A 288,358-nucleotide genomic window follows, 5' to 3' on the forward strand; every position below is an offset into this window, starting at 1 on the left:
TCGCCATGGACGTTGGGAGTGAAGTTGCGCATCATGCAGCCTATTGTGCACAGTTTCAGTTACAACACGACGTCCTGTGGCTGCACGAAAAGCATTATTCAACGTGGTGGCGTTGCTGTCAGGGTTCCTCCGAGCCATAATCCGTAGGTAGAGGTCATCCACCGCAGTAGTAGCCTTTGGGCGGCCTGAGCGAGGCATGTCATCGACAGTTCCTGTCCCTCTGTATCTCCTCCATGTCCGAACGACGTCGCTTTGGTTGACTCCGAGACGCCTGGACACTTCCCTTGTTGAGAGCCGTTCCTGGCTCAAAGTAACATTGCGGACGTGATCGAACCGCGGTATTGACCGACTAGGCATGGTTGAACTGTAGGCAACACGAACAGTATACCTCCTTCCTGATGGAATGACTGGAACTGATCGGCAGTCGGACGCCCTCCGTCTAATAGGCGCTGCTCATGCATGGTTGCTTACATCTTTGGGCGGGTTTAGTGACATCTCTGAACGGTCAAAGGGACTGTGACTATGACACCATATCCACAGTCAACGTCTGTCTTCAGGAGTTCTGGGAACTGGGGTGAAGCAAAACTGTTTTTGATGTGTGTATTTTCGTATGCCACAACAGTCAGGAAGGCTGAAAGGAGTTCCTCATCTACACAGCTTGCGTTATCAAATAAACAAGGGGAGTAAGCCACTGAAATCCGCACCCAAGATGTAAAAACAGCCATATAAATACAGGATGCTCAGAGTGCGGATACTGAAATCAGAACCTAACACCTTATATTATACCTAAAAGCGACACATCTTCAGACTACACAGTCAGCAAGTGACGCCTCCCAGGATGCAAATAATAAGAATGCAAAGTTATCAGTCCTCAACCCAAACTCTGAGAGACAGCAGAAAGCTTGTAGCCTACCTGACGAATAAGAAAGTTCATTGCACCATAAAAATTGAGGGAAATTTTGAAAATTTTCTCTGCATAGAGTAAAAATAAGAAGAAAACAGTTTGCTAGTTTGGTACCGAGTTTGAATGGTCTTCCACTACAGATTGACGTAGCACACACAGTGTGTAGTACAGGAGGCAAAACACAGGACTGAATGAACAGTAAATACTGTTGAGATGGAGCTAAATTTCTCACGTTCTGTTGGAACAGAACGGCAGGATACTTGTTGATATCCACGCTGAAAATATGCTTGCTACATGTCAAGTGGGCATTTGGGGGTAAAGAAGCCTTGCGGCCGCGCGTAAGGGATTAACTCACGGAAACGGTAACTTCTGAATACAGTGAGCAGGCCCTGAAAACCACCGCAGAATGCCCTCCAATACGTGAGGCAAGCTTTTCCTCTGCAACTCCACAGCAAACATGAAATGTCCTGGAATCCTCTTCCTTGCGTGAGAACCTTTTAGCCACCATCCAACAGCTGGCGCGGCCCGCTATAATAATGAAATAAATATGACGGAACTGGTATAGCATCGTGAGGCTATCTGTACTAATCATGTCACAACATCTATTTCTAAAGCAAAAGCGCTCGTGTTTGAATCTGTAAGAAACTTAACTGCCGAGTATTACGTAGTTTGTTTCCGAAAGCAGGCCTGTCAAATTCTGTTTAGAAGCAACTGAATTACAAACATACTTTGTATTAAATAAGTACTACTTATAAGTCTCAGCTGTTCGCAATATTGTGTGATATAGTGTATTTCCTTGCGAATGTCACACAACAAATCGTCTTGAACAAAAGTATTTATAGACACAGAACTGAAAGTTATGTGAGATGAAGTATATCTAGTTTTCATCCTAGATAATCAAGAATAATTTCGTTTGTAACTGTGGTTATTAAAATTAAACAACTGGAACTCACGTCTACCAGAATCAAATTTTCACTCCGCAACGGAGTGTGCGCTGATGAGAAACTTCCTGGCAGATTAAATCTGTGTGCCGGACGGAGACTCGAACGCGGGAACTTTTGCTTTTCGCGGGCAAGTACTCGAACTTTGCCGACTGAGCTACCCAAGCACGACTCACAACTCGCTCTCACAGCTTCAATTCTGCCAGTACCTCGTTCTCCTACCTTCCAAACTTCACACAAGCTCTCCTGCAGTAGGTAGAGCATTTGCCCGCAAAAGGCAAAGGTCCCGAGTTCGAGTCTGGTTCCGTCACACAGATCTAATCTGCCAGGAAGTTTCATATCAGCGCACACTCCGCCGCTGAGTGAAAATTTCATTCTGGAAACATCCTCCAGTCTATGGCTAAGCCATGTCTCCGCAATATCCTTTCTTCCATTAGTGCTAGTTCTGTAAGATTTGCAGAGTTTCTATGAAGTTTTGAAGGTAGGAGACGAGGTACTGGCAAAATTGAAGCTGTGAGGTCGGGTCATGAGTCGTGCATGGGTAGCTCAGACGACAGAGCACTTGCCCGCGAAAGGCAAAGACCCCGAGGTCGAGTCTCGGTGAGGCACACACTTTTAATCTGCCAGGAAGTTTCGTTTCACACCTTATTTACTACTATACAAGATCAGCCCTTTTTGTTTTGACTAAATAAAACTCGGCGTTGGTTTTTTGAACTCGCTTCATGATCGTGGATGTTTAGCTCCTATAGTGTATTCTTGGGCGCACATACGGCATTGGAAATAAGGCCAATTACCTAACGACGCAGTGGGTTTATCGTTTCATATTTATGAAATCTCATATTGGGACAGATAACAGCTTCGAAGGTTAATTCAAGAGGAACGAGCGTAAATTATTACCGCGAAATGTAAAGCTACAGTGGGTTCATGGGGGCATTTCTGAACTGTTCCCAAAGTGGTTATCCATTCCAGCCTAAATATACAATCGATAGACAAATTATTGCAACGAACAGGGTTTTTGCTGAATGTTATTCGAGGTGGTTCATGACTTGGCGTCTACGTAGGGACTTCAAAAGTAACTTAACACAGGTCGTCCCACGCAAAGACCATTGCAAGACAGGAGTGACTGCGAGCTAACATCCCATAGATGTTCGGGCTCACATGCGGTTCCTCTTCGTCGAAATGTTTCGGCTCAAACTCGTCTAGGGGTTGAACCGCACGTGTCGCATTACACGCCTTAAATTAGACACCTGTGACCCTTTGGTTAAATTGTCTGGCTGATGGCAAGTTTGCGAAATACAAAGTTAACACAGCATATAATAACAGTGATAATAATATCGGGAACTAATTCAACGACCCACAAATGATGTAGGTCACACAGTTAGGATTTGGTTAGGAGAATGTTTATTCAGAAAGCAAACTAATAGCGAAAGTGGTCTTATTTAGGATTGCTATTGCACTAGGGCGCATATCCATTTGCCACAGTTCGATCATTCACAATCTCATAGCGAATTAAAAGTTCGATACTCCACCTCGTTAACTATGCGAAAAGTTAGAGTTCACATCAGGCGCGCGGCTGCTCATCGCTCATAGACTAAGGCCCGCTATACCACACAACGCGAAATTTTCTAAGTCGTTTCACTTCCTAGCTACCTTAAGACCGACCGTCCGCCTTCACGTCTCCTCCAGCACTGTCCCCTTTGGTGTCTTGAGCTGAACTGTCCCTCTCTGCCCGTCACCGGCCGTGTTTTCCCACGCGCCGAATATCGTCACTCAACTGACTAGGGCAGTTTCCTTTCCTGAAGCCGTCATCTAATTGGCTACAGCTTATTCTACATTATTTTATATTTTAACATATTTAAATAATCAAAGCTTGACCACTTTCACCTTCTAAATAAAGTAACAATAATATCCATTACATAATAACCGTTAAATTCTTTTACATAAAACCAATAGAATTTCCTTCTCAACTTTGAATGTCACGGCCAGTAGCCTTGCACCAATGTACTTTCTGATAAATAAACACAGAACAAAAGTAACTAATATGCACTTAACTTTACAGCAAATATTCTATTATGTAATGGTTCAATAAGGTGCCATGGTGTCATCGTTCAATGTGGTTTGAGTGGAGGAAATGATGATCTGATGCTTAACTGGAAATACGGATAATTTAAATTTACTGTATCTTTTAAACAAATAAAGTTACAGAGTTGATATTTACAACATTTGTCATTTTAATGATGCGCTTCTATGTGAAATGTCAATCGTTAAGATCGACCAAAGCGTTCAGATTTTAGCATTCAGGTCTTTGTGACAAAACTTGTTACTTTCACTTTAACAGTGAATCCTAAACTATTATAGGTATGATCAATATTCAAGTTTTATTGGGATTGCCATGAACTTCTATGGAGGATGGCAGATTAAAATTACTGTGGCTTGATTCCCTGCATTACTACAGAATTAAATAGTTTTCATAAATATTTCCCTTTATGGCCGATCTTAGGTCCACCATATTTAACACTGCTACGTCTCCTTGGCCACAAAAGCCTTCGACTGGGTTGCCCTATGACGTACGTTCTCGTCTTAGGCCTCCACAGACAATAGACGCCTGTGAGTTTCCCCATCTCGTGGTGAATCTGCACCCTTTGTGGTACACGGTCCTGGACGACGGGGTTCGTTTCACAATTCCTGTAGCTGACTCTTTCGGTCATATATTTAAATGAGAGCGAAATGCTCGTTAACTCACATGATGTATTGTCAGAAGAGAGTATATGTTTCAGATTTCGTCAGACGCAGTTCTATTGCGCTGTGGATAACACGTTCATCACACAGGGGGAGCGAAATGACGTAGCAACTGAAACGCACTCCGAAGTTGCAGTAAGCGGGATAGTACGATTCTTGTGGGCAAAACGTCTAATTTCACATGGATTCACGGGAAATGCAGTGTGACGCCCAGCCGTAGTGAAATGATCCCTAATATTTGACCAAGGCCGCATAAATATGGGCGACTGTAATTGGGAGGGAAGGCTATCGACAATGAACACATTCAGTATCCGGGCAAACGAGGCACTGATTCGCTGCAGTCGCAGATTTTCCGACGAAGATGATGTTCAACCGGCGGTTCTTGAATGGCTCCATAACCAGGGAGCAGATTTGTATCGTCGAGGAACTGAACGATTAATAGAACATTGCGACCATTGTTTACAGATACTTGCTGACTATGTTGAAAAGAAGTATCGCGTGTTTGTGTCATTCTGAAGTGTAGTGCAGCATTCAATAAAAGTTATTAAGCCTGCCGTTAACGTGTAACATACCTTTTGACGTCCCGTCGTAAATCTGAAACACGGAACGTGAGGAGACAGGATTTTAACACCTTCTTTTAGAATCCTGCTTTAAAATTTCAACCCAAAGAAACGTTGCCTGGACTTCGAAGTGATGCGAGGCAAACTCAATACAGCAGGCGCCAAATTAATTAGTCGGGAACTGCTGAACTGGCAACCCCCCTTAACCCCCCCCCCCCCCCCCCCCCCCGTCCCATGATGGAGACAAGTATCGATTCGTCGGATTCTGAGGTGCGCTTGGAAAACTGAGATGCGCTGAAGAAACTGAAAGACGCTCACACAGAACTGCGTGACTGAATGTGGGGAAGAAACCGAAATATATCTAATAGTATAATATACTGAGGTGACGAAAGTCATGGGATAGCAATGTGCACATATACAGACGAAGGCTGAATGGGCAGACCGTATAACAGAAGATGCGGTACTGAATAGGATAGTGAAAAAAAGAATTCGTGCCACAATTTGAGTAAAAGAAGAGATTGGTTGATAAGACAAGTCATGAACCATCGAGGTATCGTCATTTTGGTAATCCAAGGAAGTGTGAGGAGTAAGTGAGGGTAAAAATTGTAGAGGAAGACCAAGGGATAATACAGTAAGAAAGTTCAAATGGATATATGGTGTGGTAGTTATGCAGAGATAAGAGGCCTCCGCAGGATAGACTAGCATGGAAAGCTGCATGGAAGTCTTTGGACTGAAGACAACCACCACCAATAACGAACACAACACAAAGTACTCTCTGCATCGATATAATGGACAACACACCATCCTACGTTTGCCGGTATTGTCACTTGTACCCATAGCGTGTACGGGAGCTTAAAACTCCGTTAGTTGTAGTGGTCCTGCCATTTAAGGACTCTTCCAAAAGTCTATCGGGTTTGGCCCCACAGCTAAAGTTTTCATTTGGAGAAGGATTACGGGATTATGTGCGAATGCTAGAGGTCTGTATAGAATGATAGATGCTTTTAAAAAGATAAATGATGTGTATTCTCTTGAACTTAGTATGATATTGGTGTGTGAAACATGGTTATCAACTTCGGTTGTGATCCTTTTCATAGCTTTTTCCACCGACACTGAGGGGACAAAAGTCATGGGATACCTGCTGCTATTGAGTCGGGCCTACATTTGATGGGATTAGTGCAGCAAATGGATATGGCATGGACTCAAGTCGTCAAAAGTCCCCTGCAGAAATAGTGAGCCATGCTGCCTCTACATCCGTCACAAGGTAAAAAAGGGCACAACATTGGCGGAGCTGTCATTTATACTCAGATGATCCAGGTGAAAAGATGTCCGACGTCATTATGGCAGCACGACGGGAAGTAACAGGCTGGACAGTTGGAGCTAAACGAACGGGACATTCCATTTCGGAAATCGTTAGGGAATTCGATATTCTAAGATCCACAATGTCAAGAGTGTGCCGAGAATACCAAATTTCAGGCATTTCCTTTCACCACAGACAACACAGTGGCCGACAGCCTTCACTTAACGACCGAGAGCAGCGGCGTTCCTGTAGAGTTTTCAGTGCTAACAGACAAGCAACACTGCTTGAAATAATTGCATAAATCAATGTGGGACGTACGACGAACGTATCCGTTAGGAAAGCCAGGCGAAATTTGGCACTAATGGACTATGCCATCACACAACTAATGTGAGTGCCTTTGCCAACACCATCACATCGCCTGCAGCACCTTTCATGGGCTAGTGACCACACCGGTTGGACCCTCGACTACCGTAAAATCGTGGCCTGGTCCAATGAATCCCGACTTCAGTTGATAAGAGCTGGTGGTAGGGTTCTAGTGTGTCGCACACCCCAAGAAACCATGGACCGAAGCTGTCAATAAATCACTGTGCATGCTGGTAGTGGTTCCACAGTGCTGAGGCTTCATCGCCACTGCACAAGTTTTCACCTCAGGAGGATGAATGTCTGTCTCTTGATTTTTCAATTTCCAAGCAGAATGTATGTGTAGGTTATAGGTTATTTCCAACTTACATCAATTCCCCCGTCATTTTTCAGTATGGTTTAAAGCACGAGTATGCTTCCTGAATTTTTCATGTTTCCTATCATTTTAACTCACGTCATGCAGGTTGTGATGTTAGAGGTGCCATCAAAATAGCATACTAGCACAGGGAACTGGAACTTCTATACTCCACCCATCGAGCCAATACCATGGTTTAACACAGCTATGAAAATGCTGTTATTCGGTGCAATGTAAACGTTAAATGCGAGTGACAGTAGATGTGTAGTTGTAGGTATCTCTTCATATCATGAGTTAAATGTAGGGTTAATTTTGGAAAATCCACAATTTAGAGACATGAAAGTTGTGTTTTCAGATTATGAATGGTACCAATTAAGTCCAAATTTTACACAAGTAACTGCTACGTTCAACGTCCAAATGCCAGCAGTGTTACTAGATTGTCTTACAGTAAATGCTGGGGCTGTTCGGCAACAGTGAAAATACAAAATAAAAAAGAATACCACACAGCGTACTGACGTTCACGAATCTATGTTCAGAAATTTGATATGTGATAGTTCAGCCATCCAGAATGTCTTGTATAAGTGTATCCAATGTGTATAGATTATTTGGACATGTCTGATTTGTTCTTACAAAGCTTGAACGTTAGGACACTTCCGTGGAAACCTTTTCTAAGAATATAGGTGAGTGTTGTGCTTCAATATGCAGCACATAGGATGTATCTGCATCATCGCGTTTAGATGTTGCTAGAGAATTATATATATATATATATATATATATATATATATATATATATATATATATATATATATATATAACGAAATAAGCGTCAAACTAAAAAACTACAAAGAACGAAACTCGTCTAGCTTGAAAGGGGAAACCAGATGGCCCCATAGTTGGCCCGCTAGATGGCGCTGCCATAGATCAAACGGATATCAACTGCGTTTTTTTTAAATAGGAACGCCCATTTTTATTACATATTCATGTAGTACGTAAAGAAATATGAATGTTTTAGTTGGACCACTTTTTTCGCTTTGTGATAGATGGCGCTGTAACAGTCACAAACGTATAAGTACGTGGTATCACGTAACATTCCGCCAGTGCGCACGGTATTTGCTTCGTGATACATTACCCGTGTTAAAATGGACCGTTTACTAAATAAGGAAAAGGTCGATATGGTGTTGATGTATGGCTGTTGTGATCAAAATGTCCAACGGGCGTGTGCTATGTATACTGCTCGGTATCCTGGACGACATCATCCAAGTGTCCGGACCGTTCGCCGGATAGTTACGTTATTTAAGGAAACAGAAAGTGTTCAGCCATATGTGAAACGTCAACCACGACCTGCAACAAATGATGATGCCCAAGTAGGTGTTTTAGCTGCTGTCGCGGCTAATCCGCACATCAGTAGCAGACAAATTGCGCGAGAATCGGGAATCTCAAAAACGCCGGTGTTGAGAATGCTACATCAACATCGATTGCACTCGTACCATATTTCTATGCACCAGGAATTGCATGGCGACGACTTTGAACGTCCTGTACAGTTCTGCCACTGGGCACAAGAGAAATTACGGGACGATGACAGATTTTTTGCACGCGTTCTATTTACCGACGAAGCGTCATTCACCAACAGCGATATCGCAAACCGGCATAATATGCAGTATTTGGTTGTTGGTTGGTTTGTGGGATTGAAGGGACCAGACTGGTACGGTCATCGGTCCCACACTATTGGGCAACGGAAAATCCACGATGGCTGCGACAAGTGGAACATCAGCGACCTTGGCGGATTAATGTATGGTGCGGCATTATGGGAGGAAGGATAATTGGCCCCCATTTTGTCGATGGCAATCTAAATGGTGCAATGTATGCTGATTTCCTACGTAATGTTCTACCGATGCTATTACAAGATGTTTCACTGCATGACAGAATGGCGATGTACTTCCAACATGATGGATGTCCGGCACATAGCTCGCGTGCGGTTGAAGCTGTATTGAACAGCATATTTCATGACAGGTGGATTGGTCGTCGAAGCACCATACCATGGCCCGCACGTTTACCGGATCTGACGTCCCCGAATTTCTTTCTGTGGGGAACGGTGAAGGATATTTGCTATCGTGATCCACCGACAACGCCTGACAACATGCGTCAGCGCATTGTCAAAGCATGTGCGAACATTACGGAAGGCGAACTACTCGCTGTTGAGAGGAATGTCGTTACACGTATTGCCAAATGCATTGAGGTTTACGGACATCATTTTGAGCATTTATTGCATTAGCGTGGTACTTGCAGGTAATCACGTTGTAACAGTACGCGTTCTCAGAAATAAGTTCACAAAGGTACATGTATCATATTGGAACAACAGAAATAAAATGTTCAAACTTACCTAAGTTCTGTATTTTAATTTAAAAAACCTACCTATTACCAACTGTTCGTCTAAAATTGTGAGCCATATGTTTGTGACTATTGGTTGGTTGGTTGGTTTGGGGAAGGAGACCAGACAGCGTGGTCATCGGTCTCATCGGATTAGGGAAGGATGGGGAAGGAAGTCGGCCGTGCCCTTTCAGAGGAACCATCCCGGCATTTGCCTGGAGTGATTTAGGGAAATCACGGAAAACCTAAATCAGGATGGCCGGATGCGGGATTGAACCGTCGTCCTTCCGTTGTGACTATTACAGCGCCATCTATCACAAAGCGAAAAAAGTGGTCCAACTGAAACATTCATATTTCCTTACGTACTACATGAATATGTAATTAAAAAAGGGAGGTTCCTATTTAAAAAACGCTGTTGATATCCGTTTGACCTATGGCAGCGCCATCTAGTGGGCCACCCATAGCGCCATCTGGTTTGCCCCTTCAAGCTAGACAAGTTTCGTTCTTTGTAGTTTTTTCGTTTGACGCTTATTTCGTGAGATATTTGGCCCGGTCACGATAAATGGACCACCCTGTATATAATGTGTATCTTACTATGTCATACTAAATTTGATAAAGTGAAAGTAAATGAGTGTATAGGTCTCTAAACTGTTTCATACATGTTGTTACAATATACAGTTAATATTACCAAAGTACAAATGACAGCTAACATTTTTACACGTGCAGTAATGTAGACAGAGATACATTCCAGACATAAGGAGGAATGGAAAACGTTTTTCTATGGGCAGGAGTACATAGACGAACTATATCTCAAGTTTGAGCAAATGGTTGTCCAGACACAAGATACATATGTATCTAGTAGAACAGTTCATGTTATGAGGGTTCACAGATTTTTTATTGTGATAGTGAAAAGACTTAGTACATTTTTACACGAGACGAAACTTAACAGTTCAGCTGAGGCAATGTCAGAGAGTGACACAGAGACTCAACAGTCCTTGCAAAAAAATGACTCTGGTACAGTAAAGCTGTAGCAAAATACTGCATGTCACGCCACAAATGTTAACAAAGCACCTCTGAATATACTTATAGCTTTATGTAGAGAATTCTCAGAACTAACAATCTCATCCACTGCATAACAGGTGTAAAAGCATAAGACTACACCCAGAGATGAATTTTACACTCCAGGTGGAGTTATATTGTTGAGAATAAGCACATTTTACATTAGGTGAAACTTAACAGTCCAACTCTATAATGTCAGGGAGAGACTTAAAGGTTCATACATTATCAGGTGCTGTCACTATGTTAGAGAGAAGCTTAGCAGTTCATGCATTTTCAGTTGTTCTTGGGCTCATCAGTAGATTATTAGAGAGGGGAAAAGTGTGTGATGCAGCTGATCAAAAATTGAAGTATATATAGGTGAACCTAGTAAGACGTCTGCAGGAGGAAGGGAGGTCACTCCCTCGTGAGTGCCACCCTTACAGACAGAGTACCCAGTTTGGATAATATGAAGCACAGACTAAAGTAAGAGACAGTGTGAGATGGTCCTCAGCTCACTACCCAGATTGTGCAATGTATGGTGCAGTTCTCCAGGTACAATACCTGAACAAATCATTGTGGAGCACAAAAAGATGGATGCAATATCCAAATGAAATAAAAGATGTGGCATGAATTGGCGTGTCGCAGAATACCCAAACTGTGTAATCTACGATGTCGTACCTGTACACAGCACTGGGCGCTGTGCGGAATGGGATGGTACTCGTGAGTGGGTCGGCTCCCTCCCTCCCACGGATTGGTTCACCTACACATATTTCAGTTTTTGAGCAACCTCATCCAACACACATTTTTCCTCTTCTAATAGTGAACTAAGTCCAATAACAGCTGCATGAACTGCTAAGCTTCTGTCTCACATGGTTACAGCAGTTCATAAAGCATGATCGTTCAAGTCTCTCTCTCTCTCTCTCTCTCTCTCTCTGACATTGCAACAGTTGAATGGTTAAGATTCATCTCATATAAACGTCTGCTAAGTCTCTTCAGTGTAGCAATAACTGGACTGTAAAGTTGTGACCTCTCATATGAAAAACTGTTCTACTAGATTTGTGAGCCACGCATGCACCTGTTTTCTGTCGCACCCATTGATTAACGATAGCTGCGGCCCTTCTTTTCATGTCTTTGGGCATTGCCTGGGAACGTGACCATGCCCTCATGTGAAGTGGCAGGACAGTGCATGGTCGTGCTGTGATTTAAGACTGTGAGCTGGCTGCCTTGAGGAGGTAGTTGAACTGACTGACTGGAGGCGCTCGGTGCTGTTGGTGTGCTGCGTTAGCTAAGGCATATTTTTCCTGAACGTGGACAGCTAAGTATGGTGGAAGTGGTGGCTGGGCTCCATGTCCATTGCTGTCAATCACCCGGATTCGACCAGCCTAGCACCTTATATCGTAGAGGAACTAACTGAAGCATGGAGTTATCTTCATTTTCTGAAAGCGGTGCAAATCATAATGCTGAACTTCGGCTTTGTGTGGTCGCTTAAGCTGTGAAATGCTTTTGTTCTGTAGTCGTTGGAATCATACATTGTGAGTCGTTGTGTGGCTGCGAAAAGGATTTAAATGTCAGCTTAAGTGCACTGATTGATCGACTATAACGATTTATGTAACTTCCGATGTCTTTCGGTGCTTATTTGTGTGAAAAGAGTCCACCGGTAGCAACTTGTATTTACTTACTATGTTTAAATCTTACTTACTATGTTCAAATCCCTAGTGAAGTGCACCATGCCCGCAAACGTTATACCCTGTGGTAAGCTTGTTTGGTGTGTAGCGAGAGTCCTCTATCCTTTTTGTGTTGTTGTCTTGTTTAACACCATCATAGTACCTTAGTGGGCGGCTGTCATTTGCTATTTCAGGGATGCTGGCAACCTGATACTTGCTCTATTTGCGTCTAGAACGTGTTTGTGTTATAATGGCTCTGAGCACTATGGGACATAACAGCTGTGGTCATCAGTCCCCTAGAACTCAGAACTACTTAAACCTAACTAACCTAAGGACATCACACACATCCATGCCCGAGGCAGGATTCGAACCTGCGACCGTAGCAGTCGCACGGTTCCGGACTGCGCGCCTAGAACCGCGAGACCACCGCGGCCGGCCTTTGTGTTATACTATCCGTTGGCAGTACACTACTGCACGGCTTTCTTTTCCTATTCTAGGAGTCCCATAACCCTGCTACTTGAACTGGTTTCATGTCGGATATGTTATGTTGTATTGTCCGTTGTAAGTAGGCTGTTTAGGTTTTTATATTGGTAACGCCATGTAGCGCTCTGTATGAAAATCACTGCCTGTGCTGTGTGCAGTCTGTGGCTGGTTGCCATTGTTGTAATACTCACCATTGTAGCGTTGGGCAGTTGGCTGTTAACAGCGCGTAGCGTTGCGCAGTTGGAGGTGAGCCGCCAGCAGTGGTGGATGTGGGGAGAGAAATGGCGGAGTTTTGAGAGCGGACGATCTGGACGTGTGTCCATCGGAAAGTGTAAATTTGTAATATTGGATATCATGGACTGATATATATTATGACTTTTGAACACTATTAAGGTAAATACATTGTTTGTTCTCTATCAAAATCTTTCATTTGCTAACTATGCCTATCAGTAGTTAGTGCCTTCAGTAGTTTGAATCTTTTATTTAGCTGGCAGTAGTGGCGCTCGCTGTATTGCAGTATTTCGAGTAACGAAGATTTTTGTGAGGTAAGTGATTTGTGAAATGTATAGGTTAATGTTAGTCAGGGCCATTCTCTTGTAGGGATTATTGAAGGTCAGATTGCGTTGTGCTAAAAATATTGTGTGTCAGTTTAGTGTTGATCAGAATAGGTAAAGATCGAAATGTCTGAGTACGTTCAGTTCTGCTCAGCTGTTTGAAGAGGTTTGTCAGCACAGTAATTCATTAATGTTTCTAAGGGGACGTTACACCGTTAGTGGTGCCTAGTGCACAGGTGTTATTTCCTATTATGCGCGCCACCAAGTTGGTACTCATGCGCCTGCACATAGGGCATAGATTTCCCCTTCTTGCTTTGTGTTTATATTCTCATGTTCCGTTTAATGTTTCTGCAGAGGATTTGTTACGGTCTGCGTCAGGTACGGCAATCATGGTGCATGTTTATCATAAATTTTAGTAGTAAAACCTGTGTGTCGAATGGATACGTTTTTTTACATCAGTAGTCCCCTCTGGTTATTAGCCTCTCTGGCCGCTATAGCTTCTCGAGCTGCTTGTCGCCTGCAGAGGGCAGGAATGTGGGCCAGCATTTAAGCGTTATCGCGGCCAAGAGGAGCTCTCGAAGTGACGGGCGGTTGAGCGGTGTGTTTGACAGCCGAAGGAGAAAACGCTGTGACGTCGTGGCCGACAGTATCCTAAGCCCGCTGCATAAACTTCCGTTTTTGGTCACTGCGAGTGCAGTGGAATTGAGTATCGGCCGGGCCTATGAAGATTGCTCGTTGAAAAAGGTATCTCCACACAATGCATGGAATGCAACTTGCTCTCGGCATTTGAATTCGCAGCAAGCCTGTGTCCACTCTGGTGCCGGGTTAGATTCCTGTCTGCTAGTCTCAAGAACCTGGTGCAGCGGCATCTGGTGAATAGCGTCCGTTGGTTTCTGATTCTTAGCAAACTCGTCATAACACCTAATTCATGGCGGCCCTTGATCAAGTAGTTTTCAATATATGCTTCGATCTGCAGGAAATTATGCTGAGCGTCTGATTACCGTGTGCATGATTACGTTGTGTCGCACAGTGGCTATTCTAAATCTCCATCCCTGTTATCCATCATGACATATGAACATCTTAATTCACGAATGCATTAAATGATCTCATTCAAGTTATATTTCTGTACATGTGTGTTACTAAACTAGTGGTGCAGTTTGACGAAGTTTGGCCGTGCCTATAATTAAAATTGTTGTTGTTTATTTTGGAATCAGGTGCTTCATGAGTCTCTTTCAAGAGTATATACAATGTCTATTTGTGTTGTAAATGCAAGTTGTTAATTAGTGGTTCGTATGTTACTGGATAGCTTTGATGTATCTGTTGTTTATATTGTGGGTCCAGTAAAAGAGGCCTGGAAACAATAAATGCCTCCACTGAGAGTGTCTATCTTTCTAGTGGCGATCGCCAACCACTCTTAAGTGAAAAAAGGAAAATGCTTGGCTCTGCAACTCCCCATTGTATCATACTTTGAATTTAATGTTGTCATGTTATTACGCTTGCTTGGAACCGACAGTCTGCCTTCCATTAACCTGCAGACAGTCACGTGATAGTGGATGGGTGATATTAAAGACCTATTAGTTATTTCCAATACGTTTTTCAAATTTATAATGCAATATGCGGTTAATTTTATAGACTTGCGATCTTATTAGATCTCTGTGCTAAGCATCTATCAATTTTTTTACTTAATGCTGTTCTCAAAAAATATTTTTTTAAACTTCAGTCAGCCATTTCTCAAAGTTATGTAATATCTATCAACGGCTGTGTTGTTGGAAATTAATTTAATCTTCTAAAATTTATCGTTTTTAAAACTGCAGCCTTAAAGTTTTATTTGTTGATTGACTAGGTAATTCTTTTATTGAATATTATGAAATGTTTCACCTTCACCATGTCCAATTCTTTTATCAGTGTTCCGCGAATTTTATTATTCATTAGTTTTTTAAATTCCACAGCATTGTATTTTATCCCTAAAATTGTGCATTATGACTGGGCTCTATTCAAGTAAAAAAAAAATTTATTTGGGTTTCGTCATGGTTAATTGTGGTAACCTTAACTGATTTTTCTAATACTGAGTAAATTGTAAATTATGCAAGTTCTTATATGCTAGGTGCCACACTTCATTTTTTAAGTTATGTAGAACTGTATCATCATTTACTGCATAGCCACTCAAATAGATGTTCAAGGGTCAAGAATATGCTAAAACGTTTTCTTCTGTGTCCTTGACTTTAAGTAAACATCATTTGCGCTACCGACCAGTACTTGAAGGTTTTACTTGTTGTCTGTATTGCACATGTATTTCTTACCATTTTCTGGATCATGTTCTAGCAAAAGTTAGTTTGTGCAAGATTGCTATTATTCTCTGACCAAGTTACAATACGCTAACCAAACTGCTCCCTGCCATTACAATACATATGTATCCCGTGTGTGGACAGTTTTTCACTTAAATTTCAGCTTCTGTTTTTCTGAATATTCCTGTCTATAGTTAAATGTTTCCTGTTCCTCCTTGGGAGAAATGCCTCGAATTTCTATCTAGATTACCGAAAATTGTAAAGAATTCCAGTTGTCATTTTCTAATATTAACTATATCTTTTATGGAGCATGTTTAAGGTTTCTGATGGAATGATGCATAGTTTAGAGAGCTAAATACTAATTTATTTTCACTTTTTAAAATTTGGTTTAAAATAGTAGCATACAGAAATCAATACAAATACGCACGTAATTCTCTAGTAACGTCAGTTAGTGATCGTACGGATGTCTGATACATGGTGTGTACTGAAGCACAGCAGTCATCGAAATTCGTATCAAAGGCCCTTTCTGAAGTACTTGGAGTGTAAACTTTGTAAATGCATGACAACCATTTCCAAAAATCTATTTACTTATGGGCACTATTGATACAATCATACACTGCACACTGTGTTGCCGAAATACTACCCATCAAGTCTCTGAATGTAGATTCCTGAAACTGAATGCACTATATGGTATTCTCGTTCTATATCTTCACTGTCCACGATAGACCCAAAAATATACTGGAAGACACCCTAGTAAAACTGCAGGAGTTTGAATGTTGAACATAGTAGTTATTGTGTATGATTCTAACATAACTGATACCATTCATAGTCTGAAAACACTACTTTCACGTCACTAAATCTTGGGTTTTTCAAAACTTACCATTACACTTAACTCACTATCTGAGGAGATGCCTATAAGTTTTGACTGTCAATTGCATTCAACTTGTACGTTGCAGCGAATAACACCACTTACACAGCTGCATTCAACCATGGTAACGGCTTGGCGAATGGTGCAGACATTGGTGATTGTGGAAACTCGAAGTCTGTAAACAACAATGCAAACTGAATCGATTTCTACTCCGATGTATCAGGTGCCCTATGCAACGTTCGTGGGTCATCGACCGGTGAAAATGTTGGATGTATTGGAAAATCAAAATCTGGAAACAGTTTCGTTTCTTGCTCTGATATATCAGGCACTGCAACGTGCAGTCGATCTGTGTGTTGCCTTGAGTTCTGCTGCTGCTCAAATGTATCAAGTACTGCATCGGATATGTCAGGGAGCGATTGTGTTAAGGGATAAATAAAAAGAAAACCATGAATAAACACACATACACTGAAGAGCCAAAGAAACTGGTACACCTGCCCAATATCGTGTAGAGTTCACGCGAGCACGTAGAAGTGCCGCAACACATCGTGGCATGGACTCGACTAATGTCTGAATTAGTGCTGGAGGGAACTGACACCATGAATCCTGCAGGGCTGCCCATAAATCTGTAAGAGTACGAATGGGTGGAGATTTCTTCTCAACAGCACACCTTGCAAGATATGCTAAATCTGGAAGGTAGGAGACGAGATACTGGCAAAAGTGAAGCTGTAAGGACGAGTCGCGAGTAGTGCTTTGGTAGCTCTGTTAGTAGAGCGCTTGCCCGTGAAAAGTAAAGGTCCCGAGATCGAGTCTCGGTCCGGCACACAGTTTTAATCCGCCAGCAAGTTTCATGCTAAATAACGTTCATGTCTAGAAAGTTTGGTGACCAGCGGAAGTGTTTAAGCTCAGAAGAGTGTTACTGGAGCCACTCTGTAGCAAATCTGGACGTGTGGGGTGTCGCATTGTCCTGCTAGAATTTGCCAGGTCCGTTGGAATGCACAATGGATATGAATGTATGCAAGTGATCAGACAGAATGCTTACGCACGTGTCACCTCTCAAAGTCATATCTAGACGTATCATGGGTTCCATATCACTCCAACGGCACACGCTCCACACCAACACAGAGCCTCCATCAGCTTGAACAGTCCCCTGCTGACTTGCAGGGTCCATGGATTCACGAGGTTGTCTCTCTATCCGTACACGTCCATCCTTTCGAGACTCGTCCGACCAGGCAACATGTTTCCAGTCATCAACAGTCCAGTGTCGGTGTTGACAGGCCCAGACGAGGCGTAAAGCTTTGTGTCGTGCAGTCATCAAGGGTACACAACTGGGCCTTCGGCTCCTAAAGCCCATATCGATGATGTTTGGTTGAATGGTTCGCACACTTACACTTGTTGATGGCCCAGCATTGGAACCTGCAGCAATTTGCAGAAGGGTTGCACTTCTGCAACGTTGAACGATTCTCTTCAGTCGTCGATGGTCCCGTTCTTGCAGGATCTTTTTCCGGCAGCAGCGATATCGGAGATTTGATGTTTTAACGGATTACTTGTGAAATGGTCGCATGGGAAAATCCCCACTTCATCGTTACCTCGCAGATGCTAAGTCCCACAGCTCGTGCGCCGACTATAACACCACGTTCAAACTCACTTAAATCTTGATAACCTACCATCATAACAGCAGTAACTGATCTAACAACTGCGTCAGACACTTGTTGTCTTATATAGGCGTTGTCGACCGCAGCGCCGTATTCTGCCCGTTTACATATCTCTGTATTTGAATACGCACGCCTACAACAGTTTCTTTGGCGCTTTGGTGTATTAGACATACGCACATAAAGAATAATACACGTTGAGAGGACGGCCTGGTTTCATACCTAGAGGTAACTGTAGGAGTCTTTTTTTCCGTCTAGAGGCGTTACACCTCTGACGGTGCTTCATATTGATGATCGAGCTTTCACTATGGAGTATAGAGCACAAGTGACAGGTCTGCTTCACGGGTAGTAAGCCTGTACGCTGAGGATGAGTGGCGGAGGTAGATGACTGCAGTGTCATGAAAAATGGAAGAACTGTTTTGGACCGGTAATGTTGCCGGGTTCGCTCTTATCGCCTGGTCCACCCTATCGGATAGCCATTTTGGATTCTAATGTCATTGATGATATCACGGATCGCCACCTTGAATTCCAAACTTAGAACCATGCAGACTGAGCTAGTTCGCTCAGGATCACTATCTTGTATTGCTAACCACGCAGACTGCATTAAGGTTGGTCATTTCGTTGACAATGTTTGGAACACATTTTGTTACAATTTTTCTCGGGACACACAGATGTATGGGATGAAGTGCTACGTAGTATACACTGTGCACTGAACGAACTGTTTACTTTCCCACTTCATAAGGAATACTCGAAGTCCAAATTTTGTCTGAACTTGTCAGATGTGTCTCTTTCTTGAAATTCACGCAGAAGGTAACGTAAAGTTCTGTGTTCTGACCCTAGACAGTGCAATCAGACCTGACCAACCACCATGCCACCCACTGCACATCATAAATTGAGAGTTGTCGGGTTTCTTGACCTTGGAACCGCTACTAATAGGTCGAGCAGCTCCAAAGCTGGCCTCAGGAGGCTAATTGCAACTCGTATCATTCATCCCACCTCAGATAAATGTCCGTCAGTATTGGGAATCGAACCCGGGTTCCGCAAATGGCAGTCAGCCTCTCTGACCACTTTTTTTCCGATCTGTTGTCGAAAGGACATGAATAGACACACTGTAAAATACACGCAGTGCGGTAACTGTATTTCATGCCAAGCAAAAACAAACTGACGATCAAAACATTGTCTCTCCCAGTGTAGGAATCACAATATGTGCAAGCAGTATGGGACAAGACCCTAGGACATACGGAAGTTTGGATCGGTCCTGCAGCCGCTCTCCGATAGCTAGAGTGGTTAAGGCGACTGCTCGTGGTGACCGGGAAATCCAGGTCCGAGTCAGGGTCGGACGCAAATATTCATGTGTTTCTATTGAACGAGTGTACAGCTGATGTATAGTCGTGTTCGCAAATTGTGAATAGATTTCGTGTACATATACTTTGGCCTTTCACCAAAAGATGTTAGGCTGTGCGCCTACACTTACACAGTTGTTTGTCAACATGAAATAACACAGTCTCGGACTGGCTTTGGAATGGCGGGGCATGAGTGGTTTTCAGGATTTCTGTAATGACAGCAGACTCAATTTGAATTCCTCAGGCACGATGTATTATTGAACAATGTATGCGACTGCAGTCTTTCTCGGTGTATTCCACTGATGAATTCTTCTCGGGTTATCAGCCGAGTGGTGGTGTCGTCTTGTCGCAACGTTTCAATGAGCTTCGTACCCATCATCTTCTGGCGATGTGTCGGGATGCTGCTGCAGCTGCTGTTGCTGCTCTCATCTGTTACTTTCCTCTCTTTGGGGAAGTGTGAGAGGGAGTTTGCAGCCTTTCGGCTTTTACTCCCCTGTGTAGGTGTGTGTGTGTGTGATTATATCTGGAGTTTTTTCATGTCTGTGAAATGTGATGATTGTTCTGTTTGTGTCTGGTACTTGTCTAAGGTTGGCGAGCTGATTGGTGTTATATGGGAAGGAGCAGGATTAGGGATTGGATATTGGGATTTTCTCTTCGACTTAATCGTCGAAGTCGTCATGGTCGCGATGCTGTGATCTGCATATCTATATAGCTGCTGTCCGTCGTCCGCTTCTGTAGGCCGGCCAAACACGTTCCTCCGGAAGGGGGTACCGCGTCGATGGCGGTAACGGGGGGGGGGGGGGGGGGGGGGAGGACGCGGAGCGGACCGGCGTCGAGACCCGGTGGCTATCCAATCTGTCAGACGCCGCTGCCTTCAGATCGAAGCTTTCCTGACGTGTTTTATCAATTGTGAGATTCCACGCTGCACTGAGCTGAAAACCGCTATCCCTGTTTACTAAATTGTTGTGCAGACGTATCTCCACTGCCTCTTTGAAGATCGATTCCCAGAAACTGTTGGCGCTGCACAGCATCTTCGTTTTTTTCGAATTGGAAGGTGTGTCCCTCGATAATACTATGTTCTGCTACCGCGGACTTGTTTGTCTGTCCTAGTCGTACGTTCCTAATGTGTTCAGTACAGTGCTGGGAGATACATTGTTGTGTCTGCTCGCATCCCACAATCGCACTCAATACTGTAAATGCCCGGCGTCTGCAACCTCAGCTGGTCTTTGGTTGAGCCAAGTATATCTTTGACTTTTTTCGGTGCGCGAAAGATGGTCGTTATTTCGTGCTTCTTTAATATTCTTGCGATCTTGGCTGTTGGCGGTCCAGCAAACGGCAGAAACGCCACCCGTTTTGCTTCGCCTAACTAAGGACATCACACAACACCCAGTCATCACGAGGCAGAGAAAATCCCTGACCCCGCCGGGAATCGAGCCCGGGAACCCGGGCGTGGGAAGCGAGAGCGCTGCCGCACGACCACGAGCTGCGGACTGCACGTGAAGTTCTACTGAACAATGATCTGACAAGATTCAGACTGTCCCCTGATGACGCCTATATGATAGTATGTTTGTCATAAAGTTATAGGAATTTGTATTTAAATAAACTGTGAGTACCAAAGTCGATATAATTTCAGTTAAATAACCAGTGTTCAAATACTTTAAGTTAAACAGTTGATAAAATAATATGCGACAGCTTGCCCCCACTGCTGGGTCGAGTGGCCCTGTGGGTGGGATAGGATAGCCCAGGCGGTATAACTCGTTTTTGTATGAATAGACAAACAGTAAATGGAAATTCCGTGTGGCTAGGGCCTCCCGTCGGGTAGACCGTTCGCCTGGTGCAAGTATTTCAAATTGACGCCACTCCGGCGACTTGCGTGTCGATGGCGATGAAATGACGATGATAAGGACAACACACCACCCAGTCCCTAAGCGGAGAAAACCTCCGACCCAGCCGGGAATCGAACCCGGGCCGTTAGGCATGACATTCCATCGCGCTGACGACTCAGCTACTAGGGGCGGACTGACAAACAGTGAGAGACCTTAATTACTTAGTCGTAAAAATGCTGAAATAATATATCATTGTTTCCACGTAAAAATATCAATGGAAACATTTAAAGCAAAAGCTGGAAAAAAGTTTGCCAACCAGACTCGATCCCCCTTAGCTACTAACGAGGAGAGAAGAAATCAGTAAAATCATCCACTACAAGGGCACGTCCCATAAGCCCCAAGACTGAGGTCCAGCAGCAGTTTTCTCAAGACCACTACAGTCTTGTAAGCAATACTAGCTACAGCAAGGAAACAATTGTGGACTTCTCGGCTGTAGAATAACGCTACCTGGCCTCTCCCTTCAGAAAATATCTGTACATGAACAGAATTGGATCGCGTGGAGCTCACTCAGTCGTCTTCGTTCTGAAACTGGAAGAGTCAGTCTCCAGAAATGGCACTTTCCTGTGCATACCGTCAACTCTGCGGAAAAGCCCGTAGCGTGGAACAGCTACTGGAATGTCAACTATGCCCTGCATCTTGCACAGGAAAGAATCTGCTTGCGACTCCGAGCGCAATTGAAGCTGCAAGATTCTGATCAGCACTAATGTAGGTTGATAATTCTTTCTTTGATTTGTTTTTAATGGTAAACAAAATGTACTGTACTTTATCTTTCTTGAATAAATAACAACTCACTCCTAATTTGATACAATGAACACTTGAAATACGAGCTCCGCCCCACAGCGTTCGCTACATGCCTCCTACATCAGCAGTGACTGCGGACGAATTCTAGATTTTGCGAGCTCCAAGCTGCACCACGTCATTGTTTTAACATCACGCCTTAATGATCTCTTGCAGAACACAGACACTTCCATTGGTCTTTTCCTGCTCCCGTACTCTACAAATATCTGCTCCCTCTCAGGATTTTTTCCAACAAATGTCTGGAAGAATGTGTTTAAAGACTCAATGATATTTCTCCGTTCTTTCTTAGACTGCAAAAGCTTAATTTGAGAGGACAGTGATGCTTTATTGAATGGGAAATAATGCTGTTATTTATCTGTCAGTTTTTCGTGGTTTCTTTTATCTTACTCTTTTGACTCTTGTTATTTTTTCTTGGTTGTGTCTGTATGAACATATGTGGACCATCTAAGTTTATTATTTGTTGAACAATTATTTGGTGAATAATTACTTGAAACCAAAAGGAATCAATTGTATTGTGGTTTTATTCACTGCAAACTCAATATTACATTTTAACAACTCATCTGGTGGAAGAAGCGGTGACTTTTTGTAACCAGAATTAGCTGGTCTGGTCTCGATGTGTTCAGCCGCCATTGTGACCATCCCATGGAGATGAAAATTAGTTAAATTTGTCGAAGAGAACCTGCGATTTTTTATTTGACGAAATCCGATGTACAAATGCGAACGGAAATTGAAGCACGTACTCGTATAATTTTAAATTTCGTGGCCATAGAATTATTTTAACCAAGCCAATTAATCATTGAGTAATATTTAATGTCCCGTCCTTTAATGGAGTTGAGAGGTAGGAGTGTTTAATAATGACAGTATTATTATTATTATTATTATTATTATTATTACGAAAAGGTTTAGCTCAGTTTTCCCTCTCTAATATCTAACGGCGTTTTTATGTGATCTGAAACCACAGTTCGCTATAGAACCAGTCCGAATTTGGATATTGTTTAAACATAACGATTTTTTTTTTTAGACGAGGGCTAATAGAAATCCTTGGGTAACAGAAGAAATATTGAATTTAATTGATGAAAGGAGAAAATATAAAAACGCAGTAAATGAAGCAGGCAAAAAGGAATACAAACGTCTCAAAAATGAGATTGACAGGAAGTGCAAAATGGCTAAGCAGGGATGGCTAGAGGACAAATGTAAGGATGTAGAGGCTTGTCTCACTAGGGGTAAGATAGATACTGCCTACAGGAAAATTAAAGAGACCTTTGGAGAGAAGAGAACCACTTGTATGAATATCAAGAGCTCAGATGGCAACCCAGTTCTAAGCAAAGAAGGGAAGGCAGAAAGGTGGAAGGAGTATATAGAGGGCTTATACAAGGGCGATGTACTTGAGGACAATATTATGGAAATGGAAGAGGATGTAGATGAAGATGAAATGGGAGATAAGATACTGCGTGAAGAGTTTGACAGAGCACTGAAAGACCTGAGTCGAAACAAGGCCCTGGGAGTAGACAACATTCCATTAGAACTACTGATGACCTTGGGAGAGCCAGTCATGACAAAACTCTACCATCTGGTGAGCAAGATGTATGAGACAGGCGAAATACCCACAGACTTCAAGAAGAATATAATAATTCCAATCCCAAAGAAAGCAGGTGTTGACAGATGTGAAAATTACCGAACTATCAGTTTAATAAGTCACAGCTGCAAAATACTAACGCGAATTCTTTACAGACGAATGGAAAAACTGGTAGAAGCGGACCTCGGGGAGGATCAGTTTGGATTCCGTAGAAATGTTGGAACACGTGAGGCAATACTAACCTTACGACTTATCTTAGAAGAAAGATTAAGAAAAGGCAAACCTACGTTTCTAGCATTTGTAGACTTAGAGAAAGCTTTTGACAACGTTAACTGGAATACTCTCTTTCAAATTCTGAAGGTGGCAGGGGTAAAATACAGGGAGCGAAAGGCTATTTACAATTTATACAGAAACCAGATGGCAGTTATAAGAGTCGAGGGGCATGAAAGGGAAGCAGTGGTTGGGAAAGGAGTGAGACAAGGTTGTAGCCTCTCCCCGATGTTATTCAATCTGTATATTAAGCAAGCAGTAAAGGAAACAAAAGAAAAATTCGGAGTAGGTATTAAAATTCATGGAGAAGAAGTAAAAACTTTGAGGTTTGCCGATGACATTGTAATTCTGTCAGAGACAGCAAAGGACTTGGAAGAGCAGTTGAACGGAATGGACAGTGTCTTGAAAGGAGGATATAAGATGAACGTCAACAAAAGCAAAACCAGGATAATGGAATGTAGTCAAATTAAATCGGGTGATGCTGAGGGGATTAGATTAGGCAATGAGACACTTAAAGTAGTAAAGGAGTTTTGCTATTTAGGGAGTAAAATAACTGATGATGGTCGAAGTAGAGAGGATATAAAATGTAGACTGGCAATGGCAAGGAAATCGTTTCTGAAGAAGAGAAATTTGTTGACATCGAGTATAGATTTAAGCGTCAGGAAGTCGTTTCTGTAAGTATTTGTATGGAGTGTAGCCATGTATGGAAGTGAAACGTGGACGATAGCCAGTTTGGACAAGAAGAGAATAGAAGCTTTCGAAATATGGTGCTACAGAAGAATGCTGAAGGTAAGGTGGGTAGATCACGTAACTAATGAGGAGGTATTGAATAGGACTGGGGAGAAGAGAAGTTTGTGGCACAACTTGACTAGAAGAAGGGATCGGTTGGTAGGACATGTTTTGAGGCATCAAGGGATCACAAATTTAGCATTGGAGGGCAGTGTGGAGGGTAAAAATCGTAGAGGGAGACCAAGAGATCAATACACTAAGCAGATTCAGAAGGATGTAGGTTGCAGTAGGTACTGGGAGATGAAGAAGCTTGCACAGGATAGAGTAGCATGGAGAGCTGCATCAAACCAGTCTCAGGACTGAAGACCACAACAACAACAATGATTCTTTGCAATTTCTTTACTTCTCAGATCGCGTATAAGGGGTGTTATAGCGTCTTCATGTGAAAGGTGCTTCCCCTGAAGTCAGCATAGAAGCCTTCCATCACAAACCATTTAGACGGATTACGGAAAATCTGAACCCTAGTCATCAGATACTGGACACTTGTTTCCGGCATCTACAATAACCTGTGAACGTAGTCGGGTATGATCTACAACATTATTCTGACTGTATATTGAGTGGCGAGATTATAAGGCGAAAGATTAAAAGGAACCCATCACTAATATTGGGAAATAAAAAAATAGAAAAAATATTTCGTGAAATATGCAGTCTAAAAGTAAGACATAAAGTAGATTAGAGAGACAGTTAACACGTCTTTGAATGATGCTCGAAATCCTATAGAGTAAATAAGATACCGATTGAGAATTTAAAGATAGAAACATGTCAACGCCACACAACTGCAGACTGCAGGCTCTACGTAACCCTTCAGACAACGTCCTCCTTAAAATTCTAAGTTTAACACTGAACTTTAAAGTCTCAATCGCCACCTCACTAGCTGTACATGATTTTGAGTTTCAGTCAAAGTCACGTCAGATGTTTCTCTTACCTATTTTAATTCTCACTTTGAGACAGATCAATTCACAAAATATTGACCTCTCTTCATTATTTTTATTTTCAAGTTTTTTTTTCTTAATCATCCTGATAACTTTCATGCAGTTAAATCTCTTTTTGGAACACAAGAATTCATACAACACCTCACGCTCGTCAGTCGCCCATTTCGCACCCTTAGTTTCGCCAAGAAAATTAGAACGAAAATTTTCCCTGAAATCACTAATTAAGGTTTTCTAAATTATCCAGATTACTTTCAATCAATTAAACCGGATTTTGCGAAACTAGATCTCATGTACTCAATTTTATACCTTATTTGTCCGTTTCCCACTCTTTGTTTGGCGATGGACAAAGTACCAAGTGCGTATAATTTTTAGGGAGTCAAACGTTTCACCAAAAAGGGGCATTGGGAAGAAGTGACAGCGAGCTATACATTCAGCCAAACTCGAACTGGTAAAGGTGAGGTACGATATGGAAAAGACTACCTGGCCGTTGGATGGAGCTGAATTCCCATCAAGGTGATAGGTAAAGTGTGTATGTCACGTGTTGTTGGTTATTCTCATAAATGCAATGAAGTCTCCGTGGACTAACAGAGGCGTATCTGGAGCATCAATTTAACATATTGTGTATAATCTAAAGAATCATCAGAAGCAGGTATAATCGACGCCAGCGATTTCTTAAACAAAGGTTAGAGACGAAAGGTATTATTTTTTGTATTACTACTAATAGTAAACTCGGGCATCAGCTATGGCTCCGTAAAAACAACAAAGCATTCCAGTGTTAAGATTCCAACAAAGATGTCTTAATTGATGTATCCTCGCACAGGCAGCGCGACAACTCTCAAGCGCACTTTGTTATACTCTTAACAATTGTGCGTCAGCTTCATGAAAATATTTACCTCCATAGTATACAACAATGCACCACAGACCTAGTTCTGCTGAGAAACAGGTATGCTGTTAAGGAATTGAATGATACAACTTGCACTTCTCACGTCGTTACAAAATATACAGAAAATCCATCACAAAGGCAAATTATATTTTGCTAAAAACTGTCTTGATTGCATAAATATTTTATTTTTATTAGGTGACTGATTTCAATCTATTGTGCGTAGATCATCGATTACATCGCTCTAAAGCAGTATGTTCAGCCAGCCCAGCTCGCGTCATCATTATGGAGTACAAGGTCCGAAGGTGATCTCAGTACAGTAGATCGAAACCTATCACCAGTTTAAGCAAAATACTTATGCGATAAAGACTGTTTTTAGCAATTTTATTGATATACTTGAGATCGCTGTTTAACTACGACAATGTCTCACGAAATAAATATTAAATTAATCTGAAATTTGAATGTTACATACGATTCCGAGTAGCAGTCTGTATATAGCTTACTGCTAAATGTTTTTCAGCCACAAATTTCTTTAGTAGATGTGTAACGCGTCTGTTTAAAGTAGTTAGAGAGGGTTTCTGACAGAATAATGCTATGCACTTTGAAGCTATTCGCAAAGTATTTCAGAAAAATAGGACATCGAGAACTGTCTCTGAACATGAGCTGGTGGCTGCTGTTGTGAATCTCGGAGTTTTTCGAAGTGGCGCTTCGGGATCAACAGCTACAGATACATTTGTGCATGATAGTTACAGTCTCCGTTATAGCGTTCCTATACCCTTTGAAGTTACAGATCCCATCTCGTAGCTCATTTCGACTGACTCTGTATTACTGGCTGAGATGAAAACAAAAGCCAAAATTTTATAAAGCAGACATGAGAGAATATATTTTCATCCCACGTTGGTTCCATTTGCGTGGTTGCATGTTCATCCCACTTTAATTCCATATGCGTACTTGCATATTTGGTAACCATCGTTGCTTCCACTGGCTACGATTCGCTTAAGAGATTCTTCCCAGGACTGAAGCCCCTCTCAAGAAGAGTAGTAGCTAAATAGGCAACAGAAGGATTTGTTCACCTTGTGAACTGATTATATAGAATTAGGTGTTTACACTTTCACTTGATATTAAAAGAGGGAAAATGAAGGACAGAGGTAGAATGGTGAAGAGTTGTTGTGTACACAGACGGAAAAAAAATCACAATACCAAGAATGAGTTGTACGACATTAACGAAAGTTGGTAGGCCTGTTTCTACATCTGACAGTAGATATCTGTTCAGATTTCGCAACAGTTAAATAAGAGTGGCGCTAGCATTAACCGTCCCGGTATCGACCGACCAAGCGCAACAGGCATGGAACTCCATCCCACAAACTGAAATCTGGTACCTGTACAGCACAATGCACGTACGGTTGTGATTCGGTCTTTGCAAACCTATCGATTGTCAACGGCGCTGATTGTCTTTTGAGTGTCTGACTGTGGTCAGAGGTAAAACGTCTACACATCGATATAATTTAATAGAAATATCGACACAATTCAGCAGAGCTTTCCTACAATAATCGATATATCGACATGAAAATTCGATTTAGAGTGCCGATATATTTATTTTAAATTTTTTTCACAATTTTCGGTAAATATTTAAAGTTATACTTCTGAAATTGTGGCACAACATAATTTTGCTTTCATTTATGAAGGAGTCTTACTAATTTTCGAGCTTTCATCACGTCCAATCTTTCACTTTGACTGTGTGAAGCAAGTACATGTGGCACAAAAGAAGAAGTCTGGTTGCACTGGCGGGTGGCGGTTTGGACGGAGTGACAAGATTTCCAGTGTGAAGAAAAAGCACACCAGTTGCGTTAGCAAGTTTTTTTAGCGGAACTAGTGTGCTATTTCTTCACATCGGCATTCATCAAAAACAATTGCTGAAAACGATGAACAAAAATCTGAATGACAAGATTGGTCTCTACGGTGGGCGGAGATGTGTGAGGGGAAATGCGGACGTAATAGGCGCTCGGCGCTACCAACAGAAACTGCAGCGTTTAGCTTCACCAGGCAATTTTGACAGTACAATTGCTAGGACGCTGGCGTTGGCAGAAATGAAAAAGCAGGGAAATCGACATGAAGTGTTCCAGACAGGTCCGATATGTGACGAAACTGAACGACTGACCCATCGGACACTTTTTATTGTGCCACTAATAAGCAGTTACAGTTGTTAGCAAATTGGTTATCGCTAAGTGTTAACGTGCATCATTTTCCTTTCAATTTTTGCTCTAAGGTGGGGATAGGCAGGCTGCTGGCTTTTTGCTGTACTGAATATCTAATAATAAATGAATACTTAAATACACAGCTGTAAAACCAGCGGTATATTTACAATATCCAGCCGATATTTTTATGGGCAGGTATGTCGATACTTTTTCTGACGATTTATCGGGTTATTTCCAGGAATAATTGCCTGTCGAAGTCGCTGTGTCCACACGATACATCTCGAACGTGCGATCGTAAATCGATCACACGACTCCGGTGGCGGGCGTTGTGATCGTCATTTTTATCTGTTTTCCGTCGTTCCCTTACTTGCTCTAAATTACATACCTCCGCAAATTATTCGTGAGTTGCTAGGGAAACCCAGACGATTTGTGTCGTTAGTGAGTGGGATGTCTGGTGTTCTTGACGCTACCTCTCACATGGAAGACTCTAATTCCATGTTTATCCAGCGTAGAAAATTCTTCGACTTTTTGTCGCAAATATGGAGTACTACCGGACGAGGAAAGAAGGGACTGTGTAGACGGTGGTGGTGCGAAGTGTGTAAAACTTCGTAAGAACAGTTTTGATGCTGAAATACCGTTACAATTTCATTGCGGATGGTTCGACTCTTCCAAATTATCCATCCAGACCACCGTAATGGACTTTCAAATGACGACACCGACGACGAGTAAGGTAAGTCATCTCCTTTGCAATTACAAGTATTTTTGTAACGCTCTTCTTTTGTCGTTGCTGTAGTGACCAACGTAAACATACTCATAACGCCCGCCACCAGAGTCGCATGATCGATTTACGATCGCGCGTTCGATATGTATCGTTTGGACCCAGCGACTTCGATAGGCAATCATTCTTGGAAATTACCATTTACGATATATCAATACAGTTTTTGATACATAGAGAACCGATAATGATACCTTTTTAAATAACGATACATCACATTCCCGATATTTTTCAAAATATCAACAGCCCTAGTCAGAGGGTGCGGTCTAAAAATGTCTTCTTAAGCAGTGCGCAAGCGTGGAGCCGGGGCTGGTTACAGCAGAATCCTGCAGAGAGAGAGGGAGATAGGGCGTGACTGATGTGTGCCGAGCGGCTTGCATGCCGGACACGTGAGCCTCCTGGGACAGGGCAGCGAGAGTTGGAGCCGTGGGCTGAGAAGTATGGAGCTGTTGTCGTCGTAACCGCGGGAGGTGCACCCTAGTACACAGTGCCGACGCCCGAACGAGACGGCACGGTAGCTCAGTGTGTTCGGTAAGAGGGTTAGCTGCCCTCCGTAATAAGAAATCTGAGTGAGCGGATCAACGATGAACTTTAATAGGTGTCATGGAACGTCCGCCCCGAACTATCCAATGAACAAAATGAGAGCAGGAAAAAAAAAAAAAAAAAGAAAACGAGGGAAGGCCTGGGCCTGGGTGTGGCGGCCGCGTCAACCCGTGCACCAAGATCTTGACGGCTTTCTACTGATCCATTACGCGTGAGCTTCAGCTAGGTTTTCTGGTTCCGACTTCTTTATTTATTTATTTAGCGTATGGCATCTACAGAGTAAAATTGCACGCATACAATTAATTAATATAATAAACGAATTACAAATATATTATTAAATGATTGATTGCAAACAAAAATATGCGAAAGATTAGGGAGACAGCCACTGCAGCTATTACAAGTCCACATCTAAGCAGGTCACCCATTGAACAGCGCGTGGAGTAGCATTCTCCTTCAAACCTCCTCGCAGGACATTCGAAGATCAGGTGAGGGATCGTTTGTTCTTCTGCACCACAGTCGCATCGTGGGTCATCAGTGAATTTCCATTTGTGGAGAATGGCCTTACACCTGCCGTGATTAGTCCTCACACGATTAAATCAGCACCAAGTTCTTCTGGGCATTTGCATTCCTTCCACCGGTATCGAAGGATCAAAATCAGTGATGAGAGGATGGTCATTATTCAGTGACCAGTATTGCCTCCATTCCCTTGCTATGTTGTACCTCTCTGGGAATTTGAGGAGTTCGTCTTCCCATATAGGTTTTCTGGATTTTAGACGAGTACTTGGTAGATAGTCCAATATTTTTCGGATAGTTATATCTTCAGAGACAGAGGGGTCATTAATTTTCTTCCATTCTCGGATAGTTACTTGTTGCCTTCTGAGGGAGGGAGTAGCTATATTGCAAAGGGCATGAAGCCAGGGAAGTGGAGTTGATTGCAGAGTTCCTGAGACAATCCTCATGGTGGTATTAAGCTGGACATCCATTTTCTTCGTGTGTGTGCTCTTGTACCAGACTGGGGCGCAGTATTCTGCCACCGAGTAAACAAGAGAGTGCTGCAGTGTGTAGGGTGTTAGCTTGAGCTCCCCAGGAGATTCCAGTCAGCTTTCTTAATATGTTATTTCGATTTTTTATCTTTTGACTGATTATTTCTAGGTGTTTTTTATAGGTTAGTGACCGGTTAAGAGTTATTCCTAGATGTTTTGGATGGCTGTTGTACATCAGTCGCTCGCTGCAGAATGTTACTTGTAACTCTCGTCTTGCCTCATGATTGCTCAGGTGGAATATGCTTACCTCAGTTTTATTTGGATTTGGGCAGAGCCTCCATTTCGTATAATACTGGTTAAGAAGTTGAAGGTCTGTTGACAGAGTAGCTTCCCCCTCTTCTTGCTCTGAGTGGCTATTGCAATGTCATGTGCGTAGCAGAATTTTTGCGATTTAGTTGCTGGCATGTCAGTCGTGTATAGGTTGAAGAGAAGAGGAGCCAACACTGATTCCTGTGGGAACCCATTGTTTACTGAGTAGGATTTACTCGTAGATTGACCTACGTTCACTCTGAAGTAGCGATTTTTCGACATGTTTTCCAGAAGCTTAGTTGTCTTGCGGCAAGGGATCGCTTTTTTCAGCTTGAGTATGAGTCCGTCGAGCCAGATGGTATCATAGGCGGCCGAGAGGTCCACAAAAGCCACACAGGTTTTTGTGGACTGGTTCCTACTAAGACAGTATTGTTGCGGCCTGTTAAGTTGCACTGCCAAGACAGACTAACTCAAGTGTCGTCTGAGGATTATGTTTCGAAAACTTTGAGCAAAAGCTGCACGGTCGACCTTACTGTTATTAAAGTTTAAATTTTCCCTAAGCAAAGTAGGAACTCAGCACGCATTTAAAGTGAAGCGACTTAATGACTAATTTTCTAGTTTCACGATTTTGCGGCCAATCACTGCGGCCGTTAGTTACCTCGGTAAAATTGTGCATTACTGTTTTCCCAACTGATACCACTGAATGAATTTACAGTTCATACGCCTGTCACTGCGAGCCGGTTAACTTGTGTGTATCTGTATTGTAAGGTGTCCTGGCACAGGGCGTAGCTCACGAGCGTAGTTTCCTGTCCATGTGACTTCAGTCTGGTGTACCACCGCCACGGTCAAGGGGCCTCTCTCCATTTTCATTAGCGGTTGTTAAAAGTAACTTGGTAATTGCAGATCCTGTAATTGCGTGAAGATGTTTAGGTCTGGTCAGATCGTGAAGGATACGACTCAGCATTTTAGACAGCGACATGGGTAAACTGCCAGTTACTTTGAATATAGTCACTCTGTCAGTTATTGAAATTGTAATTCTGTAAAACAATTCTAACCAAGTCAATTGTTGCTACTTTTTTTCTATGTAATTGTCAGTGGAGTGGTCTACAATCATTAGTGTTAAGGTTTTTAATTCATTTGTTCTTTGATCTTAAAATAGTTGTTGCTGATAAAGGTTCGGACGTTCATTTGTTCTGTCTAACTTGAAAATTGTTCTGGTATTAGCCGTTCAAAGATTTCAGAGGAATTGTACTAGTTTATTACGTCAAGATGTATAACTGCAGTTGCTGCATTTTTTAAAGATTTGGTCACGTTAACTCCTGATTTGTATTGTTCAAATACAGATGTACACAAGTATTTTCTGTGACATCTAATAAATAAATGAAAATATTTAAGAAAAGGCCCAGCGACTTTCAACACAAGGACCCCTGTATCCAAACCATCCTGCCCAAACGCAATTGTGCATTGCAGTTTGCATGCTAGCATTCAACATTCTGGCGGTTACCACAGTTATTAATGTACTAGCATTTCACATTTGCAGTTTCTTACCTCGCACTTAAATCATTCTATGATCTTGCAACGTTAATCACTTACATATGTTGCCTAAACAAAAGTATTTCCATAATTTCGTTACTCCACATTAATTACTTTTTGGTGTTGCGGTTTCGTTTCCATCAGTGTATGCATATATGTATTTATGTATGCATGTATGATCCACATCTCCTCCTAAACCACTGCACTTATTTCAACCAAACTTAGTGTACAATCCAGTATTTGGAATGAGAGCACTTGGAGACTTGCAACAAACTTTACACATATTTTCAAATCTATACGAACTATTTTCTCGCTGATGACCCCACAAAATGATGAAAGAAAGAAAGTTTAATGCTTACTACATTTTCGCTGTTAAAAAAGAAGGCAGTATAGCTGCCACATAGGGCATGACGTTTTAATTCATTACTTCTTTACTACTAACTGTATGCGTGACAAATCTTGCAGACAGTATTCACATATTCCACTGAATGTACCAGAAAAATGACATCATTGTATGATGGAGTTATGACTTCATGAATATTGAATGCGTGAAAAACTACGACATCATGCAAAACGTTTAAATATAGTACTTCGTTGCTACTAACTCTGTTCGCAACACTTTTAGCGTACAGTATCCACATGTATCGCTGAATGTGCCGACAAAAATATATTTCTGTAAGACACATCGTTCAGGAGATACGACACCATAAACACTGAGATGCATGTTAACTGCCGCACCATGTGTGAAAATGAAGCTGCAGGGCAAAATTCGCTAGATATACAAGAGAAACGTGTGTTCAGATAAGCGTAACATATGTTAAATACGTGCGAAATATATCTGACATAAGTGTATGCTATGCAAGGAAAGCCATGAGTGACAAGCTCATCCTAAACCTCTGGAACGATTTCAACCAAATTCGATACACTTATGATTTACAATATGGAAAGAAATACTTTAGAGATAAGAACCATCAGTCTCCTATTGGGACGAGTGGAATAACGTAGAGAGAGAAGCGAGCGTGGGGAGATGGGCAGACAGCAAGGAGGAAGGAGGAGAAAGGCACAAATAGGAGGAGAAGGAGATGGGAAGAGGTAAGAGAAGGATAAATAAAAAGAGAGGGGAGAGGAGGAGATGGACAGAGAAAGAAAAGAGGAGGAGATGGATGGAGACAGTGGGAGGGGCAGACGGGCAGGAAGATAGGGGAAGAGGAGATGAACACATAGAGTTGAAGGAGGAAATGGACATAGAAAGGGAGGGGGAGGAAGAGATGAAGGGAGAGTGGGGGAACAAGGAGATAAACAGAAAGAGGGGGAGGAAGAGATGGATAGAGGGGGAAGGAGCAGTTAGAGAGGGAAGGAGCAGGTTGACAGAGATATTGGGAGGAGGGGATGGACAGAGAGAGGGGGAAGGAGGAAATAGATAGAGAGAGGGACAGAAAGAGATGGACAGGCAGGGATAGAGGATGTGGAAAGAGAAATTTGTGGTGGTGATGGACAAAGACAGGGTGAAGGGAGAGGTGGACTATCAGAAGACTGACATAGATACATACACAGTGGGTAATCAGCTAGTGAAGGCATAAGACTGTAGGCTTAATCTACGTGAAAGTGTTGCCATATATTTATGAGGCAAGTGCTAGATAAATCCGGTAGTGTGGGACTGTGCTGGCAGTGAATCCATTGAATGTAGTGTATGCACATTACGAGCAATTTTCACCTGTAGATAACATTTATATACGACAGTCCACATCCTGATTGTGCAGGTCGATAATCCATTGTGTTTATATTACGACGAGCATAGATTGAATATAGATGTCAGAAAGTAAAAACAGAAGGATTTGGTCCTGAACGTATTTCATAGTATGATGAATAGCTTATTTACTATATGTTTGTTCCAAATTCGATACATTATGGAACATGTACCAGGAAGCCATTTCGCATTGCCACATAATTTATCAAAACGAAGACTAGGCAGTCAGATCACACCTAAAAATAGAGGTGCCTCTCCCATCTTTTGCTATAACAAGAAAAGTGACACTTGAAAACAAGCTAAGTTCCCTTGCATTTATCTCGTCAAAGCTATAAGCCAAATTCATTCCGGATATCGAATGCAAATTGTTAAGATACCTGTGGTACACAGGACTTTTAAACGATATTTGTCTGTACTAGCTACATAATTACATTTAGAATCTGCAGAGCGTTTATAGGCAAACATTACACCGAATCTTAGGCACGTAACTTTTGGAGGCAGTATCTTGTCTAAAAAAATTCTGTTCTGCGCCTCTGAATTCTCGGTGCAGAAATGTTCTTACTGCATGGAAATGGGAAATGACCAACGAAGAGAAGTCTTCATTTGTTTTCTCATTCCACGACTTTGTTCCACGATAACATTCTAGGAAAGCTGTTAGCGTTTTACAGCTGGAGCGACACTAGCGCTCCAAGTGCTGAGCAAAGTCACATGCGGCGTAAGGATGATGTTCGTTTGTAATTATTGCCTACTTAATCAACGAAACAGTTGTTTTACGTGTGCGTCCCATGCGTTATTAACTTATCAAGAGACGCCAATTATCGTGGAATACATGTAAAACTAGCCGAATCGCACTGATTCATCATGAAGAAATACTTTCGAATATTTGTATATTTGCAGCACATTCCACAGAAAGCAAGAAAATAAAAACATACATTTCATGCATGCGAAGCTTATATGGGTGTTTTTGCCTGTTGTTATTATCATAGGCACTCTCGTTGACACTTGAACATTTCTTATGGAGGCTAACGATTCACCTATTCTTACACTCCACTCAGATTTCTAATACATGAATAAATTTGTAAGTGTAATTAATTTTTCTTCAAAATCGAATGTGTTGAAGATTCTTGCCGTTTGTGGCTCAAATTTAGCAACAATTGTCGTTTTTTTTCTGTGTAGGGAAACAGTTTTATTGCTTTCGACAATATTACCATGTCTGCGTAGTTTTCTCTTAAGCTACAGCCGTGGTGGCTTATTCCGTACTTTTAATAATGTAAGTATTACATTCAATATAGGTTTCCTTCGTTCCAAATTCACTGATTTGGCTGAAAGTGTAGCGAATAAAACTCCACTTTGTTGGGTAGATATACAATGTCTTTCAGTAAAAGGTCAGGTCTTCCGATGTTCACTAGCAATTTATTGTTATAAAGGGAAACGACACTATTCGGTAAATAGCTGTACGGTACAAGAGACTCGTAAATAAACTGTCGTGCTACACTGTTCCGTACCTTCCAGGATTCTTAGGAAACTAAAGACTGACAAATAGGCTGTCATTTTGAAGCTATTTTCAATTTTCGTGGTTGTGCATAGACACCCTATTGTAAAAATTATGTTGCAAATCAATAGAAACGTTAGTATTCGCACTCATCCGATATCGTTTTACAGTCGTCGCTTTCTGGCCGCTTGGGGCGCTGCTATAGCTGTGGGAAACAAAATCGAGACGGAGTGTCGCGACTATGACAATCATATTCTTCTGCCACAGTCAGTGATATTAATATTGTTGATCCAGCCCAGACATTTGTCATCTCTGGTGCTGTGGTCAGTGTACGCGATTTTCTGCCTTACGGCTTACTTCGGCTGTGTGTCTGGCAACGATGAGTCACGCGTGTGCATCGGCAGCTGCGCGGGCTGCGCGCTAGCGTGCGCGTGAGCTCGGACGCGCGAGGGACACTGATGTCTGCTCGGCGCTGCACGGCGCAGCGCTGTAGAAATTCCAACCCCGCCCTTCCCCCACCACGCGGCCCGGCCGCCTTCTCCCCTCCTCGCCCACCCTCGCGCTAGTCACACAAAACGTTCCTGGCTTGCAGTAGCAGAAGTACTGGTGGCGCGAGGGGAGCTGTGCAGTAATGGCGTGGTCTTACTCGGATGACGGATACTATGACGGGAGCCGGCTCTTCAGCTGGGTGTCCGACCTGTCCGGACTCCCTATAGACCAGGTAACCGCCTGTTTGATCAATAGCACATTTCGCGTGCGCATGTGAGACTGCTGCTGCAGCAGATCTGTTCGTTTGTGAAGCCAGGCACCTCAAGCGCCTGTTTTACTGCATTGCGTGGTACATCGCCTGTGTTTACATTGTAGGTAGCCTGTCGTAGAAAAGCAATACGATTTAAATTTGCTGAAGTGGCGATACTACGTGTGTAGTCTTCGATTGCGTCCAGTTCGCTTTTATGAAGTCTACCGGTATGTTCAAACTGTTCGATGCTTCGACCACTTTTTAGTTACTGCAGGTGTTGGCGTGATCGTAATTTGTTTTTGTTGCTCGGCAGCTTCGAAGACTTTGACATACGTGTAAATTATCGATGTACATTTAGCAACTATGTCGTTCAAAAGCGTTATTCATTGCTTAAAAAGAAGGTAAACTGCCCTTCAATTTAAGCTGCATCGTTCGTTATTCAAGTAGTATATTAAAAATAATAATTTTCTGTAGTGTAGTAGTAGTAAGGTTCACGAATCAATATTCTGGCTGAATAGATGCTAAAGATTCATTACGATATTAGCAACGGTGTTTGAATGTAATATCTGTTTAATGTTTCTTATTAACCGATGTTACCGACAGTCAACGGACTTTTTAATGCCGGTACTTATACCTACCGCTATCATTTTTGTACTAAGTGATGCCACGGTGCTTTCATTTGAAAATTGGTATTCAGTTGTATCAGAAGATGAAAGTCATCCAACAACAACGATGTTCGTAAATAAGATAATGAATGAATTTCGTTCAAATGAAGTGCGTAGACGTCAAGCAGTTTAATGATGGAAAATATTCCATTTTTACTATAGTAATTGTGTATGAAAGGCATTGTATAATAACTGTCAAAATATAGAGCTTCATAACTCCATCCAAGGGAAGGGTACGGCGTTCAACAAGTTGTTTAGAGGATATCGTTATCCGCTGAAGCAGCGTTTGTTGGTATGTATAATCAACTTTTTAAAATTCTTGTTGGGCTGTATGTCTTCACTATTGTCCACAGAACACCAGCGTACATAACGATTGCGATGAAGTGTATCAAGACTGAGAACTTTTTCTTAACCTGCCGTTGCACGCGTCTTCTCGTGTTTTAATTTTCGCTCTCCGCTACGTGGCCTCGCTCTCTCCCTTCGTTATTGTCTGCTTGCTCGCGGGGGGCGGGGCGAACAATGGCACCGACAACCGAGCGGGGCGTGCAGTAGTACGTACTTGCAAGAAAAAAATCTTCACATCTCATTGTGAGATGCCAGCGAAGCTTGGTCAGGTTTTGCGTCAGCTGGCGTATCGATTTTCAACACTCTCAGCTCCCCACCTGGTCGTCTTACCGTACGCACATTTTGTTCTTTGACGGCCTTGCAGTGATTTGTTTCCAAGGATCATAAATATACTCGCTTTTGGGTTGTTTTCGGCCGATATGAAGGGAAGTAAAAAAATTTGGTTCCTTCTGCGACAAAAGGTCCCTGTGAATATTATTTTTCAAATCGAAGCGCACCTATTGTAAGCTTTAATTTTGTAATTACAATCCCTGTAAGTTATCAGATCACAGAACATTTTAAATTAATTTAGCTTCACGTTTTCGTGCGAGTGCGAAACGTATTAGCTTAGAAACAAGTACGAAACATGCCAGTTAGCTTTGAACCCGTGTTAATGAAGTCATCGCACTTTTGCCGACACGAGCGATTTACCGGTCGATGGCCGGGTCGCTCGGTTACGCCTGCGTAAGTGCTTAATGAAAGTGCAGGAGCTAACTTGTTAATATACGTGGAATTTTTTTCTCATGATTGGTTTTTGGTGTTTATCAGCTTTCGCGCGAATTGTGACTGTGCATCTTTACTAAATTACATGTGAAAAGAGTACGTTTTCATCGTTTATTAGTCTGCACTGGAGTTACACAACAGATATTACGATTAGTTGTTAAGCTGTTATATACTTACGATTTAGTTGTTGTGAATTTTGTTAGAATTTCTTTACTGGAGAATTCGCTAGCTTAAATCACTGAACAGTTTTAAGAGATTCTTATACCTAAACAATGCTTGTTGTCCTTAGTATTTACCTTTGATTATTTTGTATTAAACCTGCTTACTCATCTGCTTTATGCTCTTTGTTTATAGTCACTTTTCCTGTAGGATGTTGCCTTCTGTAAGGAAGACTGTAAAACACGACCTAGTTCTGCAGTGCTTGCAGCTGACGTTTCACGCATCGGCTAACGCGAGATCCCGCTATTCGTGTTTACCTTTGTGATACATCACTCCGAGATAACATTTCAGCTCAGGCGAGGAGAAGCTTGCCGCATGATACAGGGATAAGACTAGTGAATTACTTTTTTTCTAAGTTAGCAGGCGGTCTAGATAATACAAGGCGAAATGTCAGCAGATGGGACACACGTTTTGTACTCGCTATTAATGTATTTCATTTATGGGATAACTGAAGTGCTATGGACCGAATCTAAAGACAACGTCGAAAAATTACAGCCAGATTTCACAATATTTCTGTTAACCAATTTGGTTAGTGGTTTTATTCTTACTCCATATCTTTCACTGCTGTTTCTCTTTCTCTTTCTGTAATACCTGTATTATTTGATCACCGCCCGCGTTGTTGTTTCTATTGCCTACATGTCCACTAATTTTTAACTTACTCATCCTTTTTAAAACTGTATACGTGGAAGCTCTCTGTGGTACCCTGACATATTGTATGAACACACTTTCTACGTCTTGAATGCAGTCACTGGTCCTTCCTTCCTCTTTTGTTGCTGATTTATTCTTCTCGCTTGGCGAAGATCATATTTCATTTTTCCATTATTTGTAATATTTCTTAACTCTAGATCATGAAACCCTCGAAAAATTTACAACTACAATAGGGTATAAAACAGGATATTTTGTACTTGATTTCGTATGTAGCATATCGTTGGCGATCTAATAACGGTAATTACCTAATACATGACCTACAGATTATGACTACCTTTTAATAAATTGTGAAGTAGTAAGCTTCACGATGGTTTAGTAGCGATGTAATATACCCCCCCTCCCCCCGGCCGCTAGGAGAAATCATTTTCTTTCTTTTAAAAACTACTGTATAGCCTCTAGGGGAACATGCGTAAAAAAAAGCTACATCTCTTTTCTCCATGATTCTTTTGCCTAGTCATTTTACGTAAGTATTGTTATCCTTTGTTCAGTCCAGTTTGGTCTCTCAAGGTCACGACCAAATTCAACTCCTCGTCCAGTTTGTTGCGTCCTGTGTTTCGCGTAACTCCTTCCGTCCATAATGTTCCACATTACATATTTTTCTGCATATATAGTCTTCTAAAGTTCCTTCTTTATTGCTAAATGAGTTTATGCATGTTATGCCTGAATAACGTCACTTTCAAGATCTTTATTTTTTCCCAAAAATAGTAAAATGCTGGGATGTTAAGTGACCTCACTCATTCTGTAAAGATGTCCAAAAACATCACTCTTCACTTTGCCTGTACCTCGGACACCTGTATACTTTCCTAAGCAGGTATCCTTATTGCTTATCGCAATCAGTTCTTTTCATCTTTTCAACACGTGCTTAATTTATTGAGGGTTAACTGTGTTGCTTTTTAAAATGTATACACACATATCTCGTTAGATTTCGAATAAGCATATTGAACGAACGCAGTGCTATAATAAGCATGAACGGTAGTGATAAATATAAAGGTGAATCAAAAGGTTTGCGTTTGAGGGCGTTGCTGCAGCGTATATGCAGCGCAGCGCGACTGCGATGCGGGTCTATAAGCATCGCCATGCAGACAAGGGATTAGTGTGGCATTCGCGTATTTCCGACGTGTAAATGCGGAAACGTGAACTACGGTGACGTTATTACCAAATACGTCAAAACAGGAGCAACGTGCTGTTATTCTTTTCCTAGCTGCCGAGGACAGACACCGGAAGAAATCCATCGGATAATGCAGATTGTGTTTGGCAGTAAGCCTGTCGAAAAGCATCGTTGTGGAATGGTGCGCTGCAAGGGATGGTGCTGCTTCATGATAACGCACTACCCCATATCGCAAATGTCGTAACACAGAAGTTACACCAGCTCAAAGGGGAGACACCCGAGCACTCGCCCAATACCCTGACTTCTCCCGATGCCACTGTCACGACTTCGGTCCCTTAAAGAAAGATCTTGAAGGGTTGACGATTCCTGTCGGACGAGGACGTGCAGCAAGCAGTTACGGACTTCTTCACGCTGTTTTACCAAACGGGTATTTTCAACCTGGTGCGTCGGTGGGATGATTGCCTCAATACTCAGGGTGATTTTGCCGTATTAGCATACGGATACCGGACTGTACGGCTTTCGAATGGAAGCTTTTTGATGGCCCCTTATGTATAGATAGTTAAATGTCATTGCTTGAGAAATAAACGTCATTGCTTGAGAAATAGGAAACCTACATCTCTGAGCGAAGGAAAAGCACTCCGTCTGCAGGCCAGTAGTGTCCCATCGGGACCATCCGACCGCCGTGTCATCCTCAGATAAGGATGCGGATAGGAGGGGCGTGTGGTCAGCACACCGCTCTCCCCGTCGTTATGATGGTTTTCGTTGACCGGAGCCGCTACTATTCGGTCGAGTAGCTCCTCAGTTGGCATCACGAGGCTGAGTGCATCCTGAAAAATGGCAACAGCGCATGGCGGCCCGGATGATAACCCATCCAAGTGCCAGCCACGCCCGACAGCGCTTAACTTCGGTGATCTGACGGGAACCGGTGTATCCACTGCGGCAAGGCCGTTGTCTGATCGAAGGAAAAAAATGGTTCAAATGGCTCTGAGCACTATGGGACTTAACATCTGAGGTCATCAGTCCCCTAGAACTTAGAACTACTTAAACCTAACCAACCTAAGGACATCACACACATCCATGCGCCAGGCAGGATTCGAACGTGCGACCGTGGCGGTCACGCGGTTCCAGACTGAAGTGCCTAGAACCGCACGGCCACACCGGCCGGCTATCGATGGAAAAGGGAGGAAGATTAAACTTCCGTCGATGACGAAGTCATTAAAAACAGGAATGGGAAGTGAACTGAGCCGTTCCTTTTCAAAGGAACCATCTCGACATTCACCTTGAGCGATTCAGAGAAAGCACAGAAAACATAAATCGGAACAGTCGGACAAGGATTTAAATTACATTTCTACCGAAAGCGAGTACAACGTTAACCACCATGCCACCTCACTCGGTGGTAATTTAACGGAAGTAAATATTAGTGTTTGTGTAGTATGGCGATCACTCGCTTTGGGCCAAGTGCACAAATACTTTGAGACAAATTAAAACTGTGTCTGGAGCTCAAGCTCAGGTTTGGATTTCTGTGTAGTGGATCTTGGTACCGCCATATACACCGCCTCCTAAACTTAAAGAGACATAGAGTAACATAACGTATTAAGTACTTGGTGGAAATGAACGAAAGTGCAGGAGCTTTTTGCCAGAGGTTTCCCAATCATGCACACAAAGTTGGGTGACAAATGACACAGTGTAGCACCAAATGGGGCTGACCCCGCAACACGAGTCATCTCGCGAAACGGTAAAAGGCAGTGTGTCTTAATCAGCGAGAGCTACGGTGCATTTTATTACAACATGGCACGGAGACAACATCTAGATGACTTCACATGGGGGAGGGGGGGGGGGCGTCATCAGGAAACGAAGAAGGACGTAGTGTTACGAGTGAAGCCCAGGAGTTTGGTATTGCTCATAGCATTGTTTCGTGTGCATGCGAAGCGTTCCAAACCACAGGCACTGCTGCGCGAAGGAGAGGTGGTCGACCACGGTCAACTACAACAGCGGATGACAGCCACACTATGCAACAGGCAAGAAGTGACCCATGTCAAGTAGTGGTTGCAATTGCAACCCTATTTAAGAGGACTGCAAGGCACGCAGTCTTTATCTGAACAATGGCATGGCTACTGTTTGTGGGTAGTCTGTTTGCAGTATATTGTGTTCCGTTGACACCTGCACGTCTGCGGCACCTTTTGCGATGGAGCCACGAACATACAGACTGGATAAACAAGGAGTAGGGTCGCTTTATCTTCTCAGTTGAGAACAGATTCTGTCTGAGTAGTGATTCTGGACGTACCTTCTTACTGTGAGGGATGGGAACACATAATGCAACCAAGAACACTGTCGAACATGACCGTTTTGGTGGGCCGGTATTATGGTGTGGAGAGTAGTACTGTTGCATAGGTGTAATGTCCTCCAAATCTTTGAAAACACGGTTCACTAAGAGATCAACGTTATCGTGACGCTATACTCTTCCCCGTGTGCTTCCTTTAAGGAGTGCATTCGCCACCGGCTTAATTTTTGTGGATGACAATGCGCTACCACACCGAACACCGTAGGTGCAGCAGCTGTTGGACAGAGAGGATATTCGGCGAATGGACAGGCCTGACCGTTCCCTCGTCGTATATACCGTCGAATGGGTGTGGGTTACCGCGCTGGCGGAGGAATGGGGCGCTCTACCGCAAGAACTCCTTGTCAGCCTACTTAATTGCGCGTTGCAGAGCACGCATTACTATCCGTGGTGATCACACACCCTAAATGAGATCTACAGTCTGCTACGGAGTGTGCACTGATATGAAACTTCCTGGCAGATTAAAACTGTGTGCCGGACAGAGACTCGAACTCGGGCCTTCGCCTTTCTGGAAACATCCCTCAGTTCTGCAAGGTTGGCAGGAGAGCTTCTGTGAGGTTTGGAAGGTAGGAGACGAGGTACTGGCAGAATTAAAGCTGTGAGGACAGGGCGTGAGTCGTGCTTGGGTAGCTCAGATGGTAGATCACCTGCCCGCGTAAGGCATAGGTCTCGGGATCGAGTCTCGGTCCGGCACACAGTTTTAATCTGCGAGGAAGTTCATCACACATCCTATTAAGAACCATGTGACGAATTTTATAACGTCCAGAGGACCATTATAAATCGTGATTTCGATGTCATTATTGTTTTTGAATAAAAGTGTCATTTCTGTTCGTCACATTGCCTAGTTCTTTCAGTTACCTTCAATACTACGCTGCAGTATTTCTTTTTATGTGCGGTCCAAGTTCCATCGAGCTATGTTACTTGATCGTGGCCCCGCGGGGTAGCCGTGCGGTCTGAGGCGCCTTGCCACAGTTCGCGCGGCTCCCCCCCGTCGGAGGTTCGAGTCCTCCCTCGGGCATGGATGTGTGTGTTGTCCTTAGCTTAAATTAGTTTAAGCTTAGGGACCGATGACCTCAGCAGTTTGGTCCCATAAGCCCTTACCTTACCACAAATTTCCAGTTTCCCCGCCGTCCGGAGTGGCCGTGCGGTTCTAGGCGCTACAGTCTGGAACCGAGCGACCGCTGCCGTTGCATGTTCGAATCCTGCCTCGGGCATGGATGTGTGGGATGTCCTTAGGTTAATTAGGTTTAGAACCATCCAGTTTCCGTAAAAAAAAAAAAAGAGCATTCAAAACAAAAGGAGGGAATTTCTGATGAGAGGAGCCACGAAAGCGCTCTTGGAACTCATTTGGTCGGGATGTTTTGGAACCCCCCCCCCCGCCCCCTCCGTATTCTCAAGACCTGACGTCCTCAGATTATATCATTTTACATCCATGGAGGCATACAAGAGTGGAATTACATTACAACCGACGAGTAGGTGCAGAAAGAGGTTCTGAAGTGGAGGAAGGAGATAGCGGGAGAGTTCTTCGAGGAGGGCATAAAGAAGCTTGGGCCACAGTTCACCATATGCATTGAACACGATGGCGATTATGTGGAAAAATAGTCAGCAAGTGTATCAACACACGAGATTAGGACTGCCGGTTCTGTGGGCTGTGTTATACGTACTCGCTCCCTGTACTCCAAGCACACCGTGAAATCGGCTATAAGTAGCGGCGCGACACGAACGGTACTTCAGTCTGGTTGGAATGCTGACAGCGGGTACGAGTAATAACGCAGCTTCGTAGCACCTGAAGAAGATATTTGCAACAAAAATGGGTCTTCCGACCAAATATCGTGCAGAAAAATGGAACCAAAAACTCGACTGAACTCCTGGAAGCACGCCTTTAATGACTTAAAACCACCTTATTAGTGCTGTGTAGTATTTCCTTTAGCTCTGTTAACGTCGGCGATGCACCGTGCAACGAACTTCAGGAGTGTTGAGTAGCCACCGCGATCCTCAACTGCTCGTCATCAACCGCCGCCCGCAGCTCAGGTAGACTCATAAGACCACGGTCTCTGACACGCACATTGCACTCTGTGGACTCCCAGATGCAGACGTGATCGGTAGGAATGAGATCATCGTGACCCCTGGTTGGTTTCTACAGTGCGTTTTTGTTTAGAATTCTGGAAATACACTATTTGCAACTTATTTCAAATAATATGTAATTACTTCTTCAACTTCATGTTAACACATAATCCGAGAAACGTGTTCTGTATGTAACTGTAGTTTCGAATGCTAAAAGCACCAACATGGTGTTTGCGACAGTTGAGAATATGCATCTTTTAAACAGAATCAGAATTCCGCTAATAGCATTAATTTAAATTTTTCTTCTAACAATGGATTAGATGACAGTTTAACAAAAGTTTCGTATTCTTCTCGCGCTATCGTCGAAGGTCCTACAGTGATAATAATTATTTTTCTGTTCATGTGGAAAAGCATCATTCAAAACTTCAGATTTTCTTAGGAAAAGGAACGCATCGCCGTTTTGGCCACAGACGTACCAGTCGAAGTTAATTTGTTGAATGCTATGAAAAACCGCAGGTGCTTTCATGAAACCCTTGAGTGATCCCCAAGGAACCCCAAGTTTCTGCGGGAAATAGTTTAAGAAACACTGCCATAAGCGATACCCGTGATTGGACAGTAAGTGCCTGTATTATACGGTGGTAAGATACGATGGAGGACGTGTCACCCACTATATTGTGTTCAGACATCCCCCACACGAGAATCTATCCACCGTGTACCTACGTCGTACCCTGGTAGCAAGCGGGACGCATCGTATGATTTTCGACATATTGCTTCCGTACCATCGACGTGCACCAATGCGTACCGCGACCAAACCGCCCAGGGGGGTCTTCTTCCGTGCAAGCGCGTATTTACTCTATTCTTGTGACCACGCTACTTTCTGTGGTCTGTGGCATGCGGTGTACGTCCATAGCTTAAGGTGGTGCTTCTGGTTGGTACGGCTGCTCACCAGTGTGTTGGCTTTTGCTTCCAACATCGACTGCAGTGTTGCTGCCAATCCAAGAGAACGAACTGTTACTAAATTTAATCTTCAGTCGCCTAAATATGGATGAATTAACTATGTAGATTTACAGTATACGCGTGCGGATATTTTGTGTGGTGCTATGTTTTTTTATTAATATTGTGTCATTACGTTATGAGTAGTTTCTAGTGATGTAATTGCGGGACTTTGTCCACAAAATTTTTCTACGCTTACCTTTTACTTATTGTCCATAGTCTCCTTCGACATACTCTTGAGGCAACACACTGATTTCGTTTTTTGTACAATAGCCACGCACCAACAGTGATGAATATGCGGGTGCGTTATCGTGATGCAAGGACCTTGAATTGTCCCACCATATTTCAGGCCGTTTCCTTCTCACATTTTCTCGCAGGCGTCGCTTCATGTCCTGATAGTACCATCTATTAACAGTTTGTCCTTGACCTGATCTAACGAACTCTTTTTGGTCTTGGTGAACGTTTCCCGACCCATTGTAAAGACTGAGTCTTCATCACATCATCATAATGGTAGAGCCACGTCTCATCACCAGTTATGATTCTCTTAAAGAACAACTCGTTCTCATATTCGCGATTCAAAAGCTGTTCACTGATTGCGAGCCGAAGGTCTCGCTGGTCTATATTCATGAGTCATGGGACGAACTTGGCGGCAACACGATGCATTCCAAGCTGCTGTGTCAAGGTTTGAGGACATGATCCAACTGAAATGTTACATTGTTCTGCAACCTCTCGGACAATCAGTCTTAGATTGGCACGAACAGTTCCGTTGACGTTCATGACATGAGCGTCTTCGGTAGACGTCGAAGGGTATCCAGAACGAGGATCATCTTTAACCTCCGTCTGGCCGTTTTTAAACCGTGTGAACCATTCTTAACACCGAGTACGACTTAAGCACTCTTCACCGTAGGCTTTCTGCATCATTTGGTGTCTTTCTGTAATGGTTTCCCTGAGTTTCACGCAAAATTTAATGCAGACGCGTTGCTCCCCTAACTCTGCCATCTCGAAATTCGCAAACTGTGCGACACAAAGTTCTACTCAATACAGCGCTGAACAATAATTAACAGACATACAACAATGGAACTTCCGGAAGTCACATTAAACGCAGGCGTGTGGAGAGATGCCAACCGCATTTCGCTCCAGCACAGCACTGGTGCAAAAATTACGAATGTTCCTGATTTTTCTGTATGTATGTTCCTCTAAAAAGACTCTGGCAGAAAAGTGGGGAGCCATTTGCTTCAGTCCTCATTGCTGTTCCTCACCAAAATGTTGGCATGCGACATATTCGCGCTCTTTTAACACATAACATTCTGAATCCTTTTACCAGCTTCTCTTTGTAGTTAGCCCTCCATACTCGGCATCTTCCTCTCACCTCCACTGAGTATTAACGTCTCTCTCCCACTATATTCTTTTCCTCCTATTGTTTTACTGTATATCCCACTGCTACTGTTTTTTCTCTCACTTACACTGTCTCCTTTCGTCTTTCTTTCCCATTACCACTCTCTACCCCATACCTTGGCAGCTCAACAGTTCTGGAGGGTCAAACTCATGTTTTCCCCTATGGCCACCATGTTAAAAACCTCGGCCCCGCCCACGTCTATACCTATATACCTATGTGTTAAAGTTTGCCGGTCTGCGAACGTCAACTGCCCCCCCCCCCCCTCCAAAGCATATACATCGTCTCTACTCAACTATTTTTCATTTCCATTGTCCCCTCTCTTTTGCTCCCACTGCTGCTGTCTCCACACATTTCTCTTTTTCTTTCAGTGCCATTGTCTCTCACTAACCATCTACACCTACTTTCTCTTTGGCTCCCATTACTGTTATATTCATGCACCTCTCTTCCTCTTCACTGCCACTTCTTTCTCCCACCGTAACTGTCTCTTCTCTCTTTCTCTCCCTCTGTTACTATTTCCTCTCTCTTCCAGTGCCACTGTCTGTCTGCTGATCTCTTTCAGCCTAAAATTTTTCGTGAGCTAGGAGGAATGAGGATTGAGGCAGCTGATGCCCTTCCTTTCTGTCAGTCTTTTAAAGAAGAATATATAAAAGTTCAAATAAAACAATTTATCAGTGTCAATCGCTTTTACGTTCTCCTACGACGCGTTTCGAGAGTTGTACTCCCATCTTTAGTTGGAAAACAGTTGTTACACGTGTACCAGCAGGATGCAGCTAGTTGTTTGTTGTGGTTTCATTTTTCTACAAAAAGTATAACAGGCACTTATTATCGTCATATGCCACTAAGATTATACATTTGAAGTTACTTACAGTCTGTTCCAGTTACAGAACTGTGCACTTCGTCATAAATGATGTTTTTGACTTGTTTCTTCACACAGAAACAGGAACCACTCATGTAATTAAGTCAAAAATGTTCATTTGTGAGGAACTGCACAGTTCTGTGCGCTGGAACGGACTCTACGTAACTCATCACCATTTCAAATGTATAATCTTAGTGCTAATGACGACAACAAGTGCCCGTTATACTTTCTTTAGCAAAATGAAACGAAAAACAAACAGCTAGCTGCATCCTGCTGGTAAATTTGCAACAAGATGTCGTCTTGGTAGAAAATAAAAAGTAACTGACACAGATAAATTGTTTTATTTGAATTTTTATTGTCAAAACAGTCGCAGTATCCGTAAAAAACAAGTCCAAAGTGGAGGATATAAAGACAAATACATTCAGCTTTTTTGTGCTACGAGAGAAGCATTTTTTTCCTTTAGTTCCCTTTTTTCCTTGCTACAGCAGGGTGTGCTTCCGCTATAAACCAAATTCTATGGGTGAGTAAAGTTCTCACGGTGTATGTATATACTTCGACACATTTATATACTTTTACACATAGAAACAACAAATAAGCACTTATAATGTCAACATGAAAATCGTTTGCTTTACGTTTTTTTCTAAATACTTTGCTCATCGATTGCAACTCATCGAAAAGCCCGGCATTTGATTTGATAAAAGAGTGTTAATGTTATTAGAAATTTTTATATAATTTTTGGCAATCATTTTAAGCTCTTTTCAGGGATGTTACGATCCTTTCTAGCACATCTTTTGTCACTGCAGTACCACTTTGGGCATATTTGTATAGGCGCAAAGCTCTCATTCTACAGAAATAGCGTGTCATAAAGTTTTATTGCTGGAAAAAATGCTGACTGATAACAAGGTTTTCTTACTTCAAGACCCTTGCGTTCACTCTACAACCCTTCCCACGTGTTCACTATGTCAGTTAAAATGCCATTTACGCTCCAGACAGGAAATTACCTGCGTATTTTACGCGTCTAAGTACTATAACTATGAACCTCTGGATACCGGAAACTGATAATGATATCGAAAAAAGTTCCGAAGCTACCCGAGGATATTATCTTAAGACCATGTGGCAAAAAATTTCGACTATCTGCCTTTGACAGAAATTATAGAAGTGGCCATACCCATAATTGGTAGTTTCGAGCCCAAAAATCATAATTTTTGGACTTGTCTCAGGAATCGCCCACGAACAGATGGTCATTTTATAATTCAAATGAAAACCTAACAGGTGGAAAAATAAGCAAATTTATTATTTCAAAACTTTTAAAACATCTACCACACTGTGAAACAAAACGGTCAGTGCCTCCAGGGAAAAATGTCTGCAGTTGCCTACGAAACCATGACTGTACCCAGGCGTGCTTCTCTTCGTCGGAAGCAAATTGACGGCCACGAATGTTTTTCTTCAGGGCTCAAAAAATATGGAAATCGCATGGGGAGAGGTCAGGACCGTGTGGAGGATGTGTAAGGGCTGCCTAGCGAAGTCGAAACAATCTTGGGAAAAAATGGGCCCGTCAACGCTGATTTAAGCTTTGCTGGAAAGACCTTACACATCCTGCATGCTGCACCGATCTCTTGCCATGTACTGAAGGAAGACATTCGGTGGCGTAGATTTGCTTTGGACGAAGAGGTGCGCTCCTAGGTACAATCATTGTTCCGTACGCAGCCACAAACATTTTCCAAGAAGACAATGACCGCCTTGTCTCACAGTGGTATAAATGTATTAACAGTTATGGCGATTATTTTTGAAATAATGAACAGTTTTCTTACTTTCTTTTCCCATGCATTTAGTTTTCATTTGACTAGTCCTTATAAATGTGAAGGGGGCCTGTATGGCGACAGTCAAATGCCAATAAACAAAGGAAAAAAATGGTAAAGAAGACCTCTGCGTTGTTTCCCAGTAGCGAATTACGAATGCATTGATGCACTTCAGGCAGTGCATCTGTTATTACAACCCGTGGTAGTGAATAGCAACCCCTTTACTCAACACGATGCTGCCCGTGAGTGTGGACTCCCGACGGCGCTAGTTTCTTCAGTCGTCCAGCGCCCAGTGGCTGCACGACCTCGGAGGTGGAGTGTCCCCTGCGTGGGCACCCACGATTGACCTCGAGCAAACGTGCGCTGACGTCACGCGTGTTGTCCATCCTGCGCTCGGCGGACACGCTGTACAGGATCTGACGTAATCACCTTCACGCCACATGCGGAACAAGTTCATTTCCCATACCGATGGGAGCACTCTCTGGGACGTCGCGCGGGGTAGCCACGCGGTTTGAGGCGCGTTGTCATGGTTCGCACGGCTCCTCCTGTCAGAGGTTCGAGTCCTCCATCGGCCATGGATGTGTCTGTTGTCCTTAGCTTAAGTTAGATTAAGTAGGGTGCAAGCCCAGGGACCGATGACTTCAGCAGTTTGGTCCCATAGTACCTTACCACTCTCTGGGACGCAGTAACTAAGCTCTCAGGACAAAAGACGAGTGCAAGTCAAAAATTATGTACACTTTTCATTCTACCGTTTATTAACATGAAGCTAGGGGTATACAATGCACATCATTTTTCTACGTAATCTCCCTCCTTCTCAATGCGCCTGGCCCAACGGTCAACGAGCTTACATATTTCTTCCAAATAAACGGTTTTCGCTTGGTCGTGAGGCCACTTTTGCAACGCGTTTCGCACGTCCACATCTGAGGCAAATCGGCGACTACGTAAAGCATCCTTGAGTGGCCCAAACATGTGAAAGTCACTTGGAGCAGGGTTGTGCTGTAGGGAGGGTATTTCAATACCTCAAATTTCATCATGTTGGTGGTTTCAGTAGTGTGACGGACCGTATGTGGCCGTGCATTGTCATGGAACAACAACACCTTCTTCGACAGCAAACCACGGGGTTTGGTGCGAATTGCTGGCTTCAAATTCTTTTCCAACAATTCACTATACCCCGCACCGTTGATAGGCGATCCCTTTTCCATGAACTCTGCCACTACGGGCCCCTGTGAGTACTTGGAACACGGTTAATATAACCTTTCCTACAGATGGCCCCGTCTTGAATTTTTTTCCTCTTCGGCGATCCAGGGTGTTCCCACTGCATACTCTCGCGCTTTGATTCAGGCTCGTAGTGATGCACCCATGTTTTATCTACGGTGACAATTCTGCTCAAAAATGCATCACCTTCGTTGTTGAAGAGTGAGTAAGCACTGATAGACCCTAGCACGGGTGAGCTTGTGGCCCTCGGTAAGCTTTCTCAACAAGTCATTGGAAGTCTCCTGCAGAGATACTGAGCCATTCTGCCTCTATAGCCGTCCGTAACGGCGAAAGTGTTGCCAGTTCAGGATTTTGTGCAAAAACTGACCTCATGATTATATTCAATAAATGGTTCAAATGGCCCTGAGCACTATGGGACTTAACTGCTGAGGTCATCAGTCCCCTAGAACTTACAACTACTTGAACCTAACTAACCTAAGGACATCACACACATCCATGCCCGAGGCAGGATTCGAACCTACGACCGTAGCGGTCGCGCTGTTCCAGACTGTAGCGCCTAGAACCGCTCGGCCACCCTAGCCGGCAAGCTTTCTTGGTGCCCACCGTGCACAGACCTTACGGAAACCGAGCTCGTCGTGGATGATGCGACGGACGGAGCCATGGCTGATGTTCAAAGCGGATGCTACCTCATCGACAGCGATTCACGTATTCGCCAGAACCATCTCTCGAGCATGCTGAATGTTGTCATCTGTAGTGGAGGTTGATGGCCGCCCCGCTCCCTCTTCATGTGTTACATTTGTTCGAACACTTTTAAACTTCTCGATCCACAAAAACACAGTTTTATGTGTTAGTGCACTTCTCCCATATTGCGATGAACGTCTGCCCCTTTGACACCCTCCGACCAGAGGAATCAGATCACCGCCCGTTGTTCCCCTTTGGTGCACACTTCTAATGGAGCTGCCATGCTATATCTGCAACAGAAGGAAGAACGATGGCGGAAATAAGATTAAATACGACGTGTGCAATCTAACAAACGTTATGGCAAAAGTGTAGATAATTTTTGATTCGCCCTCGTATTAGTCGCCTCTCTAACAGAATACTCTGTTCGCTTTGAAGCGCAGTGGCCCATACGGTGTAGAAATGGTACTAGGCTGCCGCTATCTTAAGTCGTGACAGAGAAGTGGTGTGTATGTGGTAGTCGGTCATACCGAATCACCGCAATGAGATAGGTAGACGCAGAGAAATTTTAATATGTCGTTGCAAGCCTAGGCGACAGTTCTACAGTTTTAACTTTTGGAGGAGCTGAGAAGCTTCTACAGCATTTAAATATCATTAGATCAGGTTCCGCAAATCACTTCAATAACTGATAATTACCTTTACGAGGCATCAGTGTCCAAATGTAGGACGATAATACACTTAATACACGATACACTCTAAGGCTGCGGTTATAGTGGCTGCGATATCGGTAGATTCCGTCGACGACCGACATCGGCCCTAGACGGCCCATCTTTTCAAATTAGTACGCCACTGTGTGCGCGGTCACACTATAGCCGATGTTATCTCCCGAACGTACGGACTTCAGACGACAATCGGTAAAATTCAAATCAGTTTCTTCATTTCGGTCAAATCGACCTATGTTCTCGCACCCGAAATACGGAACGTGAGAAATAATTAGTCCAAGAAACAGGGAGTTTGCAGTATCCCGGGGACGTAAATATCAAAATTGGGATGTACTTCGGAATCTATTGACTGAAATCGCAGGTTTATTCGATACCTCAAATAGATAAAATCTTAATTGGATATATTAGGCATAGATTATAACCTCAAAAAATAATTTGTTCACGTGAAAAGGATGGCGTATCTTACATGCTTATAGCTACCACACTGGATCTTTTTTGTGGTAGGTTGTCATTGGTTCTCTACAAATTATTATTGCTGCTTACTAGCGTGTTATGCTAGTGGAGTAGCCGGCCGAAGTGGCCGTGCGGTTAAAGGCGCTGCAGTCTGGAACCGCAAGACCGCTGCGGTCGCAGGTCCGAATCCTGCCTCGGGCATGGATGTTTGTGATGTTCTTAGGTTAGTTAGGTTTAACTAGTTCTAAGTTCTAGGGGACTAATGACCTCAGCAGTTGAGTCCCATAGTGCTCAGAGCCATTTGAACCATTTTTTTGCTAGTGGAGTAGTGATGTATGGTATGCATTTCCACTTTTATGTGTTATGTGCTTTAGGTTATCAGAATATCTTCTGCTACACTTTATGCTTGTCCTTCACTCGTGTGCTACTTTACAGTCATTTAAAGTTAATCGACGTACTTCTGCACAACTTTAAATAGATACAACGAAACAGAGAGTTTATAACTTGCTTTTCTACGTCACCACGAATTATCGCAAGTAACAGAGAGCGTTACTCCCGTCATCTCATATATTCGTAAAACTTGTGTGGTTATTCCGATAACTGAGGACGGAGGATATAGTACTTGCCAAGTTCTTTACGATACAGGAAAGCTGACTCACATGCATTCGGCGTCTGTTCAATAGCAGAAGCCGCTGTGCAGCATCCGTATCCAAGAACAGAGGCGCAGTGCTATCCACCCCCCTAAGAGGTTAAAATCTAACCTATTTCATACATAGAATAGATTCTAACCTAACCATCTTGACCCTGCCAAAAACTGACGAAGGAGATCGGACGCACTATGACCACGCTGTCGGCCGATGTTATCGGGCGACCTCTGGCGACAGTGTCGGACGACCGTTGTCGATGCCACTTGAACGCACACTAAGACAAAAAAAGGAAGACCACGAAGGAATTTTCCAAATGGAACGAAAATCGGTAGATGTGATGTGATGTACATGTACTGTCCGACAAATGATTACTATTTCCGAAAAACTGGATGATTTATTCAAGAGAAAGAGCTTCACAAATTGATGAACTCAGTAATGCGTTGGTCCACTTCTGGCCCTTATGCAAGCAGCTATTCGGCTTGCCATTGTTGATAGAGCTGGTGGATGTCCTCTTGAGCGATAGCGTGCCAAATTCTGTCCAATTGGCGCGTTAGATCGACAAAATACATTGCTGGTTGGAGGGCCGTGCACATAATGTGCCAAATGTTCTGAATTCGGGAAAGGTCCGGCGACATTTCTCGACAAGGTAGTGTTTGGCAAGCATGAAGACGACCAGTAGAAACTTTCGCTGTGAGTGGGCGGACATTATCTTGCTGAAATGTAGGACCAGGATGGCCTGCTACAAAGGGCAAGAAAACTGGTCGCAAAATATCGTAGACGGACCGGTGTGCAGTAAGGGTACTTCGGACGACAACCAAAGGGGTCCTGCTATAAATTGGTCAGAATTTGGCTGTCGATCCGTATGGCGGGCGACAGCCGGTTTGATATCCCACCGCTTTCTGGGACGCCTCCAGACACGTTTTCGACCTGAAATCTAATTGATTGGAGTAGAAAAGTCTTCAGTGATGAGACCCACTTCGACCTCAGGCCCCCTTGACATGCGAAGATGTGTCTGGAGATGCCCCATACAGCGATTGGTACCAACCAGACTGTCACCCGCCATACGACCCGACAGCCAGGAGTAATCGTCTGGGATGCCATTTCTTTTCACAGCAGGACCCCATGTCCGCGGCACCTTCATAGCACAGCGGTACGTTGACGATATTTTACGCCCCGTTTTCTTGACTTTCATAGCTAGCGATCCTGGGCTTACATCTGACAGCGACTTACCACGGGACCTTACGCTTCCAACAACACCATAGAAGTGACAAAATGACAGAAAGGAGCTGTTGTGTTTGGACGTGCCCATGACCTCTCGGTGAACGAAGTTGCCCAATTAGTTTCAATGCTGACTGTCCCACGCGCCCCTGGTAGAGCTGAGCGGAAGCCGGCACGGTAACTCAGCGTGTTCGGTCAGTGGGTTAGCTGCCCTCTGTAATAATAAAAAAAAACTGAGCTAATGGATTAACGACGACCTGAAACGGATGTCTAGCGACATCCGCCACGAGCAGATACAACGAACGAAAACGAACAAAATGAGATTTTAAAAAAGTGGTCAGCGCGACGGAATGTCATACCTAACGGCCCGGGTTCAATTCCCGGCTGGGTCGGAGATTTTTCCCGCTCAGGGACTGGGTGTTGTGTTGTCCTTATCATCATTCTTTCATTCCCATCGACAAGCAAGTTGCCGAAGTGGCGTCAACTCAAAGGGCTTGCACCAGGCGAACGGTCTACTCGACGGGAGGCCCTAGCCACACGGCATTTCCACAAGGAATAGTATAGCAGTCGAAGCCACGTGACACGGTCTAAGAACAGTGGTCGTAAAAAGATCCTACGAGACAGGCACCGCTGAAGTGCGTGACGCATTGTTAACGATAGTTGGTTTCAAACCCGACTCGAGTTTTCTGCTCTCGGTGAAAGAAAATCCATCTCAACAGTTTTCTAAACAAACCTTGCGAAAGTGACTGCATGCAGTGGAAACTTGGAGTCAGATACCTCGCAAAAGACATTGCTCAGAGCGGTACAGAAGACTGCTTTGTTTTCAGTGAGTCTGACAACACACAAAACAGCACATTAGTTGAGGAGGCGTGGAGCGTGGTCCAACGAGTATCGATTTTGAATCTTTTCAAATGGTACAAGGCGTCAAATTACCCGATGGCTCTGTGAGGGGTATAAACAGCAGTGTGGGATTCAGCCTGGAAATGGCTCTGTGATCGTGTTTTTTTTTTTTTTTTACATGACTCGGGCCCATTCATTCAGCTTGAATCAAGAAGTTTATTTTTACATTCACTGCCATCCACTGATGTCCTTTCTCTCTTCTATATCTTCGTGATGAGTGTGGTGTGAACGCTCCGTCTTCCACTACGAGCTGGTCTTTGTGGCCGAGCGGTTCTAGGCGCTACAGTCAGGAACCGCGCTGCTGCTACGGTCGCAGGTTCGAATCCTGCCTCGGGCATGGATATCTGTGATGTCCTTAGGTTAGTTAGGTTTAAGTAGATCTAAGTTCTAGGGGACTGATGACCTCAGATGTTGAGTCCCATAGTGCTCAGAACCAATTGAACCTCCCAGTACGACATCAGCCGCTTCGCGCATTCGTAGCTACGCTATTGCACGTTGACAGGACCGCTAAATCACCCGATCTAAATTCCCTACAAAAGGTCTGAGATTGCTGAGAAGAGTACGTTAGACGTAGCGACCAACATTTCTGCAATTGCGTAGTTCTACGTGATCTGTCATCAATGATGGCTACAGCGTATTGAAAAAAAAAATTGCATTCTGAGGGTTCCGTGCAAACTTCATTATGCATTTAGACAGTTCATCCATTGTGGCAATCGAGTCTCGACCGTTTTGCCTGTTTTCGACACTGATACTGGCGAGGTATCGGTGCCATGGATTTCAAGATTTTCGAGTGTGTTTTAATTTCCGTAATATAAATGTGACAGAAGGTAGGTGACCAGACTATTCTCCGAATGTTTGTTTCTCATACAACTGTAAACGCCATATCTAAGTCCAATAATCGCTTCTGGACATCTGATGCTGGATAGATCCCGAAACGCGTCTTATCAGCAATAAAGTCATTCCTTGCCTGATGTTTGAGTTTTACCACTGCGACCTAGTCAGCCTGAACGTAGAACTGCTGATTGATTTAATTTAGTGTTTGACTTCGAATAATAAAACACAATTGGAAAATAACAACTTTTGGGCTTTATTCTTTACTTTTACTGTGAAACCTTGGTTCTTGCCAAATTTCGTGACTCTAGGTCAACGGGAACTACCGTACATATCTAGATGAATGAGCTGCGAGTATCAAAATATATGACATAGCTGGCCGTATCTTTTGATTGCACTGACTTAGAAGCTGTCGTTTATTATGCCGCGAAGCGACTATATATCTTACTATGTTACATAAATTACAATTCGATATGTAGACGCGTTCCTCAGAAAATAGTTCTTAACAGATGGACGGACAGACAGACAAACAGACAGACAAAAAAGATTTTTTTTGTGTGATATAATTACAAATTTACAGTTTTCGGATTTTTTTCCTTTGGTTGTACTGTGAAACCTTGCGTCTTACCAAATTTCCTTATTCTTGACCAACGGGTAGTAACCTATGGGTTTTGAGGAGTGAGTTTGAGAATATTAAAATATGTGACATAAATGGCCTATCTTTTGTGTGTATCGACTTAGAAGCTTCAGCCTTTTATACCGCCAAGAGTCCATAAACCTCAGTATGTAACATAAATTTCAACCTGATACATGTACCCGATCCTGAGAAAATCAGTCGGACAGGCAGTCAGACAGACGGACAACAAAGTGTCTCGTTTTTACTGTCTGAGGTACGGAACTCTAAAAATGTGGACACTCCTCTCCGAATCGAGGCCGTTCATGGTTAAGAGCGGTGTTGTATGGTATCGCCGTGGTATCTCCTGGAAGTGCGCCAAGTTTTTTGTCTGTTGTGCTTGGCTCGAGTTCACTTGCGTATGAATGAATGTACGCGCCAGGAAACTATTATCAACAATCATGGTACTGCCTTGTGGCGACCGCTAATGCGATTCCCTTTCTCTTGGGAAGTATTCCTTTTGAACGAGTGCGACGCATAGGGTACCTGAACACGGGTTTGACAGAAGTGCAACACTACTTCAGTCTGTGAATGGATTTTGGAAAAAAAGGGACGGAAACCTGAAGCTGCAAGGCGTTTATTATTTTGGTTTTTTAACTGTCTGTGAACGTCCATTCGGTTGTCAACAACTGCGTTTGCAGAACACACTGAATGGCTCAACTGAACAGCCAGATGCGAAACGAATACACGAGCTCTTAAGCGCGTGGGAATCCGAAGGTCGGCCGGCTTAAAATGTAGCCTGAGCTGTATTTTAAAGAACTCGGCAGTGAATACTTCTGATGTTTCTTGCAGCGACTTCAGTGGTGTCAAGCGAGAGCTCATTGAAGGACAGGATTGAAATCTTTAGGTTTTCTGATGAAAGCTGGTTCTGCCTCGGCGCCAGTGATGGCCGTGTTGGTTAGGAGGAGGGCAATTGACGGCCTGCAACCAACCTTTCTGAGTGATAGACACATGGACCTACACTTGGAGTTATGGTCTGAGGTGCTGTTTTGTGCGGTTCGAGAGGGAAAGACTGTATGACGGCAACGGGTTTCACACTCACCCTTGTCTGTCGCACGTCAGCAAGGAAAGGGGCAGTGTGCACCGATGAAGAACACGTTTCCGACAGCCGGCTGAACCCACAACGTGGGATATCCCAGCCAACAAGGTCATACGACATTTATATTTACATTTAAATTTTTAACGTACTCCTTGTGTCTAACCGATGATACGCCTTCCCGCCACTGCACTACTTCGTTGTCACTTTTCTATATTGGTACAGTCTCAGTGTGGCTGCGTGGTCTCACTTAGTTACGTAATATAACGCGCTTGCCTTCAATGTTTATCGTTTAGTATTTGAAGGCAGTGAGGGTTTGTCCCAGGTTCTAGTCTCGGTAACCATGCAGAAGAAATGGCGTGGAACGAAATATGTTCAACAGAATCGGCAACTCGTGGTCTTGTACTTAACGTTGCTAACTCTCAGTAACGGGGCTCTGTGTTCGATTCCTGGACGGGTCGGGGATTTTCGCCGCTCGGGATTGGGTGTGTGAGTGTTGTCCTTAATCGTCATTTCATCTTCATCGGCGCGCAAGTCGCCGAAGTGGAGTCAAATAAAAGGACTTGCTCCAGGCGACCGAGGAGCTCAGTGGGCCTCCCAACCAGAACTTACATACGTGGACTATCCCAGCCAACAATGCCATATGACATATACTTTTACATTTTTAACGCACTCGTTGTGTTTCTTTGTTCCTACATTACAGAGCCGAATGAGAAGCTCTATGATTAAGTAAGTAGCTAGGTGCCAATTTTTTGGCACTGCCAAACGCCGTTGCGTTATGTAGTATGTAATGGGCAACTATTCAATACAAACGCAAATGTTGAGATTGATATTTTGTACCCTTATCTTCGAAAGGAAGAAAGATTAGGGTCTAACTTTCCGCCGATGACAGGATCATTCAAAAACCGAGCGCAAACTTGCATCAGACATGGACAGGGAAGGTAATCGGCCGTCTCCTTTCCAATGGAACCATCCCTGCATTTGTTTTAAGCGACTTAGGAAAGCAACGGAAACCCTAAATCTAAATGCCCAGACGGGGAGTTGGTCGACCATCCTTCCAAATACACGTCTCCTTACTCAGTATTCAAATGGTTCAAATGGCTCTAAGCACTATGGGACTTAACAGCTGAGGTCACAGTCCCCTAGACTTACAACTACTTAAACCCAACTAACCTAAGGACATCACACACATCCATGCCCGAGGCAGGATTCGATTCGAACCTGCGACCGTAGCATCAGCGCGGTTTCGGACTGAAGCGCCCAGAACCACTCGGTCACAACGGCCGGCTTACTCGGTATTCTTAAGTTCGATCAGTCAGGAGCTACGTTACTGATATGACTGTGTGACGTAGATCTGCTGAGTGGAAACATTACAGACAGTAAAACTGAGTCACCTCTCATCATAAATCATTCCAATCGACCGAATGAAACAGGAATATTTATAGCAGACCTAACCGATAGCATTGTACGTGCAATCGTTTGAAAACATCTGAGTGACTGATGCGCCAAATGTTTAAATCCAATAATAGCTTTAGAGGGAGGCGGAAAATAAATTTGTTCATATAAAGGCCGGCCGGAGTGGCCGTGCGGTTCTAGGCGCTACAGTCTGGAACCGAGTGACCGCTACGGTCGCAGGTTCGAATCCTGCCTCGGGCATGGATGTGTGATGTCCTTAGGTTAGTTAGGTTTAATTAGTTCTAAGTTCTAGGCGACTGATGACCTCAGAAGTTAAGTCGCATAGTGCTCAGAGCCATTTGAGCCATTTGTTCATATAAAATAATCCAGTTATCAAATTAATTCTTAATATTTGCCATTACAGTGTTATCAGTTGCAATTTCTTTTATTGTATTAGGCATAACAAGGCGAGGCAGTTGGGACTTAACACACGTTACGCAGAAAATATAGAGTTAGTATTAATAATGAGAAATGTTGCACTAATAAGGTGTATAAATCACAACGGTTGTTCATTTCTCCTTACTGGAATGTTTGTTGAAATTTTGGTTTTAGATATTATTATGGAAAGAAATTTGTGTTTGGATTTTGGATGACAACCCTGCAATTCACACGTTACTGCCTGGCAAACGGTTCATCGAAATACTTTCTCACTATTTCTCTCTCGTTCCACTCTCGAACAGTGCACTGCAAAGACGAACACTAAAATCTTTCCTTGCGAGCTCTGATTCCTCTTATTTTCTTGCGATGATTAATTCTCTCATTGTAGAAGGGCGACAACCAAATATTTTGACAGTCACTGTGATTGAAATTTCGTCAAAAGATCTCGCCTTTGTTTTGATGATTGCCACCCCAATTGGCTGTCATGTCCGTGACACTCTGTTTCACGGCACTTCAAAACGAGCTGCCCTTCTTCGAACTTTTTCGATGTCCTCCTTCAGTCATGTCTGGTAAGGATCCAGTATGGCAAAGCAATACACTAGCAGAGTATGGATAAGAGTAGCGTAGGCAGTCTCTTTAGTGGCTTTGTAGCATCTTCTGAGTGTTCTGCCAGTAAAATGCAATATTGGGTCGCCATTGCCACAGCATTATATATGTAATCGTTCCAATGTGAGTTGCTCGTAATATTATTGTAGTATCTACGTACTGAACCGACAGCCTTTAGCTTTGTGTGATTTATCGTGCAACCGATATTTTATTGATTCCTTTTAGGACCAATGTGAATGACCTCACATTTTTCATCATTTAGGGCCAATTGCCACTTTTCGCACCATACAGATATCCTGTCTGAATAGTTTTGCAATCGGTTTTGATCTTCTGATGACTTAACTAGGGCGTAAATGACAGCATCATCTGCAGACAATCCAAGAGGATTGTTCAGATTGTCTCCTAAATTGTTTGTATAGATTAGGAACAGCAGAGGGCCTACAGTATTTCCTTGTTGAAGGCCAGGTATCATTTTTGTTTCCGATGACTTTCCATCACTGTCGATAGCACTCACTACTTCAAGAGAGTAAAATACGTAGTTGGGTTGCACAAGAACGATATGTAGTGAATTCATGCTGAGAGTGTCAGTGGCCCGTTTCCACAATCTCCTTTTTTTTTTTTTTTTTTTTTTTTTTTGAACACAGTATAGGTTCCAAAATGCAAATCGGCGTCATTGACGTGGGTCTGTAATTCAGCGGATTACTCCTATTAACTTTCTTGAGTGTTGGTGTGACTTGCACAACTTTTCAATCTTTAGGTACGGACCTTTCGCCGAACGAGCTTTTTTATATGATTGTCAAGTATGGAGCTACTGCATTAGCATTGAAAGGATTACAATTTGTATACAGTTCGGATCGAAAAACTTGCTGTAATTAAGTGATTTTAACTACTTCATAACACCGAGGATATCTGCTTCTAAGTCACTGGTGTAAGCATGCTGTATGGACTTTTGAAGTTAATATGACGGTCATTATGAGACACGTGTTCGCCGGAAAGAGGACAGCCTTTCAACTGCGAGACCATTAGACCACTCGTTCAGATTGAACGAGGATGGGGAAGGCAATCGGGTGCTTTGTTTTCAGAGGAGCCATCACGGCATTCACCTTAAAACTGAATAGGTGAAACTTTGGAAAACCTAAATCCCAATGGACAGACGAGCCTTTCTGCGCCATTCTTCATAAATACGATCCGGTGCCTTACCTCCGCGTCACATAGCTCGGTCATGCTCACCGAGCCGTACGCGCTGGGAACATTGGCCGGCCTTGTGCGGGGCTTTGACCGTGGCCGCTTTCTGGACTCGGCTGTATGCGAGAGACCTCCAAGCGAAAGCACAACAGTCTGTCAGTTGGCTACAAGTCAATTACATTGCGTTGCAAACTGGGTGTAAATAATGAAAGAGTGAGAGCCTGTTGCCAGAGGCCTCCCAGTCGTGCAGAGGAAGCTGGACGTCACATGAGGTCAGAGCGAGTACAGCGCGATATGTGATTGGCCCTGCAACACGACGCAGTTGAAGGAACGGGAAAATAAAGTGTGTGTCAATCAGCGAGCAGTTACGGTGCACTAAGGAGGTGTTTTTCGCTATAACATGGCCAGGAGACAACAACTGGATGACTTCAGACGGGGAAGTATCATCCGGAAGCTGGAAAAAGGACGAAGTGTGACGAGCGTAGCCAAGGAGTTCGGTATTGCTCGCAGCGTTGTTTTATGTGCCAAGCCAAACAGCGGGTGCAATTGCAGCCGAATGTAACAGGACTGCAAGGCTGCAATCCCAAGCTTTATAAAATGGCACGGCGATTGTCTGTGAGTGATGTCTTTGCCCGATGACCAGTACATTATGTTCCGTTGACACAGCACATCGGCGGCACCGTTTAAGGTGGTGCCATGCGCATATGGTCCAGACCAACAAGGACTGGAGCTGCTTGCTCTTCTCGGATGAGAGCAAATTCAGTCTCAGCAGTGATTCTGGATGTGCCCTCAGATGGCGAGAGGTGGAACACATAATGCACCGAGGAACATTTTGGTGGTTCAGGTCTCATGGTGTGGAGCGGCGTATTGTTGCATGGGAGTACTAACCTCCAAATCTTTGAACACGGTACACTCAGCGGTCTACGTTATTGTGACACTGTACTGACTTTCGAGTCTTTTAAGGAGTGCATTCGATCCTGATTTCATTTTCACGGCTGACAATAAGCAATAGCATCGGACAGCAGGTAGTGGATCTCTTGGAATTAGAGCAGTGGTTCTCAAACTTTGCCCCCCGCCCCCCCCGGGGGGGGGGGGGGGGGCGAATGGCGTGCAAGGGGGGCGGGTTATTTTAGGAGGAAAACTATATTCTTAGTAATAAACACTTAGGTTTGTCTTTTGTCGAACAAACGACATGCCGCTGATGTGGTTTGAATTTCGCCCGACGTCGATGTTAACGCCAGACGTGGTCGACGACAATGAACCGCTGTCACATTTTCAGCATTGTTTGAAATGATCGGTCGAGCTTCGCAACTTCCTTCAACGCCACCTAGGAAGAAATCCTACACACGCGAGCCGAGTGGCGTTGCTCCCTTCGATGGTCGACGGAATACCCTTTGTCGCCTGCGTCATTACTGTTTCCGTAACTATCCCGCGCATTGCAAGATTTGGCTCGTGTATCTCAGCGCATCCTTCTAGTGATGACTATAATTATAGTCTTACAATTATAGACTTTGCGAGGAAGACAGCAGTGGTCCGTCAACTGGCGGAGGGGAGGGAAATACTCCAAAGGCAAAAACGAAGAGGCATAATGAGAACTACCGGGCGATCAAAAAGTCACTATAAATTTGAAAACTTAATAAACCGCGGAATAATGTAGATAGAGAGGTAAAAATTGACACGCATGCTTGGAATGACATGGGGTTTTATTAGAACCAGGCGCTCCACCCCATATTGCTACACGCGTGAAAGATCTCTTGCGCGCGTCGTTTGGTGGTGATCGTGTGCTGAGCCGCCACTTTCATCATGCTTGGCCTCCCAGGTCCCCAGACCTCAGTCCGTGCGATTATTGGCTTTGGGGTTACCTAAAATCGCAAGTGTATCGTGATCGACCGACATCTCTAGGGATGCTGAAAGACAACATCCAACGCCAATGCCTCACCATAACTCCGGACATGCTTTACAGTGCTGTTCACAACATTATTCCTCGACTACAGCTATTGTTGAGGAATGATGGTGGAAATATTGAGCATTTCCTGTAAAGAACATCATCTTTGCTTTGTCTTATTTTATTATGCTAATTATTGCTATTCTGATCAGATGAAGCGCCAGTTGTCGGACATTTTTTGAACTTTTGTATTTTTTTTGGTTCTAATAAAACCCCATGTCATTCTAAGCATGTGTGTCAATTTGTACCTCTCTATCTACATTATTCCGTGACTTATTCAGTTTTCAAATTTATACTGACTTTGTGATCACCCGGTATTTATTGCCATGCTTCACAAAAACTACAATCAGTGGTGAAGAACGTCCGCAGTGAGTAGTTTGTTTAACGGTTTTAGCTGATGATAGCATAAAAACCTAACAAGTTAAAGAGACATCTTGAAACCAAACATCCTGAATTAACGGAAACCAAAAGATTTTTTTGTCAGGAAACCAAGTGTTTATTATCTACCCAGAAGGACTTTGCTAGAACGACGAATGTCATGTCAAAGGCTCTTTTAGCCTCTTACCAGATTTCTCATAGAATTTATAAATGCAAGAAACCACACACGGTTGCAGAAACTTTGGTTTTACCAGCAGCGATTGATATAGTATCAACAATGTTTGGCGACTTATTTGCTCAACAGTTGAAAAGTATTCCTTCTCTAATGGCACAGTGCCTAGAAGAATTTTAGACATTTCTGACGATTTACTCGAGCAGTTAATCGACAAATTCCACAACAGCTATTTTTCACTTCAAGAGCACGAAGCAACTGACATTCATAAAGATGCTCATTTGATTGCTTATGTTCGTTTCGTTGATGAATTTAACATTCGTGAGGAATTTCTTTTTGTGAGACTATACTTAAAATAGCTACAGCTGAAAGCCTTTTTGACATGCTCAGTACTTTTTTTTTTTTTAGTCAAAACGGTATATTTGAGTATGCACAAACGGAGCTCGCTAATTGTCTGGAATTCATGGTGGATTGGAAGCGAAAGTTAAAGCTTTAGCTCCTGATGCTGTAAGGACTCAATGCATGATACATCGGGAGGCTCTAGCCGCTAAAGAACTTAGTCCACCCATTCATGATGTTCTGCAAACGGTTATACAAACCATTAATATTATTAAGGCAAACTCTATAAATTCGAGGCTTTTTAAAGTGCTGTGTGAGTAGATACCTGCTGAACACAATCGCTTGCTCTGTTTTAGTAATGCTCGATGACTTTCAAGGGGTAAAGTATTGAAAAGAATGTTTCATTCTGAGGAATGAGGTATTCTGTTTTTTTAAGTGGGACAATTCACTCTTTGGCAGACTGTTTCAACAACGGAGATTTTTGTTTAAAATGGCTTCCCTCACGTATATTTTTGAGAAACTTAACACTTCACTTCAAGGTAATCAGGCAACTGTACTATCTTGGAATGAAAACATTATGAATTACCTCGTAGAAAACTGTCAGTCAACATGGGTTTAGAAAACATCGATCCTGTGAAACACAACTAGCTCTTTATTCTCATGAAGTGATGAGTGCTATTAACAAGGGATTTCAGATCGATTCCGTATTTCTGGATTTCCGGAAGGCTTTTGACACGGTACCACACAAGCCGCTCGTAGTGAAATTGCGTTCTTATGGAATATCATCTCAGTTATGTAACTGGATTTGTCATTCCCTGTCAGAGAGGTCACAGTTCGTAGTAATTGACGGAAAATCATCGAGTAAAACAGAAGTGATTTCTGGCGTTCTCGAAGGTAGTGTTATAGGCCCTTTGCTGTTCCTTATCTATATAAACGATTCAGGAGACAATCTGAGCAGCCTTCTTAGGTTGTTTGCAGATGACGCTGTAGTTTATCGACTAATAAAGTCATAAGAAGATCAAAACAAACTGCAAAACGATTTAGAAAAGATATCTGAATGGTGCGAAAAGTGGCAGTTGGCCCTAAATGTGTGAGGTCATCCACATGAGTGCTAAAAGGAGCTCGTTAAACTTCGGTTACACGATAAATCAGTCTAATCTAAAAGCCGTAAATTCAACTAAATACCTAGGTATTACAATTACGAACTACTTAAATTGGAAAGAACACATAGAAAATATTGTGGGAAAGGCTAACCAAAGACTGCGTTTTATTGGCAGGACACTTAGAAAATGTAACAGACCTACCGAGGAGACGGCCTACACTACGCTTGTCCGTCCTCTTTCAGAATACTGCTGCGCGGTGTGGGATCCTTACCAGATAGGACTGACGGAGTGTATCGAAAAAGTTCAAAGAAAGGCAGCACGTTTTGTATTATCGCGAAATATGGGAGAGAGTGTCACAGAAATGAAACAGGATTTGGGCTGGAGATCATTAAAAGAACGGCGTTTCTCGTTGCGACGGAATCTTCTCACGGAATTCTAGTCACCAACTTTCTACTCAGAATGCGAAAATATTTTGTTGACATCGACCTACATAGGGAGGAACGATCACCACGATAAAATAAAGGAAATCAGAGCTCGTACGGAACGAAATAGGTGTTCATTCTTTCCGCGCGCTATACGAGGTTGGAATAATAGAGAATTGTGAAGGTGGTTCGATGAACCCTCTGCCACGCACTTCAATGTGATTTGCGTAGTATCCATGTAGATGTAGGTGAAAAGGTGAAGGTGTTCATAAAGAAATTAGAGCTGTGGCAAAACCGAATGGAGAGTGGCATACTATATGTGTTCCCTACTACAGTGTCACTGTTGGAGGATACAGATAATCCGATACTTCCAATCGCCATAAAAGCTTGCGTTCTTCATCATCCTGCAACATAAAAAGTTCACTTCAAGAAATAATTCAGCAACGATTTTGATAAATGTAATTGGATTAAAAATCCACTCATAAATGCTGCTGGACCATCATTTTTAAATATAGGAGAGCAAGAACAATTTATTGAACTCACTTGTGATACTTCACTGAACAGTAAATTTAATGAAGTGTCTTTGTTGGAGTTTTGAATACATATTAGCAAGTACTTCCGAACACTAAGCCAAAATGATTCGTTTTGCAGCAACATACTAGTGCGAGACTGGATTTTCAGCTATGAAGCCGAACTTCCGTTAAAAAGAAAAATGTAAAGAGAGTACTTCGAGTGACTTTTTTTCTGCCATTCCTGCACGTATAGAGAAACTTTGTTCTCAAAAACAAGCTCATCCATCACACTGAAATTTTTAATTTAAATTTTTAATTGCTCTTGTAATTCTTGTTTGCTGAATTGTAAATAATGTTCACTTCATAGTTTTTGAATAAATGGAAACGTGATATAGATAAAGATGTTCCGTATATTCGTTATAATAAGTCATGTTATTTTTGGTTTTTGCTGCTTAAAAATCCTTTTAAATTGAGTTTGGTAAACATGTTATTTGTTGTTGTGGTCTTCAGTCCAGAGGCTGGTTTGATGCAGCTCTCCATGCTACTCTATCCTGTGCAAGCTTCATCATCTCCCAGTACCTACTGCAACCTACATCCTTCTGGATCTGTTTAGTGTACTTATCCCTTGGTCTCCCTCTACGATTTTTACCCTCCACGCTGCCCTCCAATACTAAATTGGTGATCCCTTGATGCCTCAGAATACGCCCTACCAACCGATACCTTCTTCTAGTCAAGTTGTGCCACAAATTTCTCTTCTCTCCAATACTATTCAGTACCTCCTAATTAGTTATGTGATCTACCTATCTAATCTTCAGCATTCTTCTATAGCAACACATTTCGAAATCTTCTATTCTCTTCTTGTCTAAACTATTTATCGTCCACGTTTCACTTCCATACGTGGCTACACTCCAAACAAATACTTGCAGAAACGACATCCTGACACTTGAATCTATACTCGATGTTAACAGATTTCTCTTCTTCAGAAACGCTTTCCTTGCCATTGACAGTCTACATTTTATATCCTCTCTACTTCGACCATCATCAGTTATTTTGCTCCCCAAATAGCAAAACTCATTTACTACTTAAGCGTCCCATATCCTAATCTAATACCCTCAGCATCACCCGATTTAATTCGACTACATTTCATTATCCTCGTTTTGCTTTTGTTGATGTTCATCTTATACCCTCCTTTCAAGACACTGTCCATTCCGTTCAACTGCTCTTCCAGGTCCTTTGCTGTCTCTGACAGAATTACAAAGTCATCGGCGAATCTCTTAAGTTTTTATTTCTTCTCCATGGATTTTAATATCTACTCCGTATTTTTCTTTTGTTTCCTTTACTGCTTGCTTAATATACAGATTGATTAACATCGGGGATAGGCTACAACCCTGTCTCACTCCCTTCCCAACCACTGCTTCCCTTTCATGTCCCTCGACTCTTATAACTGCCACCTGGTTTCTGTACAAATTGTAAATAGCCTTTCGCTCCCTGTATTTTACCCCTACCACCTTCAGAATTTGAAGAAGAGTTTTCCAGTCAACATTGTCAAAAGATCTAAGTCTACAAATGCTAGAAACGTAGGTTTGCCTTTCCTTAATCTATTTTCTAAGATAAGTCGTAGGGGCAGTATTGCCTCATGTGTTCCAACATTTCTGCGGAGTCCAAACTGATATTCCCCGAGGTCTGCTTCTACCAGTTTTTCCATTGGTAAATATAATAAGGAAAAAGTATAAAATATGACTATTTTTTATTAATAACAATAGGCATGGGGAGGGGTGGGGGCTGATACTATTTTTTCTAGAGAAGGGAGGCCCCGAGGAAAAAAAAGTTCGAGAACCACTGAACTAGCTGATATTCGGCGAATGGACTGGCCTGCCAGGTCCCCCGACTTAAAATTCACCGAGCACGTATGGGTGGGGGTGGGATAAGTATTGCAACACGCCCACGTACACCAACGACCCTCCAGCAGACGTCACCCGCGTTGGTGTAGGAAAGCACCCTTTCACCAGCGTGGCAGCACGTTGCATAGGATGCACTGCTGTGCACGGTGCACGGTGATCCCACACCATATTCAGAACCGTCCCGCCTTTCGTAATGTTCCACGGCCATCATAAATCGCGGTGAGTCCAGCGCTGTTTGAATAAACGAGTCATTTCTCTTTGCGGCATTGCCTATTCCTTTCACTTACCTACGGTACTTTGTGGTATCCTCCAAATGTCGTTGAGCCGTGTTCGTTGGCAGTCAATCATCACGCCGAACTTACTTTCGCCCTTACGTTCTGCTCACCAGTGTGTATAAGCAGCATATTCAGCAAACTAAGCAGTATCAAACAGATTATCTCGATGATTCATGCACAGTGCAGCCTTTTCCTTCGCCTGTTTACTGTAAAGTATAAATACTGATTCTTTTTGAGGTTTTGGGGCTGTTTCGTGCGAAAACATTGCTGCAGAAAACATCTCAGCCCCATACAACGTTCGCCTTGTCATAATAATGACGTAAAGGTTAGGAAGACGCAGAAGTTGAAAATCCACTGCTGTAGCATTATTGATTCTGCCGAGGCTAGGTTATCATCCGATAATAGCAGATGACACCATCGGCCCCTGAGAGCCAAAGCTCTCTGCTAGAGAATCTTTCGACGTTGATGTTCGGTGCTGCTCTGGTCCATTCCGTTGTTAGTACAATGTTGCGACACTGAAGTCAATAGTGGTTTGGTTGCATTTCCCTCCACTCGTTTCAAGAAATTCAGAGTGATTCTTATCTGACCTTTCCGCCTTGTTTGTATGCAAGCTTTCTAAAGCTCAGTCAAAATCTGACTCTAATACTGGATTCCTTTTGTCTTGCAAATCGACATCGTTTCTTCTATGACGTCACAAGAAAGATCCTCCAGGCCCTCAATGTATCATTCACCTATACGCTCTCTCATGTGAGTCTGATAGCGGAATTGCTTTGTACTCTTAACGTTACGCGTATTGTTTTAATTTCACCGAAAGTTAATTTGGCTTTTCTATATCTTGAATAAGTCTTTCGGTCAAGTATTTATTTTTCTATATCTTTACATTTTTTCCCCGCAGCTGTTTCGCTTTCGTTTCCATGCACTTCCCACTGATTTTATTCGAAAGTTACTTTTCACATTGTTGTATTCCTTTCTTTTCCTGAACGTTTTTCTATTTTCTACCTTCGTTGATCAGATGACGTATTTCTTCTATTATCCTAGGGTACCTCGTAATTAGTTTCCTTGTATGTACATTTGTCTGACCAACTGTCGTGATTGCCCTTTTAGGGATCTCCATTCCTCTTTCATTGAACTGCCTTCTGCGGTAATTATCGGCACCTAGGGAATGGGTTAGCTCAGAGTTCTTCTACTTCCATCTGTCTCATAATATTTTCTTCCAGTATCGTACTGAGTAAATCTCCTCCTTCCACTCTAGAACAAGAGCGTAAGTTATGTTTTTGTTCTAAAATACTTTTGAACTTCCTTGCAAGTTTAGTTGCAAAATTTTTGTAGCCGCTATATATACGTTAATTTATCAAATTTACAACTTCATGTGTCCGCTTTAGGTTCCCACAATAATTTCTCTCCGCATCTCAGTAAACACCGCTATCACCGTCGTAGAGTTTTGAACTGCTCGGCACTAAACTTCAGCTTCCTAATGACACAAGTTGCACAAGTCTTACAATGAAATAACAGCAGCAGAAAAAAGGATATAATAGTAGTAACGCAGCTAACATACGACCACTGTTGTTTCGTAAATGTCTACTTCACAGTCTATGGATATACGTATGTTATGCACCACCGCTGACCGCAATGTTTGCATCTCCTCCGACCCTATTTCCATTTCGCTCCATTTCTGTAATACGTGTTTTGCCTTCCCTTATAAGAATAAAGCCTGAGCGCACCACTGTTTCCTAACGCCGCCCTGAGATCGATTCTCCGCCGAAGATACCAGATCTCCTAAGACCTCGCCTGCGTTGCTCTCTTACGCTCGGAGAAAGAATATATGGCTTTTGATCTGGCTTTCTTGTGTGTTCGTATCGTTCTAATACATCCGCCCATGTATGCTATATGTTCTCCATACATATTACTTTGGTGGAGCTACGGCAGCCTCAAAGGGTACCTTACACAGAATACGTACAGCCGTAAAGAAAAGAAGCGGAAATGAAAATCTCTAAAAGAGATGATCTGTATTCCCCAGAGATACAGATTTTGCCATCTATGAACTGATTTCACACTGAAGGAAAAATACGCTGATCTCGGAATCACTAAATCTTTTTGCGGGGCAATATCAGGTCGTGCATGATGAGTACAAATATTCATTAACCGCCTTGATCGCAATCGCCTTTATAGACGAAGAGTTCGATTAAGAGGTAGCATACTCAAGTCCGGGTAATGGGAGAAATATTTGTGTTCAGATCAACGACAGGAAATCTTGTAGCGTACAATTCCCTATATCAAGACTTTGCGCTGACGTCCTGAGTTAAATTCCAAACCTCTCCACATTGTTTCATTGAGTGAGGGTATTTGACACTTGTTGACGACGATCCATTCCATCGAATGGAGTCGTTGAGATTGTCGGCCCCGAGAGTGTTATTCGAGAGGATTAGGCTAGGCAGCAGGACACGGTTTAAGTCCATCTCTTCTTTCCTAGCGTCATCAACGTCACAAACATGAGACTGAACTGTATACGCTCTACAACAGTCAGCTACACCGAACAGGTACCTTACAGACACAACATTCAGACTTGGCGAAAGAGAGGTGTCATTGTTCGCTCGGAAGGAAACACTTGAAAATTAGGCGACTGAACAACTGTAAGAGGACCTCAAAGTTTATGATCTTCTCCATTATTTTAGAAACAGTATTTTCTTTGTCGTTTCGTAACTGATAAAACGTTTTTATCCTTAGAAAAAATTAAAAAAAAAAACGGTTTCACATCTACACTTTGTGGTTTACTAACTGAGTTCCTAGCATTACCCGGGTATGTATTTATTCCAATTCTGTGAGTCAGTCTCCTCTTTCACCCTCTTTCCGTCCATCTCCTACTCCTCCCCTCCTCTGTCCATATCTTCTCCCCGTTCTCTCTATCCACCTCCTGCCCCCTCATTTTCTATCCATCCCCCTTCCTCTGTCCGTCTCCCCTTCCCTTCCCTCTCCATCTCTTCCTTCCTCTCCCTTGGCCATCTCTTCCTCTTCCCTTTCTATGTCCATCTCCTCTTCTTCCCTTTCTCCGTCTAACTTCTCCTCTTCGTCTCTCTCTGCCGCACAATGATATAATGTTGTAGATACATCCAGCGTTATATGCGGATACTGTCTACAAAATGGGTTGCAAAGAGAGTTAGTATCAAAACAGTAATATATTCAAACGTCATGCATGATGCGGCAGTTTTTCACGTATCTCAGAGTGTCATATATCGTGAACTGTCGTACAAAGATATAATTGCGAAGATATATTCAGTGGTACATATGAACACCGTCTGGAAAACGTGTATCGAATACAGTTAGTAGTAAAGAACCAATAAATTAAAACGTCTTTCCCGATGCGAAAATGAACAGTGAAAATGAAGTAAGCGACAAACTTTTTTTCCTTGCATCATTATGTGGAAGGGGGCGGGGGTGTCAGCGAGAAAAAGTTTCGTAAAAGTTTGAAATTATGCATAATGTTTGTCCCAAGTCACTAAATGCTGTCGTTCACAAATATCCGATGAATAAAATCGGTATTCGCACGTCGTGGCCTACACTTCTTTTTCACTCTTAGATCTTTGATAGGTAGATGGTTCTTAACCCGCACAGCGATTCTTTCCAAAGTCGTATGTGATTCCTAAGGAAATGTGGAACACACATACAGACATAATTTTTGTGATATATGTATCTTTTTTGCCAATCAGATTTTGATGGTTCAAAAAATGGCTCTGAGCGCTATGGGACTTAACATCTGTGATTATCAGTCCCCTAGAACTTAGAACTACTTAAACCTAACTAACCTAAGGACATCACACACATCCAGCCCGAGGCAGGATTCGAACCTGCGACCGTAGCAGTCGCGCGGTTCCGGACTGCGCGCCTAGAACCGCTAGACCACCGCGGCCGGCGAGATTTTGATGGACTATAGTCTGTATGGTGCCCCTAGCTACGCTGAAGCCACCAACGAAACCCCTACAAAAATCCGTCCACTAGTTTCGGAGATTAGTCTGCTCAGACAGAAAGGCAAGAAAGTTTTAGAAAAACTTTAAATCATATTTTTTTCTGTGATCCGATTTTGATGATCTAAAGCCTATACGGTCACCCAAGCTATTCTCAGGTTACCTGCGAAAACTCCGTGAAAAATTCGTCTAGTTGTTCTGGAAATTGACGTTTTCATAGACCAACAGGCAGACACGATGGTTTTTCAGATTTATTATTAGTATAGATTTACTTATACTTCGTTCTTTATTATACGTTTTGTGGTTACAGCCCCATTTTCAAGACGTCATTCTTGTAGCAACCCAATCTGTCAAACTGGAACCTAACCGAATCAATGGCCACAGCTAGAATATGACAAATAAACAAAAGTAAAAAAATAATCTAAACACAGTGCAGTAAGTATAGTTACGGAAGTGCTATTTCCAGAAGATGGAAAAAAGGGCCTCAAAGTTAACACCATACAGCTGACATTACGAGACACTAGCTCACAAAGGTATCGGGTGGTAGTAATTGAAGTGCGCGATTTAGTGTGAGCTGTAATCATCGTACGGCGGCCAAACTTGGTAGATATGCTAATGTGTTGATACGAAATCGATTTACGCTCGAAAACAGTTAGCTCCAATTCTGTCCGCCGCGTGCAAATCTGGCACTGTACACTGTCTGTATGACTGTATGACATCCACGCCGTCATTTAACAAGCCATAACGTGAGTGATCAGTATGGCTACCGAGAAGATAGGCCGTGCACTATTAGTGAAACTGTTTTATGTGAACAGCGGCAGTTACAGAGCTGCATTGAGACACTACTGCCGAGGGGAATGGTCTGAGGACAGGCCCGGTTTCGTTATATAGTTTAAAGGAGATGAGAATCAAATTGTAAAACTCTGTTGAGCTTGGCGTGGCACTTGAAGAGAAAGGTGTCCTATGCCGGTGGAATTTATTTACGAGGTTGCTGTTGCTGCAAATGGCCATGCAGCACTTGTCCGTGTAGCGCTAGTGCTCGTACCGAGTCACGAGAATTGTCCATCCTATTAGCAACACTGCGGAAAGTTTTGCGTTATATACACATCAAAAGAAGTTTTGCATCACCCCGGTTCCAAGAACGCCTGAAGATAGACGTTGACTGTGGATATTGTGTAACAGACATTGTACCTTTGACTGTTCAGAGATGTCACTAAACCCGCCCAAAGATGTAAACAACCATGCATGAGCAGCGCCTATTAGACGGAGGGGGTCCGACAGCCGATCGGTTCCAGTCATTCCACAAGGAAGGAGGTACACGGCTCGTGTTGTCTGTAGTTCAACCATGCCTAAACTGTAAATACCGCGGTTCGATCGTGTCTGCGTTGTTACTTTGAGCCAAGAAGGGCTCTCAACAAGGGAAGTGTCCAGGTGTCTCGGAGTGAACCAAAGCGATGTTGTTCGGACATGGAGGAGATACGGAGAGAGAGAAACTGTCGATGACACGCCTCACTCAGGCCACTCAAGGGCTACTACTGCAGTGGATGACCGCTACCTACGAATTATGGCTCAGAGGGACACCGTTAGCGACGCCACCATGTTGAATAATGCTTTCCGCGCAGCCACAGGACGTCGTGTTACGATTCCAACTGTGCACAATAGGCTGCAAGATGCGCAACTTCACTCCCGACGTCCATGGCGAGGTTAATCCATGCAACCACGACACCATGCAACGCGGTACAGAAGGGTCGAACAACATGCCGAATGGACCGCTCAGGATTGGCATCACGTTCTCTTCACCGATGAGTGTCGCATATGCTTTAAACCAGACAACCGTCGGAGAAGTACTAGAAGGCAACCCGGTCAGGTTGAACGCTTTAGACACACTGTCCAGCGAGGGCAGCAAGGTGGAGGTTCCCTGCTGTTTTGGGGTGGCATTATGTGGGACCGACGTACGCCACTGGTGGTCATGGAAGATGCTGTAACGGCTGTACGATACGTGAATGCCATCCTCCGACCGATAGTGCAACGATATCGGCAGTATATTGGCAAGTCATTCGTCTTCATGGACGACTATTCGTGGCCCCATCGTGCACATCTTGTGAATGACTTCCTTCAGGATAACGACATCGCTCGACTAGAGCGGCCAGCATGTTCTCCAGACATGAAACCTATCATCGAAGATGCCTGGGATGGATTGAAAACGGTTGTTTGTGGACGACATGACCCACCAACCACTCTGAGGCATCTACGCCAATGGCCGTTCAGGAGTGGGACCATCTTGACCAACAGTGCCTTGATGAACTTGTGGATAGTATGACAAGACGAGTACAGGCATGCCCTCAGTGCAAGAGGACGTGCTACTGGATATTAGAGGTACCGGTGTGTACAGCATTCTGGACCACCATATCTGAAGGTCTCGCTGTATGGTGGTACAACATGCAATGTGTGGTTTTCATGAGCAATAAAAAGGGCGGAAATGTAGTTTATGTTGATCTCTATTCCAATTTTTTGTACAGGTTCCGGAATTCTCCCAACCGATGAGATGCAAAACATTTTTGGATGTGTGTTTTACCCTGGTGCCCGTGCAAGATCCGGGCGGTGCAGCACATAAACCTCATGATCCGCAGCAACGCTCTGAATTTGCTCTCTAATTTGTGGCAAGGATCGAAGTTGATGACAAGTGATCGGACAATAATATAGAGTGACGAGGCACAGTTTACACAACAGGATGCAGTGAGTACACTGAACTGAGGACTTTGGGATAGTGTTAAAATGCATGTTGTGCACGAACAGTCATTGCACTCGCCGCACTTGACTGTGTAGTGTGGAGTCACATGCGCCTTTATTCACGGCCTGTTCTCCTTTAAAGCGAGTACACCTAGTGGCCTGCCAGGTGCACCATAAACTCTGCTCGTTACCGAGACGTCCTTGTAGAGCATGTGATTCCTGCTTTGGCAAAGCGCAACTGTGTGGTAACCATTGTTTCCATGCAAGATGGTTAACAATGTTTGATCTTTTCTGCCAACGTCCCGTTCCTAATCCATTACAGATGAAAATATTTTTATATATCGTTGTTCTTGCATGCACAGCGTCTGATTTGCAGCTGGCGGCCAAAATTGGAACTACTTTTTTTTTTACCCCCAGCGTAAATCGACCATGCATTAACGCATTAGCGTATACGTCAAGTTTCGCTGCCATACGATAATTACAGCCCACACTGGATCTCCGTGAGTAGTTGCACTTTAATTATAACCGCCTGGAATTGAAGCGCTGAGTATACGGCAAGGCAGTTGCGGCCGGCAAGTAGCCATTTCTGGCCGCGGTGTTGAGGCACGTTTGGTCCTGGGGCTAGCGGCCGGACGATGAGAAGCAGCCGTTAATTCCCGGGTGGGAGCGCGAGAACTCAGGCGGCGACCTATGTAGTGCCTTCATTGACGTAGAATGTTGAGCAAAAATTAAAACACTCACTCAAAATACTTGAACTGGTTTGCACACCTGCTACGAGAAAACTAAATAAGCCCAGGCATTGCAGCGGTGAAACGATGTCATTGCAAATTAAACCATGCTTTTAAATGCATCACTTATAAAGTTATTAACGTTTATAATTATCGTAGTTTATAAAATTCATAACAGTTGAAGCAGATACGGAAAGGATGCTTATAATCCATCGTTTAAAAGCTGATGATGCCAGAAATCATGACAAGAAGTTAGTTTTGCTGTAAAATAAATTAGTAATTAGTTATAAACTATTTATTTAAATATATGCAAAGCTGTACCTAAACCAGGGGCGGCTCGAGAACATTGTTTCACACAAGCGACCTATCATTTGGCGCCCTCTTCCCCCCATACCTCCGACGTTACTTGCCTTTCCTTGAACTTCTGGTAAAAGCTTTAAAAATAAATTTATATCCAGTTTCTGTCGTAATGATTTCTTTTTTGCTGCGTAGTCGGACATCTGTAACAGAAATAAATTCCTGAATGCTATTCTGGTGCTAGGTGTTCCATGTTCAGGTAATTCCTGAGATCTTTAGAATCTTTTACTGACAGCAGAAAGAACTAGACCTATTGCAGCTTCAGTGAAAAAAAAAGGTATCTATCAGACTGATTGGAAAGAATGAAAATATGAAATTTCTGTTACTTTTTAATTTAATAATGGAGCTTTTTAATTCTGTAATTTACAAATCATTTCATTGCCCACTGGAAAAAGTGTGACAGAAACACAAAAATATCATCTAATGTTATATTCGTTTGTTAAACGTAATAATGTTTAACTGCGTTAAATTATATGGTGCATGCGAAGAAAACTCACCAGCAAGTAGTCTAATTTCAGAGACTTGGCCATGAAAGTTAATAATTTCTACAGTCACTCACTATATGCACTGACAATTTTTCCCTGAGGTAAAAACATTATTTTGCAATTTTTGTAGCCTTTAAATTATCAGAATCTTTCAAATTAGAATCTAAATCTATTGACTTCGAAGTTTCACTTTCAATGGCTAAAGAAAGTTTTGACGTAAGGTATGTTTTCATAAATTTCAGCTTTGAATAACTCTCTACACCCACACCCATAGATCATCGAAACTTTACATTTCAAATACATTTATACTAAATCAGACAACATTTGATAGCGAAGTTGGTGGTAGCTCGTAATCTCACTCGGAAAATTACATCGCTAACGGCTCTTTATTGGAGAGTTTTTACTTCCATTGACGCACAGTTTTAGCCGTGTCAGTTTTCGCTACGAATTACGGTACGCCCTGTGTACACATTTTGGATTTGGGAGCCTATGACGCCCCTCTCACTTTGGCGCCCCAAGCGGCCATATATGTCGTTGGCGCCTTAAACCGGCCCTGGCCTAAACTACTATTTCTCCACGTGAATACACGCTGTGAGAATATGAGTATCCAAGTTCCTTAGCGAACTGATTACTACGTTTAGTTCATTATAATTCAATGCTTATAATATATATTTAAAGTTGCTATTTTGAATAGAGACAGGTTGTAGCATAGATTCTAGCACGATTTTCGTAGAGTTTTAATTATTAAAAAACTTAGACTCAGTGTTTCATTATGAGGACGCCATTTGATCCACAGTGTTGAGTATGTGTTCTAATATGTATATATACGCTATTTGTATTTCAATTTCTTGAATGGTAGTCATGTCGAAAGTAAGAGTGTTAAATAACGTAGTGGTCACGTGAAAGAGTCTTTAAAACAGTTTGCAGAGCACAACACGTTGTCTTTGATCGGTGTTCACCAGTTGAGTAAGATCTTTGTGGAGTTAGGGCGGCAAGAGTGCCGCTGGGGCTTAGGACTGTATTAGTGGGACAAAATATTTTTGCAATCGCGGGTTCTACGCTTTCAGAGGAGATTGGGCACACAAGACGGATCAGTTTCGCCTTCGGAACGGTCATGTGCGTAGAGGGTACTGGGTTTGCAATAGTGTGAATAGTATTCGGAGAGCTAAGCTACAAGCATTGCAATAATATAAAAATCCCTTACAGTTAACAGTTAGTTGTCTTGGGACCAGATATCGGTGCCACGGTCTTGGTTTGGCAGTATGCACGGTTCCCAATTGCCAGACAGCAGGGCGTAAGTCGTTGACCCGGGAGAAAATAGTAGTTTCATGTTCCCATACCTTTTCCACGGGATATCGTTCATGAAGCAACTGGAGAACCTGTCATGTTCTCACCCCTCCAAGGAAGGCCCAAGCACCACTTTAAACATTTATTCTGTACAGTGTTGAGACTAGACACATTGTCCACCATGCGACACTTCCATAGAGCAGGATGGGTTGTACAGTCGCTTTAAAGAGTCTAGTCTTAGTCGACCGGTTCAAATCCTTGCGGAGCAAAAGCGGCACTAAAGCTCAGATCATCTTGAGTGTGGATTGTTTCTTTTCCCGAACGTGTTATACGAAGAGCAGGCCTTCATCCATCCACAAACCTAGATATTGTAGTCGTTGTCGACCAAGGGATCCGCACTTCATTCACAATTAAGTGCATTTCCAGGAGAGGCCTCGTTTCGTAAACAGCACTGCTGCTGTCTTCGCAGCGTTAACAGTAATTTTGGTCATCACCACCCAGAATTCCAAAAAGTCAATCTGCCACTGATTTCGGCGAATCCTTTGTGCAGTATTGCGCCCCGGCGTTGAGAAACGCTGTATCGTCAGCTTAAAGGCTCTCCGATACATGTTGTTCTAATGGCAGGTCGTTTATATAAATGTTAAACAACAACAGCGATAAAACGTAACCTTCAGGAATGTCGGCGGCAAGACGCTTCGGGCAGACTTCTTTCCACCTATCTGAATAAACAGCAGTCTGTCACGCAAGTAGCTAACTATTAGTTTATCGTAACAGTCTTCAAGAGGAATGTTAAACACCAACTGTTCCAACAACTTGGGACTCCGTACTCTATCATAAGCCGTTTCAATGTCGACAAATACTCCAATCGTTGATTCAGAAACGTTTAAGTTGGCCTGTATGGATTCCGTTATGCGGAGCAGTTGTAGTTCTGTGGAAAGCCTTGCCTGAAAACTCAACTGTTCCCGGCGAATGATGGTATGTTGTACTAGGTGATCTGTGGGTGAGGCTAGGACACGTTCCAGCACCTTAGCCACTGTCGGCAATAAACTAATTGGTCGATAGTTGACTGCCTGTGAAAGGTCCTTCCCAGCCTTGGGGATGGGGACCACTTTGGCTACCTTCCATGACTACCAGAACATAGACGAGCGAAAGGCAGCTATTAATGACGCGCGTGAGACCAACAAGACGTTTACGCGGCAGTTCAATTCGGCGTTGCCTGCGAAGTCCTGCCCAGGTGAGTTAGCGGTAGTCCGACGAATAATTTTCTTTACTTCTTGTGGCGTCTCCAACATTGGTCGGTCCTGTAGCGGGCTATGATACAAGTCAGCTAAAAGTAGAGTGAGACGGTCTTCTTCCTGCTGCAAGCTGTCACGCAAACTTCATCCCTATTTAACAGTTATCAAGTAGTCGTGGACTTCCGTGCATTTACTGCATAATTTTTTTATTTAAATTGTATGAAGAACTTGTTCTGAATTAGTTGCGATAATCTTGATGATAATGAGCTTTAGATTTCACTGTGAACGCTAGTAAAATTTAGCGCTGTCGAACTTCTAAGATTTCGCTACTTGTTCTTCGTGAATTAACGCGCGGACTTAGGCATTTATTCTAAACCTAGAACTGTCTCTATTTTCTCTGACGTCTGTATTAGTGAAAAGGACTCCAGGATTAATTTTGTATTGCAATTTGGGCTTAAAAGTAACGGTATACCACCAACCCTCACTGATTTCAGCGAGTGAAAACTGAAATATCAGGCCGCGCATTGACCACAGCGAGTTATTTGTCCAGTCGCAGTGACGCATCTTCTGCTAGCAAAACTTGAGACATAACAGCAAGTCTCGGGGCACATCGATCGAAATATACGTAGGGCGAGAGCAGCGTGTAGTCAAAGGAGACGTGACAGTAGTTGCACACCGCTTTGGTCATTTCATCCGCGGGTTTGGATCGACGTTCAATTGGGAGTTCAATATTGGTTAAGATAAAAGCTAGGGAGAGAGACTTCCCTTGGATCGACAATGTAGAGAACATTAGGAGTAAGGGACTGGCCTTCAATTATGATGAAGTGAAATCAGAAAAGCTCACCAGAAGCTATCAGGAATACCAGATATGTTACCATTTGTTGAGATAAGCAGCGTGGATTCCGAAAACATCGGTCATGCGAAATACAATTCGTGCTTTTCTAAAACTGGCATCGTTACAGCCATGGATCAAGGCAATCATATAGGTGCAGTATTTCCTGTCTTCTGAAAAGCTTTTGACTTCGCATGGCACCAAGGTTTATTAAAGAATGTAGGATGAGATGGAGATATCAAACGTAATTTATGATCGGATGAAGAATTTCTTGGCATGGAGGACGCGGCATGTTATCTTGGATGGGGAATTATATCGACAGATCTAGAAGTAAATTCAGACGTGTCTCCAGCTAGTATGTTGCAACCATTGCTGTGCATGTTGTACGGGTACGGTACTGACTAGGTAGTCAATATTAATAGTAACCACAGAATTTTTTGTAAGTTATGCAGTTTCCTATATTGAAGTATCATCTGAAATAATGTGTACAAAATTTCAGTTAGATAATGGTAATATTTCAAAGAAGTGCAGAGATTAAGAACTTGTTTTAAAAGTTCAGAAACGTAAAATTGGGTACGTCACAAAAAGAACCAACTTAGTACCCTAGGGCTACATTACCAGTGAACCACAGTTGTAATCATTGTGGTGTAACAATCTGTAGGTGGCAGACTTCGGTTCATTTGTAGCCTATAAAGTAGACTGCTTTCAAAACACTCGTGCGACTGACCCCAAGAATATTGCTCAGTTGTGTGCAACTCGCACCAAACAGGGCTAAGGAGGGATACTGAACGTATAAGAACAACATCGATGGTCACACGTTCGTACGAATCATGGGGGACTGTCACGTACGAGGCCGTGCTGAAAAGTAATACCTCAGGATTTTTTTTGTACGAAAACTCTCAAAGCTTTATAAATATAAAAAACTTTATTGACGTTCTACACCTTCATTCTTCATTTCTGCATGTTTATTTCTCATCACAGGCACTCTAGCGGCGGACACATTTCTCCCAGCGAGAGACCAGTTTGTTGGTACCGTCACTGTAGAATGTCTGACTTCGTTGACAGAGCTACAACCTCACCTCTGCTTGTGCACCTCTTCATCAGTATCAAAGTGAAGTCCTCGAAAGTCTTCTTTAAGTTTTGGAAACAGGTAAAAGCCGAATGGGGCCAAGTCGGGACTGTATGGAGGATGATCGATGACGGAGAACCCAAGGCGTCGGTTGTCGCAGAAGTCGCAGTGTTCGTGTTTGGCATTGTCAGGCTAAAGGAGAGAGGTGCTCCTTGTGCGGACGAAATCTTCGAATTCTAAACTCAATTACAGCATGCTGTTTCTCACGCACCGGTAAGTTACATTACACACCGCTATGCTAAAATTCGGAGCCCTCCAGCGGCGTCAGGCTGCAAATATGTGGACATGAAGAATAAAGATGTAGAATGTTAATAACGTTTGTTTTATTTAAAAACCTGTAAGAGTTTTCAAGTAAAAAACTGAGAGGTGGTACTTTTCAGCACGCCCTCGTAGATACTGAAACACCTGGTCTGAAAGACGTTTGAGGATAGATTCCAGCTATACTGTGGAAGCCTACTTACAAAGCTTCGAGAAGCAACTTTAAATTATGACCCTAGCAATATTCTATAACAACACGTGTCGCTCCCATAGAGATAGCGATGACACGATTAGATTAACTACATAGAGTAGGGAGACATTTAAGCAATCATTCTTCCCGCGCTCCATACTTGAATGGAACCTGAAGAAGCCTTAGTAAGTGGTACAAATAGAATTATTACTTTCCGCTGTGTACCACAACTACAGTTGTATGCAGAGTATAGACACAGAGTGCGGCTTCAACAGAACATGAAGTAAACTAGAACACGTCGTTAGGAACTATAAGGAATGCCTGCAATCTTACCATACACTGAGATACGCATCATTCCGAAAACATCGGATATGAGAAATCCAACTCGTGCTCATCTCACAAGACATCCTGAAACCCCTGTATCAAGGTAATCAGATGGATGTTGTATTTCTTGGCTTCCAGAAAGCATTTGTCCTACTAAACACTGACGCTTATTAACGAAAGTGCTATCATCAAACGAAATTTGTGACTGGATTGAGGATTTATCGGAAGCAGGACGCAGCATGTCATCTTGGAATGAGAATTATCGACTGAAATAGAAATTTTCGTGTGTCTTGGTGAAATATATTGGGCCGTTACTGTTCACGTTGTGTATCAATGACCGCTTAACAATGTCAACAGTAACGTCAGCCTTTTTGCAGTTGATGCTGTTACCTATAACGAAATATTATATGAAGAAAAAGTGTTAAAGTACTCATTCAGTTCGTCAGTTTTCAAAGTGATGCAAAAATTAGCAACTTGCTTTAATTGTTCAGATCTGAAAAATTGTGCACGTCACAAAACTAAAAACTAAAAAACGTATTTTTCTGTGACTGAAATATCAGTGAGACGCGGTTTGAACTATTCAAGTCATACAAATACCTCGAAGTAGCAATTTGCAGTGATATGAAGAGGAATCATCCCATCGGCTTAATCTCAGGTAAAACAGGTGGCAGACTTGGTCTGTATTGGAAAAATGCAGTCATGCTAAAAAGGAGATTGCTTATTAACACTCTTGCAACCGTGCGTAGAATATTGCTCAGGTGTGTGGAACCCAGATCGGATATGCTCTAGTAAAGGATATTCAACGTATTCAACGAAAACCAGCACGAATGGTGACGGTTTGTTTGGCCATATGAATGTGTCAGGAAATGCTGAGAAACTTGAATTGGGAACTGCTTGAAAACAGACGCCAGTATCCCATGAAAGCCTACTTACAAAGTTTCAAGAACCTCCTACGTATCGCTTCCGTGGAGCCCACGAAGACAAGATTAGACTGGCCATAGCCATCAAAGAGGGATTTCAAGAATCATTCTTCACGTGCTCGATACGTCAATGGAACGAGAAGAAACCTTAATACTTTAAACAATGCGAGGTAGCCTCTACCGTGGTTGCAGATTATGGATATAGATTCCATTTCATAGGCGACCGGTAACACAGAAATCATTGAAGACGGCTTTACCGGGAAATTATAACTGAAGTTCAGCTGCTCACAGAGGTCCAGATAGGGCTGTAATTATCGTATGGCAGCGAAACTTGGTAGATATGCTAATGCGCTAATTCGGAACCGATTTACCCTGGAAAAGATTACTTCTAATTTTGGTCACCAGATGCAACTCTGGTGCTGTGAGTGCAAGAAAGACGTACAGAAACATTTCCGTATGTAATGGATTATAAACGTGACGTGGGCAGAAAAGGTCAAACAAGCGATAAAGGCCTAAGGTTGATTCTTATTAATGACCGCCGCTTACACTATTTGTTTAATATGAGCACCGGGGACTCGACGAAAAGCGGCAGTTATGTGTATTCACTGCAGCCTATAGTATAAAAGGTACAGCCGGCCGCTGTGACCGAGCGGTTCTAGGCGTTTCAGTCCGGATCTGCGCTACTGCTACGGTCGCACTGCTTCGGGCATGGATGTGTGTGATGTCCTTAGGTTAGTTAGGTTTAAGTAGTTGTAAGTCTAGGGGACTGATGACCTTAGATGTTAAGTTCCATAGTGCTCAGAGCCATTTGAACCATTTGGACGATTCGGAAGTCCGTGAATAAACTAAGATCTGAAGTTATCAGATCAGAGGTTAATTTGCAAATGTGAGGCTATACTGATCAAGATGGTGTTCAGTGTGACTGTGGAGAAGACCAGACTGTTCATCATATGCTTCAATGCTCACCTTGTCTAGTCTCCTGTACAGAAGACGAACTTCATCAGGGAAGTGGTCAAGTTTTCCGAAAAGTAATGTAATCAGAACTGTGTATAATGCGTATGTTTCTGATAAGAGGATAAAAAACACTGTTCAACACTCGCCGTCAAGTATAATGTGCCGGATTCTATTCGTGGCAGATTCTTCAAGACAGTCACTTATTCATGAGTATACTTTGTATAATCGCATCTTGATCATCAATCGAGATAATGAAAGTGACGAACGCCATTTAGAAGTAAAGGGAGACGGTAGGTTGCGCACCTACACCCATTATATCGTGTTTTAACGAAACCTAGATGGTATTTATCTGGAACTCGTACGATTCCTTGAGAAGCTTCTTTCCATCCACGAACACCAAAATGTTTGAGTTTAGCATTTGTTCTGGAATCCGAAACAGACGGATTTTAGTGATTCTGGTTTGCAATTTTGTGCATCCGTTGTTATATAAAATTTCTGGAGAACTGTTGGACCTACCCGAAAATAGCCAGAGGACTCCGCACCGAATTATCGTGACAGGATGATGATGATGATGATCTTTGGTTTGTGGGGCGCTCAACTGCGGGGTCATCAGCGACCGATCGTGACAGCAAGTTACTGCCTTTCTGCAGTTCTCCAGAAATTTCATAGAAAAGCTCACAACTCGGGATAGTTGAAAATATCCCATCTCTGCGTACGTTCTTCTATTAGTCTTGTACCCAGAAGTTCTTTTTAGTCCTGCAGGACTTTTCGTTGCATGATGGGCTGTAGGTAAGTGCGCGCTAGAAAAGTAGCTATTAGCGCAGTGTATTCGATGTAAATTCTAATAGGAATCATGTGGTGACCTAGTACCTTCTTCGCTTTTAGTAATCTTTATTATTTCAGTATTAAAATTGCTTATTTCATTATCACTTATTTGTGTGTGCGGCATCAAACATTGGTGCGGTAGTAGAATCATAAAGCTGAGATTAGTGTGTGGGCTTTTTGTCTGTTGTCTTCAATGGGTTGTTCCACAGTAAAAAAAAAAAAGCTCAGTTATTTGTACAGTATTTCAGATAATATTGAAGAATTATCTGCTGCTCATGTACTGGCTACGCCCTGCAACCTTCTTTTAACACAATCAACAAGAGAGCAATCTCGCTCTTAAAACGGACGCTCTATGTTTTGGGGAAGCGGGCCGAGGCAACTCGAATGGCGGCCCAGAGATCTGATTTCAACCCACCCAACCATCTTTCGTATAAGTTACAGGGCGTGTTGTAAGATCAGATTACTGCCCCATGACACACGAAGGATGGATCAAAATGCATGCAGACATCTATCACATCTGAATGGAAAGTGTTTCTAGCCATGTGCAGATTGTGATAGCGGATAGGGGCATACCATGGGTTAAGCAGTTCCGTTATAGTCCCAGATAAGCGATTTACAATGACTGTCTTGTCATGAACGGCAGTATAGTGTGTTGCAAGTATAACTATTGTAATATATATGTTTTTGATTCTTTCTTTTTTAGATATTGTGTTCTCTAGGTTACTAAAAATGTCGATTACACTTAGGGGGGGGGGGGGGGGGGGGTACGAGGTCAAACGGGCCGACTTGGAGCAGGAGAGGCATCTCAGGACATTTTAATTTCCAGTGTCTATACTTTTACAAATAAATTCATAAAACTTTGTCAGCATCACCAGAAAGGATTCAGGATTCACACCCATTGCAGATTGCAGTGGAAGTTCGAAAACATAGCAAAATAAATTTTTTTACGTGCGAAATTTCATCATTTTTTCACTTACTAATAGGTGCATTTGTTGCTATAGGTACACTTTTCTTCATAAGTTAGAGTGATTCTTCGATGAATTTTGCACAGCATACATACCATAATCAAAGGTGTATGAAACTAGAATTTATATAATTTATGAAAAAAACGAATGAACTGTTTATTTTAAATTTCATGTTTAGAAAAAACACAAATTTTATAGTTAATTACCTCAATTTTTACCACAGTTTTTAATAGATTTGGGAAATTCTAGAGTTTATACACCTTTAAGTATGGTTTGTATGCTGTGCAAAATTCATCGAAGAATCTCTCTTACTTATGAAGAAAAGTGTACCTATAGCAACAAATGCTGCCATTAGCAAGCTCAAAAATTATGAAATTTCACACGTAAAAGAAAATTACTTAGTTATGTTTTAGAACTCCCACTGCTATGAGTGTGAATTCTGAATCCTTAATGGTCATGCTGACAAAGTTTTATGAATTTATTTGTAAAAGTATAGACACTTTAAATTGAAATGTCCTGTGGTGCATCTCCTGCAAGTCGGCCCGTTTGACGTCCTACCCCCCTTAAAGGTTAGTGCGTACAGAGAAGCGCTCCTTAAAATATAAATATAAACGCAACATAAACAATCACTAAACTTAATTGTATTTTAAGAAGAGTTTCGGAGCCATTTCTCTACCGTCAGATGGTGGTTCCGATGTTTAGCGGGGCGCATAACTCCAAGAAAATTAATGATGTCGAAATATCTACAATCCAGTACATCTTCATTATCTACTTTCCTCAAGAACATTGTATCTGAACTTAACTGTCAGCGCTTACAAACTTGTAAAAGAAGGTGGGAAGTATTGTGTTGTCAGCAGAGAAGCAGTAACAACAGAATGGGTTGGTCAGGAGAGTTCAGCGTATTTGAATACGGACTGTTCATTGGATGTCAAAGTAACAAATCCATTCAATTTCAACACTTTATGAAGTGATTGTGAAGTGGAAACGCGAAGGAACAACCACAGTTTAACCAGGACTAGGCAGATCTCGTGTACTGACGGACAGGGACCAGTCGAGCATTGCAGACGGCGCTTGTAAACAATCGCATAATATCAGCGGAAGGAATGACACAGTGATACTGTACTGTACGCTACTGTACTCAAATTCGGGAAAATCGTGACTCACAGCTCCGCTTTAAAGTGGATTCACACATGCCGAAATGTCGCCGTCACGTAACCGTCACGTTTTTCAACGTCGACCGTCAGGGAAATTCTTGGACATTCGCACAACACGGCACGTCAACATCGAAAGAACGTCGTGACGTTACAGTTGGTTCAAAAACACTCAACAGAGGCGCTCTTTCGTAGTTCATGGTAGATCGTCATAAAACGCCTAAATTTGGTTAAAAGCAGTTTTCGATTATTGCTGTTCCACTTCATAATGAAGAACAGAGAGAGAAAAAAGAGTAAGGGTTCGAAAAATGTTAAAAAAAACGAAACTGTGAAGAGGAGATCCACACTCTTCACAAGAAGCTGGAAGAGGAGGAGTCATCGTTCTATAAACATTTCAGAATGTCTCAACAACAATTTTTTTGACCTGTTAAGCAAGATAAAAATACAAATTACTAAGAGAATTTAAAGATTTAGGTGTCCGATATCACTGCGACAGAAGCTGATGGTGTGGCTATGGTATGTCTAGATGGACCGTTTTGGTGTACTTGAACTAAGTTTACATATATGTCTGCTGCCTGCTGTTGGTCGTTAATTTAGTACGGATTTTATGCTAAACTTCTGCATGCAGCATCAGCTTTGCTCCGGTTTTTCTTGTCGTTATTCCACTGTAGAAATCGTGAGAAAAGCACATTGAACAAGATATCAATCGTTTATTTTGCAATGTATTCCTGCAGTGTATAAAATAAAATACTTAGTATTATCTTACAGTACATATTAAGATCTTTTCCCAGTATCAGTCAGTGGGGAATACTTTCGTATTAGTTCACACATTTTATTTAATATAACAGTTGCTGGCCATGTAGGTTACACTAGGGCTCGTGGTGACATTCTTCCCGAGAAACCTTGACATGACGTGACGTGACGTATCGATGACGTTCCGTTGACGGCGTGTTTGACTGCCACCATTGGAACTACAGAGGAGAATATTTTGACGTGACGGACATGACTGTGACGTTCCGTCAAGTGTGAATCCACCTGCAGTCACGCTATACACGTTTTTCGCGGTTCACGGAAACACCAGAGGCGAATACCGCGGTTCCTCCACAGCTAGGCCACATCTGACATGCTTGTTTATTCTCGTGCAGCTGAGCCGGCGCTTCGTTTCTGGTGGCCTTGACTTTGATGGAACTTTAAACTCTAATTTCTGTCTCTTGGGCGTCTGCCAAGGGGAAGCCGCCAAGGCCGAGTTCCTTAAACCGTAGGGAGCCATTTCTCCTCAAGTAGCCTATACGCAGTTCAAGCCCCGTTAGACGAAGGAACTTCCCTCTCCAGTCCGCAGCTGGTTGGACAGGCGAGGCGCCGCACAGATATTAATCACGGAACTGTGGACGAAAGTCGTATATTAAAGTACTGGCTGGTTATAATTAAAGTGCAGCTACTCGCAGAGGTCCAGAGTGGGTTGTGTTTATCGTATGGTAGAGGAATACGCTGCTATGCTAATGCGTTAATGCCGAACCGACTTACGCTGGAAAAAAAAGTTCAGATTTTGGCCTCCAGGATTCAAACTCGCCGTGTACGGTATGACAACCACGTTATCATTTGACGTGCTATAACGTGAATGAACAGTATGGCTGTCGAGAAGAGAGACTGTGTGTCGTTAGTGAAATCGTTCTACACGAAAGCCAGTCTCCTTTGAGAGACTATCGCGGAGTGAAATATCTGAGAAGAGGCTCGAAAATATTAAATAGTTTAAAGAAGATTATAATAAAATGCGAAAACGCACCTGCCCATGGTGTGACTTTTGGAAGAAAAAGACGTCTTATCCCGGCGGAAGTTACTGACGAGGCTGCTACGTAACAGACTAAGCAGCACGTGCCCCGAGTAGTGCTAGTGCCTGTGAAGTATCACGAGAATTGCCCATCCTGTGATCAACAATACGGAATGTTTTGCGGTCTATGTTATGCTGATATACTTACAAGATCCAGATGCTGCAGGAACTGAAACCTCATGATCTGCAGCAACGTTCACAATTTTCTCTTCGTTTTGTGGCAGACCCCTAAGTTGATGACATGTGACCGGTCAGTATTGTATGGAGTGACGAGACACGGTTGTCACTGCAGTGTGCAGTGAATACACAGAACTGACAAATTTTGGGTACTGTTAAAAAGCGTATTGTGCACGAACAGTCATTGCACTCGCCGCATGTGACTGTGTAGTGTGGATGCACAAGCACCTTCATTCTCGGTCCGTTCTTCTTTGAAGAGAATACACGTTATCGAGTCCTGCTGGTACAGCGTGTGATTCCTGGTTTGGAAGAGCGCAGGTGTGTGGAATCCACTGTTTTCATGCAAGTGAATTACATTCCCGCAGGAAACTTTTCCAGTGAATCTGTCTCGCATCTAGTAAATGGCCGATCCACTTTAAGCTGCTATGTTACGAATACTATTCGAAATTTAAAGGTTGCGACTATTTCCAGTGACTGATTAAGAGTCGTGTTTCCAGTGACTGATTAAGAGTCGTGTAATTGAAGAGTAATGGGTCTTCCTACCTATGCGTGTGTAATACGTGCATTTGTTTACGTTGGCGGCAACAGCCACTCCCTGGACCAAGCGTCGATCCTCTGCACGTTTTCCTGCATTTCCCTATAAGTCTCTGGCGTCGCGAGTTCGCTGTGTACATAATTATCATCCGAGGACAGCTTCAAGGACATTATTAAGTTATTTACTACTTATTTTTATACATCGCTTACAGTAACTGAACTCGGGTGCGGAGGAAGTCGCTTTCTATTTGATGATTTATTTCTCTGTTGGCTACAAAGCATAACTATAAATCTTGCTCTATATTTCGTGAGGTCTTATTGTGTCTACGACAATGCGGAATTGAATCCAAAGGCTTACGGTAGTCAAGGAACTCTGTATCGACCTTAATGGCAATGGCTGTCGCGTTCTGCCGTCTCTTGTGGATGAACGGAGTGATCAGTTTCCTATATCGTTGTTTGCGAAATTTATTTTGATTTTTATAAAGGAGATCTTGGGTCTCTGAAAAAAAGGACACATTGAAGTAGTTACTTAATAAAACACTGACTGACGCTATTCCACAGTCAACAACCATCAGCGGATTCGTTTGGAACCTCTCTGAGAGGGACTGTAAAACTATGTACGTAATTAAATGTCCAACTTTCTTACTGCATCTCAATAAACGAAGATCAGTTCTCACTGAGACACAGCTTGAAATTTTCTGTCGATTGTGTTTCTTGCCTTTTTATCATACTCTAATGAATTCCGTACAACGATTGCATAGCTGTTGAACTGCTTCTCCTTCAGGGTTCGTTGTGCTCACTATATTGATCTTTTGTTGCACATTGAAACACTCTTCCGTTTGCTGATCTCTCCCGGCATTAGTGATTTCGTGTTTTGTGGAATTTGCGCCCTCGATTTCTAATAATATGCGAGTTGCTTACCCCAGAGTATGAGACCCTCTCGGTGTGTCTGATCTGTTGCGGTCGCAGATCACCGCTGTTCGTCGAATGTGTCCAGGATTGTGCTAAACGGCCTTCTCCTTGTCAGCCAGTACGGAATCTCGAAAACATCGATGGTGTGAAGCCCGCCTAGTGCCCATCGCGCGTGATATCGTAAAAGGTACACAGTGGTGTAACGTGACAGAATACGTGATTCTCGACTTAAGGCTAGCTTCGATCTCAGCTTGATACAAATTACGACGAGACGAAAGTTGGTTTTGTAGAGCTTTAGCCAGTTGTATGACTGAGTTGGTGATTTCTTTGCAAGCAAACCGAAACTCTTTATCACGAACGGAGGATCATAAGCAGACGTACGAGGTGCGACAATAAAGTAATGCGACTGACGTGGAAAAAAATTTTTGCTTACAGTTTTAGTCAAGTTTAGTGTTGTCTCCTTCAAAGTAGTTACCTTCTGATTGCACACACTTTTTCCAGCGCTTCTGCCATTGATGGTAACATTTCTGGAACTGATCTTGTCATATCCTCCAAGACCATCGTCACAGGTTTTTGGACATCTTGTGTTGTTTGAAAATGGTGTCCCTTGGCCGCTGTTTTGACTCTTGGAAATAGAAAAAAGTCGCACAGAGCAATATCAGGTGAATAAGGTGGCTGTGGTAGTACTGAAATTTGTTTTGAGGTTAAAAATTGCTGTTCTGACAGAGCAGTATGGGATGGCGCATTATCGTGATGCAGAATCCAATTATCAGCAATGTTGGCACAGACACGAAGAACTCTTTTTACGCAGTCTTTCTAAAATTTCTTTGTAGTAATATTGGTTAACTGTTTGTCCAGGAGGCACACACTCCTTATGAACAATTCCCTTGGAATCAAAGAAGCACACAAGCATGCGTGGTCGGCCACTGCGGTCTTCATCTTCAACATTCGTTCTGCCTTTACTAAGCATTTTATGCCAACGAAATGCTTGAGCTATTGACAGAACCTCCTCTCCAAAAGCCTTCTGAAGCTTGCCATAAGTTGTCGTCGCGTTTTCACCGAATTTAACGAAAAAGAAATGGCATACCGTTGCGCAATATTATGCGGATCCATTTCCGTGACGAGGGACACAAATATGTGTTTAACTTATTACAGCACAACTCACGACTGAGCAGTTGCGTCGATGTGCCGTTTGGACTAGAAGCAGCTTATAGACCAAGGCCAAAGATATTGTACCTACACAAGCTTGCAAAGAAAATAAGTCTCATTACTTTAATGTCGCACCTCGTAGAAGTCACTACTGGCGGAGATCAGACCAGTCTCATAGGATCACAAGTATACACTTTTTATTTTTCAGATTGGACGTGTAGCGTACGTTGTATAATTTAGGAATTCGTGTACTTCAGACATTTACTGTTCACGCACATTCAGACAGATCTTGAACAAACGTTAATCTACCCCAGAAACCGGCAGCTGGAGTTTTATTATAATATGATGTACAGGTACGACGAAACACTTGTAGAGTCCCAATTCCAGTGCAGAAGATCTTGAAATCCTGCACTCCATAACCCCTGATGAAGGAATCTGTGGGATTGGTTGGCAGACTGTCTTCAATTTTGGGTGACAACTGGGGGCATTTTCAGTGTGCATTACTCTTTTGCGAAACAGGTTTCTCCCAAGGCTAACATGGAGAACAGTATGCGTCCATTATGAGCCAACAATTACTTATGTTTACCTTCTTCCCATTCGTATTTAGACCTTACATTATTCTTGCTCTACATCACTCGTGCGAGTGACAGACACTGACACCGAACACTCGTGACCGAGAGGCGAACCCGCATAGTACACAAGGGGGCGAGGAGAATTTTGTCAGTAGAGAAGCAGTAACAGCAGAATGCGTCGGTAGGGACTTCGTGCCTTCGAACGTGGACTATTCACTGGATGTCGCCAGAGTATCGGATCCGTCAGGGACATTTTAACCCTTTCAAAGCTGTCCAAGTCGGCTGTTGGCGATGTGAGTTAGAAGTGGAAACGCGAAGGAACAACTACTGCTGAACCAAGAGCAAGCAGGCTTAATATACTGACGGTCTGGAACCGTCGAGGTTGATTGTAAAAAATAACGTTGGATCAGCGGAAGAAATCACTCATTAGTACCAAAGTGCTACCACCAGAAAGGATACGACTATATCTTACAGCATTTTGCACTGCATACGGCAGAGGAACAGCTCGGAGTCGATGATTATTAGTATCACCACGATGTTGCACCTTGTCATAAAACGGTGGTGGTGGTACCTTCCTATGGGACCAAATTGCTGAGGTCATCGGTCCCTAGACTTAGCACTCCGTCTTCAGGCCACAAGTCGCCCATCGGGACTCAGTTAAGGATGCGAATAGGAGGGGCGTGGGATCAGTACACCGCTCTCCCAGTCGTTACGATGGTTTTCTTTGACCGCAGCCGCTGCTATTCGGTCGAATAGCTCCTCAATTGGCATCACTAGGCTGAGTGCACCCCGAAAAATGGCAACAAGCATGGCGGCCCGGATGGTCACCCATCCAAGTGCCGGCCACGCCCGACAGCGCTTAACTTCGGTGACCTGACGGGAACCGGTGTATCCACTGCGGTAAGGTCGTTGCCGGTCGCTAGACTTACTTAATCTAACTTAAACTAACTTACGCTAAGGACAACACACACACCCATGCCCGAGGGAGGACTCGAACCTCCGAGACCGCGCGGCTACCCCGCGCGGCCATAACGTGGTATTTGTAAGTCAAAGGTTTGTGGACATTAACATTCTTGTAATGGACTGGCCTGATCAGAGTCCCGACCTGAACCCAATGGAACACCTTTGGTATGCGTTAGAACGTCGACTTTGCTCCATACTCCAGCGTCCGACATCACTACCACTTCCAGTTTCGGCTGTTCAGGAAGAATGGGCTGCCGCTGTTCCGCAGATATTCAGACACGTCATTGAAAGTGTCCCCAGTAGGATTCAAGTCGTCAAAAAGGCCAAAGGTGAAAACACCCCGTATTAATGGCTACTAATAGGTGTCCGGATACTTTTGGTCAAATAGTCTAAATGTTGGAAAAAGTTGTAAGGTCTTGTGTGTCATTTAAATTCGTCTCCAAATTATTGGTAGATTTTAGTGTAATTAAGTCTATTAACCCATCAGATTACTCAGCAGTCTACTAGCCACATATCTCTGTTGTATAATTTTAGGTTCTTACCAGAAGTTTTTCTTTTAGAAAGGTTTATTGAGAGAACATGTTACCAGATGCTCTTGAACGCATTTATTCCATCTTTTAATTTTAGTATTTTTATTTTTTTGGTTGTCTCATAACGATGTGTTACTGACAGGGTACAGGATATGGGGTGGGCATCATTTGAAAAAAAGGCGTTTTTCGTTATGGCGGAATCTTCTCACGAAATTTCAATCTCCAACTTTCTCCTCCGAATGCGAAAGTATTTTGTTGACGCCGATCTACATAGGGACAAACGATCATCGTAATAAAAGAAGGAAAATCAGAGCTCGCCCGGAAAGATACAGGTGTTCGTTTTTGTCTGCGCACTGTTCGATATACGAATAATAGAGAATTATTGTGAAGGTGGTTCGATGAACCCTCTGCCGGGCACTTAAGTCTGATTTTTAGAGTATGCATGTAATGTAGATTCAAGTGTTCACCAACCTTAACAACATTCGCCTCTGAGTATGAACGCCGCATCGTTGCTATATACTGACCCCAACGGAAATGGCAGCAAGACCGATGGGGCTAGCGTGTCAGCTTTCACAGGTGGGAGGGAGGGAGACGAGGGGAGGGTGGAATTGAAAGGGTTTTTTCTCACAGCTAGACTAGTATGGAAGGCTGGCTTTCTTCCTTGCACTCTAAGTAATGACACAGCCAGGTATTCATAGGAAGTTCCTGATATGTGAATAGTGCTTGATATTACATTTTGAGAATGTATATAAGCTCTAAAAATAACTACATTACAAATTTTAGTGTGTTTAGAGAAGATATAAAGATACTTACTTTATGCGGTTTAGTAAAACATGTAACAGCTATACCGTTTAATTCACATTTTTTCAAGACAGAGTGCATTTGTAGGACACGACCTAAAGCTACGAGAAATAGGAAACATTATTATCAAACGTACACATCATCATCATCTTAACGTAACCACTGAGGTAGCTCGACTTACGTACAATCTTTCTCTTTAAGTTCATATAGGGGCGTAGTTGTCAACGATAAAGCGCGGCAGTTTCGGACCCATTGCGTGAACGCTTACATACTAATTAAGTTCACTGAAATTAAATTAAAATAATGTGTACTGAATATGTCCTGACGAATGACAATTTATGGCAGACAGGTGTTCGAACTCGGATCTCCTGCTTATCTCCAGCTGTCACCCTAATCCGCTATGTCATCTGAGCAAAACCCTATCAAACTTCCATTATCATTGAGATATCTCTCATACTTCATTACTTCTGGACCCTACAACCAGATAAATTTCCAAGCGATATGTAGGAACAGCGCCAGTGCAGAAGGAGGGGGTGTGAAGGGCGGATAAGAGAATTTTATGGAGGGCCGTTGCCCCGGAGACAAAGGAACATCTGTGGCACTGACAGCTGTAATCGGTCCTGGAGCCTCGGGTGCGTGGAATTATTACTTAGGACGACTGCTTTCTGAAAGTGACAGATTCGGGATTGAATCCAGTAAATACACAAATAACCATTTGTCACGACATGCTCCGTGCATGAATCGTCATGAGTTGGACGGTGATTCCATAGCTAGAACCTCGGAGTCTTTTAATTTATACCTGTGGTAGTCGCTGCGAAACCAGCTTTTCCGTGTGAGGCCGTTGCTTCAACCAAACGTCGGTACGTCTTCATACACATAAATGATTTATCGCATAGGACCAGCAACACCGTTGTAATGTTGGCTACTGATATTGTTTGACGTTATCATCGTTGGGCAATCTTAAATAACTACAGAAAAGTTATGAATAAAATTGCCATTTGGTGTAATGATTAGTTCTTCTGTTTAAATTTGAATAAATAAAATATCTTTTCGATGTAAAACCACCACAGGCTGCTAAAATTTTTTGTTATTTTGCAATTAGTTGAGACATCAGTCATCGTCTGACAGACGTTAACTGTAATTTTAAAACATATTTAATATCTAGTTAGCACCGCGAATTTAGGCTTCATTGAAGTATGGCACGACACTGTCAAGCCCATGAGGACTTTTCTTCTAAGACTGACGATGTCGTGACCTACTCAACGCCACGTAGATTCACAGTACTAAAGACAAAGTTAATACGTTTTGAAATTGTGGACATGTAATATATAGTAGCTTTTTTAATAAATTTGTCAGACGACGGTTTTAATGTTGACACTTGTTGCAGAATAATAAAAAAAAGTAGCAGCAGGTGGTTTTTTTACATCAAAAGGTGTTTTATCAAAGCTGTGCAGCATGACTTAAAGAATATATTACATGAAAGAAAACAATGATAAGGAAAGAGAGGATCCTATGCAAAGACTAGTGGCGAACACATGAAGGGTGTCAAACCGTTTAAACATTTAGGGAAAGACAAATGAACGATTTAGATTTGTTGATGTTTATCGGATTACGGGAAAGTGCGGCGCATTTATAAAGAAAATCTCATACAAGTGCGAACACCCCGGAGTACAGTAACAGCATTTGGAGTGCTTATCAAGTAGTCATGATAGCAGAATTTGGTTGTAGGATGTCGGTATAGCTCTTAAGGAAGTAGAGACATTCGCAGAACTCAAGGGGGAAGGAACGCAACGTTGTTTTCGCGAAGCCGTGTTAAGCAAATTTAGAGATCCCGTGTTTGAAGAAGGATTTGCAACGATTATGCTGCCACCATCGTATACATCGAGAAGAGATGAAGAGAACGAGAAAGATTAGGGTACGTGCAGAGAGATAGTCATGTTTCCCTCGCTCAGTACGCGAATGGAATAGGAAAGGAAATTGATAATAAGATATGATGTACCCTCCATCATGCGCTGTACAGTGGCGTGAGGAATATGAGTGTTGATGTAAAATGTTGTTTCTGCCGCAATGCATCTTGTAATTTGAACGCAGCTTGTTCTCGTTTGTGCCTCCTTCTGGGAATTCACGCAGACCGGCTTCAAAGCAGTTTTACGGCTTTGGTCCCGCGCACCACACTTGACACCAATGGTCTATCTTGAAATAACCGGATTAAGAACTTTTCAGCGCCGCCCTATGGACGAAATTTCGCAGGTAATGAAGCTGTTACGGACCGAGCTGTACCTCCGTCTTACGTTCGAAGTCCTCTGCACGCCAATCGAAGTCCATACCGTTACTCACTGCGTCATATTTTAAAACGTTTCAAGCCATCTGAGTTACAATCTGTTCTTTTAGGCTTCAAGGTCGTGAAATACTGGACACTTTACAGAAAATGTTCAATATTGTGCTGAATAAGTAATCTAAAGGTGGCTCTGAGCACTATGGGACTTAACATCTATGGTCATCAGTCCCCTAGAACTTAGAACTAATTAAACCTAAGGACATCACACAACACCCAGTCATCACGAGGCAGAGAAAATCCCTGACCCCGCCGGGAATCGAACCCGGGAACCCGGGCGTGGGAAGCGAGAGCTCAAACGCACGACCACGAGCTGCGGACTAATCGAAAGGTCAAAATTTCCTAATTTTATTTCATTTTAGGGGATATAACGTACTGTATAAAGGTATACCTCATTCATGCAAATCGGCCAGCTAAGCAAGAACAACTATTTTTCTTGAAGTCCGTCGTGAAAAAACTTTTCTGATTTGATGGCCATTTTGACTGACATGTGACGTTATATGAGGACAATTTTTTTATGCTATTAAAACCTCATTGTTCATTTCCAACATACTGTGTATGTTATTTTGAATATTTAAAGTTTTCGAACACTATTAAATTACTTGGCACCGTGAGACAAATTTTGTGTGCTACGTACTGTAGAGAATTTTGTGTCCTTATATTAGCGGCCTTAGAAACTGTCAGCTAAATTTCGTGAATCGTTCGTCAAGTTGACAGTCCGTTGTCCAATGATCCCCTTCCATTTTGAACGCCAAAAGTGTAAATATATATGCATTACTATTGTAAAAATGTACGCAGAATACAGCAACTATCATTGTTAATAAGGTTCGCTTCACCATTTCAGCAATTATGTCTGCAGAGAAATAGTTATCAGCAATCGACCAATTCTCTGTTACGAAAAAAAATGGTTCAAATGGCTCTGAGCACTATGGGACTTAACATCTGTGGTCATCAATCCCCTAGAACTTAGAACTACTTAAACCCAACTAACCTAAGGACATCACACACATCCATGCCCGAGGCAGGATTCGAACCTGCGACCGGAGCGGTCACTCGGTTCCAGACTGAAGCGCCTTTAACCGCACGGCCACACCGGCCGTCTCTCTGTTACAGACTGAGGTGACAAAAGTCATGCGATACCTCATAATGTCGTGTCAGACCTCCTTTTGCCCGGCGTAATGCAAAAACTTGACGTGGCATGGACTAAACAAGTCGTTGGAAGTCCCAAAGTCCCTTCAAGAAATACTGCTACGGTGGCAGGATCGAATCCTGCCTCGGGCATGGATGTGTGTGATGTCCTTAGGTTGGTTAGGTTTAAGGAGTTCTAAGTTGTAGGGGGACTGATGATCTCAGAAGTTAAGTCCCATAGTGCTCAGAGCCATTTGAACCAACATCAAACGGTGCGCACGCTTCAGTCTCTCTACCAATAGATGGCGCCACCACACCCGCAGTTACGTGGTGCCACGTTACATGTTAGGCAAATGTAGACGCACTGATCAGGTTTCATTTGAATGAACCTCATATTTGTTGTACGTTTCAGTTTCTACTGCGGTAATGAAATGTAAATTGACATTCTGCTATTGTTATATTACCTATACATCGAAAAATTCAATCAGCTTTTAAACAGGCACTGCTGATTTAAAAAAAGAAAATTCAAGCACCTAATAAATCAAAACATGCAAAAAAGCGCAAAGAATGCTGTGTTTCTTTCAGTTTTCTGTAAAAGTAAAAGTTCGCAATGAGCTTGCAACCTTCTAACTTGGCTCTGACAAAAGTTTTACGAAGTAAAATAAACCTATATAATGCTCATTTTCATTTTGCATTCGCCACAACTTTAAAGGGATTTCAACTAACAGGTGGACACAGTCGTTTTCACTCAAGAAATTGTACAATTGCCTTATTTGTAAAAAGCTTTTGAATAAACTAATCAGACTACAACATCCTTCAAAACACTTTGGTATATTCAAGAACGCAAGGCCGAGACTGCAGTTGGAGGATATCCGAATACTTTCCTCGAAAAAATTGTAGCTTTTCTGCACAACGGTGCGCTAAGAAACCGACTCGCAAAGTAATGTCCTCCTTAACACGTAGAATCAGTTAGGCACTTGTAAAAAAGCTTATGATTTGATTGGGTCAAATATTTTGTCAATGTTCGATTAATTTCACGAAACGCAGGTGAATTTTTTTATAACTTTCTTCATTGTGAAGACGTCGTTTTGCTAACGACAGTCGACTTCAAACATCTTTAATAATTGCTTGCAAATTTTATGCACATCTTTTTCAAACGAGCATTTCTCCTCTTTAATTCTACTACGTAATTCTGTAACTTGGCTTTATCTGAACCATTAGAAACAACTTCATCTGTAAATGTACGTTTATCAGTGCTCTTGCTCCTTGGTGAAAGCTTTTGCAAAGTCTCTACTGTAAGCTTCTTCTATGGGTATCACATTTTGTTAAAAGGTCACTTTTCTTCTGTTATACGTGCTGTGCTAGCACTGGCGCTAAGACTACAAGACAAATTACACGACGGAAATGAATCGCTATTAGGCAGTCGTTTCCGCTGCAAATTTAGCACTTCTGAGGCCAAGTCTCTAGCATAGTCAGTTTCTCTGAAATGATGAGAGCATACTCTAGCATTTTCTACATTCACATCCTATTTTGTACCGCATTTCGACAGCCAAATCCTATGCACCCTTGCATCTCAAGGGCAAGCATGATGCACTACTTCCGTCCCTTTACTGTTTCGATTGTGAGAATTGACAGCCAAAAAGAACGCAACCCTTGCACACAGTCAAAACACTTTCACCTGCAAATAACCCACTACACAAAATCAATAAAGCGAAAGCGACATCACTTACGAAATCACACAACCACAAACATACAAATATGGGCGCGACGTGTTCCATTTTGGCGTCATGCGCACAATGGCAGAAACGTGCTTGCTTTTGGCAGCGTTGACTGCGCCCGCCCTCCCCCCCCCCCCCCCCCCCCGCTTAAATGTAAGAGCACAGATGATTACGCAACTTCAATTCTTTAAGGTCAGAGAGGCACGCAGTTTTCTGTTATGAAACATAAGCAGTTCACAATAGAGTGCCGCACACACATTGCTCGTTTCAGGCTCTGAAATATTCATTTTCAATCGTTTTTCACTAATCTAAAAATACTCAGTTTAGGACACTCATTTTCTTCTTCTTCTCCTTCTCCTTCTTTTCGGCAGCGTTTACCCCGTCTAGTACGGTCTCCGCTGTACTCATGAGTTGGCAATTTTACTTTACGTAACTTTGGCGCCCCGCAGGATGTCCTTCCTTGTCACCGCAATCGTCAGTAGCTTAAAGTGGTCCTCACACATCCAGTATTATTGATACAATAATTCTTTGTCAATATACTGCAGGGAAGTATGAGGCCAGGAACGGCATAATAATGTTGCGCAATATTTATGACCGGGAAGCGTCAGTTAGAACTCTGCCTTTATAGCGAACATGTCGGCGTTCGGCGATCTGGAACTCGCCTGTGCTGCTTTGCAGAACAAGGCAGAAATTATGCAGAAAGGCGAAAGATGTCCTAAAAGCTTACAGTTAACATTTCAATAACTCATGAGCTCATTCACGACAGCGTAGATTCACAAATCACAGCAACTACTTACAAATTAAACAATGGAACTGTGTAATTTATCGTGTACATATGCTGTTTTCTACGTATTTCTCTACGTAATAATTCTTACAAAGAAAGTAAAACAGTTATTTACTGATTGAATTTTTAGTTGATCTTATGTCTGTTCTGTGACAACTGTTCCGACGAAAATAATAACTTGCGCTCACTGAATAGCTAACATCGCCTGATTCCTCAGTTCTGAGTACTACAACGAGTGAAATGTTTATTTCTGTTTACTGTCGTGACACCATGACCTTCAGTTTCCTCTGTAGTTGAGGACAACGATGTATCTGGCGTCTCATGATCAATCAGGAATTTCGTTTCTCAAAGTACTGCACGGTGCTTTCATATACGTCTTCCAGCCCACTTCCTGATCTATTGTCATTTAGTTTTTTTCCATTCTTTTCTCAAAAATTCGTTCCGAGCGAATTGAATTTCTCTCGCTCCGGAACTACCGTGTATTGCGCAATACCACCATTACACGCTACAATACAGGGTGAACATTAATAAAGCCGACAAAATTGCTGGAACAGATTCCCGACTGAAAATTGAGAAAAAAAGGTCCTATGGCGTCCGGAAATGCATCGTCGTCACGGTAGACGGCTCTAGCTAATGACAGTTCCTCTGACCATATGCCGTGTGTTCTTTGTGTGTTGCAAGCTGCGTGATTGACGCAGCGTACTGTAAGCAACAGAATGGACTGGTATTCATGTCGGGAACAAGTCGAGGTGGTGTTTTTGTACGGCCAAACAGATGGAAACGGTCGAGAGGCAGCAGGCTATATCAAAATAAGTACCCTACAGGCACCAACCACATCACACACAATTTCAGGCCCTTTTTGGGTGTGTGGGTGATCACGGGTGCAGGGAGACGGCAGACTGTGCGTACACCAGATTTGGAGGAGCAGGTTCTACAGAATGTTGAGACGAACCCCAGTAAAATCTCCAGGCAAGTGACCCGCAATCAAGGTGTAAGCCAAAGTACGATTATGTGTATCCTGCATGACAACTGCTGCTATCCCTATCACTCGCTAACCCTCTGAGGTCACTTTGAACATCTGTTGTGACGTGGATGCGATGCAGCTGTGTACTGTGTTCCGGTACGATTTGCTTTCGTATCACACACACCGACAATTTCCCGACACGTGTTCATAGGACATTTTTTCCTCCACTCCCAGTCAGGAATAAGCCCCATTATGTTGTCGGTTTTATTAGTCTTCACACTGTACACTGAGAGAGCGCCAATATTTTTAACACTTCAGTATTCTGCAATATATTGCGCAAACCGTAGATACTGTCCTCGGGTGTACAATATTATTGCGTAATGAGTACTATGCGTGTGCACCCCCAGCGTGTGAATAGTGGTAGCTTTGTTCTGCGTGTGGCCGTATGTGCCCCCTGCCATTGAATTGTGTTAGCTTTGTTGTATGTGTGTCGTATTCTGTTAGTGTATGGTATGTCTGACGCGGAAATTGGGGACCAGCCCAAAATTTGCCTAAATGAGCTTGAAAAATGCACTAAAAACCACACTTAGGCTAGAGATGGCGGGTATCGCCAAAATAAACGGTTAGATCGGTTTTTTCCACGCCAGTTTAAACTGGCTGTTAAAAACTGCTCAGAAACGATATCTGAAATAACCAATTTTCAGTTCTTTATTCCTGTTATTTCCTGTGATAAATGTAGAGATCGAACAAAGATTTATAAATTTTGGCTCCCTTAGATCGAAGTTACATAGAATCAAACTATTGAATAAAGAAGCAAACGAAAGGAAACTTACAAGGAGACGGCACGACCGTGGGGTCGGGGATTTGTCCGCAATTTTGTCTGGTGAAAGAGGACGCCTAACACCTCACGTGGTTAAAATATTAGGACGCACTACTCGGAAAATCCCGAGAAAAATCGATCCAAAGTTTCTTAGGTGCCTTATGAGTATAAAATGTTAGTCCACTGCTGAGTCGGCGTCTGGCCTACATGGTTAGCGCTCGGACCCTTACGCCAAAGGTCTCGGGTTCAATTGCTCTTCTGGCACTTTTTTTTCTTCTATTGCTTGCAAAATTGCAGCGCATTGTTACAGGAGAATCGTGAAATTAATTCCCGGGAAGATTGTATAAAAATTCATTCTATAATTCACCAGCAATTATCGTCACCAATATTCCGAGACATGATTCAATATGCCTGGTTTGCCTCAAAATTGTCAAACTCGAAACATTTTCGTAAATGTTAATGGGGCATATTTTTGTACAGATTTATTGCAAACGCCCTGTGATTGTAAAAAATCCGCTTTAAATGTGTTGCACAAGATGTCGCAAAAATTATTACTTTTGTTTGTTTTAACGATAATTACCACTGCGGTTCTTGTTTATAATTATTATATGTATAAAAATTGAATGTTTTCCAATCGAATTTGTTATTCTGATTAAAAAGGCAATGTTTCTCCTCATATACTTTACAATGCAAAATGGAAAACCCACCGCCATGAATTGTGTTGTTGGACAAAAAGAAAATAATTTTTATTCAATCAATTTGTTAAAGATAATGTAGGTTTTTGTAACTTTCTAAATAATTGGTGGAATAACCAAAGAAAATGAAACAGAAAGACAAAAATGCCAGAGGAGGAATCGAACACGAGACCTCTGGCGTAAGACGCCAAGCCCTAAACACCTAGGCCAGACGGCGACTCGGCAGTGTACTAACATTTTATACTCATAAGGCACCTAAGAAACTTTGGATCGACTTTTCCCGGGATTTTCCGGATAGTGCATCCTAATATTTTAACCAAGTGAGGTGTTAGGGGTCCTCTTTCACCACACAAAATTGCGGACAAATCCCCGACCCCGCGGTCGGCCCGCCCCTTGTTAGGTACGTCCACATGGTTCGCTGTTCTTCTCGGAAAGCGATAAGTAGAAGACTACAAAAAATCACCAGTATTCTCCTATTGATTCAAATTTCTGTAACTCTGCTGAAAAATCATGTTGTAATCGGTGATCAGTTCTAAAGGGTGAGCCGGCCGGTGTGGCCGTGCGGTTCTAGGCGCTTCAGTCTGGAACCGCGTGGCCGCTACGGTCGCAGGTTCGAATCCTGCCTCGGGCATGGATGTGTGTGATGTCCTTAGGTTAGTTAGGTTTAATTAGTTCTAAGTTCTAGGCGACTGATGACCTCAGAAGTTAAGTAGCATAGTGCTCAGAGCCATTTGAACCATTTCTAAAGGGCGAAAACTGTGGATGAACTCTGTTTTTCGTATTAATTTGCCTGTTTTCAATGGCTACAAGACCATAAACGGAGTATTATTTAGACATAGGCAGCAGATCAGCTACTTTCTATTTCTTTTGTAGGCCTATACTACGAATGAGGCCGGCCGCGGTGGTCTAGCGGTTCTAGGCGCTCAGTCCGGAACCGCGCGACTGCTACGGTCGCAGGTTCGAATCCTGCCTCGGGCATGGATGTGTGTGATGTCCTTAGGTTAGTTAGGTTTAAGTAGTTCTAAGTTCTAGGGGACTGATGACCACAGATGTTAAGCCCCATAGTGCTCAGAGCCATTTGAACCATTTGAACTACGAATGAATTGTTGTTGAGTTTTTTAATTTACTACTGTTATCACAATTTCCTTCCTCTTCTATTGTTTAATAGAAATGGCAGACAAATGTTTCATCTTTTTAAGCAAATGAAGCACTGCACCTCACTGCTACGTCAATTCATGAAAAATATTTCCAGACTAGGGCTGTTGGGCGACGACAGTGAGAAACTACCGCATAGTAAAGGTGGGGGTAGGTCTTGTACACGGCTTGCGTACCGTCTAATAGGCGACGCCCCATGGTACCAGTCACATCATCATCTCAGCAGTGCTATACCAATTCTTACACCATGTGTTTATTGCTCATTTCAATCAGTATTGCTATTAAGATAGCACTGATCGCTATTCCCATTTTCTATAAAAGCGCAATATTTCAAAGCAATGCAGATTTTACCAATAAAAATTACTCGTTTTTTTTAAAAAAAAGTTTCATTTAAAAACGAAAAACATTGACACTGCTGCTCTGACTAATTGCTATTTCGCTTTTTTACAGAGTTATTAGTAAGAAATTAAAAAAAAAACTTGTTATAAACGAAGCCTAATAAACACCGAAAAATAGCGGTTATTAAGCACTAAAATGCCGGTATCGGTTTTAACCGGTCGGTTTTTCCATGCCATCTCGGTTGTTAACCCGCCGCGCGGATTCGATACGGATCTGGCGCACTGGGAAGTTAGCGCGCTGCGCTTCACGTACACTATACGAACAGGTCCTCAGTTCAGAATCTTCTACTGTATGTATAATTTGGATCTCGAACCTTTATATAGAGAGCTAATTTATGTGTGTCGTTTACGGTAAACTTGGAAGGGGACCAAGAGAAAGGATAACAGTCGGGGCTATACCTTCATTTCTCTAATGAAGTGTTTGCAGATGTTGGCTCGCCTGACGGATTAGACCTGTGCGCCGTAACGGGATTCGAACCCAGTTCTTTGGCTTTCGCGGGCAATGCTCTCCCGACCTAGTCAAGCGAGCAACGCTTCAGCGTCAGACTAAACAGCTGACAACTGCAGGTGAGATGCACAGGGAGAATAGAGCTCTGCAAGGGCATGTGTCCACAAGCAAGTAAACTTCCACAAGTAACGCCTGCAAGTTATTTCACGTGGAAACACCTCTCCCCCAGCAAATCGACTTGCGCAAGTTTCGTGAACTTGGCAGAAGTAGTTTCCTCAAGGTGATGGAAACAGTTTCTCGCATCTTGCTGCAAGTACTTGCCGAACAATCCAGTTGCTCTAAGTTTTTCTCAAACCTGCAGAAGTTTCGTATGTTCAACATCCGTACGAAAATATCAGTGTCGAAAAGGAGAATGCCACAAAGACAAATGAACTGAAACAAATTTACCATGGGACACTATAAACATACACTTGGGCAGAAACAGTCTGAAAAGCTTGTAAAGGTATTGCAGGATAAGTTGTGCTCAGAAATAATTATTAAGAAAATAATTAGATACGTTGCTGAGTTTCCGAGTTAATTTGCATTGAAGTTAGCCAATCAGGCCCTTGCGCGCGCAAATTCAAACGGTCCACCAGACACGGTGTCATTAAACGTGTTCTTCACTTGGCTTCCTAAAACCGAAAACAAGTGCGACACAAAAATTGGATTGCGATAGTTGTAAGGATCGAACCCGAGCCAAAGAGTGAGCGATCTCGTGCGCTATCTTCTACGCCAGGGCTTCCCAACCTTTTCAGCTGGTGGACCCCTTCTACAGTCGAAAATCCATGGTGGACCCCTAGTCAGTTAAGAGCACAGCAACTTTAAATTTCAGAGCGAAACCCATGGGAACTGAAAGCTTCTTAATGCTAGTGCCATGTTCCCAGTGACCCCCCTCCCACCCTCCCCGAAGTATCAATAGTCTCTGGAGCTTCTTGTGATTGTTCTTCCTTTGGTCGTCCTCCCTCCTCATTCATTTTAACTGGAGACTTCCCTTGTTGTGAAGGCGATGGAGAAACCGCACCCTTCTTCAATGATCCCGACTTCAGCCACGGATCCATGTTAGAAGTAATGAACCGGTCAAAAATCGACTTATGAAATAGGTAGTGCGCTGAAAAAGCAAATTTAACATTTAACGATGCCTCGGGCCGCATACGTGCCATTGAACGCGGTGATTGGTCGACAAAGCTCGCTCCGCGCATGCGTAAAAGGTTTCAGAGCATCTAGCGCCGTGAGCCGGGGCACAAACGACCCCCCAATTGTTGCGAAACAGTCAATCAGAGAAGCCGCATTCTCCGGCACTAAACTGTGTATGCGTTCTCACGACCTGAAGTAAAAGTACACATGTTTTTCACACGAAAAAAAAATAGTGATGAATTTGATTTTCACATATTTATTCAATAATTTTACTCATTATTTTACACGATTTGGTGAAAGGTGGCCGCGGACCGCCTAGAAAGAGCCGTCGGACCCGTAAGGGGTCCGCGGACCACATGTTGGGAAGCCCTGTTCTACGCTATGAGAACAACGGACACTAACTGTTGAAACACGTATGTAACATAGCAGCGATGGCGAGGCATTGTAGCATCTGTGACCAGAGAGTATGCGCTTGACCGCGCGAGTGTTGCGAGCGGTTCTCAGTCTGTCAGTAGTCGTTGCGAGTCTGTAGCTCTGGCTAGTTGAGAGCAGTACTCTGTCAGTAGTCGTCGCGTGCAGTACGCTAATAGTCGTCATGTAGAGCGGTCGGTCAGTGATAGCAGTCCAGTGCGGGTGATGTAGGCGGTCGGCAACACTGGTCAAGATGCTGTATAAGGTATACTGTTAATTAATATAATCATTAGATAATGTAAAAATTTATTTATTGTAATTATTCTCTAACAAGTGCCCCAATAATAATTTTTATTTCAAAAGCATTTTTTTTCAAAAAAATTAATTTTTATTGAACTAAAGATTTCGTTGCACTTCCCATTTCACTCCACTTCTTTTAAAGAAAATTTTAAGTAAAATCACAGAAAAAAGGAATATTATCATTTGCAATGCAGTTCCTCCAAGCTGTGCAGAAAGATAAGAGCAGAAATGTGACATCCATTTATTCTGAGGTAAGACTTTAACTCTGATTGTTTTACACAGGGCCAAAGACCGATATTTCGGTTTAATTGAATTTTCTTATCACTGAATGGACTTTAATTTTTTTATGAAAAACTTATATTTGAGTCAGATTGCGAATTTCACATTTTGTTGCCATTGTCAGTACATTTCACTGTGGGCAGGTTACGCTTAGAGCAGTATCCATTAGCATTCATAATTAAATATTGTCATATTTCTTTCTTTCAAATTGTTGTGGGGAGGTTACACTCGGCTCCCATTTGTATTAAGTATTGTCATTTATTTCCTTTTAAATTTCGGTGGGGAGGTTACACTCGGCTCCCATTTCAATTAAATATTGTCATATTTCATTTTCCCTTTAAAATTACGGTGGGGAGGTTACACTTGGCGACACCCAGTCCAGGATCGTATGTCGTTGAGAATCTTTTGAAAAACAGTCAGATATCTGCTCTTGTTTGCTTAGATATAATTAGGATTTGGCGCAACGCTTTTACTAATTTTGTGACTTTCTTTCTACAGGTCAACGGCAATTCGTTGCTCTGTTGTATTTGTGTGTTGTTTTTGCATTGTGCTTATTGTTTTGTGAATATTTGTGACTACTGTAAAAATGCCGCGAAAGACTGTGAATAGTGTATCGCGAGGTATTATGAATGAAATTACCGACTCAAACAACTTTACCGATAGGACATGTGACACGCAGTGTAATGATGACAATCCTGCGTTCACTAACAATCAGTGCATTCCAACCACTAGTGATGACTTTTACCCTGATAATGAACAAACTAACTCAATTGTCTCGTCTGTTAATTGGACGACAATTGATGACGCAGAACGCTCTATTGTAATGAGCGCTGCCGAGCTTAACACACCCGATTTGGAAAATTCAAGTAACGTACAGACAAATTTGTCTAGTGAAAATGAACAGTGTACTGAAAGTAGGACGGATTTATTAAATTCCGAAATAATGTCTGACAGTGTACATTCGACTGACAAACTTTTTTCTAAATCTCAGAATAACCAAATGGTTACAGTAAGCGAGAAAGTTCCAGATCCACTATTGAACAGCATAGAGAATAGAAATGCTAATTTTGAATCGGATCCAATTATGGCATTTTTGCGGCAAAATTTCAAAGTTTAATGAAAAATTTGATAAAAATGACGAAAATCTCAAACAACTTAGCGAACAGGTCAAACAACAGAGTGAAGATTTCAGACAACTTAGGGAAGACAACAAACAAGATAACGAAAATCTCAAACAACAATTTAGTGAACAGGACAAAAAATTTAATAAAATTGATGAAAATTTTAGACAACTTAGTGAGCAGAACAAACAGTTAAATGAAAAATTAGACGACAATTCCAGACAGCTTAGTGAACAAATTAGAGCCGTTGCCGCGCAGTGTCATGACACTAAGGAACAGTTGCGCACGGAAATTGAGGCTTGTTCACGAAAAAATAGCGAAGAAATTAAGTCTGTTGCGCAAGAATTAAGGGAAATGCAAACAGCCGCAACAGAAACACTCAGAGACGAAATTAGCGGAGTCGCTAAACAATGCTCTGAAAAAGCTACACAATTACGGGACGAGTTTAAAGCAATGACGGTAGAACTTTCGCGCACAATGGATCAAAAGATCGACGCGAAATTCGACCAACAGAACACTCAGATTGACGAACGCTTTAATCTTCACATACAAAACAGTGATACGCGTTTCCGCAAATTTATTCAGGATCAAAACAAAGTAAAACGACAAGTCATGGAAATAATCACGGCTCAGAGACAAGAAGACAAACGTAAAATGTTTGCGAAGGCAAAAACGTATGTAGACAATAATATTGCTACAGTGTCCGACGAAATTAATTCCATCAAACAGTCGAACACAGAATTACGTGACGAAATTTCCAATCTTAAGTCGAATACAGACACATACACAACCGATTTTCAAACAGTGACCGACAGACTAGAACAATTAGAACTAGCACAGGATTCCGATGTCGTCAAATCTGACGTTAAAAAACTGAATGAAACTACGCGTAAATTGCAAAAACAGATTAATGCTACTGACACTAAAACTGACGATCAGGCAAAAATACTGACTGAAAAATATGATGAATTGGCCAGTCGTATTGATGCTATCGAAAGTGCTAATGATAATAAATCAGACGATACTGCACCGATTTCATTTAACCAAACACCTGAATTTCAAAACTTACAACAGACAATTAATGAGATCGATTCATCTAACAACACGTTACGTAGGAAGTTGTCAAGTTTACAACAAGAAGTAACAGAAATGAAAAACACTTCAGTTAATAACATACAACAGACACCAGTTTATGAACATTTGTCAGATACACGCAGCGCGTATAATTTGGGTAATCTACAGAGAGTACGGGACTTAGATTGCGAACAATCACAGTTCAATAGATTCTCTTACGATCCTGAACCTGTTCCATCACACAGAGATGATAGTTTCGATTACAAACATTTTCTGTCAGTGAGAAAGTTTAAAGTTTTTAAAAACGATAGAACGCAGATTCACCCACTGGATTGGATTCAACAATTTAGCTTTGCTCTTCCACCGACTTGGCCTGTAACACACAAACTTGAATTTATTTGCAGTTTTTTGGAAGGCGAACCGGCAACTCGTATGAGACCGATCGCGAGGCAATGCTATTCAGTAGAGGAATTTCAGAATGCTTTTCTGTCAGCGTACTGGTCGAAGACGACACAGCGCGGAATTAAAGACCAACTAATTAGTTTGCCAAACTATGAAAACTCAAATTTTCCCAGTGTAACGCAATTTTTTGAGCACATGGTACAACAAAACCAGTACCTAAGTGAACCGTACAGTGAATCCGCACTTATACAACTATGCATCTCTAAATTACCACGGTCATTACGAGTGTCACTTCTAACGGGCCAGCAAAAAGAAAACATTTCAGCATTCAGAGATTTGTTACAGCTCTTGGAAGTACAACAATCTGATTATTCTTTTGTAAACAAAAACTTTTCGTATAATAACCAAGGTCAACAAACGTACAGCAATTATGATCAGGGACGTAATTTCAATCGGAAAGATAACAGACGCTTTAGGAACAACAACTACCAAAACTTTAATAACAGGCAAAATTCTAATTATCAATACCGTCAAAATTTTCAGCAACAGGAACCGCACTTTAGTAACAATAGAGGTATTTCACAACAACAACATCAAAACCAGCCGGTTAGCATACCTAACCAACAATGGAATGCACAAGGTCAACCAGGCTTTCATGTTTCGCCGCGTGGACGTATAGTCCCTGGTCCAACAAATAGTAATGGACGGCAGCAAGGAAACAACTACGTACAAGGAAGACAGTATTTCAATTCCCATCGCAATGCACCGTATAGGAATGACTATTACGACAGACGTAAAAACGATGAGCACAATTACCAGCGTACATATAATAACAGTCGGTCTCACCAACAACAAAATCATACGCAAGAACATATTCTCATGAATGAACCCGACAGTAGGTACCATCCAGAGCGTAACACGTCTGGAAGAAGTAATAGGACAGTTCAAATTGTAGAAATGCCACAGAACCCTCCTAATAATAATAACGTCAGATAGAATCTGACTAGATAATGTACAGGACGCATCTTCCAATAATACAAGCACTACCTTAGACACGCAAAATGTTGTTCACGAAAATGTAATTACTTTTGACGACATCAGAGACACTCTTTTACAGGAAAGACCAGTTATTCAGAAAACCATTTCACATCCTGTTATCGAAATTAAAATTGGTTCATCGAAATTCTCAGCAGTAATTGATTCCGGATCACCAATATCAGTAATAAATGAGGAGACTTTCAACGAGTGCAACAAAGAGAATAAGTATCCGACATTACCATTAGGCAAAACAAAAGTGAAAGGAGCAGTACCGAGTAAAGGAGTAGACGTTAAATTACAGACGCATTTATCATTTTGTATTGGAGGTCATACTTTTCACTCTAATTTTTGGATTGTTCCTTTATTGACAACAGACGTTATTTTAGGTACGAATTTTCTGGTACAACACGACGCAGTTATTGATTTTCAGAATTCTTATTTAATGTTAAAGGATGAAAATGTACAACTTGCTTTAGAATTTCAGCACTCACTATCTGCGGAAGAGCAAACAATTAACTGCACAGAGGTCATTTCCGCAACACGTGACATAGACTGTAATCCCACATTGTTCACGGATACGTACGTACACAACTATAATACTCCAGACGAAGCTGACTTCGACGTAATGCAATTGATTTCTGATAAGGTTAAAGAGAGCAGTGCAACTATAGACGACGAGCGAACGCAATTACACAAAATTCTTTTACAGCAAGCTCCAGTTTTCGACAACATTCCTGGTACTATGTCCGGATTTATGTATGAATTTCAAGTCAGGCAGCACGATACATTTAAAGCTAAGCATTATCCTATTCCGTATATTCATAGAGAACAAGTTAAAAAAGAATTGCAGGATATGCTCGACCAAGGAATTATAGAACCAGCAGTTAGTCCGTACATAAACCCACTACATATTGTTAAGAAAAAAGATGGCTCACTTCGCCTTGTACTTGATTCACGTCACATTAATGACATTATTATTAATGAAACAGATCGACCACAGACATTAGCGGAACTTTTACAGAAATTTCACGGCACTGCTATTTATTCCACATTAGATTTGAAATCGGGATTTTGGCAAATTCAACTTCATCCGAATTGTAGAAAATATACAGCTTTTCTCTGTTTCGGCGACTGTTATCAATTTTGCAAATTACCGTTCGATTTAACTATTTCTTCTGCAGCTTTTATTCGCGGTTTGAACACAATACTTCCGACAGAGCTTAAAGACAGAATCACGACGTATGTAGACGACATTCTTATCGCAGAAGCTAACTGGTCTGAACACAATGTGATTTTAGAACGTCTGTTACAAACTTTGCATACACAAGGACTTACAGTTAACCTCAGTAAATCGCATTTTGGCAAAACTTCTATAAAATTTCTTGGACACGTAATTTCAGCAGAAGGCATTGCACCTGATCCAGAAAAACTTCAAGCTCTACGTGACATTACCGTTCCTACGACAAAGAAACAATTACGCAGTTTTTTGGGCTTAATTAACTTTTTTCGTAAATTTATTCATCACTCTGCTTTAGACACACCCAGATTATGCCAATTAACAGGTAAAAACACTATTTGGTCATGGGATAAGCAAGCACACTCTGAATTCATGAACCTGAAACATGCTTTGTTGAATGCTCCACTTTTATCGCACCCAGATCTTACCAGAAATTTTTCCATTGCCACCGACAGTTCCAACACCGCTTTAGGCGTACATATTTTCCAGGAAATCGAAGAAGACGGTTCTACAGTAATCAAAAACATCGCATTTGCAAGCCGCATTCTGTCACCTGCTGAGCGAAATTACTCCGTTACAGAACTTGAAACATTATGTGTTGTATGGGCTTTCACGAGATTTAGGCATTTTGTTTATGGCAGACATACCACAGTTTACACAGATCACAGAGCGATACAATTTTTACTTTCGGCCAAATTCACGCATGATAGATTAAGTAGATGGAAACTATATTTACAGGAATTTAATTTTACGATTGTTCACATTCCCGGCACACAAAATGTTATAGCAGACGCACTATCGCGTTCTCTCGGCAACAATCAGCAAGACATAGCAACCAACTTCTGCAAAACAAATTTCAGTGTCATGTACATTCAGCAAGTAGCATTTGAAAATTTTATTTCATCGTCATTACAGGACATAGCACAGGAGCAAAATAAAGACAATGTGTGGAAAGAAATTAAACACCTATGGCAAGATAGGAATAATGTTACGATTAGAAACCACTACACTGTACGCAATGACATTCTGTTTCGCCGCTCTCATCCTGACAGCAACATTTGGTTATTATGCATTCCTGACGAACTGGTCAACAAATTAATCTGGTACACTCATTTAAGCTACGCACATTACGGAGCACGAAAATGTTTTCTTATACTGAGACAGAACTGTTATTTTACCAACATGGAGAAACGTATACGACGAGTTTTAGCGTCTTGTAAAATTTGCCAGAAAGCTAAATCAGACACCACTTCACATATTCCTCCTTTATATCCCATTATACCTGTTAAATTAAGACACATGGCCGCAGTAGATATTTTTGGTCCGATTCCGAGAACTAACAGAGGCTTTTGCTACATATTTGTCGCTGTTGAGCTCACTTCAAAATTTGTTACTTTCACTCCGTTACGCAAAGCTACTGCTAAAACTGTTTCGAAAGCATTTGTAAAACATTTTCTATTTCATGTAGGGCATGTGATGAAAGTAATTTCTGACAATGGATCTCAATTTCGTAGTAGCGTATGGACACGCATGTTACGAGCCAGAAACATTTCTCCGATCTATATATCCAAGTACCACGCTTCTTCGAACCCCTGTGAAAGATTAATGAAAGAAATTGGTAAGCTGTGCCGAATATACTGCCACAAAAGACATATTGATTGGGATACACACATATTTTCATTCCAAGATGTAATTAATTCCATTCCAAATGAATCCACTATGCTATCTCCGTCTGTTATACTGAAAAATGTTGAACCACCTAACAAAATTAAAGAATTAATAACATTTCCTACATCTCGTCGATTACGACGAAATAATTGACATTGCGCTGAACAACATCAAACGTGCCGCAGAGCGCCGGAGAAGACAGCAAAAACAGGTTTGTACACGCCGCGTCTTTCACGTTGGACAGAAGATACTAGTACGTACACACTATTTATCCAGCAAATTAAAAGGTAAGTGCAGTAAATTTGAACTTCTATACGCAGGTCCATATCGGATTCGCAGCATCCCTCACCCCAATGTTGTACACGTCGAAACTTTGAGAACTAGAAAATCGAAAGGCAATCACCACATCTCAAACATTAAACCGTTTATTGAGTGAAACCACTGTATGATTCAACACACTATGATGCCATTTACTAATGCAATTATTTCACCTGACTAATTACTGATGATTATCGTATTTTTTCTTGGCAAGTGCCCGGCAAGGTAAGGTTAGCAGGTCGCTTTTCTTGTCGTTACACATCAGACCGTGCATATTTTTCCAGATGAACTTACGTATTTTATGAATAATTATGCAATTCTATGTAATGACGTATTAATTTTATCAAATTCTCTCTCCATTAAAGTCTTTAATTCTCGCCTTGATTAATTACACTACATACAAGCTGAACACAACGAACGTCACATTTGTCTTTTTATGTACGATTGTATTCCAGTTTTGTTAGTATGCACTGTGAAATAGTTAGGATATAACACACACCAGTTGACTTTGACATTTTTTGCTTTATGACATCTCAAGATCGTGACTGTTTTACATTTTTTGCTGCTGCATCGTATTATTCTGTGTACATTTTTGCATCTGAACACTGTCAATGTCTTTGACATATTACGTTTTCTGTCATGTTATGCTGTATGGTTAATTGTGTCACCATAAACCAGTCATTATTTAGTGGGTATATGATTTAAATGCAGGACATTAATCTTTGTTCATGAATTTCAGAAAGAAATGATGCATGTAAGAAATAAATTCAACAGAAATGGGAATTTCACCTACGGAATAAACGAAAGGAGATGCAATAACTTTATGGGGAAGAGTAAATGGATCAGGATTAAAAAACATTAACAAGAATATACTATACTCATCGTAGAATAGCAGTCTTAACTAATTTTTTCCTTCAGAATACAAGGTGATTGATGCAGGCTGTCAGACTGAACTACACATCTTAGTTTTAGTGATGAAATATGCTAGAGATAAGGAATAGTTGTATAATGAGTAATGAAGTGATTTTTTGCAGATGATAATGAATACTGATGAATAATGACGAGGGAAATGGTATTATGAATAATGAAGTTTTTCTTTACAGGTGATGATAATAGTGAAGTTATGATGATGTGGATAATGAAGTTTTTTTCTTTACAGATGAGGATAATGTTGAAGTTATGTATTTATGCTACGTAGTTATTTAAGTATTTGTTGCAGTTTGTTTTGACAGCAGGTGTTACATTGCATAGTAGGATGACAGAAAGTTTTGGAAAGGACAGCTATGGAACACAATTTATACACATTTCACTACCTGTTAATTCGAAGTTCACTACTTTTCAGCATAGTGTGCGTTTCTTCTTTCAGGTCAATAATCCATTTTGTATATTTTTTCAGGAGAAGTTTTTCATGATACTTATTAAACCAGTTACTTATTATACCTGTTCTAGTACTTGCATTTTTATTTTTTACCCATTTGTGTTTATCATTTATGAATGTGATCACATATACTGCCTTGTTGCATAACCTTGCTACAGCTGACTCATGACGAATGACGTTACCTATCCTCATTTGCAGCAATAGGTCAAAAGCAAATAGTGTTATGCCTCAGCAATTAATTATCGATCCCAACGCAATGCATTGCTAACAAAAAATATGTATTACCAGTCCCAAGTAGTGATACCAGTTTGAGAAAATTCTGAATAATACTGATTAGCTCTGAATAGTATGTCACTTGAGTAATGACTTCTTAATGAAAAAAAAAAAAAGTATATATTTAAGATAATGCTTTGTCACTAGCTAATAACTGCCACTGTTTATTGTAATGAGACTACTTATAATGCGCACGATTATTAATGCTATGACTGTAATTAACTGATTTTTAATAATGACTTTGTAATGATCTGAATACTACTGAATGAGGAACACTGTTTATTGTAATGAGACTACTTATAATGCCCATGATTATTAATGCTATGACTGTAATTAACTGATTTTTAATAATGACGTCGTAATAATCTGAATAATACTGAATGATGATTCTATTCAATACTTGCTGGCCACTGAGTGCCAATAATTAATGTCACTTGAAGAATTGTTATTAATTATGCCATTAATTAGCCCTTTTTTTCCCATGTTGAGTTTTCATGTTTTGGTTAATGGCCAATGAGTGCCAATAATTTGTATCACTCAATGTATTATGTTAATGCTAGGCCAATAATTGACTCCTTTTCAACTAAGACTTCTGATGAACATTATTCTGTCATACTAAATATACTTTGTAACTGGCCAAGGACCGCCACTGTTTATTGTAATACGATTACCCATGATGCCAGCTAGTGATTCTTAATAGATTGGAATGACACATAATTAATTAACTATGGTACTGTTTAATAATGCTTTGTAATTAGGAGAAGACTAATAATTCTTACTATTGGAATGACAAATGATTAATTAACGACAAATGATTAATTAACTGTTATTAGACAAATGATTAATTAACGACAAATGATTAATTAACTGTAATTAGGAAAAGGCTAATGATTATTATTAGAATGACAAATGATTAATTAACTGTAATTAGGAGAAGGTTAATGATTCTTAATTACTCTCTGTAACTGAAAAGAATGCGATTATTTAATAATGCTTTGTAACCAGGAAAAGAAGGCTACTGATTCCATGTAAAACAATTAATGAACATTTTTCTGTAATACTACATACTTGGTACAGAAATGTTCAATAACTGGGCTATGAATGCCACAAACTAATTAAGTCTCTAATTGTCAATATTATGTGACTTGATGTCCTTCACCTCATAAGCTGACTACCCTGAATTATTGCAATGTCCATTTGTCCTGTTTATCCTAGTGATCATGGAGCACTATATTTGGTTTTGCACTAATTCTACGTTGGTGCGCCTTGTAAGAGCGTGGTGTTGACACGACATGCTGTCCACCACCGTGAGCGATGAAGACGTTATTATGGTCGCACTGTTTGGTGTACCTAATGTACTGCCAAAATGAAAACATGGAATATTACTACGACAATTCAGTGTCTTGGGTACGCTGATAAATTCTGATGGGAAAAGAACTTCAAGTTGTGTCACTTGGTGTTGCACTTCTGTGGAAAGATATGGACTTTCAGAGCAGCTGTGTGCAATCTAAAGTGCTACAACCATGATGCAATCCTTCCCTTTCCTATCCTGATTCTTGTCACATAAAAAAATTTTTCGATTTGTTGAATTCCAGTGCGAGTACACTTGTGGCACTTTCGACATGATTTTTTGTCATTATGTTTATTTATTGCGAAAATACTAAAGACATTTTTCGATTTGTTCTGAAGTACAGTATACAGTATACGTATGTACACTCTTGTCTTTTATATTGTATATACATTTTTATTTTTATGATATGTTCTGAACTACAGTGCATGTGCACTTCTGTTAGGTGTTAATATGTTTTCTACTGAACTTCAGTGCCTGTACACTTATCTCATTTTTCAATATGATTTGTACTATTCTGTATATTCAATACTTTAATGCGAATGCACTTATGTCATTTGTTACTACTTGTATATACATTTCATCATTTACTGATATGTTCTCAACTGCAGTGCATGTGCACTCATGTCACTTGTCAACATAATATTTTTTGCCAGTCTGTTTATTTGTTCTGAATATGCTAAAGAATTTTTTCAGTGCCTGTGCACTTTGTTATCTGTCAAATAATTTGTATATACATTTTTCTGATTTGTTACTATGTTTTGTACTCACATTTTGTCTTTGTCTGATATATCTTGTACTTAGTGCGTGTGCACAACATTTACTTTATGTACTACATCTAAATATTCTGTAAATTGTAGAAGTTTATTAATTAATTAAAAATTTTGCCGCGATTGGCAAGTCCAAATGACTCACCATCGCTGCCAAATTTTTGCCCCCCCAGTGGAGGGTTATGAAACACGTATGTAACATAGCAGCGATGGCGAGGCATTGTAGCATCTGTGACCAGAGAGTATGCGCTTGACCGCGCGAGTGTTGCGAGCGGTTCTCAGTCTGTCAGTAGTCGTTGCGAGTCTGTAGCTCTGGCTAGTTGAGAGCAGTACTCTGTCAGTAGTCGTCGCGTGCAGTACGCTAATAGTCGTCATGCAGAGCGGTCGGTCAGTGATAGCAGTCCAGTGCGGGTGATGTAGGCGGTCGGCAACACTGGTCAAGATGCTGTATAAGGTATACTGTTAATTAATATAATCATTAGATAATGTAAAAATTTATTTATTGTAATTATTCTCTAACAAGTGCCCCAATAATAATTTTTATTTCAAAAGCATTTTTTTTTCAAAAAAATTAATTTTTATTGAACTAAAGATTTCGTTGCACTTCCCATTTCACTCTACTTCTTTTAAAGAAAATTTTCAGTAAAATCACAGAAAAAAGGAATATTATCATTTGCAATGCAGTTCCTCCAAGCTGTGCAGAAAGATAAGAGCAGAAATGTGACATCCATTTATTCTGAGGTAAGACTTTAACTCTGATTGTTTTACACAGGGCCAAAGACCGATATTTCGGTTTAATTGAATTTTCTTATCACTGAATGGACTTTAATTTTTTTATGAAAAACTTATATTTGAGTCAGATTGCGAATTTCACATTTTGTTGCCATTGTCAGTACATTTCATTGTGGGCAGGTTACGCTTAGAGCAGTATCCATTAGCATTCATAATTAAATATTGTCATATTTCTTTCTTTCAAATTTTTGTGGGGAGGTTACACTCGGCTCCCATTTGTATTAAGTATTGTCATTTATTTCCTTTTAAATTTCGGTGGGGAGGTTACACTCGGCTCCCATTTCAATTAAATATTGTCATATTTCATTTTCCCTTTAAAATTACGGTGGGGAGGTTACACTGTATCTGGTGGGCGGCTTGAATTTGTGCGTGCAACGGCCCGATTGGCTAACTTCAATATTAATTAATTCGGAAATGGCGCAAGTTGTCGAATTTTTTCCTTAACTGTGTTTCTCAGCACAACCTACCCTACACCACCGTTAAAAGCTTTTTACGCTGTTTCAAACTACAATGTATAATAAGACTTCAATCAGGCAAAGAAGTGCGAAGTGAATTTACCTCTTACTTTGTTTCACCAGAAGGGGAAGTAGAATGGCGGTGTAGACTTCTTCAAGTTATAGTTGTTTTATTAATTTTAACTTAAACGTAAATGCATTACGCTTGTATTAAATACGGTTTTCAAAAATACAAAAGTAAGTAAAAGGCGATCTCTTGCTAGTATAGCTTCCAGTATTTTTTTTATCCGGTTCCGGATTAAAGGCATTTGTACCAAAAATAATAAATACTGTTTGCAAAAGTCAGTTGTTGTTGTGGTCTTCAATCCGAAGACGGTTTGATGTAGCTCTCTATGCTACTCTGTCCTGTGAGAGCCTCTTAATGTTCGAATAATTACCGCAACATACACCTTCCTGTATATCTGCTTACTGTATTCATCTCTTGGTCTCCCGCTACTATTATTACCCCCCCCCCCACTCCGCCCACACTTCCGTCCAGTACTAAATTGTTGATCCCTTGATGTCTCAGAATGTGTCCTATAAACCGATACCTTTCTTTTTGGTCAAGTTGCTCCACAAATTTCTTGTCTCCCCAGTTCTGTTTAGAAGCTCCCCACTGGTTACGTTAACTTCCCATCTAATCCTCAACGTTCTTCTCTAGTACATTTCGAAAGCTTCTGTTATCATGGGATCGAAGTTTTTCGCGGCGGCACTTATGTATAAAACATTTTCGGTATTGTTGCCGCGTCAGTTCTAGATAAAATCTCGAGTTTTCGACGATTACCTCCATAGTCATCGTCAGGAGCTGACTGTCTCCACTGCTGCTGTGGTGGCCTATATATACCCCGAAGACGGCAATGGTGTTTAACCAAAGCAAACTTAGGCACAATCTCCCTATCGCGACAGCGTCGCAGAAATGTCGAATTACTCCGCAACTGTGCATATTTGGCGCGCAGCTTCTCCAGTTGACGAACCTGGCGTGCGATGTCCTTCCCGTAGAGGAAAGTAATATTGGAACGAAGTTTTTCGCGGCGGCACTTATGTATAAAACATTTTCGGTATTCTTGCCGCGTCAGTTCTAGATAAACTCTCGAGCTTTCGACGATTACCTCCATAGTCATCGTCAGGAGCTGACTGTCTCCACTGCTGCTGTGGTGGCCTATATATAGCCCGAAGACGGCAATGGTGTTTAACCACAGCAAACTTAGGCACAATCTCCTTACCGCGACAGCGTCGCAGAAATACCAAATTACTGCGCAACTGTGCATATTTGACGCGCAACTTCTCCAGTTGACGAACCTGGCGTGCGATGTCCTCCCCGTAGAGGAAAGTAATATTGGAACGAAGTTTTTCGCGGCGGAACTTATGTATAAAACATTCTCGGTATTCTTGCCGCGTCAGTTCTAGATAAAATCTCGAGCTTTCGACGATTACCTCCATAGTCATCGTCAGGAGCTGACTGTCTTCACTGCTGCTGTGGTGGCCTATATATAGCCGAAGACGGCAATGGTGTTTAACCACAGCAAACTTAGGCACAATCTCCTTATCGCGACAGCGTCGCAGAAATGCCAAATTACTGCGCAACTGTGCATATTTGACGCGCAGCTTGTCCAGTTGACGAACCTGGCGTGCGATGTCCTCCCCATAGAGGAAAGTAATATGGGAACGAAGTTTTTCGCGGCGGAACTTATGTATAAAACATTCTCGGTATTCTTGCCGCGTCAGTTCTAGATAAAATCTCGAGCTTTCGACGATTACCTCCATAGTCATCGTCAGGAGCTGACTGTCTTCACTGCTGCTGTGGTGGCCTATATATAGCCCGAAGACGGCAATAGTGTTTAACCACAGCAAACTTAGGCACAATCTCCTTATCTCGCCAGCGTCGCAGAAATGCCAAATTACTGCGCAACTGTGCATATTTGACGCGCAGCTTCTCCTGTTGACAAACCTGGCGTGCGATGTCCTCCCCGTAGAGGAAAGTAATATGGGAACGAAGTTTTTCGCGGCGGCACTTATGCATAAAACATTTTCGGTATTCTTGCCGCGTCAGTTCTAGATAAAATCTCGAGCTTTCGACGATTACCTCCATAGTCATCGTCAGGAGCTGACTGTCTCCACTGCTGCTGTGGTGGCCTATATATAGCCCGAAGACGGCAATGGTGTTTAACCACAGCAAACTTAGGCACAATCTCACTATCGCGACAGCGTCGCAGAAATGCCAAATTACTCCGCAACTGTGCATATTTGGCGCGCAGCTTCTCCAGTTGACGAACCTGGCGTGCGATGTCCTCCCCGTAGAGGAAAGTAATATGGGAACGAAGTTTTTCGCGGCGGAACTTATGTATAAAACATTCTCGGTATTCTTGCCGCGTCAGTTCTAGATAAAATCTCGAGCTTTCGACGATTACCTCCATAGTCATCGTCAGGAGCTGACTGTCTCCACTGCTGCTGTGGTGGCCTATATGTAGCCGAAGACGGCAATGGTGTTTAACCACAGCAAACTTAGGCACAATCTCCTTATCGCGACAGCGTCGCAGAAATGCCAAATTACTGCGCAACTGTGCATATTTGACGCGCAGCTTGTCCAGTTGACGAACCTGGCGTGCGATGTCCTCCCCATAGAGGAAAGTAATATGGGAACGAAGTTTTTCGCGGCGGCACTTATGCATAAAACATTCTCGGTATTCTTGCCGCGTCAGTTCTAGATAAAATCTCGAGCTTTCGACGATTACCTCCATAGTCATCGTCAGGAGCTGACTGTCTCCACTGCTGCTGTGGTGGCCTATATATAGCCCGAAGACGGCAATGGTGTTTAACCACAGCAAACTTAGGCACAATCTCCCTATCGCGACAGCGTCGCAGAAATGCCAAATTACTCCGCAACTGTGCATATTTGGCGCGCAGCCTCTCCAGTTGACGAACCTGGCGTGCGATGTCCTCCCCGTAGAGGAAAGTTAAATATGGGAACGAAGTTTTTCGCGGCGGAACTTATGTATAAAACATTCTCGGTATTCTTGCCGCGTCAGTTCTAGATAAAATCTCGAGCTTTCGACGATTACCTCCATAGTCATCGTCAGGAGCTGACTGTCTCCACTGCTGCTGTGGTGGCCTATATATAGCGCGAAGACGGCAATGGTGTTTAACCACAGCAAACTTAGGCACAATCTCCCTATCGCGACAGCGTCGCAGAAATGCCAAATTACTCCGCAACTGTGCATATTTGGCGCGCAGCTTCTCCAGTTGACGAACTTGGCGTGCGATGTCCTCCCCGAAGAGGAAAGTAATATGGGAACGAAGTTTTTCGCGGCGGCACTTATGTATAAAACATTCTCGTTATTCTTGCCGCGTCAGTTCTAGATAAAATCTCGAGCTTTCGACGATTACCTCCATAGTCATCGTCAGGAGCTGACGATGACTACAGAGGTAATCGTCGAAAGCTCGAGATTTTATCTAGAACTGACGCGGCAAGAATACCGAGAATGTTTTATACTTCTGTTATCATTTTGTCCTAACTATTTATTGTCCATGTTTCACTTCCATACAGCCGCGCAGGGTAGCCGAGCGGTGTGATGCACCTTGTCACGGTTCGCGCGGCTCTCCCCGTCGGAAGTTCGGGTCCTCCCTCGGGCATGGGTGTGTGTGTTGTTCTTAGCGTAAGTTAGTTTAAGTTAGGTTGATTAGTATGTAAGTTTCCCTATGACCTCAGCAGTTTGGTCCCATAAGGCCTCATCACAAATCTGCAAATTTCACTTCCATGTATGGCTACGCTCCAGACAAATACTTTCAGATAAGTCTTTCTTACACTTAAATCTGTATTCGATGTTGATAAATTTCTCTTCTTCATAAATGATTTTCTTTCCACCGGCAATTTACATTTTATATTCTCTCCACTTGGGCCAATTTTGCAACCCAAATAGCAAAACTCATCTACTACTTTGGTTCGTTTCCTAATCTAATTCCCTTGGCGTCACCTGATTTAATTGGACTACATTCCATGATCCATTTTTTGCTTCTACTGACGTTCATGATACATCCTCTTCTGGAGACAATGTACATTCCATTCAACTGTTCTTCCAAGTCCTTTGATGTCTCTGAAAGAATTAAGTATCATCAGTAAACCTCAAATTCTTTATTTTTTTCCCCTGAACTTCTATTACTACCCCAAATTTTTCTTTGGTTTCGTAATTAGAAGGCTATCTCTTGGTGATACAGCGCGCAGCATTTTTGTATTCTGGTTTTGAATGCTTTATAGTACAATAGACAAGATATTTTCAAAAGCTGCGTATGACATTCTCAGAAAGTTTTTAGTCTTAGCGATAGCCTCCGATTTTTGTTCGTTGAGTACCATTTCTTGATAAGTTAAACATGTACACCTCTGCATCTATTTGTTCACTCAAACATTTGTTCGTTTCTTGACTTTTTGCTTTCGTCACCATTTCTGTTCGGTAATTCTAATGTAACGAAGGTGGCGGCTGCTCTGGTTTTTAAGCACGACGCTGTATACATCCACTTGCCTTTCTCACAGTCTGACACTAGCGGAAACTCTTCTGCAAGCGACGAAAGAGAAATTCCGATGTCAGTGTCCGATTTCGGGCACTGAAATAAAGCCAGTGGCGACAAGTGAAAATTTCTCCCGGACCTGGACTCGGACCTGAATTCCCGGTTATCGCGACTGGTCACCTTAACCACATAGGCTATCCGAGCAAGCGTCCCGCCAACCGAAATTCCCACGTGTAACAAACACACTAGATACGTAGTGTCCCCAGTCCATTGCTCGCAGTCTCATCTCATTCCTGCAGGTAGAACGAAGAGTGCATCCACATCATTATTTGACGATGTCCGCCCCCGTTAGCTGATAAGTAAGCGCTTCTGACCGCCGTGCAGGGACGCGTATTCGATACCAGGCCGAGTCGGAAATTTTCTCCGCTCGCGGACCGGGTATTTGGTTGTCCTCACAATCATTTCATCATCATCGATACGCTAGTCGCCCAATGTGGCGTCAGCTAGCAAGGTAAGAAGACTTGCAATTCGGCGGCCGAACATTATGGAGAATGAACACTTGATTTAGAGATGTTGCTCCATTCTGGTTAGCGACACGCTGCAGCGTTGACGTAATGTCGCTGCACGTCCGCTACTTAACGCCGCCTGTCCATACCTGGTAAGTCTAATACACATCTGTTGTTTACAATTCATTTGTGTACAGTTGAAGCTGACACTGTAGTAGTGCTGACGTGCCTGTAGGTCAGGAGTAAAATTAGTCTCGGAACGTTGTGGGCAGCTGGTGTAATTCTGTAAGTACTGCATTCCTTAGCACATATTATTCCAAGCAAATATTCAGGTAGTTGCTTCATAATACCTAATTTATGACATGTGGATTTGTCTGGCATACTGTATTCTTTCTTTAGCGTCAGTCTTTGTGAAGTTAATCTTCGAACACTGATTGCACAGAAGTGCAGAGTTTTAGAGATAAATGACCTTGAAGGGCCGTTCATCGGGCATACAATTCTTTGTAAGAATAATAAAATAAGTCAAGTTCATAAGAAGAAAAGAAATACTTGACGGGCTGGAACCAAATCTGCGCAGACATCGACAGAAGAATAGAAAAACCATCGACTTTATAAGCAATTACGTCCATGCTCGGCAAACCACCCTACTGGTTGCACCAATTTCTCTGATTTTACTGTCACATTTCGCGAGACGCATATAGAAAGAGGTAATATCTGTGCTCTTCTTACAACCGGGGCTCTCTACGATGCACGACGCTCCTCTCTTGCAGCATCTGCCACTGGAGGGACATAGTTATCTCCTTGACACTCTGGCGCTTCGTAAAGGATCCCACGACGAAACGCGCTGCCTTTCTTTGTATCATCTCTACCTCTACCCCTTGCTTGTCGCGGGACACTTCAGACAAACATCATTCAGTCTTATGCCCTAGTCCATTCCAGTGACACGAGATTGACTGTAGGCCTGCACAGGCACAAAATCTCTCTTGTATTATTCCCATCACCCCTGCACGAGATACACACCGAGGTGACAAAAATCATATCTCCTGATATCGCATAGAATCTCCTTTTCGCCGGCGTAGTGCAGCAACTCAACATGGCATGGACTCAACAATTCGTTGGAAGTCCCCTACAGAAATTGTGAACCATGATGCGTCTGTAGCCGCTCAAAATTGCAAAAGTGTTGCCAGTGCAGGACTTTATGCACGAACTGACCTCTCGATTATATCCCGTAAATGTTCATTGGGATTCATATCGGGCGATATGGATGATCAAATCATTCGCTCGCATTATCCAGAATGTTCTTCCAACCAATCGCGAACAATGATGGGCCAGTGACATGGGAACCTGAAGTCCATGAATGGCTGCAAATGGTCTCCAAATAGCCGAACAGAACCATTTACAGTCAATGATCGTTTCAGTTGGACTATAGGAACCAGTCCATTCCATGTAAATGCAGCTCACATCATTATGGAGCCACCATCAGCTTGCACAGTGCCTTGTTGACAAATTGGGTCCATGGCTTGGTGGGAGCCTACGACACACTCGAATCTTACCATCAGGTCTTACCAACTTAAATCGGGGCTCATCTGACCAGCCACGGTTTTTCATTTGTCTAGGGTCCAACCAATATGGTCACGAGCCCAGGAGAGGCGCTGCAGGCGATGTCGTGCTGTTTAGCAAAGACACTCGGGTCGGTCGTCTGCTGCTATAGTCCATTAATGCCAGATTTCATCGAATTGTGCTAACGTATACGTTCGTCGAGCGTCTCACATTGATTTCTGCGGTTATTTCACGGAGTGTTGCTTGTCTGTAAACACTGACGTCTCTTCGCAAACGCCGCTGCTCTTGGTTGGTATGTGGAAGCCCATGGCCACTGCGTTGTCAGAGGTAAGAGGTAATGCCTGAAATTTGCCATTCTCGGCACCCTCTTGACACTGTGAATCTCGGAATATTGAATTCCCTAACGATTTCCTAAATAGAATGCCCCAAGCGTCTACCATTCCTCGTTCAAAGTCTGTTAATTCCCGTCACGAGGCCATAATCACGTCGGAAACCTTCTCGCATGAATCGCCTGAGTAAAAATGACAGCTCCGCCAAAGCACTACCCTTTTAACCACCCTTTTACACGTTGTGTACGCCATACTACTGTCGTTTATATATGTGCATATGGCGATATCTTTACTTTTGTCACCTCTGAGTACTGTGGAGGCAGCAGACAGTCAGAATTTGCCTAGAGTGCTGTGAAAAAATATAGGTGCCTTAGATATAAAAAACAGGGTTTCGCGAGAAAATTGTCACGTTTCTTCCAGGTTGAGTTACTGAAGCATCTCTGTTTAGATCGGCTCTGTATTCGCTCGTTCTCTGAAGCCGTACCTCCTTGATAAGGAATCCAAACTCTAGAGCAGTAGTGTCGTCTTAGTCACACAAGTGACTTGTATGCGGTTCCCCTTATTCAAAAATAACACTGTAGGTGTTAGAGAAGATGGATCGTACCATTTCCACAGAGACGTATCAGCATACGTGACTCTAACACAGTGGTGTTCAACCTTATTCCGCTTGAGCTCTACTATATGCAATTTAATCCATTTAGAGATCTACTGAGTAAAAAATTCATTAATACTTAAGCACAAAATAACACCGTAGCTAAAATTAATTATTTTATTTACACAAAATACATAAAGGGCCTTATTTACACAAAATACATGAAGGGTACTTCACCCTCCATCAAAAGTTGTCAGCCTGATATTCAGTTTCTATTTGTGAAAAAAAAAATTAAATATACACATAGATGTTGAAAAAGTTTAGTGAGATTCTTGGCTTTGTATACCATTGGAAAGTATATTATCATCTGATGAATAATTTGTCAGAGCCAACCTTACAGCCGCGCGGTCTTGGGCGCCTTGCCACGGTTCGCGCGGCTCCCCCCGTCGGCGGTTCGAGTCCTCCCTCGGGCATGAGTGTGTGCGTTGACCTTAGCGTGAGTTAAGTAGTTAGGTTAGTTAAGTAGTGTGTAAGCCAAGGGACCGATGACCTCAGCTATTTGGTCCCATAGGAACTTACCACAAATTTCCAAAATTTCCAACCATACATAGTCTTGAAAGAGAATGAAGAGTCAGTTTTATTACTGCAACCAGATTTCACTATGCTCATCGTCGAAAAAGCTGCGTCGCGTAGAAAAGTTGCTCCAAAAAACGATGAAATATACGATGCCGCTTTTATGTTAGGGTAGAGTTTTACACTCATAACTTCCAAAACGTATCTTCATTGTATTCCGACTTAGGGAAATGTCATTTTGAATTCGAGTTATTGTCTCCATCGTGTGGGGTTTCGAGTCCTCCCTCGGGCATGGATGTGTGTTTTTGTCTTTAGGATAATTTAGGTTAAGTAGTGTGTAAGCTTAGAGACTGATGACCCTAGCAGTTAAGTCCCCTGAGATTTCACACACATTTGAATATTTTTTTTTCTCCATCGTGCACATCGGTGTTTTATGGAAGTTCGAAAACACGAGGCTTGTATTGGCTGCTAGGGGCGGAGCTTGTTCTCCCCATACTGCATCGAGCAGCAAACCTTGAGCGATTTCTCCTTTCGCCGCAAACCCCCCATCCCCTCCACCGCAACGCGCACTGTTAACAGTTTGCGAGTAGTAAGCAAGCTCACCATTCGGGAAAGACTGTTGCTTGGCGCGAGCGTTAAAATATAAAATGTAGATGGAGACGAAGGACGCGGAGGCGATATTGTCAGATTTACGACCTGCAAATACCATACCTTATACTCGTTGTCAACAAACTGGTATTTTATAAAAACAGCTCACTCAACATCTACATCTACATGATTACTCTGCAATTCACACTTAGTGCCTGGCAGAGGGTTCATCGACCCATTTTCATACTACTTCTCTACTATTCCACTCCCGAATGGCGCGTGGGAAAAAGGAACACCTAAATCTTTCCGTTCGAGCTCTGATTTCTCTTATTTTGTTATGATGATCATTTCTCCCTACGTAGGTGGGTGTCAACAAAATATTTTCGCATTCGAAAGAGAAAGTTGGTGAATGAAATTTCGTAAATAGATCTCGCCGCAAAGAAAACCGCCTTTGTTTCAGTGACTGCCACCCCAACTCGCGTATCATATCAGTGACACTCTCACCCCTATTGCGCGATAACACGAAACGAGCAAACAGATTTCGGATAAGTATTTTGAAAGATCGACTCATAATGGCATGACGATCGACCGCTCGATCGCGATCGACGACTTGGGCAACCATGCTCTAATAGATCGAGATTTGTTGCTGCGGGTAACCTTCGACCGAACTTCCCTTTTCATGGAGAAACTAGTGTGGTAAAGTGAGAGCTTAAAGCTGAATGGTGAACGGGTGCGGTACGTTCGTGAGCGTGACGCGTGTGCTATCCGGCGCCAGTGCCAACAAACAGCCACAGAGACACCGAAGCGTTGTTCTATTTGTTGTGAGGCGCAGACGGCTGGCCCGAGCGCTCGCAGGCGGCGTGGCCTTGGACAGCCGACACCTTCGGCGGGGGCGGCCGGCGGCCAAGACAGCGCGGCGTGACTCCGGCCGTACTGCCAACTCCTGCCGCCTGTTGCAGCGCCCGCTGACATCTGTTGCTCGTTTCATACTTTTGCTGGCTGCTGAATACACAACAAATCCACGAGCGTCGAATTTCGTGACGTTGCTGCCCTTACTGCGGCTTCGCATCTGTACTGTGCACTTTTATCGTCTGATACATCGCACCGGTACTTTTCAATCTATAATAATGAGCGTATGGCATTGGTGGTCGAGAGACCCCTCGCGGGGCGGTTCGACCGCCGCGCTAATAGTTCTTTAACGCCACTACGGCGACTTGCCAGTGAATGAGGATGAAATGATGATGAAAAATACACGATACCCAGTCATCTCGAGACAGAGAAAATCCCTGACGCCGCCGGGAATCGAACCCGGGACCAGCTGCGCGGAAAGCGAGAGCACTACCGCAAGACCACGAGCCGCGGACGCGTCAAATTTCAGATTCTCACTAATAGCAGTTTTGGTCCGGACGTGTGCATGTAAACGGTGGCATTAAGTACAAAAAACATGGCTGCTAAGTAGTAGTATAATATGTGCAGTGTTCGCCTCATAAAAATGCTTTTTCAGGAATGCGTTGTACAAATCTGAGGATTATGTGGATGCATTAACTACGAGTTGCAGTATTGTGTCCATCACCATTGCTTACATGACAGTATTATGAGACGTCAAGAGCCAACCTTAACATTATGCTAAATAATAGGTTAACTTTTACGTTGTCATATTTCATTATTTCAAAAATTGATTTTGCATGTCTTAGGGTATCATAACAATGCGGACCTTTTAAATTTGTATATCGAAGAGGTTTTACAGTAATGTTTCGCTAACGCGTCCAGCAAGTTGACATTGTAATTCTATGTTAAATTTTCAATAAACATTGTTAAATAACGAGTGACGTATTTTCAAGAATAAAATTTTGAATAGAATTTACGATATAAAAATGTCATTACTATAGAAATATTTGAAAACAATGACTCACGAGAATAAATAAATCGCATTGGATGTACGTGAAGTATCTTATTTATGGGAATTTATTGAAACTGTACTGTGTAGTTTCTCAAAATAATCCACGTATCATTGTTTACAGCCGAAGTCTTTCTATTCTTGTAATACAGGTTAATGTCTTTTAATTGGCTCCGGACCTATTCTGCGGAAGGTCACCTTTTACCCAAAGCCACGTGTCAGGCCAACCGCCCCATTTAGTAGCACCAGTTTTCTGTTGGAAGTGTGCATCAGCAGCACACTCTCACAGTTTTATTCCATAATTCATAAATAGGCAAACGCTTCAGTAATGTACTGTTCCAGCGTTTTATTATTGACTGCTTTGGACAGCTGGCTAACTAAGTAGAATGTACTACTTATTTTCCGGCATACCAAGTTAACATGGTTTTCCTATCGAAGATTGCCAACAAGTGCATACCAAGGAATTTACAGCCTTCACTGTCACGAGGAGGGCCGGTTCGAGAACATTTTACCACGCAAGAGACACATAATCTGGCACCCCCCCCCCCCCCCAAATTCCTCACATTAGTTGTTCTTGGTGCTCTTGGTAAGACGTTTAAAAATACTTTCTTAAGACAGAAAAAAGCGACGCACCATGAAGGAATTATCCATACGGGTCGGAAATCGGTAAATATGATGTACATGTACAATCAAATAAATGATTACAATTTCAGAAAAACTGGATGCTTATTTAAGAGAGAGAGCTTTACAAACCGATCAAATTAATAACGCTTTGGGCCACCTCTGGCCCTTGTGCAATCAGTTATCCGGCTCGGCATTGATTGAGAGACGTGTTGGATGTCCTCCTGAGGGACATCGCACCAAATTCTGCCCAACTGACGCGTTGGATCGTCAAAATCCAGAGATGGATGGAAGGCCCTGCCCATAATGCTCCAAACGTTCCAGTTGGGGAGAGATCCGGCGACATTGCTGGCCAAGGTAGCGTTTGGTAAGCATGAAGACAAGCAGTAGAAACTCTCGCCGTATGCGGGCGGGCATTATCTTGCTGAATTGTAAGCCCAGGATGACATACCATGAAAGGCAACAAACCAGGGCTTCGACGTACCGCTGTGTTGTAAGGGTGCCGCAGGTGACAACCAAATGGGTCCTGCGCCGGTCGCGGTGGTCTCGCGGTTCTAGGCGCTACAGTCTGGAACCGCGCGATCGCAGGTTAGAATTCTACCCGGGCATGGATGTGTATGATGTCCTTATGTTACTTAGGTTTAAGTAGTTCTAAGTTCTGGGGGACTGATGACCTCAGCAGTTAGGTCCCATAGTGCTCAGAGCCATTTGAACCATTTTTTTGAAATGGGTCCTGCTATGAAATAAAACGGCAGCCCAGACTAGCACTTCTAGTTGTGGGGCCTTACAGCGGGTGACAGGTTGGTATTCCGCAGTTGTCCGGGGCTCTCCTGACACGTCTTCGGTGGTCATCGGGGCTCATTTTGAAGCAGGACTCATAACTGAAGACAGTTCTATCCCAGCCAATGAGATTCCAGGCCAAAGACGTGTCTGTTGACGCGCCAGACAGTGGATGGTGGGCTACCAACCTGACTGTCGCCCGACAACCAAAGGTAGTGGCCTCGGTGCCATTTTCATTTCATAGCAGTGTAAGAGTAAAAGTATTTGTACAAGAGTTTTTCCTACAATTAAAAAATTTTGACGTATTATGGTTCTTATGTTCATACTGTTTCCCTATCTTTACTGGATTCAGCACAAGTCATAAAAATGTAAACGCTTATTTTGTCTAAAACCTGGAAACTATGTTTAGAAACAGACGTCATGTCTTGTGATAGCATAATAAAACATTTCAGACTTATTGTTACAAAATCATCAGAAAACTAAATACTTCCTCCGAAACTGATATTTTCTGTACTATTCCAATGGAAACAGTGAACGAAATGACACTTATTTGAACAAATACAGGAATTTCATGAAGAAACTTGTGAAAAGTAAGAACTGTCAATACAATGTTGTAGACAGATACCGTTTCAATTAGCCAAATGTATAACGATGCCTGTGAAGATCACATTAACACTGAGAATATCAGAGAAATATGGTTAACTGTACTACTGTATGTGTAATACTAACACAAGAAGTCGTTCAGTTCTCAGCAGTATTTGATTTTCTTCTACATAAATGAAATAAAAGTATAACTGTCGGCTCTGCATTGCCTAATGCGTAATGACAGAAACTTGGCTTTTCGCCGTCCGTCAAATGGCTTAAATGCTGGTTTAAAACCAAGATACGAGCAACTAAAATAATTACTGTGCAGCCGGCGTTCGGCTGAAGTCGACCGATTAAATGTCGTACCAACATTACATTATGCTACAGGTCAATCTGTTGTCGCACACTTTAAGAGGCATTCAAATTCGGTGGCTTCGCCAGCTTACAATCAAATTATCGCCTTACAACCTAATCTAGACCTCGGGCTAAGCTATAGATCAGTCTGTAACCTCAACCAAATCGACCGATTCCATCGGAGCGCCAGTTGTACCGTAGTCATTTTAGCGACTCGTGGCGCGGTCTTCGAGCAGCAGTCACACGTGAGAAAGTACATTCACTTCGTTTACATGCGACGTATCTTCCGAAAGGCGAAAACCAAATTTTGAAACCCGTCTTTCATAGTCCTGTTCACATGTTAAGGTCTGAAGCGGATTTTCTAGCCCAATTAAATAAGGCTCCTACAAAACAGCTGTTACAGTTTCTGATTTAGTCAGTACAATCACTACTTTTCTTCAATTAGACGAGATGTAAACAGCTTCAATCTAATACGCATACGTATCCTTCACTGTATAAAAAGCCACTCCATCCGTATTAGCCAATTTTTTTAACAAGACGAAACCTGACAGACCAAGCACTTTTCAAAACCGGTTGCGTTTACATGGGAGCGAAAATCGATTGCGGAACTGGAAAACCTGCAATTAGAAGCGGACTTCCAGAATCGATTTTGAAGTGTTTGTATGATCACCCAGAAGCAGTTTTGGGAAATCGGTTTACGAAATCCGGTTTTGCGAGCCCCCATGTAAACGAGGTGATCATTTAATAAAGGGTAACTCAGCTCAAACCTGACGACAAACGTACTGCTATGGTGTTATATACATGAGTTTTTCGAAAATGGTGAAATTTTCGTATTCATCACGTTGTACCTTCATCGCAAATTAAACTGTGTGCCGGAGTGAGACTGGAACTTAGAGGTATCGGGTTCGCCTGTTCGACACAGTTTTAATCTGCCAGAAAGTTTCAAAACAGCGCACACGTCGCTGCAAAGTGAGACATTCATATATATATATATATATATATATATATATATATATATATATTTATTGTTTGAACTCACAACTTTGCCACAGCACACTGTCGTACGAAAACATTGGCTTTATCTGTTGTCCAGTTTCAAAGAAGACTGAATTGAAGTACTTTATGTGAACGACTTTGAAACTAAAAAGCACATTTAACTAATACTTGTTTAATGCGCGAATTTATTTTTTCAGAGAACCTTTATTTGTTCTTTTTGTCTACATTTTATCTTCTTTCATTGCAAAATTATGATGTTAGTAGAATATTATTTAGAAGAAGCATGTACAATATTAAAATGATGTATCACTTTCTATCATAAAGATATAATTAGAGAGAATGTGCACATTGTATAGGTGGAACTGAAGTACAGTTTAACTTTTTGTAGATTCAGTCATTTTGTAAAATGAAAGTTTTTCATAAGCTACGTGTACCATTCATAACAAAAAGCCGTATGTAGTAGTAATCTATCATAGCATGTTTTTTACTAGATGCAGATAAAAATGATTTGTGGGCTATGTATTAATCTGGGCCACTAAACAGAAACTCAGAGGCCCTGAACAAATAATGTTGCTCTAGTTAGACAAGTCGCCTTCTTCTGTCATAATATGTACTCACAAAAACTTCTTTAATGTTGAGTGACTGTGGTATTAACAGTAATTTGTAATTTTTAGGTTAATTTTCTGGTCAGCCAATTCCTTGCTCTGGCACTGGCACCACTGTTTAGAAGTGTTTTCCATCCATCAAGCACCAGCCCAGCAACCCGCCATGCATTTGGATTGTTCTTGGGGCTTGCATTTGGGTACTTCTGTTTCGGCAAGTAAGTTCTGTGTTGTGGCATCAATGAGAAGCACTAGTAGCTTGTGAGATTCTCTTTTGCATTTACATTTCTAATACCAATATGCACTGCAGCATATAACTGAATATTTATTCCATCCTATGCCCTTAAAGCATCCTGGATTATAAATGAATTTAAACAAAAATTTTTTATTTTATTTTTTTTCTGTTCAACTTCAGTTTTGTAATAAAAAAAGAAAGAAAGAACCAAAAATACTCTGTCTGTAGAAACTAGAGGGCAGCTATCAAACTCAACCCCCCCCCGCCCTCCCACACTTTGTCGCTTTATAGCCAGAGAGTGGAGGAAGGTGGGATGGTGTGAGGTGAATTTGCATTTGTTCCATATCAAATGGCAGTAAAGGTATTAAAATTCATTTTTGAACAATAATAATATGGAGGAGGAAGGGTAGTTGAGATGAGGATCAGGTCCAGTCCTGGGAAGCAATTAACTGCAAAAACTAAACATGGTACGATTAAAAGGAGACTTTTGTATAGAATTTCAGTTCCATTGATTGCAGCATTTGAAGTTTGTAGCTCACACATTCATTGATTTGCTATGACACCTGATGAACATTACTTACATTTGCCCCACACTTTCTTCATCTCAATTCCTTTGACGGTGAACAAGAAAACTCTATTTTTTGGCTATGAACCCTCTTCAAAGCTCAGTTAAATAGTATGATAGATCAGGAGTTGCATCCAGATCTTTGCCTTTTGCAAGAAACATTCTATCAGCTGATCCACCCAAGCATGCCCCCCTCCCCCACCCTATTCTAATTCAGAGTTTCAGTCCACCAACTGGTTTCTCCTCCACTTTCCCAAACCATACTTTATAGTACAACTTACGGAGTAAAGAAAGGTACTTTCAGAGTGAAGCTTTCAGTGGGGCATAATACATTAGACTAACTCAGATGACCAAATTAGTTGTGTTTCCTGCGAAGTGCAGAGTGGTATTAGAATCTTCATACAGAATATTGTCTTTATCTGTGATAAAAGTTAATTTCACCATGCTCTTTGTTTCAACTTCATTTTACAGATTTATTTAAATGTTTTCTGTACCTCTTCAAAAGAGGTCTATGTACTATTTCCATTTCAAGACCCTTTTGTCACAAGGCTGAGGCACTTGGATACATTTTGAAAGTGGCTATTGCCACAGCTGAATGCAGATGTTGGCTACATCAGCCCAACCATCTGGCAATCTGTCACATAAATGTGCAGTGCTATCTCAATTTCAGTTTGACACAATTCCGGATAGTAAAACTTGAAAGCTTAATATTTCTCTCCTGTTAAGTGTTTGAAGGTTTCATGCACTTAAAAATAATCCTGTATAGGAAAAACACTTCAAAAGTTTTGAAAAGGGAATGCAAAATCCTACTTTACAAAATATTCACCTTCACATATTCACTAATTATTTTACTTTAGCTTATGTAGTCCAGTACATCGACTCTTATTATAAAGCCTCCATTATTTGCATTCTTGGAAAGATCATTCAGATTTCTTTTGTCTGTGACAAGAGAAAAACCACTTGGTGCCATGGATTATAGAGTAAACTTAAAAAGTACAAACTTATCAAAATTATTAATGTCTTAGTTATGTAAGTGTAACTTAAAATTCCTCACAGGCCCTATCAGGTCCTCCAGTACCTTCTGACTGCCATGTTATCCTCAGCTATTGGCATCATTGGACATGGTATGGAGGATTGTAGGGTCAGCATCTCGTCCCTTGGCCATTATCACTTTTCATGACTTTGAGACACTAATACTCAGCCAGATAGCTCCTCATTTCGCATCATGAGACTGAGTGCACCCTGTTCCAGTGTTCCCACCAAGGAAAAATCCCTACCAGTTCCAGGAATTGAACACCTTTCTAACTTGATGACACTCTTGCAACATGTTAGTCTTTGTGTAGATTGACGCTGACCTTTACCTCATCTTATCTTGTAATGATCTGTTCATTTCTACAAATCTGTTACACACAGTATCCACTGTAACATGTTCACATAATTTAATTTTTATCTGCCCCTACAATTTGCCTCTTTGAGACCCCTTCCCGTAGCAAGTTAGCTATTCTTGGATGCTGTACCAAATGTTTCACTAACCAGTCCCACATGCAGATGTCTCACTAACCAGTCCCATTTGTTGGTAATGTTGTTCCAACCATTTTATTTGCTATTGTTTTCTAATCATTTTTCAGTTTGTAATTTGTCAGTATAAAATGCCTTACTGCTAGATGCTGTAACTGATTTTCACATTCTTTTATTTCTGAATTCATTGAATCAGTGAAATACCATGGTCTTGAATGGAAAAGAATCTCTTAATATCAAATACAGATATTCAAGCCACCTATTTGTTCTTGTGCCAAATTTTAAATCCTAAACATTCATCCTGGTGGAATAATCCTGTTTCTGTTATTGCTTCTAACAGCCATGCATTTTTGATACATGTAACAGTAGATTAGAATCACACTGCACTGTCATTCATCTTTGCAACTGTGGCTCAGAACTCAGGCATCATGTTTTAATGAGGAAACTTCACATTTTCTATGGACTGAGAAAAACACAATCATTCGGTAAGTTGCTAAACCAACTTTTACAGAGACTTTGTACCATAGCAAAATGCTAAAGAGAGATTTTGAGTTCAAAATCCTAGCACACTGCCCAGAGACATAATGTCGAACTTTCCATTAATAGCTAAACAATAATATGCATAACATAACTCAAACAAAAAATCTTTTTTTTCTTTTTTGTGGAGAAAAGGGTATTCCAAACACATTAAATTACCATAATTGCTTTCCCTTGCAGCTCAATTATTGACTTTTCTTTATAGCGTTCATACTTTGTGTGTGTGTGTGTGTGTGTGTGTGTGTGTGTGTGTGTGTTTCTGTTTTTTGAGTGTTACATATCTTTTTATGTGCATCAAAAGGAAAATTCACTAGACAATGTGAATTTCTTCACACTGTTAATAGATCCACATAAAAGTGCAATAAACTGCCCTGGATTTTTGAAATTTGAGTTCATTCCACAGGAAGAAAAAAGGGATAGATTGGGGAACGATAGAAAGAAGGGGCAGGTCACTGAGTCCCCTGGATGAAAGGGACCCATCTGTTGTGAGGACATAGGGAGACAAAGATCAATTTCAACATCTTTAATGTACAGTCTTCCATATTTAATTCAAAGTAACATTTTTTAGCTGAAGTGCACTTCCTTTGTCAGTGGCTCTAGTGTTGCATGCTGAAGTTGGCATTTAATTGCTGCTGGTCTTTGGCAACGACCAGCTGGGTGATAGCATATAGTAACCAATGGAAATTGATGAATCAAATGATTTCTTTTGGCAGAAGAAAAAAACTGATTACATGTGTACATATTACATGTATACATATCGAGAGCACCAGAATAACTTTTACTGATCTGCTCGTTACAAATTTTAATGTTGATTATTGATTTTCATACTTATTTGATGAGTGGAAAAAACTAAATGTACTGGCAGAATGACCTGTAGTGTAGCCCAAGACCTACGTAACATTAGTGTGATAGTTTGCTTTTCAGTTGGCAAAGCCAACTAACCTCAACATGAAAATACATTTGCTGCTATAGACTGATGTCTAGTGAAGCCCTAGATACACGTTCATCACTACACCCTAGCCTACATGTATGTCTTATTTCCAGTTTTGTCAAAAATTGCAGCAATGTAATTAAAGTCTAACCAAAAGGAACAATGTACTGTGAACTATATCAACAAACCTTAGAAAATTGTGAACAATCATTCTAATTCGCTACTAACAACTGACTCGCAATTCATTGTACTCAGTTCCCATAGTCCAGCACACAGTTGTTACCAACATCAGCATGCAAAGCAACAGTGGACAACATCACGAGTGCACTTTTACCTTCTTTGTAGTTAGTTTCCATAGGTGACAATTTTTGGTCCAAAATCTTATGAAGTACGCCTAATCTCTCATACTATGTGACAGTGGTAGTCTATGTGCCTAAACATTTATTATTTTTGCTGTTAACTTAAATGGGCACCATATTTGTGTGTGTGTGTGTGTGTGTGTGTGTGTGTGTGTGTGTGTGTGTGTGTGTGTGTGTGTTGCACGTGTACCACTTGATTGATAGCCTTGTATCACATTCATTGGTCATTATTTTTCCTTCACAGGCATGCGCTACACATTGCAGGTTTACCTGCACTTTGCTACATTGTCATGCGGACACAGGATCCCCATATTATGCAAAGGTGAGAATTATTTATGTAACAAGTATAACTTCCATTATGTTAACAATTTAATTACCATTACAATGAGAAAAATGTAAACTGTTGAAGACCATTTGGGATCTCTTTGAAAAAGAATTACAGTGATATAATGTAGGTAAAGACAGATGGCTACTTTCTGTAAGGAGGACACGTCACACACACACACACACACACACACACACACACACACACACACACACACGGACACCACATGCACACATGAGTGCCAACTCCAGCATCTCAGGCCAGAATGCAAAATCATGTGGGAAGCAAGTAACAATCTGGGGGGGGGGGGGGGGGCGGCACACAAGGGGAAAGGATAGTAGTGTACAGGTGTACAGGTGTGGAGAGAGATGAACTCTGTCTGGTGAGTGTGCAGGGACTAGACTGGCAACAGGTGTGGCATCAGGAGGCTGTGGGGCAGGGAGGTAGGGAAAAATGAAGCAAAAAAGGAGAGGAGCAGGTCAAGATGGGCAGATGCATTGTCAGAGGGCTGCAAATAAATAGGGTGGGAGATGAGAATGGGGAGAACATTATAGGATGGAGGGGATGTAAACTATTGCGTGGTGGATCTGGGGACAGTATGTTGTCATAGGTTGAGGCCGGGCTGGACAACCCCATTGCTGAGTAACTCCCCCAACACAAAGCTCTTCGTTTCAGTAGCTGCTTCACAGGCTGTGGTGTCTGGATCACCAGGGAAGTGTGTTAGGACCCTTGCTGTTCATGTTGTGTATTAATGACCTAGCAGACAATATTAATATTAATAGTAACCACATGCTTTCTGCAGATGATGCAGTAATCTATAATAAAGGACTATCTGAAAAAACTCCATAAATATCCAGCAATATACATTTTAAAAAGTGCTGGAATCTAAAATTGTGCACATAACAAAATGCAGAAAAACAGTACCCTATGACTGAAATATCAGTTAGTCACAACTGGAATCAGTTGGCTTATACAAATACCTGGGTATATCAATTTGCAGTGGTTTGAAATGGAATGATTACGTAGGTTCAGTTGCAAGTAAATAAAATGGCAAATTACTCTTAATTGGTTGAATACTGCAAAAACGCGGTCAGTTTATAAAAGAGTGAGCTCACAATTCCCTTGTGTTACCCAATCTTAGAAAACTGATAAAGTGTGGGGACCTATACCAATTGAGACTAACAGGGGGTGTTGAACATATAAAAGAAGGGCAGAAGAGAGAGTAATGAGGCTTGTTTAGCTCTTGCGAGAGCATCACAGAAATTTTGAAAGAACCTGTATTGGCTGTCTATTGGAGGTAGACACCAATTATGCAGCAAAAGCCAATAGACAAAGTTTTAAGAAACAATACTAAGTGAAGAATCTAGGAATATACTTCAGATCTCTGTGTGTCACTTCTGTAGACTGCAAAAACAAGATTAGACTAATTACAGCACACAGTGAGGCATTTAAATAGTCATTATTCCTGCACTTCATGTGCGAATGGAATAGGAGGAAACCCCAATGCTTAGTAGTTACAGTGCTAAGTAGTTACTACAGGTATTCCATGGTGATTTACGGGATTTGTATGCATTATTCCTGCACTGCATGTGCGATTGGAATAGGAGGAAACTCCAATGCTTAGTAGTTTCAGTACTAAGTAGTTACTAAAGGTATTCCATGGTGATTTACGGAGTTTGTATGTACATGAGGATGTAATGTGCAGTGCAGAATTGGTGATAAACAGCACCTGTTAATTTATCCGGACAATGTATGACCATATGAATCTGTCACTCACATTTTCTGTCCATACACGATATAAAAGTGAACCTGGTGCCTCGTGTCTACTAACAGTGTTATTTTGGTTGTTCTACTGAGTTACTGATTCCAATGAACACCAGAAAGCACACCATTAATCACTCATGATGAAGAAACCTGACAGATCACCTTGCTTTCACTGTTGCTTGAGGATTTGCATCTCCTCACATGTAGTTAATGGGGTATTTTTTTATGAGTATTCCATTCCATGTGTTAACAATTTTTTATCCTGAATGGAATAAATAATCTTGTTCTTATGCTAGCAAATCTGAAAATGGTATTTACAGATTGGCCAATGAAAGTGTTAAGTCTGACAATGGTACAACTGCATTTCAGACCTTGTGAGTTTTTCTCAGTTTTAAAAATGGATTTTGTCATTTCAGTATATTAAAACATGCATTATGAAGGTACTACACATTTCTTCTGCATCCTTCCACCAATTTTAAGTTTCCTCATGAAGATATTTTAACGTAAAATTAAAAGTACATTTACTGTGAATGTTTACAATGACAATTTTGTGTGCAAGTGTTAACCAGTATCACTGAGCTTTCCTCTCAAGTGATACTAAAGAAAACGATTCATCTCATAAAAATAGAGTAATCACAATATAATAGAGAATAAGAAATTACTGAGTATTAACGACACAGCAGTATACTCTCCCTCCCCCCTGTTGCTCTCTATCATTGTTAAAACCATAACTGAGATTTCTTAAACAGTCACTAAAATAACGTTATTCCCCTGCTGAAGTACATGTTTTATGATCTGTCCAGGGAAGTATCAAAACTTGGATATTGAATAATTGACAAATACAAATCCTGTTACTTCTCACCCATGAGATCTGTATATACTCGCTTGAGAAGACCATATAAAATGAAACTTCCTGGCAGATTAAAACTGTGTGCCGGACCGAGGCTCAAACTCAGGACCTTGGTCTTTTGTGGGCAAGTGGTCTACCAAGTGAGCCACCCAAGTGTGACTCATGACCCATCCTCACAACTTTACTTCTGCAGGTACCTCATCTACCTTCCATCCCAAGTTCAAGTCTCAGTCTGGTACACACTTTTAATCTGCCAGGAAGTTTCATATCAGTGCACACTCCACTGTAGAGTGAAAATTTCATTCTGGGACCATATAAAATGCTTGCAACTACCCATTAGATGTGAAGTTAGTTTAGTAAAATAAGAAAAAAATAACATGGCCGTGATAAACAGTACCCACCATATGAAGGAGCTTCTGTGCAGTGGAGACAAACTTGGCATAAAAAGGTGTTTATTGCCATAGTTACATTTCAGTACTTGTATTTATGTTCATCAGAGGACAGCACAGAAAATCTGAATTCCCATTATGTACTTTGATTAGTGCAATGTTATTTGGTTTGATTTAAAATAGGACTAATAGTAAATTCAGAGATTTCATTTAGATTTTTTATGCTCCTAGACCAGTTGTGCAACCTTGGATGAGATGTAAATTCAGTTAAAAATTTAAACTATTGCATTTGAAACGATTAAATTAGTCTTGTGAAGCAACAATAATGAGTAGAGATTTGATGCATAATTGTCTGCTGCTGACAAATGTGTAGAGCTAATTGTTGGCATCTGAACGTGTAATCTTTTATTCTATTTTATATTTATTTTTATATTTATATCCCATAAATCCAAACTGTGAGGCATTCGCATGGATGTAGGACATGTCAGAATTATTACAAATAATACAAAAGGAATACATAAAAGTACCCCTTGCAAGAGGATATCTGGTATAAGACAAAATACACATTAATAGGTATAGAAAAAATTACATTAAAAATATGGTAGATCTTAATAGCTAAATGAAAGACACAGTAATGTTAACGGTGATTGTGAGTATCGTAATGCACAATAGCACATCAAATTAGTAAATGGAAAAAATCAATTACCGTTAACTCTACTGAAATATTCTTCTGCCGAATAGAAGGAATTATCTAATAAATACTGTTTGAGCTGTTGTTTAATTTTGGGGAGCTCATGGATAAGTAATTTTAGTGATGGTGGGAGAGGACTGAACACCTTGCAGCTTATGTAATACCTTGCAGCTCATGTAATGGACTCCTTTTTGTACAATAGTAAGGTTTTTTGATTCATAATGGAGGTCCATCTTTCTCCTGGTATTGTGAGTATGGTATGAATCATTGGTTTTGTATGATTGTCCATTTTTACCAATGAAACATAACAGGGAGTAGATATATTGGCATGCAGTTGTCAGTGTCCCTGATTTTCTGAAAAGGTTCCTGCAAGAATGCCTAGGCTGGACTCTGCTCATTATCCTGATAACTCTCTTTTGGGCAATGAATATTTTTTTGGGTAGTGGCTGATTACCCCAGAAAACTATGCCATACAGCAATAATGCATGGGAATAACTAAAATAAGCAGTTTTTGTGGTGTCTCGGTCACATACAGTGGAAATAATACGAACAGCAAATGTTGCTGAGCTGAGTTTTTTGTGGAAGTACAAAATATGTTCAGACCATTTTAGACTGTTGTCAATGTGTACACCCAGAAACTTGGTTGACTCAATTTTTAGTAACTCACTACCATTCAATGTAATACTTAATTGATCCTCAACTGTTTTCCTTACTTGGAAATGCACAAACTGGGTCTTATTAACATTTAGTGTGTCAGAAATGATAACAGTGTAACCAGAATATTGGAGAATTTTTCATATTCTGCAGTGTATCATTTCATAAGTTACAATTCACCATCCTTTTGTTTTTCTTTGTAGGATGGTGCTTGCAGTTGCCCTGATCTATCTGTCTTGCATACACCTCCACCGCCAGGTCTATGACTATGGATCATACACATTAGACATAACAGGTACAATACAAACATAAATTACATTTTATCAGATGAAGTATGGAAATGTTTAATGAGTGTACTTAGATTTTTAACATAACAAACAGAAGTGAGCAGAATGTTATTACTGATGTTATGAACAAAATATGATCCATGTGTCAAATGCAATGGTATTAAAACTGAATTAAGAATATGGAATTCGTTTATAGCAGAGATGATTAATGGTAGAAATATCTGAAATGTGTTACAGAAACATTACTAAAATACGAGAGTAGAAATTAATTACCAAATTTATGGTAGTATTTTTGTCTTCTGTTCTCATTGAAGAATTGCTATCATGTTGATTGCAACATCAAATAATTTTTGTTTAGGTCCACTTATGGTAATAACTCAGAAGGTTACAAGCTTAGCCTTCAGCCTCCATGATGGATTAACAAGGAAAGATGAAGAGCTGACTCCGAACCAGAAATACCATGTTGTGAGGTAATATTCAGAAACCACAGCTGTGGAAATGGGGAAAAACATAATATTATATTTGAAAAAGTATTATAGTTAGTTGTTAAAAATATAACTTTTAACCATCCTAAGATAATTACTAGCTAAATACACCAAAATCTTTGTTGCCTGTTAAACTGTTGTGCCTACTGTTGGATATGATGCATCTCTCCAGTCAATAATCATTTATAAAATCTTGAAAAATATTGGATAGCAAGCAATATTTTGTGTAGCTAAAATAAGTAACGAAAGAAACATTAACTTGTTATGTTTGTAAATAATTCATACACATATTTGCATGATCATAGTATCAATAATTTAAGGTTTGTGACAAATATTTACCCGCCCTTCTCTGTTGTGTGATTTCATATTAATCAGATTCTCACTCCACTCTGAAAGACCTTGATCCTGGCCAGAAAAGTTTCCATTTTGAACATATAAAGTATATTGATTTCTACTGAAACCGAAGGTAGTGCAAGTGACAAAGTTTATGCAGTACTATAAGGTGTGGAGGACACTGCAGTAGCCAGCCAGTGTGGCCGTGCAGTTCTAGGCGCTTCAGTCTGGAACCGCATGACCGCTACGGTCGCAGGTTCGAATCCTGCCTCGGGCATGGATGTGTGTGACGTCCATAGGTTAGTTAGGTATAAGTAGTTCTAAGTTCTAGGGGACTGATGACCACAGATGTTAAGTCCCATAGTGCTCAAAGCCATCTGAACCATTTTGACACTGCAGTATTATGGACAAAGTTAATGATGACTGAAAGATAGCAAACTTTTACCCTTTGCCAAAACGGAGGAAAAAGAGGATTGATTATGAAAATTGTCAAGAAAAATATTGAGTCATACTTTTTATTGACAGAACTAAAGATTCCTTCCTAAATTCTAACATGTGAGACTGTTGTCAGTATTGGAAAAAATACAACAGTGATGAAATAATTTCGGAACTCATGTCCTATCATCCTGTCCCTTGTTCTTGTCAGTGTTTTCCACACGTTTCTCTCTTCACTGATTCTGCAGATGACCTCCATATTTGTTATCTTATTCTTCCTCCTACAGCACCCTATCTCACATGCTTCAGTTCTCTTTTCCTTCATTTTCCAACAGTCCATGAAATGTCTTCCACAAATTAAGCCCTATGTTTGATTCTGGTAGACTTCTTTTGGCTAGGAACATCCTCTTTGCTTGTTCTAGTCTGCTTTTTGTGTCCTCTTTGCTGTGTCAGTTATGTATTATTTTGCTTACAAAATAGAATAATTTATTAACTTCATCCACATTGTGATCACCAGTTTTGATGTTAAATTTGCCTCACTAATTTCATTTTTGATACTCCTCATTACTATCATTGTTCTTTGATTTATTCTCATTCCATATTTTGTACTCATTAGACTCTTCACTCCATTCAACAAGTCCTGTAATCCTTTGTCAATTTTGCTGAGGTTGGCAGCATCATCTGGAATTGCAGTCACCTAAATTATAATCCCACCCTCAAACCTTTCTTTTATATTTGTCACTGCTTCTTCAATGTACAGATTGAACAGGAGGAGAAAAGGCTGCATCCCTGTCTTACACCCTTTTTAATCTGAGAATAGTCTTCCATTCCCATTGTTCACTCTTGGGTTTTGTACATATTGTATATTACCTGCCTTTCCCTACAAATTACTCCTAATTTTCTCAGAATTTCAATCATCTTGCACTACTTTACATTATTGAATACTTTTTCTATGTCAACAAATACTATAACTCTATATTGATTTTTCTTAAATCCTGCTCCCATTATCAAGCAAAACTTTGGAACTGCCTCTCTGGTGCCTTTAGCTTTCTTGAAGCCAAACTGATCGTCATTTAACAAATCCTCAATTTTCTTTTCTATTACCCAGTGAGTTTAGAAATTCTGAAAGAATGTTATCAGTCCCTTCTGTCTTATATGATCATAAGTCTTCAAAAGCTATAATAAACTCTGATCTAATACTCTATCCCCAGTGCCTTCAACATTGACTTCCATTTCTTCTTTTACCACATTATCAGACTAGTCCTTCCTATCATAGAGGCCTTAGTGTACTCTTTGTATCTGTCTGCCTTCTCCTCTTCATTTAATATTCAAATTCCCATTGCACTCTTAATGTTGCCAGCTCTGCTTTTAATATCACAGAAGACTGTTTTGACTTTACTATGTGCTGAATTGGTACTTCTGACAATCTCATTTTTGGTTCTTCACATTTTTTCTGCAGCCATTTTGCTTTGGTTACCATGCAGTTCCTATTTTCCTAAGTGATCTATGTTGCTATATTCCTGCCATTCCCTAAACATTTTTTTGTTCTTCTTTCTTTGGTTGATCAGTTGCAGTATATGTTCTGTTACCTAAGGTTTCTTCATAGTTACTGCTCTTGTGCCATATTTGGTCAGCCTAACTTCTGTGATGACCCTTTTTAGCCCTAAATAGATGAGGTGACTTTCCTGCAACATACAATAAGAGGTGTGGTCCCTGAGACCCCTGTGCTTAAAATGAGATTTAAGACTTCATTTATTGTAATTTATTAATTTAACTGGTATAACATTTATTTTCACAATTATTTAAATGTTGTTTAAGTAGCCATTGCTCATGATATGGCACTAAATAAAGCCTGCATTATTTTAGTTTTTATCACACAAACTCACATACTTCCATGTGTTTTTTTTTAAACAGTACACATAAACTAATTGTTAGAGAACCAAAGTTGAAATTCTGAAAAATTATAGTATCTCTGCAGCAAGTAAATTTTCATATAAATTTTCAGAGTTTAAATTTCACATAAAAATTGCCCTCAATTAGCAGTAAAAAAAGTCTGCAAAACTGAGATTCAATGCTGGGATCTACAGTTTTCTTTGCCACAGCTCAGAAAAAAATTGATTTAAACTAACACTTCAAGTATTTTATTTGAGCAACAGAAAGATCCCCATTGCCACTGCCCTGCACTGTTTCCTCTGAATGATACTCTTGTTTACTAGCAGAACTATGATCATTGGCTGATACAAAATTGCTGTCTTCTTTGTCTATTTCTTGATCTATATCGCTGACACCTTCCTTCATCCACCAACCAGCAATTTCATCGGACTTAAAACTGACAAGTTCCTCTGAATAAATTTTCTGCTATTCCACAGAAAACGTGTATGTAGTACATGAGATGCAGCCTAGGAAACCCCAATATGTGGCAACAAACATGTGTCAACAACAAACGAAGAAGGCAACAATACAAGTGACAGAAAACATTGTATGGTAGTCAATTTAAGGAGGGTAGAGGGTGGTATGGACGCATTCTGCAAGAACTGGTGTTAGAGAGTGAGTTCAAGGATTTTCAAGCGGACTGAGTGACCACATATCATGAGTTAAGGGTTAGAACTGCCTACAATGGCATTCAGTGTCACAGTATTCACAGTCTTAGAGAACTTCATCATTTCCCAGTACTTCATTATCCTACTTCATTGATTCTTCCAAATGACCAACAATCCAACATCCGATTTTGGAATATATGCCAGAACATGGTGTAATCCAGCTGGAATCTTCCTGTATCCTGGCCTTTTCCAGGTATACATCCTCCCCTTTTGGTGTTTGAAAATTGTATTCACTACTACCATTTGCAATTTATTGCAGGTCTCAGTTCGTCTTTTTCCTCTCTCTTTACTACTACCAAGCCCGTATTTCCCATAACTTTTTCTTCTTTTTGTTCCCCTTCTGTCAGGTACCAAAACCCCATGATTATTAAATTGTCATTGCCACTTACATACTGATTTACTCATCCAGTATCCTAATATACTTTTCTTACCTCTTCATCCTCTGTTTGTGATGTTGGCACCTGAACTATTACTGTTGGTGTTGGATTGCTGTTGATTCTGATGAGAATAACTCTATCATTGAACTGTTCACACTTACTCATTCTCCACCAAGCTTTGTACACATAATAATCCCACTTCCATTATGCCATTTTCTGCTGCTACTGATGTTATCTTATATTTGTCTGACCAGAAAGCTTTTAAGTTCTTTCCATTTGACTTTACGTTATTCATATTCCATGTTACATTTACAATAGTTCATAATACGTTTTCTGTGGTTCATAATAAATTTGGAATTTCACACAAAATTTACAAAGTTCACTATCAGACTCAGTGTACTTCTTCACTCTGAAGAGAACATTGCTCATCTTAGGGCAGACTGTATAAATGTCATTGGCTAGACAGCAATTTTGATCTTAGTACAGAAAAGGAAACTGGTTCACATATTCGATATATTGTATAACACTAAACCTGGATCAACTGAACACAGTCCAGTATTGGTCTACCAGGATTGGACAAAATATGGAAACACTGTTAGAAATGCATGCTTGGAAATAAATGCATATGCTAGCCAAGCCTGCAGGTGGCATTGTTTGTATCTGACCATGAAGGCACCTGTGCAGTGTCCTCAATACCTTGCAAGTGTCAGTCACGGTCAGAATAATGGTATGTGTAGTTGTGAGTGCAATATATCAGAGCTAATTGAATTCGAACACAGGCAAATTGTTGGCACTCGTATGGTGAAGGCTTCCATAATGAAGGTACCATATCGAAGACTTATATCACTTACATGGAAAGTGGAAAAACACCATCCACTAAGTGACAACACAGATGAAAGTGTGTGTTAAGTGATTGTGACAGATGGCCATTGAAGAGGACTGGGGAAAAAAAATTATAGGACAACAGCTGAAAAAGTCACTGCAGAACAGGATGTTGCATGTGCAAACCCTTCATAAGCTTGGAAGTGCTGGGCAAACTGGAATTCCAAAACCACTTATTAGTGATGCAAATACCCATAACAGGAAATGTGCCAAAGCCATAAAATGTGGAATGCAGAGCAAAGGAAGACAGCCATTTTGTCGTATGAGTCTTGTTTCATAGTGTTTTCAACTTCTGGCCAAGTTTATGTATGGCCTATTCTCTCTCTCATTTATGATGCAAACTGCTTGCTGCTAAGAGTGAAATATGGTGGGTGTCTGGTGATGCCATATCATGCTATTCCATGGGCTGCAAGTTTACTCTGCAAGATCACAGTATTGTCAAGAATAATGTGACCATTTTGACTGATCAGGTCCATTGCTAGAATATTTGTTCCCCAGTGGTGATTCTGTGTTCCAAGACAAAAGGGCCCCTGTTAACACAGTTTTAATCATCCAGGACTCTTTTGTAAGTACAAGGATGAATTGTTGCATCTTCCATGGGCACCAAATCTCGATGTTATTGAGCCTTTGTGATCTACTTTGGAGAGAAGGGTGTGTGATCGCTACTCACCTCCTTCATCATTACATGAACTTGCCTTTATTGTCCAGGGGGAATTGTATAATATTCACTTGAAGACCCTATAGTAGCTGTATTTATCCATTCCAAAATGACAGGAAGTTGTTTTGAATGCCAGCGGTTTTCCTACACCAATTGGGAATTGTGATGTGATGTGTTGTTGGTCTTCCTGTATTTTTGCACACCTCCTGTAAATTAGCATAAGACACACCTGGCAACAGCACATAGCAGTTTATATGATTATCATGCTTTGACCACAGATATTAACTGTTCATTGTGGATACACAGTATTTATTTTTGAAGATTCCATTTTGGAAAAATATAGAAAAATGAGTGGCAGAATTTCCTCAAACTTCTTAAAGAAACTTCTCCATAGCCAAATGACATTGAAATAGTCAGTAAAGCAAGCAAAAAGAAATTTCTCTGTGCTTAAAGCTCTTGAACACAAAATGCTGACCACCTCAGTGGGAATTGACAGTTGCATATTCTTATGTTACAGTCTGAAAATTTTGTGTAGTCATAATTACTTTTATAATCAGTACTGTAGGGAATACATCATTTGGCAGCTGATAATTCATGACCACTGTCTTCTGCCTTTGGTGTTATGGCTGATTTGACTGTGGGCTGAAACTGTAGATGACTGTGAGGTCATACCAGTCGTTCAGTTGTTTGCTGAGCATGATGCAAACATATATATTGCAGATTGCGATTATGAATGTAGGCTGATTTGTGTGTTTAAATAATTCCCATGCTTTAAAGCCATTGTTATTCAATGTTAATGGAACTATTGCCACTGAGAGAAACAGAGACATACATTTGCAGTGTCTGCTTAGGTAGAACTCTCATAAACCAACAGTTCATTTGACCACCACAATTATTTATTGGATGTGGTTCCCTTCTTAGGCCTTTGAACAAACTTTCACATCCAGATATATGAGGACCAACATTTTAACTCTGAAGAATGTTCTAAGTTGGCAATTTATGTATTAAAAATCATTTCCAGGGATGTCAAAAAGTGTATAGTTGTCATAGTGGTTTATATACATATTTAGTAGTTGAAAATTTATTACGAATTGTGTAGTTACTAAATACTTCAAGAATATAAGAGACTGCCCCCCCCCCCCCTCCACACACACACACATGCACAAACATGCAAAACTGTGTCCCTACATAGTGTCGGCTGGATGCACAGTGCAGCTCAGTAGATGGACTAAGATGGAGTGGAGGTTGTATCAGGTGGGATCAGTGGAGGCAGAAAGAGGCCGAGTCAGGAAGAGGGTTGGGGGGTGCATAGCTAGTAGCTCAGAGGGAGGCAGCCTGTTTCTTGGCTAGGAATGCGGGAGGGATGGTTGGCATGTGTACAGGCTAGGCATGTGATGCATGGGTACTGGAGCAAGTGGGGAATCAGTGCATGATGAAGGTTCTGTGGAGAGGTGAGTTGGGAGGGGGTGATCTGCAGAGCTATGTGAAATTAGCAAATAAACTTTGAAAAACAATTAATAATGCCTGATCTTTTTTTATTGACGTTTTTACAACGTAAGTTTCTAAGATCAAATAGATATGAGTTGTTGTTCCCTTCTTCTTTTGTGCTAATTCTTTATAAAGACAGCTTTGCTCATATAACAATCTAGGAGATAATCTCACATGCTCATCAATTGTTCTGTGGTAGCACAGTGTAAGCAAAATCATTTGGAGCAAAGGGGACAGGGAGGAGGGTGGCAGAGGTGTGAACTGGAGTGGGGGGGGGGGGGGGGGGAGGAGGAGGCATTAGCAAGATAAAATGTAGTGAACATACGGTTTTTCAGAAACCATTCAGAATAATATGTAATCTGCATGATCTTTTCTATTCAAGTGGCCTTTTTATTGTCTCCAAATACGCACTTTTCCTCCCACAGTACCTTGTCTGTTAATAATAAGGGATGGCTTACAAATATTTATTATTCTCCTGTAGTAATTACCCTCACTGTAATGAAAGATACAAACAGTGCATTTATTAGTTGTAAAGTGCTAACAGATGCATGTAAGAATGTATTGCATCGTTGTTCTGTTTGTTTCAAGCTACCCTGTGTGTTGTGTTATTGTGGTAGGAAGATGCCCACGGCCTTGGAGTACTTCAGCTACATGTTCCATTTCCAAGCACTCATGTGTGGACCTGTCATATTCTACAGAGATTACATTGACTTCATACATGGGCACAACCTCTTCAAGCACCCATCACCAACCTCAGTATGTAACTTCTGTTTGTTTTACTGCATAACTATAGTGTATTATAACTACTTATAAGACTGTTTAATCCAACTTTAAAATGAGCCACCTCTACAATGTAGTATATTGTGCTATTAAGTAATTTTAAGCAAATGTAGTGATTCTCAGTGAACCTGCAATGTCAGAGGAGAGATTTGGTGTTCAAAAGGGACAAGCTCTCAGAAAAGATTAATTTACTGTATTTATTTATTATAGAGTCCTAACCATAGCCACTTAAAACATAGCACAGTTTCAAACAAGGCTGGAGACATCTTACACATCAAATTTAGGAGAGAACCACTATTCAAATAGTGAAAATAATGTGATTAGATAGCTAAAAAAAAAAAAATAATCTGCTCACCAAGCAGTGGCAGGAGAGTAAACATGTAAAAAGAATTAAATTTTACAAGCTTTTGCAGCCAGTGGTTCCTTCATCTGGCAGAAAGGTTGAAAGGAAGAAATAAGGGTGATGGAAAAAGACTGGTGAGTTTTACGAAAACTCTATCCTTTTTCCTAAACTTCATCAGTCCTTTTCCATCACCTCTTTTCCTCCCCCTTCAACATTTGTGACAGAAGCAGGATCCACTGGCTCCGAAGCTTGCACACTTTAATACTTTTTATGTGTGTTCTCCTTCCACTTCTTTGTGAGTAGATCTTTTATCTATCCACTTACATTATGTTTTTAAAAGTTGATTATTTTCATTGATTTGTTCACGTAGTGATTATTACAAGATGAGGTAAGAACTTGAAAATTGTGAGGGACATATGCGTAGTCTTTGTCAGCTAAAACAGGCCAGATACTAATGACAGCAAAGACCACTGGGAATCCAGTGTTAAGAGAAACATGCTAAAGTTAAGTGTATCTTCATTTCTCTGAGTTAGTTAATTATCTGTACTATTTACCACCTTTCACACACACATCCCATTTTAGTGTATAACTTCTGAAAAAGGTACTTTTGATTTTGAAAGTTAAGTTTTGTAGTTTTGTTGTTCTGTCAGCGCATGAGTGTTTTGCTCCTGTGGGCTTATTAGAAATATAAGAATGTAAAAGTTTGTCATTGATAGAGACCATTCCCTACTCCAAATGCTAAATCTCTTCCCCCAAGCTTTCTGTCATTCCCTCTTACGCTTTAATTATGCCTAGCGTATATCTGGACCAGTAAATGAAAACTTACCAGTAATAAAAAAATATTATCTTATCAGTATTCTCCAAAACTGTTGTGAATATCTCTGAGAAAAATTAGGTTGACAACCATCTTGAATCAGTCTTGAGACTGTCCTTCAAAACAAAATGGCATCTAGTTAGATTAACCCTCACTGGGGGAGGGATTGGTGGGGGGGGGGGGGGGAGGGATATTGGAGGTGGGGGGGGGGAGATAGAGATACAGAGAGAGAGAGAGAGAGAGAGAGAGAGAGAGAGAGAGAGAGAGAGAACAACAACAGTATGCACATGTGTATTCATCACGGAAAGCTGAAACTCTGAATGATTGTAACAAACAAAGGAACTTGGATTTTACATTTAAAATATTCAAATAAGAAATTTATGAGTTCCTTCAGAGTTTCATAACTTGTATGTTTCACTATGTAAAGCTACAGATGAAGCTTTGTTTTCAAAGTATATTGTGAATCATTCTACTTTTACCACCACACTGTTACGTTTTCTTTTCTTTTTGCTATTCTTCAAGACTTAGCCTTTAATTTGAGTCCATATAAGCTGCTTAGAATTAAAATGGATGCAATATGGTGGCAGGCTCAGAACTCTGCAGCCATATTTTTAACCAACTCGTACGTTACATTCATATGCAAATGTAGTTCATTCAGAGCCACAAGAACCAATAAATTATCCTTTTTAAAATCATTTGATATGGAAATATTCTTTCAAGTCACCAGTTGAAGACATCCTGTTTTCTGGAGGCAACCGTAATAGCCTTGTGAAATACGTCTAGTAGTACAAGGAATTGTCTATAACAATTAGCGAATATTTACTTCTTAAGTTTTCAATGCAAAATCATCAAGCCACTGCTGAGAGGTGTTTTCATTCATTTCTTCATGGTATTTAACAGTTTACTTTTTAAACATTATAAAATTTTCCACCAATGTAATGAGTTTAGTCTCTCTTAGCAGTGTCCTGCCCCTCTGCAACCACCATGACTCCAGGTTGGGCAGATTTGGGGTTTGTGGCTCACTAGGTGATGTATAAATTCCTCATTGCAGGGACTGTACACTGAAAACTCTTCATCTCCTCACTGGTGAGAGACAACATTCCAGTGTAAAGAGGTAATTTATAAGTGAACATGTAAGTTGTAGCATTTTGTCATCAATGCATATGTCCACCTGCTTAGCGGAGTGGTAATGTGCTTGCCTCCCATGCAGCGTACCCGGGACAGATTCTGAACTGGTTTGGAGATTTTCTCCACTCGTGGAGTGCATGTTGTGTTGTCCTCATTATCCAGCATGCAAGTCACCCAGTGTGGCGTCGACTGAAATAAGACTTGCACTTGGCGGCCAAACTTTCCCAGATGGAGCCTCCCGACCACCAATGCCACACAATCATTTCATTTTTGTCACTGCTTATTATAGGCATGGGGACTCTGAAAACTTGTGTTAAAAGTACATACAGTTAAAATATATCCCAATTGGTAGGGCATGACTGTGGAACACATGCTCTAGAATACTCACGTGCTCTGTGAAATATTCATTTACTTTTCTGAAGCAGTGTGGCATCTGGAGAAGGATCCAGTTACAGGTCATTTTTGATAATGCAATCAAAATGATTTCACAAGATGAGTCAGGTTTCACTTCTGTGAATTTAAGTTGCTTGGCTGCACAAAACATTTTGTGGTTTCCTAAAAACCCTGAAGCAACAATCTTTTCAAATATTTGATCTACTTTCTGCACTTTGTTTCTCCTTTCTGAATGAGTTGGAAACATACATATGATTAACAACAGTTATTTTGCAATAACGGAGGCAACACCAAATTATATGTCAACTCACCATTATATCTAGCAAAACCAAATAGAAAATGTGAGACTGTTTCTGGCTTGCATTCACTCACCATGACTGCTACCAGAACAAGAAAAACAAGTAACAAATGTTTGAAAATATAATATTATTGTGTAGATAAAACAATCTACTCACCAAGTGGCAGCAGGAGAACACACACACACACACACACACACACACACACACACACACACACACACACACACACACACACACAAAGATATTTAAATCTTCAAGCTTTTGGAACTAGTGACTCCTTCTTCTGGCAGAAGTGTTGAAGGGGAAGGGAGAGGGGTGAGAGAAAAGGACATATTTTGTTTTTCTCCTTCCATCAGTGACAAATGAAAATGAATTGGCAGCAGAGATATATTTTCTCAAGTGAGCACCTAATGGATATGGAAAGGAACACATAAAACAATAATAGTAATAATATGAGGGGAAGTCAAAAAGTAAAGGGACTTCTGCAATTTCTCACTATAGGGCTTGGTAACACTGCTTGTATGGAGGTCTGAAGTATTGTCATCTGCAACAGTTCTATACAAAGTATCACTATTATTCCTGCATTAGTTGTTGTATTGTAGCAGGCCACGGAACATGGCAGCCTCATTGTTGATCTGCACCAAGGAGGAAATGAGGGCAATGGTTTGCTTTTTGTGTGTGGAAAAGTGTTAAACCTGCAGAAATTATTCATTCAATGCAAGTACAGTATGGTGACAACTGTTTGTCATGAAATTAGATCTAGGAATGAATAGAGTGCTTCAAACAGGGAACAATTTCTCTAGGGGACAAGGGAAGATTGAGCAGGCCATTGACATCAACAACCAAGGACAATTTGGAAGTCTTTGAAGGTATGGTGATGGAAAACAGATGAATCACAGTGATCAAAATTGCCAGTACCCCCTTTACATCTCAGTCATGGTTCAGTCTAATCCATCTTACATGACAGGCTAAATTTTCAGAAAGTGTGTGCAAGGTGGATACCAAAAGATACCAAAAGAAATGTCAGTGCATCATAAGATGCAAAGAATGGACATCTTTTGCAAACATCTGATCCATTACTATCAAACGAGAAATGGATTTTTACAGCATATTGTTATTGTAGATGAAACGTGGGCACATCATTACTAACTGGAAAGTAAGGCTGAAAGCACAGTTTTCAAACACCATCATCACCAGAAGTTAAGAAATTTAAAAATTAGCCATCAGCTGATGAGATTATGCTAACACTATTCTGGGACATGGAAAGTGTGGTAGCTGTTCCTTTCACCCCAAGAGGAAAAACTGTGTACAGTGAGAACTACTGTGATGTGTTGCAAACTAAACTGAAAGCTGCAAACAGACTCATATGTTGCGGAAAACTGCAAAAAGATGTCATCCTGCAGCAAGGTAATGCTCAGACACATTCTGCCAAACAGATGACCAAAATAATAAAGGAGTTGGGATTTGAATTGCTGAAACACCTGACATATTGGCCAGACTTGATTCCAACTTGTTTTCATAGTTTGGTCCATTAAAGGAAGTGCTTTGGGGAAGGTTTGCAACTGATGCAGAAATCAGTGATGTGCTGCAAATTTGGTTACAGGTGCAACAAAAAAACTTTTTCTGACAGAACCAAAAAACTTGTGTAACTTTGGACAAAGCACAGTGAAGAGCAGGGAGGATATGTAGAAAAATAATGTATGTTCCAGTTTTCAATCATTAGAGTAATATTCCTTTTCTCAAGAGTTCCTTTACTTTTTGACTTTCGTTCGTAATAATGATAGTGTTACATTACAACCATGAAACTAAATGGGGGTTTAATGTCACAGTGGGGGAGGGGGGAGGTTTGAGTTTCCAATTAACTTGTGCATTTTATAATTTCATGAGTGTTTTCTTAAGTTCTTATTGCTATTATTTATATTATGTTAATTAGCTGCTGTTCACATGTTACTGATTGCTTACTGATCAAAGAATAACAATATCTACTAGGTAGAAGGGAGACATGTTGACAATGAACACTGATACTTGTTTCACTGTTAAAAGAATTGTCATCCTTCAATTACAAAATTTGGATAACGAAAAGCTTTTTTCCTTATGTATATATTCCTTTGAATCTGCAGAGAAAGAAAACTGTGTAGAGACTCACATCCATGGTTTTTGCTGGAAAAGTGTTTCTTATAATGTGATCATGATTAGCTCACAGATTTATATAAAATATTCAAAATAAATAAATAAAGAATGAGGTGAAACTAAAGCTACGTTATTTTCCGACAATACAAAATTATCAAAACGTATTCAAATAATCATCCTACTTTAGAGGCAGACTTTTCATGATTAAACAGTCAGGTTTTCAAAGATTATACAAAGATTTTTGCTGAATAATTTGATGCAAGGAATCCATAACCTCTACCTGCTTATTTTCAAGCAATTTGTGGTTCATATATTTCATTCATTGTGCATCTATTAGTATTCTTTTTCATGGAATTATTTACAGAACACATTGTGTATGAATGAGTGAATGAACTGCACATGTAAAGTCTCTGACTGTAATATTAAGAATCAGTAAGGAAATACAGTAAGTAAAGTTGTATGGCACTCTTAGCTAGAAGGCTGCAAGGGCTAGGTCCAGCAACCTAGTGGCGAAGGTTTCCTTTCCTCACAAACAATGGCATCATTTCCTTCAGGAAATTTAAGCACTGTAGTGCAAGTGTACATGTTAAGGAGAGGTCATTGCCAAAGAATGCATGGAGAATTTTAGTGTCATGTTTGTATTATGACGAGCATTGGAACATGGTCTATTCCTTTTGAGTAGCTGACGCAGAGCTAGGTCGCTTGTTGGTGAGACACTGCTCACATTTAGGATGATGGGAATTGAGATACTCATCTCACCATCCAGATTTTGGGTATCTGTGTTTTGTTCAAGGCAAAGTACACACCTAATTTCCTTTCCCAACCAGAGCTCCATCTCTAACGACCTCATGTTAATGGGACATTAAACTCTAATCTTCTTTGATGAAAAGTTATCGTTTCCAGCTGGGTAGCAGTGTTTCTTTTCTTAGAATCACCACAGCGGTACCTCTGCACTCTTTGTCTCCATCCAGTGGATCATCACCTTAACAGTGTCACATCACATGCCATGATTTCATAATATTGCAGAGCAGTTTGGAATTTAATCCAGGGTACTGGCTCCAAATCTGACCAAAAACTGGAAGTGAAATTTTTGCTGCCACTAGGATTTGAATCAGCTACCTCCTTCTAAGTTGAACATAGTTTCACAAGCCTTCATTATCAATAAAAATAAGTTATTGAAATTACACTTTTTTGCCTTTGATATCGTTCATGCAGAAGAGAGAACTAAAACTTATCAAACATTATACGAGTAATACAATAACATCCCGAAAAATCATGTAAATCTTTGCTACAGCCCTCCTCGACATCTGTTGTTATTTTACAGCACTGTTCTTAAAACATTAAATTAAATGGTGCAGTGGTTTAGAAATGTCACATTCAGTATGAGGATGATTCTATGCCTCATCTGACTTAGATGATTTAAATTTCTATGATTTCCTTAAATCACTTCAGGTGATTGGTGGAATGTTGGATTACCAAAAATTTACCAAGTTTTTGTTCCATTTTTGTCCAAGAGCTATTAATCCATCTCTCTTATGACAGCATCATGAAGAAAGTGTTTGTATGTTCTATTAAACACCCCAATACATAGTATCATTATAAAAACCATAAGTCATTCATTAGTTATCTTCTGAGATGATCGGGGGCTCACATTGAGTAGCTTCAAATACATCTAGAACAAAGTTACAATAATTTTAATGTTACTTTTACAATATTAAACTGATGTAACTGACTGTCCACATGCCACTCAGCAAGCAGCACACAATCCTTAATATTTAGAAGAAAATTAGGTAATAATAGAAAGGTGACAGGCTGTATGTAAGCCATTTGTGGAATATATGAGAATTCTTTTCTTCACATTACCATTCCAAAATCAAACAAAAATTACTCCATGTCAGGAAAGCTCAGAAGCTTATCTCCCCAATAAATACTACTTTGATAAACTTATTACAAAGCATATTCAGATTTGAGTTCTATTTCATGTCATTTCTGGTCAAAGGCACCATTTATTTCTCCAAAAGAACATGTTAACATCACAAATGCTATACAACTGAGTGCTGTGCACTAAAGTGTCAAATTTTGACAGTTAGCTTCCCTCATAGAAAACTACTACAGTTAACATTAAGGTTTTCTTTATCTTACCCCCTTATTCAGTGACTAAAAAGTGCCTGCATAAATCTCTTTTTCAGCATTCTTTCCTCCATCTGATGGCACAGCAGTTTTGATTGGTGGCCTGTGCTTTTTCTTCTTTGTCTTCTTCACAAGTATGTGGTAACTGCTGTGGCCTTTTAGCTCCAGTAGTTACCAGACTAAGTGGGGCATTGAGTGTTATTCTATGAAAACTTTTGAAGTTATTTTATTGTTTTCATTTCCAGGGAGCACTGGACAGAAATTCAAATAGCAGTAAAGTAGTGCTGGAACCATCACCATGTCTTGTGGTTCTCAAGAAGGTTACCTGTTCACTGCTCTGTGCTTTATTCTTCGTAAAACTGATTCCATCATTTCCCATCACAAGAGTAAAAGGTATTTCTTTTACAGATAGTTTTCTATTAGACTATGTTGATGCCTTTTTTTTTAATTTTTACTTCATGTTTAAATTGTGCAAAGAGTCTATGAGAATTTTTCCTTCTTCTCTTTGGGTTATTTATACGACGACTCTTACTCAGTATGCATATATCTTATACATTTCTTATACCTTAGAGTATAGTATGTTTTTGTACAATTTATCGGCTAAATGGCAGATTATTTGTGAAACAAATTCACTTTTATCTTCCTTCCTTCCTACAAATCTTTCTCCAACTTTTACCATGAATAATCTTAACAAATTTTTAGAAAAATTAAAAAAAATGTGGTTATTATAATAAAAAAGAAATTACTCATTTTGAGCAGTTGGCAGTCACAGCAGCAACATAGATCCTATCAGCTCCAGACTAGTTTCTTATTTATTTTTCAGAATCAGACTTTGTGGAGGAGGCATCATTAGCTGAGAAGACTATGTACCTGATAGCAGCAACTTCTCTAGTCAGACTTAAGTATTACCATGCCTGGCTCTTAGCAGATGCAATTTGCAATGCTGCAGGGCTGGGATTCAATGGCTACGATAAGGATGGTAATCCTCATTGGGATCTTATCTCAAATGTAGATATTTTAAAGTTTGAGGTATGTAGCATAGTTTTTTTTACTGAAATTTCTTTATTCTTTCTTAGTTGTTATAAAATATAACCATTTACAGTTTTCAAGACTTGTTTGTAAAAATAGTGTTAGATAGAAAATACAGCAATTAAAGGAAATTTAAAATGATTGAAAATAATTTCAGATGATAATAAAGAAAAAAGAAACACTTTCTTAATGTTCTGTAACTATTATTTATTATGTTGTAACCACAGTAAAATAACATGCAGCCCACTGATATATCTCTCATATTTGGGTAAGTCATACATCATTTTATCTGTGGCTACTACAGGTATGTTGTGTGCCAGTGGAGGTGCAATGAGAACAATTGCCAAGTAAACAATGTAGAATAGTTTCACTTGAAGATTAAAGAACATAAGTCTTCTTGATGTAATTTTGAGTTACATATAAGGAATGAAAATATAATTTAGTGACCAAAGGCCAAAGTGAATCCATACTTGGTAGCATAAAGCCAAAGTCTGAGGAAGTAACAAGACTCTTACTAATGGGCTGAGGAAGTAACTTGTTTCTTACAGTTCCTGGCCCAGGGAGCTCAAAAGAATAACAGGTTTGACAACTGAGACCAAACTGCTGATCCGTGATTGTGTGCTGGCTTAAATGGATATGAAGCAAGTTGCTGATGGGTGTGTGACATGGTATAGGAAAGTACTGCTCACAATTGCAGCATCATAGCTGTGGAAGCACCATTTACTGTTGTTATTGTCCAAAACATTTACTAAAATATGGGTTGAGCTTGGATTATTGTTTGGCTCACAGGTGCTTGTGCCTTTTTTGTCGCGGGCAGTACCTAGCATGTGATCACCTGCAGGATGCGTGTGTGTTGGAGGGCTGAAGGTTGCTTTCTTGTAATAAGCATACTGCAACTACACTCTGTAGTAGTCACCTGATGAAATCCTGAGAACCTGAAAATAAGTTAGTGAGTAAATAAGTAATAGTTGCAGAACATCAGACAATTGTTTCATTTATTGTTAATGTTGTTGTGTTCTGTCCTTCACTAATGGAAGATTCAGTTAATGATATTTCTGGATGAATTTAAAGGAAGTATGCAGGACATTGTATCAAACGTGATTATCTGTGTTTTGGATGTTGATTCATATGAAACCTTTAAATAATGACTCTACCTCTTGTATCATCTCAAATTGTGCATGGTACTGTTACTTTCATAGCAATATTTACATGAGACAAATAAGGAAGTTTAGCTCCTTGTAATGGAAGGAGGAAGGAAGGAATTTTAAGTTTATGGTTGCTACGGGCAGAGCAGCACAGATCACCTCAACAGATGTATTCATGTTACAGACTTACAGTCTGAAGAATTAACAAAGTTTATTTTACGTACTACAGGATGATACTGGCAAACAAAACAGTTAACAAATATTTACAGACTGACTCTACCCTTCCTACCTTGTCTCACCAGTCCTTTGCCGTAGCCCACACACCCAGTGTGTTGCCACAAAGGAGCACTCCTCTCATGACTCATTTTCACCCTAGATGATATCAGCTGAATCACATACTCTGCCCAAAATCCTCCTAAATACCCTCTCCACCCATCCCATAGTGTTATTCCACCACCTACTCAACCTACGTAATATCCTTGTTTGTCCCAACTCCATCCCTGCTCTCTACCCCTTGCCTCACGGCTCATATAGATGTAGGTCCTTCCACTATCACATACTCCAGTCCTGTCACAGGCATCTCCTACCCCATTAAAGTCTGTGAAAGCAGTCACATGATTTACCAACTTAGTTGCAGCTGCTGTGTCACATTCTATGTCATCACGACATCTAACAAGCTGTCTTTCTGCTTGAATTGCCGCTGCCAAATTGCGGCCAAAAGGCTGTGGGCCCAGCCAGTTGCTGAACAAGCCACACAATGTGCTGTGCTTCACATCCTGTCCCAACTGTATGATTGCAACTAACAAAAGTTTTTCTGAGTTGTGCAATGGGAACTCTCCCTACAACCAATCCTTCAATCCTGTAACACCCCTGGCCTCAGCCTTTGCTAGACCCGGTCCTCCACCTGGCTATTTACTTTGCTGGTTCCACTCCAGTACTGCACATGTCCTCTATCCTGCCAATGCACCTACAGAGCCCTTTCCCCTTCCCTTCTTCTCTCCTTTCCTGTCCCCCTCTCCCTTCTCAACTACCCCAGCACAGCCTACCACTGCTACAACTAGCAGGCCCTGTCTTGTCCCCACCAGGTCTTGTGTGCTCCTAAAAGCATCTTTCCCCATCCCTACCCTGTTAATCCCTCAACCTCCCTTCCCAACACCTGTTCTTACCCCCACTACCCACCTCAGGTAAACTGCTGCTCACATCAGATGCAGTTGGGCCGTAGTGCCTGGAGTCAGCAGCTGTGTGTGTGTGTGTGTGTGTGTGTGTGTGTGTGTGTGTGTGTGTGTGTGTGTTTCTTCTTCTGAAGAAGGACTTTGCCTAGAAGTTGAAATATTTATAGCATTCTTTTTCATTGTGTTTGTCTTGATCTCAATGCTGCCCCTATAAGGAGCAGCAATCTGTCCTGTCTCCGGATTGACTTGTTTTGATTTCACACTAATGTTGGATATCTACATCTCATTGCCTACACAAATGTGGAAAAACAAATCATTTCCATCTTGTCAGTAACACACCAAACACTCTTGTCTGCTTGACATTCATTGCTGTTTCTACTGGTCAGTAAACATTTTTAGTACCCACCTTATTTACACTATGTGGTCAAAGGTATCCAGACACCGGCTGAAAATGACTTAAAAGTTCATGGCGCCCTCCATCGGTAATGCTGGAAATCAAGATTGTGTTGGCCCACCCTTAGCCTTGCTGACAGCTTCCACTCTTGCAGGCATATGTTCAATCAGGTCCTGAAAGGTTTCTTGGGGAATTGTAGCCCCTCCTTCATGGAGTGCTGCACTGAGGAGAGGTATCAATGTCGGTCAGTGAGGCCTGGCACGAAGTCGGCATTCCAAAACATCCCAAAGGTGATCTACAGGATTCAGATCAGGACTCTAAACAGGCCAGTCCATTACAGGGATGTTATTGTTGTGTAACCACTCCACCACAGGCCTTGCATTATGAACACGTGCCCAATTGTGTTGAAAGATGCAATTGCCATCCCCAAACTGCTCTTCAACAGTGGGAAGCAAGAAGATGCTTAAAACATCAATGTAGTCCTGTGCTGTGATAGTACCACACAAAACAAAAAGGGGTGCAAGTCCCCTCCATGAAAAACATGAACGCACAACAACAGCACCGCCTCCGAATTTTACTGTTGGCACTAAGCACACTGGCAGATGATGTTCACTGGGCATTCACCATACCCACACCCTGCCATCAGATTGCCACAGTGTGTACCATGATTTGTCACTCCACAAAACATTTTTCCTTTGTTCAGGCATCCAATGTTTACACTCCTTACACAAAGCGAGACATCGTTTGGCATTTTTCGGTGTGATGTGTGGCTTATGAGCAGCCACTCAACTATGAAATCAATTTTCTCACTTCCCACATAACTGTCATAGTACTTGCAGTGGATCCTGATGCTGTTTGAAATTCCTGTGCGATGGTCTGGATAGATGGCTGCCTATTACACATTACGACCCTCTTCAACTGTCGGCAGTCTCTGTCAGTCAGCAGGTCGGCCTGTACGCTTTTGTGCTGTACATGTCCCTTCACATTTCCATTTCACTATCACATCAGAAACAGTGGACCTACGAATGTTTAGGAGTGTGGAAATATCACATACGAACGTATGACAAGTGACACCCAATCACTCAACCATGTTCAAAGCCTATGAGTTCTGCAGAGCGTGCCCCATTCTGCTCTCTCACAATGTCTAATGACTACTGAGGTCACTGATGTGGAGTACCTGGTAGTAGGTGGCAGCACAATGCACCTAATACGAAAAATGCATGTTTTTGTGGATGTCCAGATACTTTTGATCGCATAGTGTACATTTTTTGAGATCTTAGTTTTTTTCATGTCAGACATGTCAATACTGGTGGTCCAACATGAGAAAATTCATCAGCTAGGGCACCAATCATCTGTTAGATCAAAGTCCCTACCTTTCAAACACCTTTCCGTTCCCTAGGAAATATCATGGAAACTGCATTTTCCTAATTCAAAACATTTGAAGTGCATTTATTGCATATGGTAAACAGCAGTTTTCTTTCTTTTTCAGCTTGGTCTAAGCCTGCATGACAGTATTGAGCAGTGGAACAAAGGGACAACTCGGTGGTTACGTATGATTGTGTATGAAAGGGCTGGTAAAATGAAGACTGTATTAACCTATGCTCTGTCAGCCCTTTGGCATGGTTTTTATCCTGGATACTACCTCACTTTTATGAGTGGAGCCTTATTCACCTTTGCAGCACGTGCAGTAAGTTATTGATTTACGTGGACTTAAAAATGTCTGTGCAGATGCATACACAGATAAAATTGCATGGAGGGGGACTGTTGTGCTTATGGAATATCATTTTACAAGTACCCAGTAAATCAGTATAAAACAAACTAGTTGGTGTATAAAAAAATGAATGATTTAAGGTAACCTTATAGCAGAGACACTGTGTAGTGGAAAGAGGTTGAGATGATGTAACTGAATTTTACTATCAATTCAGCCCAAATAGCCACAGTGACAGAATGCCTATTTCAAGTAAAGACCTAATTAAGGTGGCCCTATACACTAGTAGTATCTAATTATACACTTGCTTTACTAGCTGGCACTAGAACAGAAATGTTGCAACATAATAATAAAAAATAAATTTATTTATTGTGATGGTGCGCAATGGTGCTTAACTGTGGTAACAGTTTGACAGTTAGCACTTGATGTGCTACATTTAATGCAACTAAATAACTTCACTGCCCCCTGGCACTCAATGATTGTCACTATGACCGAAAGCCTTACGCAGACACTTGTAGATAGCTGTTACTCCGTAAATAGTGACTGCTAAGTTGGAATTGTGTCTTTTGATTGGAACTGCAAGAACTTCAAGAACTGTGAAGCTGCTGGAACAAAGCAAACTGCAGGAATTGTAGGAACTGAGTTAGTGTTGGTAGGGAATCATCTTTTTGCTTGTTGGCAGAAAGATCGCCATCTGTGCCAGTATGAGGCAGATGAAAAGTAATCTAAAATTGCCAACATTCTCTCTGGTGGCTGCAACACTATTGGTGGATGAATATGATATACTGATGGACATGGGGCTGAAGCAGAAGATATGCCAATTCGCAAGCATCACCTTGAAGCAATTACCCAGAAATGAGAAGGCACCTGGGAAGCGGTTGTGCCTGTGTGGTGATGGTCTCTCATGGTATTGCTATGTACCTCTCAAGCTATGTGCACAGTAAAAGGTATTCAACTAGGAACTTTAACACTGCAGCTCAGCTTTCATACTTGCCTTCTTCTTCACTGGATGCAGGCAGGGGAGCTAGGAAAAAGAATCCCTCGTAAGTTGCTAATGAACATGGTTCCATATGAGTACTTTTCACCCACATGTTTCCCCCCCCCCCCCCCCAAAAGGAGGAGTAGTTGTGAGGTAAGGTATAGTTAGTCATATGTCTAAGGGTTAAGGTAGTCAGTTTGGAGTTGACAGGATACTGGCAAAAGTGATATTCAATAGTTCCACAACCATGGACATAGAGTGTGTTGATATTACCTTCCTATATACCAAGCATCATGGATACTCATGTCATAGGTCACTCTTTTTTGTTACATTTCATAACTGTGCTAGTTATCTATACTTCAGTCTGATATAATATTCAAAAGGTTATCAAAGCAAATTCATACTGAATTTAGTAACTTTTAAAGGGAAATAAAGTGTTACACTGGCTCAACACAAACTGTGCTTGCAAATAAAACAAAAAATGTGTATTTTTTGGCATTATTTTATCATAAATTTGTACATGCACCAGTTTCTTATAAGTTGAAATTGTGAGTCCTCTGCTTTCCTCTTAATTTTGTAATTTGTGTGTGTGAGTAATAACACAAATTTTCTCTCCTTTCAGGTGCGAAAAACAATTCGACCCTATTTTCTTGGTTCAGAGGTTTCAAAGACTGCATATGATGTGCTGACCATGCTAATAACACGTGTTATCATGGGTTATATTACATTTAGCTTTATTCTTCTTGAGTTTTGGCCCAGTGTCCGACTGTATTTGTAAGTAAAGCTGCACTTACCTAAACATACACAAATAAGAATCAGAATTTACTGTAGCCACATGTTGTTTACTGAAAGTAAAGTGTTTGAAGTTAAATTTGTAATCTTCAGTGAAATCTTAATAACAGTGCACAATTGTAAAACTAGTTTAGTTGGTTTTCCATGAAATGTTCAGAAACAATTTAATTTAACATTTCTGACCCTACATTGCTCAACCATGCACCACTTTTCTTTAATTTCACAAACTTTCTTCTTATATAATACTTTTTCTCTAACATTCCTTACATAGAAGTTCATTTGATTTAACTAGCCTCTTTCTAGTCTTAATGTGTTCCATACCCTTATTGTAGTAAGTGTACTTCAGGTAGACTTAGACAACCATTCTAGTAATATGTAACACTTCCACAAGCCTTGATAACAGTTCTGCATGAGATGCTGGATATTAGCGTCCAACAACTACTGTAGCTAATTCATATTTTCTGGCTATGCCTCTGTGGCCAGAGACAGTGGTTATGTGTGTGTGTGTGTGTGTGTGTGTGGCATGCTTCTGTGTGTGTGTGTGTGTGTGTGTGTGTGTGTGTGTGTGTGTGTGTGTGTTTTGTCTAGTATTTTTATTGTACCTGTCTGCAACTCAGTATCTCCGTTATGTGGTGAGTACCAGTCTATCCTTTTCATAATACTGTCAAAATGGGAACAGTGATACATTTCCTCCAAAAATTCCCGCCTATTTCTGCCACACTATCTCCATTACATTTTTGTATGGATTGTGTTGATCTATTATGATCCTAGCAAGACATCTCTGAGTTCCTTCAACATCTGTTGTCAGTCTATTTCTTAAGATCTCAAAATACTGGAGCTCTAGAATAGGCTTCACTTGCATCTTGTCTGCAGTTCCTTTACAAAAGCATCATTCCCTCCTAGTCAGTTTAAATAACACATCTTACACAAGTTTTTACCTTAGCCAAATGAAGCAGAACCACTCGGGGCAACTGTGTCGCATGTCCTCACCTTTTATGATAAACACTCAAAATTCTGACCAATTAGAGATATATCCATTTGCAGGCATTGAAACCATCCCTGTCAGGACAGAGTGTCCTGTGGATGTGATGCAAATGGTAGCTGAACTATCTAAGCAATTTGCAACTCTCCAAATACAGTATTCCAGCCATGTGTTACAATGGTAGCACCCTTCTAGCAGGAACAGGCACTCACCCACCAGTGACAATATCTGCTAATATCACAGAAAATTTGAAGCTGCAGCCCAGCAGTGTCAACCACCACAGGGAAAACACCACCAGAATCAATAGCAATAGTGGTCAATTTCAAATGGCATAGCTGTCAACTGTGCAGAACAGAGAACTTTACTGTGCTAAAACTCCTCATTGATACAGTTGATGACACCTAAATATATCCCTCCTCTCACCTGTCGTGTTATAATACTGATGGCAGTTGTCTGTAAACTGCAAATGGATTGTCTTTAATGACCTATCGCCACATCAATTTGTATCTCATTGTCAGCTTCAATCTTCATTGTGAATTTGTATGGAGATTCACTGTCGCTGATGTGTGTAAGTAAATGTTGGAGGAGTTTCAAATCCACATCCAGCCATACATATTTTGGTTTGCATGATCCTCTCCCAATCCTTGAACCATTCTGAATTTGAGTGACTACTATGATGATGGGACATTAAACCCTAATCTTCCTTTGCTACTTCCTTTCTGGAGCAGATTTCTTATTTCGTGGTGGCCTCCCAGGTCTTTGCCTGTTTGAGTCTACATCACAGTTGTCTCCTCATGGACACCTATGCCGTATCAGCGGAGTTCCATTACATATGTACTGAAGACCTACTTGTAATGTTGTACAGAGAGGCAGACATGTAGCCCAACAACAGCAGTTGTTCACTAAATGAAAAACACAGCTTAGTGGTTAACCTGTCAGATTGTGTCTTTAGGGTGATGGAAGTAAAATTCCGGACCCTGCCATCCCAAGAGAGTGTGGAAGCTATGTCTCAGGTTTCACAGCTCACAATAGTATATAAATTGTGCCATTTCCTGAGCTTGAAAAATATTTACCAACAATTTGTGCACAATCATGCACATTCAAAGCACCTCACAATAAATTTGCAGAAGGTTCATCAAAACCAGGAAACACAAAGATGTGGACTGATGCAAAGAAAATATCCTTTGCCAGAATAAAAGCTGCTGTTACATTATTAACTCATCCTCTTCTTGGCATGCCTCTTGCACTTGTGGTAGACACATTTTCAACAATCACTGGAACTATATTACAACAAAGTGTACCACGTGACTAGCAAGCTTTGGCTTTCTTAAGCAAAAATTTATTATCATCAGAAATAAATTGGTCCACAGACAACTGTGAGCTCCATACAAGCAGTGTGTCATTAAAAAACTTCAGTCACATGCTTGAAGGTAGATATTTCACCCTTATTAGAGACCACAAGCCACTCAGTCTTCACCTTCTATCAGAAGCCAAATAAAGTATCACCATGACAGTTGGACTTCGTTGCACAGTTCATATCAGACATTCAATAAGACAATGGTGAGCACAATGTGCCACCAGATGCACATGGACACTGTTGCGAAGAAACTTGACTTCATAGCACCTGCCAAAGCTCTCGTAGAAGGCAACAAACTGGAGATATTCCTTGAAGCATCTTCAGGATTACAACTCCAATTTATTCAGTTATCACACTCAAAGACATCAATATATTGATGTGTATTGACATCACAAGCACAACCATTCATTGCAATAGATTTTTGCCAGCAGTAATTTACTGTCTCTGCAATCTTTCTTACCCAGGAGTAAAAGCCAAAATACAACTTGAAAAAGGAGATTTGTTTAGCCAAATCTTGAGAAGAACTGTGAAGCTTTTGACAACCAGTGTAACACCAGCCACCACAACAAAATAACATGGCATGTTACAGCTATAGTCAGTACTTTCAACCTATGTCCTTATCAACAACATTGGACCTTTACCACCGTATCACCCTATGTCCTTATCAACATCATTGGACCGTTACCACCATAAGAATAATACCAGTATTACATAACAAGCCTATCAATAACTTTAGACACAACCTCCTTTAAAACAATTTAATTCACGCCTATTTAAAATGCTACTTAGTTCACTTGGCATGAACTAAATTTGAATCTGTGCCCACCTCTCTGCTGTTAACTGTAGCACTGAATGGCACTGTCACTAAGTAAAAGCCTCACTCAGATTCCATGTCACAGAATGTTGGAATGACAGCTTTCCTAGAGGCCTGTTAGATCTCCAAATAGCTTTCAAAGAGAATCTGAGCTCAAAACCAGCTGAATTAGTGTCTGTCTAAACACAATTCTGTTTGAATAATTATTCACTAACATGTTAAACAATAATACTGAAACATCAGACTTTACACAACATCTGTGTTCGCAGATCTGCACGTTGTGCCCAGCAATTTCACAAGAATAAACTATTCAGCAACCATTCATTTTTTGTGTCTCTCACTATTCAACTCTAACTAATATTTTCAATATAACATGTGAGGGGGAAAAAGCAATTACACAACTTTTTTTCCATGAACCTTGAGAGAATTTTTTGTTCCTCCATAAATATTGTAAGTGTCAACATTAATATATGTTGTTAAACATTACAACAAATGGAGCTTAGCAGTTTTGGTCTGCAATTTTGTCCATCCATTCGTTTACATTTCTTATTAATAAGACAAATCTGTACTGTTTTTTCTTTGCTACATGTGAGATTCTTGATAAATGTGAACAAAACAGTCTTATAAAAATTGTCGTAGCTTGGTACCTTGCTTGTTGTGCAGAGTTGAAATTGTTTTTCAGTATGTAGAGTGCCTATTTCAATGTTATATATATATATATATATATATATATATATATATATATATATACACACACACACAAAATTCAAGCTTTCACAACCCACAGTTGCTTCATCAGGAAAGAGGGAAAGAGGGAAGGAGAGGGAAAGACGAAAGGATGTGGGTTTTAAGGGAGAGGTAAGGAGTCATTCCAATCCCGGGAGCAGAAACACACACACACACACACACACACACACACACACACACACACACATCCATCCGCACATATACAGACACAAGCTGACATACGTAAAGGCAAAGAGTTTGGGCAGAGATGTCAGTCAAGGCGGAAGTACAGAGGCAAAGATGTTGTTGTATGACAGGTGAGGTATGAGCGGTGGCAACTTGAAATTAGTGGAGGTTGAGCCCTGGCGGGTAACGGGAAGAGAGGATATATTGAAGGGCAAGTTCCCATCTCTGGAGTTCTGATAGGTTGGTGTTAGTGGGAAGTATCCAGATAACCCAGACGGTGTAACACTGTGCCAAGATGTGCTGGCTGTGCACAAAGGCCTGTTTAGCCAAAGGGTGATCCTTGCCTCTCAATCCTTCTTGAAAATCCTTAATCCTACTCCCAACATCACCACAGCTGAAGCCCAGGCTATCTGTGATCTGAGGGCTGACCGATCCATCGTCATTCTTCCAGCGGACAACGGTTCCACGACCGTGGTACTTGATTGTCGGGAGTATGTGGCTGAGAGACTGCGTCAGCTTTCAGACAACACTACATACAAAGTTTGCCAAGGTAATCCCATTCCTGATGTCCAGGCGGAGCTTCAAGGAATCCTCAGAACCTTAAGCCCCCTACAAAACCTTTCACCTGACTCCATCAACCTCCTAACCCCACCAACACCCCACACCCCTACCTTCTGCCTACTTCCTAGAATTCACAAACCCAATCATCCCGGCCGCCCCATTGTAGCTGGTTACCGAGCCCCCACAGAACATATCTCTGCCTACGTAGATCAACACCTTCAACCCATTACATGCAGTCTCCCATCTTTCATCAAAGACACCAACCACTTTCTCGAACGCCCGGAATCCTTACCCAATCTGTTACCCCTGGAAACCGTCCTTGTAACCATTGATACCACTTCTGTATACACAAATATTCCGCACGTCCAGGGCCTTGCTGCGATGGAGCACTTCCTTTCACGCCGATCACCTGCCACCCTACCTAAAACCTCTTTCCTCATTACCTTAGCCAGCTTCATCCTGACTTACAACTTCTTCACTTTCGAAGGCCAGACATACCAACAATTAAAGGGAACAGCCATGGGTACCAGGATGGCCCCCTCATATGCCAACCTATTTATGGGTTGCTTAGAGGAAGCCTTCTTGGTTACCCAGGCCTGCCAACCCAAAGTTTGGTACAGATTTATTGATGACATCTTCATGATCTGGACTCACAGTGAAGAAGAACTCCAGAATTTCCTCTTCAACCTCAACTCATTTGGTTCCATCAGATTCACCTGGGCCTACTCCAAATCTCCTGCCACTTTCCTTGACATTGACCTCCATCTGTCCAATGGCCAGCTTCACACATCCGTTCACATCAAACCCACCAACAAGCAACAGTACCTCCATTATGACAGCTGCCACCCATTCCAAATCAAACGGTCCCTTCCCTACAGCCTAGGTCTTCGTGGCACACGAATCTGTTCCAGTCCTGAATCCCTGAACCATTACACCAACAACCTTAAAACAGCTTTCGCATCCCGCAACTACCCTCCCGACTTGGTACAGAAGCAAATAACCAGAGCCACTTCCTCATCCCCTCAAACCCAGAAACTCCCACAGAAGAACCCCAAAAGTGCCCCACTTGTGACAGGATACTTTCTGGGATTGGATGAGGCTGAATGTGGCTCTCCAGCAGGGATATGACTTCCTCAAATCCTGCCCTGAAATGAGATCCGTCTTTGATGAAATCCTCCCCACTCCACCAAGAGTGTCTTTCTGCCGTCCACCTAACCTTCATAACCTCTTGGTTCATCCCTATGAAATCCCCAAACCACCTCCCCTACCCTCTGGCTCCTACCCTCGTAACTCCCCCCAGTGTAAAACCTGTCCCATGCATCCTCCCACCACCACCTACTCCAGTCCTGTAACCCAGAAGGTGTACACGATCAAAGGCAGAGCCACGTGTGAAAGCACCCACGTGATTTACCAACTGTCCTGCCTAACTGTAAAGTTTTCTATGTGGGAATGACCAGCAACAAACTGTCTATTTGCATGAATGGACACAGGCAGACAGTGTTTGTTGGTAATGAGGGTCACCCTGTGGCTAAACATGCCTTGGTGCACGGCCAGCACATCTTCACACAGTGTTACACCGTCCGTGTTATCTGGATACTTCCCCCTAACACCACCTTATCAGAACTCCGGAGATGAGAACTTGCCCTTCAATATATCCTCTCTTCCCGTTACTCAACCTCCGCTAATTTCTAGTTGCCGCTGCTCATACCTCACCCGTCATTCGACAACATCTTTGCCTCTACACTTCCGCCTCGACTGACATCTCTGCCCAAACTCTTTGCCTTTACATATGTCTGCTTGTGTCTGTATATGTGTGGATGGATATGTGTGTGTGTGTGTGTGTGTGTTCGGCAGTCCAATATTGGTGCAGTTCTAGTATTCTGACAAGTGAGTGCATTTTTAAATGGAGACTTTAATATTTCAGCATTCTGTTTGTCCACTTCAAACACCAAACTGATTAACAAGTGGCCAATCAAATGTTTTATTCCATTTATTGACTTTACACAATGCTGTAATTTCTTAGGATTTATTGTCTTATTCAAGAGGGGGAGGCTGACTTTCTATTCATCAAAACAATTATTACAATAAATAGTGTGTCAATTTTTTTTTTCTTTCAGTTCCTGTAAACTCTCTTTCATAGCAAAAGCGTAATAATACTTGTTTTTGTAACATTTACAAAAAATATTGTTAAACTGAGATGTATCATTACTGTTTCATTATCTTGTGTTGTTGAAAATTTGTATACATTCTTCTTTGAGTTTCAACCAAAATTCATTTGCTGGCAGCTACTTTTTGCAATGACTTCATGCAGTATGGTTATATGCAAAGACACTTACATAGAGAGTATCTACCTTGTGGAAGGTGACTTAAACATAACTGTTGTCATAAAAACATTGTCAAAAAGTGCCTTGGATATCGCAAGGTGTTAGTGAGGTGGAACCGACGGCTCCTCACCAAGGAACAAAGAAATATTCAGTGTAGTACTGCACTCTACTTACTGAATGAAAGATGATGTAGATGCAGAGACCATCTATATCACACCAACTTTGCTTCTAGATTCTACACTTCCTAGAACCTAGATTTCCATACTTCCTAGAACCTAGATTTCCATACAACATTATTGTGATGTAACTGTAACTTGGGAGTATTTCAAGGGGCTGCTACAGGACTGTTACTGTTCATGATATATTTACATGAGCTGGTGGACAGCATTGATAGCTCCATGAGACTGTTCACAGATGATGTTGCTGTATGTAGGAAACTTACAAAACCAAACACTTCTTGTAAGGATTAACAGATGTTGTTGACAGTACATAAATGTAACGTACTGTGTGTGTGTGTGTGTGTGTGTGTGTGTGTGTGTGTGTACACAGGTGGAAAAGTCCATTAGTGGTCAGTTACAATATTTGCTATAAATCACTGGAAATGGCAACAACTGTAAAATAACTGGAATAACTATTTGGAGCAACCTAAAGTAGAACAGCCGCATAAAACCATTATAGCAAAAACAGGTGCCAGGCTGAGAATCCTAATGAAGTGTAATTCATCCATAAAGGAGGCATATTCCAACTCATTGTTTGAACAGTTCCTGATCTGTCTGGGATCCTTACGAAGTAGAATTAATGAGGACGTTAGAGAAATTGAAATGAAGAGTGATACATTGTAACATGTGTTTGATCAGTAAATGCAAGAGAATTATGGAAATTTTCATCATACTCCAATAGCAGAATACTACATATTAAAACTATATGGTTACAATCTCAAACGTCTATGATGTATGCATGCAGACTCAAATAATGAATGAAAATTTGTATCACAGCCAGGTTTGAATCCCAGCCTTGAAACATATTTTCATTCGCCACTTCAGTCTGCATAGGTAATACTACAAAACAGATTTTGTGCATCATTGAGAGGTTTACTGTTAACATTCCTAGAGCATACATCCCAAGAATAGTGGGGCAGCAAGCTATTCCTTCCTATACATCTCACAGAATAAAACACTTGAAAAACAAGATGTGAGGGCTTGTACAAAGGCTTAACAATGTCATTCTTCCCATGCAATGTTCATGAATGGGATAGCAAAGCCATATAAATGATAGTAGTTACAGAATGCCCTCCACCATATACCATATGGTAGCTTGTAGAGTGTAGATATACATGTAAACTTTTGTCTGTGACTTACAGTTTGAGGATAAGTGTGAGGGGTGTTTCTTTTTTTTTTTTAATGAGAAGTGGTATCATGGATCAGTTACTATACACCAGAGAATATGATTCAGAGGATGAATGCTGACTAGAGAAAAATACAAGGAAGGGCTTTTACGTCTACATATACATACGTACCCTGCAAATCATTTTGAAGTGCAAAGCAGAAGGTAAAATTGTACCACATATTAGTGCTTCTTCTCATTCTAATCACATATCCAGGCCAGAACATTTCTGTCAATAATGAAAGTCTTAGAAACTGTCTTTGTTCCAAAAGATGTGTCACTCATTGATTTTTATCACAGCAAAAAGATAATTAATATAGCATACAACAGCAAGTTGTTGGTAAATGGGAAAGTTGCCTGTCACAGGAAATGATGCATGATCTACTCAGGAAATTCTTCTTCTGCATGAAAACTCACCTCATATGCCAGTAATTAACTCCATGTAATTCACTGTACAAGTTTCTTATCATCCTGGTTTATCTATCCCCAATGTATTGAAACATTTGGGCTTTTAAAAAAAGGTGTTACAAGGACAACATTTTTAGTTGTCTCTTGGAGGCCCTCAGCTCCCCCCTCGTCTTTTCTAATAAATGCATCATAAGGCTGCATATCTATCAGAAAAGTGTGTATATTTGTTGAAGGAAAATATATAAAAAAATTATGAAATGCAGTTTAGTTTCGAATGAGCCTTGTGTAATCCATGAAAGACAGCAGTACTAAAATACTTTGCACCTGTCATAAGAAAATAAAAATATGCTTTCACTGATATCCTTTTTATGTTACTGACTAAAGTGCACTGGTGAAATTTATTTTTCAGGCATATGTACCTGTGGCTCCACATTTTGGGCATTCTGGCCTTGGTTGTACTGCCTCGCCTATTCCCGTCATCTAAGGAGAGGCGTGTTGCTGCTTCCAAACCTATTTCCAATGGTGTGGCTGCCAACAAATATGACTGAATTATGTGTAAGACTTTTTAAATAGTAATGTTGTATATATAACAAACATATGAAGACAGAGAGAGACTCACAGAAAATATGTGACTTACTGGTGTACATGTTATGCTTGCAAGTAAAAGTTAAAAGATTTTCTTTTAACTTTATTTTAGTCTTTTGATATTGTAAGAGGCAAAATAAATTTAACAGACCCATCTAGTAATGAATGTTGAACTGATATTTGTTAAAGGTTGTCTAGTTTTGTCAAAAACTTTTAGTCATGTGGACTGGGTTTTAAGTTGGACCAAATGTCAATGTTTTAAAAACATGCATTTTAAAATAAAAGTGTAATTCAGTGTTTGCTGAGAGAAATGTTTTTACTATTTGACTGTTAACTGGTGGACTGTATATTTTAACAAAATGTTTTAAATGTTATACATTTCATATAATCATATTTTCATGGATGTCATATACAAGATATGAAACCCATCATTGTGAGGATGTATGTATATCTCATGTTGTCACATTGTACTGGTGTTAGTAACAAAGATATATTTTACATTGTCCAATTACCTGGCAATCACAATATGTAACTAATAAACCCTCAAAAGTAAATTTCAATTACTGTTAATCATGTATACATAAAGGCACAACTGCATCAATATGCATGTGTTTAACAGTTATAGGTAGTATCTGTTCAGCTGAGCATCACATTTGTTGGAAATCATTGTAATCACAACTCAGTTTCATTTTCATAATTATCACTGAAACATTAAAAAGTATATCTCGCATATAAACTAAATTTTACTTACTCACTGTAGAACAATGAGGCTTTTGCAAGTTTATTGTAATTTTACTTCATGCTGTATAATTCTGTTGCAATATCCAGTGCTTCCCCCATGTATATGTTAATGGCCCAACATAGTGTAATCCATATTTACAGGTAACTTCTTAAATGTACTGCTCCAGTACGAATGTTGCGTGATTCAGTGGTAGCCATGTTATTGCCTGGCTACAGGCAACACTATTATCTTATCAACTGTGTATGTGTTTGACAACAAATTATTTCAGGCAAAACTTATGTGTACAGATGATGCAGCACTTTTTTTATACAATTTGCATTTAACTGCAATTGCAATTTTTGTAAAGCATATATTCTAGAATGACTGAGAAAACTAATACATGCAATGACATGTTATTTGATCTCTTTATTGCCTCTTTTTGTGCATTTCCTCAGAAAGAGTCAAAGAACTATCCCTTATAATAAAGTGTGATGGTGCTACACTGTGTACGTGTGATTATTTTTATTACAGTGTCTTAATTTTTCATATGTGTATATGTGCTGCTGCTGCATAAACCAGTGTTTACTGTTGCTTACCTTCTAAAAGGACAGACATCTCCTTGGGTTATTGTCCTAGAAAGCTTCCTTGAGTTATTGCCTTAGAAAGCTGTATACCTTGCATGGAATAGCAGCTTCTGTGCTTCATCAAGACAGGAGGCTATGCCAGCAAAAGTGTAGCTCCGACTACCGTTCTCGCTATATTGGCCTGAAATGAGTTCATGAAAGTATGTGGCAAATCACTGGATGGATGTCAGGATTAGGTTCTACAGGCATACGTAAGCAGCTCTTCATAAGGACAATAAAACCAAAATCTTTCCTTCTGAGTGGAACTTCACATCCTAACTGATCCTCCTCCCTTGAAAAAATAAAATTTGATTTCTCATCTACATCTATACCCCGCAAGTCACCATGAGGTGCAAAGCAGAAGGTATGTCCCATTGCACCAGTTATTAGGGTTTCTTCCCATTCCATTCACATATGGACCATGGGAAGAATGATTGGTAGAATGCCTCTGTATGTGCAGTATCATTCTAATCTTATCCTCACAGTCCCTGTGTGAGCAATACATAGGGGATTGTAGTATATTGCTAGAGTCATCATTTAAAGGTGGTTCTTGAAACTTTGTTAATAGACATTCTCAGAATAGTTTGCCTTTCTTAAAGAGTCTTCCAGTTCAGTTCCTTCAGTATCTCTGACATTAGCCCATGGGTCAAACAAACCTGTGACCATTCATGCCACTCTGTGTATGTTCAGCATCCCCTGTTAGTCCTATTTGGTACGGATCCCACATACTTGGGCAATATTGTAGAACTGGTCACACAAGTGATTGCTGCAGTTTATGAGATAAATGGTGGAAGCTTTTATAAAGATACAGAAGACTTAGGTGATAAGGACATGAACTTGCATTAAAGCTAGAAAAAAAAAAGGAAGCACTTCTTATAATCAAAGTAAGACATTGTAGAGAAGTTTTTGTAATGTGGGTTGCGACCTGTTAGCCAGGAAAATGTAGTAAAAAAAAAACACAATGCCTCCTCTGTGTGGTATGTAGCAATCAGTCCTTTCCATATTGTTGTTTTCCCATCTTGGACTTGCCACTGTGGATGTTGTTGTTGTGGTCTTCAGTCCTGAGACTGGTTTGATGCAGCTCTCCATGCTACTCTATCCTGTGCAAGCTTCATCTCCCAGTACCTACTGCAGCCTACATCCTTCTGAATCTGCTTAGTGTATTCATCTCTTGGTCTGCCTCTATGATTTTTACCCTCCACGCTGGCCTCCAATACTAAATGGGTGATCCCTTGATGTCTCAGAATATGTCCTACCAACTGATCCCTTCTTCTAGTCAAGTTGTGCCACAAACTCCTCTTCTCCCCAATTCTATTCAATACCTCCTCATTAGTTATGTGATCTACCCATCTAATCTTCAGCATTCTTCTGTAGCACTACATTTCGAAAGCTTCTATTCTCTTCTTGTCTAAACTATTTATCGTCCATGTTTCACTTCCATACATGGCTACACTTCATACAAATACTTTCAGAAACCACGTCCTGACACTTAAATCTATACTCGATGTTAACAAATATTTCCTCTTCAGAAACACTTTCCTTGCCATTGCCAGTCTACATTTTATATCCTCTCTACATTAACCATCATTAGTTATTTTGCTGCCCAAATTGCAAAACTCCTTTACTACGTTAAGTGTCTCATTTTCTAATCTAATTCCCTCAGCATCACCCGAGTTAATTCGACTACATTCCATTATCCTCGTTTTGCTTTTGTTGATGTTCATCTTATACCCTCCTTTCATGTTTGTATGTATGTATGTATGTAGTAATGCATCAAATATTTTTAGTTTGCATCTGGCATGATAAATAAAAAGCCCTCGTTTCAAAACTCCGTCAATTCCGTCAACTGCTCTTCCAAGTCCTTTGCTGTCTCTGACAGAATTACAATGTCATCGGCGAACCTCAAAGTTTTTATTTCTTCTCCATGGATTTTAATACCTACTCTGAACTTTTCTTTTGTTTCCTTTATTGCTTGCTCAATGTACAGATTGAATAACATCGGGGATAGGCTACAACCCTGTCTCACTCCCTTCCCAACCACTGCTTCCCTTTCATGCCCCTCGACTCTGCCATCTGGTTTCTGTACAAATTGTAAATAGCCTTTCGCTCCCTGTATTTTACCCCTGCCAACTTCAGAATTTGAAAGAGAGTATTCCAATCAACATTGTCAAAAGCTTTCTCTAAGTCTACAAATGCTAGAAACGTAGGTTTGCCTTTCCTTAATCTTTCTTCTAAGATAAGTCGTAGGGTCAGTATTGCCTCACGTGTTCCAACATTTCTACAGAATCCAAACTGATCTTCCCCGATGTTGGCTTCTACCAGTTTTTCCATTCGTCTGTAAAGAATTCGTATTAGTATTTTGCAGCTGTGACTTATTAAACTGATAGTTCGGTAATTTTCACATCTGTCAACACCTGCTTTCTTTGGGATTTGAATTATTATATTCTTTTTGAAGTCTGAGGGTATTTCGCCTGTCTCATACATCTTGCTCACCAGATGGTAGAGTTTTGTCAGGAATGGCTCTCCCATGGATGTCAGTAGTTCTAATGAAATGTTATCTACTCCGGGGGCCTTGTTTCGACTCAGGTCTTTCAGTGCTCTGTCAAACTCTTCACGCAGTATCATATCTCCCATTTCATCTTGATCTACATCCTCTTCCAATTCCATAATATTGTCCTCAAGTACATCGCCCTTGTGTAGACCCTCTATATACTCCTTCCACCTTTCTGCTTTCCCTTCTTTGCTTAGAACTGGGTTTCCATCTGAGCTCTTGATATTCATACAAGTGGTTCTCTTTTTTCCAAAGGTCTCTTTAATTTTCCTGTAGGCAGTATCTATCTTACCCCTAGTGAGATAAGCCTCTACATCCTTACATTTGTCCTCTAGCCATCCCTGCTTAGCCATTTTGCACTTCCTGTCTATCTCATTTTTGAGACGTATGTATTCCTTTTTGCCTGCCTCATTTACTGCATTTTTATATTTTCTCCTTTCATCAATTAAATTCAATATTTCTTCTGTTACCTAAGGGTTTCTACTAGCCCTCGTCTTTTTACCTATTTGATCCTCTGCTGCCTTTACTATTTCATCGCTCAAAGCTACCCATTCTTCTTCTACTGTATTTCTTTCCCCCATTCCTGTCAATTGTTCCCTTATGCTCTCCCTGAAACTGTGTACAACCTCTGGTTCTTTCAGTTTATCCAGGTCCCATCTCCTTAAATTCCCACCTTTTTGCAGTTTCTTCAGTTTTAATCTGCAGTTCATAACTAATAGATTGTGGTCAGTCTACATCTGCCCCTGGAAATGTCTTGCAATTTAAAACCTGGTTCCTAAATCTCTGTCTTACCATTATATAATCTATCTGATACCTTTTACTATCTCCAGGGTTCTTCCATGTATACAACCTTCTTTCATGATTCTTGAACCAAGCCACTGTGGATATACATTTCAAAATTCTTGGTTTTACTCCTGGAAAAAGTTTGAATAAGGTTTACAAGGGCTAATCAGAATATAAGTTCCAATGCTATCTGGTGGAGTAGCAAAGTACTTTAAGCACAGCCTGTCTCAGTACAAGTTTGGTAGTGCCAGAGAAGGGTTACTGAACTTTTATTTGTGTTGTAACCATAAATGAAAAAGGCTTGTGCCAGCAAAAACCCTACTACCTGTGAACTACTTGCTATGTGTGCCAAACCATAAAAGCTGTAAACATTAATAGTGAACTTTACATAGTATGTGGAGAGAATATGATGAGTGATAGTGTTGCAAGATAATGGTGTCCTTTGTTTTGGGAAGTTCAGAAGAACATCCATAATGAAAAAAGAAGGGAATGACCTGCCATTGTGAAAAATGAACATATTACTAAGATTAATGACACACTCTGAGAAATGTTTATAATTACAGAATCAGTTATCATAAGGCTGTGATAGCATCAATGACAACAGTTGTTATAACGAATGTCAAGAAAAGTAGGAAAATATACTGTGCTTAGCAAGAGTGACAGGATACAAATTGCAAAGTATCTGAGCAGTCAACATAAAATTTTCAGTACTAGGTATGAAGATGTGGGGCACAAATTGAAAAAAATTCTAAACAGTCATTCAATATGGTATGTTACGAGCAAGGTCTTAAGGGATGGGAAAGGCCCACTGTGTTTAAATATCTGTGTTAGAAAACTACTACCTAAACAAAGAGAGCTTCATCACTGGTTCATGAGAAGTCAAAACCTCACTGTCAAACTAGGGCTGAACAAAGCAAAAATGAGAGAAGTGTTCAGTGACTTTGAAAGTAAAATTTTATTGACCATGCTGACTCAAAACCTTAAAAGGTTATGTTGTTAAGTAAAATCAGTAAGGTTCAAAATCACCTATTCAATCACTCAGTGACCATAATGGCACTGTAATGGAAACTGACAGATGACTGAAATATGCAATTTGGTGTTCTGAAACTGTTTCACCGTAGAAGATTGTAAGATGGTCCCTCATCTCAAACATTGTACAGACTTCAAAATGCCAGATAATGAGATCAAAAAATAAATACAATTGATTTCTAGTGGCAAGGCATAGAGACCAGATGAGATACCTGTAAGATTTTACCAGATTATGCAAAAGAATCTGCTCACCTTCTAGCAGAGGTGCTGGAGCAATGAAGAGTACCCAGCAACTGGAAAAAAAGTTCACATCATTCCCATTTTCAAGAAGAGCCGTAGGAGAGATCCGCATAATTATAGGCTTGTATCATTGATGTCAGTCTTTGTAGAATTGTGGAACATGCTTTACGCTTATGTATTATGTTTTTGGATAACTAATATCTCCTCTGTAAAAATCAACATGGAATTTATGGAGAGATCTTGTGAAACTCAGCTCATTCTCTTACTACATGAGATACAAAATGCTGCAAGAATCAATCCTCAATTTCAAGTCATGTTCCTTGGCTTCAGGAAGGCATTTGACACTGACTCACAATGCCGTTTAGTGAAAAAAAAATGCAAGCTTACTGAGTATCAGATTAGATTTGTCATTGGGTTCAAGACTTCCTTGCGGATAGAACTCAAGAAGTTGCTCTTAACACAACAAAACTGACAGATGTAAAGGTAATTTTGGGGAATCCTAAGAAAGTGTGATAGAATCATTACTGTTTAAATTGTATATAAATGACTTAGTACAATACTTTACAGCTCTTCAGGACTGTTTGCAGTTGATGTGGTTATATATAAGAAGTAGCAATGCCAGAAAATGGTAACTGTTTGTAGAAGAGCTTACAGAGGATTGTTGAATGCTGCAGGGGCTGGTATTTGACCCTGAAGGTAAATAAATGTAAAATATTGTCCATACACGGCAAAAAAACTCACTACTGTGCAATTACACTATTGATGACCAATTGATGGAACAGCCTTGAGTGGAATGGCCACATAATACAAAGAGGAGTAAAAGCAGCAAGACTGAGATTCGTAGGAAGAATCTTAAGGAAATATAATTCATCCAATAAGGAAGTTGCTTACAAGGCACTTGTTTGACTGATTCTTGAGTACTGTTCATCAGTCTGGGATCCTTACCGGGTAGGACTGATAGGAAGGGGGGGGGGGGGGGGGGAGGAGATGATCCAATGAAGAGTGGAGCCTATTGTAACAGGACTGTTTTTACTTGGTGCAAGAGCATTACAGAGATGCTCAGCAAACTCAGATGGCAGACACTACAAGACACATGTTGTACATGACAGAGAGATGTATTATAGTTAGTTTGGGACATTCTTTCCGAGAAGGCTGGAGATAACACAGTTAATAAATTGTTCTGGGCTATTATGCCATGGTGAAACGGATTTCACTGTAAAACCCAATGTTTCATCCCCATCTGTGGAGGACATTTCCTTTGAATGTCTGATTCTCACCCTGGCTCACTACCGACTGCAGCAAAATTCCACTTCCGCCAGCTTCTGCGCAATGGTGTGATGTCAGATTTTTTGAATACGTGAGCACAAATGGTCATTGTTGACTGCTGTTCTCTGATGTTGCTTTCACCCCACAGTGGAAGACTGGTACACATCTTCTTCAGCACCAGAATCCAATTGTCATTCAATTTCACATCCTTCTCCTTCCTACTGAAATTTCTGGATTGTTTTATAATCTCTATGGCCTCTCTGTACAGCCTTTCATAGTATCCGCTTGTGGCTGCCAGTACTTGAGTTCTATCAAAATGAATATGATTGTCTCCTAGCTGCAAAGAATGTTCTGCAACAGCTGATCTGTTAATCTCTCTCTTTTGTAATTGCCCTTGTGCTCTTCTGGTAGTTTTTTGACAGTTATTTTGTAGTTCCCACATACAATTCCCCACAAACTACATGGAACCCTATAAATTCCTGTTTTTTCAGCGGTTGGCAAACATCCTTGTCCGTTTTTCAGTGGTCTTGTATCTTGTGTTTGGGTGTGTAAATTACCGCTATGTTCTGCTTTTACAAGATTTTTCCTATGCGGTCAGTCAAGACCTTAATGAATGGTAGGAAAACTTTTGACTTCAGCGGCACTTGAGCATCTCTATGATTTCTGCGTGGTCGTCTTAATGTTCTTTTCACTTCAGCAAATAAATGTTATTCTTCTTGAGTAATGCATTGATGAGGTGTTTAATTCCTCATCAAGCAGCTCTGGCTCACAGGTTTTCCTTGCTCTATCTACCAAAGTTTTTATGATGCCTCACTTTTGTTATGGGTGGTGGCTCGAATCCCAGTATAGGTAATTGTCTGTGTGCGTGGGTTTTTGGTAAACCATGTAGCCCAAGCTACCATCTTCTTTCTTGAACACTGGCACATCAAGAAAATTTAATCTTCCAACTGCCTCCTCCTCCAAGGTAAACTGACTCTTCGGATTGACCCTGTTCAGATGTTTGAGAAAACTATCCAGTTCCTCCCAGCCATGCAGCCACAAAACAAAAATATCATCTACGTAATGGAACCAAATATTTGGTTCTTGTTCACAGTTTCAATGCATGCTCCTCGAAGACTTCCATAAAGAAATTCGCCTATAATCAGGTTAAGAGGCTCCCCACAGCAACATTATCGTCTGTTCATAGAACTCCTGCTTCCATTTGAAGTATGTGATGGTGTGGCAATATTTAAACAGTTCCGCAACATCGGGAGGAAAAATCTGATTCAGCTTTTGCAACACTTCACTGAGTGGAACCTTAGTCAGTAGTGACAACACATCAAAACTAACTAATATGTTCTCTGGCTGCATCACTATGCCATTTAATTTACTGATAAAATGTGTCAAATTCTTGATACACAAATCCAATCGGCCCACATACAGTTGTAATAATGTTGTCAACAAGTTGGCTATCAAATAGGTGGGCGAACCAAGAGCACTCACTATGGGCCTTAGAGGAACAAGTTCTTTGAGCATCTTCAGCAATCCATAATGTCTTGGTGCTAGCCCTACTGAATTGAACAGACTTTTCTGAATGTTCTGCTCTATAGACTGCATAACAGTTCTAAGAACTTTGTCAGTGGGTTCTTTACTTAGTTTCCAAATGTTTGTATATCTAATAAGTCATTAACCTTACTATAATAGTCAGTCACATTCAAAGCAGCCATTGCACATCCCTTATCAATGGGGAGAATGATTACACTATCATCCTCATTCTGGTGTTTTATGGCATTCCTGTCACCCGCAGTTAAATTACTTTTTGGAGGCTTTGCACAAGGCAATACTCTTACAGCTTCTATATGGATTTCTTCAGGTGTAACCGTGTCCACACTATGAATGTCTACTTCTTCACTGGCTGTTATTTCTTCTGTGGGCACAATGCATGGGCTAATGCCAAAATTTCCATCCTTGGCAAGCACAGCTCTCTCATTGTCAGATAACAAACATCTGGATAAATTGATAACTGGAAATGTCTAAATAGTGGATCGTATTATTAGGTTGCAAATTATCAAATTTCTTCTTCTGTCTATTAGACTTCATCAACATACGCTTCCTAATAGTATCATGCAACAGCCTGTCAATTTTATCACAGTCACAATTACGCAATTTATTGCTGATAGTAATATGGAGAGACATACCTTACATTCTGTGCTTGCCAGGTCCCAGTGAGTCTGTTGAATCTGCTAATGTCACAAAGCCTCTTCCATTTGTCTGAAAATCTGCTGCACCTTGGCCGAGCTGCATAGTCGCTTAATCCTCAAAAACTTCAGAATAACACTGAGCACTCTGCAACAAGGCAGAAGTGTGAGGGAACATAAAAGCTGCACCGTCTTCTCCTGGAGACCTTCCATGCATTGCACGTTTCTTGACATTGGATACCATGAAAGGCTGTAGAGAGAGGCCAAAGGGATTATAAAACACCCCAGGAATTTCGATAGGAAGGAGGAGGGCTCGAAAATGAATGATATTTGGATTCTGGACCTGAAGATGTTTATCAGTCTTCCACCATGGGACGATAGCAACAGCGGACAATGGCAGTCGACAAGGGCCAATTGCGCTCACGTATTCAAAACATGTGATGTCACGCCACTGCACGGAAGTGGAATTCTGCTGTAGTCAGAAGTGAGCCAGCGTGTGAATCAGACATTCAAAAAAGCTACGATCCCCCTTGAAAATGAAAATGTCCTCCACAGATGGGGATGAAATGTCCGATTTTGAGGTGAAATCCATTTCACCAAGGTGTAATAGCCCAGAACATTTTATTAATTGTGAGATTTCCGGCCATGAAAGTTTACAATTAGACCCCTCTATGGGGAGGAGATGTTAAGAAATGTGCAATGCCTGGAAAGTCTCCAGAAGATGAGAGTGCAACTTCTGTGTTCCCTCACTTTTCTGTTTCTTTGCAGAGTGGTCAGTGTTTTTCTGAAGTTTTTCAGAAGATTAAGTTACTATGCAGCTTGGCCAGGCTGCAGTGGATTTTCAAATGGGCGGAAGAGGCTTTACTATGAGAGGTCTGTGCTTGCCAAGGGTGGAAATTTTGCCATTAGCCCACGAAGTGTGCCCATGGAGGAAATAATAGCCAGTGTAAAAGCAGGCATTTATAGTGTGGACAAAAGGTTACAGCTAAAGAAATCTGTATAGAAGCTGCAACAGTATTATCTTGCGCAAAGCCTCCAAATAGTAATTTAGCTGTGGGTGAGAGGAATGCCATAAAAGGCCATGGAGATTATAAAACACCCAAGGAATTTCATTAAAAGAGGAGGTCACGAAATTGAATGACACTTGGAGTCTGGTGGTGAAGAAGATGTGTACCAATCTTCCACCATTGCATGATAGCAACAGCAGATGACGGCAGTTGACATTGATCAATTGCACTTGTGTATTCAAAACATGTGATGTCACACCACCATGTGGATGCTAGCAGAAGCGGTATTTTGCTGTAGTCAGTAGCAAGCCAAAGTGTGAATCAGACACTAAAAAAAGCTATGATTCCCCTTGAAAACGTGCTCCGCAGATGGGGATGAAACGTCTGGTTTTAAAGTGAAATCCATTCAACCACGGCATAATAACCTGGAACATTTTATTAATTGTGAATATATTACTTCCTCCAACAAATGTCTTGTGAAATGACTTCAACAAGAAAACTGAAGAAATTAGTGTTAATACAGAGGCTTACCGACAATCATTCTTCACTCACGTCAATCACAAATGTAACAGGGAAGAGCGGATCAGTTAGTGGTACCAAAAGTGCCCTTCATCACACATTATCATGTGGATTGTGGGTTACTGATGTAGATGCAAAATTATCAGTCAGTTTCCATCAGGTACCATGGACAGTAGTGTGCAAGCTTGTGACGGAGAAGCTTTGATGTCAGAAATTTTGTGCACAATGGGACCCAAAGCTTGTGAGTGATGTCTACAAAATGAAGAGGTTAAGTATCACATAAATGTTTCTGATGAGGTGAGGAAATGACTTCCTCATTCACACAGTGACAGGGTGAAACAAGGGTTGCATATGTCAGTGTGGAATCGAAAGCCAATCAATGGGGTGGGGCCACACTAGTTCACCACGTAAGCCTTTAAAGTGTCACCAAATGTTTTATGACAACTCTTTTTTGGAACAAAAATGGAGTACGAGTACTCCTTGTTAATTTTATGGAAAGTGGCATTACAATAAAATTAAAAATTTACTGTGACACCCTAAATAAATTTACAAGAGCTATCCAGAACAAAAGCCATGGGATGTTGCACTCTAGCATCACTTCTTTGCATGATAACACTAGACCACACACTGTCAAATGGACACAAGCATTGCTTAACAGTTTCAACTGGGAATTATTTGATCATCCTCCATACAGACCTGATTTGTCACCCTTGTTTTTCACCTGTTTCCAAAGAAAAGGTATATGCTTATTGCAGTTTGAAGATGATTACAAGTTAAAAGAGTGAGTAAAAGCATTGTTTCACCCACAGGTGCCAGAATTCTACAATGAGGGCACTGAAAAACTCATTCCTCAATATGACAAGTGCCTTTATGTAACAGGTAATTATATATGAAAAATAGCAAACAGTTATAGCTCTAAGTTGCATATAACAAAAAAACTTCTTGATGTACTGGGATTTTTTATTACACTAATAGTATTCAATTCTGAGTCTATTCACCATAATTTCACTGCAACATTACCATCAACTCATTGTGGTACTCAAAACAAAGACCACTAAGGCAAAGAAATTGAATGTTGACCTATTTATTGACAAACACTTTAATGCAAGGGCTCTGGACTAATTGCATTAAGAATGACATAAAGTCTGACAGCTAAATGATGATATGGACTGGAAACTCAGGAGTTCTGTTAGTACATGATTAAAATGCAAACTGGTGATGCTGACATTTAAAATGGAGACTCAGAAAAACTCAAGTGAGGGCTCGGCCTACTGTAAGCAAACCTTTACCAACATTCAAACTCTTCATGTTCTGGCTGGTTGTATGCCTTGGGTAGGACTGTTGCAGGCTTTGCTGCTATTTTCAAGTTCCTGAGATGTCAGTACTGTGTTCCAAGTGAAGCAGTATTATTGGGAGTCATGTACTGGTACAACTGTGACAACATATTTAGTTCATAGACCAGGCAATGAATTTAGTTCATAGACCATGTGCAGTTACTTTTGCAGCCAGAGCTTACTACACCAAGTGTGAGCACATTAACTCACTGGACAAAATAATTAGTCACTATAAATGAAACAGCCTCAGGCTGCAGGATGGTTTTACAACTTTTTTATTAAATGATCAGTTTTGGGAATTCCATTCCCATCTCCAGGTGCACCATTGCACATAACAAAAAATTTCCAAAAATCACATGTCACTGCATATACAACACAGTAGTATTTCTCAGAAGGAATGAGGTACAAGTTACCAAGCTATCAGATATAATAAGGTCATGGGATTAAAATTACTCACAGCCCCGACCAAATAACAAATCAATAATATTTCTGACTTTGCAATGTTAATGTCATTACATATTATTAATAACCAGTTTACAGATCTGTTAAAACCAGTTATAGTGGGAGTGTGTAACCACTATCTACAAGCATACCATAAACATTTATGATGTTGTCAGCAAACCTCTATACTGAACGTGAGTGGGTATTAATCTGAAAGAACACTGACATATAATGAAAACTATTTGTGGACTACATTGCCTAAGTGTGAAATTAGTAATGTGTAACTGTAAGAATGTCATATGATAAAACAGAAGTTACTAAAATCACTACTTTTGTCTTGTTTGACCCATGGAGTCATATTGCATAGTCACAGAAGAAGATATTAATTAAGTGTTAACCATGTGGTAACTATTTTTTCATTTAAAATTGAAGAACATTTACTTTGGGAAAAACATAATCCATTTATCTAAATGAAAAACATTATGATAAAACTGAATTAACATTATTCTGGAAGGTCACTGAGACACAATAAAATTCTATACTGTGACCTCTGGGTGATATAGTCATGTGCAAAAAAGTACGTGATTGTGAGAACATCAAAGATAGAATGAGAGATACTAAAATAATACATATACAATACCCCAGCACTTTTCATAAAATAAATGTCTCCAGTTTTCAAGCCTGCTGATCACAAAATCAGGTTAAAGTCTCATGCTCAAGTGAGAACATACATGATATTGCAATTGCTCATAGCCAAAACCAAATAACATTTCTTATTGTGGTGTCACTGCCAGACACCACACTTGCTAGGTGGTAGCCTTTAAATTGGCCACGGTCCGGTAGTATACGTTGGACCCGCGTGTCGCCACTATCAGTGATTGCAGACCAAGCGCCGCCACACGGCAGGTCTAGAGAGACTTCCTAGCACTTGCTCCAGTTGTACAACCGACTTTGGTAGCGATGGTTCACTGACAAAATACATTCTCATTTGCCGAGACGATAGTTAGCATAGCCTTCAGCTACGTCATTTGCTACGACCTAGCAAGGCGCCATTATCAGTTGCTATTGATATTGTAAAGAATGTACAGACTAGAGCTACGTTCAACATTAATGGATTAAAGTTAAGTATTCCATCATCTACGTCCTTTTTTTCTAATTTCCTTGTCCTGTTCCAGACCTCACGCCAGCCTGCATGAGCTTAAACGCGTGCCTTTCAGCTTCCTCTATAAGGGTTGGCTCTCCTGCCAATCCACAACATTTTGGCGACGAGGCCCCCGCGTTCTTATTGATATTGCCCTGATTTACTAGTGTAATGGCTTCGCCACAATCTCCAGATGTACTGTCCGAATTTTATCGCTTGTAGAATCAGCAGATGCAAGCCTTACTGGATGCCCTTGGACAGCTCGTCCAGGGTCAACGAGCAATGCAAAACGATGCGGCAGCTGCCGCTCCACCGCTAATGCAGCCACAACATGCAGTTGCACCAACTTTTCGACCTTTTGATGCTGCACTGGAAAGCTGGACGGAGTGGTCACGCCAATTTGGATTCCATCTCGCCGCCTACAGAATTCAAGGTAACGAGCGGCAGCCATTTTTTTTGTACTCCATTGGGGTCCAAACGTACCGTGTGGTAGTCAAATTATTTCCCCGACGCGACATAGCAACTCTGTCCTACGATGAAATTTTGTCTGCATTAGATGCATATTTCAAAGAATCAGTTAATGTAGTTGCAAAAAGGTATACCTTCTTTTGTACAAAACGTACGGCCGTTCAAACTAATCGGGAGTGGGTTGCAACCTTGCAAGGCCTTACTAGGGATTGTGCTTTTGAGTGTGAATGTGGACTCCCTTATTCAGATACTATGGTACGTGATGCAATTGCACAGAACGTTTCTGATGTTCGTATAAGGGAACAGATTTTGAAACTAGTCAATCCCTCCCTTCAACAAGTGATGGGCATATTGGATTGGCAGGACACACTTGACTTTGCTCAGGAATCATTTGAAACTTCACCAGCCGTGTGTCATGTTACCCGGCCCGCCGGGTGAGCTGCACGGAACAGTAAACAGTCCTCGCGCCCAACCGCGCAGTGGCCGCCAGGCTCTCGGCCACGTGTACTGCGCCGGCAAGCAAATTCAGTGCTAAAATCATGCCCGCGGTGTGCTACTAGACATTCGCGTGAGAATTGCCCGTCACGCCAGGCTATTTACTTTTTCTGTAATAAAAAAGGACATGTTCAGAGTGTTTGCCAGAAAAAGCTCAGATCGGACACTCACAACCATTCCAGGCCCTTTGCTTCACGCCGGAATCGGAATCGAACCAAGGATACTCCGGCTCGTGAAACTTCGCCCATGGAAATTCATGTCGTTAATTCCACTTCACCCAGTGCCACTCTCTCTAACAGTGACTGTGTTCGCCCCACAAATAGTGTGCGTCGACATCACCGGAAATCCCGTCAAGTCGCAAGTGATTTTGTACCAGTGTCAGTTCACGTTTTACGGAACAGTCGCTCTTGTCGTCAACAGGACAATAAACTTTTTGTAGATTTGGACATTAACGGCAAAGTGATACCGTTCCAGCTCGATACCGGAGCTGCAATTTCACTGATCAATCAAGACACGTACAAACAGCTGGGCACACCTCCGTTGCGTGCCGCAAATGTTAAGTTAAGTACCTATACCGTTCAACATATCCCTGTGTTAGGACAGTGCAGCCTTCTTGCAACATACAAAGGACAAACAAAACTTGTGTCATTTTACGTCCTTCGTTCTTCTGCTGCAGTGAACTTGTTTGATTTCGATTTATTTCAGTTGTTTAACTTGTCTATAGTAAATCAGGTCCTATCAGTGAACCAGACTATGCCTTCAGACAGTGTTTCTCGTCTATGTGAAGAATTTGCAGACATTTTTGCACCGGGCCTTGGTTGCGCTAAGAACTATAAAGCACATTTGAAACTGCAAGTAAACGTGCAACCGAAATTTTTCAGAGCGCGCAATGTTCCCCATGCATTGCGTGATGAGGGCGCAAAAACATTACACAATTTGGAATAACAAGGTGTGATTGAACGTGTGCAGGCTTCTCTATGGGCATCACCCTTAGTCATTTTGCCAAAACCTTCCGGAAAATTGAGACTTTGCGTGGACATGAAGGTAACAGTGAATCCACAACTAGTGATTGCAACTTTTCCTTTACCCCGCCCAGAAGATCTTTTTGACAAACTGTGCCCGGGTAAATATTTTTCGAAGTTGGACCTAGCAGATGCGTACTTGCAAATACCGGTGGACGAAGACTCCCAGCGCGTTTTGGTGGTTAACACGCATCTTGGTTTGTATCGATTCAAACGACTGCCATTCGGGTGTGCATCCGCCCCTGCATTGTTTCAGCAATATCTGCAAACTGTTTGTGCGTCGGTCCCTACTGCAGCAAACTATCTGGACGATATTGTGATCTCCAGAAAGACAGAAGAAGAACATTTAGCCAATCTCAGAACATTATTTCAGGTCTTGCGACAAAATGGTCTTCGCTTGCGGAAGGACAAATGTGTGTTTTTTGCTCGTGACTTACCCTATCTGGGACATGTACTCAATGCCCAAGGCATACATCCCAGTCCCGAGCACCTCCGTGCCATACAAGACTTGCCTTCGCCGCAGAATTTGAAGCAGCTACAGAGTGTGCTGGGAAAAATTATTATCATCGCTATGTGCGCCACGCCTCTTCCATTTCAGCTCTGCTTCATCGCTTACGCCGTAAAGGTGTTCCGTTCGTCTGGACGGCGGAATGCGAACGCGCCTTTCGCCAGTTGAAATCGGCTTTGCTTTCCAATACTTGCCTTACGCCATTCGATCCCCAGAAGCCCCTTTTGATGATGGTGGATGCATCGGATTTCGGGATCGGTGCTGTGCTTGCGCACAAAGATGGATCGCACGATCGCCCTATTGCCTTTGCGTCCAAATTGCTCTCGTCTGCGCAAAGAAATTATTCACAGATCGAGAAAGACGCATTGTCTCTCGTATTTGGTGTTACTAAGTTTCATGATTTCTTGTATGGTCGTCACTTTACCATCATCATAGACCACAAACCTTTGACATCGCTTTTTCATCTGAACAAGCCTGTACCTCCACGTACAGCGCAGAAATTCATTCGCTGGTCTATTTTCCTCTCGCAGTACCGCTACGATATCTTGTATCGGTCCACTGCTAAGCACGGAAACGCCGATTCGTTGTCCCGTTTGCCTGTTGCTGAGGACAGAGCATTCGATTCTTCCGAACTTGCTTGCCTGTTCATTGATGCGGAAACCGATGACGTGGTCGAATCGTTTCCGATTGATTTTCGTCGTGTAGCTACAGCCACAGCTGCCGACCCTGTCCTTGCTACCGTTCTGCGTTTTGTTTTTACGCAATGGCCCTTGTCAAAGTCACGGATCAGAGATCCGTTGGTTCGCCGATTTTTTGCTCACCAGGAGAGACTTTCTGTACGACGTGGTGTTTTGTTGTTGCGTTCTGATAATGATCAGTCCAGGGTCGTGGTTCCACGTTCGTTACAGTCCTCTGTCTTACAGCTTCTCCACCAAGGACATTGGGGTATAGTGAGAACGAAACAACTTGCTCGTCAGCATTGTACTTGGTTCGGAATCGATGCTGCGATTACGAATATGTGCTCTTCCTGCATGGCGTGTGCCGAACAACAATCCGCACCGCCGCGGAAATTCTTTGCATGGCCAAAAGCCACTTCCCCTTGGCAACGCTTACACATCGATTTTGCTGGTCCATTCTGGAATGCTCGATGGTTGGTTGTGGTAGATTCATTCAGTAATTTTCCTTTTGTTGTCCGGATGTCTTCCACGACGTCACCTGCCACCATCCAAGCGTTATCTGCTGTCTTTTGCATTGAAGGTCTGCCACAGACTATTGTTTCCGACAATGGCCCGCAATTCATGTCCGCAGAATTCCAGTCATTCTGCAAGGCCAATGGTATTCAACATCTGACATCCGCGCCGTTTTCGCCTCAGTCAAACGGTGCCGCTGAACGATTGGTCAGGACTTTCAAGTCCCAGATGTTGCAGTTGAAAGAGTCGCATTCTCGGGAGGACGCGTTATTGCTCTTTTTGTCCTCGTATCGCTCTCAGCTCCGGGATGGTCGCTCGCCGGCTGAGTTGCTCCACGGTCGTCCTCATCGAACCTTGATGTCTTTGCTACATCCGCTGCATCAGGTTCCAATGCAGCGGCAGACACCTAATTTTGCTCCAGGCGACGTTGTCTACTATCGTCACTATCGAGGTTCACGGCGTTGGCTCGAAGGGCGCATTCTTCGCTGCCTCGGCCGCGCTATGTATCTGGTTTTGGGGGCCTCCGGTGAGGTGCGTCGGCATCTCAACCAGCTGCGCCTCTGTCGTCGCATGGGATCTGCCGCTCGCCGTCTGCTTTCAGCGACGGTGCCGTCCGGTCAGCGCCCTGGGGACCCATCTACTGGCTCGCCTCAGCCCCAGGTGTTACCGACGCCGCCTTCCATTTTGCCCCATGGCGACGCGCCGCCGCCGCCGCCGCCGCCTGTTATCCCACCGGCGACGCCCGCAATGGACGCGTCGCTGCAACCGCCGGGCGCCTCCCTGGGTCACGCGCTGCCGATCGCTTCCCGTGCCCAGTTGTCCTCCGACATGGACCTCTTGCCCGGTCCGGACCATATGTCGTCTTCGCCCGTCGGGTGCCCCGACCCGATGGAGGTCGACCCTTCGGCCCCTCGTCTCTCTGCGGGCGCATACACCGCATGTTGGCGTGCACCCTGGAGCAGGTTTTCAGGCGTTTTCTAGCTCCCCTCGGACCAAATGGCAGGGTGCGGGTGGCACAGCCTCGCCTGTTGTAGGGCTCCCCACCTCTTGGCATACGTCAACATGGGGTCCTCCCCACGGCGGGCGGAAGCCTTATAATACAACCGTACGCCGATTTGCGGGGGAGGAATGGTGTCACTGCCAGACACCACACTTTCTGGGTGGTAGCCTTTAAATCGTCCGCGGTCCGGTAGTATACGTCGGACCCGCGTGTCGCCACTATCAGTGATTGTAGACCGAGCGCCGCCACACGGCAGGTCTAGAGAGACTTCCTAGCACTCGCCCCAGTTGTACAACCGACTTTGCTAGCGATGGTTCACTGACAAAATACGTTCTCATTTGCCGAGACGATAGTTAGCATAGCCTTCAGCTACGTCATTTGCTACGACCTAGCAAGGCGCCATTATCAGTTGCTATTGATATTGTAAAGAATGTACAGACAAGAGCTACGTTTTCTAAGTTCTAATTTCCTTGTCCTGTTCCAGACCTCACGCCAGCCTGCGTGAGCTTAAACGCGTACCTTTCGGCTTCCTCTATAAGGGTTGGCTCTCCTCCCAATCCATAACACTTATCTCTTGGAATGTTACAGTCATTACATAATTTCGGTACCCAATTAACAGTTGAATTAAAATCAGTTGTAGTGGAAGTATCTAAGCACTTTCTACAGGTAGTAAACATTTATGACAACGACAACAAATGCCATATTCCATACAGGTGAATATTAATCTGAAAGGATGCTGAGGTAAAGTACAATCTTATTTTATGCCCCTGGGCTAAATAGAACGTGAAATTCACCCACAAGATGTCATATGGAAAAATAGAAGTTCCTAAAATCACTAGATTTATCTTGTTCGCCCCATCATGTAATTATTCATAGTCATAGAAAAATATATGCAACAGTAATTTCTTACATGTTACATATCATCATGATGCTGATAAACAACTTTTTGTTTACAATCAAGGAACATTAAGAGTGGGGATATCACCTCTAAAAGATTACCATTTTTGTAACTGGAAACCACTACGATAAAACTAAATGAGCAACATTCTGAAAAGGCACCTAGATGTAATAAAACAGTGGAAAAATGTTCTTATCGGAGCACAAAAATGATGATACATTCCTTTTTGAAACAACCTGACAGAAAAGTGGGGAACCAGCTGCCTCAATCCTCATTCTGCCTTCATCACCAAAAATTTTGGCTCACAGATATATTCATGCTCTTTCGACATAAAACATTCTAAATCCTTTTACCCAGTTTCTGTTTGTAGTTAAGTATTCATACATCACTGCACCCTTGGTCTAGGGGTAGCACCTTTGTTTAGTAATCAAAACATCATCAGCTCCAGGTTTGAAACTCGCCACCACTCAGATTTTGAAGAGAAATTCCTAAGCAATGACAGCTGAAGACGTCTGGTGTAAGAAGTCACCCTCATTCTGCCGATGGTGTTGTCAAAGAGGATGGAGGAGGAGACAAAGGTTCAGGGCATTCTCTTGTCCTTGGGCTGGGAAACTGCCCCAAAAGATGGCGGAATCAGCAATAATCAAGCACGAGGGTGCAGAAAACAATGGAAACCATTGCATTAAAGACACATAATGTGTATCCACTGGACATGTGGCCTGTAACTGAAAAAGTGTTATCATGATCTCTCAATTGGCAATGGATTCTAGTCCCCTATTCGGATCTCTGGACGGGGACTGGAAAGGGGGAGGTGGCCATGAGAAAAAGAATGAATAACCAATGAAAGGATAACATTCTATGAGGCAGCCTGAGCATGGAATGTCAGAAGCGTGAACGTGGTAGGGAAGCTAGAAAATCTGAAAAGGGAAATGCAAAGGCTCAATCTAGATGTAGTAGGGGTCACTGAAATCAAATAGAAGGAAGACAAGGATTTCTGGTCAGACTGGTATAGGTTAATACCAACAGCAGCAGAAAATGGTAAATGGGAGTAGGATTCATTATGAATACGAAGGTAGAGCACAGAGCGTATTACTGTGAACAGTTCAGTGATAGGATTGCACTTATCAGAATTGACACCAAACCAACATTGAAACCAATAGTTCTGGTATACATGCCAATGTCATAAGCTGAAGATATAGTATATGAGGATAATGAAAGGGAAATATAATGCATAAAGGGAGATGAAAATCTAATAGTCACGGGGATTGGAGTGCAGTTGTAGGGGAAGGAGTAGAAGGAGAGTTACAGGAGAATATGGGCTTGGGACAAGGAATGAGAGAGGAGAAGGATTAATTGAGTTCTGTAATAAATTTCAGCTAGTAATAGTGAATATTTATTCAAGAATCACAAGAGGAGGAACTACACTTGAAAAGCCTGGGTGGTACGGGAAGATTTAAGCTATATTACATTGTGGTCAGACAGAGATTCAGAAATCATATCCTGGATTGTAAGGTGTATCCAGGAGCAGAATAGACGTAGATCACAACATAAGCAGTGATGAAAAGTGGACGAAGCTTATAGTCAGGAAGAATCAATATGCAAAGAAGTGGGGTACAGAAGCACTAAGGAATGACAAGATATGCTCGAGGTTTTCTAAAGCTATAGATACAGCAGTAAGGAACAACTAAGTATGCAGTACAGTTGAAGAGCAGTGGACATCTCTAAACAGGCCAGTCACCGAAGTTGGAAAGAAAAATATAGGTACAAAGAAGGTAATTGTGAAGAAACCATGGGTAACAGAAGAAATACTTCAATTGATCCATGAAAGAAGAAAGTACAAAAATGTTCAGGTAAATTCAGGAATACAGACATACAAGTCACTGAGGACTGAAATAAATAGGAATTGCACGGAACATAAGACAAAAGGACTGCATGAAAAATGTGACGAAATCAAAAAAGGATTGATTGTTGCAAGGACTGACTCAGCTTATAAGAAAGTTAAAAAAAGTGTTCAATAAAATTAAAAGCAAAGGTTGCAACATTAAGGGTGCAGTGGGAATTACACTGTTAAATGCAGAGGAGAGAGCAGATAGGTGGAAAGAGTACATTGTAGACCTCCATGAGGGAGAAATGTAATAGAAGAAGAAACAGGAGTCATCGCACAATCAGCTTAACAGCTCATGCATCCAAGTTGCTGACAAGAATAATATAGGCCTACATAAGTATGGAAAAGATAATTGAGGATGTGTTAGATGACAATCAGTTTGGGTTTGCAAAAAGGTAAGGCCATCAGAGAGGCAATTCTGATGTTGTGGTTGATAATGGAAGTAAGACTAAAGAAAAATCAAGATACATTCATAGGATTTGTCGACCTGGAGAAAGCTTTCGGCAATGTAAATTGGTGCAAGATATTTGCCAGTCTGGGAGGGTCTAGATCCCCCCCCCCCCTCCCCTTAAAACCTGTGTACGGTCTCCACTCACTTGTATTTCTCATTTCAACTGTCTCCTCCCTCCTTTGCTCTCGCTGCTTCTATCTCCATCCATCTCTCTTTTTCTTTTAGTATTATTCTCTTCTCCCTTTGGCTCCCACTGCTATAGTCTTCATGCATCTCTCTTTCTCTTTTACTGCCAGTTTCTCTCTCCCACCATCAGCGTCTCCTCCCTTTTTCCCTCCCACCGTCTCTCTGCTACTACCTTTCAGCACAAGTGTAAATATGTTTGATGAGGATGACAGAATGATGTTTGAGACAGGTTCTTTTAAAGAGGGACATATTATTTCAATATACAATCATTTCGAGTCCTGGGGACTCATCTTCAGTTGCTTTAAGTCTGGATGTATGGTGCTGGTAATATTACAATACTGTATTAAAAAGTGGCACATTGTGAATACAAGTTTACAAAACTATGGCGTATTGAATGATTACTTACTGTTTCCTGTAGTGGAAACACGAATTTGAAGCACAATGTAAGTAAAATGTTTATACACATAATTATTTAGTATGCGCATAAACATGTTTAATTACACTGGGTTTCAAAACCATGTATCTGCTACTGCAAACAGTAAGGTGATTTGCCTTATTTTCGCAATTTTTTCGCTTTGTAATATACCGTTGTAAACTTACCAGTACAAGAATTAACCTAAACCTGAGAAAAGAAAAACAAAATACTGATGCGGACTGTTTAAGCACCTAATGATGGGTCACCTGGGCTCGAAATGCATCGTGCATTGAAATAAATTCACGATTGTGACTGAAGGCGATTGTTCTTTATTTTACGAAGGTAATATAGTCACAGAAAAATAATATTAAGTAAAATACTTATTTGATAATCTGGTAACTTCACTCTGTTGTACAACGAATTTAAAATTCAAATTTTATGTATAGCCTCACTGCTAACAAAAAACAGCTCCGTCTTCTAATACAAGGTTCATTATCGCTGAGCAAAATAATTTTAAAATTGGATTGAATAACATAAAGTTGAACGGATTCGTATTTTTTTTATATTAGCTATCTTTCTCCTACAATCTTGTACTTAAACTGACGACTTCTCTAAAACCAAGTCAGAATTTCTACAGCACATCGAAGCATCACACGTTCCTCAATTCAGTCTCAAATTTATTAAACTACCTTTCATTTCATTCTAATTCTTAAAATCCCTTAAGTGATCCAGAAATTTTTTGAAATTATTATTTCAACAGTCAACTTAAAATTATAACAAGCAAATTTGTTTATGAGACAAAACGGGATATACGGATACTTCAGATACTTTGAGCTACAGGTTTGGAATCTTAACGTTGATTCGCTCATAATTTCATGTCTACTTCAAATGAATGCGACTTCATGAATGACTTTGTACAAATATACATACAGCAACGACACTCTAGAGTTGTTACCGCCTGACAGCTTAAGCGACACTAGCGCTCTAAGTGGTGAGAAAGCAGTCAGTCACATACATTGTAAGCATAATGTTCGTTTTTAATTAATTTATACTTAATTAAGGATTTTGTCGTTGTATTTATGCGGTCGATGCGTTATTACATTACCGATGTACATGAATTACAGTGAAATATTTGTAAAAACAGCGGAATCACACAGATTCAATGATATAAGCTACAACCTATTCATGAAGAAATACTTTCGAATGTATTTGTATATGCAGCTTATTCCGCTGAAAACAAGAGAATATAAACTGTTATTTCATGCATGAGAAGCATATATTTCTGTTGTTATTATCACAGGTACTTTCTTTGACACTTAATATTTTGTGGAATCTAATGATTCTCCATTCTTACACTTGATTTTCTACTACACGAATATTTTTGAAAAAGTAATTTCTTTTGATTCAAAAGCGAATTTTCTGAAGATCCTCGCTGTTTGTGTCTCAGATTTAGCAACAATTGTGAAATTGCTTCCTCCTGTGCAGGGAAACGGATTTATTATGTCTTGACGTTTTAATATCACGCCAGCCGTAGTGGCCGAGCGGTTTTACGTGCTTCAGTCTGGAACAGCGCGACCGCTACGGTCTCCGGTTCGAATCCTGCCTCGGATATGGATGTGTGTGATGTCCTTAGGTTAGTTAGGTTTAAGTAGTTCTAAGCTCTAGGGGACTGATGACCTCAGCTGTTAAGTCCCATACTGCTCAGAGCCATTTGAACCATTTATGTTATCACGTCTATTTAGTTTTACCTTAAGCTACAGATGTGATGGCTTATTTAGTACATAAATAATGTAGATATTAGATTCCGTAAAGGTTTCCTGCGTTCTACATTATGTGATTTGGCTGAAAGTGTAGCGAACAGAACTTGTAGCTTTATATGTCATGTTCATCACGATGTGCCCATCATTACGTTAATGGTCATAGTTAAGCTGATATTTACATGGAAGTAAGACACTGTGGCAGTAAGACACTGTGAGAAATTCGAAAATCTTTGCAATGAAAAATATGCGGCGGTATGATTTTGCGTTTGATGCATATTACTTAATACCTAAAATATTGAATTTTTCTTTAGATTTGGGTGGAGGTCCCTATCTGTGAACGATATAGAGAAAACTGATGTAACGTAGCACACTCATTTGCTATCGCGCCGCACCAGCAATGAAGGCAGAGTGAAATATCCATAACATTCCTCATACTTCATAACAGGTTTGAGAAATCGAAGTGCGATTGTGGCTAATGACAGCACTCCTATATGGTTATTATGCAGAACTTCATTACCTACCATGTTATTCCACTAACAACAGATTTTTTTCGATGTTGTTGTTGTTGTGGTCTTCAGACCAGAGACTGGTTTGATGCAGCTCTGCAAGCTACTCTATCCTGTGCAAGGTTCATCATCTCCCAATACCTACTGCAAACCTACATCCTTCTGAATCTCTTTAGTGTAATCATCTCTTGGTCTCCCTCCACGCTGCCATCCAATACTAAATTGGTGATGCCTTGATGCCTCAGACTGTGCCCTACCAACCGATCCCTTCTTCTAGTCAAGTTGTGCTGCAAATTTCTCTTCTCTCCTGTAGCACCACATTTCGAAAGCTTCTATTCTCCTCTTGTCTAAACTATTTATCGTCCACGTTTCACTTCCATACATGGCTACGCTCCATACATGTACTTCCAGACACGACTTCCTGACCTTTTAAATCTATACTCGATATTAACAAATTTCTCTTCTTCAGAAACGCTTTCCTTGCCATTGCCAGTCGACATTTTATATCCTCTCTACTTCGACCACCATCAGTTATTTTGCTCCCCAAATAGCAAAACTCCTTTACTACTTTAAGTGTCTCATTTCCTAATCTAATTCCCTCAGCATCACCCGAGTTAATTCGACTACATTCCATTATCCTCGTTTTGCTTTTGTTGATGTTCATCTTATACCCTCCTTTCAAGACTCTGTCGACTCCGTTCAACTGCTCTTCCAAGTCCTTTGCTGTCTCTGACAGAATTACAATGTCAACGGCAAACCTCAAAGTTTTTATTTCTTCTCCATGGATTTTAATACCTACTTCACTCTGGAACCGCGCGGCCGCTACGGTCGCAGGTTCGAATCATGCCTCGGGCATGGATGTGTGTGATGTCCTTAGGTTAGTTAGGTCTAAGTAGTCCTAAGTTCTAGGGGACTGATGACCTCAGATGTTAAGTCCCATAGTCCTCAGAACCATTTGAACCATTTTTAGATACTAACCAAAACAGAAGTGAGAGATCTTTTTGAATGGCCACCACGCAAGGGTGGGTGTAGGAGGGGACCCGCTTAATATTTACAATAAATGTGAGTGTAAACTTCAGTTTAGAACGGCACTTCCCCTCCGGCGCTCGGCATTTCCTCTACAGTGCCTGCCCACAGATCCCGCCACTACCGCTCTCTCCATGCGTGTCCTGCCATCTCCGCATCTACAGGCCACGGTATTCTGCGTGGACTCTACAGAAGAGTACTGAGGCATTACCACAGCGGCTCGATGTGGAGACCTCCAACATTGTTGCAGACGTTGTACCTATGAAACATGTTCTGGTACATACTCTCCATCCCAGATTATGTCTCTTCAACTTCTAGTGGAGCAGCCGCGCGGGATTAGCCGAGCGGTTTAGGGCGCTGCAGTCATGGACTGTGCGGCTGGTCCCGGCGGAAGATCGAGTTCAAATCAAATGGCTCTGAGCACTATGGGACTTAACATCTGAGGTCATCAGTCCCCTAGAACTTAGAACTACTTAAACCTAACTAACCTAAGGACATCACACACATCCATGCATGAGGCAGGATTCGAACCTGCGACCGTGGCGGTCGCGCGGTTCCGGACTGTAGCGCCTAGAACCGCAAGGCCACCGCGGCCGGCGCGGAAGATCGAGTCCTCCCTCGGATATGGGCGTGTGTGTGTGTTTGTCAGTAGGATAATTTAGGTTAAGTAGCGTGTAAGCTTAGGGACTGATGACCTTAGCAGTTAAGTCCCATAAGATTTCACACACATTTGAACATTTTTCTAGTGCAGCAGCTATGGATGCTTTAGGCATCTGAATTGGAACTGTCATTGATACTGTCATAGAACGGCAACAGTACGTTTCCGCACACGGGTTCCTATTCAAGGTATTATATACTCACTCCCCTCTACGAGTCCTAGAAGTTTGTGATGGGAATTTCCAAACACCCTGTATTTTTATCATAACGCTAGTAGACGAATCAAATCGGTTTTTTCTCCCTTGATACAAACTTATCTGTAATTAGAAACTATGAGAACAGTGCACAGCACAAAATAATAAACGGCAGCACTTTATTAAACTGCAGCTAAGAAGTGAACTGATTAATAAAACAAATACTATACTCGAGTAAGGTCAACAATTTGAAATAGTTGGTTTTGGCCATGTCCCAGCTGAAACAGAGAAAGCCGATAGTGCTATCGATATATCTATAGTTAAAATCTGTTGGTAGTTTTGGTGCTTTTCGGTAGTGCATATCGCTTTTTTGTCGTATGATTGAAAATCAAAATATAAGGGGCGAACAAGAAGTTTCGTTTTGCTGTCCATATAGTGCAGAATCGGTGTGCTATTCAGGCAAAATCGCCAAGGACACAGAGCCAATCATTCCATTGACGCACCAGGTTGAAGATAACCACTTGGTAAAACATCGTGTCCTGCCGTGTGAAGAAGATTGTAACTACCTGCAGCACATCCTCATCAGACAGGAATTGACCGAAACCATGAGGAGAGATCAGGACTATAGGATGGGTGCCCGAGTGTCTCCCACATGAATTGGTGTAACTTCTTCGGTATATTTGCGATGTAGGGTCGTGCTTTATCATCAAGCAGCAGCACCCCTTGTTACAGTCTTCCACAATGGTGCTTTTCGACAGACATGCTGCCCCACACACTTTCTTCATTCCCCAATGATTGTCTACCAGTATATGTCCTTCAGCAACCAAGGCAAGAATAACGGCATGTTTGTTGCATTTGGACGCATCTGGTAATTACGTCATCATGGTTCATATTTCCACATTTATTGCATGCACGTCGGAAAGACACAAATGCCAGACTAATCCCTTGCCTAGACACATTGTCTAATGGTGTATTTTAAATACGACAGTATGCCGTCTTAGGCACAGTATAGCATTAAAACACTTGATAATGGCACTTTAAAGCCGAAATCATGATAGTGTAAATGTAACACTGCAAATAAAAAAACAGTCTAGTGGCGGTATTGACTTTAAAGAAATATATTATGACTGTGGCCCCACATTATCACTGTTATCAATTTCAAGTATCAACCTGGTTCAGGATTCTACTGCAAGTTGTACAGTCAGCAATTGCTTCTACGTCTTGTAACCCTACTGTTCATAGATTGCAAGCATGACATACTAAACTGACAATACACTAATATATACATCAGTCAAGACCTGCTTTCTTTGGCACTGAGATTAATACAATCTCCTTGAAGTTTTTCATCTATCTCACTTATCTTGAATACCATGAGGAGTAGTTTTCTCATGACTGCGTCTCCCAAGAAACCTCAAATTCTGAGGGAAGGTTTTCTACATCAGGTGCCCAGTTTCACCTCAGGTTTTTAGTGCCGTGTTAAATTCTTTTCGCGGAATCGTATTTCTCATCTTATACTTATCCACTTCATCTTCTCTCTCCGTAATATTGTCTTGTGTGTTTTGTTCATATACACTACTGGTCATTAAAATTGCTCCAACAGGAAGAAATGCAGATGATAAACGAGTATACATTGGACAAATATATTATACTAGAACTGACATGTGATTACATTTTCACGCAGTTTGGGTGAATAGATCCTGAGGAATCAGTACCCATAAAAACCACCTCTGGCCGTAATAACGCCCTTGATACGCCTGGGCATTGAGTCAAACAGAGCTTGGATGGCGTGTACGGGTACAGCTGTCCATGCAGCTTCAACACGATACCACAGTTCATCAAGAGTAGTGACTGGCGTCCTGTGATGAGACAGTTGCTCGGCCACCATTGACCAGACGTTTTCAATTGGTGAGAGATCTGGAGAACGTGCTGGCCAGAGCAGCAATCGAACATTTTCTGCATCCAGAAAGGCCCGTACAGGACCTGCAATACGCGGTCGTGCATTATCCTGCTGAAATGTAGGGTTTCGCAGGGATCGAATTAAGGGTAGAGCCACGGGTCGTAACACATCTGAAATGTAACGTCCACTGTTCAAAGTGCCGTCAATGCGAACGAGAGGTGACCGAGATGTGTAACCAATGGCACCCCATACCATCACGCCGGGTGATACGCCAGCATGGCGATGACGAATACACGCTTCAAATGTGCGTCCATCGCGATGTCGCCAAACACGGATGCGACCATCATGATGCTGTAAACAGAAGCTGGTCACATCCGAAAAAAATGACGCTTTGCCATTCGTGCACCGAGGTTCGTCTGTGATGCAGCGTCAAGGGTAACTGCAGCCATGGTCTCCGAGCTGATAGTCCATGCTGCTGCAAACGTCGTCGAACTGTTCGTGCAGATGGTTGTTGTCTTGTTAACGTCCCCATCTGTTGACTCAGGGATCGAGACGTGGCTGCACGATCCGTTACAGCCATGCAGATCAGATGCCTGTCATCTCGACTGCCAGTGATACGAGGCCGTTGGGATCCAGCACGGCGTTCCGTATTACCCTCCTGAACCCACCGATTCCATATTCTGTTAACAGTCATTGGATCTCGACCAACGCGAGCAGCAATATCGCGATACGATAAACCGCAATCGCGATAGGCTACAATCCGACCTTTATCAAATTCGGAAACGAGATGGTACGCATTTCTCCTTCTTACAGGAGGCATCACAACAACGTTTCACCAGGCAACTCCGGTCAACTGCTGTTTGTGTATGAGAAATCGGTTGGAAACTTTCCTCATGTCAGCACGTTGTAGGTGTCACCACCGGCTCCAGCCTTGTGTGAATGCTTAAAAAGCTAATCATTTGCATATCACAGCATCTTCTTCCTGTCGGTTAAATTTCGCATCTGTAGCACGTCATCTTCGGGGTGTAGCAATTTTAATGGCCAGTAGTGTAAGTCTTCTGTATATTCCTCTCTTCTTTTACGCTTCCCTGCTTTGCTTGGTACTGACTTGTCATCTGAGCTCTTGATATTCACACTGCTACTCCTCTTTTCTGCAGTGGTTTATTTGAAGTTTCTGTAGGCAGCATCAGTCTTTCCCATAGTAACACATGCTTTGCATTCTTCCTCTAGCCATATTTATTTTCCCATTTTGCACTTCCTATGAATCTCATTTTTCAATCGTCTGCGTGCTCTTTTGCCTGCTTCGTTTGCTGCATTTTCATGTTTTCTTCTTTCGTCAGTTAAATTCAATATCTCGTGTGTTATCGAAGGACATCTATTGGGTCTTGACTTATTGTCTGTTTGATCCTCTGCTATCTTTACTATTTCATCTCTTAAAGCAACACATTTGTCGTCTATTGATTCCTTTCCCCTGCTTCCGTCTATCACTGCCTAAAATTCTCTATCAAACTATTCATTACCATACTCCCTTTCAACTTCTATGTGTCTCGCCTCCTTACCTTCTTACCTTTCCGCAACTACTTAACTTTTAACCAAAATCTGCATCTACGTCTACATACATTCTCCACAAGCCACCCTATGGTACATCCACTTCTAGTCACTTCCTGTTCTGCTCGCAAAAAGAGTGAAGGAAAACCGACGATCTATATGCCTCCGTACTAGCCCTAAATAATTTTCATGGTCCTTACTAGAAATGTATGATGACGGGAGTAGAATTGTTTAGCAGTCAGTTTCAAATGCCGGTTCTCCAAATTTTGTCTATAGCGTTTCGTGAAAAGAATGTTGTCTTCCCTCCAGGATTTCCCATTTCAGTTCACGAAGCATCTCCGTAATACTAGCGTACTGATCGCCGGTAACAAATTTAGCGGCCCGCCTCTGAATTGCTTAGATGTCTTCCTTCAATCCAACTCCGTGGGGATCCCAAACACTCGAGTAATACTCAAGAATGGGGCGCACTAGTTTTCTACATGCAGTTTCCTTTATAAATGAGTTACACTTTCCTAAAATTCTCCGAAGAGAAAATAAATTCAACCATTCACCTTCCCTACTACCACCATTATGAGCTCATTCTATTTCAAATCACTAGGCAACATTACGCCTAGATATTTAATCGTTATAACTGTGTCAAGCAACACGCTACAACGCTGTATTAAAACATTACGGGATTGTTTATCTTATTCATCTGCATTTACTCACATTTCTCTACATTCAGAGTAAGCTGCCGGCCGCGGTGGTCTCGCGGTTCTAGGCGCTCAGTCAGGAACCGCGCGACTGCTACGGTCGCAGGTTCGAATCCTGCCTCGGGCATGGATGTGTGTGATGTCCTTAGGTTAGTTAGGTTTAAGTAGTTCTAAGTTCTAGGGGACTGATGACCTAAGATGTTAAGTCCCATAGTGCTCAGAACCATTTGAACCATTTTTTCAGAGTAAGCTGCCAGTCATCACATCAACAAGAAATTTTGTCATAAGTTATTTTACATCCTTCCACAGTCATTCAACGATGGCACCTTCCCATATACCACAGCGTCATCAGCAAACAGGTGAAACAGGTGCAGACTGCTGTTTAACCTGTCCGTCAGACCAACAAATCACCATCAGAATCCACCAAGCGTGAATACGGGGGGGGGTTCAAGTTTTCACTGTGTACACCTGCCCCGCCCAGTCGCCACTTCCACATTTTAACGTGCCACACATGTCTAGGATTTTAATAATAATAAAACATACAAAATTTGTTAATGCAACCGCAATAATGTGCTTACATCATTAGTTCGTAAAATGCTTTTGCTATTTTATTGGGAGAAGGGAGGGGTGGGGGGCGTATGAGTCCCACACCTTAGATTCACGCTTGGAGTCCGTATCTGTCAGTGATAATGTTTTGTAGTTAAAATCCGGTTTCAAAATCTCGGTCTTGCTACTATATAATCTGAAACGTTCTAGTAACTCCAGGTCTCTTCCTTGTACAATATGCAAGCCTTTCATAAATATTAAACCAAGTTTTTCCATTGATCGTATTGTGCTCCACACAAAATTATACCAGATGGTTCCCCTTCCATTTCTTTCCATCAGTCGATTTTCGACTAGTTTCTCTAAGTTTTACTACCATCGCATTGCAGTTGCCCAATACAATTTTTTCGCCCCGTTTACAAACTGAATACCACTAATTGCTTTTACATATTCTTCTTTTTCTTGTGTCTATGTCCTGCATCGGTGCAAGGTCAGCGTCGTTTTGACGGATGTGGCATGGTTTGTTTAATGGGTGGCCAGATATCCTTCCTGTCATTGCCACGTTACCACCCGGGATATAATATTTGTATCCCAACTGTCTGTGTGCAGGGTTATTCATGTGATAGTGAAAGATAGTTTTCTAAATGGTCCTGAATTGTGGCAGGATGTGGGTACCAGCTGGGTATAAACATAGTGGGATGTGAGAAACCACGTAAAATCACATGCAGCGGCGCTATAACATGCACGGCTATCCGAAGAGGTCAGTGAATTCTTTTATACGGGTGGTTACAATTAAACTGTAGCCATTGACAGTGGTCCAGTGTGGGTTGTAAATTGTATGGCAGCAAAACTTTGCCAATATTCCAATACTTTAATACAGAATCGACTTATGCTGAAAAAAAAATGTTCCAATTTCTGGCCACAAGGTACAAATCTGGCGCTCTTAAGGCAAAAAAGGCGTATAGAAATGCAAACATAACTGCAACAGCTGTTGGAGAATTATTTTCGCAATGTACAGAAATGTTTCCTTATGTAATGGATTAGGAACGGGACGTGGCACAAAAGGTCGAAAAAGTGAGAAAGACATTATTATTTACTGCCGCTTACACAATTTGTTCAATATGAGCACCATAAACATCGACGGGATACTGTACAGCACGAGGCCCACGAGAAAGACAAGCCGCGGCGCGTACGTCACGAAGGTAGGCCTGAACTCGCTCGCTCGCTCAACTCAGCAGACAAAATGCGTTTCTAGACCTGTTAACTCGCAGCTGGGCGTGCACATACTAACGAGAATGCACCTTCTACTAGTATCTGCTATTATGAAGTCATAATGATCAACAGTACTACAACAAAATTTAAGATCTACACTCGATATAAATTGTATAAAGGTTTGTTTATAGCATTTAGTCTCTTCTGTTTAACAGGTCTTATTTCATATAAAAAGGATGATTATGATTTTATTGTACCCCAGTACAGCCGTAACAAATTATAAGTTGGCCTATGGACTTCCGATCATTGTATGATTAATAACAGTAAGACTCCATAATAGCGGATTCCAGTAGAAGATAATATTCTCTTTTGCATGTACACACCAAGTTACTAGTTAACAGGTGTAGAAACGCAGTTTGTCTGCTGAGTTGAGCGAGCGAGCGAGCTCAGGGATACCTTCGTGACGTACGTGCCGCGGCCTGTCTTTCTCTTAGGCCTCGGTGCAGCATCGGATTTGTGCCTGGTGGACAAAACTGGAACTAATTTCTTTCCTGCTAAACCAGTCCCTCATTAACGCATTAGCATAACTACCAAGTCTCGGTGCCATACAATAATTATAGCCCAAACAGTACCTCCGTGAGTATCTGCATTTTAATTACAACCACCCCGTGTATTATGCGTTATTTCTTCATCATCTGCAGAGCTACAGGGCATATACAGGGTGGTCCATTGATCGTGACCGGGCCAAATATCTCACGAAATAAGCGTCAAAAGTAAAACTGCAAAGAACGAACTTGTCTAGCTTGAAGGGGGAAACCAGATGGCGCTACGGTTGGCCCGCTAGATGGCGCTGCCATACGTCAAACGGATATCAACTGCGTTTTTTTTAAAAATAGGATCCCCCATTTTTTATTAAATATTCGTGTACTACGTAAAGAAATATGAATGTTTTAGTTGGACCACTTTTTTCGCTTTGTGATAGATGGCGCTGTAATAGTCACAAACATATGGCTCGCAATTTTAGACGAACAGCTGGTAACAGGTAGGTCTTTTAAATTAAAATACAGAACGTAGGTACGTTTGAACATTTTATTTCGGTTGTTCCAATGTTATACATGTACCTTTGTGAACATATTGTACCTGAGAATGCATGCTGTTACAGCGTGATTACCTGTAAATACCACATTAATGCAATAAATGTTCAAAATGATGTCCGTCAACCTCAATGTATTTGGCAATACGTGTAACGACATTCCTCTCAATAGCGAGTAGTTCGCCTTCCGTAAAATTCGCACATACATTGACAATGCGCTGGCGCATGTTTCCCCACAGAAAGAAATACGGGGACGTCAGATCCGGTGAACGTGCGGGCCATGGTATGGTGCTTCGACGACCAATCCACCTTTCATGAAATATGCTATTCAATACCGCTTCTAACCGCACGCGAGCTATGTACCGGACATCCATCACGTTGGAAGTAAATCGCCATTCTGTCATGCAGTGAAACATCTTGTAATAACATCGGTAGAACATTACGTAAGAAATCAGCATACATTGCACCGTTTGGATTGCCATCGATAAAGTGGGGGCCATTTATCCTTCCTCCCATAATGCCGCACCATAGATTAACCCGCCAAGGTCGCTGATATTCCACTCGTCGCAGCCATCGTGGATTTTCCGTTGCCCAATAGTGCATATTATGCCGGTTTACGTTACCGCTGTTGGTGAATGACGCTTCGTCGCTAAATAGAACGCGTGCAAAAAATCTGTCACCGTCCTGTAATTTCTCTTGTGCCCAGTAGCAGAACTGTACTCGACGTTCAAAGTCGTCGCCATGCAATTCCTGGCGCATAGAAATATGGTACGGTTTAATCGATGTTGATGTAGCATTTTCAACACCGATGTTTTTGAGATTCCCGATTCTCGCGGAATTTGTCTGCTACTGATGTGCGGATTAGCCGCGACTGCAGCTAAAACACCTGCTTGGGCATCATCATTTGTTGCAGGTCATGGTTGACGTTTCCCATGTGGCTGAACACTTCCTGTTTCTTTAAATAACGTAACTATCCGGCGAACGGTCCGGACACTTGGATGATCTCGTCCAGGATACCGAGCAACATACATAGCAAACGCCCGTTGCGCATTTTGATCACAATAGCCATACATCAACACGATATCGACCTTTCCCGTAATTGGTAAACGGTCCATTTTAACACGGGTAATGTATCACGAAGCAAATACCGTGCGCATTGGCGGAATGTTACGTGATACCACGTACTTACACGTTTGTGACTATTACAGCGTCATCTATCACAAAGCGAAAAATATGGTCCAACTAAAACATTCATATTTCTTTACGTACTACACGAATATGTAATAAAAGATGGGGGTTCTTATTTAAAAAAACGCAGTTGATATCCGTTTGACCTATGGCAGCGCCATCTAGCGGCCCAACCGTAGTGCCATCTGGTTTCCCCCTTCAAGCTTGACGAGTTTTTTCGTTTGATGCTTATTTCGTGAGATATTTGGCCCAGTCACTGTCAATGGACCACACTGTATATTTCTACCGCTGCAGGCTTTGTGCCTATCTTTGCTATCATAATGCATTCACTATACTGTTCATAGTAGGTAATCCGTGTTTCTATTTTCTTATTCATTATTAGGCCTACTCCTGCATTACATCTATCTGATTTCGAATTAATAACTGTGACTAGGAATCTTATTCTTCCTGCCGTTGCAGTCCACAAATTTCCCATATATCTAACTACAATCTAGCAATTTCTCTTTTCAAATTATCTAATCAACCTGCACCGTTAAGAGATTCAACATTCCACGCTCCGATCCGTTGATTTGTTTTCCTGATGAGAATATCCTTCTGAGTAATCCCCCCTCTCCTTCACTGGAAATCCAAATCATTTTATCTACAGCATATTTGACACTCTTATCAGATCTTACTGGAGTATTCGCTGTGCGAGAGATTCTCTATAAATACACTCCTGGAAATTGAAATAAGAACACCGTGAATTCATTGTCCCAGGAAGGGGAAACTTTATTGACACATTCCTGGGGTCAGATACATCACATGATCACACTGACAGAACCACATGCACATAGACACAGGCAACAGAGCATGCACAATGTCGGCACTAGTACAGTGTATATCCACCTTTTGCAGCAATGCAGGCTGCTATTCTCCCATGGAGACGATCGTAGAGATGCTGGATGTAGTCCTGTGGAACGGCTTGCCATGCCATTTCCACCTGGCGCCTCAGTTGGACCAGCCTTCGTGCTGGACGTGCAGACCGCGTGAGACGACGTTTCATCCAGTCCCAAACATGCTCAATGGGGGACAGATCCGGAGATCTTGCTGGCCAGGGTAGTTGACTTACACCTTCTAGAGCACGTTGGGTGGCACGGGATACATGCGGACGTGCATTGTCCTGTTGGAACAGCAAGTTCCCTTGCCGGTCTAGGAATGGTAGAACGATGGGTTCGATGACGGTTTGGATGTACCGTGCACTATTCAGTGTCCCCTCGACGATCACCAGTGGTGTACGGCCAGTGTAGGAGATCGTTCCCCACACCATGATGCCGGGTGTTGGCCCTGTGTGCCTCGGTCGTATGCAGTCCTGATTGTGGCGCTCACCTGCACGGCGCCAAACACGCATACGACCATCATTGGCACCAAGGCAGAAGCGACTCTCATCGCTGAAGACGACACGTCTCCATTCGTCCCTCCATTCACGCCTGTCGCGACACCACTGGAGGCGGTCTGCACGATGTTGGGGCGTGAGCGGAAGACGGCCTAACGATGTGCGGGACCGTAGCCCAGCTTCATGGAAACGGTTGCGAATGGTCCTCGCCGATACCCCAGGAGCAACAGTGTCCCTAATTTGCTGGGAAGTGGCGGTGCGGTCCCCTACGGCACTGCGTAGGATCCTACGGTCTTGGCGTGCATCCGTGCATCGCTGCGGTCCGGTCCCAGGTCGACGGGCACGTGCACCTTCCGCCGACCACTGGCGACAACATCGATGTACTGTGGAGACCTCACGCCCCACGTGTTGAGCAATTCGGCGGTACGTCCACCCGGCCTCCCGCATGTCCACTATACGCCCTCGCTCAAAGTCCGTCAACTGCACATACGGTTCACGTCCACGCTGTCGCGGCATGCTACCAGTGTTAAAGACTGCGATGGAGCTCCGTATGCCACGGCAAACTGGCTGACACTGACGGCAGCGGTGCACAAATGCTGCGCAGCTAGCGCCATTCGACGGCCAACACCGCGGTTCCTGGTGTGTCCGCTGTGCCGTGCGTGTGATCATTGCTTGTACAGCCCTCTCGCAGTGTCCGGAGCAAGTATGGTGGGTCTGACACACCGGTGTCAATGTGTTCTTTTTTCCATTTCCAGGAGTGTATAAGTTAGGAAAGGAACTAATACTATAGTATATTCGCCCACCCGGCTAGCCGCGCGGGCGGATTAGTATCGAGGTCTGGTGTACCGGCCAGCCTGTGGATGGTTTTTAAGGCGATTTTCCATCTACCTCGGTGAATGCGAGCTGGTTCCCCATATTCCGCTTCAGTTACACTGAAATTACTCTACCACGCAAACATTTGGGGCTACACTCGCCTGGTATGAGACGTTCCCTGGGGGGGGGGGGGGGGGGTCTACTGGGGGCCGAACCTCACAATAACTCCCTGGAATCGGTGTGGGACGGCGGTGGGGTGGGTGGACTGCTGTGGCCTGTTGTTTGTGAGGTTGTGAACCACTGAGGGCTGCAGCGGGACGAAGCCTCTCCGTCCGTTTTAGGTCCCCGGTTTAATACTCGGTTCTCGATACGTACAAGTTAGGAAAGGAGCTAATAATACAGTATATTCAATGTAAAGTTTAATAGGACTTCCATCAGAGCCTTGTGCGTTTTGAGTAGTGTTAATCGATTTTCAGCATCTCTCATTTTTTTCAACATCGCTCATTCGTGACTCTATGTGGCTACCAAACATAGGTAAGGTGGTACTCACATGGCTTAATAAAGTTACAGGTGCGAAATTTCTTACTTCGATTTTCTATCTATCTTCAGTTTCAGCACTGGACTCATGAACGAGGAAGCGAATGGAAGAATTCTGTCCGTTCATCTACTTCGCATATTATCAGAACTTACCGTCCTAGGATTCCCGGTAGATTTTTGCAAGCATCTGTCTATGGAAGTTATTGTACGCTACAAACACTGCCTTTTTTTACGGATGCTGTCGTTATCAGTTTCTCTGTGTCTCTTTTGTAGCGAGAAGGTAACAGCGTATACTTTCGGAACGTACTCCCAATGGTACCATCAAACCATGGTCGGCTCTTATTCTTATTACTTAAGCTGCTACCGACGTCTATTTACGAAACCAGTTGTTTATGTTGTCTCTAAGCTTTAACTACGATTGTTCTACGTGTGAGGGATATAAGCCAAATGGGCTAAGTTTTGACTTTTGAATAGGTTGTTAATGACTATCATCTCGACTCACTTTTAAGTAGACCTATGATCTTTTTTGCCTTTGATGATCATCGTTCGTGTAGCAGCATCATGCTCTCTGATCCTTCTCTCATTGATGGCACTATCAAAAGATTAACACTTACCTCATCTAATGAAATAGTCCCAGGTTTACAAAAACAGTAGAATACCATTTCTCTCAAGATTATATTCTAATGAGAATTGTTCTGCACTCGTAAAAATTACGGCGTTTCGTAGACAACTGGCTTCACTCATGGAATAACGACATTTGTTTACACTGTCACACCTGGCCAAGTGAAACATATTGTTTAGAATTGCTATATACGCAGTCGTTTTCAGTTTATTAGATTTCACATTTTTTTGGGCTTCTCTTCTAAACTGGGCTTCAAGAATGTGTATTTAGTGCTATATGTTCTCTTGCGTGATTTTTGTTATTGTCTGTTCATGTAGCGATCAGGAACCATAGCGTAGCAATAGCGTGATTATATAGAGTTCTGCGTAGTCACCCACATCAAACCGAAACTGTTACGTGACTTCAGTATATCTGGAATCGACTTGCCTTAAGGTTTGAAAGAGAGAATGAAAGGCTATTTCGCTTATTTGTAGGTGTCGAAGCTCAAACTCACATTATTTCCTCTCTAGGAAAAGAAGGGATAGCCCCCGCTACTTTTTTAGTTTTTGTACTGTAACTGATCGTCTCCGTTTTAATATATTATGCTGCGGCGGCGCTGGGAAGTAAATCCTAAAACTGTTTGTTTACGTTTTTCACTAAGTCAGAATCTTTAATATCGAAGTTATTTTCCTCTTTTACACATTAATTTATTAGTAACAGCAATATGGAACAACTGTTGCTGCTAAAGAGGCAAATTGGGAAACGTCAAAGGAGAAGAAGTTACCTTTCACTGGTAAGTAAATTGAAGGCCTAATTATCTACGCAGTACGGGGCAAATAAAAGTGATCCAGACGAGTTGATACCATTTGTGGCAGTATTAACGGAAGAGGAAAAGACCTTCGGTTACTTTCAACAGGATGGAGCAACTGCCCATATATCCTACCTAACCCTGGAGCACATTTACACAATCTTCAGGCCTGACAGAACTGTTAACAGAGTTCAGTCTGGTCACGGCCCTAGCTGGCCGCCCAGGACATCTGATCTGTTAGTGTGCGATTACTTTGGGTTGGGAACAGAACATTAATTTATTTATTTCTTAAGTAAAGACATGCTGTCTGTTATTATATAGCAGGTCGTACATTGTGTGATTTTACATGTTCTGTCATACAAATTCAGTTTTATTACTAGTACACTGCGTTTTTTTGTTGAAAATTTTGCAAAAAAATTAGAAAAAAAACAAATAAAAAAATATAATAAGTACAAACGCATATAAGCAATTTTGTTTAAGCATGTTGCTAACTTACATAATGATGGTTATGAGATACATAATAGGCTGTGGATGTATTTTAATTTAAATTTAAAAGTGTATTTAACGGAAGAAACAAGAGATGAAAATTTGATTTAGTTATGATGTGACAGTTCTTCCCTTTATATCTTCTGCATGTATGGTTACATCTGTTAAAAATGTGTTGTCTTGACAATGGTAATATTTAATTTGGTGTAGGGAGCCCTCAAGTCTAAGGTGTGTCGCAACAAACCTGATAGTCTTCAAGAACTGAAGCAGAACATTTCGGACGAGACTGCAATGTCTCCAGCAGTCCATCTTCGATCCGTCTTCAGCAGCTTGCTGACCGGGGCCCAAAAGTGCCAACAGGTGAATGGTAGTCCCATTCATCATTCGCTATAGTCAGGTTTTAGTGCTGTGTTTTCTTTCTTCTGCTATGCTTTTTGTGCCCTGGAAATCTGTTCTGCGGGTCATTTTTATTTGCCCCAAACTGTATATAAAAGGCAATGCCCTGTCTGAAGGACTCATCATAGCACAGCACAAACCGCTAATGATAGAAACCTGGAATTTGGAGACGGTGTTGAACTTGTAGTGCAGCCGTCGTTTAAGAAGGCATTTTTCGAAATTCCACCCCTAAGGGTGAGAAATAGGGGATGAAAAGTGTTTTGAAAATATGTCCCTATTAAGACAATTTTGAAGCTAGAGCTCAGTCAGGAATAAAGAAATGTGCCCCTCAGCATTTTTGGGAATTAAACACCTGTGTGAAATAATGGGTGAATTTTTTTTTTGAAAATAAATGACTATTAAAGAACTACTGCAGTATTTCTAAAACTACATCGATGAGAACTACTATTTCACTCCTCAGTTAGAAATAACGTGTTTCAGTATTTTTGAAAATTCTACCCCTAAGGGTGTGAAATAGGTGAAGAAATGTTTTATGAAATAATTCATTTTTAAAGCATTTTTAAAGCTAAATCTATGAACATAAGAACTGGCTTCTCGGTTAGACATAAAAAAAACTATTAGTTTCACTGCTTTTACAGTTTCATCCCCTATGGGAGTGAAATAAAGGATGAAAGTTTTTATGAATTCTTATGGACTTATTTAATTGTACAAGCATTTTTAAGCTAAATCGATTACAATTTGTGTTTGGCTTCTCTGTTAGAAATAAAAAAAAATTAGTTTCATTGCTTTTGGAAATTTTACCTCTAAGGGAATGAGACAGGAGGTGAAATGTTTGATGAAAATATTTGTTTGTGGAAGCATTTTTAAAGCTAAATCTATGAAAACTGGTATTTGGCTTCTTGATTGTATGTTTCACCGTTTTTGGAACTATAACCCCCAAAGGGGTTGAAATCGGGCAAGACTAATACACTGACTCATCGTCACCCAGCCAAAATCGGCAAAGTTAGAAACTTGAAATATTGAGAGGGTGTGGGTTTTGAACTACACGCATCGTTTAAAAAGAGATTGTTCGAAATTCTACTCCTAAGGGGGTGAAATAGGAGACGGAAGGCTTTTCGAAAATATGTCGCTACTGAACTACGAAAATTGGTATTTGGTTTCTCAGTCAGTAATTTAAAAAAAATACGTGTTTACCATTTTTGGAAATTCATCCACTAAGGGGCAAAATGACCAGTGAATTTTTTTAAAAAATAAATCATTATTAAATAACTAATAAAGTACATTTAAAGCTACATCTGTGAAAACTGGTAATTGACTTCTCGATTACAAATTAAAAATTACGTGTTTCAGTGTTTCTGGAAATTGATCACCATAAGGGAGTGGAATAAGGGATGAGAAGCTTTATGAAATTATTTGAAATAAAAAATACTTGTTTTACCGTTTTTGGAAAACGCAACTCCTAAGGGAATGAAATAGTGATGAAAATGTTGGAGAAAGTATTTCGTTACATTATAAAAAATTTTAAGCTAAATCTATAAAAACTGGTATTTCATTTCTCGGTTAGATATACAGAAATATATGTTAGGGGATGAAAGTTTCTGCGGAAATATCACCACAAGAATGCAAAAGTCATGATTAACAAAATCTTCGGACTCCAGCTTCCAAAACCGCTTTTTCCTCACAAATATATTCGGAAAACACCGTGCTTGTATGGCCTTAATTAATGTGAAAAGTGTAGTAGGTGTTGCAGTTTGTCAAGAACATAAAAATTCGATTAAGGAAAAACAAAAAAAGTCTGTGCACACAGAGCGAAACAACAGACTCTAAGCTAGTGGTTATAGTAGGAGGCGCTTTTTCTGTAGAAAATCGAGACACAGTGCAATAAAGAATTAATATTGTAAAGGTAATTTAAATGACTATACGATCGCGAACAAGTGCTGGATAAATTCGATGGTGCATTAGTGTGCTGCCAATCGGCTGAATTTATACACATTTCAAGTGTATTTCACCTGTAGATGAGGTTTACATTTTTCAGGCTGAGTCATGACTTCATGACTATGCAGATCTCCTGACCATTGTAGTTATTTTACAGTTATCAAAACAAGGAACTGTTGTATTATTATCTGTGACGTGGAGAATGAGTATGAGCGATTACTAGTTTAGTTTTCCTAAGAATGTACGAAGATTAAAAACGGAGCACTAGAAAATAACAATGTAATAATTTAGTCTCTTAAAATATTTCAGTGTTACAAAGAATGTACGAAGATTAAAAATGTGGCACTAGAAAATAACAACGTAATAATTTAGTCTCTTAAAATATTTCAGTGCGCCAAATCATTAATTTGCTGCACTTCATAGCTAGAGTACTAATTCGTTGGGACACTTACACTTTGGCGTACGAGTATTAGGGTGTCACTTTGGAATGTCACTGCAAAATAACTGATTAAAATTGAGACAGGACAATACGATCATGTTAAGTACAGAACCTAAAACATAATACAGAAAAAAATGTGACATTAGAGCTCTGACATTTGGAAATAAGCGAAATGAGGCAGGCATCGAACTCAAATTATTAACATTCCTATGAATCTCGTGTACGAAACCGACAGTACGTTTCAACGGGATCGCACGTCGTTTTCTTTGTTCGGAGGTAAGGTATGCGGGACAAACTTCGCACACACTTTAAACTTCTTCAAAACATTCTGAAGACTGTTTTAAACATTTGATTTAGGGATGCTGCTCCACTACTTAACACTACCTTCAACCACATCTGTAACTAACTGATCGAATGCACATCTGTTGTTTGCAGTTGTTAGTTCAAGCTGCAACCGTAGTTACTGCGCTGACGTCGCTTATACGCCAGAGATAAAATCAGTCGGAACTTTTTGGACGGAAGGTGTACGTTGGCAAGAACAATTCTGGTTTATTCGTCTGAATGTTCCTGTTATACGTCAGGAACAATGGAAGTATGAAATGAAATGATCGTTGGCATTGTTGGGCGGGAGGCCCCATGCGGGGAAGTTTGGCCGCCGTATTGCAAGTCCTTTTTAGTTGACGCCACTTCGGCGACTTGCTACTCAATGGTGATGAAATGATGATGATGAACCCACAACACCCAGCCATCACGAGGCAGAGAAAATCCCTGACCCCGCCGGGAGTCGAACCCGGGACCCCCTGCGCAGGAAGCGAGAACGCTACCGCAAGACCACGAGCTAAGTATAACATGGAGAGTCAGGAATACTCAAGAAAAATTTACTAAACACACGTGAGCTTCGTGAAATGTCTAACAAAACTTGGTTGTTGTCGGCCAAATAAAGTAAGAGATCCCTACTAAGGACCGGAAGCTACACGTTCTTACACGTCTCTCTTACCTGCAAGAAAACATCAATAACAGTGAAATGCCTGCCTTTACTGTGCTGATGAAAGCGTTATTCCGCGTCCGAAGTTAAACAGAAAATAGGCACCATGTAGACGCAAATTATACTGATATTGCACATCACTTAGCAGTGAACGCAATCCGCTGTAGTATATTAGTCAGTTGGTAGACAACAATGAAGAAGGCTGTTTTTTCTACAAATTTCTTCTCGAACTTGTTGAATTACAAGCAGTTACATTGTACAGGTTATTTGTCTATGTTTTTTTAATCTGTCATAAGTCGTTGACATTTCTCTGGAGTGACTGCCGCTTACATGCGTACGACTACGGTCTATGCAACAGACAAGTGTGTAACATGTTGGGAATCGTTAACATTTCAGTGCACGTCTTCGTTTATTCAGAATCTGCTTTCAGAGTGAGAAAACAGGTATTAAGTAACTTTACCAGCTCTTTAACTCTATGAGCGGATACGTATACGTAACTGTGATATCTGTAGCAGCAACTGTATATGGTCAAACGACATGCGGGAATTCGGCCTGGTACGTCGTCGACAATCGCTGGTATTTCGACAGGAGCACACCCTGCCATTTTCAAGGCGAAACTGCAGCAAGAAAGCACTGTGCAAGCCAGTTGGTTGGAACTGCACAAATATACTTAAAATGCAGCTAGTTAAACTGAGTAATCATACACACGACGACGTTCTCTAAACTACGCAGGAACGCTAAATTAGTTTGAATAACTCCATTTATTTTCAAGGCAACGATGTTACACCCACTTGTTTACTGGCAGAGCACAGCTGTAAGAAGGATACCTGTAAGAAGTAATACCTTGAAAATCAGAAAGCTCCGTTCTTTCTCGAAAAATATCGTGTATTCAGTGAGTACAAAGGAGGACGATATCTCCATGTCAAACAAGCGCAAGCATCTAGGAGGTACATTTAGCAATCTGAGAACGCGAGCCAAGATGAGCTTTTGTGAAATCACGCAGTGCGTCGCAATATTTGGTCATCTGGCTTGTTGTGCAAACAACAGGTGCGTCTTTGAAGACGTGCCTTTGCTTTTTGCAGTCGTGTGTTTGACCACCAAGCAGAGCACGTTCACGGCATTTCCCCACAAGCGAGGACAACGAAAGAAAAAGAAATTATTTGCGCTCTAGGTTGCACCAACTACGCTAACATTTTCTCCTTTCGTAGCACTCCTGGGGACAATGCAAGCGCGTCGACATCGTGATGAATACAAAGAAGAGTTATATATTTATTTATTGGAATAACCCTTTGGTGGTACGATGATTCAACTTTGGTTTTGCTTCTTTGTGTTTAATCTTCATTGCTCCCAGACTTCATTCATCCTTCCCGATTGTCGTTCCTTCTCTTCCTGGATCCAGTTTCTTCCTTTTGCAGACCTCTTTCTTTCCTGAAATCCTGCCTTTTGTGTTGTTTCTCTAAACAGACTCTGTTACTTACCACGTGCATTCTAATTCCTGTGTTTTTCATATCTTTGTCAATTTCGGTGAACCACGTGGCTTTGGATTTCTAGTTGTTTAGTAAGTTGAAGATCTGCTTGGTTATCCATTGGGTATACTTGGCCATAAAACTGTAGCCTTCTTTCCTCGTTACATCAGTTAGCTTTCCCATTTTCGAATGTAGTTCTCTGTTTGACCTTAATTTATATTCAGCGTTACTATTACTTCTGGGTCCCAGTATTTTCCTTAGAATTCTTCTTTCAGATTTCTCCAGTATTTCAAGATCCCCAAATCGTTTTAATTTCTGCCGCATACAATGTTTCAGACCTTACCAGACCTCACTTGATAGTATCTTAGTTTTATGTTCCAGAACAAAGTTTTTTCTTTGTTATGTATGTTTTTTGTCATTTGCAATGCCATTTCCATTTCATGGACTCTGTTTTCTGTGGCTATCATTTCTTTTGTGTTGCTTCTTATCCTTTATCCAAGGTTTGTTGTAGATATTGTGTTGTTATGAATTTTAAGATTTGGAGAGTCATCATTATATTTATTATGAAATGTATTTAATCCTAGTTTGTCAGCTTGTTTCTTTAGTTCTGTGACTAGTTCTTTGGCACTATCTAGTTAATGTCATTCATCTGCAAAAGCTAGACAATCTATGCTGATTTTATTTGGATTTCTTCCTAGTTGAACACCCTTAGTATTGATAGATGTTCTCTATTTTCTCACTATCTTCTCGCAGTTAAAAAGTAGGAGAGATAAACCATCTTCCTACCCTACTCCTGGGTTTATTTCTAAAGGTTTTGACAGTTACTTCGTAAATTTTCCTTTTGATGTTGTTAAAATTTAATTACTTCTGTTGTTCTATGGTCGAGTCTGAATTCTTTTAAAATGTTGATAGTGCTCTCCTATCAGTTGAGTCATATACCTTTTTGAAATCTACAAAAGTTATCACGTATTTCAAGTTTCTGATTTTCCTCATTTATATTATGTTATTTAGATTTAGTATTTGCTGTACAAAAGAGCTTCCCTTCCTAAATTATGTTTGATACTCTCCTACTTGTGCGTCGAGTATTCCTTCAGCTCTCTTTAAAAGTGCCACGAAAAAAACGTTATATGTCACTGGCAAGAAGGAGATCCCCCGATAATTGTTAGGATAGGGTTTTCTTCCCTTTTTTATGTAGTGGATGTCTTAGTGCCGATATCCAGCTTTATGGTAACCTATTTGCTGTCCAAATTTAATGAATTTAGACATAGAAGAATGTCGTCACTAGAGCGTTTCCACAATTCAGTAGGTATATCGTCTTCTCCTGATGGTTTCTTATTTCTGAGTTGTTTTATGATTTCTCTGATTTCCTCTATTGTTGGTGGCTTTAAGTCTAGTTGTATGTTGATACATTCATCTTTTGGTGGACCGCAATTGTGAAGTGCTTTGAAGTTGTCCGGAAGTGTTCTGCTGTTCTCCGTGTTGTTATATGCGATATTTTGCGTTTTTGGATCTATAAATCTGTAAACTTGGTAGTGTGTACTTCTTTAAACTATTTTTGAATGTTTTATAAAAGTTCCTTGTGTTTTTCTGCTTAAAATGTGACTCAGATGACGTTACGTATATATATTAATTCTAGTTCGTATTACTTATAATTGCCAGTTCTATATGTTGCTTCTTTGTAATTTTGTTGTGAGCGAACTTTGTCGGTACAGCTCTTTTAAAGATAGAAAACGAGATACAGGAAATATAGACGACAGTATTACCGTTGTAACATGCTAATAGCTGGGTGGTTAACTGTAGTTATAGGGGGAAGATGTAGTTCGAATATAGGTCTCGTCACACCAGCGAATTTTGTGGGTTCAGTTTGTCTAAATGGCTCTGAGCACTATGCGACTTAACTTCTGAGGTCATCAGTCGCCTAGAACTTAGAACTAATTAAACCTAACTAACCTAAGGACATCACACACATCCATGCCCGAGGCAGTATTCGAACCTGCAACCGTAGCGGTCGTTCGGCTCCAGACGGTAGCGCCTAGAACCGCACGGCCACTCCGGCCGGCTCAGTTTGTCTAAATATGAATTATTGAAAAAGAAGATACTTGCCAGCATTGAAGAGCGTAGCAAGACGGGGTTTCCTAATTTGTGAATAGTTTTTAATTTCTACGAAATTTGTCACGCAAAAGTTTAGACGGATTATCGTCGAGTATGTGTCGGGTGCGAGCACAATCACTTACGGTAAAGGCGCGGGTTTCCTCTTATTTGTCTTCAGTAAACCATTAAGAAAATCTGAGGCAATTGTATTTGCTTGCCACTGGCTTTTTTTAGGGTAACATTGTATCCTAGGTTCTTAGTTCGAGTTCTAACGTGACGTTGGCGAAAGTTTTAGGTGTGTTGTTACTGTTGGGTTACTGATTTAATTCTCGCTGACTGGTTGGTAGAAAAGACATGTTTATTTTAATAGATTGGTGTGGTGTCACCGCCAGACACCACACTTGCTAGGTGGTTGCCTGTAAATCGGCCGCGGTCCGTTAGTATACGTCGGACCCGCGTGTCGCCACTATCAGTGATTGCAGACCGAGCGCCGCCACTCGGCAGGTCTAGTCTAGAGAGACTCCCTAGCACTCGCCCCAGTTGTTCAGCTGACTTTGCTAGCGATGGTTCACTGACTTCATACGCTCTCATTTGCAGAGACGACAGTTTAGCATAGCCTTCAGCTACGTCATTCGCTACGACCTAGCAAGGCGCCATATTCAGTTACTACGAATGTATTCTGAACAGATAATATTGTGAATCATGTACCGTCAAGAGCGACGTTCATCATTAATGGATTAAAGTTAAATATCAAACTAATTACGTCTGCTTTCTGAATTCTAATTCCTTGTCATGTTCCAGACCTCACGTCAGTATAGTTCTTCCCTCCTCACGCAAGCCTGCGTGAGCTAAAACGCGTGCATTTCGACCTCCACTAGTAACACGGTGTTGGCTCTTCTGCCAACACAACAATTGGTATAAGATAATTAGCTGAAAGTAGTGTCTTTTAGGCAGTTGTAGCCTTTCCCAACTTTTAGGGTAACAAATGGATTGCGCGATAAAAAAAATTCAGATTCCATTGAGGTGATCCAATCATGGAGCTATGTTTCGAGATCATTAAAATGTATGAGGTGCTGGTCAGAAAGGCCATGCCGCATGGACGGAAACAATTGGTAACCTTAAGGGGCGATGTCCAGTGAATGTGGCGAATGGGGTAAGACATCTCGTCGAAATCCTTTCACTTGGTTTACAACATGTATCTTGGTTTACAACATGTAGCTTGGCTTTGAGATGAAGCAGTACGATTTTGTCTTGTCTGGGCATATTGCAGGCGTTTATCTTTAAGTGTGTGGTTCAGAATAACTAACTGTGCTTTGTAACGTTCAGCATTCGCCGTTTCACCCAGTTGCTTCAGTTCATGCCACATCACACCGATCAGGACGCATTTGGTAATTCACCTCAGACTCGTCGAAACCTATCTCTGCACATAGTTTCCGACAGAGCATGTTCTCCATACGCTTCCACTAACAAACGAACCTATCCGCAACAGACTTCTTGAGATGAAATCAGAAGAATAACACTCCTCGGAAATGCTGTTTTGTAGGTAAAAAATCCGACATGTCCAAGACGCTAAATAGGTATGTTCCTTTCACTCCACACGAAAGTCATACCTAGATCTGGAAGTTAAAATGAGTTTTGTATCGCTGTCCATTGTGGTGCAATAGTACAACTACTCCCCTCTCCTTATCAACAGCGAGAATTACGAGGACGCCCTGAAAGGTGATGCCCCCGAATTTTTTTTTGTTAAAACCGTGAAAGCTTTGTAAATAAAATAAACGTTATTCACACTGTACATCTTTATTCATTATGTTTACAAAGTTATCCCTCAACAAAGTCACCCCGGTGAAGAACACGTTTCTTTTAGCGAGAGACTAGTTCGTTCACACAGTCATAGTAGAATGTTTGACTTGGTTGACGGAGACACAACCTCAATTCTGCTTGCTCCGCTTCGTCACTATTTAAGTGAAGTTGTCGAAGGTGTTCTTTACACTTTGGAAACATATGAAAATCGGATGGGGCCAAGTCAAGACTGTATAGAGGTTTATCGATGATAGTGAACCCAAGGCATCGAATTGTTGCAGATGATGAGGCATCGCTAGTGTGCGGTCTGGCATTGCCATGCCTAACTAGAGAGTTCTCCATGTCTGGACGAACTCTTCGAATTCGAAGCACGATTGCAGCACGCTGTTTCTCACGAACCGACATAGTTACGTAACGTACTCTGATGTTACACGCTACAGTCCGGAGCTCTCTAGTGGCAGAGGGCTGCAAACATGCAGATATGAAGAATAAAGACGTGGAATATTAATGACATTTGTTTTATTTAAAAATCTTTAAGACTTTTCACATAAAGAATTTGGAGGCATTACTTTTCAGCAAGCTTTCAATATGTCTCTGCCTTACTACACCTGAACCATTAGTAGGAGTAGTAGTATATATGCATGACACAACATAAATATACAGTAGATTCATCATGCACAAACAAGGTAATCTGGTTAACAGAGTGAAGAATAATTATTTAAATAAAATAATTACTCATAGCACCATACAGATACCTAACCCCATACAGATAGCCCTGAAAATTTGTCATTATGAACGTTTAGTAATTATGAAAATATCTGCAAGATTTAAAACGAAAAACGCGGGGAGCACATAATAGATACGGTCATGCATCAATTTTATATTGCATACAGCCCACGTTTTTTATTTTAAATCATTCAAGTGTTTTCGTAGCTGGTGAAAACTCACAATCACAAGTTTCCAGGACTCTCTGTAAGCGGTTAGAAACCTGTATGAGGCTAGGGGAAATTGTTTTATCCTTTAAAACTTGGTGTATTAAAAAGCGATTTTTAGTAAAGCAATAATTTTATGGTTTTTAGTACTGTGTGTGTAATTTTTCAATCGGCTTCAAACGAGGTTTATATAAGTGTCAGTATATTATTTAAGTTTCAGTATATTGCTTCCTCTAAGGTATAGCTCGCGAAAAAACCGTTAAAGTAAAAATTAGAGAGATTCGAGTCCACAGGGAGAATTTACCAGGATCTACTCGCTTCGCGAGTGGAACACGAAAAGTTGGAAACTACAATGATACACGAAGTACCCTCCACTACACATCAGACAAAAAAGCGAGTTAATATTGCATTGTCATCCAGTTCTGAGGTATTTTAAAAGTTTCAAGTGTATAGTTCGTTGGAAAGTTAGTTTAAAGTCGATTGCAAAATTTGTACCGAATAATAAGACAAGAAAGTGACCTAATAAAAACACGTCAAAATTTAAAAAAAAAAAAAAACGGCACTTCATAGTTGTAGGTGCAACGGCTGTTCCCAGGCGTTTGGTAATTGTTTACGAAGTCCTCCGCAGTGTGGAAAAAACAACTAGGGAGATGTCTTTCATAATCAGCATGTCTCTTACCATTCTTCTGCTTTTGTTGTGTTTACTAACGAAACAAATGGTGGTTTGCGTTGCGCCGTTTGTTACACAGGTGTCGCGTAAGCGTCGTCCGAACAAAGCGTACTTATCTCTCCATGCACAAATACGCTCATAAACGCTTAAGCTAAGATCCAAACGTCGTAATGAGGCAGTGAGCTCTATGTTATACTGGAGATACTACTCAAAGGCATTACTGCAAAGAAAAATCGGGGCGGTCTTCGGTGAACTGGGGCATTCGTAGTTGTGATTCTTTCCCTTATATTTTGATATTCTTTTAGATTTTTACACCATCTCCCAGAATTTGAAAAAAAAAATGAATTCACGTTGTGCGCAGGAAATACCCATTGAAATACAGCGTCATTTGGAGTGCCATTTTTGCTACGACCAGGATGTAATATTCAGCTGCTGACAGTCGTCTACGTATCGAGTTTATTTAGTATTCCTAATCATTCACTCCAGAAAATCAATCAGGCAAGCTACAACGATGACCCAAAATATTATGGCCGCCTGGTTAATAGAGTGCTGGCCCACTATTGGAACACAGTACACCAACGATTGTGTGCGGTATGAATTCGACAGATCCTTGTAAGTTTCTGGAGATATGCGGCACCAGTTATCTATGCACAGTGGATTGTGAAGCGCGTTTTATCGATTACGAATGGTGAGAGTAAGTGATCTTTGCTCTTGGCCGATAGGTGGCATCTTCGGTGGTAGTTATGATAGAGTATATATAACAATGGCGTGAGCATAGCCTACTGCGAATGTTGTCAACGTCAAACCGGGCTATTCAGGTGATTTTGGGGCGACACTGCTTGTCTGCAACTTACTGTTATAGCGAAACTTGAACATTACACGTCTTCGCCTTGTTTTGTGTATGTTTCTGTACGTTTGAGTTTTTGTAACAGCTTTGGTGCAATATTGTCGTTGCTACGGATGTAAAGAGAAGTATGTGAAAGGAGGGCCACTCACTTCTCACAGGTATGTATAGCAAAAATTGTAAATGTCATATTGATATGAAGCACTATGGGTGAAACAGGGTATTATAAAGTCTTGTATTGTAGAGACAATTTCTGTGATCTTATTGCTGTATGTTTACGAGATAATTGCTAGATAAATTTACAAGTGTGTCTGAGTAAACTGCCAATCAGTGTATACATACTGGTATCATGTTCACACGTAGATAAAATTTATACATGACAGCCTGATTAATTTCCTCCAATTTACGCAGGTTTTCAAACTCTTTTGTGTATCTAAGTGTTTCTGCACGAGACAGTTACCTGTAATGTGTCACCGTAACGTAATTAATTAGAACAGAGACATCAAATGAATCAGTGCAATAAAAAAACGTAACAAACTATTGTTGTCTGTCACTATTTATTCCGTTACCAAGAAACATAAATAAAATGGAATCTGAGCAATGACGCTGTGGCGAAAAAGCACAGTACCATTGCTTTAAGCCAATTTCAGTTCGTGGTATCAAATTGTTAAGACGTCTGTAAAACACGTATACAAAGTTTCATGGTACTTCTGAAGGTGATCTAAAAACGCGTGTACAAAGTTTTACGGTACTTCTGAAGGTGATATGTCTGTAGCAGCGAAGTAAACACTCAAAATATACTAAGTGCTACGCGGGCTAAAATACGCCGTCCCAAAATCACGTGACTTGAGCTGCAAGAGATGTTGTGGACAGAATTTTTTTTCCGCGCATGAGAACGCTGACTACATACACCGTATGATCAAATGTGTCTGGACACCCCAAAAAACATACGATATTCATATTATGTGCATTGTGCTGCCACCCACTGCCAGGTATTCCATACCAGCGACCTCAGTAGTCGTTAGACATTGTGAGAGAGCAGAATGGGGCCCTCTGCGGGACTCACGGACATTGAGCGTAGTCAGGTGATTGGGTGTCACTTGTGTCATACGTCTGTACGCGAGATTTCCATACTACTAAACATCCCTAGGTCCACTGTTTCTGATAAAACGTGAAGAGACACGTACAGCACAAATGCGTACAGGCCGACCTCGTCCGTTGACTGACAGAGACCGCCGACAGTTGAAGGGGTTCGTAATGTGTAATAGGCAGACATCTATCCAGACCACCACACAGGAATTCCAAACTGCATCAGGATCCACTGCAAGTACTATGACAGTTAGGCGGGAGGTGAGAAAACTTGGATTTTATGGTCGAGCGGCTGCTCATAAGCCACGCATTACGCCGGTAAATGCCAAACCACGCTTGGCTTGGTGTAAAGATCGTAAACATTGGACGATTGAACATTGGAAAAACGTTGTGTGAAGTGACACATCACCGTACACAATGTGGGGATACGATGGCGGGGTGTGGGTATGGCGAATGCCCGGTGAGCTTCATCTGTCAGCGTGTGCCAACTGTAAAATTCTGAGGCGCTGGTGTTATGGTATGGTCGTGTTTTTTATGGAGGGGGCTTGCACCCCTTGTTGTTTTGTGTGGCATTATCACGCACAGACCTACGTTGACGTTTTAAGCACCATCTTGCTTCCCACTGTTGAAGCGCAATTCGGGGATGACGATCGAGCACCTGTTCATAATGCACGGCCTGTGGCGGAGTGATTACACGACAATAACATCTCTGTAATGGACTGGCCTGCAGAGAGTCTTGACCTGAATCCTACAGAACATCTTTGGGATGTTTTGGAGCACCGACTTCGTGCCAGGCCTCACCGACTGACATCGATACCTCTCCTCAGTGCAGCACACCGTGAAGAATTGGCTACCATTCCCCAGGAAACCTAACCTCCTGGCACCTGATTGAACGTATGCCTGCGATAGTGGAAGCTGTCATCAACGCTAAGGATGGGCCAACACCATATTGAATTCCAGCATTACCGATAGAGGGCGCCACGAACTTGTAACTAATTTTCAGCCAGGTCTCCGGATACTTTTGATCATACAGTGTAGATATTTTACTCCTGGTTGTTACCAGGGGGCAGGAGGAAGACGCGTGGATATAGCCGCGTGTTCGTGGCTACAGCTCTCTGGCGAAAGCGCTCTGAGAGCGGTAACAAGTGGTAGTATTTTGGTCGGCGAGCAATGTGAACGCGGTGTTCTCGGCAGTAATGCTGAGCTGTGTTTTCGGGTTTGGCCTAGTACAGGTGAGGACAGTGCAGCGTGGTCTGCAGTTAATAACTGGCAATAAGCAACAGGGCTCGGTCTCCCGTCAAGAGGTGTGAATACTTAGGGAGGGTTCGCTAGCCAGGGGCATAGCGGACTCATTTACCTCTACAATGTTCTGCCTTGGGAGGAGCCGTTACGAGATCGGCACGGCAGGTGGCCACATATTTAGGCTTGCTCACGGTCATGCTGAGGTTCCTAGTATGGTATTCGACGAGCTTATTTCGAGCGGATCTCGTCTGTGTTAACTTCCTTTAAGAAATTGTCTGCTTCGTTGTATGGAGCCTATCAGTCTATATTAACCTGGTTTCCAGTCTGTCGCAAGGTGGTTTATTAAGAGTTCACCGATAGTGCATTCTAATGTAAACTGCATTTAGAATACTGTGTAACATCAAATAATATGTGTTACACTCCCTTGGACATAGCCAAGTGTAGCCATTTACCAAAGGCTGCGGTGTAATTCTGGCCTGAGTGATGGGCGAATGCTGCAACGATTATTTCAAACAAAATACTTTAATGATGGCGGCTTATTCAGCTATGCCGTTGAGTGATAGTTTGAAGACTGTCTTCTAGTAATATTAAATACTTTCGGCTGTTGAGGTTACGACGTGTTTTTTTTTATTGTATGTGTGTTCGTGCTTATATATAGGATGAAGAAAAATGCCACACTTAGCTGTCGGCATGCGATTTCTCGTCCCAGTTCAAGGCAAAAGTGCATCTAACAAAACATAGTCTCGCCAATGAGTTTAGCTGACATGTGATTTAAAAAACGAGGCTCTGGAACCGTCTTAACTGCGTACAGCGTGGCCAAGAACGGGTAGCATGAACTCTGTGCTGTGCTGGAGCTGCCCCATTAGCTCAGTGAGGCGACGTAATGCCGTCCAGAATCGCCGATGTTTCAATGTTCGAATCGTGTTCGTGGCAAACAGGTGTTTTTCAGTTAAAGCGTCGAATTTTATCCAGTTTGCACCTCCACAACGCGGTATCTTGTGTATTTCTTTCTGTTACTTTTACCTTTATTTAAACATCAAGACATAACAATTGTTTGTTACAGACGTAATGGCCAAAGTGGGTATAACATTGTACTTTTGAATTATTGTAGCTTATATTTTAGAAGGTTTAGCCATATTTTCATCCCTCTATACTGAATATGTGTTATTACTGTATTACAGCGGGAAAATCCTGAAGAATATGAATGTAACTCCATCTTCTGTCTGGAGTATGGGACTACAGCTGGCCCATTTCAAATAAAACAACACCAATCGCTGTTATTTAGGTTTTATTTTTGCCTAAAACTAAAATCTAAATAACGGCGATTGGTATTGTTTTATGAGGAAGTATGGAGAAGGCCTGAGAAAGGGACGAAACCGGTTGCTAACGAATAAATGTCTGAAAATGCGATCGAGACTCTTTTTATTAGATTTTTAAACCCAGACCGTACTGGAACGGTAGAATTATAAGGGCTATTGGTGAACAAGAATTCATATTTCTTTCCAGAATGCCTGAGCTCTTCTATTATGTACACTGTTGCGTATCCGTGTCAGTTGTAAAGTGAACCGTGTGGCCCATGACGCATTCCCGTTAGCAATATTACATGCTACTGTAACGGATGATCAGATGTATGCTCCACTGACGGAATAAACAATCTAGTTGCTGGAATTTATTACTGAATTAACTGTATTTTGTAACTGTCAAATGTAATTGGTGCATCTAGGTGTTTTAGCGCCGTTAGTTCAACCATTAGTTTAACTTAAAGTCATGTATTTAATAACGATGTATTTTTTTGTTTATTTATTTGCAACAAGCTGCGTTAAAGTATTTGGAATGCTACAGGTTCGTATTGTGTGTTTTTTGTAATGTTTGTAATGTTTCCATATTCTCGAATATTCAATGTCTGTATAAACAGCAGCACTCGCCATCCAAGGTTCAGTTCTGTCCTAGCTGTACGTTGGTGTCCATAACAAACGTGCTTTCAGTGTAAAGTGTTGTACTTCACTGACGATCCCACTTACAGGTTTGGACTTAACTGTGACTTTGACGTGACATTGTTTAGTAGAGACTCCGCAAGCTTCAAAACATCTACCACACAGTGACTCCAATTAGGCAACGTAAAAGTCGTGCACACTAAAAGGAATTGGAATATGAACAATACATCTCTGCTAAGGTCAGTGTATTCAGGAGACCAAAAGATTAGAAAGAAAGCAGTGAAGTCAGTTCCACGTCAGGTATGCAACAGCGTTTATTTTTCGGAGAGGCTAAAAGGATTTGGATAAAAGGATTTGGCATGCATGTCCTAAGGAACTTTGCATCGTAATCAGACTAACACAGGTACTGCAATATTATATTTCTCTGCTAATACCGGGCAAGCGACTTTCAAGTACAACGTCTGACCTATACGGGAATATACAGGGTGTTTCAAAAATTACCGGTATATTTGAAATGGCAATAAAAACTAAACGAGCAGCGATAGAAATACACCGTTTGTTGCAATATGCTTGGGACAACAGTACATTTTCAGGCGGACAAACTTTCGAAATTACAGCAGTTACAATTTTCAACAACAGATGGCGCTGCAAGTGATGTGAAAGATATAGAAGACAACGCAGTCTGTGGGTGCGCCATTCTGTACGTCGTCTTTCTGCTGTAAGCGTGTGCTGTTCACAACGTGCAAGTGTGCTGTAGACAACATGGTTTATTCCTTAGAACAGAGGATTTTTCTGGTGTTGGAATTCCACCGCCTAGAACACAGTGTTGTTGCAACAAGACGAAGTTTTCAACGGAGGTTTAATGTAACCAAAGGACCGAAAAGCGATACAATAAAGGATCTGTTTGAAAAATTTCAGCGGACTGGGAACGTGACGGATGAACATGCTGGAAAGGTAGGGCGACCACGTACGGCAACCACAGAGGGCAACGCGCAGCTAGTGCAGCAGGTGATCCAACAGCGGCCTCGGGTTTCCGTTCGCCGTGTTGCAGCTGCGGTCCAAATGACGCCAACGTCAACGTATCGTCTCATGCGCCAGAGTTTACACCTCTATCCATACAAAATTCAAACGCGGCAACCCCTCAGCGCCGCTACCATTGTTGCACGAGAGACATTCGCTAACGATATAGTGCACAGGATTGATGACGGCGATATGCATGTGGGCAGCATTTGGTTTACTGACGAAGCTTATTTTTACCTGGACGGCTTCGTCAATAAACAGAACTGGCGCATATGGGGAACCGAAAAGCCCCATGTTGCAGTCCCATCGTCCCTGCATCCTCAAAAATTACTGGTCTGGGCCGCCATTTCTTCCAAAGGAATCATTGGCCCATTTTTCAGATCCGAAACGATTACTGCATCACGCTATCTGGAAATTCTTCGTGAATTTGTGGCGGTACAAACTGCCTTAGACGACACTGCGAACACCTTGTGGTTTATGCAAGATGGTGGCCGGCCACATCGCACGGCCGACGTCTTTAATTTCCTGAATGAATATTTCGATGATCGTGTGATTGCTTTGGGCTATCCGAAACATACAGGAGGCGGCGTGGATTGGCCTCCCTATTCGCCAGACATGAACCCCTGTGACTTCTTTCTGTGGGGACACTTGAAAGACCAGGTGTACCGCCAGAATCCAGAAACAATTGAACAGCTGAAGCAGTACATCTCATCTGCATGTGAAGCCATTCCGCCAGACACGTTGTCAAAGGTTTCGGGTAATTTCATTCAGAGACTACGCCATATTATTGCTACGCATGGTGGATATGTGGAAAATATCGTACTATAGAGTTTCCCAGACCGCAGCGCCATCTGTTGTTGAAAATTGTTAACTACTGTAATTTCGAAAGTTTGTCTGCCTGAAAATGTACTGTTGTCCCAAGCATATTGCAACAAACGGTGTATTTCTATCGCTGCTCGTTTAGTTTTTATTGCCGTTTCAAATATACCGGTCATTTTTGAAACACCCTGTACATAGTGGATGTAGGAGTCCAGGTCGTAGGTGCTTGGTTGACTACATATGGAAGTTTGGGTCTGGCCGTGAGTCATGCACGGGCATCCAAAGCGGTTAAGGCGACCGCTCACGTAAAGCGGCAAATCCAGGTTCGAGTCCTCGCCCGGCACGAATTTTCATTGTCGTCATTCCATTCTATTGCTGATGGTTGTCATTATTCGCAATTGCGAATACATTTAATGTACCTACAGTGAAGGCCGCGGTGTGCTCATGTGACGTCCCGTGGAGTGGGCAAGGTTGGCGAGGGGCTGCACTGACAGAATCAAGGCGCAAGCCCTTATTCCTAAGAAGTTCTTTTCTCCAAACATCGAACAACTTCCAGAGCGCCGACCAAGTTGTAATAAGGCCTGGAAGTTCGAAAAATCCCTGTGGCTAGCATTTGGAACACCCCCACTGCAGTGCTTTAGTGGCAGGACACTGCACTTTCCTGGGTGACTCCCTCGTGGCACGCCCCTTCCGCTCGCCACTTCCACGACGTTAAAGTGGCGACTGATCCCTGCGGGTCCGTGGAATTGTATTTGCAGCCCATCGCAACGTTCATTAAAGGGACTCTGTGGTTTCTCTAAGAGCAGCATGTCTCTCCCTACATTGCTACAACACTGACACTTCACAAGATTTTTGTCAGCAGAAAGAAAGACCCGTCGTCTCTAATTACCCAGGACGAGCTAGATACCGAAGCAAGTAATATGCAGTCACTATCAGCTCACTTCATTAAACATCGTAACTGCTCTGGGGCTTTCCTGTTCATGTAATAGCGCAATAACTGTGCACATACACATGAATTGACTCAGTTAAAAACTGAAAGGAGGAAAGCCCTGAGAACATGTTTTGTTTCACCGTTATGCTCTAGACATCATCACTATGTGCATGTGGGCGCTTGTCTTGCTGCAAACATGCCCATTTTATGTCACAAGACACGTGATGTTGCTGTACGAACCTGCTCTCGGGAGGTAGTCGTGCGGGCACTGTGAGATCCAGCTGACGTTGAGTACGGCGCTGCTGAACCTCTCGGTTCCATATCCGCATGATAGTCGTGAGGTCTCGACCAGCATGAATAGCAACATCGCCAGTCGATAAACTGCAACCTTGATTGGCCATGACCCAGTCGTATTTAAGTTTCCATACCCGCTGACTGGCGGTCCTTCTTCTTACACGAGGCACAACACGATATTCTTGCAAATAAACAACATTGAAATGTGAATTGCGAATGAGAGACCCGATTCATAATATTTACTTGCATACAAAATGTAGATTGCTTTCCTTCTACTCACTTCGTGTTGTTGCACTAAAATTTAATATTCAACCATGCAGTAAATATTATATCAATTTGACATTTATTGCGGGCCGTTTTTATAGTTTTGCAATTGTAATGTCCAGTAGTATAGATTCGAAACAGTTTACGCCACCATTTTTGCGAAGCCTTCAGGTAGGAAAGATGATAGCTGCTGCAAATAAGAAACTGTTATTTATTGTCAGCTTGAAACAGAAATTAGGAAAATCCCATAGAAGTAACTCCGCAAAGAAAAAGAGCTGTACAACAGTTTAAGGGAGATGGAAGAACACGTTCCCTACTCGTCAACAGATGATGATGATTCTGACGATGAGGGTGCTGACTGTCACTTCTATGGTAAGCAGCTCCCAACGATAACGAAAGAGAGAAATGGATTAACTGTGCTGCCTGTTTCAATGTGTGTCATAAGTTCTGTACATCCATGCCTCAGATAAAAACCAGTTTTCAGTCAGTGACTTCGGATTTGTTGCGTTAATTTTCTTGTTTCTTTCTTTTTTTTTTTTTGAATGATAAAAGTTCGTGTTGTAGTATTTGTGTGCATGTATTCGAACTACCTGGAAGTTAAACGTGCATTTTACTTTACCACTCCTTCAGCGAACGTTGTGGGAAGAAGCAAGGGACACTTTCTAAGTGTATTAAATGTATAGCTGAGTTAATTTTATTATTTTATGTTATTCGTATTAACTGCTCTGTGAATATTAAAAATCAGACATGGAGATAAAATGTCACATAGTGAACGCCCGTAATGTTTTCATAAAATTCAAGGTAATTGTGATGGCTACAGGCGTAGACCTAACTCTAGAGTACAGTTTGTAAGATGCTACGTCTTATCCCAGTTCTTATCCGGTTCTGAGGGATGGGCACTAAATACTCCAACAGCAAAGAAGATAGATACATTCTAAATGTAGATTTACGGAAGAATCTTTAACATACAATTGACAATAAGAATTATTAACGCCTACGTTTTGCAACAAATACAAAAACAGCGAGAAATGTTAACGACGTTTAAAAGAAGAAAACTGCATACCTACGACATACCTTACGAACACCAAAAACATACTTACACAGTTGATAATGAAAGAGAAGATCGAGGGCAAAAGAAGGAGAAGAAAAATATACCAAGGCAAAAAAAAAAAAAAAAAAAAAAGGAACATTAAGGAATTATCCAAGTGGGATGTAAATCTGAAGATGTGATGTACATATACAGAAAACAAATGAGGACAATTTCAGAAAAATTGGATGCAAATTGCCGGCCGGGTGGCCGAGTGGTTCTAGGCGCTTCAGTCCGGAACCGCGCGACCGCGACAGAGTTGTTGGATGTCCTCCTGAGTGATATCTTGCCAAGTTCTGTCCCACTGGTGCGACAGATCGTCAAAAGTTCCGAAATAGTTAGAGGGCCCTGCCCCATAATGCTCCGAACCTTATCAGCTGCGGAGAGACACGGCGACCTTCTTGCCCAAGATAGGGTTTGGCAAGTACGAGACAAGCAGTAGAGACTCTGGCCGTATATGGGCGGGCATTAATAAGCTGAAATGAAAGCCCAAGATGACTTGCCGTAAGGGGAAACGAAACGAGACGTAGAATATCTTCGACGTACCACTGTACTGTAAAGGTGCCGCGGATTACAACCATATAGTTCTGTTATGAAACGAAATGGCACTCCAGACCATCACTCCTGATTGTCGGGCCGTACGGTTGGTATCCCGCCACTGTTCGGGTCGCCTCCAGACACGTCTTTGATTGCAGTAGAATTGCCGTCAGTGATGAGGTCCACTTCGAAGTGGGCCCAATGGGGTGCCATTTACACTCATCAAAAAAAGTTTTGCATCACCCCGATTCCGTGAGTTCTGGGACCTCTACAGAAAATTGGAATAGAGATCAACATAAACATCATTTCCGCACTTTTTATTGCTCATGAAAACCACACATTGCATGTTGTACCATCATACAGCGAGACCTTTAGAGGTGGTGGTCCAGATTGCTTTGCACACTGGTACCTCTAATAGCCAGTAAAACGTCCTCTTGCATTGATGCATGCCTGTATTAGTCGTGGCATACTATCCACAAATTCATCATGGTTGGTCCAGATTGTCCCACTTCTCAACGGTGATTCGGAATAGATCCCTCGGAGCGGTTGGTGGGTCATGTCGTCCATAAACAGCCATTATCAATCTATCCCAGGCATTTTCGATAGGGTTCATGTCTGGAGAACATGCTGGCCACTCTAGTCGAGCGATGTCGTTATCGTGAAGGAAATCATTCACAAGATTTGCATGATGAGGGCGCAAATTTTCGTCCACGAAGGCGAATGTCTCGCCAATATGCAGCCGATATGGTTGCACTATCGGTCGGAGGATGGCATTTACGTATCGTACAGTCGTTTCGGCGCCTTCCGCCAGCAGGGAACTTCCACTTTGCTGCACTCGCTCCACAGTGTGACTAAGGCGTTCAGCCTGACCGGGCTGCCTCCAAGCACGTCTCCGACGATTGTCTGGTTGAAGGCATATGCGATACTCATCGGTGAAGGGAACGTGATGCCAATCCTGAGCGGTCCATTCGGCATGTTGTTCGGCCCATCTGTACCGCGCTGCATAGTGTCGTGGTTGCAAATAGGGACCTCGCCATGGACGTCGGGAGTGAAGTTGCGTATCATGCAGCCTATTGCGCACAGTTTGAGTCGTAACACGACGTCCTGTGGCTGCACGAAAAGCATTATTCAACATGGTAGCGTTGCTGTTAGGGTTCCTCCGAACCATAATCCGTAGGTAGCAGTCATCCACTGCAGTAGAAGCCCTTGGGCGGCCTGAGCGAGGCATGTCATCGACAGTTCCTGTCTCTCTATACTTCCTCCATGTCCGAACAACATCAGTTTGGTTCATTCCGAGACGACTGGACACTTCCCTTGTTCAGAGCCCTTCCTGGCACAAAGTAACAAGCGGAAGCGATAGAACAGCGGTATCGTGGTGGAATGACTGGAACTGGTCGGCTGTCAGACCCCCTCCGTCTAATAGCCGCGGCTCATGCAAGGTTGTTTACATCTTTGGGCGGATTTAGTGACATCTCTGAACAGTCCGTGCTACAACATCCACAGTCAACGTCTGTCTTCAGGTGTTCTGGGAACCGGGGTGATGCAAAACTTTTCTTGATGTATGTTTACAATTTTAATATCATGTAATTTATCTAAGTATCAGGTTTATTCCATGTTCTCCTTTTCAGTGATATCAAGTATTAAGCGTTTTAAACGTTTATTTTATAATATGTTTAACACATTATAGATGACCTCCTCCTGAAGAAGATACCCTTACGAGTACTGAAACCTGGTCAAGGTTTTTAAATTAAAGTTATGCAACCGGCTGGCTGTATACTGAACCCTCTGCCACGCTCTTTATTGTGAATAGCAGAGTAATCACGTAGATGTAAACATTGCAAATTTATGTACGGTTACTGCTGTCAGCCATATATAAATTTTTGATTATTTTATTATTTGCATATGTGGTAATCTTAGACTGTCATCCACAGCTTAGATTGCGATCCAAATGACACAGCGGAAATACATTTTGTAACTGTACTGCTGCATATTTTTTTAGTGAGTTTACAATTATGTCTACATATTTTTATGAACTACAGAATAGTTGCATACTGCAGTTTATTGTATATCAGTACCAAGTTGTAACGCAGCTTCTACGTAGGCATACTTGTGCAAGTGAACGTAATAAGAATAATTTTAGCTTCTGTCTTAATAGTTAGTGTACAATAATTTTAAAAAGAAGGTTTTTAGGAATCTTTTATCGACACGTAACAGGAACTGTGCTGTTATTAAAATACATAAATAAGTTTAAGTAAGAAGTACATGAATAGACTAGCGACACCTGCCCATTTTCCAGCCATTAGCGGTCACCAGCTGCCGGTCTAGCGGTGCCCTCGCTGGAATGAAGTACACAGTAGTGTGTGGTATGGGACACGAGGATTTAGCAAATTACTGTATACTGTGGTTTTAATCTTGACTTGCCGATGTCTCGTTTTCCTCGTCCCTCAGACATCTGTTTTACAAGGAACTCTTCTACTGCTGGTCTAGGAGACATGTGTTAACCTACTATCGAGGTTTTGTTAATACAATGCACCTACTATTATACGTAATTTTATCTCTGAATAATTTCACATTTTATGAATCCGTTCATATATCTGACGATGGAAACCGTGCTTAATGAAACCGGTAATCGACAATAAAGCTTGTTTACAAGCGATCTTGGTTAAAGGTTCACCTTCTCTCAAGTAACTGTTACAGATCGTCCCTTACCACTCAAGATGAGTAAACTAATTGACGAGGTGATTACAGAGAGTATGTTTGCTGCCTGAATATTTTATACGTTACATTACAATTATCAGATATCCAGATAGCGGACTTATTCTCTGTAGCTTATATTGTTACCAGTGCTTCATCTCCTGAGATTTACCACTTGAGTCACTGTATTAAAACTGCAAATATTCGTTTTTTTTTAAAGTTATAACTTTATTCGTGCTCATTGGTGGTTCACCAATGTAAGTTCCAGGCAATGCCGGTATGGGGTTCTACAGTAGGTGTCGGCCAACTTCTTTCATATTATTCCAACTAAGTTTGTGCTTCGTCCTAAAGATCTAGAAGTCGACGAGAAGTTCACTACTAGCCGGTCTTTCTTCTTCCTATACATAGGCCAGCACGCACGAACCATCGAAAGAGGAAATAGTCCATTTCCAGAGGATTTGCAAAGCAAGAGGGCGTAACGGGGTTAAGAATGCGAGCGTTCTGTGGCTACTTCGTTCCTTTCATACACTGACTTCCGTTATCTTTACCAGTGCCACTCCAATGACGATTGTTTGGTTACTAGCCTTCAGGAGCAACATGTGTTGTCGTCACCTGATAGCAATCCGACGGTGCTGTGTTGCAATAAGGTATCGAAACTTTCTTGTTATTATGGGCAGCGTCACTGCCGGGAGAGCGGCCTTGAATACCAATATGGAGGTGGGGGACGTATCATACTATAAGTTGTACCGTTAGCCATAAAACCGCAAATCCTCAGTAATGCAGAAATCTGGCGAATTTTTAAGTTACAATAAGCGGCTTTTTTGCTGCGTACGTCCTTGGAAATATTTCCTACCAAGACGTGTGCACGACCCGACTCAGGGCCTATTTCTTTATTTGCCTACATTCATAAATGTCCAACTCGTTTCACTGTGCACGGGTCCAGTTGCGGGGAATCTATGTACGGTCTTCCAGGGGAAACAAAAATGGTTTTTCAGTATTTCATATAATTACTCACCTAATTTAAAAATTTTAAGTTCTGTCATGATGTACTCGACAGAAGTCAGGAGATACCTCCTGATATCGTGTCGGACCTCCTTTCGCCGGGGATATTGCAGCAAATCGACGTGGCATCGGCTCAACAAGTTGTTGGAAATTCCAAGCAGGAATATTGAACCATGCTATCTCTATTTCCGTCCATAAATACAAAAGTGTAGCCGGAATAGTATTTTGTGCACGAAATTGCCTCTCGATTTTGTCCCATGAGTGTTCGATGGGTTTCACGTCGGCTGTGACTTGCTTGGCCAGATCATTCACACGAATTGTCCAGAATTTTCTTCAAAGCAGTCGAGGACAATTGTAACCCCGTGACGTGGCCAATTGTTATCCACAATAATTCCATCATTTTCACTCTGCAGCGGAGTGTGCGCTGTTATGAAACTTTCTGGCAGATTAAAACCGTGTGCCGGACCGAGACTCGAACTCGGGACCTTTGCCTTTCGCGGGCAAGTGCTCTACCACTGAGCTACCCAAGCACGACTCACGCCCCGTCCTCACAGCTTTACTTCTACCAGTACCTGCCCGCGAAAGGCAAAGGTCCCGAGTTCGAGTCTCGGTCCAGCACACAGTTTTAATCTGCCAGGAAGTTTCAATTCCATCATTGTTTGCTGCAAATGGTCTCCAAGTTGTCGAAAATAACCATTTCCATTCAATGATTGGTTCAGTTGGCCCAGAGGATCCAGACCATTCCATGTAAACACAACCCACTTCATTATGCAGTTACCACTGACTCGCACAGTGCGTTGCTGTCAGTCTGGGTCGATGGCTTCGTGAGATCTGCACCACTCGAACCCTACTATCAGCTCTTACCAACTGAAATCGGGACTCATGTGGCCAGGTCACAGTTTTCCAGTAGTCTAGGATCGAACAGATACCGTCACGATATCTCGAGAAATGCTGCAGGCGATGTCGTGCTATTAGGAAAGAAGCTTGCGACGGTCGTCTGCTACCATAGCCCATTAACGCCGCATTTCGCCACGCTATCCTAACGGATACGTTCGTCGTACGTTCCACATTGGTTGCTGCGGTTATTTCGCGCAGTCTGTTAGCACTGACAACTCTATGCAAACGTCGCTACTCTGTCGCTAAGTGAAGGCCGTCGGCCACTGCGTGGTCTGTGGTGTTAGACGATGCCTGAAATTTCGTATTCTCGATATACTCTTGATGCTGTGGATCTCGGAATATTGAATTTCCAAACGATTTCCGAAATGGAATGCCCCTTGCGTCTAGCTTCAACTACCATTCCGCGCTCAAAGCATGTTAATTTCCGTTGTGCGGCCAGAATTACATCGGAAACCTTTTCAGATGAATCACCTCAGTACAAATGACAGCTCCTCCAAAGAACTGCCCTTTCATACCCTGTATAAGCGATACTACCGACATCTGTATATGTGCATGTCGCTATCCCGTCATTTATATCTCTTTATTGTATTACAAAGTAATACAATAAGATGTAACTCATGGCGCACAAGTCACACAAACTATATTCACCCAATATTTGAGAATGGGAGCACTTAGCGACACCAACAAACCTTACACATAATTTCAAACCCTTACGAAACGTCGCTTATTACATATTCGCTGTTTGTGCAGTAAAACTTGAACATCAGGCATGACGTTTTTATTTATTACTTCTTTACTACTAACTCTATTCGGAACAAATTTTTGAGGCAGTATCCACATGTGCCACTGAACGTACCTACAAAATAATATCCTTGTACGACGCGTAGACCAGGAGATACGACATCATAAACAATGACATTCGCGAAAAAACTAATTCTTACTTAAAACAGTGTCCCAATTACCCAGACTATAGTCATCCAATGTGTGACAGTGAGAGCACTTAGCTACGTATAACAGACTTCAAACATTTTTCTAAACTTTTCCACGCTTAAATGCTTAAAGTCAAATATTTAACACATTTACTCATTTGAAAGTAATCAGACGTCCGAAGCTGTTTCGTACATGGGAATTCAATTCTTTAAAGAACCATCGGTAAGGGGGTCTGTCTGACCTAATCCTTTGTGGTGGACCGGGTAATTACAAGATAGCCGGCCGGTGTGGCCGTGCGGTTCTAGGCGCTTCAGTCTGGAACCGCGTGACCGCTACGGTCGCAGATTCGAATCCTACCCCGGGCATGGATGTGTGTGATGTCCTTAGGTAAGTTAGGTTTAAGTAGTTCTAAGTTCTAGGGGACTGATGACCACAGATGTTAAGTCCCATAGTGCTCAGAGCCATTTGAACCATTTGAATTACAAGATATTAAAATCTAATTGTTTTTCCTTCTTCCATATCGAACGCTCCACGTGTCAAGGAGATCGTGATTCCTCTACGGGAGCTTCCTCTACGGGAGCTTCAGATCTTAACACTGTGTCGCATAAACGTTTCCCACATCATGGGTTCACCGCCATATGCTACAGGAAACGCAAGCAACTGACTCGGGTCTTGTGACGTAATTATTCTGCTGAAATGTAAGCTGATGTATGGTATCTGTTTGCCGGCCGAGGTGGCCGAGCGGCTCTAGGCATTACAGTCTGGAACCGCGCGACCGCTACGGTCGCAGGTTCGAATCCTGCCTCGGGCATGGATGTGTGTGATGTCCTTTAGTTAGTTAGGTTTAAGTAGTTCTAAGTTCTAGGAGACTGATGACCTCAGAAGTTAAGTCCCATAGTGCTCAGAGCCATTTGAACCACGGTATCTGTTTGTGTTTGTCCATGTAAAACATTACACATTAATTTCTTTCATAGTATACAGCTTAAGAGCCACGCGATTAGGATCGCAAGTTTAGGTTTTACGTTCTCTACTGAACTAGTTTCAACGCTTTCACTGAGGTCGTTGAACACAGCCTCATAAAATTTCCATTTCGTTTCAATGCCCTAAATTTTTAGTGACCCACATTATCGTATACGCTTTCTTTCTTTTCTCTCCTGAATTTGTATCCATTATTCATCACTATGGTTTACACTCTACATCAGCTATGAAGTATGATTCGCAGGCCCTCTGACGTAATACAGTTGATATTTTCCTGGTTCTCTATTTTTAAATATACGTTGTTGTAAAGTTCAGACTTGAATAGCGTGTTCGTTACAGCCAGATGAAACCCATCGCAGAACTTTACAAACCTCACTCCCCTCCAATTCTTTTCCGTCTTCCCCTTCCCAATGCATATTATGCAAAAATTGTGCCTTCCTTTATATCCTCTACATACTACAGCAATCCTCATATACAAAAACATGATAACGTCCAAAAGACAATACGGTGTAGAAAAACCGTTGGCATTCAAAACAGCTCGCAGTGGTCTCGAAATGGATACCTACAGGTCCCGCACGATTTTGAAGAGAATCTTATACCTAACTTCCTGCAAAACAGTGCAAGTTGAGGTAACGATAATGGATATGAATAGCGATCACTCACCCTGCTCTCCAAAGCAGACCACAAAGGCTTAGTAACGTTGAGATCTGGTGATTGTGGTGGCCAGGAGAGACGCAACAAATCGTTATCGCGCTTACAAAACCATTTCTGGACGACGTGAGCTGTGTAAACAGGGGCCCTGTCGTCTTGGAATACATCATCATTAGGAAACAAACATTCTACGTGTAAGGGTATGAAGACAACATCATGAATCCATGTCCTCTGCGTGTCAGCAGGGGAGTGTTCAAGTTGGTGGAGGCTCTGTAATGGTGTAGGGCGTGTACAGTTGGGGTGATATGGGACCCCTGATACGTCTAGAAACGGCACTGACAGGTAACACGTACGTAAGCATCCTGTATGATCACCTGCATCCATTTATGTCAATTGTGCATTCCGACGGACTCGTGCAATTGCAGCAGGACAGTGCGATATCCCACTCGTCCAGAATTGCTGCAGAGTGACTTCTGGAACACTCTTCTGAGTTTAAACACTTCCGCTGTCCACTAACCTCCTCAGACATGAACATTATTGAGCTTACCTGGAATGCATTTCAACGTGTTGTTCAGAAGAGACCTCCACCCTGTCGTACTCTTACGGGTTTATGGACAGCCCTGCAGGGTTCATGGTGTCAGTTCTCTCCAGCACTACTTCAGATATTTTCTAGTCCATGTCACGTCGTGTTGCGGCACATCAGCATGCTCGCGGGGGCCTAACACGATATTAGGCAGGTGTACCAGTTTGCTTGGCTCTTCAGTGTATATCATAGTTACCTGAGAAATGACTATTTCATTATGACGAATGGTACTAATATGATTTGAGTGTCTGAAATGGCATTGTGGGTTAATTATAGTGACTACGAACTTGTAAAGTTAACACTGTCAGTACTACTGCAGCTGCTGCCACAAATAATGATGATAATAATAATAATAATTATTATTGTTATAATAATAACGACAGTAATATGACAATAATAACAATAACGACAGTGGCATACATAAGAAAAATTTATAGGAGTGCAAAATAGAGGTTTTCTGATATAGTGAGTTCTGGGGAAAGGAAAGTTAAGAAGGTTGCATCGGCTAGAAATGCTGGGAAACGTGAATGACAAGGTTGACTAGAGGAATGTACAGCGTAACGAGTGCTTACAAGGAAGATGGCAATCGTTACTGTTGCTTCAGTAGATACGTCATTAACTGTCTTCTGAAGCTGTGGATGTTAAGCACTTCTCTAATACAATGCGGGAGGTCATTTCAGAATCATGTTCCTGCTACTGAGGAGGACTCTGAGTAAGTGGCTGGACGATGGAGAGGAACAGAAAGGAATTTGCTCTGATAAAAGCGGGTATTTCCGCCATGTTATTCGGGCAAGAGGATTAAGGTCGAGGAAAGACTTTAGGGACAATGTCCATTGATAAGACAGTAGAGAAAACAGAGGGCATGGAAATCGCTGCCATTGTTTGCACGTAGCCAGAATAGCTCTGCATATGATGGTGAAATTTGATCAAAGAGTCGAACATCACAGATAAAACGAACACAGGCATTCATAACGAGTTCTAGGATCCATGAGCTCTCCTGAGAAATTAGAGCGAAAAGTTCGGGAAAACTGCAACAAGGGGTTGCTGCTGCTTCGTGATAAAGCTCGTCCCCATACCGCAAGTGGTAACGCCCAAGTTACGCCAACTCAAATGGGAGACACTTGAGCACCCGTCCTATAGCTCTGATCTCTCCCCATGCGATTATCACGCCTTCGGTCCCTTAAAAAAGACCTTGTCGGGTCGACGATTCTTCTCCGACGAGGCTGTGCAGCTGGTAGTTACATCTACATCTACACTCCGCAAGCCACCTGATGGTGTGTGGCGGAGGGTACCTTGAGTACCTCTATCGGTTCTCCCTTCTATTCCAGTCTCGTATTGTTCGTGGAAAGAAGGATTGTCGGTATGCCTCTGTGCGGGCTCTAATCTCTCTGATTTTAACCTCATGGTCTCTTCGCGAGATATACGTAGGAGGGAGCAATATACTGCTTGACTCCTCGGTAAAGGTATGTTCTCGAAACTTCAACAAAAGCCCGTACCGAGTTACTGAGCGTCTCTCCTGCAGAGTCTTCCACTGGAATTTATCTATCATCACCGTAACGCTTTCGCGATTACTAAATGATCCTGTAACGAAGCGCGCTGCTCTCCGTTGGATCTTCTCTATCTCTTCTATCAACCCTATCTAGTACGGAACCCACAGTGCTGAGCAGTATTCAAGCAGTGGGCGCACAAGCGTACTGTAACCTAGTTCCTTTGTTTTCGGACTGCATTCCCTTAGGATTCTTCCAATGAATCTTAGTTTGGCATCTGCTGTACCGACTATCAACTTTATATGATCATTCCATTTTAAATCACTCCTAATGCGTACTCCCAGATAATTTATGGAATTAACTGCTTCCAGTTGCTGACTTGCTATATTGTAGCTAAATGATAAGGGATATTTCTTTCTATGTATTCGCAGCACATTACACTTGTCTACATTGAGATTCAATTGCCATTCCCTGCACCATGAGTCGATTCGCTGCAGGTCCTCCTGCATTTAAGTACAATTTTCCATTGTTACAACCTCTCGAATCCTGCCTCGAGCATGGATGTGTGTGATGTCCTTAGGTTAGTTAGGTTTGAGTAGTTCTAAGTTCTAGGGGACTGATGACCTCAGATGTTAAGTCCCATAGTGCTTAGAGCCATTTTTGATGAAGAAGCCATTCTGTGGCGACTTCTGGCCCCTAATATTTCCTGAACTGCCAAAATGGAGACTTCTACATCCGAGGTATGCACCAAGTCGTCCATTGCTAGTAAAAATGAGTCACATTGAAGGATGAATATGTAGAGAAAGTCTAACGCCGTTACTATGGCCGCAGGTTTATTTTTTCTTCGTGGTAATTAAAGCATTACGACCACCCCTCGTAAATTTCCTTGTCGGCTGCTTCTCCGTTCTGCCCGCAGCAGACTGCCGGGTCCCTGTCCGCGGGGCCGTAATATGAAATGTGGCAGGCGAGGACACGGGCCATGTCATGTGCGACCAGTGGGGCGAAGACGTCGCCGGGGAGGCGGGACACTGCTGCGGCCCGCCAGGTACCTTCCTCGCTGATAAGCCAGAGGCAGTCTACTCCCGTCCTTCGGCGCGATCGCTCGCTGCCTGCACGACGCCGCCTCGCTCGTCTTCGTGGGCTCGGTAAGTCTTTACCCTCTACTTTTCAAGCAGTGTTGTCACACACATTTGTGGCCCATACCCTCTAATCAGCGGAATTTTTGTGGACAACGATCTCAGGCGCCGGGTGCAAGTGTGGCTGTACAACCAGTTTCTACGTAAAAGTAGCTACCGAAAAAATAATCTACAGAGCGAACCGTAACTAACTGCTAAAAATGACGCATTTGAAAATATACAACACCAGCAAAAACTTTGCAATAAACGTTCAAATGAGGTGTTTGTGAGATAATTACGAACGTGTCGTTACTGACTTTAATTCGAAATATTGTTCTACTTAGTACAAATATGTATCAAACTTTACGATTAAGTCCTCATCTAAATGGCCTCAAATTCCACCCAAGGCCCACCTTAACACCACACACTCCTTCAGCACGTTACATCTTGCAAATTACTGTACACTTGTACCTGAAAAGTAGGTGTACCAGTTGTCGTTCTAGCATCTGGATGCAGTACTGCACCCGTCACTGCAGTGACATACGACCCTTTTCAAATGTACTTGAGTGATCTCGAAAATCTTTTAATTTATTGGCTTTCGGATCGAGCCATTCTCCGGTTTTTCAGCCGTATCAGTGGGAGTGCTGTATACTTCACTTTCAAGATAACCGAAGGCAGAAAAATTCAGAGGTGAGGTGATCCTGGAGGGGAAGATTCAGAATCCGCTCGAGCCATGCGTTTTCGACCGTATTGGCACATTGGGCGTCACCTTGCGACAGCAGCAACACGTGTCGTTGCCCCGTTGTGGATCTATCACATTCCTCAGCGAAAGGGGGAAAAGGTGACATTGGGGTTTTAGTCGAAAGGTTTTCATTTCAAATACATTTTTACTGACTGCGATAATATTTATGTTGAGATCGGTTCTTAACCACAGTTACGTAACAAGTCGCGTTTGGGCCGACTCATATTTACTTGAATATTTTTGATTCTGTTATTTTATGCTTCCACCGTTCAAGTTTTCGCTACGAATTGCGATACACCTCTTATACAGAGGTGTTACTTGTTAATATCGGCCCAAGTGTTACATGTTCTTACTGTTTGGCTGAAGGCTTTGTATTAACTGTTGCAAAATTGGTTGTGAAAGAAGACGAACTGTTGTGGAACTCAATATCAGCACGACGGACACGACGACAGAAGAAAGCTTTAATGTTCTTGAACATTGTGTCCACAGATTTTCCGCTTACATGCCGTCGCTTCAAGAATTGTTATCGAAGAGTTTTAACGGTGCATTTCCACTTTTCTGAACCATTCAAAACGAACGAGTATTAGGAACGAGACGAAACAAGTCTTAAATTTACAACAATGTTTATTTTTTGAGAGGTCCTTCTTGCACTTATTCACGAATGAGTAAAGATGTTTATATTAATTTGACTACTTATTGTAAGTAAATCTGCGTCTCTACTTGTGTTTACAAATCGAGAAATATTGCTTTTTGTGTACAACGAACCGTCAACTGGAAATTAAAGCGATTGTCAGCACTTTTCATCTGTTAAATGTCACAGTTATAATAATAATTGTAATGCACTTTCAATTGTTCTAAGACATTCACGTATACGATTTTTAGTGTTCTTCGCTATCGTGGTGACTTGAGTCTGTGTACAAGGATAGCTCCACATTTTTGTCAATTATGGATGTGCTGCAGCCCCTCGGTTCCCAGTGGAGTAGCTGTTGATCAAGAAAGTAACGAGTTTTGTCTGTCTGAACGTGAAGGACGAGTACGGCAATAGTCATTAAACACCTCTCCCCTTAGCATACGGTATGTAGAATGTGAACTGTAGCAGCATAATGATTTTACAAGAATATTAATTCTCTCTCTCTCTCTCTCTCTCTCTCTCTCTCTCTCTCTCTCTCGTGTGTGTGTGTGTGTGTGTGTGTGTGTGTGTGTGTGTGTGTGTTTTATTATTTTTTTAAGGAGGATGAATGAGATGGTGCAGGAAGATACCAGTATTGTAATAAAAATGTTTCAAACCAGAGCAGTACGTTTATAATCAAACAAAGCCGTCCATCTTTAGGTTTCCGCAGTGTGCTAGAATCTTCGTATGCTTAAATTGACAATGAATGTAGCCACCGTAAAGATTTTTTTTTAAATCGTCCTGTTTCAGACCGAGGTCATTCCCCCACGAAGAGTACTTTCTTTGTCCTCTGTTTGTCGCTAGGAATTAGTCTTGTGAATAAATTACTTTATATAAAACAGGTTAGCCGGACACGCTCTGGTACAAAATAGTAATTTGTACTTTAAGTTTTCTTCAAAAGCAACGTCATTACAACACTACAAACCAAACGGTAGAAGTAGTAAAAACACGTCGATTAAAAACAAACTGTATTCCGTAGCAATATTGCATAGGCACAGGAAGATGGCGGTAAGTTGCTGAAACATTTCGAATTAATTCTATCTAGTAATTCAGAAGTGCCCGGGGACTGGGTGTTTATGTTGTCCCTGTCATTTAATCATCATCATTCCTGACAGTGGCTAGGCTGATCTGTGTAAAATAATTGGACTGTGTAAATTGGGACTTTGTACGGGCGCTGATGACCACGCAGTTGAGCGCCCCACAAAACAATCATCATCATCAATTCAGAAGAGTCCAATGCTGAAGCTGTTGTGCTGATTTAGTAAAGTTGCAGTTGCCGTCTTGACCCAAAAAATCTTCAATTTTGAATTCGAATAGGATAAAGTGACATGCTAGTGATGTGACTGGTTTATATGTTGCTTAATATGCTGTATACAAGCGATTGGCCTTGACTGTTGTCCGTAATATTTTGTTTTGTAGCGCCTGTGGACATTGTGATAGTCACGACACTGTTGAAATCTGCCGCGAGAACGCCTTACTTTCGCTAGCCAGGTGGTCAGTATTGCATATCGTGTACGTCTGTTGCTTTTATAGTTTTGATTCCACTGATGGAAAATGTCTAAATATTTGTTACTTTAGTAACTTCTGCGTTAATGCACTACCGAAAAAAAATTTGTGCATCATTTTAGAGGTTTCCAATTCATTCACGATTCATTGTTGTAACAGTGCATAGGGAATAAATGCAATGATTACGTTTACAGATCAATAGCACAAATGGTTCTGAGGCAGGAGGTCCCGACTCATGCTGAAACATCCATATTAGTGCTCTGATTTTATCCATACTGGATGAGAGGTCGTGGTTGTGAATGTCAATGTTAAAAAATATATCGGCTCAACCACTTGTTTATAGTGTAAAACACTAAGATTGACGCGTTTAGGAAGTCAAGTTCCCATAATCAGAATAATAAAAAGTAAAAGAACCTGTTAAAACTCGCTTTTATTTTTTAACAGGTTCTTTTACTTTTGATGGAAGCTTGACTTCCTAAACGCGTCAGTCCTAGTGCTTTACATTATAAACAAGTGGTTGAGCCGATATACTTTTTAACATGCATATTAGTACGTGGTGTAGCTTCCACGTTCGGCAGTGCAGGCGTTGACTCTGGCAACCAGTCGATCGTACAGATCGCGAATAGTGTCGTGGGATACATTATGCCACGCCTTTTCGACCTGTTCACTTAGTTCTGTCAGAGCTGTTGACTGAAGAGTCACTTCTCGGCCCATCATATCCCACACGTGCTCGATTGGAGAAAAGTCCGGAGATAGTACCTACATGGGAAGTTCCTCCACTTCCTACAGAGCACATTGAGTTTCACGGGCAGTGTGTGGGCGAGCATTATCCTGGTGGAACAACATATCACCTTCCTGTTGCAAGCACGGGAAAAGAATGGGTCTGACAGCATTTGACTCGTACCGAGCGGTTAGCGTTCCCTCCAGAAACACCAAAGGTGCAGGAGGGTTGTAGCTTACCGCATCCCAGACCGTAAGGCCAGGGATGAGGCCAGCGTGTCTTGGACGAATGCACTCTACAAGACAGCGTTGTCGAGGCTTACGTCACTTGCACGCAGACAGTCTGCTTTCATCGTTGAAGACCACAGCCCACCGATCCATCTTCCAAGTGGTCCTCTGACGGCACCAGTCAAGCTGTGCACGTGAGTGCTACGGCGGACGGTTTAATTGTGTACGTGTCCACAGTCCCACTGTTAATAACGCAGTAGTTCATACTGGCACGTCCGGGCTCACAAGCCCTCTTATCTGTGCTGTGGTACCTGTACGATCTGCCAGTGCCGCCCTCACAATACGGCGATCCTGGCGGCTGTCTGTGCCGCGTCTACGGGTGTGTGAATGTTCACGTGACCATTGATCGTCGCACCGCTGACGCAGCACGTCCAGCTTGTGTTGCAATTCTTCGAAAGGAGCATCCCTCCACTCAAAAGGCCACAATTTGACCACTTTCAAACTAGCTCAATTGGCTGTAGGAAGCACGAGTGTCTCTCCGTGGCATGACTGCCTGCTTCTTCATACGTTTGCACCACACTGAGCCTTGTGGCTGTGAGCATTCCCTATTAAAGCGTAGACACAGATGGTGCTCTAGCAGCTATGCCACTATACTATCTGTTGGCGGACGGCGGAGAAACAAATATAAGTACTATCACCAAGTGGCGTATGCCGTCTTCGTATCAAAATCGACGCTGTCTTTCCAGGTATGCTAATTTTTTTCCAGCAGTGTAGTTTATTAGTTCTGCAGAGTTAGTACTTCACGTAGGCAAAAAATGAATTCGTAATCGATTGAATAGCTATAGGTTGCTCCAGATCTTTAGGATCGAAATTCTACGGACGGTAATGGTGTGCTTCCTGGTATACAGTCGATTCCATTCTGTGCACAGTGTCTTGAGACCCAGTGGTTTTATTCAGGTGCTGTGAGTTATGCTGTTTTGCGAACCCGTTGTCTGGACTCCAACCAGACTGTTGATTGGGTTGCTCTTGCACCGCTATTTATAGCTCATTTTGAGTTAGACACCCGACGCCCACTACGCTGCGCCTTTGTTTTTCAGACCTCGCATTGTCCATGTGTCGAGATGAAAAAGTTTTACCTACGTTAGCTAACATCAGACATCCGTATTAACACATCAGCCGTCAATAAAATTACGCGGCATGCAGGCCTAACACCATACGAGAGAGAATCCGTGACACTCTTAACAATGCTAGACGTCAAAAGAGCTTTCTAATCTCGAGCTTTACATGTCGGCTACATTGTCTATATATTCTTAGGAATTAGTTAAGAATATGAGATGATCACAAGCAGATTCAAAGCAGTTGAGTACGCCTGCACGCCAGAAAGCAAAGTTACGTTGCTTGCACAAAAAGCTAAGAGAAGGTGCAGGGAGACGTACAGTAATATTAATCTCATAAACACCTGGACGAGCATACAGTGAAGATATTTGTTGAAGGAGTAAATTTCGCTCCCAGTTCCCAAATGCTACAGATTACATCAGCTCCGTGGAGCATGTTGCAGGCTCCTCGCTACCGGAATCAGAAGCTCTCCGAGAAACCTGTAGAGCACTCATCAGGGCACAAATCTAAAGAGCTGAAATCTGCAAGAGAGAACAAGTAGCTTTGAGAAATCTGAAGGAGTAAAAGTAAACTCAATTCTGCTAGTCGACAAGGAAAAGTGCCATCCTCCTGATGTCACACGGCACTACAATACGATTCTCGATATTTGAATGGCTTTGTGTGCAGACAAACGAATGTAGAGCCTGCGAATAAAATCAAGAAGAAGATGATGACGCTTTTCGTTGAGCCAGACTTGCCTCGTAACACTAGTAAGGCTATTATAAAACAAGCAGCTGTCCCACCACGACTGTATGGCCTTCGTAATGTACACAAGAAAGGCATTCCCATGAGACCTGCAGTAATATTGCCACGCCTACACACTAGCTAGCAAAGTATTAGGGGGGGGGGGTGTTTTTGTTTTTCAAGTTGGTATTCCGGTTGATATGGCTATTTTTTATCGATTTTTTAGTTTAAGTTCACTGTTGCTGTTTGAGTTTACGTATTGCCATTTTGTCATTTCGAAATAATGAGTGAAGCTGTGGACGCTAGAAAATGGAGTGCCAAGTGGAGAAAACTGAACATTTCCGACATATTCTTGTGTTTGAGTTCAGTAGAGGGACAACAGCAGCGGAGGCAGCCAGAAACGTTTGCGCCGTTTATGAGGGCATTGGACAGAGCACGACAAGAAAATGGTTTTCTCCTTTTAAGGAGGTTCGTTTTGACATGAGTAATTCTCCAGGTTCGGGAGTAACTTCGGGGGTTTGATGAAGATCCTTTAAACGCATTAATACTCAACGATTCACGTGTGTACTCGAGAACTGGCTAATGTGGTGAACTGTGATCATTCCACCATCGTGCGAAATTTGCATGCAATGTGGAAGGTACAAAATTCGGATGTAAGGATACCGTATGCAGTAAGCCAAAACCACAGAAATCAGTGAATGGTCATATGTGCATCTCTGCTTGCTAATAAGGAATGGCTGAGCCCAAATAAAGCAGCAACTACCAGTACAAAGACATGCGAGCATCCACAAAAGATAACGTTATGCTTCTAGTGGAACATCGACTGTGTGGTGTACTACGAACTACTTCCCCGAGGTGTAACCACCACTGATGACGTTATCAATAACTGAGACATCTTTTCAGACGCAATCCAAGAAAACGACTAGGAAGAATCTGTGAATAGTTGCTACTCTAAGGTAACGCCCGCCTGCATTCTGCTAGACTGACAAAAAATACTATACAGGAGTTGGGTTGAGAAGTCTTTCCGACCCAACTTATTCCTCTTATTTTGCGCCCTCATATTGTCACCTTTTCCCTCTCTATCGAACATCCTTCCAGGAAGTTCCTTTTCAGATGGAAAAGTGTTCCGAACATGGCTCGATGAGTTCTTAGGCTCACAACCAAGTGATTTCCACAATCCCAGAATTGAAAAGTTACCTCAGCGTTGGCAGTTTGTTTAAATAGTGAAGGGGAATATATTACTGGTGACTAAAGTCTCTGTTGTGTGTATCTGTTGCAAACTTATGGAAAAACGCTGTGAACTTATGCACCAATTTGATAGCTAGCACTTTAAGCGAACGTGCATGGAAGTGCGAACATCACATTTGAAACTCCGCTCTCTTTGTGCAGCATCTTACACACATAAAACAATAATTCTGCTGTAGACCTGGAAGCACACCATTAAACAGTTACACCAAGAGAAAGTGAGGGCTTCTACACAAACGGTGGTGGGCACAGCGGTCGTTGTAGTCACAGACCGCACAAAAACCGATTTGCTATTACATTATTTAGCACAAGATCAAATAAAGCTAATCATTAAAAGTTACCTTACAAAAACATAACTTGCTGTCATTGTCCTAAGGGCAACACGTTATGGGATTAAATGTATGGCTCGGTAGACAGTCAAAGAGCTGTGTATTTGATCTGTAAAGTTTGCTGTAAGCTCATTGGTCGCGTGCGTGATCAAAGCACAACTAAGGAAATTTTTACACATTATTGGGAAAAGGAGCGTAGTTTGTAAAACTACAAACCACTTATTAGCGTAATCCTCTGTTACACGTTATCGAATAAACTGAAGAATCCGTTCAACGAATGTTTGTAATGTTCAGTACGGTAGTCACTACACATAATTTAGTTCCATTGTTGCAGTAGGTGGACTAGGGCTGTCCCTTGCGAATTTACACCACCAAGAAGGAATTTCTTCTCGGTCATTCGACTGTTTGGAAACAGTCGGAAAGGATTCTTACCTTCTTTTTTTCACTGATTATCGCCCTCCTAGACCCAAGTGTATTTGTACGTCAGAGGCAGCCACTTGCGACGGTGATAATGCTTGCAAGGATAACGACGATAGTTCGTTTCTTTCTCAAGTACTGCATAGTTAATTTGTGGGTGACGTTCACGAAATCTCCAAAACCACCCATCGCCAAACTCGTTTTTGTGTCTCGGTGGTACGCTTGGTTCCCTCGTTGTGCGCTTTAGTGGTTGTTTGGAAACATGTGATTATTGACAACGGGAAGAAAATACAGTATAAAATTGCATTTTATTGTTTTCTAATTGGTTATTAAGCTCAAACAATACACACGTAGATGCAACTATTAAATTTTAGACTCTTCAAAATAGCCACCCTTTGCTTTAATCTCTGTCTTGCATATTCTCAGCATGACGTAGGTTAATTTTGCCAGGGCTTCAGTTGGAATTAGTCCCCTCTTGCTGTAGGATCTCCCACAAGTTTTTCCCACTCACAAATTCCTGTTTTCGGAGCCCCCTGGCTAACTCATATCAAAGTTGCTCTGCAGGGTTACAATCAGGAGACATGGAGAGGCCATTCCATGTTTTTCAAAATGTTCTGAACCTCTAGAGATTTTACGTTGTTCTGACACAAGCGGGTTGTGTGTTTAGGGTCGTTGTCTCGCTGCAAGAGAAACCCTTTACCAATCTGGAGAATGGCATGAGAATCTTTTTGGTGCATTTCCGTCTCCGTCCACTTTCACCATATCTCCGACTTTATTCCTTCCAAAAGATCCTCATACTATCACAGAACACTCCATATGCTTCACATTTGGAATTACGCACTGAAGCATCAAGCGTTCATGGGATAAACGGAGTAACAATTGACGGCGTTTACTTCCAGGTATTTCGAACTAGGATTCATCGGTGAATAATACTCTTTCTCAATCAGCTGCTGTCCAATGTTGGTGTGTCGTAGCCAATTGAAGCTTTTCTTGTTAACAGGGCGCAACAATGTTTTCCTTGCTGCTACATAAACGTGAAAATTGTTTTCCGCCGGGCGCCATCTCTCTGTTAACTCACCCGTGTATCCCTAGTTTTGTTTAGGTAAACAGTCAATTAAAGGACGGTTTTGAATCCATTACTTTTACTAGTCACTATAAAATACTTTTCCCAGGGTCCTGACGTTTTCCCGGGTGCTCCTGAGCGAGGACAATCATCATAGGAGCCTGTATCTCTATACCGATGTACGGTATTTACAACTCCACTGATGGAAATCTCAAATTTCTTTGATATTTGTCGGACGATATTGCCTTCTTGGTTCAAAGTAATTATATTTACTCGTGAATCATAAGGGATTTGGCACTTTGGCACCATGTTCAATTTTTTTTGCTGCGTGTATTACTTTCTTACCTTCATAGAAACGGAACTACAGCTGAACAGAACTGTCAAAAACGTACCTCTACGCTGTCGTGCCGTCTACTGGCGCCACGTGGCGTGTTTGTTAGAACTGCTTGGACAGGTAAAGTCAGTTATGTAAGACTGAGGAATATCAATATGTATGTACACTCCTGGAAATTGAAATAAGAACACCGTGAATTCATTGTCCCAGGAAGGGGAAACTTTATTGACACATTCCTGGGGTCAGATACATCACATGATCACACTGACAGAACCACAGGCACATAGACACAGGCAACAGAGCATGCACAATGTCGGCACTAGTACAGTGTATATCCACCTTTCGCAGCAATGCAGGCTGCTATTCTCCCATGGAGACGATCGTAGAGATGCTGGATGTAGTCCTGTGGAACGGCTTGCCATGCCATTTCCACCTGGCGCCTCAGTTGGACCAGCGTTCGTGCTGGACGTGCAGACCGCGTGAGACGACGCTTCATCCAGTCCAAAACATGCTCAATGGGGGACAGATCCGGAGATCTTGCTGGCCAGGGTAGTTGACTTACACCTTCTAGAGCACGTTGGGTGGCACGGGATACATGCGGACGTGCATTGTCCTGTTGGAACAGCAAGTTCCCTTGCCGGTCTAGGAATGGTAGAACGATGGGTTCGATGACGGTTTGGATGTACCGTGCACTATTCAGTGTCCCCTCGACGATCACCAGTGGTGTACGGCCAGTGTAGGAGATCGCTCCCCACACCATGATGCCGGGTGTTGGCCCTGTGTGCCTCGGTCGTACGCAGTCCTGATTGTGGCGCTCACCTGCACGGCGCCAAACACGCATACGACCATCATTGGTACCAAGGCAGAAGCAACTCTCAACGCTGAAGACGACACGTCTCCATTCGTCCCTCCATTCACGCCTGTCGCGACACCACTGGAGGCGGGCTGCACGATGTTTGGGCGTGAGCGGAAGACGGCCTAACGGTGTGCGGGACCGTAGCCCAGCTTCATGGAGACGGTTGCGAATGGTCCTCGCCGATACCCCAGGAGCAACAGTGTCCCTAATTTGCTGGGAAGTGGCGGTGCGGTCCCCTACGGCACTGCGTAGGATCCTACGGTCTTGGCGTGCATCCGTGCGTCGCTGCGGTCCGGTCCCAGGTCGACGGGCACGTGCACCTTCCGCCGACCACTGGCGACAACATCGATGTACTGTGGAGACCTCACGCCCCACGTGTTGAGCAATTCGGCGGTACGTCCACCCGGCCTCCCGCATGCCCACTATACGCCCTCGCTCAAAGTCCGTCAACTGCACATACGGTTCACGTCCACGCTGTCGCGGCATGCTACCAGTGTTAAAGACTGCGATGGAGCTCCGTATGCCACGGCAAACTGGCTGACACTGACGGCGGCGGAGCACAAATGCTGCGCAGCTAGCGTTATTCGACGGCCAACACCGCGGTTCCTGGTGTGTCCGCTGTGCCGTGCGTGTGATCATTGCTTGTACAGCCCTCTCGCAGTGTCCGGAGCAAGTATGGTGGGTCTGACACGCCGGTGTCAATGTGTTCTTTTTTCCATTTCCAGGAGTGTATATGTACAATAGTTATCTGAAAATGCTGTAAGTGTCACTGTTAATCGTTATTTGAGCATACTATCCTGTATTCTAACCAATAACTCACATAGGCCAACCCATCTTCCTCCGTTATAATACCTAGCAAGGTGTTTCCAAAGTTATGGAAGGAAGTTCATATGAGTGTGTGGAGTGGTCGCCATCATATCGCGGTGGGTCTCCAGAGCGTCTTCTTTCACCTCGATGTATTTTTCAAGAGAAAGAATTCGATATTTTTCTACAATGTTCTCGAGCTTTTACAAATATTCTCGATTGTTTTCGAATATTTTTTAATACAACTTGGAAACGACACATTCTACATTGATCCCAACTCCGGCAGAGTCATGTTAACGGATCAGAAGTGACGAAAAACTGGAAAACGAATCTGTGAATTTCTTCAGATGCTTCGACAGTGTGCTTCAATAACAATAGCGATCATAGAAATAAGTACTTTTGTGATTATTATTATAATAAACACCTTCTATACGAAAGAATAATACATTATACTCTGTGGACGACCTATAGCGTTACCTTTGTTGGCTATTTGTAAAAACGTTTTTGTATGTTTTCTGATGACATTATTCAGTCTGTATGGATAAACTCTTATTCTGGCAGTAAATACAGTAGTACATCAAATAACGAGAGTTGCAATCAGCAGTGTTATAAACATGGACATAAACCCCGTACAAGGAGTAACCCCTGAAAGTAAAACATCAAGCGATTCTTCGTTGCAGGAAGTCTGCAACGAAAAGAAAAAGAAGTAACCACACAGTGGTAAAAGCTATGAAAGTATGCAGCCACTCATACCAAGCAACCATGGTTTATAAATTCCAGACATTCAAGAAAATAAAAGCGTCCATTGTGAGGATGCGCCTCAGTCAAGGATCTTTCTCCGAACACTTACATGGAATTGGCAAATTGGAGATACCCTAATGTCAATGTGGACAGTAACTATTGCTTGTGTAAATCACAGCCTGTTTCAGTACAGGCACTGTGAAAAAGGCAGAGTCCAACTTTAAAAGGAGGTCTTAAGACTTGCTCACTACCAGACAATTTGCTCTTCCTAGTTCTTGGAGATACAACCAGGAATGTATGTGATGCCGTGGCCAAGTTTATAACTCATTACATTCAAATCTAAAAGGAAAGGTAGTCACTGAACTTAATTCACGAACTGAATTAAATGCTTTAGTACAAACGAATGGTTAGCTATCAACTGTATCTTATAGTTTGTCAATATATGTAACATTTTCAGTCTGAAGACAAATTTAAGAATGTATACTCTAAAACGTATTTATGATGATGTGTTGCTATATTTGTTAACCTTTTTTAATTTTTGATGGCTTGAAAGTATGTATGCTAGAAGCCAATAATAAATTAATATTAAAAATACTGTGTACTGTGCATAGAAAAATGTGTGTAATATTTAATATATGTCAGTTTCTGCGCAAGTGGAACATAAAGGAACCCTAAGTAGTTTTTTTCCGAATTCGCCATTAACTCTATACAAAGATCGACTATTTATTAAAAGCTGCCGCTTTTTTATGCGTATTACAGAAAAGGCAACAGAATAATGCAGTACTTCAAACTTCTAAAACACATCGAATAACGAAAAATACGCTTGAAAATGGGAATCATTTTACAGAAACGTGTCTGTCAAAATACAAACAAAAAGAAAGCCATGACTGGCAACCCAGCACGGACTAATGCTACGTTTATTTCAAAACTCTGCAACTGAGGCATAATTAAAAAGTGACAAACTGCCCTCGTTTGAATTTATCGTCATTCCGGATGCCCAAGTACCAGTAAATAGCATTCCGACAAGTAGCTCGCCAGCCGGACACTGTGGCCGAGCGGCTCTAGGCGCTTCAGTCCGGAACCGCGCTGCTGCTACGGTCGCAGGTTCGAATCCTGCCTCGGGCATGGATGTGTGTGATGTCCTTACGTTAGTTAGGTTTAAATAGGGGACTGATGACCTCATCTGTTAAGTCCCATAGTGCTTAGAGCCATTTGAACCATTTGAAGTAGCTCGCCAATACCATGGCCTCCCATGTCCCCCGGCTAGGACCTGCTGAACTTTTTTGTGAGGATATTTAAAAACTTCATCGTATTCAGTCTCAGTAGATAGTGGCGACGAACAGCGGAAATGCATTGTGGATGGCTATAAATCCATTCAGAACACGTTTGGCGCTTTTGAACGTCTACGGGCATCGTTGGAAAAACGTGCTGAAGCCTGCCTTCACATGGGCGGTCTTCATGTGGAACACTCTTTCTCATGTGTTTGTCATCAAGTACATATCTGCAGTTTGGATCCTCTTGACTCTGTTGCGTAAAGTGTTATGTATTCAGACGTAATAAGTCGTATCGGCGATACTATTGGTTTCTGGGCCACGTTCGTTAAAATTATTTGCTTGTTTCATTGTCCTCTACTGGCCCTATTTGTTTATACCAACAATAGCCGAAAAACCCGTATATTCCTTAGAACATTAACGGCTGCGGAAGTGCAGTTCGGAGCGTCCATAAAATTATTTTTGCAGCAGATGTCTCATCCCAACGACGGACGTTCAACGGCGGAAAACAAGCGACGTGCAGTTAAAGCGAGCCTTACGGGCGCCGACCGTAAAACGTGTTACGCCACGTTACACTCCGCCGAAACATAAACCGGTAGTCTTCTCCGTCACCGCTCCGCCTCCAAAGCTCAGTGGCAAGCTTGCCTGACTGCTAGTCGAAGGACCCGGGTTGAGTCACGGTAGTACCAGGGATGTTTCCTCGGTGGGATGACAGTAATGGGGGTCCATTCAGCCTCGTGCTGCCAGTTGAGGAGCTACTTGATTGACAGATAGCAGTTCCAAGGACAAGAAACCCGACGACGACAAGGAAAGCGGTGTGTCGACTCCATGTTCTTCACACCGCATCCAAATGACGCCACTGGCAGCGATGACACGGCGATCGCTCGGTCCCAATTGGCCCAATAGGACTAGAATCCGGGGCTTTGCTATTCTTCGGAATTGAAAAAGTGATTCAAATGGCTCTGAGCTCTATGGGATTTAACATCTAAGGTCATCAGTCGCCTAGAACGTAGAACTACTTAAACCTAACTAACCTAAGGACATCACACACATCCATGTCCGAGGCAGGATTTGAACCTGCGACCGTAGCGGTCGCGCGGTTCCAGACTGAACTTCGGCATTGAATCAGACTTCAATGAACTCGTTTCGCATTCTCTAGTATAATGCTTTCTACCTTTTTTTTCGAGATTCGAGGCTTTACTATGAAAACTTCAAAAAAAAAAAAAATATGATTCAGTGTATTGGCCATCGCTGGCCACTACTTCCGCCCATCTTTCGGGGGGTATAGAAGGATGTAGGTTGCAGTAGGTACTGGGAGATGAAGAGGCTTGCACAGGATAGAGTAGCACGGAGAGCTGCATCAAACCAGTCTCTGGACTGAAGATCACAACAACAACAGCAAACCCCGCGGCGGAAGAACTGGGCGTCTTTTGAGGAGATCAATGAATCGATCAAATTTTGCACTTGTTCATGTGTCCGGAAGAGCTGGTTAATCACTGATTCGAAACATGGGGTCGAGTATTGTCATGCTACAAAAACCACCTTTTCACGTATTGCACCCGCTTCTGTTTCAGTGCTCGGCTCAAACGAATCAGTTACTATCGACAAAGTTCTCTTGTGATCGTTTCCGTCAGTTTCAGTAGCATCAAAAAACTTCTCTCTTCCACCGCCATGCCAATTTTTGACGTTAAAATCGCCGTTCTTAAAACGTTGAAACCATTCTACGCACATTCTTTCACTAATATGTGCCTCACAAGTCATACCCATCATTATGTGAGTCTCAGCACCAGATTTCTTCACGCTAAAGCAGAAAATTATAAACTCCCGCAAATGACAAGGACTGGGTTCGTAAATTGACACAATCAATCGAGAATACCTTGATGATGCAATCATGAATCAATTAGTGTTTTGATGTTATGCTTACAAATGCATAAGCTTAATGTGTAACACTTACGAGCTACCACCTGTACCACCACTCCCTCCCCCCCCCCCCCCCCCTTACTACCGCCGATTGGAAAACGGCGGAAACAAAGCTGTAGACCTAATAGTTTCCGACAGTGTCTTGTTTATGTTGGTGAATTTGTGTAAGGTTACGACCGATGCTCGAAAGTGGATTCGAAAGTACAGTTTTCGGAAAAGTCCGAAGGATGGACTGACTATGGCAAACATATCAATACTGTGGATGTCCTCTGTATAAATTAAACACAATTCATAATATACGTTGCCTTCGAACTCATGTAAGAGGTACTGAATCATGCAGCTGATACAAGCACCACAAATAGTTTCAGGAGAAGTGAATATGTCGAGATGTAATTTTCGGTAAGCTGTAACCGAACACTGCACCGAATTATATATCATATGCAACTATTTTTTAACGTTAATAGCACCCGAAATATGTCACTGACTTTTTTATCCTTTTTCAGTAGCGTTGGAAAGAGTCTTGGGAGAGGATTTATGCGACAAAAAATTTAAGTAACTTGACTAAATACTGACAGGATAACAGCACCGCAGACCGCTTACCTGCCGTCAGAAAAAGTAATTCCACAACAGTTTAGCGTACTGTACCAAGTGTTAGCAAACACATAATTTGGATGTGTAACTCATAGATTTATTACTGTGTTGTTATCAGTTTGTGGTCCAGATGTGTTACGTCTGGTGAGTGTGCAACCCATTTTGTGTGAGCTACCGATCAAACGATCACCAAGTATTAGGTTTAGAAGGTCTGTAATTATCTGCGTGGAATGGACGAACCGTTACTGACGTTGGTATCTCATGGATTGCCTTATGTATTGTGGGACGTCTTAAAATTACTGCGGTAGCGTATCTGTTAGAAATTGTAGGTACACGTGACTATTTAGACTCCTGTAAATAAAACAGGCACCAGTGAAGTGAGTCTTGGAAAGCCCACATCACTGACACCAATATCATTGATTGTTTTCAGCCTACCGGTAGTGTACATTGTGAATATTGATTTGCTTGTGATTTGTAAACGACGCATCATCCGTTAACAAAATATAACGTGGGAACGCCTCAGCACTTTGCTGTTTTTGTAATAACCATTCGGAGAACTGTAACAGATTCTACAATTTATTGTCAAGAATGTGCTGATGACGAGAAATGTGGAAAAGAGGAAATGTGTTGGAATGTGATATTCGCAGCACACTCCCACTCGCACGCGTATTTTTCTAGCATACCTCCCTCCCTAGTGGTTATCGCATCTGCCTAGTGAGCAGAGACCCAGGTTCGAATCCTGGCCTCGGTACGAATTTTCATTCGTCGCTTCAGTCTCCATATATACGTCATAGACGTCTGAGACTTGAAAAGGCTTTTGAAACCGTATAGTTTCATTTGATGCAAATCTAAAGTATTTGTGCCATATTCATACACAGTATCTGTATGATATTTGGTAAGGATCGCATTCTGTCAATGCTGAACACTCAACCTACTGAGAGCTTTAGAAGCTACTTCTGTCGTAGGTGAATTAAATTTTCTCTAGGTGATAAAATGAATCTCAAACTGTCATCTTGTTTCTCTGCGAGTGGTATTCTATGGTTTCTATTAAACGTGGAAGTCTCCAGCGATCTTCGCTGTATGACTTGAGTGGGGAGGCACTGATTGGACCTTCAGTCTTGCTCTAGCGACCAATCTACAGAACTCACATATGGCCGCACGTGAAGTCGGTTAGCCATACGTGGACGTTGCAGAACTCATTTCATCTGCTGGATATGCCGATGATTATTGTCTACTAGACAGCCATGATAACAGACTCGCTGCGTCCAGGATTTAAAAAAAAAAAAGAATTGATTTACCCACGACGACCAGGAAGTCGTGTGTGTGTGTGTGTGTGTGTGTGTGTGTGTGTGTGTGTGTGTGTGTGTGTGTGTGTGTTTACCGTACTTCGTCTTATCATAATAAATGATTGTCTCATTATAGTAAATGACGTGTTTGGAATCATTTCTACATCACAGGAGTTTTGAATCACTGGAAGACCTTTTATCAGATTCCAGCACGTTTTCAAAATAGTAACTGCAAAATGCATTTTAAAGTATTTGAATATTTGTCATGATTACGTGATCTTAAGATTTTCCGGGGAATCAGCTGCTCTTACTGTTCTCGAGTGTCCAGCTGAATGCAGTTGTTTTCGTAACAAGATATTTCGACAGCGTACCTTCCGTAATCTTCAGGTGATACCTATAGAATGAGCGTCTCCTCTTTGTTCCTCACAACTACACGCCTCAGCGAGTGGAATGAATGGACACTACTTGCTCCGCAGAACCTCTTTCGCACTTACTGAGTGACTTCACACCCGGCAGCTACAGCGGATGCGGTCATTATCTTGAAGCAAAATAAAATATTTCACCGTATAATTAACAACTTGACATTTGAACGGAGGGTGAACTCGAATCGTCTCACCTTGATAAAAATATATCTTACTGCCAGAGGAGTTCCCGTACACAAGTCTCGTCCGACATCTTTGTGACATGAAGGCATAAAGGTAGGAAAGTTTAACCGGATCTAAGTGAACTTCAGGAATTTTTTAGTAAACATTAAACATTTACAAGAATGTAGAACAATTACGGTAGAATGAGGGGGTACAATGGTTAAGCAGCTGGGCTGCTTTAAAAAAAATGCATAACACTGTACTGTCTGAAATAATGTTATTTTATTTTGATACCGGTTTCGGCTCTGAACCATCATCAGTGGCAGCTGTACAAAATATAACTTTTGGTGATCATCAGTGACAGCTGTACAAAATATAACTTTTGGTGATATAACTTTTGGTGTACGTATTCACAAACGTCGCGACAGAAATCCTACGAGCCAGAGTCCAGTGACCCGTTTTTCGATAGATCATTAACTAAAAATCTTTATCTTGCTTCTCCTCCTCCTCCTCAACAAACTAGAATGAGAAATTATGCAAAATTGGTGCTACATTTTTTGAATCTTTGCAAATGGAACAGGCAGCCACTCTTATTTACTGAGCATCAAATTTTGTCTATGAAATACCTTGCCTCGGAGAATAAAAGTAAATGTTCAAATGCAAAGTGTATTTCGCTTGCTGGACCACTAAAAATATTGTTACATACAGGTGAAGACTGGGCGCACTGTTCAAAACAAGAACTGTAACTGTGGACGGGTGCTATTCAAACGCCTTGCAGCCATTCTCATTTAGGTTTTTCGTGGTTTCCATAGACAGAGATACATAAAATGGAACGACTGCATAAAATTAGTTGCAAGAAAATCAGATACCAGGCTGAGATTCGATCAAGGACCTGAGGAAATTTTATCCACTTAGGGAGAAGTAGCATACACAACGGTCGGTCGACACATTATTTAGCACTGATCACCAATCTGAGACTTTTACCAGTTAGAATGAATGGAAAAGACACAAAGAAGAAACACGCTTTTGCGCAGGTTCGCTTAGCAAGCGTCAGTGAAATTTTCAACCAACGCCAGTGAACATTATGGTTAGCTGTTCAAGCTCCGAGAGCGAACGTTCTCGGCAGATTCAGGTCACGTATTATTGCCACCCACAAACTTCTCTGGACATTAGCATAACGAAAAAGAGAGAGAGAGAGAGAGAGAGAGAAAGACAGAGAGAGAAAGACAGACAGACAGACAGACAGAGAGAGAGAGAGAGAGAGAGAGAGAGAGAGAGAGATATTTGGGAATGTACGTCGTTCTTTCCAAGTACCATTTTTGAATCAAAAGCGAAAAGGTGATGTAATAGTTGCCCCTGAGGTATCCTCTGCCGCACGCTTGTGGCGTGTGGATGAATAAGGTTAGCCAACAATATGGACATTCCGCCAGAAGTGCATGCATGAACATAAATTCAGATGATAGTCAAGGCTTCAGGTTGCATTGTAGTACCTGTGCAATGTCGTCAAGACGTTGCAAAAGTCAGTCATGATCAGAATAGTATTCTATATAGTTGTGAGCCCAATGTGTTGGACGTAATCGTGTTTGAAAGTTGGAAAATTGTTGGTGCTCGTATAGTGAATGCTTCCGTAACCAAGAGAGCCGAAGTGTTTGGTGGCTCTAGAGAATCATATCGAAGATTTATACCAAACAACGGGCAAAGCGGAAGAACATCAACCTGCTAAGTCACAGCGCAGACGAAAGTGCATGCTAAGTGATGCTGAAGGACGGTCATTGAAATGGATTGTGACGAAAAATAAACGGAACACAGCTGAAAAAAATCTCTGTAGTTCTATATTGTCAGGACCGAAACAACACGGAGGGAGCTCCAGAAGTTGGAAATTGCAGGGCCAGTTGGAATCCCAGAAAGCTGGAATTACGGAGCCATACAGCAGTGACGGGTGACGGAAATGTCCTTAGCAGGAAAACGTGGTGCCGAAACCAGAGAACCTGGACTATGGAGTAATGGAGGAAAGCCAATTGGTCGGATGGGTCTCGTTTCACATGTTTCCAATTTCTGGCAGAGTTTACGTCTAGAGAGTGAAACATGACGGGGGTTCGGTAATTATTTTGGCAGACATATCGAGGTAGTACCCGTGGTCTAGGGGTAGCGAATTTATTCATAATCAAAACGTCTTCGGTCACGGGTTCGATCCCCGCCACTGCCTAAATTTTGATAAATAATCAGCATTGGTGGCCGAAGACTTCCGGCATATGAAGTCAGCCTCATTCTGCCAACGGCCTTGTCAAAGAGGGCGGAGGAGCAGATAGAGGTTCAGGGCACTCTCTTGTCCTAGGGGTGTGAAATTGCCCCTAAAGGCAGAAGAATCAGCAATGATCAACGACATGAGGATAGAGAAGGCAATGGAAACCACTGCATTAAAGACACGTAACGTGTATCCACAGGACATGTGGCCTGTAATTGAAGAAGTGTCATGATGATCTCTCCATTGGCAAAAGATTCCGGAATAGTCCCCCATTCGGATCTCCGGGAGGGGACTGCCAAGGGGGAGGTTACCATGAGAAAAAGATTGAATAATCAACGAAAGGATAACGTTCTACGAGTCGGAGCGTGGAATGTCAGAAGCTTGAACGTGGTAGGGAAACTAGAAAATCTGAAAAGGGAAATGCAAAGGCTCAATCTAGGTATAGTAGGGGTCAGTGAAGTGAAGTGGAAGGAAGACAAGGATTTCTGGTCAGATGAGTATCGGGTAATATCAACAGCAGCAGAAAATGGTATAACAGGTGTAGGATTCGTTATGAATAGGAAGGTAGGGCAGAGGGTGTGTTACTGTGAACAGTTCAGTGACCGGGTTGTTCTAATCAGAATCGACAGCAGACCAACACCAACAACGATAGTTCGGGTATACATGCCGACGTCGCAAGCTGAAGGTGAACAGATAGAGAAAGTGTATGAGGATATTGAAAGGGTAATGCAATATGTAAAGGGGGACGAAAATCTAATAGTCATGGGCGACGGGAATGCAGTTGTAGGGGAAGGGGTAGAAGAAAAGGTTACAGGAGAATATGGGATTGGGACAAGGAATGAAAGAGGAGAAAGACTAATTGAGTTCTGTAGCAAGTTTTAGCTAGTAATAGCGAATACCCTGTTCACGAATCACAAGAGGAGGAGGTATACTTAGAAAAGGCCGGGAGATACGGGAAGATTTCAAGTAGATTACATCATGGTCAGACAGAGATTCAGAAATCTGATGCTGGATTGTAAGGCGTACCCAGGAGCAGATATAGACTCAGATCATAATATAGTAGTGATGAAGAGTAGGCTGAAGTTCAAGACATTAGTCAGGACGAATCAATACGCAAAGAAGTGGGATACGGAAGTACTAAGGAATGGCGAGATACGTTTGAAGATCTCTAACGCTATAGATACAGCGATAAGGAATAGCGCAGTAGGCAATACAGTTGAAGAGGAATGGACATCTCTAAAAAGGGCCATCACAGAAGTTGGGAAGGAAAACATAGGTACATAGAAGGTAGCTGCGAAGAAACCATGGGTAACAGAAGAAATACTTCAGTTGATTGATGAAAGGAGGAAGTACAAACATGATCCGGGAAAATCAGGAATACAGAAATACAAGTCGCTGAGGAATGAAATAAATAGGAAGTGCAGGGAAGCTAAGACGAAATGGCTGCAGGAAAAATGTGAAGACATCGAAAAAGATATGATTGTCGGAAAGACAGACTCAGCATACAGGAAAGTCAAAACAGCCTTTGGTGACATTAAAAGCAACGGTGGTAACATTAGGAGTGCAACGGGAATTCCACTGTTAAATGCAGAGGAGAGAGCAGATAGATGGAAAAAATACATTGAAAGCCTCTATGAGGGTGAAGATTTGTCTGATGTGATAGAAGAAGAAACAGGAGTCGATTTAGAAGAGATAGGGGATCCAGTTTTGGAATCGGAATTTAAAAGAGCTTTGGAGGAATTACGGTCAAAAAAGGCAGAAGGGATAGATAACATTCCATCAGAATTTCTAAAATCATTGGGGGAAGTGGCAACAAAACGACTATTCACGTTGGTGTGTAGAATATGAGTCTGGCGACATACCATCTGACTTTCGGAAAAGCATCATCCACACAATTCCGAAGACGGCAAGAGCTGACAAGTGCGAGAATTATCGCACAATCAGCTTAACAGCTCATGCATCGAAGCTGCTTACAAGAATAATATACAGAAGAATGGAAAAGAAAATGGAGAATGCGCTAGGTGACGATCAGTTTGGCTTTAGGAAAAGTAAAGGGACGAGAGAGGCAATTCTGACGTTACGGCTAATAATGGAAGCAAGGCTAAAGAAAAATCAAGACACTTTCATAGGATTTGTCGACCTGGAAAAAACGTTCGACAATATAAAATGGTGTAAGCTGTTCGAGATTCTGAAAAAAGTAGGGGTAAGCTATAGGGAGAGACGGGTCATATACAATATGTACAACAACCAAGAGGGAATAATAAGAGTGGACGATCAAGAACGAAGTGCTCGTATTAAGAAGGGTGTAAGACAAGGCTGTAGTCTTTCGCCCCTACTCTTCAATCCGTACATCGAGGAAGCAATGATGGAAATAAAAGAAAGGTTCAGGAGTGGAATTAAAATAGAAGGTGAAAGGATATCAATGATACGATTCGCTGATGACATTGCTATCCTGAGTGAAAGTGAAGAAGAATTAAATGATCTGCTGAACGGAATGAACAGTCTAATGAGTACACAGTATGGTTTGAGAGTAAATAGGAGAAAGACGAAGGTAATGAGAAGTAGTAGAAATGAGAACAGCGAGAAACCTAACATCAGGATTGATGGTCACGAAGTCAATGAAGTTAAAGAATTCTGCTACCTAGGCAGTAAAATAACCAATGACTACGGAGCAAGGAGGACATCAAAAGCAGACTCGCTGTGGCAAAAAAGGCATTTCTGGCCAAGAGAAGTCTACTAATATCAAATACCGGTCTTAATTTGAGGAAGAAATTTCTGAGGATGTACGTCTGGAGTCCATTTGAAACATGGACTGTGGGAAAACCGGAACAGAAGAGAATCGAAGCATCTGAGATGTGGTGCTATAGACGAATGTTGAAAATTAGGTGGACTCATAAGGTAAGGAATGAGGAGGTTCTACGCAGAATCGGAGAGGAAAGGAATATGTGGAAAACACTGATAAGGAGAAGGGACAAGATGATAGGACATCTGCTAAGACATGAGGGAATGACTTCCATGGTACTAGAGGGAGCTGTAGAGGGCAAAAACTGTAGAGGAAGACAGAGATTGGAATACGTCAAGCAAATAATTGAGGACGTAGGTTGCAAGTGCTACTCTGAGATGAAGAGGTTAGCACAGGACAAGAATTCGTGGCGGGCCGCATCAAACCAGTCAGTAGACTGATGACAAAAAAAAAATGAAAAATAAAAAAAAAATAAAAAAAAAATCGATGTATCCCAACGGGCCCCATAATTACTCTGCAAGGTCGCTTTACTACCAACGATTATGTGACTATTTTGGCTGATCAGGTCTGTCCCATGGTACACTGTTTATACCCCAGTGCTGAAGCTGTGTTCCAAGACGACACACCTCGTATCGCTCAGAACTGATTTTTTGAACGCGAGGATGAAGTGTGGCAACACCCTGGCCACTACAGTCACCAGATGTCAATATTATTGAGCCTATGTAGTTTGCTTTGGAGCAAAGGATGCGTGGTCACTATGCACCTCCTTCGTAGCTACCAGAACTTATCACTATTTTGCAGGAAGAGTTGTATGAGATTCCCTCGAAAACCATAAAAGACCAGCACAAGCTGTACTGAATGCCAATGAGTTTTCTACCCCGTATTAGGCATGCTGTGTTTGTGGTGTTTCCATATTTTTGCCCACTCTTTGTAGCTGTAAAGCACTTGAGGCGGGTTATTGGATAGCTCTATGAACAAAGCTATGGCCAATCTCCACATGTACCCTTGCCAAGTTGAACTGTGTCTCCGTTTCGTCTTAGGCTAATGTCTTACGCTAATATCGAGTTGGCCTTCTCGTTACATTTTGTACAATGCCGTACCTGAAGGCCGGCAGCCAGTTTATTGTTGCTGTCGTCTACTGGCTTTGATACTTACGCTGAGGGTTACTTTATCGCCACTAATGGGTAAATTATCATGTCCTCACAGTTAAGCTGCTTGCAGTTTCGTACCTACAAGTGATAAGCGTCCTTGCGTGCTTCTGAATGCCCTTCTTGTCCGTTACCCTGATCTACTTGCAAATCTTTTACGTTTCCCTTGTATGTTTGATGTTTTAAGTGTGTGTCTTTTATTTACCGCACAAGGTTCAAATGTCTCTGAGCTTCTAAGGTCATCAGTCTACCGCACAAGGAAAAGTCAGCTAAGCGTTTACCTTAAGTTACTTATTTATGTATGCATTCTGTTTACTTCGTCCGCAGCTCGTGGTCGTGTGGTAGCGTTCTCGTTTCCCACGCCCGGGTTCCCGGGTTCGATTCCCGGCGGGGTCAGGGATTTCCTCTGCCTCGTGATGACTGAGTGTTGTGTGCTGTCCTTAGGTTAGTTAGGTTTAAGTAGTTCTAAGTTCTAGGGGACTGATGACCATAGATGTTAAGTCCCATAGTGCTCCGAGCCATTTGAACCGTTTTTTCGGTTTACTTCGAAAGATTAGCGATGTGTGTGGCTTTTTAACAGTCAACCAGACATCCTGTACAACATAAGATTTAATGAGAACCAACACACAAATACCGAGTGTCGGAAAAAAAAGAATCAGAAGACTAAGAACAGAGACTAAGAATAGCAACGATTATGTGTAGTGGTGTAATTTTTTTAGTGACACAGGCTCCTACAGCCAGCACTAAAATGTTGTTTAATAACGCAATAGAGTCAAATTAACATGTTAAATCTGATGCAAATTTCATACAACAGTATATAGGCCTCATTGTCAAACGCGGGTATTAATATTGACTAAAACATCTATAACAGTATACCTTGCAATTCATCAGACAGTTTCAATGACAGGTCAGTTTTATAAAATATTACAGTAACTAATTGGTGGAATCACACCGATTAAATTAACAGAAAATTGTACGGTCAGACTCTTCGTCTGCACCAAACGCACACGGCCAAGATGGTGTAACACTGATGTGATGCAGATACTTCACGGCGTAGCTGTTATGCAAGCGCAGGGGTGAAACGATGGTTCTGAAGCTTCAGGAACCTCAGAATTTACCATACGAATGACCACTTCTAGCAGAGAATATGTTTGCGCATAAGCTCCTTCCCTGCTTCTGAATGTCTCTTGCCACTTTTTGTTCAACATGTTCCTGGATGGGGGCCTACTAACACTTCTTAGGTAGCTGGGTTTCCACAACTACCAACTTTTTCATAGTGACTAAGTGAGAACAACTACAATTCCGTTTCCCTATGTGCTTATTATTCAACTGAGGTCTGACCACCTTTCAATGGCTATGGAATAAAGTTATCGTTTTTTTATGTCGTACGTGTAATTGGGTTATTACTATTTCTCATCTATTAAGTAAGCGCTGATCTGCAGTTAGATAACATGACGCTTGTTGGCAATCATACAGGAGACATGCAGGGTGACTATCATCAGCTATGCTGCTAGAAAAGTTAAGCAAGTTTAAGGCATAGATTTTACTTCCCTTTTGGCAATACTGTTCTTTGCTTTGGGAGACATCAGTATGTACGGGCGTGGTGCTATTTCATGAAAATAATGTGCATGTTAAGGAAGACTACGACATAAAAGTTTCACTTTTAGTTGCTGCTTCTCGCGAATTTTCTAACAGTTGCTGTCGTTTTGCCACATCATTAGTCTCCAGAGATGTAATAACACGTCCAACTGCCTTACACGTACATGCAAGGCCGAAAGGATGACTTTGTGCCATGTCTATGGCTATAAGTTGTTGTTATAGATTCTAAACCTGAGATTTCAATAATTAATGTACTGTGACAAAATTTTTCCGCGTGAACTGGCAGTACAGTTAACTGATAATACCATTCTCCTATCAGTAGTACCGTTAGAAAAAAAATATTAGGTCCTCACACTATCGATTTCGGTCAGCAATTGCCATCTTCATACCTGCAGAAAAACATGGGAAAAACACAAATACAGCTAGTGGATTGTCTCCAGCTTAGCACAACAAAATAGGTCGTAATGACAAGTATTACTGGCGCACATGTGAAAATTACGTGCTTTAACAACGATGAGGCATACCTGTTTCGCCGGCCGAAGTGGTAGAGCGATTCCAGGCGCTACAGTCTGGAACCGCGCTGCTACTACGGTCGCAGGTTCGAATTCTGCCTCGGGCATGGATGTGTGTGATGTCCTTAGGTTAGTTAGGTTTAAGTAGTTCTAAGTTCTAGGGGACTGATGACCTCTGATGTTAAGTCCCATAGTGCTCAGAGCCATTTCATTTCATACCTATTTCAAAAACAAGTCCTAATATAATGGAGCCGTAGTGGCATCGTCAAAAGATAAACACAAAACCAGTTCAGCAACGTGATACGTATATGAAATATTGTATGTGATGTGTCGACAGAAGTGCCGACACAGTGTGGTTTGAGGAGACCGAAATACACGCTATAAGCTCACGCAGGATGGCGTGAGGTCTGAAACAGGACACGTAATGAATGCTATAAAGAAAAGTACGTAGCTTCTGGAATACTTAACTTTAATCCATCCTTGGTACATCGCTATTGACGATACAAGTGAGACTCTATAGTTTCAGACAATATACTGCTACTGGCGCCTTGCTAGGTCGTAGCCATTGACTTAGATGAAGGCTATTCTAACTATCTGCTCTGAAAATGAGCGAGGCTTCGTCAGTGTGCATCGCTAGCTACGTCGTCCGTACAACTGGGGCGAGTGCTAGTACGTATATCGAGACCTGCCGTGTGGTGGCGCTCGGTCTGCGATCACTGACAGTGGCGACACACGGGTCCGACATGTACTAATGGACTGCGGCCGATTTAAAGCTACCACCTAGCAAGTGTGGTGTCTGGCGGTGACACCACATTCCACCCCCGCAAATCGGCGAACGGTCGTGTTATAAGGCTTCCGCCCGCCGTGGGGAGGACCCCATGTTGGCGTATGCGATGAGGTGGGGAGCCTAACAACAGGCGAGGCTGTGCCACCGGCACCCGCCTATTCGGTCCGAGGGGAGCTAGAAAACGCCTGAAAACCTAGTCCAGGGTGCACGCCAACATGCGGTGTATGCGCCCGTAAGGAGACAGGAGGGGCCGAAGGGTCGACCTCCATCGCGTCGGGCTACCCGACGTGCGAAGACGACATCTGGTCCGGAGCGGGCAAAAGTGCCATGGCTGAGGACATCTGGTCACGGTAAGCGATCGGCGGCGCGTGACCCAGGGAGGCGCCAGGCGGTTGCAGCGACGCGTCCACTGCGGGCGGCGCCGCCGGGAGAACAGGCGGCGGCGGCGGCGCGTCGCCATGAGGCAAAATGGAAGGCAGCGTCGGTAACACCTGGGGATGAGGCGAGCCAGTAGATGGGTCCCCAGGGCGCTGACCGGACGGCACCGTCGCTGAAAGCAGACGGGGAGTGGCAGAAACCGGGCGACGACAGAGGCGCAGCTGATTGAGATGCCGACGCACCTCACCAGAGGCCCCCAAAACCAAATACATCGCGCGGCCGAGGCAGCGAAGAATGCGCCCTGCGAGCCAACGCTGTGAACCGCGATAGTTGCGATAGAATACAACGTCGCCAGGAGCAAAAGCAGGTGTCTGCCGCTGCACAGGAACCTGATGCGGCGGATGCAGCAAAGACATCAAGGTGCGATGAGGACGACCATTGAGCAACTCAGCCGGCGAGCGACCTCATCACGCAATGCGTGGGGAACATTGCGCGCTCTGAAAAATTTCGGTTGCGCGTTTACTTTCAGTTCCAATTGTGCTTCATAGTTCTTAGCGCAACCAAGGCCCGGTGCAAAAATGTCTGCAAATTCTTCACATAGACGAGAAACACTGGCTGAAGGCACAGTCTCATTCACTGATAGTACCTGATTGACTATAGACATGTTAAACAATTGAAATAAATCTGAACCAAACAAGTTCACTGCAGTAGAAGAACGAAGAACATAAAATGACACAAGTTTTGTTTGTCCCTTGTATGTCGCAAGAAGGCTGCACTGTCCTAACACAGGGATAGGCTGTCCTGAATAACTAGAGAGCTGAACAGTTGCAGCACGCAACAGAGGTTCGCCGGTATCGAGCTGGAATGGTATCACTTTGCCTTCAAAGTCCAAGTCTACAAAAAGTTTATCGTCCTGCTGACGACAAGAGCGACTGTCTCGTGCAATTTGAACTGATACTGGTACAGGAGCACTTGCGACCTGACGGGATTTCCGTCGACGGCGACGCACACGTTTTGTGGGACGAACACAGTCACTGTGAGAATAAAGTGGCACTGGACGGAGTGGAATTAACTACATGAACGTCCATGGGCGAAGGTTCACGAGCCTGAGTATTCTTGGTTCGATTCCGGCGCTAAGCAAAGGGCCTGGAATGGTTGTGATTGTCTGATCTGAGCTTTTTCTGGCAAACACTTTGAACATGTCCTTTCTTATTACAGTAAAAGCAAATAGCTTGGCGTGACGGACAATGTTCACGCGAATGTCTAGTCGCACACCGCGGGCATGATTTCACTGCATTTGCTCGCTTACGCGGCACACGTGGAGAGCTAGGCGGCAGCTGCGCGGACGAGCGCGAGGGCTGTTTATCGTTCCGTGCAGCGCGCCCGGCGGGCCGGTTAATGTGACACACGGCTGGCGAAGGTTCAAATGATTCCTGTGCAAAGTCAAGTGTGTCTTGCCTATCTAATAGTCTATCACTTGTTGAAGGGAGGGATTAACTAGTTTCAAAATCTGTTCCCGTATACGAACATCAGAAACGATCTGTGCAATTGCATCACGTACCATTGTATCTGTATAAGGGAGTCCACATTCACACTCGAATGCACAATCCCTAGTAAGGCCCTGCAAAGTTGCAACCCACTCCCTATTAGTCTGACCGGCCGTACGTTTTGTACGAAAGAACGTATACCTTCTTGCAACGACATTGACTGTTTCTTTGAAATAGGCATCTATTGCCGACAAAATTTCTTCATAGGACAGAGTTGCTACGTCGCGTCGGGGAAACAATTTCACTATCACACGGTAGGTGGACACACCTACACAGGCCAATAAAAATGGCTGCCGCTCGTTACCTTGAATTCTGTAGGCGGCGAGATGGAATCCAAATTGGCGTGACCACTCCGTCCATGTTTCCACGTCCGCTTGAAAATTACGGAATGGGGGTGCAACTGCATGTTGTGGCAGTGGTACCGATGAAGCGGCGGCGGCCGCATCGTTTTGCAGTGCACGTTGACCCTGGACGAGCTGTCCAAGGGCATCCTATAACGCCTGCGTCTGCTGATTCTGCAAGCGATAAAATTCGGACAGTACATCTGGAGACTGTGGCGAAGCCATGACAAGTAAATTAGAGCCATACGAACGCGAAATCGTCTGTTAAGCCTCGTCGCCATATGATGTGTCGACAGAAGTGCCGACACAGTGTGGTTTGAGGAGACCGAAATACACGCTATAAGCTCACGCAGGATGGCGTGAGGTCTGAAACAGGATACGTAATGAATGCTATAAAGAAAAGTACGTAGCTTCTGGAATACTTAACTTTAATCCATCCTTGGTACATCGCTATTGACGATAGAAGTGAGACTCTATAGTTTCAGACGATACACTGCTACTGGCGCCTTGCTAGGTCGTAGCCATTGACTTAGCTGAATGCTATTCTAACTATCTGCTCTGCAAATGAGCGAGGCTTCGTCAGTGTGCATCGCTAGCTACGTCGTCCGTACAACTGGGGCGAGTGCTAGTACGTATCTCGAGACCTGCCGTGTGGTGGCGCTCGGTCTGCGATCACTGACAGTGGCGACACGCGGGTCCGACATGTACTAATGGACCGCGGCCGATTTAAAGCTACCACCTAGCAAGTGTGGTGTCTGGTGGTGACACCACAGTATGTACTAGAGTCATTTTGTTAAAAGCACTGCTCTAGAAAACAAACTGCGTACAGCAGTCACAAAATGTTTGTGTCGCAAGCACACAGGATGCCGCTACTGTAGGCTAACACACATTATTCACAATCAAAAATAAATGTGCGATATGGAACAGAAAGAATCGGTGAAGTATGTAGTAAACTTACCAGATGTACAACTCCTAACAGTAATAATATGCAATAAATTAAAACACAAAAGTTAGTTAAAAAGGAAAATAGTTAAGTGACATTAATTCTGATAAGCTCTTGCTGCGAATTTTAGATAAAAAATATTGACACACGCAAGGACAAGCTTACGGAATTCACAGAATAAAATGAAAATAAAACAAATACAGAAAGATGACACAACAGACTGTATTAAGTAGTCGGCACCCACTGTTGACATGACCGCCAGAAAGCTGCATGGGCAAGAAGTGCTCAGATTAACTTAAACCGCCACATGGCCCCCCATACCCTGCGACACAGCGTTCCAAGAAAACAATGATACAACACGGAACAGAATATTAACAAGATTATCTAGTTAATGAAGTATAATGCATGAACAGAGAAAAGGCAAGAAAACACAGGAGTAATACGCTTAACGTAAGAAAACGAAGTAAATACACTCCTGGAAATGGAAAAAAGAACACATTGACACCGGTGTGTCAGACCCACCATACTTGCTCCTGACACTGCGAGAGGGCTGTACAAGCAATGATCACACGCACGGCACAGCAGACACACCAGGAACCGCGGTGTTGGCCGTCGAATGGCGCTAGCTGCGCAGCATTTGTGCACCGCCGCCGTCAGTGTCAGCCAGTTTGCCGTGGCATACGGAGCTCCATCGCAGTCTTTAACACTGGTAGCATGCCGTGACAGCGTGGACGTGAACCGTATGTGCAGTTGACGGACTTTGAGCGAGGGCGTATAGTGGGCATGCGGGAGGCCGGGTGGACGTACCGCCGAATTGCTCAACACGTGGGGCGTGAGGTCTCCACAGTACATCGATGTTGTCGCCAGTGGTCGGCGGAAGGTGCACGTACCCGTCGACCTGGGACCGGACCGCAGCGACGCACGGATGCACGCCAAGACCGTAGGATCCTACGCAGTGCCGTAGGGGACCGCACCGCCACTTCCCAGCAAATTAGGGACACTGTTGCTCCTGGGGTATCGGCGAGGACCATTCGCAACCGTCTCCATGAAGCTGGGCTACGGTCCCGCACACCGTTAGGCCGTCTTCCGCTCACGCCCCAACATCGTGCAGCCCGCCTCCAGTGGTGTCGCGACAGGCGTGAATGGAGGGACGAATGGAGACGTGTCGTCTTCAGCGATGAGAGTCGCTTCTGCCTTGGTGCCAATGATGGTCGTATGCGTGTTTGGCGCCGTGCAGGTGAGCGCCACAATCAGGACTGCATACGACCGAGGCACACAGGGCCAACACCCGGCATCATGGTGTGGGGAGCGATCTCCTACACTGGCCGTACACCACTGGTGATCGTCGAGGGGACACTGAATAGTGCACGGTACATCCAAACCGTCATCGAACCCATCGTTCTACCATTCCTAGACCGGCAAGGGAACTTGCTGTTCCAACAGGACAATGCACGTCCGCATGTATCCCGTGCCACCCAACGTGCTCTAGAAGGTGTAAGTCAACTACCCTGGCCAGCAAGATCTCCGGATCTGTCCCCCATTGAGCATGTTTGGGACTGGATGAAGCGTCGTCTCACGCGGTCTGCACGTCCAGCACGAACGCTGGTCCAACTGAGGCGCCAGGTGGAAATGGCGTGGCAAGCCGTTCCACAGGACTACATCCAGCATCTGTACGATCGTCTCCATGGGAGAATAGCAGCCTGCATTGCTGCGAAAGGTGGATATACACTGTACTAGTGCCGACATTGTGCATGCTCTGTTGCCTGTGTCCATGTGCCTGTGGTTCTGTCAGTGCGATCATGTGATGTATCTGACCCCAGGAATGTGTCAATAAAGTTTCCCCTTCCTGGGACAATGAATTCACGGTGTTCTTATTTCAATTTCCAGGAGTGTATATTAAGCGCTATATACTAGGTAAAAACAAAGGCAAGATGTATATAAGAGAGGCGTTCAGTGATTAAAGTAAAACATGGTCAAACGAAGCAAAGTAGGCATTGGGTATAAAATCGCTCTGCCTATTGTGAACTTTTGCTGGCTCTTTTTTTTTTTTTTTTTTCGCGTTATGTTTCACTCTTCTCACAGGCTGAGTGCACAGTCTTTCCGCAGCCTGCAGATGGTACACATATTATTCTGAATGTCGTCCGCAGCTCGTGGTCTAGTGCCTAGCGTTGCTGCCTCTGGGTCTCGGGGACCCGGGTTCGATTTCCGGACGGGTTCGGGATTTTCTCTGCCCGCGGACTGGGTGTTTGTGTTGTCCTCATCATTTCATCATCATCATTATTCAAGACAGTGGTTAGATTGGACTGTGTAAAAATTTGGCCTTTGTACAGGCGTTGATGACCACCCAGTTGAGCGCCCCACAAACCAAAGATCATTCAGAATGTCTCTGTGCAATAACGAGTTTTATTAGGCGGCTGGGAATGCTCCTTAAACCTTACGTTAGAACTACGTCTGATTTGGCCGATATAACACTTATCACGGTTATTAAAATCAATTCTCTATGCTCCAGACCTATCAGATTTGTCACAAGCCCTTTTCAATTTGTTTCACTCGCAATTTTGGGGTGTTGTTAATTTGCAAGCCACATTTAACATTAGATTTTCTGAAACATTTCTCTATTTTCTGGAGATTTGCCGTGAAATTTCATTGGAAAGGTTTTCATTCGTTCTTTATTGATTCTATTATCTCGGTTAGAGTGCGACTGCCTACTGTTTATTATACGTTTCTTTAGCCTATTGTAAAGACCCATGACGTCATTTAAACAAAAACCATTATTTATTGCAATATTGCAGTTATTTATTTGTTTCACTTTCGGTCAAATGTGGACGAAGGAGACGAAGAAAGGTATTTTATATCGTGGAGGATGGAATGAACTGGCATTGATGATAATATCTGAACATGCAGGTTTCTGAAAATGGAAAACTTTCGTAACAGTATGGTCGAGTTAGTTAATGGAGTTCTCTTTTTCAAGTTCAGTAGTGAAAGTTATTTTTGGGTGCACGCTGCCTCTTGCTTGGGCAAATGTGTTAACCTCACTGGTGTCACCCTCTGTCAATAACAAAATGTCGTCAACATAATATATGGATTTTTTCTTTTAGCTGTGGAAACTTGGTAAAAAATTTACATTCTAAATCGTTCACGAAAATATTTTCTAATGTATCAGCTAGGCTATTACCCATCACAAGCTCATCTTTTTGGTAATATATTTGGTGATTGAAAGTAAACACAACTCTAAGCTAAAACAAAATTTAGAAATTCCATTAGTTCTGTACACTCCGAATTACTGATCTTGTAATGGGATAGCAGCTTACGTCTAATAATTTAAGTAGTTTCTTTTATCGGGGCATTATGAAGGCTTTTTACATCCAAGGATGCTAATGCCGCAGTATTTGGTATATGTATATCCCTGATAGCATCTGCAAGTTCGGAACTGTTATTAACCCCAAAATAAGAGTCGAACGTGAAATTGATTTAAGTTTATCGTTAAGAAACTTATTTAGTTTATAGAATGGTGACATCACAGTCGGACGACCTGGATTTCCATCTTTGTGAATTCTGATTTGAGGTGTAAGCTGGGGAAGCTTTTTAAGCTATTCTTTTCATAATCGTTAAGAAGAAACTGGGAGCTGTCTATCTTCCTACAAAAACCAGTCTGAAACTTCCAAGTTGGATCTCCGTAAATTTCTATTACATCGTTTTCTGCAAAGTGTTCTTCCGTACTCATCTTCATACAATAAGAGCTGCCGTATTCCTCTTGTCTGCTCGAATGACCACTCCCTTCTCTTTCTTTAACTTTGTATTTCGATTTTTTAAAAGTACGACTCTCAAGCTTTACGTCTATACAAGAACTATTTGGAACTGATAAAGTTTTATTGACTTTACTGGCTGTGTCTGCAATTTCTAGTTTCGTCAACTTCGCTGCAACGCATATCATTTTAGTCTCAACTATTATGCGCTTAATATTTTCCTTTCCAACATTTGGCGTGATGTTATGTTGTGGACAGTTATAGAGCAAAGTGTTTTCATCGTCACTGAGTACAATACTTGTTAAGTTCAGTATCCTGTTATTGAACTGATGTTGCACAATGCCATCCTTATTTTTTACATTTACGTTTTGAGGTTTGATTAATTTAGTCAACTTTTTATGTCTTTTTTCAATTTTGTCTATATTATTCCCGGCCCTTCTAGAAATTTCTTACAACACAAACTGAAACTGAGTACGAGAAAGTTTATTGCTTAGTTGAAAACGTAATTTGTCAGCTCTTTTATTTGAGAAGCCTTTGTGTTTATATGATTCTCGTAACTGGATGCTAATCCAGTTTTAACTGATAAGGCAAGTTCTGACCGCTGCTTAATTTTCACTTTTGCACAGTTCGGAGTGACACCAGCAGCAAAACATTGTTTATTGAACTTAATATTCATTATTCCGGTACTGATTTACTGCTTCAGTTTACAGAGCCTTTTGAGTCTGTCGTGAGCCAGACAGAACACAAGTTTCACAAACTGCGACATGGTCAAGAATCGAACAGGGATCCAGAAAGCTTAGAACAAATTTATTTATTTCCGTATATGATCACAAAATGTCGGGTACTACCAGTATCTTCAGATCTGCAATAAAACATGGGAAAAACATACATACAACTAGTGGATTGTCTGTAGTTTAAAACAACAAAACAGATCATAATGAAAAGTATTACTGACATAAATTGGAAAACTAAGCACTTTAACTATGACGAGGCAAACCTGTTTCAAAAACATGTCCTAATATAATGAAGCCATAGTGGCATCATCTAAAAATAAACACAAAATAAGCTCAGCATTGTGCACACGCAAATGGAATATCGTACATCCTGGAGCCATTTTGTTAAAAGTGCTACTGTTCAAAACAAACTGCTGTACAGCAGCCACAAAATGTTTGCGTCGCAAGCTCGCCAGATGTCACTACTATAGGCGAACACATGTTCTTCAGTCCATAACTGTGCGACGCGGAGTAGAAAGAATACAGACTGTAAAGTCTATAGTAGGCTTACCAGTTTCCAGGTGTAAAAATCATAAGAGTTGTAACACGCAATAAATTAAAACACGACTATAGTTGGATTAATTAGTTAAGTGACAATAATTCTGGTTCGTTTTTGTGGCGAATTTCAGATAAAAATGTAATGCCATACACGAGGACACTCCCTCCCCCCTTTCCATCCCGTTTTTTCCCCGCCTACCCTCTCTCTGCCTCCCTTCTCTCCCCCGAGTCCTTTTACTTCCCCTCCACTGCCTCCTCCAGTGTCCGCCTTGCCCCTCTTATTTTCTGTGTCCTCTTCCTCCACTGGTACCCCCCTTTTCCCCGCTTCCACCCCTTTTCACCCCTTCATCGGTCCGGGTTCTCCCCCCACCCCCATCTGCCACCGTGTCGCCTCTATACTGTCGATAGTTGTGTTTTTTTATCTCATGCGAACATAAACCAGACTCTCGCCGTGTTTTTTAATTGTGCCTGTCTACTTACTGTGTGTCTACATTCGCATCGTCACCGCCGTGTTTTTATATTTTAAATTCCACAACTTCTCGCCATTTTACAGATTTTTACAATGTCACCGTTTTATCACCTGTTTTTATTGTTTTTATATTGTCATTGTTTTTCAGCTGTTCTTTAGGCTGTAGAGCAGCCTATTACGCTGCAGCCCCCCCCCCCCCCTACCGAAGTGTAATGAAGAAAAAAAAATGAGGACAAGCTCAAGGAGTTCTTAGAATTACATGAAAATGATAAAAAAAATATGGAAAGAAGCGAAGTGGATGGAACAACAGACTATAGTATGTAACCAACGCCCTCTGCTAACATGAGTGGCAGAATGCCGCATCGGCGAGAAGTGGTCAGAGGAACTTATCCGCCAGAGAGCCCCATCGTCCCCTGCGACAAGCAGTTCCAAGAAAATAATGACATAATACCGTAACAGTCAATTAGCAAAATTACCTAGTTAGTGAAGTATATTATATGAACTGAGAAAGGACAAGAAAACACGGGAGTAATACGCATAATGTAAGAAAACAAAGTAAATATGTAAAGCACTATATGGTAGATCAGTACTGCGGAATGTGCAGCACTAAATGAACTTCCAGATTTTGTTTTTGTTTAGAACTTTTTTTTTTACGTTCAGTGACAAAATATATTATTAAAAAGATGGCCTTGGGACGAGTAATAGCCTAACTGGTATTTAGTTGATATGTTCGTGAACGATTTAGAATGTAAATTTTTTGCCATGTTTCCACAGCAAAAAGAGAGAACAATCTATTAGAAACGATATTTTGGCGACATTCTATTATTGACAGAGGGTGACACCAGTGAGGTTAACACAAATGTCGCCGGCCGCGGTAGTCTAGCGGTTCTGGCGCTGCAGTCCGGAACCGCGGGACTGCTACGGTCGCAGGTTCGAATCCTGCCTCGGGCATGGGTGTGTGTGATGTCCTTAGGTTAGTTAGGTTTAAGTAGTTCTAAGTTCTAGGGGACTTATGACCTAAGATGTTGAGTCCCATAGTGCTCAGAGCGATTTGAACCATTTGAACACAAATGTCCAAGCAGTAGGCAATAGGCAACATACGCTCATTGCCTTTGTCTTTATCTTGTATATAATGCTTTATATATTTACTTCTTTTTTTACATTAAGCGTATTACTTCGTGTTTTCTTGTCCTTTCTCTGTTGATATAATAGCCGGATTAACTACATAATTTTATCATTATTTTCTGGTTAGCACACTGGACTCGCATTCGAGAGGACGACGGTTCAATCCCGTCTCCGGCCATCCTGATTTAGGTTTTCCGTGATTTCCCTAAATCGCTTAAGGCAAATGCCGGGATGGTTCCTTTGAAAGGGCACGGCCGATTTCCTTCTCCATCCTTCCCTCACCCGAGCTTGCGCTCCGTCTCTAATGACCTCGTTGTCGACGGGACGTTAAACACTAATATCCTCCTTTTATCATTATTTTCTTGGGACTACGTGTCGCAGGGTACGAGGAGCCTTGCGGAGGTTAATTTCGTCTCATCACTTCTCGCCTGTTCCGCATTCTGGCTGTCATGTCAACTTACTACAGTCTGTTGTGTCACCCATTTGGCTTCATTCCGTATTTTTTTTATCATTCTTATGTTATTCTATGAAGTCCGTAAGCTTAGATATGTAGTTATATTTTTATCTAAAATTCTCCACAAGAGATTATCAGAATTCTTTCACTTGACTATTTAATCTAACTTTGGTTGTGTTTCAATTTATTGCATTTTGTTACTGTTATTACTTGGACTCGTGGTCTAGGTTAGCGTCTTTCATTAGGAATCGAAACGTCCTCGGTCCCGGGTCCAAACCCCACCATTACTTAAATTTTGAATAAAAATAATCAGCAGTGGCGGACGAAGACTTCCGGCATAAGAAGTCACACTTCATTCAGCCAACAGCCTTGTCAAAGAGGGCGGAGGAGCGGACATATTTTATGGGTAGGAAACTGTCCCTAAAGGCGGAAGAATCAGCAATGATCAACGGCATGAGGATGTAGAAGGAAACGGAAAACACTACATTAAACACATATAATGTATATCCGCAGGACATCTGGCTTGTAACTGAAAAATGTCCTGATGATCTCCCCATTGGCAAAAGATTCCGACTAGTCCCGCATTCGGATATCCCGCAGGGGGACTGCCAAGGATGGAGGTTACTATGAGAAAAAGATTGAATGACCAACAGAAGGTTAACGCTCTACTAGTTGGGGCGTGGACTGTCAGAAATTCGAACGTGGAAGGGAAGCTAGAAAATCTGAAAAGGGAAATGCTAGATGTAGTGGAGGATCAGTGAAGTGAAATGGAAAAAAGACAGCGACTCCTAGTCGGACTCGTATAGGATAACGTCAACAGCAGCAGAAAATGGTATAACGGGTGTAGGGTTCGTTGTGTTTAGGAATATATAACACAGAGTGAGTTTCGGTGAGCAATTCAGTGATAGGATTGCTCTCATCATATTCGACAGCAAACCAACACCGACAACGATAGTTCAAGTATACGTGCCGACGTCGTAGGTTGAAGATGAGGAGATAAAGTATATGAGGACATTGAACGGGTAGTTCAGCACGTAAGGGGAGATGAATATCTAATAGTCAGGGGGGACTGGAATGCGATTGTAGTAGATGGAGTAGAAGAAAGGGTTACAGGAGAATATGGGCTGAGATACGGAAGAATATCAGCTTGGGACTGGGAATGAGAGAGGAAAAAGATTGAGTTCTGTAATAAATTTCAGCTAGTAACAGCGAATACACTGTCGAATAATCACAGGAGGAGAAGGCACACTTGGAAAATGCCAGAAGATTAGGGGATGATTTCAGTTAGATTACCTCATGGTAAGACAGTTACTGCGAAATCAGATATTGAATTGTAAGGCGTAACCAGGAGCAGATATAGACTGAGATCACGATTTAGTGGTGATGAAGAGTAGGCTGAAGTTTAAGAAGCTAGTCAGAAGGAATCAACGCTCAAAGGAATGGGATACAGAAGTACCAAGGAATGAAGAGGTACGCTTGAAGCTCTTTGGCGCTACAGATGCGGCGATAAATCAGTAGGCAGTTGCGTTGGAGAGGAATAGGCATCTATAAAATGGGCGCTCACCGAAGTTGGAAAGAAAATCGCCGGTACAAAGAGGAAAACTGTTGAGAGACCATGGGTAATAGAAGAAATACTTCAGTTGAGCGATGAAAGAAGGAAGTACGAAAATGTTCCAGGAAATTCAGGAATACAGAAACAAAGTCTAGGGATGAAATAAATAGGAAGTGCAGTTAAGGTAAGGCGACATGGTCGCATGAAAAATGTGAATAAATCGAAAACGAAACGATTGTCGGAAGGACTGGTTCAGCATATAGAAAACTCAAAACAGCCTTCGTTGACACTAAAAGCAAGGATGGTAACACTAAGAGTGCAAAGGGAGTATAACTGTTAAATGCAGAGGAGAGAGAAGGTAGATGGAAAGAGCACATTGAGTGCCTCTATGAGGCGGACTTACTGACGTGACGGAAGAAATCGATCTAGAGTCGATAGGGAAGAGAGAGGGGATTCAGTATTAAAAACAGAATTTACAAGATTTTTGAAAGACTTAAAATCAAATAAGGCAGAAGGGATAGATAACATTCCTTCAGAATTCCTAAAATAATGGGGGAGGGGGTGTCAACAAAACGACTATTCTCGTTGGTGTGTAGAATGTCTGAGTTGGCGATATACCATCTAACTTTCAGATAATATCATCCACACAATTCCCAACATGCAAGAGCCAGAAAGTGCGAGAATTATCATATGATCAGCGTAAAAGCTCATGCATACAAGTTGCTGACAAGAATAATACACACAAGAACGGAAAAGGGAACTGAGGATGTTCGATGACTATCAGGAAAGGTAAAGGCACCGGAGCGGCAGTTCTGAGGTTGCATCTGATAACGGAAGCAAAACTAAAGAGAAATTAAGACACATTTATTGGATCTGTCGACCCGAAGAAAACATTCGACGACGTAGAATGGTGCAAGCTGTGAATTTTAAAATTTTCCCAGAATTTGAACAATGGTGCAAGCTGTTCGAAAGTCTGATAAATATAGGGGTAAGCAGTAGGGAAGGATGGGTAATATACAATATGGGTAATATACAATATCTAGAAGAACCAAGGAGGAACAATAAGAGTAGAAGACCAAGTGTGAAGTGCTGGAGCTAAAAATGGTGTAAGACAGGAGTGTAGTCTTACGCCGCTACGGTTCAATCTATATATAGAAGAAACAATGATGGAAATAAAAGAAAGGTTCAAGAATGAAATTAAAATTCAAGGTGAAAGGATATCAATGATAAGATTCGCTGATGATACTGCTATCCTTAGTGAAATTGAAGAAGAATTATAGGATCTACTGAATGAAATGAACGGCTTAAAGAGTGCAGAATATGGACTCATAGTAAATCGAAGAAAGACGAAAATAATGATAAGTAACAGAAATGAAAACAGTGAAAACCTAAATATCAGAATTTGTGATCGCGAAGTAGATGAAGTTAATGAAATCTGCTAACTAGGCAGCAAAATAAATTATGACAGACAGACCAATGAGGACATGAAAAAGAGACTAGCATTGAGAGAAAGGGCGTCACTGGCCAAGATTAGTCTACAAGTATCAAACATAGGCCTTAATTTGAGGAAGGAATTTCTGAAAGTATACATTTGGACCACAGCATTGCGTGGTAGTGAAACATGTACTGTGGGAATGCCAGAAAAGAAGTGATTCAAAATATTTGAGATGTGCTGCTATAGACAAATGTTGAAAATTAAGTGGACTGATATGGTAAGGAATGAGGTGGTTCTGTGCAGGATCGAAGAGGAAAAGAATGTGTGGAAAACACTGATAATATGAAGGGACAGAATGGTAGAACATCAGTTAAGACACCAAGGAATAACTTCCATGGTGCTAGAGGAAACTGTAGAGAGTAAAAATTGTAGAGGAAAACAGAGGTTGAGGGCATAGGTTGCAAGTACTACTCTGAGATGAGGAGGTTGGCACAAGAGAGGAATTTGTGGCGACCCGCATTAAACCATTCAAAGACTGATGATTTTCTTAAAGTTTATACCCCTGGTCAGCCTTCTACAGATTATATTCTTCTTTCTATTCAATATGGCACAATTATAGACTGAAGAATACGTGTACGTCTATAGTAGTGACACCTGGCAAGCTTGCAACAGAAACATTTTTTGGCTGCTGTACGGGAGTTTGTTTTGAACAGTAGCGCTTTTAACAAAATAACTCTAGAGTATACAATATTTCATTTACGTGTGATGATGCTGAACTGGTTTTGCGTTTATCTTTTGACGATGCCACTATGGCTCCATTACATTAGGACAGTAGTTGAAGTCCATAATTTTCACATATATGTCAGTAACACTTTTTGTTATGGCCTATTTCGTTGTTTTAAGCTGCAGATCCGCCCCTAACAGATTCCACCCCATGCGGGTCCGGGGTAAGAATAGGCCCGAGGTATTCCTGCCTGTCGTAAGAGGCGACTAAAAGGAGTTTCAACCGTTTCGGCCTTCCATGTGATGGTCCCCCTTGGGTTTGACCTCCATTTTTAAAAATTCTACAGAAGTACGAGCCTTTTGGGGAAGGACGCCTTACGTGGTGTACCACTGGTCCTCAGTGCACTAAGACCTTGGCACTCAGCATTGTACCGGCGTTGTAACCATACCCACTATTCCTCAAATTGGGCCTAAACGCCTGATGGGTTGTCCAAGTTACGCCCATAGTGCGTCCCCATCTGCACCTACGATCATGATGGACTTTCCATGGCACCAGAAATCCAGCACGGTAGCCAGCCCGTTGTGGTGGGGTCGTCATGTACCCTCTAAGTTGTAGCCCCCTGACAACACAGGGATCGTACTGCCGATACCTGAGCTGCACCCTCCCCATGTCAGCCAAGGAATAGATGCCCATCTCCTTGGGGCATCAGGACTCCCGGCAACGGTCATCCTGCCAGGTGGCCCTTGCTGAGGCTGGGTGGCGCCCGTGGGGAGAGCCCCTGGTCGGAGTGGGTGGTATTGGGGCGGACGTTTCGCAGATGAAATGTCAACACGTATCAGGTCGCTCTGCGGCCGAGTCTTTCAAAAGGAAAGGTACTGTCTCTAGTTCTGGTTCTCCTGCCCTTTGCCCCTTGGCCACTCCCTGGGAGGAGGGACAGGCCCGCCGGTTTGGGGCGAAGTACTTCCCCCGCTATTTGCTCTGTTCTCGAACCGATGGGGGGACGTTCGCCACCTCCAAGCCCATGTTCTTTCTTCAGCACATTGAGGACATCTTCAGGGAAATTGAGGCTCTCAGTAAGACGCGTTCGGGGTCCGTTCTTATAAAGACCACCTCCGCCACACAGTCGGCGGCGCTCCAGGTGTGCGACCGCCTAGGGGATATCCCAGTGTCCATTGTCCCGCATCTGGCACTAAATAGGACACCGGGGGTTATTTTTCATCGGGACCTCCTGCTGCAATCTGATAAGGAGCTCAGGGCCAACCTGGAGCGCTAAGGCGTGCATTTCGTCCTGCGAGTCCAGCGCAGCCCCAAAGACTGTCGCATCGACACCGGGGCCTTTATCCTCGCCTTCAAGGGGGACGTTCTCCTGGAGAAGGTAAAGGTGATGTGCTACCGGTGCGACGTGCGACCTTACGTCCCGCCTCCTATGCGCTGTTTTCGGTGTTTGCACTTTGGGCACATGTTGTCACGGTGTGAGGCTGAGCCCCTTTGTGGCGATTGTGGATGTCCTCTTCGTGAGGAACATACATGCACCCCACCACCTCGGTGCGTTAATTGTCCTGGCATCCAGTCGCCTAGATCCTCAGACTGCCCCGCATATCAGGAGAAGAAGATACAAGAACTCTAAACTTTGGATCGTCTCTCTTATTCTGAGGCCAGGAAGAAGTATGACCACCTCCATCCCGTGCCGTTGACCACTTCGTTTGCCTCAGTTGTGTCCCCTCCTTCCGCGGTATCCTCACCCCTATCCTGTCCCCCCTCCGCCTCCTCCCCCCATCTGGGGTCTCTGCCTCCGCCTCCCAAATTCCTCCCTTCCAAATCCTCCTCCCCTGTGGCCCCCGCCCCCTCTGCCCCAGGGGCCACCCTTCCTCCTCCTCCTCCTCCCCCCCCCCCCCCCCCGCTGCCTGAGAAGCGATCCTCTACTTAGGCATCCATCGGGGAAACGTTCCGGACCCCAGCTTCCGAATTCTGGCGTTCCAAAACGGACCCTGCGCGTGAGGACCTTCTTCGGGTCCAGCCCACCACCCCTGTGCCTCCTCGGACTTCCAAGAAGGCCTCCAAGAAGAAGTCTCTATCCACCTCTCCACCCCGGCGCGTTTCGTCTGACGCTCCATCCGTGATTCGCTGCTCCCGGCCATCCTCAGTTTCGCCGGGACGCTCTGCTGCCAGGGGCTCAGCTGGCCTCTCATCGGCAAATGATGCTGCCCCTCCTACACCACCAGGGACAACGGCCGCAGCTGGCGACGACTCGATGGAACAGGATCCGCCTCCCGCCAGTTGTAGCGTTGTTCCCTCGAAACCTGGCCCTCCGCGGCTGTCGAGGTGACCAGCTCTTCCCCCGTCTCGTTCCCCCTCCTTTTTGACAAGCGATGGCCTTGTTACATTTGACATAAGAGGTATTCGATCTAATCGGGAAGAATTACAACTGCTCCTCCGCCTGCACTGTCCGCTCGTCCTTGGTCTCCAGGAAACCAACTGACCGTATTGCCTTTACCCACTATACCTCGGAGCGGTATGACCTCACCCCTGTGGACAGTATCGCAGCTCATGGTGGGGTCATGTTGCTCGTTTGGGACAATGTCTATTACCATCCCATCCCATTGACCACCCCACTCCAAGCAATAGCTGTCCGTATTACTCTTTCTGCTTTTACTTTTTCAGTTTGTACCATTTGCACTCCATCGTCATCCGCTGTTAGTCGGGCTGACGTGATGCACCTGATTGTTCAGATTCCCCCGTCGTTTTTATTGTTTGGCGACTTCAATGCCCATCATCCCCTTTGGGGCTCTCCTGCATCCTGTCAAAGAGGCTCACTCTTGGCAGATGTCTTCAACCATCTCAATCTTGTCTGCCTCAATACTGGCGCCCCGACATTCTTCTCGGACTCTACTCATACCTACTCCCACTTGGACCTCTCGATCTG

General features: G+C 41.9%; 1 protein-coding gene and 2 pseudogenes across 1 annotated transcript; 1 reads left to right on the forward strand and 2 right to left on the reverse strand.

Moving 5' to 3' along the window:
* The first annotated feature begins 36,716 nt into the window (after positions 1-36,716).
* Positions 36,717-176,082, forward strand: LOC124776542 (lysophospholipid acyltransferase 6). Its single transcript, XM_047251572.1, has 11 exons — positions 36,717-36,836; positions 134,023-134,168; positions 138,340-138,417; positions 142,972-143,063; positions 143,414-143,525; positions 150,931-151,069; positions 158,576-158,723; positions 159,154-159,359; positions 163,560-163,757; positions 165,380-165,531; positions 174,700-176,082. Exons 1-11 carry the CDS (start codon positions 36,747-36,749, stop codon positions 174,836-174,838), a joined length of 1,500 nt encoding a protein of 499 aa, XP_047107528.1. The 5' UTR covers positions 36,717-36,746; the 3' UTR covers positions 174,839-176,082.
* Positions 41,497-41,614, reverse strand: LOC124778709 (annotated as a pseudogene).
* Positions 93,450-93,566, reverse strand: LOC124778288 (annotated as a pseudogene).
* Positions 176,083-288,358: the final 112,276 nt, after the last annotated feature.

The sequence above is a fragment of the Schistocerca piceifrons genome, chromosome 2, assembly GCF_021461385.2.
Source record: "Schistocerca piceifrons isolate TAMUIC-IGC-003096 chromosome 2, iqSchPice1.1, whole genome shotgun sequence".
In the NCBI taxonomy this organism is placed as follows: Eukaryota; Metazoa; Arthropoda; class Insecta; order Orthoptera; family Acrididae; genus Schistocerca; species Schistocerca piceifrons.

What these genes read in the sequence shown, in the direction of transcription:
- LOC124776542 (XM_047251572.1), top strand. Translation starts at nt 36,747, where the DNA reads ATGGCGTGGTCTTACTCGGATGACGGATACTATGACGGGAGCCGGCTC. An exon ending in GGGTACTTCTGTTTCGGCAA is followed by an intron (nt 134,169 to 138,339) that starts GTAAGTTCTGTG and finishes TTTCCTTCACAG; the next exon opens with GCATGCGCTACACATTGCAG. An exon ending in ATACACATTAGACATAACAG is followed by an intron (nt 143,064 to 143,413) that starts GTACAATACAAA and finishes ATTTTTGTTTAG; the next exon opens with GTCCACTTATGGTAATAACT.